Genomic DNA, 243,793 nt, shown 5'->3' with positions numbered 1-243,793 from the left:
AAATTCTGGCTCGTTTCATCTCTGGTATGGCAGAAGTGCTACAGTGCTTTTTTGAGCCGCATGCACTAGCACAATGCTTGTTCACATTAACCCATAGTTTATTTTAAATCAGAGTTTCAGGTGATGTGAAAACTGGACTGGCGAGTTACAAAGTAGCTTTGCTCACAGTGGATGCAGTTCAGTTTTGATCACAAATAGTGAATAACAAGTGTAATGGTGGAAGTGTCCATTTTAATGTGGTGGTTTATATTTGAAATACTGTAATTACAGAAATGCTGATTGCTTTTGATCAATATAATTATATCTTAATGGATATCACATGGAAGATAGTACAGGCTTGTTTTCTCCTGCTCTGGAGGGTTGGACTTGAACCAATGGCTTTGTGTTACAGGAAAGGAGATTCCGACTAAACATCAGGGAGAACTTTTTGACAGGAGGAGCTGTTCGGCAGTGGAATGAGCTCCCTCAGGAGATTGTGGACTCTCCTTCCTTGGAGGTTTCTAAGCAGAGGTTGGATGACCATCTGTCTTGGGTGCTTTAGTTGAGATTCCTGCATTGCAGGGGATTGGACTATCTGACCCTTGGTGTCCCTTCCAACCCTAAAATTCTATGAACAAACCCACTGAGGGAATTATGGTACTCATGCCCAGGATTTGCCCATTCTTAATTTCACACATCCATGCCGCCTCTGTTAATCGGTTAGATTACTAGAAGATTCTGGCAATTTTCCTAGCATACCTTGTGATTTCCCCCTTTCCATTTAATGCAGCCCAACTGCTAGATTTATTATCATTCATTATCACTTAATTGGAACAAAGCAGGCTGGGAGCACATTGAGCTGCTGGGACAAAGTTCAGCAACTTTGTCCAAACAGGCCAAACCCTACGCCAAAGGATAAATGGACATAAATCTGACATTAGGAATCACAAGACAGAAAAACCAGTAGGAGAACACTTCAATCTCCCAGGACATTTTATACAAGATCTCAAAGTAGCTGTTTTATTGCAGAAAAATTTCAGAAACAGACTGGAAAGCGAAGTTGCTGAATTGCAGCTCATTACCAAGCTTAAAACCATGGAGAGACCAGGTCTGAATAGGGACACTGGATTCTCATCTCATTATACATGATAAAGCTTTCTTTAGCACCTCAGCCCTTGCTTTTCCCTGCAAGACCAATTACAGTCGTTAACAGTCGTTACAGTCATCTACAGTTTCACCACTCCTGTCAGCCAATCACCCATTCCCACCACCCTTCTGAGTAATACCCCTCCCCACCCTCGGACTATACATAAGGGTCTGGTGACCTCTGTTTCAGTGTATCTGAAGAAGTGTGCATGCACACGAAAGCTCATACCTCTGACAAACTTAGTTGGTCTCTAAGGTGCTACTGGAAGGATTTTTTTTATTTTGTTTTGACTTCTTTGTGCAGCTTAGGAATCGGGCTGAGCATCAGCTGACACATGGAAACCAAGCCGACCGAGAGAAAGAGGCACCTCACAGCCAAATCCTCCCCCCCTTTTTTGCCAAAACAGTGGGGAGGAGAGTAGATAAACCTGCATGTTGACCAGTTTCAGATCAGACACTCATGTGGGGCATTTCATCTGACCTAAATGAAACAGAATACACCCCGCCTCCTTCCCCTCGTGGCAGGAGGCCACCCCGCCTTTTTCCAGCCTCAGGGGAGGGACCCTTTAATAATGGTCTGTGTGCACTGATGCTCAGGCAGCGAAGAGTTTGGGGAAGAAGCACTGCTGGACGAGAAATCCCACAGAGGAGCTGCGACTCAATGAAAGGCGGCAGCCCCTGAAGTGCAGCAGACAGAGAAAATGTCTCTCCTCGCCAAGGTCTTGAGAAGGGACTGCAGGCAGGTGCTCGAGCCTCGCCGGAGCTGCGTTGGCGGCGTGGCTTTTGCCACCAGGCTTCACCAGCTGCCCAAACTTTCAGGCAGCCCGTTCCTGGAGGGGCAGAAGGAGGCAGCTGCGAGAGCGGAGGACAAAGACGACGACGACGACGAGATGGGGGCAGCTTCGGACCGTGGAGGCCGGGGGCTCCTCCTCGACGCCTGCCAGCATCCGAGCCACCAGAGAGTGAGGAGCCTGAGGGAAATGCCCGGACCCAAGACCTTCTCCAATCTGGTCGAGTTATTCTGGAAGGATGGCTTCAGCCGCATTCACGAGATCCAGGTACCATTGAGCGGAAGGGAATCCGTGGCAGGAGGCGGTCGACGAAATTGGGCAACAAAAGAGCGAGTAAACCACGGTTGTGAGACTGGAAGATTTCACACGCATCTCTCTCCCCTCGCAGGGCTCCCTTGTCGTCTGATTGTGAAGCAAGGAGGGCAGTTTTCTTGTGTGTGTGTGACCCTTCAGAAAATGAAATCAGTTTTGTGTTATTTCCCCAAGACTTAGCCTTGCTTTGTTTTCCAGAGGAGTATATGAACCCTATTGTAAAATATCGGGTTGCAGATACAACCTAGAGAGATTGTAGGAGGGTGTGCGCGCGTGTCCTTTTTTATAGGCTATATACGGTATAAAAAACGGTCTGATAACTTTACCGACAAGTCAGAAAATAGGTGGCAGAAAATATAACTAGCTGGTATTTAAATAGTTTTGAAGTCTGAAGCGTGACTTCTGAGGTGGTTTTTTTTTTTTTTTTTTGTGGCAGATGCGCTCCGAGGGGACTGAAAAGAACGTGAAAGGAGGTGTTGCGGGGAAATGTCTGAGCTCGAGACTTTGGTCAAGGCTATTTGCTTGACGCGCGTGACGCAACCTCGTGCGTCCTATGTGTGTCCGTGAGGTCACCGCTCCCGTTCGCGGAGCTAACGAGGGAGTTCCGGGGTCGCAGGGCTGAAACCCGCACCTTTCTCCTCAGCTCTAGCGGCGAGAGACCATTTTGTCGCCTTCGTTTACACAGGTCTCCGGGAAAGGGGGGACGTTTAGTATGTATGCACATTATAGATAGATAGATAGATAGATAGATAGATAGATAGATAGATATGGTTCGGTTGACGGGAAAGAGAGAGAGAAAGAGAGGGGGGGGGAGAGAAGCAGCAGCATGAGCTGCCGGCGAGAAAGTTGTACAAGCGTCTCCTTAGCTGGAGGCGGGCGCTTTAAAACCCTCCCCGTTTCCCGGCGAACTTCCTTCCTTCCTTCTTTCCCTCTCCCTCGCTCCCCATTGAAAGAGAGCGCGAAACAGTGGCGATTGGAGGAGACGCAGGGAGGCCACGGCTCCTCCTCGTTCAGCTCCCCGGTGCCCTAATGCCCACGGCGCCGCGTGGGTGACGAGGCCTCTTCCTCCCGCGCCAAAAGGCGCCACTCCTCCGTTCGCCGCCCCATATGCTGGCAGGGAGATGAGCACCACGTGACGTGGGGTTGAGGAGGGTGGTGGGACTAGCAGTTGTCTGTTTTCCAGCTTGAACGGGTTTTTTTGGGGGGGGGGGGAAGGCAGGGTGATTTTGAAGAGAGGCAATACTAAGATCTCTCCCCGCCCCCCGCTTATGGTTAGCGCTTGGCTGCTAATTTGCCCACATCTGGTTATGTGCTCAGCTCCCTCCCCCCACCCCCGGTCGCATAACAGGAGGGTTGCTATGGAGCCAGGAGTATTAATAATAATAATTTAATGTTGTGATGCATTTCTTAACTCCTGTCTGCCCTCACATTTCCCTGTGAGCACTAAGATCCACTGAGAGCACCCTCTTAAATATATTAGCGGGATATATCCTATCTTATCTTTCATTAGCAAGGGAATATGAAAGGACCTCTCAGCAGTTACTCACAACTACCAAACTTCCCAGTATGCAATATTTGATGGTCAAGGTAGTAACAATAGTGTGTGTGTAAGTGTGTAAGTAAACCTTTTTGGTCATTTTAAAACCTCATGAGGCCAACCTCCGGAAGAAAATAAAGCAGTCCCACACCGGTCCCTGGGATGGAAGGCTCAGCGAAGCAGATGTAAAACGTTAGCGCTGTCAAGTGCCAGGAACAGCATGGATGGCAAATTCACCAAGTCCTTCGGGGCGGGGGTGCAAAATGTGTTTTTGTGTGGTGTCCCATTAGAGACCTGGATATAACAGGCCCATAGCTACCCAGAAAAGTTCAGCTGATTGACCACTGTGGATACTGTATAGTGGTAGTAGATAAGTAAGATTTTCACATCACCATCACTGCCACAAAAGAACGGAAGCTCTAGTCTGTGTTTGGTCATCCCTACCTCTTCATTGCCTTAAACTCTTCAGAATATTAGGGATCAAACCTGAAGAGACAGGGCGGAATTGGCAACAATGGGGACTCTTTTTAAGAAAAGAAACTGAAGGGTCACAGCTTGGGAGGGAAGGAATAACCTTCCTGTCCCCAGCGCACTACAATTCCACCTCGATAGCTGTAATTATTTCGATAAAAACAAGAAGCCTAGCTGCTATTACGCATTAAGCATAATGTGCAGCCTGACCACGAACTGTGGCATGTAGGATAGTGTGTCTAGGAACAATAGTGTCAACTGACCATACTGTCTCCTTGCTTTAGAAGTTGACTAGTACTTCAGTGGGACAAAGTAAAATAAAAAAAATCCTTCAGTAGCACCTTAAAGACCAACTAAGTTTTTATTTTGGTATGAGCTTTCGTGTTCATGCACACTTCTTCAGATACCTGAAGTGGGACAGCTTGCAATATTTATTTGAAGGAAATTCCCTGGAAAGCAGTCAAGAAACTGTAACCATTAGCCTTTATATAGGCAGATTATCCTAACTACTACTACAGTCTCCCAAGAAGGGTGTATTCACTATAAAGCTACGGTAATCACCAGGTTAGGATTTATCATTGTTGTTGTAACTACATTTCCCATGTATTGATCTCCAGTGTCCTGTCCAGTACAAATCCAGTGATTTGTAGTATAAGTAGGTTCTGATCCGTACCAATAATAGCCCACTCATGCCATTAGGTCATGAGCTGCACTAAAGAGTTCTCAGCATGAATATCAAGATTATTTCACATACACTTAATGAAGAACAGCATCAAACATCACTGAAAGAGGGTCCAGTTTCCATAAGCATACTATTGTTATTTGACAATTGTTCCAAATCATCAGCAAGGCCTCAGCACTTGGTATGATTGCTGTATATTACCTCCAAGTTCAGAGGAAACATGGCTCTGAAAACTAGTAGCTGCTGTGCCCTCAGCTCCTGCCTGTGGGCTTCACAAAGGCACCTGCATGTTAGATTCCTCATATCACCCATCCATTTATTGAAAATATTAACATAAAAGCAACCCTTTCACAATGTTGGTTGCACAATAGAAAGGGGATAGCTGATTAAATAATTAACTCAAGCGGTCTGTTTCAATTGTACATCCATGTAGGGAAATAAACTATTTACAATACATTGGAAGCTACAGGAAGTGGTAGCAAGCAAGTAGGCCTACACGACTCAGACTGTAGAACTGTGTAGCTTTCTTGTTCAAGGGTTTTATGCAAACCACCACACTTATGCAACTCTCTAAAAGAATTAATAAAACTCTGTTAAGAACATAAGTGAATAGAAAAGAAAATAATAATCTGAAACCTTTGAGCAATCACAGCAGCTACTTAAAATATGCCGTCTGACATGCAGAATGTTCCATGCATCACCATATGTGAAAGTGGGGGAGGGAGTTGAGTGGTTTTACAATGAAGGTTCTGTTTGTCAGTAACCTGACTCCAACATTAAGCCAGGCCACAACATCTATGCCTAGCTCTGCTTTGGTTAAAGAGAAACATCTTTCCTTTAGAAGAGCTATAGCTATGCAATGTGTTCTCTGCATTGTTAAGCAAGAAAGCAGATAATGATTTTCCCACCCTCCCAAAATCTGTATATTTGCATGTGAAGTGGTATGTGGCATTAGCAGGGGGGGAACATAAATTATAAACAGTGTTTTAATGATTGAACAAAGATTAAATGCTTGTATGACATTGGGGAGCGCAGTGAGCAGGCAATATTTCACAGCGCAGCATTTAAACGTCATTGGGATTATTAGGAGGTTTTTTTAATTAATTGCCAGATTTAGATTTTCTGTTTTGTTTCGTTTTGGTGAAGAAAGCCCTTCTCTGCAGCACTACTGAGGCCATAGCAGATTGGATCCCTAAATTCTCATGAGAGCAGAACTCTCACAGAATACTCCAGCTAGCACAAGCCGGGTAATGTGATTTTCACTTATTCTGTTCTTTTTCTGCAGCCCTCTGTGCTCTCTGAAAATATGGCTTGGAGGTCTGGGGACCTCCAGGAACAACATGGGAGGGGAAAAAAGGAACAGATGAAAATCACCTCCTTTCCTTTTGCCTGCAGCAGCCTTCCTTGGATGAGAGTTCTTTTCATTCATAGAAGGGCAGTTTAGGATCCAAGCCGTAGTTCTTGAATGCTGAGCATAATTTCCAAATGAATCCCAGAATACTCAAGCACAACTTTAGTTTTTCTTTCTTTAAATAGACTTCGTTGCTCAGTTTTGAAATAAAGTGGTTCAATCACAATTTATTTAATGAAGTATAATCTATCATCTTTATGTAATACAATCTGCTAGGGAAGGCACTTTTTTCATTCTTCATAGTTCAAATGTTTTTCACCAGCTCTTCTTTCATAATTGTCCTCCTGTTGTCTCCAGCTGGCAGAGATTCATTGCTATATGAATAAGCCTCCTTCCCTCTAAAATTATATAGAATTTTGCAATGTATTTAAAAGATTAAAGCTGCTGTAAAGTGGGGACATTTAAGGGCACATATTCCCCCCCCCGGCAATCAGTATATAGACCATAAATAGATTTTTCCAAGAAATGGGAAAACCAAAAGTATTGCAGAAGAAAGAACTAAACAAAAATGGAATATTTTGCTTACTAATATGGCTGTTCCTAGAAACAAAAAGCAACCCTCAACCCACTTGTCTGTGATAGTTACCAACCAACTGCTAATGTTTTCTTGGAAAGGAGATTGAAATGGTTGTGGTGGATGACCTGTAGCCATTCTTGGATGAAGCTATTTTCATCCCATTTCAGTCTGGGTTCAGATCTGGATTTGGGACTGAATTGGCTTTGTTTGCCCTGATGTACGACCTTCATTGAGAGAAGGGGAGTATGCTCTTGCTTCTTCTGCTTGATCTCTCAGCAGCTTTTGATACCACTGACCACAGTAGCCTTCTGGACTGGTTTTGTGGCATGTTGTTAGTAGATCCTATACTGCTGCAGTGTTAGTACCAGAGAGTAGCTTTGGAGGAGTGGTGTTTGCCCCTTTGGAATTTGTACTCAATGCTCTTTAATATCTATATGAAGGTGTCGGGATTAGGAGCAAAGTGTTACCAGTATGCTGAAGACGAATATTTCTATTCCTTTCTTAGATCTGAGTCAGGAGTACAGGCTCTGCACAGAGCGCAGTGCTAGGCGGGTTGAGGGCCAATAAACCTAAGTGGTGTATGCATGTGGGGAAGGAAGTATATTCTCACAGTGGGACTTCCCCCATCTCTTCCCACATGGCCCCAAACCTGTTCTGTGATTCTTCCCCAGCCTTCCAGAGCATAGCACGGAGGGAGGTGGGAGTTCCACTGCATGAGCAGACCTCATTCTGAGCACACAACAACTTAGTTGATTCCCTCTTTTAGTTTAAAACCTGGCAGTGTGGAAGCCCTGTGGGTGAGTGGTTTCTGTATCTGGGAGACAGGTCAGCTACCATACCTTGTTCTAGGTGGGGTTGCATTCTCTCTGAAGGAATATCTGTATAGTCTCCTGTGTCACCTGAGGAGCATGTGGCCTTGGTGGGTAGGAATGCCTTGTGTCAGCTTTAGTTGATTAGACAGCTATGGCTTTTCCTGGCCTAAGAAAAGAAGCTTGCCTGCTGTGGTCCTGGCACTGGCAACCTGAAGACTGGATTAATGAAATGCGTTTAATGTGGGGCTTCCTTTAAGCTTAGTCCAGAAACTGCAGCTGGAGCAGAATATTGCAGATAGGTTGTTGACTGGGACAGGCAGTCAGCACCATATAGCACCTGTCCTGGGGGTGCTGCTCTGGCTGCCAACATGCTACAGAGCTCACTTCAATGTTTTCTTTTTAGCCCTAAACAATTTGAGACCAGGTTACCTAAGGGACTGTTTCTCTTCATATATCTCTGCCTGGAAACAGCACTATTCAGTTCTGTATGCCCCAGAGGTGTGCTTAGCATACACTAGAAACTGGGCTTTTGCAGTTGCAGCTCCAGCCCTCTGGAATAAGCTACATTTTGAAACACCTAGCATTCTGATATTTAGACAGCCAGTAATGATATTTTTATTTAAGAAGACTTTCATTTACCCTGCCATTTTATGGAATAATAACTGTATAATTGTATTACTGGCTTTATAGACTTCCATTTACAGTGGTACCTTCGGTTCTAGAACGCCGAAAGCCTGGAAGTAAATGTTTCCGTTTTTGAACATTTTTTGGAACCCGAACGTGCAACACAGCTTCTGCTGAATGCAAGAAGCTCTTGCAACCAATGGAAAGCCGCTCTTCGGTTTTTGAATGTTTCAGAAGCTGAACCGGTTTCCGAAATGGATTCTGTTCGAGACCCGAGGTACCACTGTATAAAGTTCTTAATCTTTCATGTTTTATACTTCATCTTCCTTTATTGTACACTGCTTTGTTAACTTTTTATTATAAAGTAAAATAAATAAAATGTCACTTCAAATCATTAAAAATGTGGGCAAAGTTCCATTTCAGGTTTGTTGGAATTTCTTAACACACTGTTCGTATTCCAATCCTAACACACTGTAAAAATTATTCAGACACATCTAATGTTGATTATGTCAAACTCTTATAATGTTTATAATATAACTTACATAAAATGAATAAATATATATTGTTTGCATGCTCTAACAGTACATTCTCCTGAACTCTGATAAACATATTTGGCCACTGGGGGGGGGGGTAAAAAGAGAGCATTTTCATAAGCTTCACAACTGGGCAAAACAGAAAGCACACCTGATCTTATACTTCAAGTTCTTGAAATTATGTAGAATGCCTGTAGTGATCATATTGCTGAAGTTTTTAATTCCCTGGGTTACAATACAGATTTGTCCATGACAGAACTTGTAATGTTGCATTTTGAAGAGGGAACCATGCCCTGGGGCAATTCTTGGGCTCAGATTAAAATCAGATTAAAACCCATTTTGCTTTGACTCCTTGAACTCTGCAACAGCAGCTTTTCAGGTGCCAGGGAATCTGGGAAACCAGGCTATAATGTAGTTCATTATTTCTAACTGAATAGCCATATGATTATATTTTTTCTTGCTGGTAAGAATGAATAATGTATTCATCTGAAATTTACTTTTCATTCATAGCAGAAGCACGTTCGGGAATATGGAAAAATTTTCAAGTCTCATTTTGGTCCCAAACTAGTTGTATCCATTGCAGATCGAGGCATGGTTGCTCAGGTTCTTCGGGAAGAAGGATCCGCGCCACAACGAGCTGACATGGATTCCTGGCAGGAATACAGGGATCTACGGGGGAGAGCTACAGGACTTATATCTGCGTGAGTGGAATGGTATTTTTTGGCATTATGTTGCCAAACAATGTTTATATCTTTGGGTTCGCACAAAAGACACTGATGATACATTATAAACTGTTTTTGATTAATGCGTTTCTTGAAAGAATGTGCTTGTAACATGATGCATGTAACCTATGGGGATGAGTGTTGGCAAATGCCCTTAGGGAACATTCAGAGTAATTATTGATGCAATGTGCTTATTCCAAAGAAAGCCAATCCCTTTATGACCCACAGACATTCTTCTGCTTTTATCACATGATAACATTGCAGCAGCTAAGTGCTTTATGTAGTAAGAACTAGACGGTACATTAGTAAAGGTTAGCAACATCTCAATGGAGTGTCCAGTGATGGAATGTTCCATTTCCTCCATAGTTAAATGTGTGACAATGTTGGTCAAATTCAAAAAATTTATTGGAATGTTAGTCATTCTCAGAGTAAACCCATAACTTAAGTCCATCAACGTCAATGGATCTATTCGGTGTTTAACTACCGTAACACAGAATGTCACCCATTTTTAATATGCAGTCGAACAAACCCCACTGTTATATATATTTAAAGTCCACTGAAGTGAATTACATTTAATTTGAAATGGCATGGCACAATTGAGAAAGCGAACATTTAATAATTAGACTTAAAGTATGATATCCACTTGTATCATCTTGCTTGCAGCATTTTGCTTGCTTAACAGACTTCTGCTTGTGTAAATGGGGCTTACTGATCCTCTCCTTCCTATTGCAGCCACCCACATACCCCAAGGGCACAGTGGGGAGAAGGAGAAGTTTGAGCTCCATCAGGTCCACTAGCTTAACATCAGATCTCCCCTCAATATACTTAAGAATATAAGGAAGCTAGCAAGGACTAGATGCATTTCATGGAAGCGGGGGACAAACTCTGATCAAATTGGTATGAATAGTATGGGTCACATTCTTCTCAAAACTTCTAATTAATTTACATGTGAGTTGTTATGATGCCCCATTGCCTAGTTTGATATATATTAATAACAAAATTCAGCAGCACTGATCCAGATATATTCCATTATACACAAAGATCTCCTATGTTCAAACAACAGTGCTAGGCACCTTTTTGGAGGAGGGGGAAATGGGGAGGCAGCTGGACTTACCAGTAATTGTATCCTAACTGATCTGATCAGTCTACACAGTTTCACCTCACCTCTAGGGTGGCCTCTTATAAATCAGAAAAAAAACTCAACACAAGAGGACAAAAGAAGACACAGGTTTGCATATGCTAATGCACAAACACACATTTAGAAACAAGTAATACAACCTAAATGGAAATATAATCTCAATATAGCAGCGACAACTGAGACCAGGTGAACTGTTTGCCTATTCAGCCTGCTATTCAAGTTGATGGGCAACTTCAAGGGCACTGCTATCTCCTTTTATGGTTATTTATCTTGAAACTGGACTAGGACCAGTTTGTAAAATATGTAATATATAACCAGTAAGGCAATGTGCTATCTGCTTCTTGTTGAATCTAAATGATTGAATAACCAGCACACAAATATTATTCCTGCAACAACACTCTCAAGAGTAGACACATTTGGTTATGGCTTTCTAATGAGACATGTTCTCTTTTTTACTTATTGACATAAATAATTCTTTAGATTGTTTTAAACTGTTATTTCTTCCAGAGAAGGGGAACAGTGGCTAAAAATGAGGCGTGTACTAAGGCAAAAAATGGTAAAACCCAAAGATGTTGCCATTTTCTCAGGAGGAGTTAATGAAGTTATTGCAGATTTAATTAAGAGAATCCACATTCTCAGAAATCAAGAAGAAGATGGGGAAACAGTGACAAATGTTAACAACCTTTTTTTCAAGTATTCATTGGAAGGTGAGATTGATCATTCATTATTAGAAATTATTGGAAGATGTGGCTGTGTTGGTGTTTCATCAACCATTATTGTTTATTATTATTATTATTATTATTATTATCATCATCAACAACTACAACAACAACAACAACTACTACTACTACTACTACTACTACTGTAACTGCTCTTGCATTACTCAAGTTGGCAAAGGGAACACACTTATATTCAACACAAAGGTACAATGTCTGGATAAGCAGTATTCAGCTATTAAGAAGAACAGTATAATTGTCTCGCAATACATTCCACAGTACATCAGGAGTAGTTGACTTTTCTTGCCTGCAAAGTGCACATGTGTTGTTGGACGGCTGCTCACAGACTGCATGCCTGTGGGCATGGACACCAGTGGATGGAGCTGGTGTCATTAACAGGCATACACTGGTCCACATATATTGCTCATCTCTGCTGCAGATGGATAAAGTTGCACTGTACATTATTCCTCTTCAGTGTAACGTAGTGCATTATTCAGTGTTTGCACCATTACACCATATGCTATGTGTATGTTGCCTTACTCCACAAAAAAATGCTGTGTATAAATCGGGGACGGATTTAGGTTTCATGAGGCCCTAAGCTACTGAAGGTAATGGGGCCCTTTATATGTCCAGCTGTCCTTTGTCAACAACAAATTGTCACTGTTTTTGTGTTGAATATATGCTATGAGGTAATTTATGAACCTAATAGGCATCTAAAGCCATTTGCATATAACAAAATATGTATTTTATCAAAGTAATTATTGAACTGAAATACAGTTAAGAAGAAGTACAGTCGTACATCGGGTTACAGCTGCTTCAGGTTGCGTCTTTTCGGGTTGCGCTCCATGCCGAACCTGGAAGTACCAGAACAGGTTACTGCTGGGTTTCGGCGTGTGTGTGCATGCGCACAAATGCTAAATTGTGCTTTGCGCATGCGCACAAACGCTAAATTGTGCTTTGCACATGCGCAGAGGTACCGAATCACAACCCGTGTGTGTGCAGACGCAGAACACTACAGGCTGTGAGCGTGCCTCCCGCATGGATCATGTTCGCAACCCAAGCATCCACTGTATATTAATAGTGAAATACATTTTTTTCCTTTACATTTTTTTGGAGGCCCCAAGAGAGTGGGGCCCTAATCTATAGCTTGTTTAGCTTATCTGTAATTTAGCACTGGTGTAAATGTACAGACAATATTATAGCCATGCAACTTAATCCCATGTGTGTTGAGACAATGGGCCTCCCTCCCAAATATGTGCATAGGACTGGGCCTTTGGTTCTTGTTGTGGGTGTGGGTGGGTGTTTGTTAGCTTGCTTTAGTTCTGCACCTTGAATTACTTTGGAAAGGAAAAGAATAAATCCAAAGGTATTTTTATTCTATAGGAGTGGCAACTATTCTGTATGAGTGCCGCCTGGGGTGCTTGGAAAACCAGATCCCCCAGAAGACTGTGGAATACATTGAAGCTTTGGAGTTGATGTTCAGTAGTTTCAAGACTACCATGTATGCAGGAGCCATCCCCAAATGGCTTCGTCCAATTATTCCAAAACCTTGGAGAGAATTCTGTAGATCATGGGATGGACTCTTCAGATTTAGTAAGTTTTTTAAAAAAATCATTTTGGTTTCATATGTTTGCAGTTACTTGGAGGGCAATGTTTTCCTCTTCCTCAATAAATGTAGCAAGGCATTATTGCAGTTCAGGGATGTATTCCAGTAAGGCAGAAGCAGCCAGGGAAGGTGCAGAGCAGGGCCTGTGAGGGACGTGGCATGAGAAAAGGGTGTGTGCCCCAGGGAGAGGCCAGACAGAGAGACCTAGAGGGCTGCATTTGGACCTTGGAGGTGAAGTTCACCACACCTGCTTTAGACCATTCCACAGTGGTTGGCACTGTGGGTTAAACCACAGAGCCTAGGACTTGTCGATCAGAAGATCGGTGGTTTGAATCCCCGTGACGGAGTGAGCTCCTGTAGCTTGGTCCCTGCTCCTGCCAACCTAGCAGTTCGAAAGCATGTCAAAGTGCAAGTAGATAAATAGGTACATGCAAGTTATAAATAGGTAAGTGCAAGTAGATAAATAGATACGTTTACCTTCCCGCTCCGGCGGGAAGGTAAACGGCGTTTCCGTGCGCTGCTCTGGTTCGTCAGCGTACAGTTTCCAGGTCATGTGGTGAGCTTTGTCATGCTGTCCACATGACCTGGAAGCTGTACACCGGCTCCCTTGGCCAATAAAGCGAGATGAGCGCCACAACCCAAGAGTCGGTCACGACTGGACCTAATGGTCAGGGGTCCCTTCACCTTTACCATCTTCCAAACTATGGTTTGGAGACTTTAGAGGAACATCTCAACTGGGCCTGACTTCTCATTGCACCTTACCTAGAAAGCAAAAAGAAAAGAAGATCTCATATTTCAGCTGCGGCCAGGCCGCTTCCCCCACTTTGAGTGTAATTTGCTGTATAACAGAATTTATGTGGGGCTGTAGTTATGTGCTTTGCCCAGTAGATCACTTTGCTTAGCAGAGCTAGGGCAGTTTTCTAACAAGCAATGCATAGTGAGCTTAAAAAAACCCCCAGCACACAACTCTAAACCTGTTATGAAAGCCCTGTGTTGGTTGCTGTCACCAAATGACAAAAGAGAAATAACAGTTTGAGAAATGAAATCTCACTGATTAACAAATGCATTCCCCCTTTGTCTTTCTTCATTGCAAAGCTCAAATTCATGTCGACAATAAATTACATGATATAAAGTCCCTTTTGGACCAGGGGAAAGAGGTAGATGGTGGACTTCTCACAACTCTGCTTAATAGTAAAGAACTTACAGTGGAAGAAATCTATGCCAATATGACTGAGATGCTTTTGGCAGGAGTTGATACAGTAAGTTTACTGCTATGACTGTTGTTGTTATTGCATTATCACTATAATTGCTGTTATTGTTGTTCAGTGGACATTTCCTAAATTCCTTATGAGAGAGCGGGGGAGGGGGAGAAAGAGAATCAGGACTGTTTTAGTTTCTCCCTTGCCTGAGTTTCAATCCAGGGTGACAATGGGATCAGGATTCATATTAAGCCTTCCAATGTGTTGCCTAAGCCTAGAGGCTCACCTTGGCTCAAAGCAGGGCTGGCCCTGACTGGTCCATTTATCTCAAGACAGAATACCTTTAAACCTGCAAGCTACAACCTCCTTTTAGGCCTATTAAATTGGATTAATTCGGTTTGATTTGTAACAATTTGGAAAAACAATAAAAAAATATGGCAAAAAACAAACCTGCTTTTAGGCAACCAAGGAGAAATAAATATGGAATTGTTTTCCTTCCTATGGAATACAGTATAAACAACATTTCATGTTTCGATTGTTGCAGCAGCAAATGATGTAGTGGGGCTGCACCACCCATCTGACCTTCGCTTGTCTGAGTCACTGCAACATGTTGGAACGGAGAGAAGGAGGGGTGTGGTGGTGGCGAGGTCAATCCAGTGCTCCCTCCCACTGGATTTGCACTGTGCTGTCATAATTGCCACTGTGCCCCCCCTTCTCCATCCTGGTATGTTGTAGTGATGGGAGGTGCAGTCCCACCATGTCACCCGCTGTTGCATTGTTCTCTAATATTAGACTTACCTCAGACACATAAATAAATTCTATAAATCTGTAAAGCTATAGCTGTGGTCTGAGGAGCAGCAAACCAGTCTGCTTCTGCCTGCATATATGTAAAACAAATACCATTATCAGAGTTTCTCTAAGAAAGATGGCAAGGCAAAAGTGAGAGTGTTGTTATGTAATTTCATGGTATTTCATGCCAACTCAAGGCATTTGGGTGCCTGAAGCCTGAAGCAAAGGGTGAGAACTTCCACCCTCCCATTCCCATTCCATGTAGAAAAGCTCAGCAGACCATTGAATCTTATTTCAACATCCTCCACTGCATCTTAAGGGCAGTGGCTTTCGTGGGTGCAGGATAGGTTGCATAACACCCACACCCACACTCACAGCTCTCTCCATTCCCTGCCCTTCAATACTTGCCACCTGAGGCAGCTGCCTTACTCTGCCTCATGGTAGGGCCGGCCCTTGGTAAGGGTGAGCTGATGTTATTTTACCTTATGTTACAGATTTGAACTATAATACTCTCCCCAGCAAAATCTATGGAAGTATGATTAAGATAACATTTAACATAAATAATTTGCTTTAATTAAAACTAATTCCACACCCGAATTTAGTAGGTTCTGATTTTAAGCCTGAAGGGTGGAAACCTTGAGGACCTTAGAATAAAACAAAGTGTATCAATTATATATATATATGTTCTATACATGCATTTCTACTTTTAGTTTTGAAGCAAGCTCTTTTATAGAACCTGAATTGGCAATGTTTTGTGCTTTCAGAGCATTTGTCTTAATTTATATCTCCCTCTGTAGCTAGTAATAACCAGATTATCATGATTCTGTATTGCGGTATATGAAAGGAAGTGTCTAAGACCTGGTCCCCCAGTACTATGATTTTAAATATAAAAGCAGCAGGCACAGAAAGGGGTTATTAAAGACTTTGAATAGAATAAGGCAGCTGCTACTGGGCTTCAAAGCACTTCAGTTATTTCAGCACAGTGCCAGTTTTGAAGAGGATGTGAAGGAGCTGGGAACCTGAGAGGAGACACTGTTTAGCTCACAGCAATTTCTTATGTGGTTAGGCACAGCTCCCAGCCTCTACTGAGAGAAGCTGTCCAGAGCTTTTTAGAAAAATGATAATGCAGAACATAATGAAAATAATGAAATGAGGGACTGAAGGCAGCGTAGCACAAAACTGGAAAGAGTGGAGTAATTGCTGCTTGCCCCCTCCTTCTCATGGTTATCATGGGAAGTCAGTCACTTCTGAGTTAAAGTGCATAGGATTGTGCTCTTCGGGTAAGAGCTTTTATAAAAATTAGCTGTTGTTATGAAGGACAATAATAATCATAATCTGTGTTTTGTTCAGGTTATAATAAGCCATTGGTTGAAAATGAAAAATGCTACTGCTTAGCAAATATTACTGAATGTTTTCCCTCCCATTGATACTGTCTCTTCCCTGCCCTAGACTTCATTCACTTTATCTTGGGCGACGTACCTGTTAGCAAAGCACCCGGAAGTGCAGCACTCCGTCTATAAAGAGATAGTCAATAACTTGGGGAAAGATAAAATCCCTGATGCACATGACGTCCCCAACTTACCAATGATCAGAGCCGTTCTCAAAGAAACTTTGAGGTAAGTGCAGAAAAACTAAGTTGACCATTAAACGTGTTTGTTCCTTTCTTGTTGTTTTGCGTCTTTGTTTTAGCTAAATTGCAATTGTGTTTTTAACACCCCCCATTTATTATTTGTATTAGGATATGTCTCACTATTCTCTGTAGTTTTAAATAGTGATTTATGGTTGCATCTCAATGCACATTTATAAAAGCAAGCAATGTTGAATTCAATTGGACTTTTTGCTGACTAAGCAGGCTTTGAATTGGGCTGTAGGTTTGCTACATTACAGAGTTCCTTTGGAGTTATATATTTGGAGTACTGTGCCAGTAGGTTCAAAAACTTGCTCCACTTGCAGCTTCACAAAGTTACAAAGTTGCCATAGTTTAAACTAAGTGATTTTTACATAATGTGCTCTTGTTTCAAGAGTCTGTTTGCATACTCCTCTCCTGTTCCCTATGATATGCAACAAGACAAGATTGGGAACTTCTACTCTATCTTTTCAACAAACCACTGTCTCCCTTATGTCTGAATGCAGGAAACTGTGGTATGTTCTAAGTGTGATTACCGGTAGTTAAAACAAACCAGTTTTAAACTAGTTTTTAAACTAGTTTGCTAGCCAATCACGTTTAGAAAAAAACCATACCGTAGCTTCCCAAAATTCAGATGTAATGGAAATGGTGGCTTTCTGTTTCTTGTGCATGGAGAGAAAACATATGAGCCTGAGGCTTATGCAGGCTCATGAATGCAACAGGAAACCATGGGTTCCCACTTCACCTGAATAAAATCTAGTCAGCTGCCTCAATGAAGATTACAAGGAAGGTATGGTGGAGAAAGACACTTTTTTAGTTAGTAAAGATAGTTGGTTGTATACTGTCTTCGAAGATAGACTTGTATGGCTAATAGTTATTGATAGACTATTCTCAATGAAGTTGGATAATTCTTTTTGAAAGACAGCTTATGCTAGTAACCAACATAGGATCAAGTGGCAATAGTGGACAAGTAAGATACAAAACTAACAAACAAGCATTTCTTAATTTGATTATGTTTTGCATGAGATGGAACTCCTCTCATGTTTTTCTGATCAGTTTGTGGTTTGTGAACAGAATAAAATAATTTTGTAAAATTCTCGCATACCTTCTCTAACAGCACAATCAGATGCACATTTACTTAGAAGTAAGTTCTATGGTGTTCAGTAGAGATTACTCCCTAGTAGGTGTGTTTAGGATTATAGCTGCTGTAATAATAATAATAATAATAATAATAATAATAATAATAATACTCCATCTCCTTCAGTATTTTAGACTGCCATCCTATGCACTAACCCCACTGAATATAGTGGGGTTTACTTATGCATAAACATGTCTAATTTTATATGGCATATTGCTCTTTTCTATATTTTCTCCAGCTTGACATTACTCTTACTGAGATTGGGTGAGATGACTGCATCATGGATTTTTAAAATGGCATTATGATACTTCCATTGAAGTGCAGTCCCTTTTCTAATATTGAGTTTATCTTCTTCATTGCTGTAGGACCCTGAGTTTTCTATGATACACCCAAGATCCTGTATGGTTTTAGCCAATCTAGATTCTATATATGAAACTAGGAATGTTTATCATTTTACTTCCATTGAATTTCATCTGTTACCCAATCACTTAGTTTGTGATAATAGTAGTTGCTGCTGTTGTTGCTGCTGTAGTTGCTGTTAGCATTAGTAGTGGTGTAGTATTACTTTATTACATTTACTTGGTGCTTACTACAAATTGACGTACAATTATAAAAGCAAATATAATACAAAATTTCAAATACATAAAAAGAACACTAATTAACTAAAAGCAACTGTCCATCCCCCTCTTTACTACTTTTTATCAGCCATGAAGGCCATGGGTTAAGAGCACATGGGGTTGTCCACACCAATCCACACACCTTGTTCATGTTCTCAAGCCATACCAACTGAAGCTCATCTGAAACAACAGAACCAGATAATGTTCTAAACACCTCTTGAGATTCACCTGCTATAATAGTGAAATCAATATCTTGGTGGATGCAGGCAACCCTATTCTCAAAATGCTTTGCAAACAAATTATAATGGGCCACCATTGGTTCCACCAACTTCTTAGAGTCAGAGTATAAAATGTCCTGCAGTATCTGGAAAAGGTCTACTGGATATAATAGTCCTGACTTCACTGCCACTGAGTAGGCTTAATAATGAGCCCTTATTTGGGTTCTAGTTTGGCTGCATTCAGTTGGAGGTTTCCTCTGTCTGTGTTCAAGTCATGTCCCAGCTTATATCATTGTCCTAAGCTCTGGTATATACCAAGGAGTCAGGCTGTATAAAGTGGGAGAGGGCATTGGGGTGTGTGTGATTGTGTCAATAGCCTGGGTCACCTGTTTATTCCACAGATCAAGGAGGACATGACAGGAGCACCAATCATATCAGCCAGAAAATACCCCAGAGCTGTCGGGAAATTAGTTGCATCCATGAGTCTCCAATAAGTTATAATAGTTCCCCTGCTTTTGCAGAGGTGAAAAGCTGCTGAAAGCCAAAATCTCAGGAGGAAGTGATCTGAGCATGACAAGCAACTGATTTTTACAACCCCTCATTTTCAAATCATCCTCTTTCTGCCCAGTCAGGAAGACTAGATCCGGAATATGGCCTTGCTACAGGCATGGGTGCGATGACATGCCCAACATGAGTTTAGAGCTCTTCACAATCTTTTTAAGATTTTGCCATCCTAAATAAATTGGTACTTTCTATGAACTTGGCTGCCTCACTGTTCAATTTGTTAAGAGGCATCAGTCTTGAAGCAGACTCCCTGTTTACTTGGCTACATTGTAAAAAAATAAAATAAAAAATGTTTATTCTTACCTTGTACTTCCAACAATTTAGCTAGTATTGGGGCCCTGTTCTATTATCCAATTAATGCTATTTTTATATAAAAAAGGTGCCATTGTTGAAGGCCTTTGTCAAAACCTTGTTAAAAATCAAAATACACAGTGTTTACTCACTGAATTCCTCTTATCTTCCCATTTGTGGACACCTTCAAATAATTCTAAAGAAATATAACATTACAGGCATTGAATATCTAATTTACACTTGTTTGTAGGTTATATCCAGTGTTACCAGGAAACGGTAGAATAACCCAGAAAGATATGGTTGTTGGAGGATACTTGATACCTAAAGGGGTGAGTTGTACAATGGCTTTGTGAAAGGAGTGGGGAAGGATGAAATCACAGATTTACTCTGTAGATACGTGAAACTGCCTTTGCTAAGAAATAAGCTATTTTGTGAAAGTCTGGTTTAATTTTAGGCATGTTCAGAGATGTTATTCAGGATCCCAAGCTCCTTTTCTTTTGCTGTGAGACCCAGATTTCCTTTGTAAAAACAAACAAACACAAAACTTCTTAAAAACAGAAGAAAATTCATTTGCTTACTGGACATCTGGGCACAGCCATACACCTTTTTGAATTTTCAGAGCCATCTATACACATGAATTAGAACATGCAAATTTATGTTGTGAGCATGTGCAGTGAGTACTTAAAGCACCTAGGAACACCCCTGGCCATGTGAGGTCATTAGCTTAAAACATAGGTGCCCAAAACATTCTAAAATTATACTGTATGGTATTTTTGACCTATTTGAGTGTAGGAACTGGTATCTTGAAATTGTACTTTTTGTATAATTACATGTCATTCTGCTCTCCACTGATAAAAGTTGGGTAAAACAGTGATATAAAGAATGGGAACAGGAGCTAGCTGATAGAGGACTTTTACCTTGTGGGTAATATGTATCAGGGGACATGGTACATGAGATGAGCTGCTTCAGTATTCCCCTTTGCCATGCTGTTGAATGGAGAAATTACTGGACATAAGAAGACTGGTGAACCATTCATTCTGACCACCCTTGGCCCACTTTCTTCCACAGTGCTGGTTGCTTTCACCCCCACCCCACTTGAATGGTATGCCAAAAGCAGGGTAAAGGTAAATGACCTGTGACAGTTAGGTCGAGTCGTGGACGACTCTGGTGTTGCGGCGCTCATCTCGCTTTACTGGCTGAGGTGAGGGAGCCGGCGTCCGTCCGCAGACAGCTTCCAGGTCATGTGGCCAGCATGACTAAGCTGCTTCTAGCGAAGCCAGAGCAGCGCACAGAAACACTGTTTACCTTCCCGCCGGAGCAGTACCTATTTATCTACTTGCATTTTAACGTGCTTTCGAACTGCTAGGTTGGCAGGAGCTGGCCCTGGGAGCGAACAACGGGAGCTCACCTCTTTGCAGGGGTTTGATCAGCAAGTCCAAGAGGCTCAGTGGTTTAGACCACAGCGCCACCCACATCCCAAAAGCAGGGTAGTGGTTTTTAAAAATGGATTTTGCCTTGAAGCTGCATTTGAGTCATGCATCCAACAACCCTCCCAATAAAAGTAGTTGATAATGCTGATGCAACTAACTGAAGCATCAAACACCTGGTTTTCTTTTATGTGAGAGGATGTCAAATTTAGTGTGGTGTGCTCCTTGAAGGGAACCACTTATTTGAGATTGCTTGGAGACACACACATAGTTATTTTGAGACACGCTCATGAAGCACACTAGTTACTTAAGGTAGACCTAATGAGCCACACTTTTTTTTTTCTAGGAGGAAGAATCTAGAGAGCATGGCAGCTTTTTGTGAAGTTAAAGAAGTATAGTTTTTAATGCAAACTTTTTATAAATGGATCAGTTCTGTTTTGTCAGATTTAGGCTGAAATCCTATACATATCGGTCAGCCGGTTTTATTGAACTTGGTGGGACTCACTTCTGAGTACACGTATATAGGGTTGCACTCTTAGCATCTTAACTTGTCCAATTTTTTAAAAAACTTTTAAAGCAATTGTATTGATCCTTGTGAATAATCTGAATTTATATTAAATGGCATAAAATGTATACAGTATTTAGGAAACTATAAGTAGTTCATTAACAGGCATTTTGGGGAATTATATATAAATATATGTTCATTTGTTTCATTAGACCCAGCTGGCACTCTGTCATTATGCTACATCATATCAGGAAGAGAATTTCCCATTAGCAAATGAGTTCCAGCCTGAGCGCTGGCTAAGGAAAAGCAATATGGACAGAGTGGATAATTTTGGTTCCATCCCCTTTGGTTATGGTATACGTAGTTGTATAGGAAAAAGAGTTGCTGAGCTTGAAATTCACCTTGCACTAATACAGGTAAGCAGGCTACTAAAGCACATCTCCTTGCTATATAAAATGTTTAAAATATGTGTGGTTTTGTATTTCAGAAATGCAGATTAATTCTCTGAACCAGCAATAGCTTTCTTTTCAGTGCGACTGCTTACATGTTTAAAGTTTAGCATATGTATAATTTTTTGCAAGGATTGGGGTCTATAAATGCAATGCCAATAAGTAACTTAGTTTGCAATCCTGTACCCTTTTACATGGGAGCAAGCCCCATCAAACTTAATAGGATTTACTTCTGAGTAGACACATAGTGGTTCACACTGTTAGACCCAATCCTCAAAGTACTCCACAGGTGCAAGTCACATGGGCCATTTGGCTGTAAGTGCCAGTATTGTTGAACTCAAAGTAAAAAAAGGCTATATATTTATGGTCCTAAGAGTGATTTGTAATAGCAAATAAGCTAGCTTTCCCAATTCTTAATTTGAATCATATAATGAAATCATTCACTTATCCAGTATATAATTTCTGATATTGTCCTTCCCCTAAGGCAGGGGTAAGGAACATGATCTAACTAGCAAACCAGATCCTGGCTGCCTCAACCCCATGTCAGTCATTTTGACAGGTTGGCAGGACCTTCAGACATAAAGCAGAACAAAAAATATTTTGTGGGTGTGGCTCAAACTGCAGCCACAGAGGAAGACCCTTTGCATGAATAGCTTCAATTCAAAATAGTCATGCAAATATATTTGGCTTTATACCAAGCCCCACTTTGGGGCTTGCTGTAAGTGTCAATCAGTTGATCAGCACTTATAGGTTAGTTGATCAGCACTTATAGGTTATCAGGTTATTCTAATTTTTATTATATCCCACCTTTTTTGGATAGGCATCAGCTATGCCATGGATTTCCCCACCATGCACTCCATACCACAGCTGATCTCAGCAGCCTTCCTATAAGTGCCAATCAGCTGTTTGGGGCCTATAGCAAGCTGGCTTTGGGCAGATAGTGGCTGTGCTAGGGAGTTCCCCCATAGCACAATCTTACAGTCCAATCCTGCAGTTGCCTATTGAGAAATAAACCACACTCTGCTTAGTGGGACTTACTGCTAGTGTGCATACTAATGTAGCCTTGTATTGAAATAAATCCAAAGCATGTTTACTCAGAAGTAAGCCCTGCTCAGTTCCATGGCATTTACTCTCAGGTACACACAGGACTGCAGCCTTAGTTCAGTCTTTGGACCTTCCAAAAACAACTGTTCACTGAGTGTTTATGAAAAACTCTTCCACTCTGTCCTGGCACACAAGGCTCTGAAGACTACAGCAAAGGGCCTAATAATTGGGCCCTTTCAGTAGCAGCTTATTTTCATACCCAGTGAAAAGGGGTTCTAGGGGTGAAAGCTGTTCAGAAGGCACACCATCTGATCCAATTACTCTGAGAAAGTCTCACTGTAGTAGTGTGCCCCAGAACTGTCAGTGCTCCACTTCAAGTGGACACCACATGGGGTCTCTGTAGTGCCCTAGGGTATTCTACCTGGATCAATGCCTCACCCCTCTGGTAGTTTGAGAATTTGAGTCGCCAATCAAACTGATTAGCAGTAGTTTCAAAGGAGAGAGCATACTTACACAATTCATAAATAAATTGCAGAACTTACTGCTACAAGAGGTGGTGATGATGACCATTGGATGAGAGAGCATTTTACAAAATAGGTATTCACAGAGAACAGCTGTTAGCCATAACAGGTAAATGGAAGCACGTGTTAAAGGGCAATGGATGCCAGTAGCTAGGCAATGAACAGTTTGAGATGGCTGCTTCACAAAAACACCTCTCTTGCCACTGTTGGGAATCAATAAGGCTCTTTCTGGATTCTGTCACAATGTAGGCTGTTAGGACTATCAACATTCTTGTTGCCTTTCTCATATCCAGTTTTTATTAATTCTAGTGTTCTGTTTTTCTCTCCTTCAAGCTGCTTCAAAATTTTGAAATAAAAATTTCTCCAAAAACTAAAACAACTTATGCCAAAACCCATGGACTATTGACTCCTGCAAACTCCATCAATGTGAAATTTGCTGACAGGAACTGGTAGCAGGACCTTCCGGAAGCTCCTCAGCCTGACCTCTGACTGAAAGGTGCATGATGGGATTCCTGTAATCAAGCTTTATGTGCCTCCCTAGAGGTTTATCGTTCTCCTGCTAAACAATTATATATGTTCATGCAAAACATCCTGCAAGTACAAATTAGAACCATTCCTCTTTATGCTGGGAATCCAGTTTGAGAGATATGGTAAAGGCAGCAGTTGTACCAGTTCAGTGTCATAGTCTTTAAGCCATTACCTTTGAGAAGAACTGAGATGTCCTCTGCAAAATTCTAGTAAATGATAGCCAAAATAGTAATCACTTTGTCACCTCTTCCAGCTGGGTTCCTATGACTAGGCCTGTGATAAAAAGGCAGCAATCTGTGATAGTTGATTATGAGATAACTGGTAACAGATTTACATCCTCAGGATATCTGCAATTATAACATGCATAAGATATAAACTCATTCTTAAAGATAAGTGTGACTGACTGCAGGAAAAACACTGATTAGTAATGTTTGTTTGTTTGCTCTCTTCGGTATCTTTTTAGGAACTCCCACTTTGACTTTGGTTAACTTTTTGATAGTTTTTGTGTATTAACTATAATGTACGAAAAAACTAGGATAATATTTTGAAATATGGAGACATTTTAAAGAAAATTATTAAACTTATAGGCAAACTTATAGATTCCAATGTTTGATTTTTATTCCATAAAAGCTTTTTAGAATAATATACAAAAGGAATATAAAATTTATGTAAATTTAAGCCAACAAGTCACAGAAATGGCAAAAAAATTTTTTATATCTGTCATTTTTAATTTTTTTTACAGTTATTACAAATATAGCTTTCATTTTAAATAAAAGCTTTACTTTAGTATCTTGGCATTTTTTTGTAATTGCACATTGTATTATCCTGCTTTTACATAAAACTTTATTATTTGTGTGGGCTACTGCCCTCTCTAGGACAGATAGATAAATTACATGGTGTTTATGTACTTGAAAAATGTGCACTTTGTAGTTGCTCATATAAGCAAGTTGCATAGCTAGTGGCAACCAGACAAGTTTATGTTTGAAACAGGATGGGAGGACAGCAATCTGACCGTTATGCAGAAAGCATTATTAAAGCAATTACTGTGTAGTGAAACCATTTTATACCTGCAGCTAAATGGTTGCGAGTAAGATTGAATAAGGATATGTACAAAATGGATGAAAGTTATTCACTTTGAAACATTTACATTAGATATTTCATTAGTTACTACCTTGACATTTACTAATCTCAGCTTCACATTAATTTTCCAAATGTGAATCTGTCCAACTATCTTGTGAAGCCCTTTCTCCATCTCTGGAGAAGTTCAGCAGAGAATCAAAACTTGTGTGCTCTCAATATTTAGGCTTGCTTTTGGCAAACTCTGAGAACTTGGTTATGTGGGGATCAAATAACTGATTCTCAGCTTGAATTCTTTATGGTACAGTAATTTGGACTGTTGCATTAGCTGTTATCAAAAGTCATAATATGTTTTTATGGTAATCTTTTGTAAGTTAACTTTTCATATGATATAAAAATAAAGAGAAACATTTTAATAGTTTTCTATCATTAATAAATACTTTTAGTTACTTTGATCATTCTCCCTACTTGTCCCTTAGCCATAATAAAGTAATTATATATCAGCCCTGGATTTTGTCTGAAATTGTTGCACTTGTCAGCAGCTTTAAAAACAAAAGACATCATAGGGCTATTCTGCCTCATGCCAGCAATCCAAACACATTTATTACAGCATAAGCTTTGTTGCCTACAGTCTATACCAGGCATCCCCAAACTTCGGCCCTCCAGATGTTTTGGACTACATTTCCCATCTTCCTCGACCACTGGTTCTGTTAGCTAGGGATCATGGGAGTTGTAGGCCAAAACATCTGGAGGGCCGCAGTTTGGGGATGCCTGGTCTATACAGTCTACTTCATCAGATTCAGAAAAGCTCTTCATAATAAATCATTCCCTCATGCCTGGGCTCTGAGATCTTCTCTAGGTCCCGCCTCCCTCAGCGGCATGCTTGGTGGGGACTCGAGAGAGGGCCTTCCCGGTGGTGGCTGCTCCCACACTTTGGAACTCCTTTCCTAGAGAACTTAGACTGGCTCCCTCCTTGCTGTTCTTCCACCAGCATCTGAAGACCTTTCTATTCCAACAGGCCTTTGAGAACTATTATTGCCTGTGGTTTTTAATGGGTCTTCTAATATTATTTGAATTTTATTGATGTCTAATTACGACCCAGGTGGCGCTGTGGGTTAAACCACAGAGCCTAGGGCTTGCTGATCAGAAGGTTGGCGGTTCAAATCCCTGCGGCGGAGTGAGCTCCCATTGCTCAGTCCCAGCTCCAGCCAACCTAGCAGTTCGAAAGCATGTCAAACTGCAAGTAGATAAATAGGTACCAATCTGGCGGGAAGGTAAACGGCGTTTCCATGCGCTGCTCTGGTTCCTCCATAAGCAGCTTTGTCATGCTGGCCAGATGACCCAGAAGCTGTACGCCGGCTCCCTCGGCCAATAATGCGAGATGAGCGCCGCAACCCCAGAGTCGGTCACGACTGGACCTAATGGTCAGGGGTCCCTTTACCTTTACTAATGACATTTTAATAATAAATAGTTATGTATTTTTAGCTTGTTCTAGTTAAAGCCACCATGAGTCCTGGACTGGGGAAAAGGCAGGTTAATGGTGGTGGTAGTAGTAGTAGTAGTACCAGTAGCAGTCTTTAAGGTGTAAGAAGACTTTTTGTTTATGCTGCAACAAGCTGACACCCCCCCCCCCAGATTTGCTTTTACTTTCTGACTGACCTAAAGCCCACTTGTTCAGGTATTAGTCAAGGGACAAATGTGAGAGTCCTCAAAAGAAGGAAATACGTAGCCAGGTGGCATGGAAGATCCTGAAATCAACAGGGCAAAGATGCCCTGCACATAATTTCAAGTTTTTTTATATTAAAAAATGAATGCAGAGACACATTGCCTGGGGCTGCATACTTGCCTCTTGCTGTATCAGACGCTATTAAGGGTAGGTGCTATGAATTGAAATTTATGCCAATCAGCCCCTGGAGCACATCCTAACCATATTCTTTGGCTCTAGAATTCATTCATACTGCACATGCTAGTATGGCCCAATGCTACAATATCATAATTGCATCAATAGAATTTATTCTCTGTTTTTCAAACTACCACCCATCCGTTATGTGCTGTAGAAAAATTAGTGCAGTGACTTCAGTGCCCTTGATATTTTCCTTTCCCAACCCTCTTGCTTCAATCCAGGAAAAGTTAATTGGGTTTACATGCTGTTTCAATGGAACTTAAAGCATGACAAGTTATTTCTGGACCGAACCCATATTTTGTATTATCTGGTTTATCTCCAGGATTATCCTGTGAAAAGTTTGTTCTGGGTTGGTCAGGTTGACTCCGAGTCAGAATGTCCCCCCACCCCCATCCTTCGCTGACAGAGTGAGTTTATTTCCAACTCTCACATTCCCAAGTTAAGAAGAGCCTAGTTTGCAGCTTTGGGAGAAGGCCTGACCTATGTGCCGAGTCTAAGCACTGCTGGCATTCACTAGCAGACAGATATTATCCCCAGAAAAATGATACTGTGCAGTACTTATGTAATCTGTCCACTATCTATCAAAGTGAAGAGGATAAGATGCTATTATTGAACTTGCAGAGTACATTCAGAAAGCCAAGTTTGAGTTCCTTTTAAGTTCTGCTTGTTTCTACCCATATATTTTCTTGTTGTTGCTGTTTTCATTATTTTAATTTATTTAGCACTGTTCTGCCTTAAACAAATGCTTCTTTTTCACCAATAATCACAATATGTTGGTTTTACTAGACCATTTTTTTGTTCTGCCTTAAACAAATGCTTCTTTTTCACCAATAATCACAATATGTTGGTTTTACTAGACCATTTTTGGGTCTCATTATGCTTTGTTGCAGGCTAGTTCCTGTTCAGTTTTCCCCCTCCACATTTCCTTTAAAAAGTAGAGGATAGAGAGAGGAATATAAATCACCCTTCTTACTGCTTAGGAGCAGTATAATTCATAATGTTATCGGAGGTGTTATTGAAATGCATACTAGGTAGTTGAAGAGGAACAACTAACTGTGAAAAAGAAGTGAGGATAAATCCCTACACCTCTTGACCAACCAAGACGGTTTCACATTATCATGCTCCAAGCATCTCATTTAGCCCAAAGTTTTTCCTTTATTTGTGCTGTCTTCACCATACTGTGAACATGTATTGTGGGCCCACCTCTGCAAAATGGCAGACTTTCTCATGGCTCACAAGGTGGTGGTGGTGGTGGGATCAATTGAAAGCCACCTGCAAGTAAATATAAAATAAATAAAATAAAAAATTCCACATCTCTCCTGCATGTTTGAAATTCAGCAAGCTGACAGAGTGATTTCAAGCCATCCCTCTGCAAACAGGAGATTACCCAGCACAGGGCAGTTTTCAGAAGGGAGAGATTTGAAAGTGCAGGTGTGGTGTACTGTCTATACTTTCAAAGGCTGGTTCATTTCAATCCACATCTTCAAAGAAGAAAGGGCATATTGAGTAGGTTTCCTACCATCTTGATCCATACCTTCAAAGTTCACCAGGTGAAATTCAGCAAGGGGCCAGGACTGACCCATTGGCCATAGGTCCCCCACCCCCGGTTTAAAACATTTCTGTCAACCAAAAGCACCACAAATCAGCAAGAAAGAGAACCATCATCACCTGTAATGATTGATGTATAAAGTGAACGGATGAGCAAATTAAAGCTCACTTAGTCTTGCTGTGTTGTTATCTTTGCCAGGTATCTATAAATCCAGATAAAAAGTCAAATGTGGCTACTGGGAATCCCAGAAACTGGCATAGATTTTAATTTGAAACAGTACTGATTAAATCGCACCATTGCAGTTCATAAGTACGTATGGAAAACTGAATGGACTGAAATCTCGCAGCAACTTTAGGATCCTCCATTGTGGTGGCTGCATTAGGTCTGCCTGTTTGTGCCCTTGATTACTTTCCGGGCATGATACTTTTGTCATTTGCTATGCACAAAATGATGAAGCATGTGCCCAGGTGAATTTCCCAGCTTCTACTGTAGTTCATTTGTGGTTTCCTCCCTTTTCTCTTGCTTTCTTGTTGGGTAACAGTTGCACAGCCTGGTTGTGGCAGTTATTTTCAGGACTTGACACGAGTCCTATTCTTGTATAGTATGAATTTTTATTTGCCCAACTGGAAAAAGGTGTATTTAACAAAATTCTGCTCCTGGGCTATGAGTGCAGTTGAAAAATAAATGTGTATCAATGTGCAATGAAGCACTTATATTCTGTGAGCAATTCAATTGCCTGAATCAAATCAAAGACATTTTGCTGTATAGAACCAAAACACCACCAGATGGTGCTATTATTTTTTTCCAATAGTCTGTCTATATTGACTTTCATATCTATTCCAGCAGGGTGGTGGATGAGATGGGGGGGATGCTTACTTTGAAATAAAAGCTTGAAAACCTGGCTCAAATTGTTCAGAAAGTTTCATTTAGAAAGTCCTGAGAAACTAGATTTATTGACTGGTTGAAGAAATCTACCAAAATTTTCTCAAATAACTGCTTCCTGCTATGGGGGTGATGGAAGGGGAGGGAGGCATACAGTGACTTGATCTGTTATCAAGATTGTTCATTCCTTGCCAGTCATAAACAGGACATCTCAAGTACCAGTATTCCTTGAGATGAAAAATAACAATAAATACCTGTCTGATTCCCACCTATCAAAACACTTAGAAAACTCAAGGCTGGTGGAAGTTGGTCATAATGAAGTGACTCTTGGTTTTGTAGGAGCAGACAACACTCATTTTGATGTTAAAGAAGTAAGCTTTGACATCTGTACCAACCCAACACTGTTCAGATGTTTCAGGAGTGTGCTGACTTGGTTTTCCTCTCACACATACTGAACCGGTCCCACCCGTAAAATAATTTGAAGTGTGTAGGTTATTTATCTCAAAGGCAATAGTGAATGCTACAATGTACAGCTGCAACAGTGAACACATGTCAATGAATGAAAAAGAGGGCGGTGGGGGTGGGGGTGTTCACACACACCATCCACCAGGCTGTTCAGATCCACCAGGATGTTCAAATCATACACAAGGATACATTTTTCAAAGAAGCAGATATTTCCAGCTTGGAAATAGAGTAATTTGGGATGGAAGCCACATGGGATTACGTTTCACACATTCAGGATTCTTATTATGAACTGGTTCACTCTGGATGTGAAATTCATCCACACTGTGGATGCTATGAAAAATGTTTCTGTCACGTGAATTGCAGTGCAGACAACTGTGTCAATGTCAATGCAAATATCTTTGATGAAATGAATAGTGTGTGCTTTCCTCCTCCCCCCCTCCTCCTCCATCATTGAATTTATATATCTCCCTATACCCGGAGGTCTCTGGGCAGTTCACAGAACAAAATAAAAATATAAAAGCACAAAATATATAATCAAAATGAAAGCAACAACCCCAACAACCCAATAGCCCCCCCCAAAAAAAACACATTTTAAAATAGCATAGGAAGTAAATCAGGCCACCTAGGACTGGTTAAAAAGGAACATTTGGGGGGGGGCTGGTGCCTAAAGGTTTATAATGAAGGTGCCAGGCAAACTTCCCTGGGGAGAGCATTCCACAGACAGGGAGCCACTGCAGAGAAGTTAGTTATCTGATGTCACACTGGTATCTGGAGATTAAGTGCTTTGAAGCCAAGATTTAATATACTGTGTGGGGCTTTCCATGAGTCCTGTGTAGTGCTTTAAACTGCCCAGCCAAAACCTGCTTTCCCTTGCCAATGCAAAACTGGGAATGCACATTGAGACATTGGCAGCCACATCTCTACCTCCTCAAACCTGGCATGATATGATGTGCTCTGTAGAGAATTGCCATACTTAAGTTTGTGTTGCACCTGCAATACATGCTAGTGTAAATAAGAATCTGTAGACTGGTAAGCTTTTCAGGTCAGATCAATGTACAGTGGTGCCTCACTAGACGAATTTAATTCGTTCCACGGGTCTATTCTTATAACGAAAAATTTGTCTAGCGAATCCCATAGGAATGCATTGAAATTTTTTTTTAAAAAAATTGCCCATAGGAACGCATTAATTGAATTTCAATGCATTCCTATGGGAAACCGTGATTCGCTAGACGAATTTTTCGTAAAACGAATTTGTCTAGCGAGGCAACCTCCGCTAGAAAAATCCTTTCTTTAAGCGAAAATTTTGTCTTACGGGGCATTTGCACCACTGTATTTGTACAGCCTTGCAGAGCTGATACCTCTTGAGGTCAAGCAAAACAAAATACCTTTCCATGACCATTGTAGCCTATGCAAACAATATTCTTGCAGAGCACATTATATATTTTTTCAAAGTTTAGATAATAGAATTACAGTGGCAAATATAGGAAAGGATTTACCAATTCATCCTTGTCAGCACTAAAGGACTTTTTCCTTTTAGCATACAAGGAATGTTAAATTATCTGTAGCTGTGATCACTGCCTGGAAGAGGCTAATTAACTTTTGGCAGAATCTAGAGTCTGATGATGATGATCTTATGCAGCCTCATTCTTTGACTGCCTTTTGCTATCTTAATCTTATAAGTCTCTTGTTTGGTTAGACCCTGAAGTTAAGCTTCCTTATGGCAACAGTTTGTTTGTCAGAGAACTCTTCTCTAAGAACTTTGTTATCAGTTCTTCACTTGATTTTGAAAATGCCACAAGATTAGCTCACATTGTAGCATCCTTTTCTGATCAGGCTGCCAGCTGCTAACCTGGAGACAATGCTACCAGTAGTAGCTATATGTATACGGTATAAGAGTTGGCTAGGATGCAGAAAGGAAATAGTCCTGCCATTTCATTGATCTCTTTGCCCATTCATTCTTCCCGGATTGGTCAAAAGTGCCTTTGCACTTTAGGAAGCTCTAAGGGGCTAATACATAAGTTTGCTTTGTTAGGTAGCTAATGCTTTCCTAACAATGTGTAGTCATTTCTGGAAGCAGATACAGTAGTCTCCTCAATAATGTCAGGCTGTTAAAGCATGAAAACTCTAAGCTAGTAGGCCAAAGACAAACACCAGATATCACCTAGGTTTTGCCTTATCAATGTGTCACTTGATTGACCCCATACAATAATTATCTCAGGAATGCAGCTGGCTAGGCAGCCCTGGAAGATAAAAGACCATTTACGCATCCCAAATTCATCCCAGAAACTTCCTGGGAGCAGTTACCGGTATGCCATTGGTTGGGCTTATCTGCAACCCCCTCTTGCTGGAATTGGCTATGAATCAATGGTGTGAATTAGCAACCCTGCTGATTCCAGGTTCTGATTTCTGATCTCCTCCTGATTTCCTTCTGTGCCCCCTCTCACCCTGTCCCCTCGAAGGAGGGAGATGAAGCTTCTTGGCTCAGCAGCAGTCCAGATGGGAACGAGGGTGTGAGTTTTATTGTGAAGAAGAGGAGCTGCCAGACAACACAGAAGTGTCTCCAAGGGCTTCTGCTTTTGCTCTCTCTCACCTCATCCCAATTTCTTCTGTTCCTGCCTTCACTCTCCATAACATGCATGCCTATGCCCTGCACACACAAGGAATTGCTGCTGCTGACACCAACCCAGTTAAACACTGGTGTGGTCAAAGGGTGGGCTGCAGTACTGAGGCTCACCGCGGGTCCCCAGTCTAGAATTCTGGAAACAATATGCTTGTCCAGATGAACTTTCAAATTGCTGAAATTTTGATGATCCAAACATTTCATTATTGCTTTTATATCTACTCTGTGTACATTTTTTTAAGCCAACAGCAGCAACAACAGTTGATGGTATTCTATAACCTTTGGGCAGCTTGAGATATTTAGCCTCAAAGTTTGTGGAGCACTCAAGACCAGAAATAGTCATGCAGTTGGTGGCCTCGGTCTATTGTATATATATCTAATCAGGCGGCAATGAATGATTGAAAAATGAAGAAAAAATTACTGCCACACATAATCATTATAGTCACTAGTTGCCATCGCTTGCTGTATATTGCCATGGCATAAAAATTGAAGTAAATCTGAGATGAATTAATTTATCCCAATTTACCAATATTCTGAACGCTGAGAAGATGCAAAGACAGTGATAAAATGTTTGGTGCACCAGTATTTGAAACTGACCTGAAATATGGCAGTGTGCTAACGATTGCATGCCTCTCTTGCTGGAATGAATATTACACTGTTGTCTCTCCCTTAGTTACTCTGAATAGCACCAATCACCTGTTCAGCAGAGAGGTGAGGACAGCTACATTTGATTCATGCTATTCACTGTAACTACAGGTAAGGCTGTGAGCACATTATCCTTCACTCTGACTCCAGGGCAGTTTGAAGCAGAGTACTGTATACATGCCGGTAGCCACAATTTATATGCGTCCTGTAGTTTCTGGAGGAATGCAACTTCTATCTGATTTAAAACCATCAGCTGTGGTTAAGCTGAGATGTGTGCATTTGAGGCAGCAGTTGTGTATGCTCAGATGGCAACTTTACTGAATAGGAATTTGGTGTGGGGAAACAAATCAGGTATTGCACATTGGGTTAAGGCAACCCCAGCCTCTCTCTGGTCTGCAAAGCAATGTAAAAAAGTGCCGGGGGATGGGGGACACACAACACCACTGCATTTTAAGGTGTTCATATGTACATAGGTTGCCCCTCTACATCTGCAAAACCTAGCTGGGAAATTGTACATGCAACAGCCATTTCCACAAGCACTTCTCCATTTAGTGAGGAATATGCAGGCACAGATCACTTTCTGCGTACATATGGACTCTAGCTTGCTCAGGGCAAGTCGAGAAATTCTCAGCGACTGTCCTGTGAACAACCAGGTAATCGAGAAACATGGGATAGATGGATGCTGCTGCCCATTCTTAATCTAATCTTTTAAAATGTTGTCTCTGTTCCTGTTCCTGCCCTTCTAGAATTATTTGTCACTAGATGAATCACCATTCTTCTTTTGCTAGCCAGATTCTATTCCATTAGCATAAGAACATAAGAATAGCCCTGATGGATCAGGCCAGTGGCCCATCTAGTCCAGCATCCTGTTTGCACCGTGGCCAACCAAATGCCCATAGGTTTCCAGCAATGGGTATAGTCATCCTGACCAGTAGCTATTGATAGGCTTCTCCTTGAAATCCTCTGTTAAAGCTGTCCAAGTTGGTGGTCACCACTGCCTTTTGTGGGAGTGAATTTCACAGTTCTGTTATATGCTGTGCACACCCTTGAACTAGTCATTGGGCAACAATTCCCATAGATCTACCTTTTGTTCACTGAAACCTCTCTCCTCTGTTATTTAAATTTTGCTATTGGATATTTAAAATGAGGGGCGTGGGTCTGGCACACCACAACCCAGCGGATCAATATTATCTCCTGCAAATTTGAAACAAAAACAAGAATTGGGACAGTCAATCAATAAAAATAAATTGGTATGAGCTGGTTATCACTGCTGGCAAAGCATTTTTCTGCTATGTAGATTGCGAATAGTCTAGGAAGTTAGACTATGATGATTCTGCAGTGGGTTAAGAGCTTATCGCCTGATAGGTGTGGAATCTCAGCATTCCAGCCAGAGCCTGAAGAGGACACTCCCATCAGTTAAGGAGCGGGGACCAGATATAAAGTGTGAGGGAGGCTCTGTTTGAATGAGGCAGGCAGCCTGCAATCCTAACCCAATCTACATGGAAGTAAGCACCAATCAATTCAACAGGACTTACTTCTGAATAGGCATGGTGCTAGGGTTGCATTGTAAGCAACTGTGAGCTACTGTGAGCTAACCTACAGTTTAATTCAGGGAGGGAATGCTATTAATTTCCCCTTGAAAGGCTATCTTATATATATATATATATATATATATATATATATATATATATATATATATGGGGGGGGGTTCATTTCAGGACTGCCCCAGAACCAAAAAGGCTTGAAATAGAAACAAATGTACCCTGCTTTCTCGCCTCCAACAATTAAAATTTCTCACCACCCAAATTTATCAACCAAAGGGTCAGTTTTTAATGTATTTATCCAATGCATAGTGCATACACAAACAAAACCATTAAAATGGATATAACATGTAAAAAGTTGCACACTGTCACATGACTAATAAAAATTGGGAAATGGCTATATTTACGTAACAGTTTTGCTTATTTATTGAGCATTGGGGCTGATCCTATTAGGCTAATAGAAGTGGTAGCCTTGGGCAGATGATTTTGGGTGACAAATTATTTATTACTTTATTTATTAGGATTGTGTTTTTACTTCTAGGGAGAGAGAACAATGGGATTATCTGCCTCAGGTGCCAAAATAACGTGGTCAGTCTTGGGTATAATGCCTCTGACTTGGGCAGGGGTGGAGAGCATTTGTTGTCCCACCTAAGGCAGCAGAATGTTTTGAGCTGGCCCTGTTGGGCATATAAAACTAACAATCCAAACTGATTATAATATTCAAGCACCTCAATCTAGTCAGGGGTATATCTGGAGTTGGATGAGGAACCATACTCACAAACAGATGCTGGATACGGGAACAAATAGAAGAAGATTACTTCATCGTGGTATGGCTCCCATTTATCACATATCACAGCCCAACAAGACAACGATAAGACTCCGCCAACAGCATACGAATCAATATGGCTAACCTGATCCAAAACATCCACCCACCCCACTCACACATGAAAACAAAGATCACCACAGTCAATCACAAATGAACAACCACACCCTAGGCCAACCCCAACCTCTCTCACCACCAAAGGAACACAAACAAATAGCAAAGGGAACCTGCACAAGCAACGCTGACACAAAACCCCACACATACATTAAGTAAAATAGAAACATCGCCACCCACCCCACCCCACCCCAACTCACCATTTCCCCCCTCCACCTCTTTCCCCCTTTTCTTCCTAATGTAACACTAATGTCTCAACAAATGAAATGGATCTGTAGAAAATGTAACTTGAAAGAGGAGACATTGCACATACTTTTGTAAACCAAGACAACAAACAAAAACAAACAAACATGCTGGATATGTAATTCCCTTTTTGACAAAGCTGCCTGCGTTAATTGGTACAAATACTGATTGATTGATTTATTTTGACAGGGCAATGTGTCCATGACTGTGGCAGGTCTGTGTCTATAAAGTTGTAAAGGTAAAGGTAAAGGGACCCCTGACCATTAGATTAGGTCCAGTCGTGACTGAGTCTGGGGTTGCGGCGCTCATTTCGTGTTATTGGCCAAGGGAGCAGGCGTACAGCTTCTAGGTCATGTGGCCAGCATGGCAAAGTCACTTCTGGTGAACCAGAGCAGCACACGGAAACACTGTTTACCTTCCCGCTGTAGCAGTACCTATTTATCTACTTGCATTTTGATGTGCTTTCAAACTGCTAGGTTGGCAGGAGCTGGGACCAAACAACGGGAGCTCACCCCGTCGCGGGGATTCGAACTGCCAACCTTCTGATCGGCAAGCCCTAGGCTCTGTGGTTTAGACCACAGCACCACTCGCGTCCCACTAAAGTTGTATTGGAGCCCAAATTTCTGTTTGATCAAGCTATCAATTAAAGCACTAATAGTACAATGAGTGTGTTTTTTGTACATTAGGTGATTTCCCCCCCAGGAAAATGGTGTGTGTATAATCACAAAAGGAAGGTCAATTTCTAACACCAATTCAAGTTGTTAATATTAGTGTACAAAGTCCTAAATGGCTCAGGACCCAAGTTACTTGAAATTATTCTTCCCTTCTTTTTGGCAATCACTCATAGCCGAGTAAGATTGTCTTCCATAAATATGGTTTTAACAATGAGTCCGTGATTGTGGAGGCCAATTCTGGATCCACATGTCCTTCCACAGTGGGGACATTGGTTTTCAGGCAGGAGTTGATCACCAACCTGGATTTTAATCCAGTGGGGGATACTCAGTTTCTGGTGTCTTTAGTAAATGCAGACTATGGGGCTACCACAGAGCAGGCCCTTATTGGTGGTAGTGTTCATTATGTTGGTTTCATTCAGGCATCAGCTAAAGGTGCATTTATTCATGCAGGTCTTCAGAACACAGGGGGAAGAGCCTATTTTATCGCTGACTGTTTTTTTGGATTTTAATGTGTATTTGTGATTTTTGAACCATGATCATAATGACGTTTGTGTGTTGCATTTATCTGGTTGATCACTGTGAGAACAGGATACTGGGTCATTGGTCTGAATCCATCAGCTTGGAAGTTATGTTGCCTACATCTCGGATGTGTGAGAGATGCCTGTGGTTATTCAGGAATAAATGGAAGTTATTTTATACATTATCAGAGGTTCTATGTTCAGTGACCCTGGTGACAAACACAGGTGCCAATTCTTGTCAAATAAACCTTAAGTAGAAAAAGGTGCCCAATTGTCTCTGCCATCTCTGCTTAACCATGGTTGTCATTCCCACTATGTTAGGATTTTAATATCCTTAGAGCAAAGAGCCATTTGCCTTTTCCCTACCTTGCAGGCAAAGAATTATGTATAGTACTTTGATTGCATCACCATCATCCAACATTCATGTATTATTATGAAGATTATCTCCAGATTCCTTTTAAGAAGTCTGCCAAGTGGCGGGTGCATTTAATTTCAACCAGAGAAATGCACATTGCTCTAGGGGAAGAGGAGAATAATAAAAACGCAGGATATTTGATAAAGTTCAAAGAGGATGAGGGCCACTGCGATTTCATCGTAAAACTGCAGCACCCAGAGGAATCAAAGACTTGACATCCATCGTGCATTTCTATCCGTTTGGACACAACAAAAATTAAAAAGTTGCCGAAAAAGGTGGTCAGATGCACTGCTGAAACCCTGAGACTTAACCCTCATCCTTGCAGAAAGCAAATGGGGCAAGAATCATTGTGCATCTATTTATTTTTCAAATCACGATGCCCATAGGCTTCTCCTCCATGCTTAGCCTAAAGTTTATTGCTTCTTCGCTTGCTCTCGCTAGGCTCCCGTCCTCGTCCTGCTCCGGAGCAGGGCGCGCTGTCCCTTTAAGAGGCCGCCGCGCCTGGGCTGCACTGTCTCTTTAAAAGGCTGTATCCTGCGGGTCCCCGGCTCTTGAAGAGGGCTATGGCCATTGTTTCGCTCCTGCTCTTTCCCCTCTTCCTCTCGGTCTGATCAATTTAACCACCACCACCGCACAGCTTTAAGACATCTACATATATTTTTAAAAGGACAGCAAGATGGCTGAGATGGGCAAGGGAGTCACCGCAGGGAAAATCGCCAGCAACATGCAGAAGAAGCTCACCCGGGCCCAGGAGAAGGTATGGGGCGAGCGCGGGGCGGAAAAGGCAAGGGGCTGGGCCGGCGGGCCGGGCGTCGCGTCTGCGGTTCCCCGGGGCGCTGATCGGGCTTCATGGGTGGGGGGAGAGGGAAAAGGGTCGCCAGTACAAGGAGCAGGGTGGGTGGGTGCGCCTTGGCGAGAGTGGCGCAATGCAATTCAGTGGGGCGTCCTTCTCTCCCCTGCTCTCCTGGAAGTGCTGTCCCTGCGGAGGATCCCTGGTGCGCCTTGACAGCTCCGGAACGTCTCCTCCTGGCCCGTCACCCCCGCGCTACTTTTTTTGGGTGCCCACGTTGCGAGATCCTCGGGGTGGGCTTGGGAAGGAGAGGAGCGCGCGGAGCAGGGCAATGCAGTCTTCGCTCCTGGCTTGTAGGCTGCTTCGGAAGTGGAAGTCCGGCTGCCTTCAACACGAGGGCTTCAAATCACAGCCTCAGAAGCGCAACATGGGGCCTGGGATAGCAGACAACTCCTACGAGCCAAGGACCTTCTGCCCCTCCTAGAATATTTGAAGGGGCTGCCATTGCCATTCAAATGGTGTGCGTGTGCCGTGTCTTGTAATCGATTATATGGGGCGCTGCTTACCTCCCCCCCCCGAATATTTTATTCAAGTTGTCACCCCTGGCCTGGGTCTTGGGAAGAGGGTGGAGAGAGAGAGATCGTGAAAGGGTGTAGGATTGTGGCTCGGTTTATTTTGGAGACTCTTGCCCAGTTGATGAAGCCAAGGGGAAGGTTATCAGGGGCAAAGGCATTATGGCATATGGGATGGAAGCGAAACTCGACTTCTCAATGGGAATGGGATGATGTCCTTCTGTTCTCTCTCAACCCCGTAAGATCTCCTATATTGGCATGTTTTTAAGGTGTCCCCCAGCCTTCGCCTCTGCGCTGCCTCGATCCGCTTCCCTTCCAGCATTGCAAGCGGGACAGGACTGCTGGAGGGCGAAAGCGACGCGCGATGTGCGTGCGGACACACCGCAGCTATTTTTAGCGGCGAAGGTCAGCGAAGGAAAGCCCGAGAAAACCCACCGCCACTACCGGGGGTTTGGCCCGACGCCCGGACGAGATGGCGAGGCCTTGGGATGGGATTCTGGGCGGACGGGTCGACTGGCCCTCGATAGGGAAGGGGGCGCTTTGCCGTTGCCCCCTGGCGGGGGTCCACGGCGCCCACTTTACGCCTGCAATAATAAGATGCATTTGTGTTTGGGACGCGAAGCTTCCCCACCCCCAAAGATCGCACAGGGTTAAAACCCACCTCGAATAGGGAAAGGAAAGGGGGGGGGGTCCGGGGAGTTGGAAATCCGCTCTGCAACGTCAGAGGAGATGTGGGCGAGATTCCTCCCTTTACGCACGCGTGAGATGTCCGTCTCCCTCCCCACCCCGCCTCCCCCAGGTTAAGATGCTTCAATTGCAGCTCGTTCACCTGCAAAGGGCAAGGACTGCAGTGGGCCGTTTCCTCTTCTGCCTGTCTAACAGAACACGGAGTGCTCAGCCCGGATTCCCCAGCCCACCCTCTCTTTGTGCTTGGAGATCTCCCTGCTGTCCCCGTGGGCAGCTCTCGCAGTCCCTCTCCCTCTCCCTCTCTCTTGAGCGCATGCGGGGGAAGAGCAAGGCAGGCGGGCGCTGTGGCTGCCTTGGATCTGGCTGGCTCTTCTCCCCTAATCCACTCGTCTCTCTATTCTCCCTCCCACCCTTTGCTGTGGCCACTTTTCCCGATTGACAGGCGCGCATAGGTCAGGCTGCTGCGAGAGCGGGCTTGTGTCAAAAGCGGCGTTCTGGAATGGCTCGGCGGGAGATTAGGGCTGCCTGCCTGCAGTTCCAGCCGAGAGACATATACAGAGGGCTCTGCGTGGGTCAGGTGCCATCGGAGGCGGCTAGGATTGGGGGAGATGAAAGCCGCTGCCTCTGCTCCCCCCCCTTCGCTCTGGTCGTGTGGAAGAGACCGCAGGCGTGCTGCATAACTGCATGGAGAGGCGGAGGAAGTGCTGCTGCGCGCCACGCTTCTTCACCGGATTACTCGCTGGGTTTGGAGACACAAATTGGTTTACGCTTTCTTTCTTTCTCAGGGTCTGACTGGCCTGCTGCCAGACTGCCTTCCCCACAGCAACAGCAACCATTATTGTTATTGCTTTTATGTGGGGTTGCTGCTTCACACCTGTGGGCCTATTCCAACATAGTATCATAGAACTGTAGAGCTGGAAGGGACACCAAGGGTCATCTGTTCCAACCCCCAGCAATGCAGGAATCTTTTGCCCAGCGATCCTGACATTAAGAGTTTCAGGCTCTACCGACTGAGCTATCCCAGAAAGCCCATGGAAAGCATAATTCCAAAAGTGATCCCTTGTACCTGCAGGATGGCATTTTTTCACCATAGTAGCCTCATTCCACACACTTTAGGATTAAATCGCTGGAGGATGAAGTTGCTGGAGGATGAAGAATCTAGAACCATTTCTCTTACTATTGCGCTTTCTTCCTGACTACTGGGACAATGTTTCTTTCTCTTTGCCCCCAGCATTTTGTTGCTTGCCAACCTTCTAAGCTCGGTCTGCTTTGGAGCCTCCTGTGCCTTCCCCATCACATCAAGCACCAGTTACCTTTTCAGTACCCGACTGTGTAGGGATTCTCCATGTCCCCCTGGGGGTGGTCCTGTGTTGAAAGTGTCCTCTTTCTTAGAGGAACTCCAGGTTAGGGTGGTTAAGGGAGCCAGTCCTGGCAGGAAGGCAGGAGGGAAGCTCTCTAGGGGCAGGAGGGGGACAACAAGCAGAAGCCAATTGCTTGCTGAGTTCCCACTCAAGGTCCCATCTCTCTCTTCCAGTCACTAACTCTGCCCTGATACTACTGGGATCAGGACTTAGTTTTCTAGAAGAGGACCAGAGGGGAAGGAAGCACATATTCAAAACCTAGAGAGGGAGCCTCCATCAGCTGGCACTTGACTTTTGACCCCTGTGGTTGCAAGACCTCCAGCAATCTTGTCACCTTCCTTTGGAGGTGTCTTGCACACCTGCCCCTCTGCAAGGGGGCTTGGCCCAATGTGCGAGAATCCAGGCGTAGGAGGAGAGGTTCTATTTCAGCCTCTCCTAGCTGATGATGGTTGGGGTAAAGTTTCTAAATGAGGTAGGTCTATTTACAGCAGAGCCCTTTTGCCTGTGTGGCAAGTTGCTATGCAGCGCAAAGTGTCACCTTACGCTCCGAAAGGAAGACATGGCTGCTGCACTACTCCAGAACAGTTTGGAGCAAATAGTTCTTGATTCGCCATGGAGCAATTTTATCTGGATCAAGCAAGGGAAAAGCATTCTGTCTTATTTTGCTTTCCCCCTTTCTCCCGTTCAGATAGGCAATTCCCTTTCTTTCCTAGGGGACAATTATCACCACAGTTTTAAGTCCATAGCCTGCATACCCTGAAGAAGAGCTTTTCTAAAATCTTTATTCAAGCAGACAACTGGCTGTTTTTATTATTATTATTATTATTATTATTATTATTATTGTCCTGGCTTTTATAGTTGTAACACATCACATAGTGTCACACTTAAGTGGATTCTTTCTGTGAGTGGCTTATTTCAAGGGTAACATAATTTACAGTTTAACACACAAAGTGTAACTTTGTTGTTAGAAACACAACTCTGACTTCTGAAATGGATAATATGTAGCATTTTCTGTTACAGCATCATACCAAAGCCAGAAGTTTACCTTTCTTAACAAAATTACTAGTTTTAGACGCAAATTGGAAAGAGAAGATATCTTTTTTATTTACTTTTAAAAAATAATATTTGGATAGGGAGAAGGAACTTCATGCTGTGCTTTGCAGCAAGGCTGGATTCTCCATATCTCCCAAATGATACCCCATATTTTAAAAGTATGTAGCCTGTGGTCTCAATTAGCCTGCCACAAATAAAGAAATCATGCATGCATCCTGTTAGCCTTTCAAAACCAATATTGGTATGACTGAAGGGGATGGATTCAATAAAAGAAAACTTTACCAGGAAAATGACATGGTGATGGAAACTGAGGCATACCTACCTAAACTCCCTTGCACCCTTGGCAAAGAGCTGTATTGCACCCCATTAACAGTGCCCCCCTGTCCTTTGTGCCAGCTGACCGGGGAGGAGCCTCCACAGGGCTTCTGCAACAACAGCCCATGCCAGTCACCAGATTCGTCTGCCCAGAGGAGATGGAGTGCCTCGCCTGGCCACCTAGAGCAGCAGAGGAATGGCCCAGGGAGTGTGTGGATGGGCTGGTGGGCTTATACCCACTCTGAGGCAGAGTGGAGAGGCATGCTTTTTGTGCCGCCCCGGGCCTGCCCTTTTGGTGGGTACCATCTTTACCAACCCCTGGGTGGAAAAATGGGAGGAGTGGGCACTGCTTCATATTGTAGCTAGAACACAAAGAAGGAGCAACTCACTCTGCTTTGCAACTTGTTTTCTTCCTATTGACTAAACAGCTGCTTCACTGGAATCTGTGGCTGATATGATCAGGTGGCCATGTGACAAACCTTACAATAGTTTTCCTAAGGTTGACGTTCTCAGAGTGCAAATCCTTCCAGTGAAGTGCCAAGTATGGGAGTCCATAGTACTGTTTATGGTTGAACAGCAGGGAGGGAGGGAGGGTGGGTTTGTGCTTAATTCATCATTTTAAAAATCAGTCTTGCTCTCCCTACTTATTTAGTGGTGAGGATGCAAGGATATGCACATACTATTGAATGAACATAACCCTTACCAGGTAACTGCAGTACTGAGGTGGGGGTGGGGATCCCCGGAAGCTGTGAACTCTGGTCCTGAAAACAGGATTTTGGGATTCAGCCTTCATATTCTGTGGCAACAGTGCTTTTGGAGTGGATGCCCTGTATGGACTTTCCCAAACAAAGTCATGGGTTTATTTCTGGTTCTCTCTCTCTCTCTCTCTCTCTCATGGCTAGAGATATGAAACAAATAACTTTGTTGTGTGTTTTGGGAACAAGACAATAATGTCTCTGGGTGCAGTCTCAGGGTAACTGTGAGTAAAGATTTCTGACAGGTGGTAGGGTGGTGGGTGGTTTTTTTCACCCATTATTAAAGTGATCTGTGTAACATATGTTAGATGTCTCTGCTATATTTATCCTGTAGACAGGTGTCCACTATCAGTAATTCACAGATGGTTAGTCAAGAACCTTGTGGGAACTCAAGGCTGCCTGCAATGGATGCCTGCATTTTGCAGGCAATGTGACACAAGGGAAATGTGAATTATGGGAAACACAATTGTGAAAAAAGTATGCATGGCACAAAATGCAAATCTTCTGCTGTTGGTTTCAGTAGACATTGTGCTTCCTGGAAAGCTACTCTGGAGGGACCACCAGAATAGTGCTGGAAGTGGTGCTGTGGGAGGATAAATTTGTGAAAATCACTTCTCCCCTTCCTACAGTGGGCTCCTCTCTTGGATCTCAGCCCACTCCCTGAAAGGCAATGCTGGATCCCACCCCATGGGTTATCATTGATCTCCTTGACAAAAGCAGACTTGAAATCTGTGTCAATTTTGTTGCAGAGCAAGCTTGCAGATACTGTTACACACACTGAGCCAGATCATTAGGATCTTTCCTGGGTTTGAACCTGGAGTCTTTCCTAGCCCTACTGAGAAATATCAAGGCTTTACCCTGGAACCTTTTGCATGCAGGACATCCTCCAGTGGGCTATGGCCTTTCTCCCAGTGAGAAGATTCCTTATTCCTTAGTCAGAAGATCATTAATAGAAAATATGCTTCCTTGGGAAATGCACCACCATGATCAGTCTTCACTGTAAACATCTGTAGGGGGAATGTATCTGTTCTCCTGTAGGGGAGAATTGGGATCCACAATGTGGGCTGTCTCCACCCCTCTCACCACTGGCAGGAAGTTAAGATTTTGAGGAATACATCAGGGGGCAAGACAATCCCCAAACTCCAGTTCTATTTCCTGCCTTCATCATTGGTAGGAGGTTTCTCACCTGCTCTAGGCATGGCAAAAGAAAAAGGCGAAAACGCCATATTGGAAGGGATTTCCCCTTCTGTTTTCTTCCTTTGTCTTTGCTTCCTGGATCCTCTGTCAGCTCCCTTCTGCTTTCTGTACAAGTTTTTCGTGTTCTCTCTCTCTCTCTCTCTCTCTCTCTCTCTCTCTCTCTCTCTCTCTCTCTCTCTCTCTCCTCTCTCAGATCCATTTTTCTTTCTAGGCCCTTTCCTCCGCCTGGGCCTACAGCCCTTTGGAAGCTTTTGGACTTCTGTGCTTGGGAGGGAAGCCTAGGAAAAGGCTGAAACATGGCGGAATGGGCCCACTTTTCAGGAGGAGAGCCTTTTCTGGGAGTTAGAGCTTTCTGTTAACTCTTCAGAGGGATCTGTGGGGAACCAGTGTTCTGCCTGGACACTGAGATCCTGTGCCGAGGGCTTTTTGGCGGTTCCCTCACCGTGAGAAGTGAGGTTACAGGGAACCAGGCAGAGGGTCTTTTCTGTAGTGGCGCCCTCCCTGTGGAACGCCCTCCCATCAGATGTCAAAGAAATAAACAACTATAGGACTTTTAGTAGACATCTGAAGGCAGCCCTGTTTAGGGAAGCTTTTAATACTGGATGAATCATTCCATTTTAATATTCTGCTGGAAACTGCCCAGAGTGGCTGTGGAAACCCAGCCAGATGGGCGGGGTATTAATAAATTATTATTATTATTATTATTATTATTATTATTATTATTATTATTATTTTATTTATTTATTACCCAAGCCACCTGTGCAAGGGGGCCTGGAATTTCTTTGAATTTAGCAGCAGCCCAGGCAGAGGAGGTTTTGGGAGACCCACAGAGGCCTGATCCAGCACACCCAGAGCTTCTGGTAAGCTGGGGGAGGTGGACTGCCCATGCCTACCCCTCCCTCTGGGATGCCTCCAGTTACCCCTGAGCAGATTGCCTGGCTAGGGCAAGTTTGGGGCCTCCCCACTTGCCACAACTGATCTGTGCCTCAGTGCCACAGAGCTCTTTCCCCCCTGCCCACCGACTAAACATGTGGCATGTTTAGGAAACTTGCTCATTGCCAGTGTTTACTCTATCTGAAAATCCGCAGATCTTTAGGTCTTTAAAACTGTTTAGCACTTCCCAGTGAACTTCTAGATTCACTATGACTGCTCTGTGATTCATTCCACAAATGTTACAAATAATGAGACAGTGAGTTTAATGTGTGTTTGTTCAGGGCGACTGTTTGTATCCTGAAATAAACCCTTTGTAAATCCCTGGCTTGGCTTTCCTTGTTTTAACACTCTAGAATGCTAGGGCATTACAATGCGTCCTTCTTGTAATGCTCTAGAACGCTAGAGTATTACGTTCCAGATGTGATGCTCTAGAATGCTACTGCGTCAGTCTTGGAGCGCAAAATGTCATAATTTCCACCCAAAGGCCTGATAATAATGCCATGCAGGCCTGGCCCAAGTTATTTTGATACCTGGGATAGAACATCCCACAAATGCCTCTCCTCCTCCCTGACAGTAAAAATAGAGTAATAATAAATAAATGGCATTTTGCTGTCCTTTCAGGACACCCAAAATCAGCTGCCCGAGGAGGCGGCTTCACTCTGTCTAATGGTAGGGCTGGCTCTGGTGATGTGTCTTCACCAGCTGCTTTTCTGTTGCTGTTTCTCCCATGGCTTCTTACCAGCGCAAGTGACAGCTGCAGAGTCCCGACTTGTGAGAGCAGGATCTCGTGCGATGGCCTTTCTTCACAGACAACTGTGCAATTGTTGAAAGAGGACATGGTGTTAGGGGCAGGGCTCAAAGCATAGGCTTGCTGTGCACGTTGCCACTGAAATCAAAACAATGTGTTTGTGTGGCTCACGTAAAATTGTATAAAATATTCATTAAAAAGCAGACTTGGAAAAAGGGAGGCAAAATGAAAACGCCAAACTATGCATGAACTCGACAGATTTTAAAATCAGCTTGCAAGTCATGCCCAGATTGTGCCTGTTCAGAACTGTGCCTTGTGGAAGGAGTTGGGTGAGAGTGACTCGATCTGTACCTTTCTCCAAAAATCCAAAATAAAACTTGCTAAATCAATTTTGTGTAAACCCCACTCCAAATCCTGAGCCCATATCTTGGAGAGGAAGTAGTGAAAAACTCGGAGCAGAGGAAAAGTAGGGGGAAGGGGGGGGGGTTCCACACCCAACCCGTGCAGAAAAATAGGGGCTCAGAACATCCCCTCTCCCTGCCACTAATAAAAGTTCAGAAGCCACTGCAGGTGAGAGATGCATCTGTGTGGTACTCTCATGCCACTAGAGAGCATCCCTGTCTGTAGCAGAGAAAGTGCACACACATTTCTCCCTGGAGCATGGAAGGACTTGTGAAGGGAGGGAGACTGGACCTGGCCCAATTTCACTGAAGCAAGGCTCATGAGGGGCATCCTTTGTCCTGAGTTCCCCCTTCTATTATTCATTTCATTTATGTATGAAAATGCATGTGTACATGCAATGTTTTCATAATCATACAGATTACAAAATCCAGCTTTTCTGGATGCAGAGTTTCTAAAATAATATAGCATGCATATGGCCCTGCTTAGGTATAGATCTTGGTACCAGCATAGATCATTTACAAACAAAACTGCATGACCTGGTTGGCACTAGAAGTAATACTTTTGGATCCTTTGGCTCTTTTTATTTGATTTTTTTTTAACCAAACATTTTATGGGGTTTTCAATCATGCTGCTTAACTTATGAAGGAAAAGAAGGTCTCCTTCTTTGGAGGTCTTTAAGCAGAGGCTTGACAGGCATATGTCAAGAATGCTTTGATGGTGTTTCCTGCTTGGCAGGGGGTTGGACTGGATGGCCCTTGTGGTCTCTTCCAACTCTATGATTCTATGAAAATGCACAGCAAGAGATACGTAATATTGAATGACCTGGCTCAAAGTTAAGTATTTTGTACAAAAGATTCATTTACTTCAGTAGGCAAGATGAGCAGGCATGTTCAGTGTTTTGTCGTGGTTTCTTCCAGATCCAGAAGAGAAGATGAAATCCTAGGTTTAGGCATCATTATGTGTTTTCAAGCTCTGAGTATGTTTGTTCATGCTAGTGTGGGAGGGGGGCAATCACAACCAGCATTCTGGAAGCAACAGCGTCCCCTCTGCTTGCACAAAGTCAAGTTTAATGTTAAGTAAGTGAGGATCATGTCCACAAGTTCTAGTTGAGGGAATAAGTCCAAGCTCAACAAGCTTTTGAGATCCCTTAGCTATCTCCTCTTTTATTTGTTTATGATTTCATTTCTCTTGAGTTAACAACAAAAGATTTTTATTTTTTGCATTGTGTCCTTTGTACTTATAATGGATTACAAATTGGCAACTGTTTCACTTAGGCAATGAACCAGGGGTTGTTTACAATGATCTTGCCTTCCCCGCCCTCTAATGTTTGTGCTTCTGACCTCACTGTCCTCATATTTCCCCTCTATTGTGGGGTGTCTTTGCAAACAATCTTGTGTCAGATCCATGAAACGTTTCTTTACTTCATAGAGTTCATGGAGGCGCCTGGATTTTAGATCTCATTTTAGGATGAGGACTGGAAGCAGAAAAGTGGTACCTGCATCTGTCTGTGGGATTATGGGAAGATGGGCAGTGAATTAACTTTTACACCATCAGTGAGGTGCAAATTGCCAAATTAGGTTAAAAAATACTCCTAAAGAATGTGAACTCTGCCTTTGATTGAGACTTAGGGCTCCCCCAAATGATCTGTTTATTCAGTATCCATCCTGATTTGCTTGCTTAAAGCTTTCATAGTATTTAGACTATATCCTGTTTTTATTGAGCAGACTGATTTGTTTACGGGGTATGGTAGATATGTGAAGATGAGCCTTCATCCGGATTTGGGGAGGTTTACATAATATAATAATAATAATAATAATAATAATAATAATAATAATAATAATAATAATAATTTACATTATTACTTTATATTCATCACCCCCCACTTTTCAATTTATTTCCCTCATCACTTTCCAAATTGTTGTGCTAAGGTGACAGAATGCTTAATGTTTACAGTCATACCTTGGGTTGCGAACGCTGCGGGTTACGCGTTTTTGGGTTGTGCTCCGCGCTGCACCGGGAAGTACTGGAACGGGTTAATTCTGGGTTTTGGCGCATGCGCAGAAGCACCAAATTGCGTCACGCATGTGCGCAGACGCGGCACTGCGGGTTGCGAACGTGCCTCCCGCACGGATCACTTTCGCAACCCGAGGTATGACTGTAATGGCACAAACTCAAAGTTGTGCTGTGTGCTTGAATTTCTCCTGCAAAAGTGTTACAGAAGAACCTTTTGTGGCCAACCTACTGATAAGAGATTTTGGAAGTAATGCCTGGATCATGCTTGTTGCTGTTCTAGCTAATTGTATTTTATACTTCTATTGTCTTAATGATTCTATATGTGAACTACTGTGTGTGTGGGTGCCCCGAAAGCTGAAGATTGCTTATTAATGTCTGAGTCTGAATTACGTTTTAGTTTGTGTAGATTATGGGATATATGTTTGTCTTTTATTATATATGGTTTAAAATTTTCGTGTATCCTATTCTGCCATTGCTTTGCAATAAAGGATGGGTAACAAATATTTTAAATAAGTAGAAATCTTTGTGGACCATAATTTTCCCCAAGTTGAATATAAGTTTCAAAGGATGTGTTGGAGGAAGACAACCAACTTTGGATATTCTTTTTGTCGCTAAGCATAAGGCATTTTGAAAAGTTCAGAGATGTGTGAGGGCAGAGTAGAAGCCACTTATCTGCTACAAGATGCCCCACTGCATCACAAAATCAAGAATTGAATTGTCACCTTTGTATTGTGATTTGTCATCCACATGAAGTAGGTATGCTAAAATATCATTCGCTTATGTCAGTGGAGCAGAGGAAACTAAGGACTAGGGGCTGCTTATTGTGCATTTAACAACAGAAAACTTCTTAGTATGGCAAGAAATACTTAATCTTTGTTTTAATCTGCAGAAAAAGGAGCTTTGTTTAGGGAGCAGCCAATTGTTTTATGTGCCGGCTTTTATCTGTTTGGCTCTCACTGCATTACACACAAAAGCCAGAAGCAGAGAGTTTGTAGGAAAAAATGAATTGGCATGACCATAATGGGGGAACATTGGAAATATGTGAATTTTGTGTGTGCATATGCCAGTGACTTCTTGACATACAGTTGGGGAGAGAAAGGAAAAATTCCACTTTCAGGGCTAGATATATTTTGCCTGTGGATTGAGTAGTCTAGAGTAGTGGCTGAGGTAGCAGAGTTGTCTCTCTGGCCACCCCTTCCTACCCTCCATCGGTCTGCAGACAGAATTGTTCTGAAGACCAGAGAACACTAACATTGCTGTGAGGTGCTCTATCTGGGGCTGCTATGAGAAAGTGTTCAGAAACTTCAGTGGAAACAAGATGCTGCGGCCAAATTGCTGCCTGGATTGAACAGAAACCCCCTGTTATAACAGGCAACCAGTCTGTTTCTGGGCACAATTCAAAGTGCTGGTTATGACCAACAAAGCCATGTATATCTTGGGTCCAGGCTATCTGAAGGATCATTTCTTTCTATATGAGCCTGCCTCAGTTTTGATAACTTAGAGGGGAACTTTCTCTCAGACCTGCCACCCTCACAGGGTGAGGGCATTTGACAGGGCCTTCTTGGTGGCTGCTCCCAATTGTGGAACTTCCTTCCATGGCCTCCTTTCTGCTTTCCTTTTGCCAACAAGCAAAACCTTTTATGTTAGAACTGGCTGTTCTAGTAGGGTCTTTTAATGGTGGGTGTGGCATATTTTCTTCTCTTGCGTTTTTAAATGGTTTAAAGTTGTTTTGATTCAGTGTGGTTTTTAATATGGTAACATTTACTTTTTTAATTTTAATTTTTAAAAAGCTGTATGTGTTTTTAATGCTTGTTGTGAGCTGCCTTGGAGAATGGCGAGACAAAAGTAAAGTTAATTTAATAAATAATACAACATAATATTTGGCAATTAACCCTAAGGTAAGAAAGCGAGGATATAAAAATGCCACTCACATTTTTCTCACAATCCTGAGGTCTTTGCTCTCATGGTTCCATATTGTCCTTTCAGATCTAAGCTCAAGGACCACTGAAATAATTTTCTGTTGCTTTTGTGTACTTTAGATGGGGGTTATTGTCCATAGCTAGATAATACAAAATGTATCCCTTTTTTGTGTTTGTATGCCTCCTGATACATGACACCTTCTCATGCATTCATGGGGATTAATTCCATTGACCATCCTATTGATTTAAGTGTTAATGCCAGAACTTGTACTCTAATTGCATCTAACTTTATGAAGGACCAAGAGTCTTTTACCAGCGTTATTTCTTTGCTTTGGAAATATGCCATGCACATTGGTGGCAGGATATCCAGTTGAATAGGAGTCTTTTATTGAAGCTGTAGTAACCTACAGAAGGATGGGAGGAATTAAGCACTGCAATTGTTCCATCAGTGCAAACATTTCTGCTTGCTAGTCTGAACATTTTCACACACACACACACACACACACACACACACACACACTGTTCTGGAGGTTCCCCTAACACAGGGGTCAGCAACCTTTTTCAGCCATGGGCCGGTCCACCGTCCCTCAGACCATGTGGGGGGGCCAGACTATATTTTGGAAAAAAAGAATGAATTCCTAGGCCCCACAAATAACCCAGAGATGAATTTTAATTAAAAGCACACATTCTACTCATGTAAAAACATGCTGATTCCCAGACCATCTGCGGGCCGGATTGAGACGGCGATTGGGCTGCATCCGGCCCCCAGGCCTTAGGTTGCCTACCCCTGTCCTAACATCTCCAGCTAACTTGGAGGGGTGCAGAGAGGAGGGTAGAGAAGCCCCATTGCTCAAGCAGGACTTGCGTTATGTTGGTTGGGCTGGTTCCCGCTAGTGATACTATTCAGTTGAATTTGCTTTCTGGACCCAGAAGTTTGTTTTGAGTACCAGAAGTGAACAGAGCTCACAGTCTCTCCACTTAAAAACCCCACTCTGGATTACTTCAAGCTTTCTGCATACCATCATCATCATCACCACCATCACCCTCATAGTCAGTTTGTTACTGCTATTGTTAGATGATTGGGGCTCAAAAATCTTTGCGAATCTACCCAGAGCTCTGCAAATCACCCAGAGATCTACCAGGAGATTCTGATTCTGCCCACTCCTAATCTGAATCAGTTCAACATCTTCTAGAGTGCCCTTGTTGCACATAAGTAAATCTCAGCCTCAAAACTATGCAGCTTAGCTGTGCCTGTGGCAACAATAATCTGATTGTGGTGTCTTGTCTCTGTTATCATGGAGAGATTCAAAAGAGGATAAGTAGTACAGTGGACAGAATATGTTGGTTTTGGAAGACATGGGCTCAAATAATTCTTGGCAATGTTCTCACATAGTGGCTATGGGCAAATCACAATATCTATCTAAACTAGGAAGAACGATGACCAGGCTTGTAGGGATGGTGTGAAACTGCATGCCTCACAGCTGATAAGCATGTTGCATGTAAACAGACTATATTCTAGATATGTTTCTAGTTACGACAGTGGTGTTAGTTTTGTGGTTTCTTTTCTTTTTAAAAGGCTTGTCTAAAAAGTGCTGGAAAGGCACTTTCAACATTTCAAAGCAGCATACTATTTTGATGTAACAATTAGGTTATTTAAGGTTACTAATATTAGCTTTTGATTTGTGAGCAACGCGTTAAACACAGATGTTATCTGCAAACGTTTTGAGGCTCAAGGAAATAGCTGACTTATTAACCACGGTTAACACTTCTCGAGCATTTTTTCGTTGCCCAAAGAGTTACTGTAGAATAGCGGCAAAGTTTCTTACTCCACAGTTCCTTTGCTTTAAATAATGGTTTATTCTTTCTTAACACCACTGCCCAATGTATCCTAATGGTATTAATTGTTCAGAATACTGCAGCTCCAGAATGCAGCAAAATGTTTCCTCTGCCATGTCCTCCAGTTGTCCTAAGTGGGGCAGAGGACAAGCTGTGTTGCTTTTCTGATACAGTATGTTGTCGCCGGCATACTACTGTCCCATTTTTAAAGATGATGTTTTCAGTTTTGGTTATTAGAGCTGTTCAGTTTTAGCCCATTTACCTGGTTTTTTAAAGTTTAATCCCTGACAGGTGCTTACAAGTATGATTGAGCACTGGTGCGCAACACACGGCTGTCTGCCATTGCACACCTTGCAGCTGGTGAGATTCATTTTGAATTGCTAAGCTGAAGATACTGTAACAGCCCTGGTGCATTCAGGTTTAGAGCAGGACAGGCCATTGCACAGAGTAATAACAAATAAACCAAATGGAGCCTACAGCACTAAATAACGTTGGGATGGGGAGACTGCTCAGACAGAGACCCATGAAGAGAGCACATTACAAGAATGTCCCTGTTTCAAATAATAAGGCAATCATAGGGCTACTAGTGGGTGTGGAGATGTCTCTAGACCTTGGAATCCTAACTATAATGTGACAAGTACAGTACAAGAAACACAATTTGTAAATTATCCAGAAGCCTAATATTGTTTTGGCCTTTCCTCTGTTCTGCTTTGCTTTCCAAGCTAGACCCACTATTATTGGTGCAGAAGACCGTTGCCTTTCCTGCTGGATCAGAACAAGCAGTAAACAAAACAGTTCAGCATCCTGTTCTTACAGTGGCCAACTAGGTGCTGCTGGGAAATCAGCAATCAGAACCTGTGTGTAACACAGCACTCACCCTACTTGTGATTCTCAGCACCTGGTAGAGAATGTAGAATGTAGCCTTTGATAGCCTTATCTTCCATGAGTTTGTCCAATCCTCTTTGAAAGCCATCCAAGAAGATTCTATGGATTAACATACGCTGAAGTACCTCCCATTTGCCTGTCTTGAACCTTCCAACGTTCAGCTTCACTGAATGGTCCTAGGTTAGTATTATGAGAGGGAGAAAACTGTCCCTCTATCTACTTTCTCTGCATAATAAATAATTATATGTTGTTGTTGTTTAGTCGTTTAGTCGTGTCCGACTCTCCGTGACCCCATGGACCATAGCACGCCAGGCACTCCTGTCTTGCACTGCCTCCCGCAGTTTGGTCAAACTCATGTTGGTAGCTTCGAGAACACTGTCCAACCATCTCATCCTCTGTCATCCCCTTCTCCTTGTGCCCTCAATCTTTCTCAACACCAGGGTCTTCGAGAACACTGTCCAACCATCTCATCCTCTGTCATCCCCTTCTCCTTGTGCCCTCAATCTTTCTCAACACCAGGGTCTTCTCCAGGGAGTTTTTTCTTCTCATGAGGTGGCCAAAGTATTGGAGCCTCAGCTTCACGATCTGTCCTTCCAGTGAGCACTCAGGGCTGATTTCCTTAAGAATGGATAGGTTTGATCTTCTTGCAGTCCATGGGATATATACCTCTGTATATGTTCCCTGTTACTCACACTTTTCTAAAATAAAAGCCCCAAATGACGTAACCTTTCCTCTTAGCCCCTTGGTGATTTTTTTGGTTGCTCTTTGTTGTATCTTTTCTAGCTCTACAGTACCCATTTTGACATGAGGCGACCAGAACTGTTCCCGGTATTTGAAGTGTGCTCAGATCATAGATTTGTCCAATGGCATTGTGATATGGGAAGCTAATGATCCCACCCTAACACTGAATGAACCTTTTTAAAAAAACAGCTGTTGCATGCTGGGTCAACATCTTCATTGAGCTATCCACTACTCCCCAAAGTCTTCTCCCTGGTCTCTGTTTCTATCATCTTCTGCCTCATCTTTTAGTTTAATGTTGCACTTGTGTCCACAGAACCCTAACCCTGTGCAGATAAACCAGCAATTTAAGATGTCTGCTTTAGATTGGAATGGAAGGAGAAGAGATAGTCAAGAGATGTGGAGCTTGTGCAGGCTGCACTATTTTTTGCTCACAGTGCCTCTTGCTAGGGTTACAGCTAGCTATAGATAGGGTTTAACTAAGCCATATTAAATGCCTACCCAAATACCGGAGACTTATGATGCTGTGAAGTTACAGGGCATGGAATGTGACATTGATGCAAGCTGCATTAAGTGATGCTATTCTGGCCCTATTAGTTGTGCAGTTAATATTCCAGTTTCCTGAATATCTGCAGAGCTTGCCTACAGCAGCACGAAGGCCTTCTAGTCTGAGCAGGATGTAGATCAGAATCATTTAATCTTCTGTTTGCTGTAGGATCTTAATCAAAAATGGGGATTATCAGACCGGTCCTAGCTCTGAACCTTTTGCACTTCTAAGGCTCCATTCGACCAAGTGCAACTTAATTCTGAAGTCAATATATAACCATAGGATCAGGTTCTCAGGAGGATTATTTACTGGCCCTGTTGCTGTGCACTTAACAGCAGCCTGACACCGATAAAATGAGCAAGAGCAGCTTTTCCTGCGAAGGAAATACATGGTAAGAAAAGCCTCATTAGATAAATTTGCACATTCAAACTACTGTCAAATGCACACCAGTCAGGGCCTGATTAAAATCTTTAGAGGCCCTAGGCACATAAAAGATTTTGGAAACCCCCCCCCCTATATATATCTAAATCAAAATATAAGGAATAATAAGTGGTAAAATAAAAATTTATTTTTCAAAGTGAAACAAAACTTACAGTAAGATGGAAAATGTTTGTTTTTGTATTCTTCCACTTTATTTATATTTGGAAAAAAAATCTCCTACTTTTTGTAATTGCAAAGTCTCTGATCAGAGCCTCAAAACTAATCTTATGTAATTTCTGTGGTGCCCCTTTCCCCTTAATCAGGGGTCAGCAAACTTTTTCAGCAGGGGGCCGATCCACTGTTCCTCAGACCTTGTGGGGGGGGCGGACTATATTTTGGGGGGGAAATATGAATGAATTCCTATGCCCCACAAATAACCCAGAGATGCATTTTAAATAAAAGGACACATTCTACTCTTGTAAAAACATGCTGATTCCTGGACAGTCTGCGGGCCGGATTTGGAAGGCGATTGGGCCGCATCCGGCCCCCGGGCCTTAGTTTGGGGACCCCTGCCCTTGATCCACTAAGCACGTGCAAACCAGTCCTCTCACCAGCAAAAAAAGAGCAAGAAAAAAGGTTGGTTCACTCTTCCTAGGACAATGAGTGTGAGACAAGCTTTTTTTGCTTTCATAAAGAAGAAAGAAAGAAGATTGATGTGCCTAATATTTACTGCTTTTGGGTCTCATTGCAGTTTATAATGCTGAGCTTTGTTCTGGGACTGCACATCACATGGTCTCTTATTACTCTCTCACATCCACACTGCAATGTTATAGAGGTACTACTTGGAAAAAGCTCACTGTCACTTACTTTGAAAAAATGGAGTTTAGAATTCACTTTCCCCAGGCATTTTACCTGTCAGTCCTCTGGGAGATTCATAGCAGAGTAATAGGAAGGTGGGTAGCTGTAAGGAAGAGCTAGTTCAGTAAGTATAACCTTTCTCACCCATGCAGGACCAGCTGTGCTGGCCAAAATTCTTTCTTCGTTTGTATAACTGATAAAAGAACAGGAGCTTGGTTATCTTGCATAACCAAAGGCGTGCTGCCACCTGTTGCTGTTCTTCTCTGCCCCCCTCCTTTCTGAAAGCTTGCAAGGCCCTAGATCAGCTGTGCTGCTTGCTTCAGGAAGAAGGCTGGAAAGTACATGAGGGTAGTTGCCTAGCAACCATTCCAGCTTTCCTCCGGAGGCCTTCAGGCCTGGTAACTGTCAATAATCTTGCATGCTGCTTCCCTCCAGCTTTCTCCCTCTTTGCTGAAACAAGGTTGCATCTAGGCATATATGAATCACGCTGCAAGTTATGTCAGTCCTGGCTATTGAAGGATGGCCAGTTGTTTGAAAGGCAGAAAACTGTTTTTCAATTATTATATTTGTACTTTTACTTGGGGGATGGAGAGGTGCGAGTGGAATTTTCTGTCACCTGGTTTAGCCAGTCAGTTGAAGCCATTTATCGGGGGTGGCCGCTGTTGCATATTATTATTATTATTATTATTATTATTATTATTATTATTATTATTATTTTATTTATTTACCACCACCAACAGCATCACTATTCTCAGGGTCCTGAATTCTGCACTACATACCCAAATTATTGTACTGTGCAATTAATGGCACATGGAATACTACTAGCCCTTCTGACAAGATATCTAGAATAATAGTTAATTATGCCTCCATAGACCAGCTTTGAAGAGAAAACTATGTTGACTGATCACACATCTATTTTCCGCAAGTAATGTGTTACTTGCATAACATTTTCCATAATCAAGAGGGTAATATGTGGATTGGCTGCACCTTAGCTACATATTTGGGTTTGGGTAGTTAACCGGGGGTAATTGCCCACATTTGATATTATGCTAATACAGTTGTACCTCGGTTTAAGTACGCTTCGGTTTGAGTACTTTCAGTTTAAGTACTCCGCGGACCCGTCTGGAACAGATTAATCCACTTTCCATTACTTTCAATGGGAAAGTTCACTTCAGGTTAAGCACGCTTCAGTTTAAGTACTCCACGGACCATCTGGAATGGATTAATCCACTTTACATTACTTTCAATGGGAAAGTTCGCTTCAGGTTAAGTACGCTTCAGGTTAAGTACAGACTTCCGGAACCAATTGTGTACGTAAACCGAGGTACCACTGTAATTTTCTTTTCCTTATGAGAATCTGTATTCATGCTTAGATAACAGACTTAAGAATTTGTGCAGTGGAAAGACTTTTTCCATGTCTTTCTCATGCTTTATTTTCTGGCAATAAAGAAATACATCTACAGTTCAAAGGGTTAAGAAAAATATATATAAAAACAACAAAACAGCTCTACAAGCCACTATATAACATCTTTCTGTAAATAAGTAGATACCTTAAATCATTCCCATCAATCTGGGTACATTCATTTGCTTTTAGGCCCCCACTGCTTTTGATTCATGGTTGTTCTTATTGCTCTCTTTCCTGAGTTTGCATCGCTGTAGGCTGTTTAGCTGTTACGGATGCCTTGCTGTTTCAAACTACTGTAACACGATAAGCATGTTTATCTTTATCTTTTCTTGAGGTTGTCTTTTCAGTCAATTCCATTTAGCCTCTCTTTTTTAAAGCCCCCTTACTTTCAACTTACGCTTCCAACATAGAGTTCTAGTGCTTTCCTGTCCAAATGGGTCTTTTGCATGGTGTTGTCTTCCAATGGAATTGGGTATTTTACTGAAAAGCCAGCCTGTTGATGGGGATAGGCAAAGCACGACTTGGTCTAGGAAGATAGGATTAAAATTCTTACTCTTACTTATCCCTACTCGGTGATCTTGGGTCACACTCCTTCTGATCTGCCTACAGGGGTTCAAGAAAATCACATGTATCCTTAAGATGTTGTTTGAATGCTGAAATGGCTTAGTGGATTGTTGGCTGTATGAATGAATGTTGGCTGTATGAATGAAAGAACTCAATTGTCAACTGTGGCCAGATAAATACACCTGGTAAGATCCACCCCCCACCTCTGGACCTGGTTTAATTTAGCTATCTTGACTAATAACTGCTGACAGACATCTTCCATTGATATGTCCACCTTTTAAAACCAAAAGCCTCCAAATGTAGTGCACAAAACTACATCTTGTGGCAGTGAATTCTTGTGGAAAGGGAATCTCGTGCCACAGTTTAGGGGCCACAGCTGAGAATGCCCTTAGCGAAACTGTGACCTGGTTTGCACATCCATAGCCTCCAACATATCCAGGACATAAACCAGGACATAAGTCTTCTGGAGTCATGTGACCTGGAATCATGTGACCTGGGCGAGATCAAGCCCCCCCCCCCAAATGCACTTTTGGGGGATAAACCGCAGCATCGAAAATGGCCCCAAACAACCAGGATGTCCTGGTTTTCCCGGGACAGTTGAGGGGTATGCACATAATGCTAAGACAAACCCACCAACAGGTACAAAAAATCCTTATAAGCTAATGTTACCATTCCTCTCCTACTTTAAACTTTGGTTTGGTTCACACATCATGCCAATTATTTGGGAGGAGTAAAGCAGCCAGTTTCATAGCTGCCAAGTTATCCCTTTTTTAAAGGGAAATTCCCTTATGCTGAATAGGCTTCCTCGTGAGAAAAGGGAAAACTTGGCAGCTATGGCCAGTTTCCTCTCTGGGAGCCCATGCACGTGCATATTTACAATAGGTCATGTTTGGCTTACTGTGATGTGCGAACCAGGCTAATGCTTGAGGTGGGATTGAAATTATAATGCTGTTGTCGGTAGTGCTGAGCACTGCAACACTTCTGGTCCTCTTCCTCAGCTATAATTAGGATGCTTATCCTGCACTTTGCCCAAACGTTATCAGTTCTGCTTTCATTTTCTGTTTTTGGTAATACTGTATGTAGTTTTGTAACGTGTTAGGCATTTGCAGAAGTAAAACACCAAGAGGTGATGAGTTGGAGGAAATTAAAGTGATCCCTGCTAGATTTCAGCCAAATTATTTTCTCATTAGCCACGTGTAGGGGCTCTGATGCCTTGCTGAGCCCTTCTTCCACCATCTGTTCCCCAGAGCGTTGCCAGGGCTCCGGTGCCTCTCTGAGCCTTCCCCCTTCCATTCCCCAGACCCGCTGCTAGTGATGTCGCTGGGCAAAGTGCTGGTCAGGATGATGGGGGGAAGCTCCTTGTAGGGAGTCCCCCTGACAGTATGCTTTGTGAAGCCTAGAGATACCATTTCTGAAACTGTAGTAAGCTGTAGGTAGAAGACTTGTGCCATGGAAAACCACTGCATTCCAAGATGCACAGTGGCCAAGTTAAGGCAGTCGATACATCCAGTTGGTGTGGAGAGATTTCTTTCTCCTCCCGCTGTTTCAGCCAGTCAAACCCTTTGCATAGTCCAAACAAGAGCAAACCATAAATGAGGGCCTAGGACACTGTAGTCTAGGACACTGTAGATTGTGGCCCTTCATTTTCTTGCAAGAGAGGATGTTTGCCAGTGTAATATCTTTATCATCCTGATGTGGAGGTTCTTGATTAGAATTACTGATTTCTTTTATTGCCTCTAGCGTATGATGCTGCATTGTAGCCACTTCTATTCATTCAGCAAATAGGTGATCATATTCCCCTGAAACAAACTTGAAGTTTGAAGTGGCTATTTTTTTATTTTTATTTTAGCAATTAAAGAAAATTCAAGAATTGGAAAATATTTTTTTCTTTAAAGATCTGCATTGTAGAGAATGCTCACTGCTCTAAGGATGCTGAAGTTCTGAATGATGGAAGTGGCAAAAGGTTGAAATGAGTCTCAGGCGATGAAGGAATGCAAATGGAGGCAAGTATGAACAGCACAGCTGAGTGGTGGTGGTGGAGGGTGTTGAGTTAAACCCAAATTATGATGATGGCAAAGACATCTATTAAAAGTAGAAAGCTGGAGAAATCTTGGCTGCTGTTAAAATATTGAGAAAATGGAGAAGGGAGAATGGCAAAACGATTTTTGTTTTGCAAGACCAATGATGGAAGGGAATGCAGATTTGCAAAAGTGCAGTTCTGCTTCCCAACAGCCATCTATTTCATCATCCGATCGTTCTCTTTATCCTTCTTTATGAGAAATTGCTAATACCATGTGTTTGGTTCATGGACAGCATAGCCTAAGGTTCAGGACTATAGGCTCTGTTTGTCTCAAATCAGCACAAATCCATAGGTTGCTTACATTACACTGGATTGCAAATTTACACAGAAAGATGGTGTGGGAAGAGATGTTGGGTTGTCTTGGACCACATCATTTCTAACTGCAGAACTTCAGAGTATGATACCACACATGGTATTTGTAGGGGCAAATATAGGCAAATTGGTAGGGGCAAATATTGCATCAAAACAGCCTCTGCATTTTAGCTCTAAGCACCATTTCTTCCCCTGTTGCAAGATGGCACACCTGTACTTTTCAGCTGGAAGTGCATAGTGTTGCTATGTAATGCTAAGTAGAATTTTTGTCCCTGGCTCTTTCTCCTCATTACTCTTGCCCCTTTTTTGGCGTGTGATGCATTTCCTCTTAGGCAATGTGCAAGTGGGCACCCTATGAAGCACTGCAGTAAGAGAATACGTGGAGAGCTGCAACTTGATGGTGTCTCAAATGTCAGGCTGGTAGCTAATAAGAGGGATTTGGTTACTTTGAAGGGCGAACTGCATGCCGCATGCAACTCTGCTCCTCTCTCAAAGTTTAATTAGAGATTAGGGTCCTGTGTGGATCACAGGATTCTTACTTGTTTTTTTAATATATATATATGGTGACTGTGTGATGACACATTACAGATTGGCTGGCATGTAAGTTTACTATGGGGAAACGGCTGCTTTTCCCACAGCACTTAGTAGGAGGAATCTGTGTAGATCTTCTGACCGTGTTTTCTGACTATGGTTGCACTCCCTCTGAAGAAGCTTGGGGTACGCAGCTTGGGCTTCTTCTGGATCCTTTGCTGTCACTTGATGTTCATGTGGCCTCGGGGGCGTGAGGTGCCTTCAATCAGCTTTGGCCGGTGGCCAAGTTGCACCCCTGTTTGGACAGGGATAGCTTAACTATTGTTGTCTATGCTCTGGTAATCTATAGGTTATATTACTGCAATGTGAAATATGTGGCGCTGCCTCTGAAGATGGTTTGGAAACTTAAGCAGGCATGGCCAAACTTGGCCCGCCAGCTGTTTTGGTACTACAACTCCCATCATCCTTAGCTAAAAGGACCAGTGGTCAGGGATGATGGGAATTGTAGTCCCAAACCAGCTGGAGGGCCACATTTGGCCATGCCTGAACTTAAGCTAGTGCAAAATTCAGCAGCCAGGTTGCTCATGGGGCAAGATAGTTGGAGCAGATCCTGGCCTGACTGCACTGGCTGCCAATTAGTTTCCAGGCCCAATTCATTCAACCAACCAACCAACCAACCAACAACACATACAAATAACTGTATGATCATGTCTTGCATGAGGGTGCCTTGCTTACCAGACTCTGGAATACCCTTATGGGACCATCAAGAGTTCCTGCGAAATCTTATGAGAACATCTCGGAGCCTGGTAAACAAGGTGGAGAGTTTGAAAGTTTCTTTTTGCACCAGGGAAACCCAGAGCAAAAGAAGCATTTAAACTCTCTGGCTTGTGTGCAATTTGTGGGATTTCAACTGGCCACCTTTCAACTACACATGGTTGAAATTGTGCAGGTTAATTGTGTGCAAGATGCAATTTTACTGTACTGCTCTTCCTTTGAACAGCAGTTTGTGGGGTGTGCGGAATATTGCTGTTTCTAGTACCGTAATGCAAAATTTCAGAAATACTTGGAAAGGCATAGGAAGTTGCTTTATACAGAGTCAGACCTTTGCTCCATCCTAGCTCAGTATTATGGCCTACACTGACTGGCAATAGGGCACCAGATTTCAAACAGGGGTCTTTGGGAGCCTTACTCAGAGATGCCCGGAATTGAACCTGGGTCATGATTTATTCAAAGCATATTCAAAGCATGCCCTTCTCCATATAGCCCTTGGTAAACTGTTACGAATATTTCAGGCAGCTCTGTTCTTTCTTGTGAGAGAAAAGGCAGGAGATGGTTAATAAAATATTAGAAATGTGTCCATTTAATTCCCAGGTGCTTGGGGTCTTGGTCAGAATACAACAGCATTAACTGCAAGGGGCTTGGATGTTAAACGAAGTACAGAGGTACCTCAGGTTAAGAACTTAATTCATTCCGGATTTCCGTCCTTAACCTGAAACTGTTCTTTACCTGAGGTACCACTTTAGCTAATGGGGCCTCCTGCTGCCGCCGCACGATTTCTGTTCTCATCCTGAAGCAAGTTCTTAACCTGAGGTACTATTTCTGGGTTAAGAGAGTCTGTAACCTGAAGCGTCTGTAACCTGAGGTACCACTGTAGTGGTTGGGGGAGTCTAGGGTAAGCAAAATAATCTTTACAACATTGCTATGAGTGAGTATTTCCTCCCGTAGTAACTGCAGTGCAACAGAATGCGGTGAGTACGGGAAGAGATTCCAAATTTCGAGGTGCCAAAATCAACACACACACACACAATCCTAAGTGAGAAGATAGCCTAGCTTCAGCTGTGTGTAAAAAACCAATCTCTCTCTCTCTCTGAAAAAAGTAGCTTTTTTGCTCTGGGTAACAGCAGTTTCTTATAGAGATGTGCTTGATTCTGCTTTCCAGATGCAGGGTTTCATGCTCCCTTCAATCCCTCCCCCTCTTGTTGTTAACAGAAAGACATCTGCGGGCGTGTGTGATATATGACATATGTGGTGACGTGTGCATGTGTATTGCTCATCAGTTCTTTGTGTTACTAGTACGCAGGCAGGCAGTGGAAGGACATTTGCTGGTCACCCGCCATAATTCACTTTCATAAAACCCTACTGGGCCAAAAATTAGTATTTATGGGAACTGCCTTGGGAGGCTAATGTAATGCTGTTGGAACAGGCAGCTGTGTGCTTTGAGCATGTGCGGTTTGTGCCAGCATCGTAGGGGAGAAGTGGGAAGAGGAAGGAATAACTGCAGTTGCTTAATGTAGCACAAATCTGCATACTTACATGGCTGGCTTAGGCTATCTGGGGAGAGGATGGGCCTGACTTGGCAAATGCTTTTGGAGCTGATTTCAGTTAATTTTGAACAGGATGTTAAGCAGCACACAAGGGTTTGTTCAACACGCCATTGCAACTCTGTTTTGTTAATTCAAGCATCCATTTTCTGCTGCTTTGATTACTCCCTGGTGGCTTCAACCTTGAGCCATTCTCCATTGCTTCTTGAAGCATTTCCTTACTATTCTGTACATTACAGAAAATAAAGGGAGGTGTGAGCATGTAGCAACATTGATCACAGACTGAGATGGATATGCAAAGGGAAGACTCAAAAGAAGACTGAACCAGGAAAGCCAGAGGGTTTTGTTTATGTGCCAGTTCTCTGCATTGAAAAATGTTTAATAATTCAAACCTCCATGGCCACAGAAATAATAATAATAAATAATAAATAAATAATAATAATAATAATAACAACAACATTTATTATTTCTACCCCACACCACTACCCAGAAGGCCCTCTGCCTGGTTCACTGTAACTTTGCTTCTCGCAATGAGGGAACCACCAGAAGGCCCTCGGTCCTGGACCTCAGTGTCCGGGTTGAATGATGGGGGTGGAGATGCTCCTTCAGGTATACTGGATATAACTTGGCCTATATATTTTGCTCCCAAGTAGATGTACTTTTTTGCCCATATAAACAGTACCTACAGTGATTTTGCCCATACAAAACAGCCCATACAAAACAGATTTGCCCATACAAACAGTACCTGTGTGTTTTTGCTCCGACAGAATAGAATTCTTTTCTATCAAGGATGATATTATGGCTTGCCTCTTTCTTTTTTGTTCTCTCTTAAGCTCAGCATGTGCCTGTATGCTTCTGAGGTGCTTGTACGAGATACCTACTCTATGTCAATTGGCAGGCCCGGCTCTACGTAGACCCCCGGTGGCGCAGTGCACCAGGGCGGGGGGCTGGTAAGCTGGGCGCCAGCCTGGTAAGGAGGGCGCCGCGCAGCAAAACCGCGCAGAAACCAATTGCGCCCTGCGAAGGCGGGGCGGGCGGCAGAGCGATCTCCGCCCCTCAGCACCAGGGTGCGCGATCTGCTCAAGACGGCCCTGTCAACTGGTCTTGTTCTGACTCAATTGCCAACCCTAGTTTTGTGCACAAAAACCCTTAGTGTGTCTCATTTTCACTTTCTTTTCTAGAATAGCAAATGGTCTTGTGATAAATGTATCTGGGGTTTGGTAGGGGCCATAACTTAATTCCTGCTTTCTTTATGATTTGAATATTGTCCAGTTATGATCAGTGAGTCTGGCTTCTCTGAAGCACACTCTATGGGAGGGCCAGCAAACTTTTCAGCAGGGGACTGGTCCACTGTCCCTTAGACCTTGTGGGGGGCCGGACTATATTTTGAAAAAATAATAATGAACGAATTCCTATGCCCCACAAATAACCCAGAGATGCATTTTAAATAAAAGCACACATTCTTCTCATGTACAAACACCAGGCAGGCCCCACAAATAACCCAGAGGTGCATTTAAAATAAAAGGACACATTCTACTCATGTAAAAACAGGTTGATTCCTGGACCATCTGCGGGCCGGATTTAGAAGGCAATTGGGCCGGATCTGGCCCCCGGGACATAGTTTGCCTACCCATGCCCTATTGTATGTCTTGGCACCTGTGGGGTGAAGTTCAACCTCAGTGGTGCTGCTCTCTTTCTAGCTTCGTTGATGACTTTTCCTTCCTTATTTCAGTGGTGGTTTTTTTCTCCCGTGATGACTCTTCTTCCTTTTTTGAATGCCAACAATTATTCCTATATATGTTTGTAGAGCAATATCTGCATGTGTGCATCTTTGTTAACACCAAAATGTTTTAAAGTACATAAACAGAAGAGAAGGATCTGCAAACTTTGCCATATGCACATTCTTCAAACTTGCACCTTCAGTAGTACAAAGAAGCACAACTTATGTCCACTTTCTGGTTTTCAGTATGGCAGCGGGGAAGAAGTTGTCGCTCATAATCTGTATAGACTACAAGAACAAATTATAGCAGAGTGCTAAGGGCTTTCTGGAGTAAGTTAACATTTGCAGATGGTTCAAGATAGTTTTCTGTTTTCTGTTCTTGAGGTGCACCCATAAAATGTTCTACATATAAATATGTGCAGCTGTCCTTATTCACAAGTGGGTTTTAATGCTCTGAGAGAAAGACTGTTTTGCTTTCCTTGGACTTGCCACCTCTCTGCAAAGCTTGCCTGCACTTGTCTATTGTTGTGGGTTATGCTGTTCTTTCCACTTAAATCCTTGTGCTATGGGCAAGTAGCTTTTCCCCGGCATCTTGAGCATTAACATTGGCAGTGGGGTGGTGAAAAGCACCAAGATGATTGATGCTACAACTTGGCTTCAACATTTTAGAGTCTTTCTGTTTTGTTTTTGTGTTCTGTACATTGGCATTCTACAATGCAGCTAAGCCAAAGCGTCTAGAGTTTGGGTCTATGTTGCTATCATTAAAGTCAGTGATGACTAAATATACTTCTTGTATAGTTTTTGGGTAAGTGAACTGCTGCTTGGTTGGATACAAAGTTGCTATACTGTACATATTTCTTCCAAATAAGGTTGCCACGTAAGTAGTCCATTAATTGAGTGATCTTAGGCAAGCGGCTTTCTCCATGTGAAATATGGAGGTATAAATTCTCACCTATCTTGCAAGGTTGTAATTGTAAGAATTCCTGATAATTTATGTAGCGTATTGAGGACACTCAAAATATTATAAAAGGGCTAAATATGCTGCACATGCTCTCAATTTCATTGAGGGACTTCAGCTGAGTGGTCCCTGGTACAGCCTCTCGCATCAGGTAGCTGATTATTTATTTATTTGACAAAATTTATAATGATGGGAAACTGTAGTTTAAAGCAGGACACCCATCCACACCCACTCGCCCACACCCACAGGCAACATGTGCTTGCAGCTAATATACATTTTCATAAATCAAGTCATGCTGCTGCTCTGAAATGGTAAATGACCATGCAGTTTATATCCTCCAGTTACCTGCTTAACAGCAGCATCTTAGCCCTTTAAAGCTTGCACACGAAAGCTCATACCAATGACAAACTTAGTTGCTCTCTAAGGTGCTACTGGAATGAATTTTTTATATTTTGTTTTGACTACGGCGGACCAACACAGCTACCTACCTGTAACTCAAAGGCCCATGCTATTTTTGGCTTTCTTTGAGCTTCTTCTGCTGAGGAACTAACTTGCAGAATGATAAGCAAAGCAAACTGTTGAACTCCTCAAAAGGGCACTCATGATTTATCTTCCTCCTTTTAAATTCCCGCTGATTTGAAACAAATGCTGGAATAGAAATGACTAAGCTGCTGAATGTGCTGAGGACACAACATGAATAAGAGGCCTCTCAATTCCTTATCATGGGCTAGTTTTCAGGGAGATGCACTCTCTCTCACACACACATTTCTGCAGTTATCTTTTTCACAGATCCTGTGTGAGTTGTGTTGGCTTTTGGGCAAGGCAGCGGGTGTTGCAAATGTTAGAACAGTTTTGTGCCAAGATTGTGACTTTGGCAAACTGTTGACTGAGCCAAGAAGTTGGTGACTTGTGTTTTTGATAGGTTGGGGGCGTTCAGTTTTATTAATTCATTCCCTCTTTTGAACAAAACTCAAACTGAAATTCATCTAGATCACATGCAAAAGCCAATCTGTAATGGCTTCGCCACCATTTAAAAAGTGGTGAATGGGCCGTACTTGCAATGCATAGGCAAATTGAAGTCGAGAACATGAAGGGTATAGAATTTACACTGAAATGTTGAATCATTGTCAGTGTGCATATGTGGGACGGCTACTGTGTAGCATTCATAAATTTAGTCACTTGTTCATGCCTGGGGAACATGTGGCCCTCCAGAAATTGTTAGATTCCAACTCTCAGCACCTTCATCAGCATGGCCAATGATCAGAGGTGGAGGGAACTTTAGTCCAATAATGTCTGCAGGGACACAGATACACCATTTCTGCCATAGTTCTTGCAGCCGCAATTGTTTGTAAGCTCTTCGCACCTTCTCTATTGTTCTTCCCCATATAATGTATTTAGGAACTGTTGCTGTTTCTACATAATTGAAAAAGCCAGTTTTCTTTTTGGGTGGGGAGAGAATGTGAACATCTATGTGTAAAGGATGGTTGGCTGCTGCATGTTCATCATTTATTAGTTCCCCATTTCTTAACTTATTACTCAGGTCTGCGTGATTTGTATACAATTCATCACTTGTATTACAGCGCAGCCATTGAATTATGAACTGGTATATCTTTGCTCATGAGTTTTAAATGTATCATTTAATAATGATGAGAAATGGAATTCACTAGTATTGTCTACTTCTCAGCCCGCATTGGAAATTCCCTGCTGAATACGCCGCATACAAAGCAAACAGCAAAAATCACACACGCACAACAATCCTGCACTTGCATTCTTTGTGGTCACGTAACATCATCGTTGTCATGGCAATCGGCCATGATCCTCAGACCTTTCCTCCTCTTAGATCTCAGCTGTCAAATCCTCAGCCAATCACAAAATATGCCATCCCCCAAGCACATGACCTTATGGCTCATACTACTAAATTCTTTCCATTTTCTATTATTCCTATTCATGAAGTCATCACCCAGCAGAACTTTCTCTGAACTTTCCCAGGATCCCTTTAAGTTTCTAGCCCTTTGGCAAACATAGCTTAAATGTTTTCAATATTTTTTAATCCACAAGCACCAGGAACGTTTATTTATTTTTAAACTAACAACTGCAACCTGAGAAGCTCAGCGGGCATATTCTGTGCAAGAGTCCAAATTCAGTAGCCCCGTATAAGCACCCCTGCTTCCTGATTTTATTCCTGTTTACTCTGAAAGTCCCACAGACGTCAATAGATGCATTCTTTAGAAAGTGTGCTTAGGATTATAGTGCTAGTGTGTTGGGTTATGTCTTCTCAGTCCTCCACACAATTGCTTTCTGTTGTGAGTCAGCTCAGTCTTCCACTCTTAAATGTATTTAACCATCCCCAGATGTGTAATATGACTTGTCTTGTGTGTGCAGGGACGACATCTGGGAGTGAGTATGGTAATGTATGGTGACTGTCCTGTGCTTATGAATGATGATGGCAGGAACCAGGATGGCTGAGAATAGACACTTGGCTCTAAAGATGACAGCTGACAATGGTGTCCGATACAGCAACACCCTCTCGACTGGGCATTTGACTGACAGCAACACATCTCCACTGTCTTCCTAGCAGTAGCTTAGACCCCCATGACATTTACAACCACAGCTATTTTTTTACAGTTCAATTTTAGATGCTGGTAAAAAAAAAGAGAAGAAAATAATAGGTGTATAATAAAGAGAAATTCCTGGCAGGAAAGGCAAAGATCTTGCAATTGGAGAGCTGAAACAAATTTTAATATTCAGGATCTATTTTGGAATAGAACTCTGACATCAGCTTGGTCTTCCCATCTCCCTGCTGACATCCAAGTAATATTGGCTAAACTACATATGCCCATATACACTTAAAAGTGAGATTCTTCTGTTCCTATGATGTGGATGTTCTAGTGTGAATCATTTCTTTTAGAGTTGTGGTCTTCACATACCATATTTGTCGGTGTATAAGTAGGGTTTTGTTTTGTTTACCCCAAAACCATGTTAAAAATCATGGGTCGTCTTATACATGGGTAGTGCTCAGGGGTGATGGGCGATTGGTTTTAGCTGCAAGCAGGAGATGTAAAGCGGTGATTGGGTGGCTGATTGGTGGCTGCGTCAAGGGCTGCTGTTGATTGGCTGCTGCTGCGCCAATTGTGAGGGTGATTTGCTGCTGCTTGCGGTGACTCATTCTGGTGACTGATTTTCAGCACGAAAAGCTCAAAAAGTGTGGGCAACCCCCCCCCAAAAGCTTAACAAGTCCTGGCAACCCTCCCCAATTTTCTTAACTTTGAGTCCCCCAAAACAGGGGGGCGTGTTATACACTGCGTGTTATACACGGAAAAATATGGTACATTAGGCTAATGAGTGAACATCCTGTGACAGTAACTTTTTGGTCACATGGCTTAGGTTTTTAGTGGTGACGTAAAGATGGAAGGCTTCCTGTACCATTACTGGTCTCCAGGGAATCACTCAAGAGCATCTCTTAAACCAGGCATCCTCAAACTGTGGCCCTCCAGATGTTTTGGCCTACAACTCCCATGATCCCTAGCTAACAGGACCAGTGGTCGGGGAAGATGGGAATTGTAGTCCCAAACATCTGGAGGGCCGAAGTTTGGGGATGCCTGCCTTAAACCTCCATTCCATAGTGTCTGCCTGTGGACACACAAAGCCGTTGTTCGCTTTCTCTTACAGTAGACTGCATTTTGAATTCAATAAGATACTGCCAAGTAGCAAGACAAAGTGAAGGAGAACACCACAAAGCCAATGAGGAAGGGTGAAAGTCCTCAGTGCTGGACCGACACATTTTGCTAACCAGAACACAAGGAGTCACTGAGTGTGTGCTGTGACTGCAGCATGCCCCTCTCATCTTTTGCACAGACGGGATGCTGTTTGTTACCTCCCTAACTTGCCTCCTAGGGCATATGCCCCCCTTCCAGACCTAAAAGTGAGCAATTGTGGGGTGTTCTATTTAATGGAAGAAATGTGAGAGTTGTATGGGGGATGGCATTTAAATAGCAACATGTTCTTTGTCAGGCTTTGCCATGTGTGTCGACAAACCCTTTAGGAATGTCTGTTGCACATCCTCATCTGGAGGCATAAAGGATTTACACCTGGTGCTGGATGGGACCATATACCCGACTGCCTGCCAAACAGTGTCTAGTGTATCCACAGCATTTTACTTGGTTGTATGACTTTTGATCCGAGCCTTTGAAAGGACAGGGTGATGGAGCAGTGCCTGGAGAGGCCATTACATGTCACCTGTTCCAAATTGATAGTGGGGCTTATAGGAAATGGCTTATCTGCTAACTGATATTAAAGAAAACTCCCCCCCTCCTCCCCCCGAGTCCTTCATGGAATCTGTCTTCCAGCTGGCTTTCTGCACGTGGTAGAGGAGGAGCTTAAAATGACGTGGCAAACGATACAGTCTTATATTGGCATGGCCTTTCTTCATTCTTCAAGAGGCAAAGATTGTGTGCAGATGTGCCGTGTGTTATGTGTTAAGTGGTATAATCATAGAATTGTAGAGTTGGACAGAACCAATGTAGGAATATTTTGCCCAATGTGGGGCTCAAACTCATGACCCTGAGATTAAGAGTCTCATGCTCTACCGACTGAGCTATCCCAGGCGTGGTAGAAATGTATGGGGTTTGCTGTATATACCGTAAGACAGCAATATTTCTTCAAGGGCTTTTTGGATTAATCTAAAGCAGGAGTTAGCAGACTTCGGCTTTGCATGATCTACTTTGTAGAATATTGAGGCTTGGTGCAAAAGACATACATTGAAAGAGTTCGGATTCCAGGAGATTGTTCCAAATGCCCCATCTGAACTGAGTTCTCAGTCCTTCCACACATAAATCCTCTCCTGGATACTCCCACTGCCCAGCTCTCTTCATTTCAGTGGTATAGCGCATGTGGTTTTATAGCTGCCATTGTTAAAAAAGATTGGGCAAGGATTTCTAACTCCAAGTTCACCCAAAGATTTCCCAGTAGATACTGTGCTTCCCCAGCCTACATAGTTTTGTTACTGTGTTGATGTTAGAATTGAGAAATAAATAAGGAAGTAAAATTTAACAGCATGGTGTTCTGCAGTCAGTTCTAAGATCTGTGCTGTTTCCTCTGCTATAAATGAAATACAGTAAAGGTGGTGAATAGTATGCGCAATATATATCTTGTAGCCAACTTAGTTCCTTGCATTTTGCTTCATTTCCTAGTTGCTATGTCAAGAAGAAGAATGGCTTCCTTTCTTTCCTTACAAACTCACCTCTATTTCAATCTGAGACAACTCTTAAGATCAGGACACTTTCATGTGATAACTGCATCCTTCTCTGCACATAACCACAGGGCAGATGGCAATTAGTAAAGGTAAAGGGACCCCTGACCATTAGGTCCAGTTGTGGACAACTCTGGGGTTGCGGTGCTCACTGAGCGTACAGCTTCCGGGTCATGTGGCCAGCATGACTAAGCTGCTTCTGGTGAACCAGAGCAGCGCACGGAAACGCCGTTTACCTTCCCGCCGGAGTGGTACCTATTTATCTACTTGCACTTTGATGTGCTTTCAAACTGCTAGGTTGGCAGGAGCAGGGACCGAGCAACGGGAGCTCACCCCGTCGCGGGGATTTGAACGGCCGACTATCTGATCGGCAAGCCCTAGGCTCTGCGGTTTAACCCACAGCGCCACCCGCATTCGTGTACCTTGACGACAGAGATAGTCTAATGGACATTTGTAACCTCACAGTCTAAACCAAAACAGTTTTATATTGTGAACATTCAAAATGCTATGTTGAGCTCTTTCTGCCCCTTATGTAAGAAACTGAAGCACAGCTAAGGACATTTTGTCAGATGTTGTCCATCAAGATAATGCAGCTTCTCCAGCTTATAACATTACGTTAGACTTTTGGGGGGAAGAGCCTAAACTTATTTGAGGGCAATGTAATTCAGCATCTCTGTTTCTTTAGTCTTCCTGACATTTGTGAGCTGGAATTCTTCATCCAGCCTGCTTTTGATTATGCTGGTTGGTTCTGATATTAATTTATATGGTGCCAAACGGCACCATATAAGTTTGTAATGGTCTCACGTTGGTGAAAAGTTGAAGAATTGATTGTCCTTGCTTGGTGTTCTGGGGATTTCCTAGAACCACATCAGGAAGTGCTGTCATCCCTCTTAATCCAAAATAAGACCTGGATGTATTCGTGATACCTCTCTAAATCCGGAATAGAGGTCATAACATATTTTGGCATGTTACCAATGAGTTGCAAAAAGAAAAAAAAAGGCTTCCTTGTTCAAGGAGGCTGAATTCAGGTATGACAAAATATGTGTTGCCATGACGATGACCAGGCATGATCTTTGGACTAACACACTTCTTTCTTAGCTTCCTATGAATGGAGGAGAAACGGTTAGAAGCATTTACTTTGAATTAGTATCAAATCATAGTTTTTAATTGTTTCCAAATACAGCAAACTGTGGTTTGCCTGAACCATGGTTTGTCCCCAAACCAGGCTCAAACTGTAGCTTCGGATCTTGATTTGTGGGCAAACCATGCTTCAAGCAAATTGTAATTTGCCGCATTCAGACAAAGTGGTCAGCTATGGTTTGTTCTAACCATGCTTTGCCTATAAACTAGGATCACCAGCTACAGTTTAAGAAAAAAACTGGATATCAAAACTAGTCTCAAACTAGAACTGTAGTTTGTTGTTTTCTGACATAAAGACCACCTATGACTTGCGGCTAACTCAAAGCGAGGGCTTTAAAGCTCCCCTCCTATGCAGCAGAAGGCAAGAAAGGAGTGTGCAAGACTGAGGCTTATGCCTGCTTATCTTCATAATTGTTTTAATCCTGCCATTCACTCATGGTTGTTGTATTCCTCCTGAACATTCACACTGAGTTTTTTAGTAATAACTTTGTACTGTTCCTTTGTGGGTGAGGATAGACCACAGCTAATCTCTAATATTTCAAAGAAGTTTTTTTCATGTATCTCTCTCAAGTAAGTTAGACAGATCAGGACAACTTCTCCTCCACTATCACACATGCTTCTGAATCCATGCCTTTGAGGTTCACGTTTCTTTAGAAGATCCATATTATGAGAAGTGCATGAATCTCTGCAGCTTCTTCTGTTGTATGAATTAAAATGATCATTTCTCTGTTGTTTCTCTGGCATGCCCTTTTAAAACAACAACAGCAGCAACAGCAGCAAACCCGAATGAATATGTCCAATGAGGTGGCAGAGATAAAGAGAAACTATACAGTACTGGGGATTTCTCAACAGAGCTCCTATTGAGTTGCAGCGGCAAAAGCTTTCCATTGTGTCTTGCTCCAGTCCATCCGGCAATGACAGCTCTTGTCCACTTGCATGTAATATATTCAGCATCTGTCGCCACCCTTCGAACCCAGAACTGAGCAAACAAGGCTTCATGTCCAAGCTTGGTAATCGAGCCCTTTCCCAGTGTTGTCAAAAATAAAACCTGCTGATCTTTAAATCAGATCTCTGTTATCTGAGAGCACAAAATATTTATGGAGAGTAGAAGTGAGTGAATCTGTAACTGGGCCTGCAGGAAGAAGGCAGGAAATGGAGAGATGCTGGATTTGCAACATGCCTCTTTAGGGTTCTTAGCAAGAACTGTAAATGTTGAAAACACTGATTTGGAAGGCTGTGCACGTGTGTGTCCAGCCTTTCACAAAATCTATTTAACTTATTGCGGGAAGGAGCTCTTGTGATCATCAAAGGGATGTGCAGGGCAAAGTTGGTTCATCCTGCCGGGTCCCTGGCGATGCTCATAAGGATGCGGCAGGGCCAAGCATCTTCGTACTGGTGCATTCTTTTGAGAATCACTGGGGAAATGGGAGGGGAGTGGCCCCCTTCTTGAAAGTATTGGGGGGGGGCTGGGCCCCATGACCCTCCATAGTTGGTGCCCCTATATGTTACTATGTTATGTTGGTCTCTAAGGTGCTACTGGAAGGATATTTTTTTTTATTTTGTTTCAACTACGGCAGACCAAAACAGCTACCTACCTGTAACTATGTTATGTACTTTTGTGTTTAATGTGTAAGGATGAAGAATGCAGTGATACTTTGCTTTAATTGCTGGCAAACACAATGTGTGTCAATAAAAATCCACTCGTTTCATGAAAGAAATGAAGTTGTAGTTTACAGGCATGTGTTTGAGATGCTTGTTTGTGTAATGCTTGTTTAAGGTGGGAGTGAAAAATTGTAACAATGGGAATAAATAAATGACAATGACAACGACGACAACAACAACAACAGCATTTATACCCTGCCCATGCGACTGGGTTGCCCCAGACACTCTGGGTGGCTACCAACACATATAAAAACATATTTTTCAGGTGACACTAGGTAAGCTTGAATCCTTCACTCTGTCTCTTTATGAATTAGGCCCTGAAAACAATGTTGCTACACCTCCAGGTAGAGGGCGGTATATAAATTCAAATTCAAATTATTATTATTTATTATATTTTGCTGATGGAGGAACTGTGCTTCTTGGATACCCCCCCCCCCCAACCAGGAGTATACTTGGGCAGCTTGTAATCAAGATTATTCTCCTGAAGAGGACCTGCATGTTGAGCATGTGAGAAAGCTGAATAGGAAGCCCCAGAAACCACTCTGTAATCCTCTTCTGTCTATTCCCTCCAAAGTTAAAAACTATAATTAGATGCAACGTGAACAGCCCTAGTAACTGAGGCTTCCCTGAGAGACTGACATTGGTTCAGGGAAATGTCAATGCCTAATATAGAAAACCAATTTGACACAAGACCACAGGCTTAAAACAGCTTTTTTCTTTTTTGCTTACTGCCTTTACCATTCTTATGGCCGGTGTTGGGAAAATAAGGCATTTTCTCCAGTAATTAGGAACAAGCCTATTTTAGTGGCAAAAAGGAGAAACTTGCTAGGGTTCCTAATAAGACAGAAAACTGATAAGGATTCTGGAACTGAAATTCTCCTTCCCAAGAAACTTCACTTAAGTCTAAACTTTCATTAACATTCTAAATCTTGTATTCAATATTCATTAAGAACAGAAGAGACCTCTGGTTATTTCATGTGGGCATTACTGCATGTCTGCCAGTCTCAATCCCCCCACCTCCCAATGAAAGTGCTTGCAAAAATGTTAGAAAGTTTTCCGTATAAAGAAGTGAAGAACTTCTCACAGGTGCCAAAAGAGAGGAAAAGGGGTGGGTGCCCCCCACTGGCTTAGCTCCTCCACCCACTGCCAGTATGCTCCTTGTAAAGCATTGCCCAGTGAGAATGTGGTCCTCGATAGAAAACATTTTCCTACCTTTGTAAACCTGTGGCTATAGGTAATCACATTGTTCTGTCTTCTTGGCACTTAAATATTGAAACCTGGTTTTCTCTCCTTTCCCTGTTTTACAGCTTGTTGTTTTATCTCCTTCAAAAAGTTTTATATTTTTGCAGGGTTCTGGCTTCTGAATTTTGAACAGCACTTAAAACTGATGTTGGGAGATTCAGATTCTAGAACACTTGAATGTTGACTGCGAGTAGCTCCTGCTGCCACAGTGTAGAAACAAGGATGCATTTTAATTAGAACAAATTGTCTGAGTCATATCAATCTGTGAATGCCTGATCAGATTTCATTTTTACCTGACTAGGAAATCACTCGTGTACTGTTGATCAGTCCCAATTTGAAATTGAGTAATTTGTGGATTTATATTGAGTAGGTTTAGAAGAATAGTGACCACGTGGCTTAACTTCAGCTCTAGTACATGAGATGTTAGCTGTACTTGGGTGACAGAGAAAGCACAACATCCACTTTAATAAAAAGGCCCTTAAAGTTTCTCTTTGTGCAGCTGCATATTTGCTCGTTCAGCGTTAGCCATCCTTTCCTTTAATGTGATGTGTGAGCCCAGAGAGACATGATCATTATAAGGTTGGGCATCTAAATTGGTGGGGAAATTGCACCTTTTCAAAATAAATAGCTGGACTGTATCATTTACTAAGTGGCGGTAGGCTGCAATGCAAGAAGATGCCTTATCCCTTTGCTCCGGTGTGGCTTTGAATGGGATCCACCTGTCAAGTTCAGTCAGCGCAAGGGCTGAATGAGAGCTCCCACTTGCACAGCAGGTCTTTCCCCCTCCTCTTCATGCCCTGTGAAATTGGGTTGGGGGTGGGTCAGAAAACCCTCACCCCCCCAAATAGTGGGATGGGCGACGAGGGGGTTATTTCAACTGGCAAGCTGCAATGTTTTTGCACCACTGGGGCATTCGCCATTGCACAATGTTGAATCTCACCCTCTGTCTCCTGGTTTGGGGGCAGCAGCAGCCTTAGACATTGTTGTGGTCACCCTCAGTAGGAATCCCTATATTTTGTAGGTAAAGGGAGGGCAAGGTGGGCGGGCAAAACAAAGGGACTAATTACCTGTCTGACCTAATGTTCTTTCTGTGCCACTTTCCGAGCTAGCTCGATGACGTGGCATGACCTAAAGGCCATTTGAAGCTTTCCTCCTGCTGTCAGATAAATTTTGCTTTACCAGAAAACTACACAAGATGGACTGAGGCCTTTATGAAGGTGAAAGGTACACAGGGTTGGCTTCATATCTTATGACAGAGCCCTCTGCTTGTGCTGAAGCAGTGCAGAAAAAGACAACAGCTACTGTATTCCTATCTAAAACACACACACCTGCTGGTTCGAAAGCTGTGAGAGATACTGTTTGAAAAATGTAGTTCAGAAGAGATTTGTCATGCTCAGATTGATCTCCCCCACCTATATTTTTTCTCTTCGAAAAACTAGGGCAGGGATACAAATCACAAGGAGGATGTGTTCAGATGGCACTTTATTCCATCTTCCCAATGTTGCCTTACCTGATATTTTTCATGCTTTATGTCATCTTTCACACAACAGAAAAGCCACTTCCAGAAATCTAGTGGATGTTTATTGCTCATTTCCGTGTTAATTGCTTTCAGAAAGAATTTGCTTGCAGTCCTGCTAACCAGGAAAATTGTGGGAGTTTTGCGCTGTAATTTCCCCACTGTTTTCTTGGACCATGCATGTGACCAAGTTGGGTAGTATTCTTGCATACAGTTCTTTTCCATCATGCACATGGGGATGAGTTGGGGAACAGAAACACACATGCCCATAAAGGGTGGCAACATGTCCCATGATGTCCATTGTGTCACACCACAGGTGTGAATGAAATTTGGTGCTACATGGCTATGTACTAATGAAAAAGCCACAGTTCCACAGCACAACAGGCAACGCAATGTACAAGGAACATTAGAAACTCGAACAAACAGAAGTGCTAACATCATAACCAGGAAGATGCATGCAATAATCTCCATGTCTGAGTGCACCCTGAGTCTTGTGGCATCTTTCAAAAGGCCAATTGATCCTCCCCTCTCTGTGGGTTTAGTCTTTGTGACAAAGGAAGCTGTTCTGAAAGTCCCACCACTGGGTGGGTAGGTAGATAGTTGCTGCAAAAGCTTATGCCACAACAAATCCATTAGTCTTTAGTGTTACTGTCCACAAGATGCTCCTTGCAACATCCTAAGATAATCATCTCTCTGAGGTCCTGCCAGGAAAAAGGCGGGGTGTAAATAAATCAACAACAACAACAACAACAACAACATATTTTGAGCTTGGGGCCTTGATGTTAATGCAGTAATCTCAATTCCAGAAAATTATTGTTTGCTCAAAATACAGCTAACAAGCACTCCTTTGTAAGATAAGACAAGCAAAATATTTATACCATCAATACAGTTAAAAATGGCTGCCATCCCCGCATTGTATCTTTGTCTCAGAAGATACAATGGTTTATTATTTTGAGTCAGGAAAATAAAATCAAAATAAAACTTCAGTCTAGCTTCTTAGTTTTTTAAGGGCAAAATTATTCAAGGTGTGTGCCTCATATTAAGTATTTCCTCACTTGGAGAATTCTGTGCTGCATTTTCTTAAGGATATTTTTTTATCCCAGAAGTAGATGGAGTAGGCCAGAAGATCCTGTTCCTCCAGTCCACAAACCCTCTAACTCAATATTGATAGCCTGAACAGATGTTCAATCTGGATAAAATAAGTGTGTGTGTGTGTGTGTAACAGCATTATTATTATTATTATTATTATTATTATTATTATTATTATTATTAACTAAATTATATCCAAAGTTCACAGTATAAAATAAAAAAATACATAACGTAATAACAACCCCTCTAACACCAAAAACACATTTAAAAGGCCATGGGTCTGGGCAAATAATGTTTTCACCTGCTGCCTAAATATATGTATAATGAAGGCACCAGGTGAGCCTCTGGGGGAGGGGGAGTATTCCACAAGTGGGAAGCCACGGCAGAAAAGGGCCATTCTTGTGCTGCCACTCTCCAGACCTCTCATGGAGGAGGCACACAAAGATGAGCAACAGATGACGATTTCAGGGTCCAGGTCTGTTCATATGGGGAGAGGTGGTCCTTGAGGTATGGCAGCCCCGAGCCATTTAAGGCTTCATTGGTCAAAACCATTACTTTGAATTGGACTCGGAAACAAATTGGAGCAGTGCAGTTGGGCCAGGATTGGTGTAATGTGTTAAAACCATATTTCCCCAGTGAGCAACCTAGGCACTGAATTCTGCACTAGTTAAAGTTTCTGAACATTATGATCCCTGTGCATTCACCAAAAATGTGATTAAAGCTTATGTGGGCATAGATAGGATCCTAGATATATTTCAGTGGACCTAGGTAGGCTCTCTTCTGATGTTCTAGGTCAAGGGGTGGAGCAAGTCACCATATTATGGTTCCCTCTCCCATATGCATTTCCTTCGTCTCTATTGAAAGTCTGTGAAGATGCTGGTGTCTTGCATGTCTTGAGCCTGTTGATTAATTTTCTGTCTTGGGGTCTCTTAATTATTTGCATCGGTGGAATTTCTGTTCAGCTGCTTATGCTATGGATGTTGGTTTTAGACCGTGGGCATCCTGGGTAAAACAAAACAAAACAAAACAAAACAAAACAAAACAAAACAAAACAAAACAAAACAAAACAAAACAAAACAAAACACTGGTCTATGGAAGTCTCTGCCAAAACCAATATTGAAAATTCCAGGATGTTCCAAGATATTGGAGGTGAAAAGTCATATCCTGCTAATAGACTTCCATATCTGCAAAATGGGTATAACATTATTTTTCACACTGCATCAGTCATATGGGGGCAGTTGCAGGCTCTGTGTTGTATTGCTGATCTCTGGGTGTTAAAACTGCCAGCAGTTCTCTAGGTAAATGGAAGGTACCAGGAGGAATGTGGCGGAAGCAAGGAGCTGTTGGTTATTCAACAGTTTAAATGCGAGCGGATCATTGGTTCAGCCTCCCATGTGTTTTCCCCTCCCATTCCTCCTCTTCCTCCAACCATACAACTAATTCTTGCCACTGTGAGCCAATCCTGGGTGCTACATTGACTTCTGCTAGGTTCTTTTCATCAACTGTCTTTGCTTGGGCAAATCTGCTCCATTTATAGCTGCAAAGAGCCTGAAGTTTCAATCCTAACTAACTTTATCTGGCTTTGCAATGATCCGACAGATTAAGCGCCATGGCGTTACGCAGGGGGAGGGTGGGGGAGAGCGGAGCGCCAATAGCTGCCTGGGAACGGTCTAATCTGACACCACTTGCACTTACTTCTCCAGGGGATGGATGTCATCCTATGAGCTCACAGTTCATTAGTGGCCAAAACGGACACACATAACTGATGTTGCTTGCGTTCTTTGCCATCTGCTGCTTCAGCAAAAGGTTTTGTACCAAAGCATTTCTCTCGAGGATCTGTCTGGATCTGATTTGGACACACTTGGGTGGGAAGGCCAGTTGAACTCTCCCACTTCATCTTGGGTTTGGCCCCGTTCCAATTCCCAGGGGTCGGGTGCTGCCTCTTGTCAAGAGCCAACACCACCTCCCTGTTTGCCGTGGTGTGTTCAGCAATCATCCCTTCCCTCCCTCCGAACGGCAATTTCTCCTGATGCTGGAACCAAATATCTACTGCATCACCTGCTTCTCCAACAGGAGCCCCTTGCAGAGATTTTGAATTCTGTCTGAATTTTTAAAGGAGCAGATCCTGCATAGAAAAGCCCTTCCACATGCAAAATATGGCAATGGCCTGAAGTGGGATGGTTTGTAATATAAGGCAGGCCTCCCCAATCTGATGCCCTCTAGATGTTATACGATTCCAACCCCTGACCATTGGCCATGCTAGCTGTGGTTAGTGAGAAATAACTATAGGGAACCAGATTGGGGGAGGCTGATATAAGGCGTTGACCATCATCACAGAGGCACAGGGTTTGGAATAATAGTTTTACCTTCCAGTTGCTGGAAATCCCTGAGATTAAGAGCCATTTAACTGCCACCCCAATAATTCAAGGCTTTTGCACATCATGCATGCCTACAAACAGCACTTTATATATTCTGATCTACACACTCTTACAGTAGACTCTCCTTTTAAGAACCTGGTAACATATAAAGCCTGAATCCTGTCTCTTAGAAAGTCAACAGTTGCAAGAAGTGGTATAGCCTGTGTGGTTTTCAGAGAGCATTCAAAATTCACCAGGTGCATTTTGCACCTGGCTATCAGCCACTTTGTAACCAAGTGAAGATGCCTGGGTGCCAGGATGATGCCTGATGTCTCCATCATCTGGAGGTGCATGCCTGGGGATCCTTGGATCTTGACTGTTTTCCCACACTAGCAACACATCCTATAGAATTCTATCCATTATATTGCATCTGCACAATGAGAATGAATTCAAGGTACCAAAAAGTCGTATTGAAAAATAAGTATTTCAAGCCACCTAGCCCAAAAATGACAACTAGGCATTCCGTTTGGGTAACCTTAACTCTGGTATAAGAAGCCATTTGGTGCCTAGCTTATATATTGGAGTTTCTAGCACTGTTTTCGAATATGACTAAAATACATATTTAATTCAGATTCATCCCACCCTTCCTCCAAGAAGTTCAGGGCACCTTACATACCTTATTTACTCAAATCTAATGCCCACCATTTTGGGGGGGGGCAAAATTACATTGTGAAAATTAAGGTGCACATTAGATTTGATGGCACATTTACACTCGCCAGCAAACACTTTTTTTGGTTTCAAGGTTCTGAAAATTGAGGTGCACATTAGACTCAAGTAAATACGGTAGTTCTCTCAACCCTCTTTTTATCCTTGGTCTCATCCTCCACTTCCTGTTTCAACAGTCCTGTGAGGTAGGTTAGAGAGCAAGGTCATCTGTTTAGCTTCATGGCTGAGTTGGAATTTGAATTCAAATCACCATGGTCCTAGTTGGTTTTGGAATGAAGAGAAGTTACATTCAGTACTGTATTTGGTTAAAGCTGGCTGAACCCAGTCCTGAAGTTTTGTAAATAATTGTTTCTTGGGACAGAAGGATGGTAACTATTATGAATTTGCAGCAGGCAGAGAAATTTAACCCTTTCCTTTTTTCTGCACTTGCTCCTCAGAAGCTGCTATTTTGCAATAGGAGGAAGTTTCCCAGAAATGATTTTAGTTAAGACCATGGCAGGGGAGGAAAAGGTTAATTTCCTTCTTCCCCACTTGCTGTGATCCCAATTTGCATTTTTTTAAATAAAAAAAACCCTGTCCATGTTTTAAAATGGAAAGACCAATTTCATATTTCATCTCATTTGGGCCTCTAAGTTGAACCATTGCAAACTCAAAGCTGAACTATTACAAATACATAGCAATTAATTAATCAGGCTTCTTGTCGAAATATAGCTTCACATAAATTTTGAGCTCATGGCATGCAGAGTATTTGAGCTCATACACATGTGCCCTAGATAGACCTTCAGCAGACTGTTCCATGCCTGTTTTTATGGCCGCATTTTCTACATTAGTTGCTTGTTCTGTGTCACCTTTGAGCTTTTGTAACATTCTGCATTCTTATCTTGGTTAAATGACCCTTTCCCCAGTTTAGAATTGACCATTTTACCTGTGAGTCAGCCTATGCTTTTTGAAATGGCTCTTTGTATTAGCTATTCCCTTGTTCTAATTGAGGATGGTAGTAGCTGGGAGCCAAAGAAGTGTGCAGCTCCTTCTGTGTTCTCAAAGAAGACTCTGCATCAGGGTTTTCCAAACTACAGCCCACACACTGCTGCCTAGAAGGACTATGGCACAAAGCTTAAAAATATTTTAAAAAGCACATTCTGTTTCCTTTCAGCTTTACCATTTACTCTTACACTTTCTGTATTTAGTGTGAAACTATAAATATGACCCATAGCTGCCAAGTTTTCCCTTTTCTCGCGAGGAAGCCTATTCAGCATAAGGGAAAATCCCTGTAAAAAAGGGATAACTTGGCAGCTATGATATGACCACCTCAATATTTTGAAAGAGCTACCAGAATTTGCTCTTGGAGTTTGATTTTACTGTCTCTCATTGCAATAGCTATTGGAACATGGAGCTCTCTCGACCCCTTATACAGAGTTGTGCATTTCCTAGAAAGGATTGAAATTTTGTGATTTGGCTTTTCAAATGCATTCTGAAGTAAGAGGTGAAGACACACAAACTATCCCCATTCTTCCCTGCTCCCTCTTTGCAAAGTGATATGCCCTGTAAACTTTGTCAAGTATGCTGTATTGCTATGAGAAAATTGATTTGATTGAGGACTCTTTAAATATGTGCGGATATACCTTAATTTTCTCAGCCTGATCAGGGGATGTGTGGAGCAAATGAAAAATGACTTGGCAGATTGATCCTGCATAACTGCTGAGATCACCTGCCTGGCTGTTTGCAACCTTGGTGAAGGTTGCAAGCAATTGTGATGGATAGAAGTGATGTGTGTGTGTGTGTGAGAGAGAGAGAGAGAGAGAGAGAGAGAGAGAGAGCAGCATGAATTGTTACCATCCAATGGGTAGCAGGATATTTAAAAAGGAGTAGCAAACAATTGTGTACCTTCGATTTCTTATGCATGGTATGCATGCAAAATGTAGCTTTAAAAATGCTGTCTCAGGAATAGTCTTCAAAATGTGCAGTTTGCATTCTGTTTATTATTTATTAGACTGCTTTTTTAGGCCAATTTGCTTCTCAGAGTGGTTTACAAACATGTGCAAATACAAATCCATAAAATCTGACAGCAAAACCAGCTAAAACGGTTGGGAAAACAAATTTCAACAAGTTAGCATACCAACAAAATAACCCATTTAGCTTGGAGTAATGGCATCTGATAACTTAGATTAGCCCCCAAAGGGCACCATGAAAAAAAATGGGCTTGTAAGGCCTTGAGCAGGAGAACTTCCTCCCCCAACCCCAAAAGGCTTGGTGGATTTATAACAGGCGTGGTGGAAACACAAGTTGGTGGCCAAGTGCGTATCACATTCCCTGCTAACATAGCCTTCTGTGTTTCTGGACTGGTTGAGTTCGGGAGCTCCAATTTCTGCAGAGGATGTTGCTTAGCTAGCCGCCCACTCAGTGATTAAATACTGGTCTTCAGTGATGTTTTTGCACACTTGGATAGAATGATACTCTGAAACCTGAGTGCTTTGTGATGCATGTTGCAATGCTACAGAGAATCCGCTGTCTATATGTGTGTGCATGTATGACTAAATTCAAAATGACAGTGTGAAATGAACAGGAATCTTGGATCTCTTTCTAAATTCAGTGCCTGTATACTAGGGATTCTTAGAGTGTGAAGTAGGTATCTCTAAGCAGGGCCTAAATAGTTGATACGTGGCTTGTGTCTTGAGCTTCTGCCCTGCCAACAAACAAGGAGGTGGCCACCATCTTCTGTATTTGTTATCAGTGTTGGGTGAATGAGGAGGTTCTTTATATCAGTGTTTCTCAATGCCGCGAGACACTGGCTGGTGTGCGGCGACGTGTGGCGACGAGAAGGGCGATTTGCATTGTCACGTGCCTGGCGGCTGCCAATAATCAACACTGACCCGCCGGAAAGGAAGCCGGCCGGGTCACGATGCGGGGCGAGTGCAGCTCTCAACAGCCACCACCACGGGAGGGTGGTTTTAGACAAACTTAAAGAAGCTATCCAACGAGGCCTTACAAATAGCGGAGGAGAGGAGGCAAGCAAAATGCAAGGGAGATAGGGAAAGATACAGGAAACTGAATGCAGATTTCCAAAAAACAGCAAGGAGAGACAAGAGGGTCTTCTTAAATGAGCAATGCAAAGAAATAGAGGAAAACAATAGAATGGGGAAAACCAGAGATCTGTTCAAGAAAATTGGAGATATGAAAGGAGCATTTCGTACAAAGATTACCATAATCAAGGACAAAAGTGGTAAGGACCTAACAGAAGCAGAAGACATCAAGAAGAGGTGGCAAGAATACACAGAGGAATTATACCAGAAAGATATGGAGGTCTCGTACACCCCAGGTAGTGTGGTTGCTGACCTTGAGCCAGACATCTTGGAGAGTGAAGTCAAATGGGCCTTAGAAAGCACTGCTAATAACAAGGCCAGTGGAAGTGATGATATTCCAGCTGAACTATTTAAAATCTTAAAAGATGATGCTGTTAAGGTGCTACACCCAATATGCCAGCAAGTTTGGAAAACTCAGCAATGGCCAGAAGGGCAGTGCCAAAGAATGCTCCAACTACCGCACAATTGCGCTCATTTCACACGCTAGCAAGGTTATGCTTAAAATTCTACAAGGCAGGCTTAGGCAGTATGTGGATCGAGAACTCCCAGAAGTGCAAGCTGGATTTCGAAAGGGCAGAGGAACCAGAGACCAAATAGCAAACATGCGCTGGATTATGGAGAAAGCTAGAGAGTTCCAGAAAAACGTCTACTTCTGCTTCATTGACTATGCAAAAGCCTTTGACTGTGTCGACCACAGCAAACTATGGCAAGTTCTTAAAGAAATGGGAGTGCCTGATCACCTCATCTGTCTCCTGAGAAATCTCTATGTGGGACAAGAAGCTACAGTTAGAACTGGATATGGAACAACTGAGTGGTTCAAAATTGGGAAAGGAGTACGACAAGGTTGTATATTGTCTCCCTGCTTATTTAACTTATATGCAGAATTCATCATGCGAAAGGCTGGACTAGATGAATCCCAAGCAGGAATTAAGATTGCCGGAAGAAATATCAACAACCTCAGATATGCAGATGACACAACCTTGATGGCAGAAAGTGAGGAGGAATTAAAGAACCTTTTAATGAGGGTGAAAGAGGAGAGCGCAAAATATGGTCTGAAGCTCAACATCAAAAAAACCAAGATCATGGCCACTGGTCCCATCACCTCCTGGCAAATAGAAGGGGAAGAAATGGAGGCAGTGAGAGATTTTACTTTCTTGGGCTCCTTGATCACTGCAGATGGTGACAGCAGTCACGAAATTAAAAGACGCCTGCTTCTTGGGAGAAAAGCAATGACAAACCTAGACAGCATCTTAAAAAGCAGAGACATCACCTTGCCGACAAAGGTCCGTATAGTTAAAGCTATGGTTTTCCCAGTAGTGATGTATGGAAGTGAGAGCTGGACCATAAAGAAGGCTGATCGCCGAAGAATTGATGCTTTTGAATTCTGGTGCTGGAGGAGACTCTTGAGAGTCCCATGGACTGCTAGAAGATCAAACCTATCCATTCTTAAGGAAATCAGCCCTGAGTGCTCCCTGGAAGGACAGATCGTGAAGCTGAGGCTCCAATACTTTGGCAACCTCATGAGAAGAGAAGAATCCTTGGAAAAGACCTTGATGCTGGGAAAGATGGAGGGCACAAGGAGAAGGGGACGACAGAGGACAAGATGGTTGGACAGTGTTCTCGAAGCTACGAACATGAGTTTGACCAAACTGCGGGAGGCAGTGCAAGACAGGAGTGCCTGGCGTGCTATGGTCCATGGGGTCACGAAGAGTCGGACACGACTAAACGACTAAACAACAACAAAAAGAAGCTGGCTGGATGAGCTCAACCTGAAACTTGCTGAGCAAAGGATTGTGCTGGCAGAGAAATCAGCGGCTTGTGAAGCCTTATTACAGGAGATTGCAACCAACACAACAATTGGCAAGTGTTTCTTACAGTCATAATTATATAGTCAATATAGGGCGGCACAGAGTTCAATTTTTTAACTTTTTTAATGGTGGTGTGCCTCGTGATTTTTTTCATGGAACAAGTGTGTCTTGGCCCAAAAAAGGTTGAGAAACACTGCTTTATATACTTTCAGTAGCACCTTAAAGACCAACTAAGTTTTTATTTTGGTATGAGCTTTCGTGTGCATGCACACTTCTTCAGATACAGTGAAATGGAAGTTTCCAGGCACTTATGTAGAGAAGGGGTGGGGAGGGGTGGGGATGGGGAGGGGGGATCGCTCAGAAGGGTGGTGATCCCCCCTCCCCATCCCCACCCCTCCCCACCCCTTCTCTACATAAGTGCCTGGAAACTTCCATTTCACTGTATCTGAAGAAGTGTGCATGCACACGAAAGCTCATACCAAAATAAAAACTTAGTTGGTCTTTAAGGTGCTACTGAAGGAATTTTTTTTATTTTACTTCGATCCAGACCAACACGGCTACCTACCTGTAACCTGCTTTATATACTGATACCCCACTTTCCCCTCCAGGAATGCTTCAAACATGCAGCTGGCCCGCATTGTATCTTCTCAGACTTGATGTGCTCATCAATCATTGTAGCACTTAAGGAAACTTGGAGTGTGTAGTACACACACACACACACACACACACACACACACACACATTCTAAACAGCAGGAATACTAATGCACCCTAAGAAGAATGGCTGCACTCAGATGATACTCTGAAGTCTGAGCTGTAGTGCGGAGGACTGGCAATGACTCCCCCCTTCCTCTCTGTGTTACTGGAAGAGATTAGAAGCTTCTATGTTTGGTTAACCGGAGCCCATAATTTGTTGGTGCTCCCAGAACTGGCAAACTATAGTTTCCCCTGCAAACCAGGAAGTTTTGATGGATCAGCTGAACGTATCCATGTAGCTTTAAATGACTACTAGTCATGGTGGCTATAAACTACCTCCAGGATCACAAGCAGCCTGCCTCTGAATAGCCAGTTGCTGTAGAGCAGCAAGAGAGGACTGCTGTCAGTATGTCCTGCTTATGGGCTTTCCATAGGCATCTGGTTGGCAAGCTGTTGGAAACAGAATACCAGACTAGAGGGGTATTGTGTGTGATCTTGCTGGATTCTTCAAACTGTCTTCTCTCCATAGGTCAGTTCCAAATATTAGGTGTCATACGTTATGTGTCACTGGATAAGTGTCATTGGGTTTGCCAATTGATAAGTAGCCATTGCCCATACCAGTTCCCTGATAGGTGGAACTTCATGATTTCACGCATGAGCTGCATCAGCTGGTAACATTTTAGGTGGTCATGTAAAATATTTTCCATGCACATCCGAAACAGCCCTAAGTGTGAAGCAGCCCTAAGCGTGATTTGTAGCAGCTGAAGCTACGGTATCTACATACATTACTGTTCGTGTCCTTTGACGCTCCCCCCCTTCAGTCACTCAAGCAGAACAGCCTTGGGTTAGACGCGTGGACAACTTCACTTTCAGTGACCCACTTGAATCAAGAGTGTTAAATGGGAACGGCTGATAAATAAAGTGTCTCGATTAAGATTTACTCTGCCTGGAATGGCGGGTGAACTTGATTGTTAAAAAGGACTCTTGTTACTAAGAGAGGCCTGGCTGGTTGCCATGGTTATTGCAAGCCTTCCTGGTGGCAGAATGATAACAAGAGGACTCTCTCCCAAGCTAGTTCCAGTTCTGGCTGAAACTCTAATTATTTTATTTTAATCTGAAGATAACATTTATGTCTCCAGCATATGAATTTTCCTCTTTCGCAAAATAGTCTATTTGTGAGAGGAGATTAGCTGAAGTTTCTCTTGGGGGATTTGCACAGTGTCTGTTCTGCAGATTTTTCAGTCCCACTCTTCTCCAGCCAAGGGCTGGACAAATAAGTCATCTGAACCCCCTTCAATTTCTATGTTGCATTTCCAAAGAGTTGGTAAACTGGTCTGCAGTGTAAAATTAAGTAGATGAAGTGCAACTCTATAGTTTTGTATTTAGTACCACTTTATTAGCTGAAATTTTCTAACTATTAAACATTGACTTGGAGATGCAGGGCAGAAAACCACAGAGAAAACTACTGATGTTAGGAAGCTGCCTTATATCAAGACTGACCACTGGTCTATCTTGTCTGTACGGTGGCCATTTATGCATCGCCAAAAAAGGAGGACGCTTGTTTGCATATAATTTGCATATGCTTATATGCAAATTTAGAAAACGTTCCTATAATTTATATAGAAATGCAATGCAATTCATCACAATGAGAGGGACTGATCTGTGTGACAGCTCAGCTTGCTGTTCAGTGCTGTTGATGGCCAACTGCAAGGTTTCTACTGTCCAAGGTCCCATCTCCCTTCTAATGGTTCATTTTCCTTTAAAGCCCTTCCAACTGGAGGACTATTCACAGTAAAGTAAGACGTGCAGTCACTCTATTCATCCAGTGCTATCTTCTGCAATGTTCAAATTTTGTGACTTTAATACTCTTCTCTGTTCTCTTTTTCTGTGCATGTGCAGGTCCTTCAGAAACTTGGCAAAGCTGATGAAACAAAAGACGAGCAATTTGAACAATGTGTGCATAACTTCAACAAGCAACTGGTAAGCAACTTTAAATATACAAACAATAAATCTTGAACATTCCTTAACCCTTGATGAGTGTATCCTTGAAAGGGTTTCACATACTACGGGCAGACTCATAGTCTGAACTGAGACTGGGTGAGAATGATACCAGTAGGAGGAAGACATACTAATATATTAATAAACTTCAGATTTCACCATATTCTTACATTGTATTTTTAAGGCAGTACTACTAATCTTTTTAATGAAATGGGACCCCATCTTACAGCTGCCATATTTAACCATGAAGGGAAATATGTGGACTTTCATCCAGGCTGGCAAAGGAGAGATGGTGTGATCTGTTTCTTCTTCACCAACTAACTTGGCTCCCATGCTAACAATTGGCGGAAGAAAGGGGCCTTCCTCCATGAACAGCATGGAAATGCAACAGACTGGCTATTGGCCAAGATGCAACAGACTGTTCTGTCCCTCCTTCGCCATGAAGCTGTTAGCAATCTTCTTCAGTGTGGGGTTGCACAAGCACTTCTGAGCTGGCTTTGCACAATGGCGGAGAGCACAAATAGCAAAGAAACAACAGTAAACAGATCCTTGTGGCTTTGTCTGAGGTGGTTTGGCCACTGTGAGGAAAAGGCTGCTGGACTAGATGAACCTTTAGTGAAATCCATGTAAAATGTAAAGATGCCCTGAATATGATTAAAAAACCCCAAAGCTAAAGCTAAAACCACCCTCTTTCAGAACCTATAAGTTCATGTAGAAAGGCAGCTTGGAAATTTTGAGCAAAACATTTTGTGTGTGTGTGTGTGTGTCTGTGTGTGTGCGCGCGTGCGTGTGCGTGCTGAGGAAGGCTTCAGAAACAGCCTCCCTTGACTCAAAATAGCAGCTTCCCAAGGCTATCTTGCATTGTCTAACTCATTGAGGATATGATATGATGATGATTTAAATGTTGGGGTTTTATTCAGTGCATTTGCCTGGAATGTTTAATTTGCCTCACAATGTCCTGAAATGGCAGGCAACCGTGGGAGGGGGGTTGACCTTGTTGCTTGCAAGGCTTTTTCAAGTAGACGAAGACTTCAGTACTAAAGTGCCACATGCTGTGTGAATATGCAGCCACTGTGGTTATTATAAACCTTATAAACAAATGTTGACAAAGCAGCAGGGACGTTGCAGTGCAGACAAGTAATGTGAATCTGGCAGGTGCCTGCTGTTATATACCCCAGATTTGTTTTATGCAGTACTTGCAATAGCATTTATTCTTAAAAAAAAATTAAAATCCTGTTTTTCAGTATTTAGGTCTCAAAACAGCATACAGTGACAAAAGTATACAAAATTTTAAAATCAACATTAAACCACAAAAATATGAAGCCTCAGAAATTAAAAAAATAAGAAGTGTAAATGCATATAATCACAATCCTGGCACAAAGGCCTTCTGAAATAAGATGGTTTTAACAAAGTCCCAGAAACTCAACAGTGCTTGTCCACCATCACCTGAAAGCATGACTTCTTATTGGCATGAGTCATGCTTCTGTTCCATGGGGGACCATTAACAGTGCTCCCCCAGATGATCTCAACAGTCGACTTGGGAAATACATGGTGAGGAGGTCCTTAAGGTTTCCTGGGCCTTAGACTAAGTCAATGGTTTTCAACCAGTGTGCCATGTGGCACCCTGAGGTGGCTTGAATGATGGTCAGGGGTGCCAGGGGCAACACTGGCCTCTGCTCCTCTTTCCTTCCCTCCCTTCCTCTGATGGCCTCTTGCATCTCTGCCTCCCAAAGGCTTGCACAACTGTTTGTTGCAGCATTCCTGGCTACAAGCTCCTCAGGCTATTGGTGCCTCTGAGGCTGGCCAGGGGGTGCTTCCTAGGCCCCTGTGGGGCAGTGTGAGGAGGCACCTCTCTTTGGGGTGGGGTGGGGAAGCTCGAGTGACTAGCTGCCAGGAGGACTCCCAAGGAGAAGGCAGAAGAGAGGAGGCTGAGGGAACATTCCCCAAGGGAGGGTGTTTGAAAAGGGGTGACGGGCTGTCAGGTTACATAACTTGGCTCCTGAACCCCACAGGGATGCCACAGAAAGAATGTCAAGGTCAAGGGTCAAGGGAGTCATGGACCCAAAAAGGTTGAAAACCTCTAGACTAAGTTATTCAGGGCTTTGTACACTAGTACAGTCATACCCCGGTTTAAGTACGCTTCGGTTTGAGTACTTTCAGTTTAAGTACTCCACGGACCGGTCTGGAACGGATTAATCCACTTTCCATTACTTTCAATGGGAAAGTTCACTTCAGGTTAAGTACGCTTCAGGTTAAGTACAGACTTCCAGAACCAATTGTGTACTTAAACCGAGGTACCACTGTACTAGAATTTGGCCTGGTAGCAAATAGGAAGCCATTGCATGTATTTTAACACAAGTATAATATGTTGGCAGTACGGTAGCTTCTTCCCATCACCAGTTTAACTGCAGCTTCCAGACTAGACCCAAGGGCCCACTTCCATAAAGAGCATGTTTTAGTAATTCAGTCTTGAGGGTACCGGTAGTAATTTTCATGAACCCTATGGAGACATTTTGGCAGGGCTGGTCAGATGGGAAGGAAGAATAGGATGTGAGTCGGGAAACCAATTCTGGGGAGGGGCCCAGCTGGTTGCCAGGAGGAAGTTCAGTGACAGTGGATGTCCTGAGTACTGAGAGAAAAGTTTTTGAACCAGGCTCTGCCCCACCTCTTGCTAGCAAAGTGCTTCCCCCCAGGTCAGACAGTGAACTTGCACTATTGACTTTGTCTTACAAGGATGTGATGCTGGTCGTGGTGGCATGAGCAGACCCACAAGCATGCCTCCTTGCCCATTCACACGGCTCAGGATGGGATTTGTGTGAATGATTGTGCCCGCCTTGCTCTTCAGAAGGGTAGCTCAGGGGCCATGTATCCTAGAGCTTTGCAATAATCTGCTAAGTGTGCACCTTCTAAATTGATATATGTTTAGGTCATGTAGTAAATTCTGGAATAAACCCTTTTGTAAAAACCAAGCGGAGAGTCTGAGTATTACATCCGCAAGTGGGCGCCAGGACAGTCATGGAGGTGTTAGCTGGGAGAGGAACTGTATTTATTGCCTGGAGAGAGTTGCATGATGGGTAGGAAAATGCAAGAATTCTGAAACATGAGCACTTCCATTTTGATGTGCAGCAAATTAGTAAGAACACAACTAAATACATTGTTCTAAACTGATGGTGTGAACAAGGTTCTAAATGAATAGGGAAAAAATGTCAGCTTCCCTCTGGTACCAAATAGCAGCTTTTCTGTGATTATTTGTATGTTTTAAACATATTTTATATATGTATATAGTTTTAATTTTATTAATGTTTGCTTGTTTTTTAATTACTATTTATGTTTTTAGTGAAATAAAAAAATTCCTTCAGTAGCACCTTAAAGACCAACTAAGTTTATATTTTGGTATAAACTTAGTTGGTCTTTAAGGTGCTACTGAAGGAATTTTTTTATTTTGCTTCGACTCAGACCAACACGGCTACCTACCTGTAACTATGTTTTTAGTGATTCTTGTTTTTATTTGTAAGCTGCATTGAGTATTGTCAGGGGGAAAAAGCCGGGGTATAAAAAACAAACAAACAAACAGGGCTTTTGTTGATGCTGGAACTGCCCTACATTCCCAATTGTGATCAGACCACAAGTGGCTACCCAATCCTTCTTCTCCCGCTCCCTCTCTTCTACATGTAGAAAGGGGAACAATTCCCACTCCACAAATGGATCTCTGTGGATATTTTTTTTTCTTGATTGCCCAGTCTCTGTTTTTACTTCTGCTAGTATAAGTATAAAATAGCCCAGTATATGTTCATTGTCCATCAAGCCAGTTGCTTACACTTAGGCTGGTATAAGCAGCAGCCTATTTCCACAACCGCGGAATTATAGTTGGGGCAACTAGAGCACCAAAGAAAGCTAAAGAGCCTTCTGTATTCAAGCTGGTATCCCAGGAAGGATGGAAATGGCTTCTGGGCATCCACTGCAAAATGGACCGATTGTTTGCTGTGTTCCTGTGAAGACAGGCAGCTGTCTTTGATTTGCCCTGGGCTGAGAGTCTCTTTTTGTTACAGTCCATGCAGGCACATGGTCTGCTGTGAAAGTGGAAGAGATATAAACTTAGCTATCTCTCTCATTGCACAGCGCTGTCATCTTTTTCTTTTTCCTGAATGGGGAGGGAAGGGGGGGGGATCTTGTTCTAAATACCTTGTATGTCCATTCAGAGAATGACAAGCGTGCTTCTTTTTTACTCTGCGAATGGCACGAGATCTCCCTCCCTCTTTGCTTAGAGGCTGACTTTGCTACGTGACACACAAGCCGAACATGACTTGTTTTTTGGCAGCGGTGCTAACATTCCGGTGGTCCCAGGCCCCTCTGGAGTTTGACGAGCAGCACAGCTGGGGATGGTCAGGAGGAGGAGGAGGTTTCTTCCTCCTAGGATGATCTGCATTCAGTTCCTGTCCTTTGCGCTACTTCCATCAGAATAAGCTGCTGTCCAAAAACTTGCAGATAGCTGCATGCTTCCTCTCGCTATTAGAACCCCCCCCCCAAAGCAAAAGGAGTATAAATACATTTCATTAAGACCCAACTGAAATGTCACAGACTAGTGAGCAAGCTTCTGAGCCTCCCGGAACTTGTCTTCAGAGAAATGATTTTCAGTAAAATGGTAAAAATGGGGGCACGTGAGGAGAAAAGATGTTTCAGAGCACGTTTTTTTTTTTTTAAAAAAAGACCCACAGTCTGCAGTGTAAACAGAGCAGACAATATATAGATTTCATAAGACTAGATCAAGACAAGGTGCAGAGCAGATTTTGTGCCAAGGGCCACAGGGAAAAAGAAGCAAGAACTGTTTTTCAGGAAACATAATAGCCGGTAGCTATTTGCATCTACCTGTTGCTCTTTTATAAAATTCTTGATTAATGTTCACCTCTTGTATCCAAATTGATGCAATGAAAAACATGAATAGTTAAGCCAAAAGAGCAGAAAACAAGCTGCTCCAAGTACAATATATTCCCAAGCTGAAGTCGACAATCCATGGGCAATATTGGCTCCTCCTTATGCATTGTGGGGTGGTCTAGTTTTCTATGCAACTGTGGCACTGACCCACTTGGAATTGCTTGCTCATATGTGATTGGCTCTTGATAGCTTATATAGCATTATAGTGGCAAAAAGTATCTGCTGTGATGGCCAATTAATACTGTTGTGTACATTTGTAGAGTTCCTCACATCTATTAGGAACATAGATCAGGAATACTGGTTCACAGTGATATCCCTGTATTGAAGGGAGACGGGGAGACTGCAACTTGAAGCTGAGAGAGGGGCTTATAAATTCATTGCTCAAAGGCAAGCTTTGAACCAAGGACCTTCTGCTTCACAGTTCATTTTCTTCAGCTACGGCACCAAACTGGCTTTCAGTTCAAAGCTCGCCTTGGGCACATAAAGCTGCTACTACCTCAGCCCCATTAGCATTATGGTAAAAGCATGTACCTTAAGGAAAGCTTGCTCTTTGGCCTCCCCAGATGTTGACCTTCTGCATTCCTTCAGCTTTGCATGCAAAAGATCCCAGGTTTCATTCTGGGATCCAAGAAAGCTATTTTAAGATATATTCAATGTATGATACCAGCATCCAGCAATCTGATATGAATGCAGCTGAGAGAGATGTGGATTGCCATAACTCAAGTGCTAGAACATCTGCTTTGAATACAGAAGGCCCCAGGTTCAATTCACCAGCATCTCCAGGCAGGGCTGGAAGAGGGAATCCTTGAGAGCCACATCCAGTCAGTCTAGACCAGGGTTTCCCAAACTTGGGTCTCCAGCTGTTTCTGGACTACAGCCCCCGTCATCCCTAGCTAGCAGGACCATTGGCCAGGGATGATTGGAACTGTAGTCCAAAAACAGCTGGAGACCCAAGTTTGGGAAACCCTAGTGTAAACAATGCTGAGCTAGAGGGACCAATGGACTGACTACAAGAAAGAAGATTCCACCTAAACATTAGGAAGAACTTCCTGACAGTAAGAGCTGTTCGGCAGTGGAATTTGCTACCAAGGAGTGTGGTGGAGTCTCCTTCTTTGGAGGTCTTTAAGCAGAGGCTTGACAGAATGCTTTGATGGTGTTTCTTGCTTGGCAGGGGGTTGGACTGGATGGCCCTTGTGGTCTCTTCCAACTCTATGATTCTATGACTTTGAATAAAGTAGCTTCCTATGTAGCTCATACTCAGGGTGGGTGGTGACCATGGGCAAAAAATTTCATCTGTGACATATTGATTGTAGAATTCCCTCCAACAAACTGGCTTGGTGTCTGCTTTGCTATCTCTTAGGGACCAGACTTGTAACTATTATGTTCTTCATAAATACCGGTAGTTTTATTGCATAGCCTACTCTTTCCTTTCAAGAGAGAGAGTGTTTTGCATTTGTTTTCTTATGTTTGCATTGACTTTTTAAATTCTCACTGCAGACTTCTCGGGGGTGTATATTATTAAGAGTGGCACATAATGTTTATGTATTATACTGCTTGCAAATGGATGCTTATCAAGAACTGATCCTGGTTTCATGCATGGCAGCTGCTGACGTGACGAGCAGTTTTCTCATGCCTCTTTCTGTTACACCTGGAGCTGCTTGAAGGCTCTGCTTGTGCAGGGAGGCAGCCTTGATCTGCTGGCAGGGAACGGGTGGGCTGCATATGCAGACATTCCCTGCTTGTGGGAGTGGTTGGCAGGGAAAGCATCAATGCTAAAAATAATTCCCAGCATGTTCTTTTGAATTACAGAAAGAGTTGTGGTTGAGTACAGAGCATCAATGGGGGTCTTCTGTGGGAGGGAGGAATGCTAGAAATGATGTTGGGCATGGGCTTCTTCTGTTGGTTAGAGAAGTGAGAATATGGTTACAGCCTACTTTGGTCAAAGCAACAGCTCATCTGCTCTACATAGGTCAACCTTTCCCAACTTGGTATCTCCAGAGTTTTGGACGACAACTCCCATCTTTCCTAACCAGTGGCCATGCCGGATGGGGCTGATGTGAGCCATAGTCCAGAATGTTTGGAAGGTACCAGGTTGGGGAAGGCAGTCTTTCTCCACCCCCCCTTCTAACTTTCTAATTTTGTGGTACTCATTTAGTCACAGAGGCATTTGGGTGTGCAGGAATAATGAGCCTCTCTTGTGATTGAAGGGTGGAAGATTTCGAGAATGGAAAAGGGTTTCTTAAAGCAGCAAAGCTGCGAGCTGAAAATGTTTGTATCAACTGTGTAAATAGCAAATCTGTTCTCGGAAATCAACTGTGAGCTGCTGGGATTGATTAAACAACCTTATACATCCTGCTCCTTTCCTTTTTCTGTAAACACTGGGTTGGAGCACTAGCCAAGTTGTGATGTTTCATCTGTGTCAGTCTGTGATGGGTGAATAATGACACTGCCGTTATTCATTCCCTGTGAGGACTTTGAGGATGTGTTGGGATTTGCTATGAAATCTGAACAGCTAGCAATCTGAACAGGTGAACGATGTAACTGTGCAAGAGACAAGGCAGTTGTGCCATTAAATGGGGCAGGATATGGGGGCAGCCACCCAGGCAGGGCCCCATTCTGCAGAATGAGCAGGAGGAACTCTCAGTACATGACTTTCTCACTTATTTCAAAATAAATGAAATAACATACAGTGCCATCCAAACAACTGGTAAGTCTGGAGTCTAAATTTAGTCTAAGATTACTTAACTGCACTTCTTGAAATAGGAGTATAATAGTAGGAAACGCCTCCTCAAAGCTTAGTAGCATCTGAGGCAGATGTTCTGTGAGTTTCCTCTCTTTAAAGCCCCCTTTACTGAGATGAAAGAAAAATTGAAATGCAATATTATGTATAAGTCTACTGTCAGACCATGGCACCCCCCCCCACCTTTTCCCTGCATCCTCCTTTTGGAAGATATGCAGCTGCTTTTGTGGTAGCAGAAAATCCTGCTCAACCATTTGTTAAATATAGCTGTGAAAGGGCAACCAGCACACGGCGATCCTCTATCCTTTGTGTTCTTTGGAAATAGGTTACGAAGACAGAACCATTGGGAAAGGAGAGCTTCTGCCATATCTGAAAGGTGTTGGAAATGCTGGTGAAGTCTGAGAATCAAAGCTGGGAAAGGTTTGGGAAAACTCCTCCCAAGAAGGAGTTGCACTTCAGCATCAAACTAGGGGTGCCAAGTACTTGGTGGTGCTTGTAGTTAATGAAATTAAGGTTGTCATTCTTGTTTGCCTTTCTCTGAAGTAGAACTATTGAAATAAGGGAACACTCTCTGATTAATAAAAAATGACATCATAAAAAGGCCTTAACCTGGCACAGGCTTTGTTTGGGGATAGTGTTCCATAAATGGAGCACCACCACTAAGAAGGCCCTCTCTCTGTTTGCCACTCCCATGGTGAAAGCATAGTGGAAGGTTGATCCTAGAGATTAGGCAGGTTCACAGGGGAGAAGGCTGTCCTTCTAAGCATCCTGATCTTTGCAGCAGGGTTGGTGAATCAGTGGGCCTTGTTGTTGTTGTTGTTCCACAAATCCCACAACCCCTGACCATTGACCATGCTGCTTGGGGCTGATGGGAGTTGGAGTCCAATAACATCTGGAGGACCACAGGTTCCCCACCCTGTCTTTAGAGCTTGAAAGATCAACACCAGCGCTTTTGATTAATTGTGCCTGGAAACAAACTGTTGCCTTTTATTTTATTTTGCTGTTGTGCAGCCTTCTTACTGGTTCCGTTTCCTATCTTTTCAGACAGAGGGAAGCAAGCTGCAGAAGGATCTCCGGACATACCTGGCTTCAGTAAAAGGTAACACCTGGAAAAATTGCTGTGATGTCATTCTCCTCACAGAAGACGGTTCTAGAAATGCTCTCAGGGCTTGTGTGTGTTTCATTCTTGGTGTCAGGAGTGGCCAGCATGGTGGGGCGATGCCACAGAGCCGTCCTCCCACAACAGCAGAGTCGCTGCTACTTACCTGGACAGTTCTGGGATGGGCAAGGCGGAAGTGAGGTCAGGGCTGTATGGGTGCACCAGAGGGAGCACTGGATTAGGCTATGCCACTGTGCCCACATAGTCCCAACCACACCATGGCATTGACTCCTCCCTACCCTGCTCAGGTAAGCAGCAGTGCTCTGCCCCACCACACTGGCCACTCCAGTATACCAGCCAAGAGGCAGTGCCTGCATTAACTAGAGAAAACTACACATCTGGAACTAAGCAGTTATAGAAACTTTCAGTGGAGGGCAGCAAATATCTGTCAGGGGCAGCTGCTACTTCGTTCAAATGTAGCATGGAAAGTTCCCATCCCCTGGGTGCATGCCACAAAAACACAATGTTCAGACAAGACTCCAGTGGTGTTTATAAATGCTGGGATCACTTGCTATCAAGGGATTTGCCCTCTGTGGCATTTCATGTGATCAGTAACTGGTAAGTTCTATAAGATGCACTTATTCCTTTGATGCAGGATGAATGCAATCGAAATGGGAAGCTTAACTTCTCAGCTGCTTCCTCTCTCCCCTTTCTCTTTCTCAATTTTCTTTTATATCATTTAAAAAGCAAATCACATCGGTTGACCCAGTATGGATTAGTATGGGTAGGATCTCTCAATATGCTTTCTATGATTATAGAGAGGGGAGGAGGGAAAGAGAAATCCAGTCTATTAAAAAAATTGTCTAAGTAAATACTTAAATGTAAATGCAAACCGTATCTTCTCTCTTTCTCTCATTCACTCATTCACTCACTCACTCTCTCCTATCTATGTTCAGATCTAAAAATTGGCCACTTACAAAATATTGGTTTACACATTTTTAAAACAAAAATGTATACTTCTCCCTTGTATGCCTGCAATAGAGGAATATATATGTACAAAGGCTCTTGGTGTGTGTGTGTGTGTGTGTGTGTGTGTGTGTGTGTGTTGCCTTTTTGTTATATGCCCTACCTTGCTTGCCTTGTAAACAATTCTTTTAAAGAATTGCCATGAGTTTGGGATAAGCCCTTGGTCAATAAGGAAGATTCATTTTCCCTCTTCCTTTTTTGGGCTGGGTACTTGATGGGATGCTACTATGTCATTCAAAATCTGGAGTCTCTTTTTTTCTATCTTCAAGCAATGCACGAAGCCTCCAAGAAACTGACAGAGTGTTTGCAAGAAGTGTATGAACCAGAGTGGCCGGGAAGAGATGATACTAACAAAATATCAGAGGTGAGGTTCTGTTCCATTCACATCACTTATGTATTATGATCTGCATTCCCTCATTCATTCATAGGGACTATAGCTGTCGAACTGATTTTGGGGTTATAAACCTCTTTTGTTAACCACCAGCATTACACTTTCCATTTTTAAGTTTGGGATAGAAGAAGAAGAAGAAGAAGAAGAAGAAGAAGAAGAAGAAGAAGAAGAAGAAGAAGAAGGGGTTATAGCACATTGACTGATTTGGACAACACCAATGCATGTATCAATGCATGTATCCCAGCCAATGCAGCAAAATGCCATACCTATGGAGAGCTCAGACTAAGTGACAATCTCAGGGTTGTGGGTTTGAGCCCCACATTGGGCAAATTATTCCTGTATTGCAAGGGGTTGGACTGGGTGACCCTCATGGTCCCTTCCAACTCTACAATTCTATGATTCTATGAATAAATCTGCTGAAGCCTCTGGCATGCACACTGCCCCTTACCCCTCCTCCAGTGTGGTCCCAAGGAACTTGTTGGAGGCATCCTGTGTACAGGAGTGGTCAGTGAGGAGACACTCCTGCCATTGTGCCTACACAGCATCAACCTCTTCGCCGCTTCTCCCTCCCGATAAGCAGCAGGAACTCTGCTGCTGGGAGGCTAGGTGTGCAGTAGCAGCCCTCGCCACTGACTGCTCCTGATCTTGCTTGTCCATGATTTATCATTAAGTCTGAAAATGTTTTAGTCAACTACAGTGGAACCTTGGTTCTTGAACTTAATCCATTCCGGACTTCTGTTCGACTCCAAAAACCATTCAAAAACCAAGGCGCAGCTTCCGATTGGCTGCAGGAGCTTCCTGCACTCAAGCAGAAGCTGCGTTGGATGTTTGGCTTCGGAAAACTATTTGAAAACTAGAATATTAATTTCTGGGTTTTCAGCATCCAGGAGCCAATTTGTTCATCTAAGCCATTGGAGAACCAAGGTTCCACTGCATAGTGAAATTGACCACAACTTTCCCCTTTCAGCTATAACCAAAAACTGTTGTTAGGTTTAAGTAGGAAGTGGGTGCTTCCTCCTTGTGGCCCCACCAGAGGAATTAGGGGTAGAGTGGAGTGGGAGGAACACATGAGCCCATGGCTTAAGCAGGCTTGTTCATACAATGTCATGTCATTGGAACCAGGCCAATGCGTTCTACGCTACACTACACCAGCCATGTGATCTTAAATATTCTGCATTGTAACAACAAAAGCATAATGTTCCCCCTTAAGCCATAGTGACGCCGCTGTTGGTGTGCATTGCCTCCCTTCTCCACTGACTGCTTCTGGCCCCCACCTGCAGCATGGCAGACAGAAATTCTGCAGACACAGCTTTCCTTTGCTGCATGGGAGATGTAGTGATGATGAATTCTTTGCCCGTTGAATTTCAGGAGGTCTCTGTACCGTCTGAAGTTACAGGAGCTCTGTAAAAGCAAAGAAAAAGAAGTAGAGGTTAGGCATAGTTTCCAGTGGTTTTTTTTTTTTTACATGCACACCTCTTTAGAAAGTAGATACTGTATAAACATAGCAAACATATTTGAGACATGTATGAGACATGTATCTTACAGGTACTCCTATCAGTATATTGGGATCAATGGCAGCTCTTTGCTAAGTCTGGGTTTGCACTCCAGATTAATGTGTGAAATGACCCACAAAGAAACATAGTGTTGCCTTGTTTTGCACTGTTGCTGCTGATAGATTACATGTTTCCTTACATTCTTCTAGAACAGTGACCTGCTGTGGACAGACTTTCATCAGAAGCTGGTGGATCAGGCACTGCTAACTATGGACACCTACCTCGGCCAGTTCCCAGACATAAAAGTATGCAGCTTCCTTTACTTTCTGTTGTGTTCCTTTTATATATATATATAAAAATGGAGTTTGTGTGAACTGTGCATTAAGGAAGAGTTTTGTAAGGAACTCTGTGGGATCTTATCTTGTCTACTTTGGGCAATGGTGGAAATAATGACTAGCAGATTTTATCTATTTTTTTGAGTCATTCAGAGTGATGCACAGGTTTCACCCTCAAACCTTTGTGATAAAGTAGACTACTTCACAAGACCTGAAGATGAATCTTTACTAGCCAGGATGGCAACAACTGAAATTGAGTTCAATACAATTTGTTTCTCTCCCTTGAGCCCAAGAGAGGACTTGGACTTCTTGCTCTAAAAACACAGCCTTTTGTAGCAATGCATAATTAGTTCAGAGCTTACCTGTCTTCATAAACACATGAAAGCACATACAATATGATTTTAAAACACGCAACCAATAATTAACATGCTGCTAGCCTTGGTGTGACTAAAAACATAAAAATTGCACTAGTAATCTGGGAGCAGTGTTTCTGCTAGACCAGTGTTTCTCAACCTTTTTTGGGCCATGGCACACTTGTTCCATGAAAAAAATCACAAGGCACACCACCATTAAAAAAGTTAAAAAATTTAACTCTGTGCCGCCCTATATTGACTATATAATTATGACTGTAATTTATTCTGTATCTCTTCCTCTCCCCGCTTTTTAAATACCAGTAAATGAAGCCAAAAGAGAGACAACAGTGCTTAAATGCACAGATGTTTAAATGCACTTACTTGCAGGCATGCTAAGGTAGATTTCATTCGGAGGGAGGGGAGGAGAGGTGGAGAGAGGGAGAAGGGGAGGGAGCGCAGCCCAGAGCCGGCTCCACTCACACTCTATTGTTCCAGGCACCGAGGCGAGTGGGGGTGGGGAGAGAAAGAAAGAAGCTGCAGGGAAATAAAGCGGCAGTTGCTTACACGTGCGTAAACGGGTGCCGCTTTATTTCCCTGCACGGAGGAGGGAGGGGGGAGGAGGGAGGAAAGCTCCGTGAGGGAGAAAAGCCCTGTGCATCCCCTCTCCCTGGACTGAAAGAAAGCCGTAGCTGCTTACATGCGAGTAAGCGGCTGCTGCATTCTTTCCCTGCAGGGAGGAAAGCCCCGCGTGTCCCCTCTTCCTGCACGGAAAGCAAGCGGCAGCCGCTTACATGCGAGTAAGCTGCTCCTGTTTTCTTTCCCTGCAGGGAGGAATGCCCTGTGAAAGATTGGCGGCCGCCAGGCGTCGCGGCACACCAGCCAGCGTCGGGCGGCACAGTACTGTGCCGCGGAACAGCGGTTGAGAAACGCTGTGCTAGATGTTGGAAAGTAAAAGCCCTCCAGAACAATTCTAGTTTTTCATGAAACTAGTGCTGTGCTGAAACGTGTCCTCCAAATTCTGAAAATATTTCCTTCCCTGAGAAGCAGATTTCCTTTTTTTCCTGCTTCATTCTCAGGGCAGAATTCCCTTAGAATTTTCAGTGCGGGTGGGGTTTTGATCTTACCTTATAGTTGTGGGGTGTCTGAGGGTGTCTGTGCAGTTTCTTTCCAGTAAACATTTCTCTAGTACAGTGGTGCCTCGCTAGACGAATTTAATGCATTCCACGGGTCTTTTCTTATAACGGAAAATTCGTCTAGCGAATCCCGTAGGAATGCATTGAATTTTTTTTTGCCCATAGGAACGCATTAATTGAATTTCAATGCATTCCTATGGGAAACCGCGATTCGCTAGACGAATTTTTCGTAAAACGAATTCATCTAGCGAGGCAACCTCCGCTAGAAAAAACCTTTCGTTAAGCGGAAATTTCGTTAAGCAGGGCATTTGTTATGCGAGGCACCACTGTCTAGTACTCTGCAGCCTCCCCTAGCTGCCTGCCCTACTTGATCTGATAAAGCCCCCATGGGAGGAGTGTCCTTGTGATGTCTTCCTCTGGACACGGGCACCTGGGAAGGCTGCCGTGTGCAACCACTGGTGAGATGATTTGTAGAATGAAAGAAAGAACACTGACAATCACTGACTGGGCACCTCAAAAGGGAAGATAAGCACTACAGGAGCCTTGCACCCCCACCCACGAGCGTTTCACTAAAGTTTTCTCTGTCCTTTTTATAATTTTCAAATTCATTTTCTTTCCTCATTATTTGACAGAGGATGATTAAAAAAAAGACACACTGGAGAAATCATCGGCAGAGCACCAGAGATAGAATTAGGGAGGAGGGGGCTAGATGAATCTCATTTGCAATAAGATGTTTGCCAACATTATAGAATGTGCATTGCATCAGGAAGCACTGTTCAGTATGGTGATGAAGATTTCTTGCTCAATTTCCTGGCAGATGTTAACTTCTGTGTTACACTCCCCCTCCCCATGTAACATGCACAAATACTTTCTTTTATAGTTTCCTCTTTCAGATGCAGAACTTTTTTTTATGCATCCAACTCTGGCCTCGGACACTGGAATCCAGCAGTTTCCCCCCCCCCTCTTTTCATTTATCTGATGGCCTTAAGCATATATAAGATTAGCATGGGAAAAAGAACTGATTCAGGTTTTTTTTGTCTCATTTAATCTCTTAAGTACATTCAAATAATGATAATAATAATAATAATAATAATAATAATAATAATAATAATAATAATAATAGGATGTGTATAATGAAGTGGTACCTTTTCTTTACTTTGCCTAAAGCTCTTTAAAAAAATGAAAAGACCAAAAAGCCAACATGCTCTGCATCACCAGAACTGAAGCTGTACATGTAGAATATATTATGTAAACAAAGCCTATGTAAATCTTAATTTAATTTATGCAGTTCTGCAATATATATAGATGTGAATCAAAGAAAGTTCATTTGATAAATTGAAAATAAATAAAGAATGCATTTGTGGATGAATTATCCCCTTTTGTAAGTGTATGAGGATATATCTATTTTCAGCAGAAGGGTCCTGCTCCTTATTCTTTCTCTCCTTCCTTCAACACCCCCTCTTCCCTGAAGGAAACATAATAACAAGGAATCCATTATTGCTGGCTATGTACTTTTCAGGGGTGGATTGCATCTGGCAAAGTTATTTGAAAAAAGAAGTTGTTTTTTTTAAAAGGCATACATTTGCTAGGGATAATTCCAGTCTTCTCCTGAGAACTTTCCCAAATGCTGGATTCTATCCTGTGACTGCTCCTCTCCCAATTCCTGAATGGCTTTGAGAAGGTTGAAAAAAAGGAGATATATTTGCCATATGGCAGTACTTGTAACTACGTTCCCACATGGAAAAGGTCAGCTTGGCTTTCTCCCAGTGAAATCAGATACCCTATTTAACCCCCTTAGCTGAATCCCAAAAGGGAGACAAAAGCAAGCTGCCCTCCCTTTCTCCTTCAATTAACCAATTCTGCAAAAGATACAGTGTTTATGTGTTTTCTCCCCCATTTAGTATCAGGTAGCTACACGGATAACCTGTGGTGGAAGTTATACTTTTGTTGGTGCCATACTTAAGTTTCTGCTGGCCTGGTTGGCCACTTGCTGGAAACTCTTCAGCAGGAACAGCTTAGAGCTCAGGAGAGCCTCCTTTTCATAACTCTGTCAACAGTCAGTGGCTGTCAGACTATATATAGAAATGGAGGGCTTCTCCTTCCTCAGTTTAGAGTTCACACTCTAGTTAATTTGAACCCGGAAGACGCCTTCTGTCCTGGGATATGGGAAAGTGTGTGCATGAATGTATCACCCTTGGGTGGTTGCAGGGTATTTAAATGTCTATATTTTAATTAAGTTAATAGAGAAGCTACATTAATTCCTTGGCGTTCCAAAGTATCTTGAAGAATGATTAAGGAGATTTCATTGAGCCAGGGGTGGAGGAAGGGGGGGAGGGCCACCCTGGGTGTCACCACTGAGGGGGGTGACAAAATGGCGGGTGGCACTCACTGCGGGGCCTGCAGCGTGCCCGAGTCATGCGTCTCTCCTGGGAGTGACTTGGTGGCTTGGGCACACACAGGCTCTGCGCTGCCCCAAATGGTCCGCCCGCCGCCTCCCACTCAGCTGTAGGGCAGCTGAGTGGGAGGAGGTAGGCAGAATCCTCAGAGGCCCTGCGGAGCATCCTGCCCCGGCTGGTCCCACCCCGCAGGCGGCTGGTCCTGCCTCTGGGCGCAGGGCATGCGCGCCGCCCCAGGCACCCGACCAGCTGGCTCCACCGCTGCATTGAGCTCCTCTAAACAGTGGGAAAGACTTCTACTGTTGTTGTTGTTTACTTAGAAGTAATAAGTTCCACCGAATTCAGCATGGTGTTCCAAAGTTCAGTCCACATAGGATTGTAGCCTTTCAGCAGTCCAGCACAATACTGTACACACCTCCTGAGACTAAGCCCAATTGAACACAATGGAACTTAGTTTTGAGAAAATATCATATTGCACTGCTATGAAATGAGGGGCCTCCTCATTTCAATGCATTTCATCCCTCTCCCTCATCTTATTTATCACATTTTCTGAGGAGGGTGTACATGGCGTTATCCCATTTTTAATCCTCATAGCAACCCTCTGAGGTAGGTCAGATTGAGACTTTGCCCAAATTAATCTACAGTAATATGGGTCCTGAACCCAGGTCTCTATTGTCCATGTGCAATAGTTTCTCCACTCCATCCCACTCGCTTTTCTTACTATTCCTGTAGTTGAGAATGTTTCAGACAGTAGAGGTGAAATAACCAGCTGTTTTACATGCATCTTTTCCATAACCACTGAAATATTAGTAGGCCAATCTTTCTGGTGGCTTTAAAGGCCTTCTTAATTTAAAGTGGCTTCCTTGTTAGGAGCATCTGGAATCTGATCTGGTGTTTTTAATTCCACTGAGTTCTTGAAAGATGCCCAGTGGCTGCATTCAGTGCTGTATTGGGAATTTAATTAAACCAGAGATGGATGAAGCATGAATGAACTGCAGCTGGTCTGGCAACACCAGGAAAGGGGTGAGAGAGTGCACAATGGACAGACTGAGGCATAGATGCAACAAAAGCCACATGTTCTTAAAAGAGGACACTGCGTAATTCCTTGAAGTGTTTACATGGTTTGTTGTTAGACTTGGCAAACGTAACATTTCATGCCAGTTGTTCCTGAAATGTCACCTACTATTTGAAGAAGTGTAGCAGTTCTTTAAGAGCAGCCTCTGACTGTGGAATGTGATGTCCGATCTACCGGTACCCTCAGTGGGTTTTGCCACATTGATTTTATTTATTTCATTTGTGTATTGCTTCCCATGAAACACCTTGAATCGATGAACAATAGAAACAGATATAAAAACAAAGTTCAAGTCCAGTGCAGGTAGAGGCTGGGATAAGAATCTCCGCATCAAAAGGCTTGTAAAAAATGGGGAGTCTTCAATAGATGCTGAAAAGGCAGTAGAGACAGTGGCTGTCTGATACGATCATTTGATTTGATGTTTACAGTACCTGTTAAAGAATTACCTCTTCAACATGTCCTTTTGGAGGAAGTTAATCTGGATGAGATTAACTGTGAATTGACATCTGCTTGCTCTATTGTACTATGGACGTTATTTTAATATTGGTTTTAAATTGTTTATTCGTGTTTGGAAGCACCTTGTGATCATAAGTGGTGTACAGCCATACCTTGGATCCTGAACACCCTGGAATTCGGACGTTTTGGCTCCTGAATGCTGCAAACCTGGAAGTGATTGTTCGGGTTTGTGAACGTTCTTTTGGAACCTGAATGTCTGACGGGGCTTGTGTGGCTTCTGATTGGCTGCAGGAGCTTCTTGCAGCCAATCAGAAGCCGTTATTTGGTTTTTGAACGTTTTGGAAGTCAAACAGACTTCCGGAATGGATTCCATTCGACTTCCAAGGTACGACTGTAATACCGGTAGGAAACTAAATGAATGGACATGTTTTGCTGTGGGAAGATGGTTATAGGTTATATCAAGGGTCAGCAAGGTTTATCTTGCCTGGGCTGGATCATAGAATCATAAAGTTGGAAGAGACCACAAGGGCCATCCAGTCCAACCCCCTGCCAAGTAGGAAACACCATCAAAGCATTCCTGACAGATGGCTGTCGAGCCTCCTCTTAAAGACCTCCAAAGAAGGAGACTCCACCGCACTCCTTGGCAGCAAGTTCCACTGTTCAAACAGCTCTTACTGTCAGGAAGTTCTTCCTAATGTTTAGGTGGAATCTTCTTTCTTGTAGCTTGATCCCTCTGTGGGCCGGATCATGCGTGCGTGATTTTCGGCGCTGCAGAAGCGAGTCCCCGTGCCGTGCTGCGCCAGTGTAGTGCAGTGCGTGAGCGGGCTGCTTGGTTTGGGGGTGGCTCGTGGGCCAGACCTCCGCGGGCTGCTTATGGAGTATGGGCCTTAGGTTGCTGACCCCTGGGTTATATAATGTAACAAACTGTTAATGGGGGTGTAATGTTGTTTAATTGTGTTTTGATGTTTTTGTAATTGATATTTTAAATAGTTAATGTTTTCACCAGCCTTTTAGAAGGAAAGGGCAAGGTACAAATGCTTCAAATAAATAAAACCAATCTGTATGGGCTAGGTTAGACTGAGTAAGGATTTGTATCCCATGGTGGTCACTGCGCCTTGGAGTCAATGGGACCTTTCCTTCTGGTGCAAACAGCTATTTCCCCCTCTCTATGTGCCAATGTCCTCCCTCAGTGTCTGTGGGGTGACAGGCGGCTGGCTGCCTTTGGTGTGAATTTGTGTTTTGAAGATTGTTCCTTGACTTCCAGTCACTTTTCAGTGTGGTAAAAACTACTGACCCCTGCTAGTGCTCTTTCAATTGCTAACATGAATTTAGAATTTACTTGCTCAGTATTACTGAATGGTCAGATTTATTTAATTTCATCCTGAAAAATAAACAAAAACTTTTTTTTGACATTTGACCATATATGGGTGGATTTAAAAGAGTTTCTCCTTGACAGAATGACAAAGAACATTTTTTATGTTGGAAATTGCCATTGGAGATCATCCTCGGTTGTGTAATAAAATGGATACTGAAAAGCAATGTTAGCAAGATATTGGCTAATGCCTGCAATTGATCTCAGTATTTACAAACAATCTTGTTGAACAACTTACCTCTGTGTGAATGGTATATACACATGCAATGAATGATGGGGGCAGGGAGAGGGGAATAGGGGGTTCTTTATCTGTACTTACTACTGAAAATGCATGAATAAAGACTAAGAAAATTACACAACATTCATGCTAAATAGCGTAATTTTCTTGCTTATTGCCTGTTAAAGATGCTGCTATATTAATGGTAACTGGATTTATGTAGCTTGTAGCCAAAATCACTCCACTGATGCACAAAAGAGAAGTACTATCAGACTCTGTGTAACCCTGAAGTATTCACACACAAAATTTTTTTTTCCAGGGAAACTCTCCTGAAATTCCCTCTATAAAAACTCTTCAGTTCTGTAATAAATCCTGTGTAGGGAAAGGTTGAATGAATGTCTTATGATTTCTACTGACCATATTGCCCAGGGGTAGGCAACCTAAGGCCCGGGGGCCGGATACGGCCCAATCGCCTTCTCAATCTGGCCCGTGGACCGCCCGGGAATCAGCGTGTTTTTACATGAGTAGAATGTGTGCTTTTATTTAAAATGCATCACTGGGTTATTTGTGGGGCATAGGAATTCGTTCACCCTCCCCCCCAAAAAATATAGTCTGACCCCTGATCTTGCCACTTTAAAATGTTTCAGTGTAAACAATTGCAACAATCGCAGAGTGTTGGCATCCTGAGCAGAATGTATGTGAGCTGTGTAGACCGCTGTAATGATCATTAGTCCACTAATTAGCATGGCTCTGGTGTTCAAATGATATTTTTCTCCCTTTCTTTCCCCTCTCCACCTTCTTCCAGTCTCGCATTGCTAAGCGGGGAAGGAAACTTGTAGATTACGACAGTGCCAGGCACCATTATGAATCTCTACAGACTGCAAAGAAAAAAGATGAAGCTAAAATTGCTAAGGTAAAGTGCCCTTTACCAGATATGACATCCTAAATCATCTCTCTCTCTCTCTCTCTCTCTCTCTCTCTCTCTCTCTCTCTCTCTCTCTCTCTCTCTCTCTCTCTCCTGATTTAGGATATTGTTGGTGGTTTTGTTTTTCAAATATGAATATACTACTATTTATTTTCAATTAGAAGAAAGTATATTATTAATATGCTAATGTCTCTAGCTGTGTCCTTTTCCAGAGCATTTCATAATAAATAAACTAACTTTCTTTCGTCAGAGAACGTATCCTGTTACAAGTCAAAAAAAGCAAATGGTAGAACATGCACAATTCCTGAAAAATGTGATTGAAAAGCAGTGCAGAAGCTGATACTTTACTGCACAGATGGTATGTCAACAGGTGCCCGTGGCTGTACTGAGATGAAGGAATTAAGCAAAAGAAGAAAGGGAAGCCTTCGAAGGATGGAGGCTGTTCCTTGCAGCCTCAGTAGGGAGAATGACTCCAGGAGCTACCCTTCCTTGGTGGTCTCCTTTCCTTATCAATTGTCAAAGCATCTAGGGCTTCTGGATGAGCCCAAACTCTTCTGATTGGACAAATCATGTCCTGGGGCCAGTCTGAAGCGTCAACTAGAAGCATATTGTTCCCAGGCTCTAGATATGCTCTTGGGTGAGAGACTAGGGTGAATTGTCCTCCTTGGAATAAGGAGCTGCTCTGTTTTCCCATCAGAGGCCACTTCAAGTGTTATTGATGAAGCAAGTCGTGGGTGTTATGTGGGGTGATTTATGACATCAACACCTGCTTAGAAACTGGGTTTCGGTATCTTCTTGATTCACCTTCTCTTCATGAATGTTGTTCTTTTTGCTCTGAAAGGGATAGACGTATAATTATTGGTGGAAAATTCTTCTATTCTCATACCTTATGGCCTGTCAGCTTTATTTTAACATAACGATGCACAACGCAATCTTACGCATATTCACATGTAAGTGCCGCTGTATGCAGTGAAATGCAAACTTTTGCATAAGTGTACACAGTGTTGCAGCGACTGTAGAGAAGAGTATATTGATCGATGCCATTTTTCCTTCAGGGGAGAAAAGGTGAAACAGATCCGTAGTGTCAAGGGTTAGCACTGTTATACGCCTGCCAAGGTCACCCACCTCCATTAACAAGAGCTCAGGGACTTACACCTCTGTTCCACCATTTCTCTGCTCATGTCTCGTGAGCACATCTTGTGGTGCACATGAGTGATGTGAGCACGTCATGCGGCGTGCACTCATGGCAAGTGTATGTCACCGCGGGATATTGAGGGGCTCCAGTCCCCTCCCTGAAAACTTTGGTGGTGGCAAGGCCCCTTAGCCCTCCTCTCTGGCACCCATGGTGGCAGTGAGGATGTAGACCAGGCACCCCCAAACCTTGGCCCTCCAGATGTTTTGGACTACAATTCCCATCTTCCCCGACCACTGGTCCTGCTAGCTAGGGATCATGGGAGTTGTAGGCCAAAACATCTGGAGGGCCGCAGTTTGGGGATGCCTGATGTAGACTCACAGAGAGAGGAGGGGCATCTCTGTACCAACCTGATGTTTAAAGGCACAAGAATCACTCTAAAGAGCAGACTTCGCCAGCTGTGTTTTATAATGTGACGTTTAAAATAAAAATGCTGCAAATTCTGAATAATCCGCATGGCTGTAATAATGGTGTCTCCTAATCCTGTCTTTTCTTAAAAGTTGCTGGTGTCTCACAGAGGGGGGAATCCATCTTCCTCCAAGCCGGGTTTTGTTGCTCTCTAAATGACTAACAGTTTCTTCTCTGTTGCTCTCTGCAGCTGGAGTGCTTGCAAACTCTGCTGGCCTTGGTATTTTCTGACCCACACTATGGGACATTAATTACTGCTAGACTTGGCATGCCATGTAGGATTCACCCTTTGACTTATCTCTTAATGCTTTATTTCTCTCCTGTTTGCCAGGGTTTGTTGTCTCAGCCTGGCCTGATAACGCTCTTACCGTTTGAGATATATATATGTGTATATATATTTAAAAAACAACGTTCTCAAAATCTGTCCCATTTGTTTTCTTGTCTTTGTTTTGAAAAATGCTCTCACACAGCCTGTCTCGTTGCTTGAGAAAGCTGCGCCTCAGTGGTGCCAAGGGAAGCTGCAAGCACATCTCGTAGCTCAGACTAATCTGCTGCGGAACCAGGTGACGGCCGAGCCTACCTTGCTCTCTAACCCTGCATGCCCTCTCCCTGGCTGAACCCCTCTGCTGTGCTCTTCACCCTCAGGCAACATTCACTCTAAGCATCCTTGTAAGGATCTCCCTTTCTCCAATGAAGTGACTTAGGTTTCAGGATTCTTAGAGCAATTATTTTTGGTTTTTTTTAAATTAAAGACAGTGTAATTTTCCAAACTTGGTTTCTTTGTTGGCTATTCCTGCTGTTAAACAAATTTGCCACCAATAGGATAGTGCAATGCCTTGCACATCAGCCAGATTTATGGGACAACCAGTTAGAGAATAGGTTGAAAGGTGTTGGGTGAGCTCCACCCCTGTCTTAGCCTCAAGACCCAATGCCCTAAAGGACCGTTTCCTCCACACATGGATGCCAACTGGTGGTAGTTACGGTAATCAGGAAGGATGAGTTGGTTGTGGAGCTTCCAGTTGGTGGTATTTGGTATGGTGCTTCTTGTTTCTGAGACATTACATGGATGGATGGGAGATAAGGTTGATGTTTAGGTGACATGCAGATTTCTGCTGCTTATACTGTATAGTTTTCCCTTCTCCTGTCACTCAGGTGCTTTTCTTGTCATAAAAATCTTCAGAAAAAACTTCACAGCAATACCTCCTCTCCCCATTTGCTCTCCCATGCTCAAAAACAGCCCGGTCTCACTGAAACATCAACCTTCTTGTTGCTTTGTCCATGGTTCCCATTCCACAGCCATTCTTCTCCTTCCCCATAAACTGGCCATTAATTCATGAGAATCTCTCTGCTTGAGCATCCCAGGGATGATAGCATTGATGCTTCTGCTACTTCTCTTCTTGCCTCCCTTCCGGCTCATTAGGTCTAAACATGTGACAAGCTGGGGCAAAGAGAGTCCCTTTTTCTGAGTCTCCCTTGCTTAGATTGCCTGGGATATCCTTTGTCAGTTCCTGCTTCCATTGTATAGATTGTAGAGTTGCAAAGGCACCTCCAAGATTTTCTAGTTCACCCCCTGTCATTCTAGGAATTCTACTCCTCCATCATCTTGGATGGGTGGCTTGTTGTTGTTGTTGTTTAGTCGTTCAGTCGTGTCCGACCCTTCGTGACCCCATGGACCATAGCACGCCAGGCACTCCTGTCCTGGGTGGCTTAAAAACCTCTAATAAAGGAGAATTCACCACTTTCCAAGGGAATTTTATTGTCAAATAGGTTATTAATTTTCTACTTTGTCTTGTGGTTCGGCTCCTACCGTCAGGAGCAACACATTTAATTCATCTATATGACAAACTTTCAGATATTTGAAGATGGCTATCATACATCTAATTTTATAATTCAGCTTTCTCTGAAGTCCAGAGGTTTTGTAACTGGATCTGGAGCAAGCTCTAGGAGGAGTTGTACATATTTCCACTCCTTCTGCAGTGGATTAGAAACAGGACTGAACTCTGAAGCTTTTTCTAGCTTCTAGTTTTCCAAAATTATCAGAAGTGTGTGTGTGTGTGGGGGGGGAATAGGACAGTTGCCAGTTAAAATGAAATCCTGGCAATAATCCTTAAGATTCATGGACTAGTTTGGGAAGGAGTTCTGTAATAAACTAATGAAAGTCACTGGAAACCCACTTGTCTAAGGAGAGGGAAACTTCAGCCTCCTTATTGGAAACCCTTCTGGCACACGGCAGTCCTAGGAGTGGGGAGGGGGAAGATAGATGATGCAACTGGCAGATGAGGAACTGAGCAACAGAGGAAAGAAAACAAATACTCTCTTAAAGGACTGGAGGACAATAGCTCATTAGCTTGGCTGGAAGGAACCACATTTCTTGTATGTTCACAAGGAGCTGGTCACTGAGTTAATTGCTACTTACAAATTTGGAGTTCCTCCCTCCCTCTCTCTCTCTCTCTCTCTCTCTCTCTCTCTCTCTCTCTCTCTCTCTCTCACACACACACACACACACACTGCTCCCATAGGTTCCCTACCAAGAAGCTTGCAAATCAATGGAATTATGTGGCCCTCCAAGCCCCCACTTTGTCCATTTTTCCTCTGACTGGTCCCTTGCTGTGATTCTGTTGTGACAAAAGGTTGTTGTGCCCCCACAACTTGTCCTTAAAAATAGAAGGGGCACACCCACTCTTCGGCAATGCCTGTTTTGATATTCCGTCCGCATTCAGAGGGCTGACCATGGGTCAGTGCAGCCCCCTGTCTTTAAATGATTAGCTACCCCTACCACAAAAGTAGCATTGGGCTACTCGGAACTTTACAGGAGGCTGCTGAAATGTTTGGGAGCAGTTTCTAGAAATAGCTCTCCATGCATTTGTTGGTTTGGGGACTGGGGACTTTATATGTTTTACTAGGTGTGTGGAAAGCTGCAAGATATATCTTTAGGCTTGGCCTAGTCAGAACAGTCTGGCTTCAGTGAACTGTAAAGACCTCAAAATGGAGACTTCCAAATCTTTATTGAGTTACCAGCTTCTTGGTTTACTAGAGATTTTCCTCTGATGTAAAGTTTAAAAACACGATCAAAAGGATTCCCTTTGCTTCTTTCTGGGCTGGTGTGTGTGTGTGTGTGTGTGTGTGTGTGTGTGTGTGTGTAAAAACTGCCCACTTTGCTGCACCAGGTGATACTTCGCAGGCTATTGACAGGATTCAAGATCTGATTTAGTCCTACTTTGTACTTCCACAGATCTTTCCTGCTTTCTGCTATCATTTCTGTCTTTTAAATCAGAGTCTTAAAACAAATACTTCGGTGTAGACCGAGGCCCCTTTGCTCCTCAAGCAGTTAAACTTGGAATGTGGACCCTTTAAAGATAAATGTGGGAGATGAGCTTTATGAGAGCTATACCAGAAACAAAGTTACTTCTCAAGCTGCATGTTCTCTTCTGGAATGTGTTCAGATTTGAGGGTGGTGGCGATGGATAGAGACTGATGCTGACTGCTTAGGACAGCAAATTCCCGCCTTCCTACAAATTCACTTGAAATGCTGCTGACTAAGAAGCAACACAGAAACTTGCTTCATGAAATACAGTGGAACCTTGGTTTATGAACACCTCGGTTTACGAATTTCCGGTTTACGAACGCCGCGGACCCATCTGGAACTGATTAATTCACTTTCCATTACTTTCAATGGGAAAGTTCGCTTCAGTTTATGAATGCTTCAGTTTATGAACAGACTTCTGGAACCAATTACACCCATGCTTCGGGTTAAGTATGCTTCAGGTTGAGTACTCCGCGGACCCATCTGGAATGGATTAATCCACTTTCCATTACTTTCAATGGGAAAGTTCGCTTCAGTTTATGAACGCTTCAGTTTATGAACAAACTTCCGGAACCAATTGTGTTCATAAACCGAGGTACAGTGGAACCTCGGTTTACAAACACCTCAGTTTATGAATTTTCAGTTTACGAACGCCGCGGACCCATCTGGAACGGATTAATTCACTTTCCATTACTTTCAATGGGAAAGTTCACTTCAGTTTATGAACAGACTTCCGGAACCAATTACACCCATTCTTCGGGTTAAGTACGGTATGCTTCAGGTTGAGTACTCCGCAGACCCATCTGGAATGGATTAATCCACTTTCCATTACTTTCAATGGGAAAGTTCACTTCAGTTTATGAACGCTTCAGTTTATGAACAGACTTCCGGAACCAATTGTGTTCATAAACCGAGGTACCACTGTAGGCCCAGAAACAGCACATCTCAAAGTGGATATGGCAAGCAAACTCCTGAAGCTTTGCTGGACAGGATATGCTGCCATTTCATCTTGCCGAGTTGTGGGCTCTGTTAATAGGGGGGGAAATCTAATCAAATCACACCGGAGTCTAATATTTGACTGAATTCTGAAACCCAGTGTTAAAAACCTGCAAGCAGGTTATTGGGTTGGAAATGTGAAGGGACCTCGGATAGTTAGCAGCAGGCCTTAAAGGATGTTGTTTCTTGATCACAAAGCACTGTGCCTGTATTTTTAAAAAGGCAACACAACAATAAAAAGCAACTAGAAGAATTAATCTCCTAAAGATTAGTTGGACACGGGAGAACCAAGAAAAGCAGATGACTGACACAACTGCTTTTATGTGCTGTCGTATACATTATAATTTGGGCATTTAAGTGTTTTAGGCAGGGGTCTCTCTCAGCCTTACTTGGAAATGCCAGGGATTGAACCTGGAACCTTCTTGCATGCAGAGCAGGTGATCTCCCACTGAGCTCCCTGTGGACAGGTGTGCCTCAAATTCCATTATGTATCAGTTTGCTTTGAGCTTTCCAAGGTGGCAAATTATTGCAAATATAAATGTTTGGTTGGGCAATGTCATCTGTCTGCTTCTGTGATGCCCACGTGATCCCATCTCTTTGTGGGGGCTCAACTTGTGCCAGGGCCTTCTGTCAAGAGTTCGGGTGTAACCTTCGACGCCTCCCTCTCCATGGAGGTGCAGGTTGCAGCTACTGCAAAGGCGGCATTTTTCCAGCTCCTCCGTATCAAGCAGTTGGTTCCTTACCTTTTCCGCCCTCATCTGGCCACAGTGATCCATGCAACAGTCACCTCCAGGCTTGATTAACTCGCTCTACGCAGGGCTGCCATTGAAGTTATCCCAGAAACTCCAGCAGGTGCAGAATGCTGTGCTGAGGATCCTTACGGGGTCCTCACCATGGGACCACATTCATCCAGTGCTTTTCCAGCTGCACTGGCTCCCGGTGGAGTACAGGGTCAGGTTTAAGGTGCTGGTTTTGTCCTTTAAAGCCCTTTACGGCCTAGGACCCTCGTACCTATGGGACCACCTCTCCTGGTATGCCCCGTGGAGGACCCTAAGGTCCATAAATAGCAACACTCTATAGAGGTCCCAGGCCCTAAGGAAGTCAGATTAGCCTCAACCAGGGCCAGGGCCTTTTCAACACTGGCTCCGACCTGGTGGAACGCTCTGTCATGAGACCAGGCCCTGTGGGATCTGATTTCTTTCTGCAGGGCCTGTAAGACAGAGTTGTTTCCCCTCGCCTTTGGCTTGGAATCTGCCTGATCCCCTCCCCCTCTTTCCTTTTCCTTTTCCTTCTGTGATGAAACCCCTATTTGGGGACTTCCCTGGCTTTTTTCTGGCCCACGTAGGACCAGTCTGGATAGTTGGCCTTGGTGAAGATTTGACGTTTTCTCCCCCCAAACCGTTTTGATTCTGAGCTTCCACTGAAATGAAGCTGCATTTTAAGTTGTATTTTAATCCTGTTTTTAAGTTGTATTTTAATCAGTTGTTTTTATACCTGATGTCAGCCACCCTGAGCCCAGTCTTGGCCGGGGAGGGCAGGATATAAATAAAATTTATTATTATTAATTATTATTATTATTATTATCCTCATGGGAAAACCCTATAATCTTGGCTGGACCCCCAACTCTCTTCTTTCTTCTTTCCAGAGTGAATGTTGCCTAGGGTGCTTCTTTGTTAGTGCATTGGGATGTCATGATAAGTACACGCTTGTATAGATCGCTTTTTTGATTCTTTGAGCTGTCGAGCAAAATGGTTCTACCTGCCAAGAGTATAGAAGCAGTTTAGTACAGTACTAAGAGACAAAATGATTTAGCAGACTGCTAAAGTTAGCAGACTTTCACACCATTATCCTACTTCTGAATTTTGGCCTATGATCGATTTAGTCACCCCTAAACAGAATTTAATTTAGTTTTCTTGACATAAAGATAGTTTTGCTTCTGTCTGTCTGCCCAGAGCAAGAGGAAATTAATTAAAACATTGATTCAGGTTAGCTTTATAGTAAACACCTTGTGTAAGAAATGCCACCACTACTACTAATGTTACTAATATAATGTTTTAGCAACTAAAAGTTTATTTTTTTATATTAGCATCCTAGACCACTGCAATCTCCCTTGTATTTGTTGGCAAGGACAGGAAGTCCAGAATACAAGCCTCCTTTGACAATACAAATATCCAGAGGTTCAGTCCATGACAATGATGTTTTCTATAAGTGATCTATAGAGGCTTGTGGCATTGTGACATTTTTGCTCTTGTGGTGGAGTATGAGTAAGTTGCTTGCATTTTTTCCTGTTAACACAAGCTGCTGAATAGATAAGACTCGAGAGTCATTGTTCATCCCAGCTGTGCTAGGCTTTTTGCTGCACCAAATTACATTTATGAAGCAGATGCATTATAACTGTGCCAGTGATAGCTCTGATGATGCCAATTGCCTAATAATTTCAGATTCACACTCAGACAATTATTACAGTACCCACCACTTTCCTAGAGTCCCACTTTCCTAGAATCTGCAGCTACACATTGGCATTCTCATCACTACTGGGGAAGAGTGAAAGGCCATGCAGAAAATTAAAAAGTATTGTGATAAAAATAAAAAAATTCCTTCAGTAGCACCTTAAAGACCAACTAAGTTTTTATTTTGGTATGAGCTTTCGTGTGCATGCACACTTCTTCAGATAACAGATTATTATTATTATTATTAGATATCTGAAGAAGTGTGCATGCACACGAAAGCTCATACCAAAATAAAAACTTAGTTGGTCTTTAAGGTGCTACTGAAGGAATTTTTTTATTTTACTTCGATCCAGACCAACACGGCTACCTACCTGTAACCAGAACTGTGATAAAAATAGTAAAGGGAAACATTGAACGGACTGTGAGATTGGAGTTAATTTAGATTCAGGATCCTAACTGGAAAATGATTAGAGAAGGTGACCAAGACTCTACATTGGAAATAATCAAGAATCAGGGAAATTTCAGCAAATCAGGGAAGAATCAGGGAAACTTCTTGCAAAGATAAACTGAACTTGCAGGGGGTGGGGAGTGGAAGTGTCATAGGGCTCCTGGAAAACACTGGGAGATTTCTAATAATACCCTTCAGTCTGAATTAGCACCCTGCTAATATCTTTGATGTTACTTCATAACACAATTGTTCTCTGTGGGGAGCAGGTCTTCAGCTTAAAATATTTAGCCTGGGAGCTATTTTCATGTGTGTCAAATTCTACAATGTAAAGAAGCAGGATTTTGGAATTCTACCATAGAATTGCTTGTGAAAACTCACAAATTGCTACGATCACACTGCTTAGATTATATAGAGGGGTAACATCAGTCTAAGGCATAGAGTGGCTTTGGAAGTAACACAAAGCAACACGATACAGAAATTGAGGAACAGGAAATGCATGGGATAGGAACTCTCTGCTTCCTCAGCATCCACATCACATCTAAAGCCAGTCTCAGAAGTTACTGGCAGTTTCTTCCACTCTGATCATTAGGGGTTGCTTATGCCAGCTCTAGGCTGCAGATGAGACTCCTACACACACTCTTTACAGAGGTGGATTGTGGGGTGGATGGGAAGAGGCTCTTGGGCAATAGATCTAGTCTTGACCCACTTACAGAGCACGCAGCAACAAGCTCACGTAAGCCTTCCCCTGAATTGTACCCCGGAGGCTGTGCGTATCATTGCCCCATCCTTCTTCTCTAGGCTGAAGAAGAATTAGTAAAAGCCCAGAAAGTGTTTGAGGAGATGAACATCGATCTTCAGGAAGAACTGCCTTCACTATGGAATAGGTAAGCACATGCAGTAGTTTGCAAATTACGTTCATGGGGGAATGGGGTTGGAGGGGAGGGGTAAAGATACCTTGACTGATTCCGGCCATGATGTATTGGTCCACTCAGTTCCTTTTGCTAAGTGGAAACTCGTAAGGTTCAGTCCCGCTGAGCATTATGGCTCTGCGAGTGAATAATTGGAAGAAAAGCAGCTGCCCATGTCTTCAGTAACATATATTATGTTTCATTTTCCAGTCGTGTTGGTTTCTACGTCAACACATTCCAGAGTATCGCAGGTTTAGAAGAGAACTTCCATAAGGAAATGAGCAAGGTAACAATGGGTGACATTCTTCCTCTTCCCCCTTTGGGGACGATTGATGCTCATCTGGCTTCTCCCCCATGTCTTTCCTCATTCACTGTAAGAGAGGTCTAGCTATGTTAGCTGTTGCTGCTCAGGGAGAATGGTACCATCTCCCATTGTTATTAGGGCATTTTTCCCTCACTGGCATATCCCTTCATGATGTTACAGAACAGAAGTGACTTGCTGGGTGGGGCCACAAGATCAGCTCCATGGCTCACTGTTTCTTACCAGAAGGGGAGCTGTGGGGCAATGAGGAGGCTGGCATGGTGGAAGTGTCCCTCTGGAGCCAGGTCAGGTGCTCCTAGTGGTGTGTTTGCATCGTGCCAACCTCCCCACTGCCTTGTCTATCTCTCCTCTTTCCAGTAAACACCAACAACCCACTTGCCGGGAAGCCAGCATGGCAGCTCTGCCCCTGCCTGACCAGCTGCTTCAGTTCCAGAGCATGACCAGAAAGCTCACAGTTCAGCAGCTCTGCATGGGAGCACCATGTCTTATTTCATTGAGTTTCCCTGGGGAAGAATAGTGGGACATAAAATGCAATTAAATAAATCATCATTTCATTTGGCCCTGGTCCCTCATCATGTCCCCACTGCATCTGTCTTTAGTGCATCTGCCTAGTGAGTTCTTTCAGCCAGCTCGTATTTCTTCTGCTTTGGAAGAATGAAGCTATTTCCATTTTACTTGTGTGAGCCCACCTGTTAGTGAGAAGCCTTGATTTATACTATTATGGCATAGTTTGTTCTGTCAAGCTGATGAATTGGTAACAATCCATAAAGGGTTTTCGTTTAATGTCCAATGCATATAGTTACATAGGCCGTGCAGTTGCCTCAGAAAATTTAAATGCCTGCATGTGGAATGATGACTATACAGTCACACCTCGGTTTAAGTATGCTTCGGTTTGAGTACTTTCAGTTTAAGTACTCCGCGGACCCGTCTGGAACGGATTAATCCACTTTCCATTACTTTCAATGGGAAAGTTCGCTTCAGGTTAAGTATGCTTCAGGTTAAGTACGGACTTCCAGAACCAATTACACTCATACTTCGGGTTAAGTACGCTTCAGGTTGAGTACTCCGCGGACCCGTCTGGAATGGATTAATATTTCCATTACTTTCAATGGGAAAGTTCGCTTCAGGTTAAGTACGCTTCAGATTAAGTACAGACTTCCGGAACCAATTGTGTACTTAATCCGAGGTACCACTGTATATCTTCTCCTCCCCTGCACAAATCCCAAAATAGGGAACCAACAAGTTTAAGGTTCAAAGCAGCGAATGCAGAATAAGACATGGCCAGATGAACTAGTAAAATGTTGCTTAGCAGTGATGCATTCATCCAACACATTTGGACAGCCTGTTATTACTCAGTAACAAGGTTTTGTTTCCCAATTTTCCCTGTTTTGGTAAAAGATTATGTATGTGAAAGGTCTCTTTCCTTTGCAGTTATCTACATTTTATTAGAGCCGGGGGGAGGTCGGTTGAATTGCTGCCGTGGCAAGCACATGGTTGGCGTCACCCCCTCCCCCCCCAGCATGAACGCTAAGTTTGGCCTAGCATCTTGTTTAGTGACAAACTGTGGTTCCATAGCAACCATGGCTGCTGCAGTTCCAAGCAAGGCTCCTGGCTGCGGATGGGAAGAGAGAGCAGAAGGAAGGCATTAAGTCGCAATGAGGAACAAAGACCCTGTGTTGACACAAGGGCCCATAGTAGTGGAAGTATGTGATAGAAGGGGCAAAGGGGGAGAAAAGGCAGGAAACAGTAGAAACACGAGCTGAATTTGTTTCCTTAATGAGACAGAGGCTTCGCTTATGCGGCACCTGTTTCTGGAAGTCAAATGATGCTCACAGGATTTGGTGCTTTCAGTTTCTGTGACCATGAATCAGTGGGAATGAATGGAAGACCATTTCCCGTAGCCCAGTTCCTGGGTCAAAATGTTATGGGTGGGAAACCTTCAACCCGTGGGCCAAATTAGGTCTACTGGAAACTTCTGTAGCACAGTTGGTCCCAGAGAACTTCCTACAACACCAAACACCTGATTGGTGCTTATAGGAAACCCACTGACACCTGTACTTATAGCAAGCCCCAAAGTGGGACTCGCCAGAAGAGAAAGTATCCATTTGCACTGCCAGCTTGAACTGAAGCCAGCGATGCAAAAATCTCTCTCTCTCTCTCTCTCTCTCTGTTGGTTGAAGCTGTGTCTGCAAATGGGTCCTGTTTTGTTTTGGGTCACCTGACATCATTATGACACCAGCCGATTGACAGGTGGGAGGCACCGCCACCTGTCCAAATGGCCTGTAGGGTTTGTTTGTTGGGGGAGGGCAGGATTTGACCCACTGGCCAGATCCTGTTTCCAACCCATCCTCTAGGTTTTAATGCATATTTTTATATGCTCTTGTATAAAAAATATGAGCTTATTTTTTTCTTGATCTTCTATTTATTCATTTTAACATTTTTGTTTTCAGCTGAACCAAAACTTGAATGATGTCCTTGTGAATCTAGACAAAGCACAGGCAACAAGCACCTATCCTGTTAAAGCTCAGCCAAGGTTAGTCATTACTATATCTAGCATTGTGGGAAGGTGGGGGCAGGTCTGTGTTTGTGTTTGTCTTCTTCTCTTGACTACAGTCTTCAGTGCTACACTGGTTGTTAATCTTCTACCCCGCCAGACCAAGAATTGGCCCACCGAATGCTTTTCTTTCTGTGTGCTGTTACAGATACGGCAGCCACTGTGAGGGCACCATCTCCCATTACACACCAAACATCACATGGTTCTTAACGTTTGTTGACTATGGTGATTTGTGCACCTTTTTAAAAATAAAAAAACATAATAGTGTGTTTTGTTCAAAAGCAACATTTTGAAAAACAGTAGTGATTGAAGGGCAGGGAGGGGTGGGCAGCGTAGGAGTGGTGAGAAGCAACAAACATCTCTCCTGCTTTTTATGAATGGAGCTCTCAGTTATGGTTGTAACCTCCTTTTTCTCTGGCCCTGCTCCTGTGTTTTTAACAGCAGACTGACACACAGAAATTAACCACTGAAGCTTTTCCTGGTATGTCATACAGTGGTAGGAACAGGAAATTTCTTTGTGTTGGACCGCTGTTTTAAAGGCACCAAAGCAAGTCCACTTAACAGGGCGCCAACCTTTGGCACAATACCCTTGTTCTTGTGTCCTATTCATACTCAGCCTGTAGCTAAACCTAATTATGTGTACCTGAACTAATCACATATTCTTTCCCTGTTTCACCCCTGCCTTCCCCGCCTTTCCTCCCCTTCCTATGTTTTTCCTCCCTGTGTCAAATTTTAGATTGTAAGCTCCTTGGGGCAGACACCTGTTCATTTGTACTCTGTAAAATGCCTTGCACATTGATGGTGCTATATAAATAACAACAACAACAACAACAACAACAACAACAATAAAAATTAATAATAATAAACCTTATTCTCAGCTCTGGGGCTAAAGGCTGGCCCTTTGAGCTCCTTGACTCTGTTCCTTGCAGTCCATATTATTAAAAGCTGAGGGTCCCTGTGAAACACATGTTAACACACTTGTATGTTCAGTAAAAATGGATGGGGTTCAGGAAAAAATTATTGAGTTCTGCAGCCTTGAGGGATTAATATAGTTAAACAGATATGGTTTATTTCCAATCATCAAGATGAGAGCTGCATAGCTACACATACAAATCACAGGTTTTTTGTTCTCTTTCCATTCTGCCTGCAGCTGTGGCATCGAACCACACAGTGATTGCATTTAGACAATCATTTTCTCATCTTAATAAGGCCACAATATTTATGAGCCTTTTTGCATATCCATCCCCTTCACACCTTCCTTTTGAAGTCACTTTTCAGCAAGTTGTCTGAAATGGGAAACTGTGATTACCAGCTTTGGAACAAGGCAGGATATTAAACCAACTTTCAGCTTTGCTCCTTCTTCTCAGTCTTGTCACTGCTCTCATTGACATGGTATCTTGTTGACCCAGCCTTACATGTTGGGTATCCGTGGCATTGTTTTGAAGTGGTTCCAATTCTATGTGCACGTTCAGAGGGGGTAGCATTTGGGGTGGGCAGAAAGTATACTTCCCACCATTTGGAGTGCTGCAGGGCACAATTTTGTCTATTCAACATCTATATAAAAAGCAGGCATCCCCAAACTTCGGCCCTCCAGATGTTTTGGACTACAGTTCCCATCTTCCCCGACCACTGGTCTTGTTAGCTAGGGATCATGGGAGTTGTAGGCCAAAACATCTGGAGGGTTGCAGTTTGGGGATGCCTGATATAAAGCCAGTGGGAATGGAGATTTTGAGCATGGTGTCCTCATTTCTCCATAACATCTGCATCGGGTGTGACTCTGCAAGCCCTGGGGTAGTGTCTGGATGCAGCAGTAGGCTGTATGTGGGTCAGCAAACTGAGCTTGAATCCTGGCAAGATGGAGACCCCCCAGCTCCAAGAGACAGGTCAGTTGCCTGTTCTGGATGGGGTTGTGCTCTCTTTGAAGGAGCAGTCTAGGGATGCTCTTTGATCCATCTTTGTTGCTTGAGGCTCAGATGGCCTCAGTGGCTTGCAGAGTCCTTTACCAACTTTGACATGTGACAGCAGAGGCAGCTCATGGACTGAGATAGCTTAGCCACAGCGGCCCAGGAATGGATAAACTCATGACTGGATTGCTGTAGAAGTAGGAAAACCTTTGGGTTCCTGGAGGAAAAACAATCAAGGCCACCTAGCAGTTTCTGTTTTTGCCCTAACACTTTAAAGGACTTGTTCAGTGACTCGCTTCTCCTTTTCATTTGTAAAATAAATCCATTGTATCTTAGAGTTTTGTTTTGAACAAACCCAGCACAGCTTACGGCAGGGGTGTCAAACTCAAATTCATCGGGGGCCACATCAGCAGTTTGGTCACCCTCAAAGGGCCGATTGTATCTGTAGGACTATGTGTCCACTCTTTATTATCATAAATTATTGTCGCTGCATTCAATTATCACTTTTTTTGTAATAATGTAAGTAATAACTAGCTCTGAAAGCAGAAACATAGTCAGAATAATGGCAAGTAGATATTCAAATGTACAATTATTGTACAATTTATTGAAAAATGATTTTTGGTAACTGCACTGGGTGGTGGAGGCTCGCTAGGGTTTCATGCAGGACCTTTGCAGAGCTACTAGTACCTGGAGATGCTGGGGTCCTTCTGCATGCAGGACAGATGTTCTGCCAGTGAGCCACCACCCTTCACCAAAGGGACTGGCTGAGGTTGACTCACTGAAGCTGCTCTCCTGGCTCCAGGGTTTAAGGGCCAGAAGTATAAAGCAGCATCCTATGTTTCTGAGGAGAGGGAGAGGGAGAGGGAGAGGGAGAGGGAGGAAGGGAGGGAGGGAGGAAGGAAGGAAGGAAGGAAGGAAGGAAGGAAGGAAGAAAAGAGGGAGTGGGAGGGAGAGAGGAAGGAAGGAAGGAAAGAGGGGAGAGAAAGAAGAGTAGGAAATAAGGAAGAGAATAAAGAAGGAAAGAAAAAGAAAGAGGGAGAGAAGACGGAAAGGGAGAAAGAAGGAAGGAAGTAGAGGGAAAGAAAGAATAAGAATGAGGGAGAGGAAGAAAGTTGGGAAGGACGGAAGGAAGAAAGGAAGGAAGTAAGGAAGAAAGAAAGAAAAGAGGGAGCAGGAGGGAGAGAGGAAGGAAAGAGGTGAGAGAAAGAAGAGTAGGAAAGAAGGAATAAAGAAGGAAAGAAAAAGAAAGAGGGAGAGAAGACAGAGATAAAGAAGGAAGGAAGGAGAGGGAAAGAAAGAATAAGAACGAGAGAGAGGAAGAAAGAAAGGGAAGGGGGGGTCGCCGCCTTGATTCAGCGCCAGAAAAGAGCGCGAAGGGACCCAGGGGCAAAAAGCATTTCCCCGGCCCCAGCTGTTTGTCGGCGCTTTGTTGGCGCGGCGCTTCAGCAGCAAGGTCCCACTGCTGGGTCCCGCTGGCTGGGGCGCTCGGCGGGCCACATGACGAGGTCTGGCGGGCCGGATTTGGCCCCCGGGCCTTGTGTTTGACACCCGTGGCTTACGGGCACAAATAGGAATAAGGAGGAATTGGCTAGGGCTGTGTAAATACACACACTTCTCTTTCCTCACCCTCCGCTCTTAAGGAGAAGGTAGGCCTCACTCCTTGGATGAGATGGCCTCTGGCTCTCACCCAAATGCATGAGTGATGAAGCAATTTGGGAACTTGGACTCCCAGCTGCTTTGAGTCCCACATGCTGTGCTAGCAGTAATGAGATGAATGTGCCAAGACTGCATTAGGCAGAAGGAGAACTGTGGCTTGACTCCACCCTGCTTTGGCAAAATCAAATGGAGGTCAGTATCATATTTTAAACCCAACTGCTTTACGCTCACTCTGTCATAGGTGCACTGAATTAAATTAAACGTAGAAGCTAAGGAAAGTTTTCTAGCAGACCCCAGGGAGCTCGCGGCTCTCATACTCTCGGCAATGAGCTGAGCACTTTGTGTAACCTCCAAGATGTAGAGTGCTGGCGTATCGACCATGCATGAACACAGCTCTGTACAATGCTAAGTAAAACAGATGTTTGGTAAATGCGAAAAATCAAAGAGCAATGCATGAGACGAATGAGAGGGAGAGGCTGAACACGGATACAGTTTTATCAGTAAGCTTAGTTTATGCAGTGTACAAACAAGGACCACTCTAGATGTATAGTGCCATGAGGACAAATAGAGAAGATGCTAGGGCTAGCTTTTGGTCTCCAGATGTTGTTGAACTCCAACTCCCATCATGCCCGACTGCTGGCCATGCTGGGTGAGGCTGATGGAGGTTGGAGTAGTGGTGGACCTCGGGGTTTCATATTTCAGTGGCACCCTGTGCAATGCCTAAATGTGGTGCCTCCTCCCCCCACCTTGTTCCATTCTAAATCATAGCTGCAGCATCCACTGTGGCATCCCCAAGGCTCAGCACCCAGTGCAATCAAACTGGTCCTGCTGCCATAAATCTGCCTCTGGTTGGAGTCTCTTAAAATCTGGAGGGACACAGGTTAGCCAGCCCTGATTTAAATGTATAGGAACCCTGGAGAGAGCAATTTAGATGGACTCATTCCATTTTAAGGTTCATTTCTTCCTCATCATTAGGTTCATAGTGACATCAACTCCGATGTCATTTCAACACTACAGTTTTCTCTCTGGGGACACTTTGGAAGAAATGCTCTCATAATTGAAACAATATTTTTATCTTGTCCTGTTGCTCTTTGCATGAGGCCTGCCAGAATGATACCAGTTTATACCTGATAATAGGTTTGAAGCTTGGGAGAAACTGGTGAGATGGTAAAAAGAGCAGGTGGTCCCTTTACAATATTGTACCAATACTATGCACAATAATATGTGCAAGAATTTATTTTTAAAGTTAAAACATCCTGATTCTCAGAGCAGCCAGTAGACTAGGGGCAACCCCCCCTGGCAACATTACAAGAGGTTTATTTTTTGTGCCTCTAAAATTTATTTTTAAAATGTTGATAGAAGTTTTCTTTTACTGCTTCTGTGGCTCCCATTTACCCCCTAAATCTGCTTTAGGGGTTGGAGAACCCCCAGAACAGGTTTAGTGAGCACATGAATGTGTCATTTTGTGCACACATATCCCTGTTAGCATTCCTCTGAATTCCACCCATACATTTTACTTTACTTTACTTTATTATTATTATTTTTTAAAAAACAAACCCACTCCTGAGGGTTGTTGGCTGTGATTTTGTGACATCAAAAGGTTTTTGTGATCTCTCAAATATCATTTTTATTTTATTTTAAAATGCCACATTCAGTTATACACTTTGACATCTGGCCCTTGGAACGTTGACCATGGGCCAATGTGGCCCCCAGCCTGAAGAAGGTCAGCCATCCTTGCAGTAGACTGTGCAAAGGGCATGAAAGCCCACCCTAATAAACTTGTGACGGGATATGAAGGACTGGAAGTAAATACTTCTCAGGAGCTTCTGATTTCACCCCAAAACTGCCCCCCATGGTTGTTCAGCCCCCTGTTGGTTTTGTGGGGGTAGGTTCTCCATGGATTCATCTTACGGCACAACATCATTGGCGGCATTGCTGGAGGAAGGGGGGCGGGGGAGTGCATCGCCCCTGGCACCATGACTGTGGTGGGGTGCCATCGTGGTTGCCCCCCCCGGTCTGGGCACCACGCCCCTGTGGGCGGCATGCCACGCCCCCGGGATGTACGCCACCCCCCGGGGCGTGCACCTGCCATATCCCCGCTTGCTCTCCACCTGCCAGTGCTGGAGCATGAAGCTCTGCCACTGATTGGCGGAACGATCGCCTGGCACCTTAAGAGAATATTGATGCATTGTTAGGGCCATGGGTAAAGATATTTTGGAAAGGACTTGCACATTTGGCATTGTCTACTCTATGTGATGGTGGGGTCATGTGCCATAGGGTGATACCCTCAGGAGGTAACTCCCATGATGTTAGTGCAAGGTTTAAAGAAGACACGAGCTTATTCTTTTGTAGTCTCACACTATTGATATGTTGACTGATAGCCGGTGGTCCTTGGGTCACTCAGCTGGATTGCTTAGCTTCCTAGTTTTCAAACTCCACCATTGCCCTCCATATAACTTTGAGGTAACTTGGTAGTTCAATGATGGAAAGTAGCTTGCAAATGGAAAGCAACGAGCCCTTGATCTCTCCTCTTCCCATTTCCTGAATATTCACACAGCACTTAAAAGGATATTTTTCTACTGAAAATGTCCGGCGGACACCCCCTCTGCCAAGCTAATCAGATGCACACAGAGGGATGGCCCCATAGGTCCTCTTTGAATAAGTCTCTTCATGGTAACTACGTACGTTAGCTCATGCACGGAATCTTCACCTTTCTTTCACATTGGTTGAGCCGTGTTGTAATGGACATCACTTTCGTGTGCCGTCCTCAACAGAAAGAAAACTAAACTGTTCTCCAGGCTGAGGAAAAAGATGAGCAGGTACCAGCAAGCTCTGATTTGGATGTAAAAGCCAAAGGCCAGGCTGTATTCTAACAGCATATTGTTAGCTTGGTGACTGAAATGGAGTTTCTGCATGATCCAAATTGCTTTGTTTTGGAATTACGGATTGCATTGGTGTTTCTGAATAATCCTAATAGTGTTTTACAAATGCCTATAACCACTTCCACCCTCCTTTTGAAAGTTGGCAACAGAAGATATATGGACCTTTGTATTTCCCAAAGAATAAATGAGCATCTTGTGGTCTACTCACGTGCTGCAGACCTAACTACTGGAAGTTGCTTAAGACAGCAAATTGCAGCTGTGTCCCAAGGCCAGATTTGCTTTTAAGTGCAGGGAACTTCAGGAAAGCTTGTAGTGGACCAGGACAGACATAGGTTGGGTGGGAGGAGAGAGGGGAAAAATGGGAGCAGTCTTCTTCTCTCCCTCAAACCTTGTTGAAGATGAGTTTTTAGGTCTTCTGTTCTTCCTTCTTGAAAGTCTAACGAAAAATAATCTCATATCCTTTTTTTCTTTTCAGGACAGGAGCCAGTCAGTCTTTTAATCTGTTCCCTTATACTTCTTAAAAATAGTGCAGATGTTGGAGGATAACATTAGTTGGGTGGATGCTTAGGGGACATGGTGCTTGGTTGTATTGTGTTCATATACTAACTAGCTTGCCGAATTGCATGGTGGCTGGTATTACTGTGTAACTCTGAGTTTACAGAGAGAACTCTCAATTGCTTCCTTTTCGCTGTGTATGTCCTTGGATAAGATCTGAGAGCTAAAAGACCTTCAACCTCCTTGCTGAAACAAGAGTCCCTATGAGGATACATACAAGGCAGGAGAATGGTTGAGGTGTGAGTTGGTGACCCACCTTTTATTACTTGCTTCCTGCAATTCCCATATGAGGCTCTCATAAACAAACAGGTTAAAACCATCTTTCAAATATGTTTATCTAAAACTAAGTCCTACTGGATTCAGTGGGATTTACTACCTAGTATGAATGCTCAGGCATAGGCAGGCCCTGAGCATGTGTTTGCTGTTCTGTTGCTAGAGACAGTTTTCAAACATTCTCAACGATTTCTAAATACTGAGATGACACAATGTGGTGTGGAAATCCAGCACTTGTGATTGCTTTCCAAGAACAATGTATTTCAAAACAGCTTGTCTGCTCCGAACTTGAGCTTTATACTCCATGTTGTTTCAATATGGTCTGTTGCCCCCTATCTTGTTATGTGCCTGTAGCTATCACAGCTAACCAGTGGCTTTGGTGATTGAAATAATTATTGCGTAATATAGAGCATGGCGTGGGAGGATGAAAGACACTGGTGAGGTTAAAGGTTATATGCTTGATCTATTAGGAGCCCTGTTTAATGTCAATACCATTCTTGTTGCATTCTTAGGGGATAACAGCTTACTGTATTCAAAGGCCAATCTACATGTGGCATTAAACATACAGTTTGGTATTACATTATCAGGATCAAGACCCCAGAATGCAAGGAGAATGAACTCTTCTTCCCCTCCCATATCACAGACCTGATGAAATCTATTCCCCATGCAGCTGTTGTTTGACATAGGAAGAAAGTTCCCATGGACATCTTCCTGCAAGAGGCAGCAGCTTATGGAGCGAGTGATTTTTTTTCTTGGCAATTGTGGTGTGGGAGGCAAGAGTTAAATGGATAGACCCCATGTGTACTATGCCCACCCAAAAAAGCAGCTGCTGTTTACAGGTTTGTTTGCCTGGAAACTTCCATTTCACTGTATCTGAAGAAGTGTGCATGCACACGAAAGCTCATACCAAAATAAAAACTTAGTTGGTCTTTAAGGTGCTACTGAAGGAATTTTTTATTTATTTTATTATTATTTTACTTCGATCCAGACCAACACGGCTACCTACCTGTATTCTGCACCAAACTACATGATTATTGTCATGCATTCTTTTGCATTAAAAGTTTGTGCTATTAATGGGGCCCAGGCATCTGTTGCAAAATAATAATTAAAAAGGGTACTTTCCCTCATCCCTTAAGCCACCTCTAATAAAAAGCTCATTCAAATGCTGATATTCTCTCTCTCTCTCTCTCTCTCTCTCTCCAGTGACAGTACCCCAGCAAAACCAAACAAAACCCCCTCATCTCCACCTGATGGGACTCCCATCACCAGCCCTGAGACCAAGGCTATCAACCATGAGCCAGAGCCATCCACTTTGGAAACACCTGGGGGAGGCATCCCTAAGTCTCCATCTCAGGTAGTGAGGATTGCTGCTGCTGCTGTATTTTCCTTGAGGACATACATGACAATGTCATTCATGGTTGAGTTTCCTTGGCTGCTACTCTATGGAGAGTAATGGACTTTTCTCCATTTATGTCCACCAACAATTCTAGGCAACGTGTATCAACTAGTCTCTCCATTTCTCTCTAATGTTGTTCTTGCCTAATCCAGTTTCTTTATCTACAAATGACAGTACTTCCTCTTCAGTAGGGATTCTGTGTAGGCTGAGCTGGTCTTGCTGCGTAACAGGTATGGTACATAACTGTTTTTAAGCACAAGCAGAGGCTATAGATAAACTAAGAAAACCTGTACTGGCATGGGCAGCTTCTGGATCAACTGGTGGCACAGGATATCAGTTGAATCAGGAAGCAGAATATGGGAGTTAATTAGAATTTTTTTAAAAGGCAAATGGTTTTGCTAGTTAGGAAAGGTGGATTATGAACTCTTCCATCCTCAATGGACAAGAAACAGGTAAGTGAATTGGACCAGATATAAGATAATGATACTAAGAATGACATTTTGCATATTTCTTCTTCTTCTTCTTCAGCATGAGATGCACTATTGCCCAAAACCTGATCTTGACTTTTAAAGTGTAATGAGAGCATTTTGGGGTTGTCAGCTTTGCAGCCATAATGGCCAGTTGAAATCCACAACAATCATGCGAAGAGAACAACCTGTACATTGGCAGTTAGACAGTTGTAGGCCTTATGAGAAACAGACTACCTGAAAAGTCTTTGGTATGTCCTATGGTTGCCCATGCAACTGCTGAGGATCACATGAATTGCTGAACAGCAAAGATGGCAGTTCTCTCCTAGCAAAAAAGCTACAGCAGGAAAATGTCAAATGTCAAAATATTTATATTATGTTCCAAACATTAACTTTTTACTATTGCTGGAGTTATTTTGATTTTTATCAGAGTGTGAGTGGCTTTTATTTGGCCTTTTCTGTGTCCATTTTTTCCAGAGAACGGTAGGTTTGTTCTAGCAGTTAAAGCACCAAATACTATTTTGAGAACATTGTGCTTGTTAGAATGTTAACCCATGGGTGCTGAATTCTGGCTGTGGTATATCAAATGTAGGGCATGTTTCATAATATTTACTGTAACTGTAGATTTATGTAAGAGCTGCCTGTGAGAAGGAATTACAGTATAACTCTCTACACACTTTCACAGAATTCCGTGGGGCTTGGTCCCAGGTAAATGTGTCTTGGATGGTAACCTTAGTGTCCTAACAGAACCTAGCAGAACCATTGAAAGTGTTCTATGTACTGTATATAGCAGTATTTTTAAATACCCATGTCCTATCTTTTGAATAGGGCCCTAAACAATATGCCCAAATGAAGAAGTGGAAATTCTAATTGGAAATATTGTATGTTCTGAGAGTAACCTCTGTCTCATCTCAGTTATGTTAGGTCCAAGAAGGTGGTGGTTTGGAAAATAGTTAAAACTTGGATATATAGAAACTTGAGGTTTCCGTGTAGGTGTTCTGCTATGGAATGGAATTTACAGATGGCCTCTTGAGGTGCTCCCCGATGTACATCCCGCTCCAAACAGCTGATAGGTGGGATTTTAGTTTTTTTTTTAAGGGTTAAGTAAGTAAAAGGGACCCAGGTGGCGCTGTGGTTAAACCACTGAGCCTAGGGCTTGCTGATCAGAAGGTCGGCGGTTCAAATCCCTGTGACGGGGTGAGCTCCCGTTGCTTGGTCCCAGCTCCTGCCAACCTAGCAGTTCGAAAGCACATCAAAATGCAAGTAGATAAATAGGAACCGCTACAGCGGGAAGGTAAACGGCGTTTCCATGTGCTGCTCTGGTTTGCCAGAAGCGGCTTTGTCATGCTGGCCACATGACCTGGAAGCTATACGCCGGCTCCCTCAGCCAATAATGCGAGATGAGCACACAACCCCAGAGTCAGTCACGACTGGACCTAAAGGTCAGGGGTCCCTTTACCTTTACCTTTAAGTAAGTAAAGCCTCAACTTTTACATCAGGGAGATGAACTGCACTTGTAGCACCTTCTTTCTGTGAGTGATTTCCATATCCAGTTAGGTATATGAATGTGAACCTCTGCTGGTGTATGTGATCCCAAGCATTTTGGGGGCAAGGAATTGAAGCACTGCTGACCCACAATCTACTGTATATAAAATAAAATAAATTCCTTCCAGTAGCACCTTAGAGACCAACTAAGTTTGTTATTGGTATGAGCTTTTGTGTGCATGCACACAAAAGCTCATACCAATAACAAACTTAGTTGGTCTCTAAGGTGCTACTGGAAGGAAATTTTTTTTTACTATGGCAGACCAACACAGCTACCTACCTGTAACTACCACAATCTATATGTTTGGGATACCCGTTGTTTCTAATTCAGACAAGAAATTATAAGCCCTCCTACCTGCCCCCCTCACAGGATGTGTCTCTCCTTTCAGCTCCCTCTCCCTGGGCTTTTCATTAACCCAGTCCTAACTCCTGACTCACTATGAGACACCCAAAACCACTGCAACTTGCTGTCTTTCCCGAGCTGATGAGGGGTTGGGCCTCTCTGGAAAGGCAGCCCTTCTTCCTCATTGCTGCTAGTTGTTTCTTCCTTGGAGCAAACCACAGCCTCACCCTCTCGGTGCCACCTGTGTGGTTGAAAACGACTTACAACAACAAACAACGCATGCATAAAAGTAGCCAAGACATAGTAAAATCTAAAACTCATTCATTTTTTGAAAAGGAGGGACAAAAACATTCCATTCCACAGAGAATTAAAATATTGCCTTCAGGTGTCTTTAAAAAAGAAAAGAAAAAAGCCACTTCCCTCTATCCCCCCCAAGGAAATACAAAAGAAACATGGTTTCCTATAGTGTCTAGAGCTGCCTTTCTCAACCTTGGGTCCCCAGATGTTCTTGAACTACAATGTGCAACATCTCTGACCACTGGCCTTGCTGGCTAAGGATGATGGGAGTTGTAGTCCAACAATATCTAGGGACCCAAAGTTGAGAAAGACTGACCTAGGGAACTTGCCAAGATAGTGTATTAACAGAAAAGACACATGGTGAATGCCGCCATCATCTGGTGGTTCCTTTTCAGTGCATAGTTCAGCTAATCATTGCAGGTTGGCTGTTTCATTTATTATGCTCACACATCAGAGACAGATCCTAATGGGCATAAAACAGTATTTTTAAACCAGCACATTAATTTTCCCAGCATATTTTTTTTAAAGGAAATATAAGCATGCAGTAGTAAAGGCATTTCAGCAGGAAACCTATTATTCACTAAGAAGCATTCCTGACAAACCTTCTTCCATAGTTCAGGGGTTTATATCTGCAGATAAATGACTAAGTTGGGTGTGTTGAGGAAGAAGTAAAATCTGGGACTTTAATGTCAGTTTTGGAAAGAAGATTTCGTAATGTTGACACACTGGAGTTTAGCTAAGCACTAATCAGCTCAGCAACGAGTTGCTCTTAACCCCACCTCCTCATGCAAACAGCATCAAATATTTTAAAAATGCAGTCAGCTTCCTGCTGCATACCTGCATTTGCTTTGGTGCATTACTGTGCAATGAGAGATACAATATTTTTCTTCCAAAATCAGCATTCTTGTCTGTTGCTAGCCTGCCCATGCAATCTTGAGTTGTGCAGGTGGAAATAAGTTTATATAGAAAGATATAGGAAGAATCTGCCATTAAAACAGAAAGCAACATTAGATGTTTTTTAGAGGCACACAAAAGTGGACAGTGCACCCGATTAAATGAAAAATGTAACCTATTGCCTAACAAAATCAAATTTTAAAAGTTAGTGCAAGCCAAAGTACAGACCTCAGGGGGAAAGATATAAGCTATGGCCAGATGATGTGACAGAATGTAGGGGAAGGTGGGAAATCCACTTCCATAAAAGGAAACTTCTTGAACTCTAAAGGAACAAGTTGACAGCATGTCAGGTTTGAAGCTCCCCTTCGCAGAGCCAGAAAGGTATTTACTTTTTTTTAAAATACTTTTTATTAAATTTTCCAATTAAAACACAATTCAATTATTTCAATTACATCCAATTATACACATACATATCAAGCCAAATATTATGCCAAATCATAAAAATTTTTAGGCTTCCCATGCTTCAATGTCTGGGGCTTCTAGATAATTATTCGCACTTTACAAGGTATTTATTTACATATGTACAAAGCACAGTTCCCGCTCTGACATGTCTCCTTCCTCCGACTCCAGAGCATTCTCGGGCAGTTCCCCGACACAGCACTGTCTCAAACTTAGATAATCTCCCTGTCACTACAAAAGTGGATGAATAAGAATTGATCACTTGCATGCTGAAGGTGTGTTCTTGTTGGAAATCTAGAATGACTTCACTGGACACAGTGCAAAAAATATTTTCTTAGGTTCTCCAAATAAATGTAGCAGCATTTGAAGATGGCATGTGAGGAAATGCAAGTGTGGAAGACACATTGCTCAGCTGCAGCCAGAAGTCTGCCCTACTGAGAGGATATGGTTTCCATTTGATTTTTAGACCCCAGTAGCTGCTGATAAAGTGATTGTTAGGTAGTGGGGAGGAAGGCGTAACACTACTTTCCAGAGTTTTAAAAAGCATGAGTAGGGTGTGCGAGAGGGAAGATTGCAGTGCAGATATAACACCCATGTTGCCTTATAAAATCAGGCAGTGGTCTTTCCTAAGAGTGCTGGGCCCTGGGCATGCCAGTTCTTTTTATACTGAAAACCAAAATGTAGGTTGTGTCTGTTGTTGTTAACAATGGATGTTTCCATTATTAAAAATCCACTCCAGGTTTTCTCCCAAGTCCCCAACCCCCAATTTCAGAAGCCTAATTTAGATTTCCTTCCACCAGTTATATTTAGTGTTGCTATTGTTAAAGCAATTAGGAGTATTACATTAGTCTTGCCATTCTGCTGCCATTTGCCTGGAGATCTTCTGGTTGATCTGAATTTACCTTCTGCATGTGCTGGAATTTCTGCAGCTTTTGATTATCAGCCAGTTGACAAACATATGTATGAAATGGCAGCACCATCTTGTGCATTAAATGTAGGTCTGCAGTTAAAAGAGTTACATCCAGAGATAAGCCACTGTGTTACAAGAAGCACTAAAAAGTAAAGTGTGTGAATCACATGAGTCTGTTATTTTTTGGCACTTTTGTGACCTGTGAAACTAGCCAGATTGACTGTTGAAGACCCCAGTATGTAACTTAGCTTGCTCCTGCTAAATTGTCTTCAACACTTCGGAAAACTAGATCTTTTCTGCTAGGCAGGGCAGCATGACAAGAGTTTCACACAATATATTGACTGGGAAGCATTTTTTTAATGGTCAAGTAGCACAACACAATTGAAAACCAACCTACTGCTCTGATATTGCATCTAGAAATTCCAGCTAATTTAGGTTTCTTAGTATGTTTGGTTGAAAGCATGACACCTGAACACCTGAGAAAGGAGATGGAAGAGAAGAAAATCTTGATGTAACCAATCCAGATGGTATGACCCCCAAGTGTGGCCTATGATGTTAAAGAAAAATAAGAGCTGCAATGTAACTTGTCGTAGGAGAATATGGATTCCCAGACCAGCATAATTGTTATTTTTGTGACATTTGTGGTTATTTCACAGGAATGCTGTGACTCCAAAAAGAATTGGACCCTGATTTCTTTTGGTTTGTATCTCAGCAATATTTAGGATGCAGAAATGTCTTTGTGACGCTGAACCAAGGTCACTTATAAAGAATGGGTTTAATATATCCGGACGCCTGTTTTTAGGAATCAGTAAAGCTGGCTTGGGTATCTTCTTTCTCTGTAGGCAGACAGATATTGCTGCCACGAGTAATGCTGCTTTCTCTGCTGGCTCCTCAGCACTTTTTTTTTTGTAGTATGTAAACCCCCTCCTTGTCCTCCAGAAGGTTGCACAGACTCTAATTATGTATGCATGACCTATCTTATGCATATTAATTGTGTTACGCTTCTCCTCTGCAGAAGGGAGACCTGCCCACGACTGAAGTGTAACTAATGATGCAAAGCCTTCTTTTGGAAGTGTGTGATTGTTTCTCCCTCCTCCCATGTGTGGACAACCCCCTAGACCTCCTTCCCCTCTAGTTGTGTGTGTTTTGTATTTAGTTTTTGCTAACCTGGTTCCTGTCTCTGGTTTTTTGGGTGTTGCTGTCTGTGCCGTCGCCATGTGTTCGCTTGCATGCAGTTGCGGAAAGGCCCTCCCGTGCCGCCACCTCCAAAACTCACTCCGTCCAAGGAGATGAAGCAGGAGAACATCATCAACCTGTTTGATGACAATTTTGTCCCAGAGATCAGTGTGACAACCCCCTCACAGGTTAGCTTCTCCTTCTTCCCTGCCCTCCTTTGCCCCTTCCTCTATCCGCTTCACCTTAACTTTTTTTTTTTTTGGTCCTTTCCTTATTAGAGGTGTCAGGCCATGAAAACTGCTCAGTGCATGGTAAAGTGAATGTGTGGGAGGGGCCAATGTGATTTGAACTGGGCAAAAGGGCCAGTGAGTTTCCTCACCACATATTACTGGCTCAGAAACTGTATCTGAGGTAGATGGAGGCAGAATACTTGGAGAGATTCCATCATTTTCCAGTGTCTTTCATCAAAGCCCTGGAGATTAAACCTATTTCTCCCAGCTAAATAGGAGAGTGAGGCTGGAAGGCATTATTATTTCAGGACATTGTGTCCCCATTCATATATATATTAAATACCCTCATGTGAAGTGGTCCCAGTTCTGCAGCCAAGTGGAGGAAATGAGGTTTGCATCAAGGGCATCCATCCCCACCCTTTAGAACAAACTTTCCTCCTGAGGCCCACATTCCATTTCTGGGGAACTTTTTGGGGGGTCTGGGAAAAAGTGGGTGGAGCACAGAATCTAGGCCAGGCATCCCCAAACTTTGGCCCTCCAGTTGTTTTGGACTACAATTCCCATAATCCCCGACCACTGGTCCCCTTAGCTAGGGATCATGGGAGTTGTAGGCCAAAACATCTGGAGGGCCGCAGTTTGGGGATACCTGATCTAGGGTAAAGTTCAGAAGCTCTGCCCACATTATTTTTCTTAGAGTGAGGAGGAATTGTCTGGATGGGGCCCCCTTCATAATTGGGCGCTAGCATGGTCACCCTGGCTCATACCTTACTTCCCCTCACATGGCTGGGGGATTAAGAATTGTGAGATTCTTAAATATATGAATGTGGACTATGCCTCACAGTGGTAACTTGAAACACCTGTGCGATTTTAGCTGACTCCAAGAAAAAGGTGCTTTCTTTTCTTATTGATAAGAGTCTGAGAGACAAATGGGTTTTGTGTTAGGGACTTTGGATGCTTTCATGCACCAACCCTAGACAGGTCATGGCCCAGGGCCTACACTTAATATTTTTTTAAGTCACTAGCATCTGCCCACCTCTTCAGAGTCTCATGGCCTCTCAAGCTACTATTGTAAAGCTTGAGAAACTGATTGAAAACAAAGTATTCTATGGATGGATGGATGATATCCACCACCTTGCCCCTTCCCAGGGATGCTTTAATTCTAGCCCCTGTGAGGGAAGAAGGAAGAAACAACAGCCTGACCAGTTTTCTGGCTACATTCTCACAACTTGTACCATCACCATCACCATCACCACCATCATCATCAACAACATTGTGATGTATAATTCCCCCCCCCCATTATTCATAAAAAAATTGACACCTCTAGCAGTTCTGTTTCCTGATTCCGCTCTTCCTTCCCTACCTCAGCGCGGTGGCCTGCGGCTTTTACCTCTTCCTCCTGTTCGACGGCCGAAACATTGCGTGAGGGGCCTGGAGTTGGGAGAAAAGGCAAGTGTAGGCCACAAGTTACAAGGGTTGTGGGATTACCTCACAGTCGTGGGGATACAGGTCATAGTTCTACAACAGATTAGGATTCCTTATCAAGGGTGGGGAGCAAAGGAAGATATTAAGCTGCCATTTAGCTAGCTTTAAACCTGATTTTTTCTTTTAAATAAAAAGTAGGTCTTGGTCATTGCTAGAAACATTTATTGGAATGTTCTGAAACAAATTAACACAGAAATGAGCACCAAGCGTGGTTTTATGTCTGGCCATTTAGTAGCAACCATACATATATGGGCCAGTTCTAGTAGAACAGGGTGTGGAGCTCTTTGAAAATGATGGGAATTGGAGTCCAAAAACATCTGGAGGGCTTCTGGTTCCCCACTCTTGCAAGGGTGGAAACAAAAAGCAGCAGATCGCAATATCTCTTGGCAGATGACCAAAGAGAAGGTTCAGAAGTACAAAAGAACTACAAGGGGAAAAAGAGGACCCTGCAGGGAAAAAGAAGGCTTGTAGTACAAAATAAAATAGGTTGTTGGGAGTAGTGTGTGGGAACAGTGATTTGTTTACATTTGAGAGAGAGAAATAAATGAGCCTGCCTAGGATATCTTAGACTAAGGGACTTTTGGAAGAATGCCTGTGGAAAAACACCTGTTAAAAAATGTTACGTGAAAATGCAAAATCAATGATGAGCAGATGACAGAATTAGTCTCACCACGAGGTATTGCGAGATTATTGCTTCATGTGTCAGATTCTGGACAGCATTAGAGGCTATCCAAATTTTTCTTAATTTAGTATAGTTTTAAATAGGTGGGAGAATGAAATTTGAAGCAGAAAATTCCCAGATGCACTGCTAGCCCTGCAAAAAGGATCTCACCAGCTGTTGGTGGCACTTTTCTTTTTTTATGAAAATCCTGATATGTAGGCGGAGTGGTTTTAAAGAGGTTTCCCACATCATATTAGTCGTTGGTAACATGCAATAGGCCGAATTTATGGCTTTCAGTGAAATGTACCAACAAGCATTGCCTTTTCTTTTTGATTTTTCTTCCTAAAGACAAGCGCTCAGAGATAGCTCCATGGGGAGCTAGGAAGGAGAGCAGAGGCTTTGAATTAATGGAGAAGCAGAGACTAAAAGTGAGAAGAGTTGCACTTTGTAGAGTCTTTTGGTCAAGGGAACCAAGGGGCTGCATTCAGTGTAGGAATTCTGTCTGTACATCCCCCATTCATTTTGTTATCTGAGAAAGCCGTGGGCCACTGAGCAGCCTTCCTACCTTGTCCACACCTATCTTTTCCTTGTAGCATGCCTCAACAACTCTTACACCATGTTTTATATCATACGTTTCTGTGTAAAAACACTTGCCTAAACAGAGCATTCAGCTTGGGACTCAACCAGCATGGAGAACACCTGACATGTACAGGTTTCAAATGGATGGGTTTGATTCCTAGATCAGAAACCATAGGGAAAAACCTATGATCAATGTATTTCATGTACCATATGTGAATTTTTCTGTGTGTGTGTGTGTTGGGCTAATTATTTGGGAGGAGAGGGAGGGCAAGCTAACAAGAAAGAGGAAGCCTCGGCACTTGGTGCAGGTGACTCTGGGGTGACAGGTAAGCTTCTAGCATGGCTGTACCCTTTTGACCTCAATTGTTTTTTTAGTCAAGCACAGAAAATGAATACCTAGAAGGTCTTGCTTCAGTGGTGTAACCTACATAAGAAATACTTAGGTGATCTGCTGTGAGTATTGTGTAACCTTTTAAAATCTAAATCTATTGGAGTTGAGATTATAAGACAGAAAACCGCCTTCATTGAAAGCTTGTTCTGATACTGGTAGGAACTAGTGAATGACACAAAAAAAAAGTTAAAGTTGAAATATAAACTGCTGCTGCTTGGAAAGTGTGCGGAAAAGAATGTGCTAGAAGTTTCTCTTTTGAAAGTATGTGGATATATCAAACCGATAAAGGGTTTTGCTTGGAAACAGCAGCAATATAGTTTTGCCTCAGTTGGTGCATTTTCGTTAGTTTTCACCAGATATCCTAATAATTCAGAAATGTTCACTGCTGTGCCTTGGTTTGGTAAAGAAAGGTTACATTGCATTACTTTGCCTTAGGACCAGAAGAACTATCAAACAAGTTGCTGAAATATTTGGACAGAGCTCCTTTCAGAAACAGCAAGCTGGGGGAAAAGGGGTGCCTTGTAAATCATCTTTTTAGGAATATGGGCATTAGTCATATTCCTAAAGTTTGAATGCTGCCACTGATGTGCTAATTTGCAACCCCAATAGAATTGCTTCTAGTTAATAAATAACCTCCTGACTAAAAGGGACCTTTTGGCTAGAGATATAACTTGAAATGTATATAATAGAGAACTGGCACAATTCATTAATATTGAAAATAACGTCCAAATAATGGATAGCATTAGAATATGGGCAGGGGGAACAGATTGCAAAAGTTAGGATCTTAAACAAGGAATCTACTGTGTTTCTGACTATGATGATACAGATTTGCTGCTGTGAGGCTCATAGAGAGGCTTCCACTGAAAAGGCCGTGCACATCATACATAGTTTCCTTCTTTTAAGAAGTGCCTAAAGCAGTGGCATAGATGTGCTGAAAGTTGCATGTGCAAGTATCTTGGGTAGGATTTAGGGACGCTGTTTGGAAAGATCACAGGTGATGGTAACCTGAAGAAGACCCCTTATACGCTGTCTAGAGCTGCTACATGATAAATATAATGGATGGTAACATGAAAAACTGCTCAGGCTCTGTGGAATACTGATGCTTTGTTTTCATGGCTGCGTTTCTGCAAAAGTGTTGAGCGTACTGTGGCCACTGGGCATATGTGAGCATTCGTTGCTTGTACCATACAGTTGTATGCATCTTTTTTTTTGCACCTTCAGCTCCTGGGTAACACCTTCTGCATACCAGCCTGCTTCCTATACCTAACTAATACACAATACTGCTTTTCTTCCTTAATGCTGCAAGTTTGATGCCCCTGGGCCCTTCCAGGAGGGAGCCAGCCTGTTGGATTTTGATTTTGATCCCATTAAACCTGATAACAGCCCTGTAGGGAAGTCGCCTACGCCTGCTGCCCAGGTTGGTTTACTGCTGTCATTCCTCCATGAAATGTTAGACAATATAGACCTCATCAGTCATGATGGGGATGGGTGTGCATGTATGTATTCATAGCAACAGAAGTACACGTGGAGACTTACAAAATGGTATCTACAGAGTCTCCTGAAGATTCGCATTAATAACCGAAGCTTATGCTTTTTAGGTGTTTCATGTACACTAACTTGGTAATTCTTAGAATAATCTTGTAGAGCAGCGCAGTGTTGTTTATACTACACTGCTGATCAGGGAGCTGAGACTTGAAGAGACTGACTTGCCTAAGACCATCTAGGAGTCCCTGACTGAGCTGAGATTTGAACCACAGATTTCCTGCAACCAGTTATGAGTCAACTTTGGTAGGCATCTTGTTGCCTTGTTGCCATTATTATTATTTTGACTGGGAAAGTAATCTGTGGATTCTGTATACTTAATACATAATATCCAGTAGGCAAATGCATGCTGCAGCTGAGTTTCTCCCTCAGGTACCTAGCATATCAGAAGTCTGCTCTACAGTAACTTGCAGCAGAGCTGAAATTTCAGTGTGGCTCCTCCTCTTATGCTTTCTAAAAACAACAACTGAATACATTTTTGTTTTGACGAACTTTTCCAGCCGGATGTAAAAAGGTCTCTGCCTTGGGTGTTCCTTTCGTATTGTTCTTAAACCGATCTGCACCTGGATTTTTGTAGTGTTCTAAAAACTAATTTTTAGCTGTTTTATGGTATATTTGTAAATTTCCTTGAGATGCATGCAAAAGGCAACTAATTAATTAAATCAATCAATTGCTCTCCTACAGTGCGTTATCTCCTGAGCCTGTTTAGCTTCACAGGAATCCACCCTCATCTGGCAGATGCAGAAACTGTGACATAATGAGATGAAAATTGGCCATCTTGTGCAGTGTAAATCAGTAGCAGCTAGATTAGTTAAAGATCATGCGGGATGAAATGGGTAATTCAAAATATCACACAATAAGCTTGCATTAATATCAATGGGTGGTATATTATTAAATGTGGTATCCAGTGGTGGACCTGAGCGGGAGGCAGTTTATGGTATGTTCCTCTCCTCTTCGAATCTCTTCCAGAGCAGGGATTTTTGTGTGTTTCAGCATGTGTGTATGTTACTGATAGTGTAGGAGGCTCCTGTAGGGAGAGCGAGGATCGTTGAAAATTGCCTCCCTCTCTCTTCCACTGATGGATATCTTTGTTGGAGGAATCCTCTGGGTGGTACAAGGAGACTTTGTATGTTTGCACTTTCTGTGTTGGCTGAATTAATGATGTCTCAATGTGTTTTTATTCCTGTCGCTCTTTGCTATGCTTAGTCTTTGCCTTGGGATTTATGGGAGGTAAGATTTCTATTAATATAGCTTTCAGTGCAATAAATTCTACCATGTGCTGCTTGGCATGTGTGAGTATTTCCTTCTGTCACTATCAAGCAAAGATGATTATTCTTGTCTTGACCTTCTGTTCCCATCCTCTTCAGCGCTGTGAACTAAAGTGGTGTGGTACAGTTGCAACCTCTTCTGCCCTGTCACGCTGAGTAGAAGTCTCCAACCCCTGTGCTTTGATATTGCATATTATTAATGGCATTGGCTGAAGCACAAACCTTCTTGCTGCGATAATTGTAGACCTTACTGCTACTTTTTACCGTGTCAAAAACCAAACCCCTGCATGCCATTTCCTACCTCTCAATTGTGTAGTATGCATACTTCTCAACTACAATCAAACAATTCCTTATTCTATACAGATATTTAGTATAATGCTGTGCTTGCTGATTTGCTGCCATGGTTCGCTAATAACAGAGATTGGAAATCTCTCCAGTACTGCTGGAGAAATGAGCCTTTCCTCCTTTCTTATTATGCTGCCAGATATTACCCTGGGATAAATCAGTTTAAAAAGAGGCCTGCCAATGGCTTGTAGTTTCCAGACTTTCTTCATAACATTTTGGGCATGTTGAGATACATAGCTTTGCTTGATCTCCACCTGCTAGCAAGTAACCTTTGTTCATTGCTTTTGTGCCTTTCTTGTTGTCTTGATTAATTCTGTATCTTCGCAGGAGGATACTTCTTACGTTCTAAGTTAAAATTTAAGTTTACTCATTTGGCTTACTTATATCTGTCATCAGATGTCTTTTGAGGTGCGATTGGCCTTTAAAAATAATTGGCCCACACTGGTTTCCCCTTGTAAATTCCTCACAATGGCCTTGTCTCAATGACCCCCTTGTCTCACTATTACTTCTTCCTAAGCATTTTCTCTGCTGCTTTCCCTCCTCCCTTTCCTCCTCATGTAAAGTTTTAGTGAATAGATTGTGACCTCAGGATAGGTAGTCATTAGATTTAGATCAACCACTCCAGAAAAATGGTGCAGTATGGAAACAAGCATCATATTTCTTCAAACAAATTTGTATGAATCTCCCCACTTTCCATTACTTTCCTTGCTATTTTTCCTCATTGAAAATATATATTATCACACAGCAGGGTTTAATTGGACCAAAACCTATAGCAGTCCAGTGATTAAAGAATTGCTAGCTCAATCACCAGATTATCTGATTTAAATCTAAACATCATTGAGTACTGCATTACCAAAACTTCAGTGTCGGGAAGTGCAAGTTGACTCATTTCATTCTGTATAAAAGCAACACAGAGAAGCTAGATAGCCCCCCAAATAAAGAAGTATGACTTAGTTAAAATTACTCAACAGAAGTTCTGGTTACTGATTCAGTAGCTTGCAGCCCTAGTTGAAAAGCTTATTAAGCCCCACAGAAGGCATTGTTGTTCAAAATGTACTGTCAATAAAGCCAACCATTAAAAACAGGAAGTGAGAAAAAGAATTGTAAGCTACTTGTGTGGGGTACTGTGGTCTGGCACCTTTCTGTGCAGTTGAGAGCGGCCCAGTCAGATGAGAGATTGCAGTGGACTCGCCATGTAGCTGTGCTTCAGCAACTGTGGTTGTTGAATGGAAAGCCAGTATGCTGTGGTCTCTCTTGCACAGTCATAGTGTATGTGCAACCACTCCAGAAAAATGGTGCAATGTGGAAACAAGCACCATATTTCTTCAAACAAATATGATCTACATTATGCCAGCTTTAGTTGTGATATAGGATGTTAAGTACCTACCCCAGGCACCCCCAAACTTCGGCCCTCCAGATGTTTTGGACTACAATTCCCATCTTCCCCGACCACTGGTCCTGTTAGCTAGGGATCATGGGATTTGTAGGCCAAAACATCTGGAGGGCCGCAGTTTAGGGATGCCTGACCTACCCTAAAGTAGATAGAGATTATGAACCACCAATGTTTTGCCTTCTCTCTGAACTGCAACATTTAACCTAAGATGTCTCCTGCAGTTATTTGCTCTGCTTGCTTTTGTGATATCCTTGTGTCATGCTGATGGCGTGCTTCTATAGTTATTGCTGAAACCATTATTGGCTGAACAATTCATTAATTTCAGATTCAAAATATAGATGTTTTTAAGTGGAACCGTTCTCCATGAAAGGTCATTTAATCCATGCTGATATTATCACTGTATGTAGTTTGCTTCTTATCAGGAACTACCTTTAAGTCTATCTAGCAGTGTTTTGTTGCTAGTTAAGCATTTGCCTAAAAATAAACACATTTAGTGGTCATTCCTTCTTCAAACCCCTGCTCCAACCCTCTGCCAGCAGTGGTTATTCCTTTAATATATTCTTTTAAGAACATAATCACTTCCTTCTGTGTTATGGAATTAAATCTACTGAGATGTTCAATTCAGTGACAAAATTCAAACTGTGGCCCCATTCCCATCTTCTGCAGCAGAGAAGGTGTCACTGAGACAGCACAGTGCTGCCTTTTTGGATTTGGCAGGGCACAGAAGCAGTGAGGGAGAAAGCAAGAGGTACTCAATGATGTAGGAGGGTTTTTTGGAAATATCCAGGGATGCCTTGACAAGGCTAAACCAGGACAGCATCCTCTGGAGAACGGTGCTGGCTGATGCTGGCTGGAATTTGCTGCCAAGAAGTGTGGTGGAGTCTCCTCCTTTGGAGGTCTTTAAGCAGAGGCTTGACAGACATATGTCAAGAATGCTTTGATGGTGTTTCCTGCTTGGCAGGGGGTTGGACTGGATGGCCCTTGTGGTCTCTTCCAACTCTATGATTCTGTGATTCCAGGGCAGTTCTACTCGCACTGCCTGTAACCATGGAAGCTCCTTCTGCACCCTACCAACCCACTCCACCCCAAGGTGAACTACCCTGGTCAATAAATGGAGGCACTTTTGCTAGACCATTGGCTGCAGGGGTAATGTTGACACCACCTTCCCCCCAGGATCCACCCAAAATTATGGTGCTTTTGATTCTTACCTGTCTGTTCAACAGTTCTATTTACCCTGGGATTATTTCATTGTCTACTCTTGTCTTACTTCTCACTGCACTCTTCTCATTTTTGTATCTTCATGTAACCATGCCTACTGCTATCTCCTCCCATCTCTGTTTCTCTCTCCTACCTCCTTCAAATTCCGCCCATCAGCCGGAAAAGACTCCATCTAGCAGCGTTCAATCTATGGATCAGTTTCCGGCCGATAATCCTAGCAATAGTGCGTTCGAGGTGGACTGGCCTGACCAGCCCACTGAGACTAAGATCAGCCAAGTAAGTGAAAGTATTTGAAGTGGTCATACGTTTGAAGTTGTCTTGTTCTGGCTGGAGTGCTCTCATACAAGCCTTACTCAGTTGTTATTCTTTGGAATGCATTAGGCCAGGGCGAATTTATGGCCTCTTGCACCCAGCACTCTTCCAAAGGAATTAGAATTTACCTATTCCCTAGGCACGATGGTAAAGCACATCTCCTTAATCGTTTATCTGGACTGGGGGGGGGGATAGTGTGATCTAGTGACTAAAAGTAATAGCTTGGCACGGAAATTCTGGAATTATTTTATCATTGGATTTAGGAATTGGTGAGCAGCCGTGTACCCACAATAGAGATGCATTGCACCCCTTGAGTTTTTAAAGTTGAATGTTCAGAAAACATTGGAGGAGGGTTCTCTGAGTGTTCAACTTAGTATTTGAAGGGTTCAATGCCAGCCAACTTAGTATTTGAAGGGTTCGTTTGCCTTGCCCCCAAGGAAAATGAATTACTGTGGGGAAGTCAGAATGGGTATCAGGTGGTCGGAGAGTGATGTAGAGAAACACTCTTTTATTTTCTTTTGGAATGTTTACTGCTAAAATGCCTAATAAAAATGCTTCCGGTTTCTTTACAAATGTATGTTTTAGCATTTTACGAGTTCCTCGTAAATCATGTCCCAATTTTTTTAAAATTTGGGGACAAGTCCACCACTTGTGGAAAGCGGTTCCTACGTTTTCTTTACACCTCCAACACTTATTACTATTGGTTTTTTTTATTAATTTAACTAATTTGGATGGGGTCATGTACCATTTGTAGGTCATTTTCATAAAGTTTTCTTTAATCAGATAACACGCTTTAAATTTTAAATCTTTCCCCCCCACAAATCTTTCCATTTTTCCATTTCAATTGGGTAGCTGAAATCTTGAGCCCACTTCACCATCACTCAAATAATAATAATCTATATGTTTTTGATAATGTCTTCCTATTATTTAATATTAATTCTTTTTCTAGGTCTGAGATCTTTGTATCAAATCCATTTGTTTTTAAATCTAATTTAAATATTTAATTTAGGTGGTAACATTGTAGCCAGTTCATCCCTGTCTAAGTTCTTCATATCCTTTAAGTTTTAATTGGTTATTTTCTTCTTCTAATATTTCTTTATAGGTGAGCCAATTAATTTCCATGTTTTTTCTTTTTCACTGCTATTGCCCCTACTGGAGACAAGCATCAAGGGTTTTTTGGGTTCCAATATTTTTTTATTTCTTCCTCATACTGTAAAAAGCGATCTCCTTATTATATGGTTATGGAATCCTCTGTGCATTTTAACTTTGTCATATCCAAGATAACCATGCCAGCCAAACCTATTGTCCTGGCTTTCAATGTCTAATATATTGGTATTTTTTTTTTTTAGTATTATCCATTCTTTGAGTCATACTAAACATGCAGCCTCATAAAATAATTTAAGGTCTGGCAGCGCAAACCCTCCTCTGTCTTTTACTTCCGTTAACAGTTTAAACTTAATCCTTTGCTTTTTGCCCTGCCATATAAATCTAGCCAGGTCTAGGGGCAACTTCACCTTCTGTTGCATCCCTCTCTCTTTCATCTTGCTGCTTGTCTGTTTTAAGATAGCAGGAGCACAGAGTATGACCTGACACTGAGTGCGCTAGTCCAGAAGTCTTTCTAGCACTGTTTTGTTGCTAGTTAAGCATTTGCCATTGAGAGAGGGTATACTGTAGATCCAGCTCTATGTTTTGTACAACAGCAAAACAAGCTACCCTGGATGGGATTGTGTAACTCACCCACACCAAAAGACAATTCAATGAGACTTCGTTGAGCATTGTGCTGAGGGTATGTGTAGGGAATGAATATTCAATTGCACATCTGCATCAGTTGTGCACACAGAGGTTTACTCTACATGTTGATTTCCCATGCTATTTCCTCCTGAAGAGAGCCAGGGGTTGTGGATTGTGATAGATATTGTGACATGAAAGACCCATATATTGGTGGGATGGGAAAGCTATTTTAGAATATATGAATATTTTCAATATTCAAATATATTTAAAAGCAGAATCAAAGAGCCTGATATAAATGTAACAGATGCAGATATGGGCTGCCATAACTCAGAGAATCTGCTTTGCATGCAGAAGGTCTCAGATTCAATTCCCAGCATCTCCACCTAGACCAGTCAGGGTACACAATACTGAGCTGGATGGCTTCCTATATTCTGATATTTTCTCCAGCAAGGTGTTTGATCCAAAGACACAAAGAAGAGACAGGGGTTTTTTAATCTTTATAATATGACTTTTACAACAAAATAAGTTATACGGTTAGAGTCCAAATAAAAGGACATGAATATTTTATGACATATAAGAAATTACCCCAAACGTTATAAAATAAGATAAACCAAAATATCAGGTCAGCTTGTTAAGTCCATACTCCAATTCACCTCACAGTTTCAGGCTTTAATTTAGCTCACTATATAGATCATATTTTTATATCTATATTTATATCTATATATACAGTATCTACATATTTATCTGCCTGTCTGTATATATTTATACATATATATATTTATACATACATATACATATTTTCTGACTTGAAAGCCACAGCTTAAAAACAAACACATTAAGTGGCCATTCCTTCTTTAAAACCCTGCTCCCACCCTCTGCCAGCAATGGTAATTCCATATATAGGACGTAATCACTTCCTTCTGTGTTATGGAATTAAATCTACTGAGATGTTAAATTCAGTGACAAAATTCAAACTGTGGCCCCATTCCCATCTTCTGCAGCAAAGAAGGTGTCACTGAGACAGCACAGCACTGCCTTTTTGGATTTGGCAGAGCATAGAAGCAGTGAGGGAGAAAGCAAGAGGTACTTAATGGTGTAGGAGGGTTTTTTTGGAAATATCCAGGGATGCCTTGACAAGGCTAAACCAGGACAGCATCATCTGGAGAACGGTGCTGGCTGATGCTTGGCACTGGCAGTCTTGCAGGGCAGTTCTACTTGCACTGCCTGTAACCATGGAAGCTCCTTCTGCACCCTACCAACCCACTCCACCCCAAGGTGAACTACCCTGGTCAATAAATGGAGGCACTTTTGCCAGACCATTGGCTGCAGGGGTAATGTTGACACCACCTCCCCCCCCCGGATCCACCCAAAATTATGGCGCATTTGATTCTTACCTGTCTGTTCAACAGTTCTATTTACCCTGGGATTATTTCATTGTCTACTCTTGTCTTACTTCTCACTGCACTCTTCTCATTTTTGTATCTTCATGTAACCATGCCTACTGCTATCTCCTCCCATCTCTGTTTCTCTCTCCTACCTCCTTCAAATTCCGCCCATCAGCCGGAAAAGACTCCATCTAGCAGCGTTCAATCTATGGATCAGTTTCCGGCCGATAATCCTAGCAATAGTGCGTTCGAGGTGGACTGGCCTGACCAGCCCACTGAGACTAAGATCAGCCAAGTAAGTGAAAGTATTTGAAGTGGTCATACGTTTGAAGTTGTATTGTTCTGGCTGGAGTGCTCTCATACAAGCCTTACTCAGTTGTTATTCTTTGGAATGCATTAGGCCGGGGCAAATTTATGGCCTCTTGCACCCAGCACTCTTCCAAAGGAATTAGAATTTACCCATTTCCTAAGAATGATAGTAAAGCAGGATATAAATAATAAATTATTATAATATTATTAATGAGAAGGGGCAGGCAAGCAGAGGCTACAACCTCCCCTCCATCCAATCAAAGGCTTACCCAATGCCTACTCACCACTCTGATAATTTTATTCGCTTTCTGTTTTTAATTTAGGGAAGTTTTTTTAATATCTGATGTTTTATTGTGTTTTAATAGTCTGTTTGGGAGCCGCCCAGAGTGGCTGCGACAACCCAGTCAGATGGGCGGCATATAAATAATAGAATCATTATTAAGTTCAACAATTACTAATTTGTTCTAGAGAGATTTTCCTGCTATAAGTGTCAAATAAAGCAAGGCTTGCGATGTCCTGCTGCATGTGGGATGGGAGTGAGGGGAAGATCGTGAGAATTTTACCTAGGCATCATTTATCCTGCATTGCTGAGTTTCCTTGTTGTCAGAATGCATACTGGTTCCTTGTTTTAATGGAGTGCGGCCCAAAATTGTTTATACGAAGTGTGGAATATGTGTGTATTCTTTGGTATGATTCTTTTGAAGTCATTGGAATAAGCTGGTGTGCTTTTAGCGAGATTTCATTTTCTGCACACTGACAATAATGTTTATGCAAAATTAGAGCATTTATCACATAGCAAGTTTCATTCCTCCCCTACAAGGAAAAAAGACTGCATTTTCTGGGGCTTGGTAGTCTAGAAAAAAGAAAATTAATGGGGAACATTTTGCAAGGTGTGGAGAAGCAGGATAGAGAGTTCTCTCTCTCTCTCTCTCTCTCTCTCTCTCTCTCTCTCTCATATCATACTTGGGATAACTTGATGATGTTGATGGGCAGAAGCCTTGGGACAGGTGGAAAATTAACAATACAAATTATTATTATTATTAAATACTTATTCATATAAAACACCATTTATTTGATAAACCAATCAATTAAGACTAGTCCTTGATTGCTATATGTAACCTCCAGGTTTAGAGGTAGTGTATCTCTGAATATTAGCTACTGGGGAGCAACACTGGGAGGGGGCTAGGACCTGAATATAGGCTTCCCATATTGGCTAATGGGAAACAGGATGCCGACTAGATGGACCACTGGTCAGATCCAGGAGGGCTTTTCATATAGAAGCTAAACAGAAATAGTTGCAGTTTCAATGTAAAATAATAGTGATTACTAAAAAGGTTTTGGAATGCCCTTTTAATACTAGACTCTCTCAGTCTTGTGCATCAGAGGATGTCTATCCTGCATCATGTTGACTTTGTGTAGCATGTGGCTTTGTATGAGCACTTACAAAGTGTCCGTGTCTTCTTTGCTCCTATATATTCTAGTTCAATATACAGCCAGTTCCATTACCTTTGTGCCAGTTCCATTGTAGTGTTTCAACAAGAAGACTCTATAATGACTTCTCTGAAGAGGCCTATTAGGAATAGTGCCATCTTGGACAATGGCTAGTCAAGTTGTTTAGTGCAGAGATCCATACTGGAAACCTTTTGAGAGCAGTGCTTGAATGTGATTTTACTTATCCTAACTTGCCAATATGTAAGTTTCAATCAATGGTGGCAAGTGGTACCATAGATGTTCTTAAAGCCCTTGTAGACTAAAAGGAAATGTGATGAGTGTTCATTCATACACTGGGAGATAGAATGGGCAGCTTTGATGATGTGCATAATATTCCTTTCTGCATTACCTTACCCCCCCTTGTGCCACTGCCATTTCCCGCATACTCCACTATGTAGATAAATAATATACATTTGGGTCAGCATGAAAATGACAAGCCCAGAAGAAAGCCTTATCTATTTCACTAATGGCTAGTGGTTTTTATATTATTATTATTATTATTATTATTATTATTATTATTATTATTATGCTTAAAAGAATAATCATTATTGTGTATACCCCCATCGGTTTGCATATTTTATTCTTCTGAAGAAAAGAAATGTTGGTAACATCAACAAAGATTTCCCCGATCTTCTTAGTTTCCCCAGAGATGTGGGGAAGGGGGCAGCCATGGTGTGGCTGCCCGAAGTCATGGAAAAAAAGGAGGAAGGAAAAAATGTACTTCAGTTGCAAAGCTTCTGTTCATAGATTAAAGGGGGGGAAAGGCAGGAAGACAGAAATATGATTTGTATATCCACCATCCTTCAAGGCAATCATTTTTTGAAACTTCATGTAAATGCATTGAAAACTGCACTTCTATATTTAACAAATGAATGCAAATGGTAGGAGAGAAGCTAAAAAGCACTTTAAATAGCATTTTGGAACTGTTCACCTCAGTAGGTGAACCTTTCAGCAAATCGGGTCCTCTGTTCCATAGGCTCTGTTATCAATCTTTTTTCTGGTTTTAATCTCTGATAAATGTTTCTTAGGCTGCATTCACGTGGCAGTTTATTTTGTTTTCCTGACATCTTCCTAACATAATTTCTGCATTATATTGCAGCTTTCACACAAGGTTAAAGACACTTCCAGAAACAGAGCGGAATGTAGCGTGAGTTTAGTGCTCATTTCTGCGTTATTTGCAAATGGATTTTTCTTCTTCTAGAAATGAGTGCTAAACTTGTGTTATAGTCTGCTTTATTTCTGGAAACGGTTTTTTATGTCACCTGAAAGTTAAAATATATGGCAGAAATTAACAGGGAAACACGGGGAAAATATAATAAACTGCTGCGTGAATGCAGCCTTTCTGTAAGATTGAGATGCATGTAATCCCTATTGATTAGCTGCTGAGAGGTAGGAAATTGGATGGGTTCTCACTAGTCTCTTCTTCAGTGGCCAGGTGGTGGCAGTCTTTGATAGCACAGATTCTCACTATATGCTGCTAACTCTGCACAGCCTTATGTGGTATAATTGATCAGCAGGCTGTATGCCATCTTCATATCTGATCTGATGGTCTATTATTTTAACTGCTGCTGACTTAGAACACGGAACTTGGTGACCAGTTGACCCTGGTCCAAAAGACAGCTTCTGTTGTTCTTTGTTTTATAAGGGTCTGCTGTTATTAGGAAGCACACTGCCAGATTTCATCAGACTTTCCTTTCCTAGTCCTGCAAGCAGGAATTTTGTCAGCCTCGTTCAAATGTTTTACTCAAGGTGAAGTTTTTGAAGCTATGCAACTATGAAGAGATACAGCAGGTTTTCACAGCGATAAAAGAAACGCTAGAAGCTATGCAGTCATGCGGAAGATAGAACCTTCTGGGCACACTGTTGGCTTATGTGGCAAAAGGCAGGGTCAGCACTGGAAAACTTGAGAACAGGAGGTTGTTTTCAAATGTGAGGTTTTTAAATAGCTCTTGCCTCAAGCCGCTTTGTAATGCAAATGCAAAACCTTCAATAGCTGGAGCATTTTTATAACCCAGGTTAACGCAAATAGTGCAGGAAACACCTCAAAGGTGCGCCTCCTTTAAACTTCACTCATGAAAAGTATCTGAGATGGGTGGAGATTGACCCACGTAGCACAACCACAAAGACTTAATCAGCAGCTAATTTGATGAGCTCCAGGCTACATTCCAGCCCAGGGTCATTTGCTCTTCCTCAAAGTGATGCAGCTTAGATCTGTGCCAACACATGAACTTGGGATACCCAACAGTGCGGATGCTGCAGTCCAGCTAAGGACTCAAACTCCGCTCAGCACTGAGCTGCAGATGCTCAAAATTCCGGCAAGTCCTAAAGGTGTGGCAGGTCATGGTCTCCTGGGCATGCTGGGGTTCCAGGAGTTTAACTAGCTTTTGTGTTGCAGCCCACAGAAGCCGCTCCTGCTGGTGCTGAGGCAGCTGGCAAAGAAGCAGCAGCAGCTGGAGCTGAAGCAGCTAAAACCGAAACTGACTCAGGATCTGCCTCAGTAAGACCATAGGCAAGGGAGAGGGGTGGCGGCGGTGGGATCTCTTTCTCCCATGTTGCTGGCACACAATATATACGTAATCACTGTTTCACTCAACTCAGTCAGATGGGAACCCGTCAAAGCGACACTGTTGTAGCTTCTGTTCTTCACGTAGTACAGAATCCTTGATGGAGGGACCCAATTTGCTGGCTTGTGACTGTTGAACAAAGCCCTTTAATTATCTATAGGTGGTCTTCCAGAATAAAAACCTTCCCTTTGATGCAAACAGCTAAGCTTGTAGCTGCAGCACTTGCAAGTGGTCTGAGTCAGAAAGAATATCTCCACTGTTCTCCCCCAGTCCCAGTTAATCACCACCCTGGCTCTTTCATGTGGTCCAACAGCCTTTGTTGCTCTGACAGATCCCTCCAGGCAAATCACGAAGGCTAAAAGCACAGAACCCTTTCTCATTTTCCCTCCCTAAGTTTTAATTCCACTTTCTCACCATGTCTGGCTCTGCTAAGAAATTTGGCCAGAGGCATCAAATTTGTTGCTCTTACAAGGTCACTGAGTTGTTAGTTCTTGTGCATGAAAAGGATGCTGATGACGTAGAGGTCACAGGCCACCAAGAAGAAGACAGGTAGCAATTTCAGATCAAGGATTTTTTTTGGGGGGGGGGGGGAGATTTAGAAGAACTTCTGCCTCTTACTATGAACCTATATCTCCTCTCACCCTTGTGACAGACACCTGCTGTGTGTTCCATAATCTTTATACCACCCTGATTTTCCCTCGTAATATTTGCCACTGTCTTTGATTCCCTTTTAAAAATTCCCATCCTGTCATGAGTCATTCTCTTAATCTTAATGACTACTCTGGGCCATAAATTGTAACATCCACGTGGTGGTGGAAAAACACACAACACATTGGCATTAAATTTTTGAATAATGGATTTGTGTCTAGCTATTATTTTGGGGTGAACCAGTTTAGTGCAGTGGGGTCTCATTTTGCCAAGTGCCTTGTTTCAAGTGTTCCTTGTTGTGTCTTCTTTGCCTCCCTTCACTGCTATGCTTAGAGCTCTCTGCCTGCTGTAGTTGTGGAGACCTTCCCAGCCACAGTCAATGGAACAGTTGAAAGTGGAGCTGCTTCCGAAAGGGCTGACATGCCACCAGGTTTCCTCTTTAAGGTGAGTGTGAGGAAGAACATTTACCTCAGCCGGGCACACATTCCACACAGATGTGCATTAAAATGAATTTGTGTTTCCTTGTCAGTTAAGAGTAAGGGCAAGCCAAAGGGAAGAGACCGCATCAAGCATCATTTAGTACATCAGGAGACCTTGTGCATGCTGCTTGGGTGGCTTCCGACAAGTTAGGATCTGTTGTTTTCTCAATGTTAGTTAAAAACTTAGCCTTCTAAATAGTAGCAAAGACGACTGTCACAAAAGATACATGAGCTGGACCATTTCTGCCCCCTTATAATTCAAGCGCTGTCCCAGGCATCTCTTTTTCTGACTTATTTGTCGAAATAACCAAAAGAAAACAACCAGTTGTGTCTCCCCTCCTTCATACCCTTTGGAGAAAATCATCCTACCATAGAGCTTCTCTGGTTCAAATTTATTTTATTTTGATTTATTAAATGTCTATAATGTCATTCGTTTAAGGATCACAGTGGGGTTTACAATATAAAAACACAGAAATATATTCAAACATATTCAAACAAAACAATAACTTTGCAGGACAAGAGGAGGTGGGATAACGGATAGATAATCATGTTCTCACTTGTTGGTTTGGGTAAAAGTGGGCAGGAGCTGCATGCATCACCCCTTCTTCATGAAATGGAGCAAGCTCTCTCCCTTCACTGGAGTCATCATTTCTTTGCAGGCACAAGCCATGCATGACTATGCAGCCACTGACAGTGATGAGCTACAACTGAAGGCTGGAGATGTTGTCCTGGTGATTCCATTTGACAACCCAGAGGAGCAGGTAAGGAGAGTATGTAGGATATATCATCTTCTTTTTTGCTTCACACACCCAGTGTCATATAGTATGTAGAACACTGGATCTGAACCAGAAATACCTTGTCTGAAAATCCTGTTCTCCTGTGTGTGTGGCCATCAAACAGCCAGCAGATGAATGGAGATGATGTCTTGCAAAAGCAGAATCTCTGAAGTAACTGTCTGCTTGATTCTTTGAAATGATTAGTATAGAGCAGGCGTGGCCAACCTGCCGCCCACAAGCCAGATGAAGCCTACAAAGCTGTCTGAAGGGCCCTGCTAGCTCCTTACAAAGGCACTTCTTCCTTACTTTTCAAACATCTCCTTTCACTCTGATTGGCTCCAATCAGCACAAAGGGTGAGAAGACTTCTTCTCAGTGGCTAAATCATGTTGTGATTGGGTGGCTCCTGGGTGCTGGAGAGTGGAACCCTGCTGCAGAAATAGTAGTGGGTCTTCAATCCCCCGCAACTCTATGTGCCTCTTGTGTGTCACCATCGCTAGCAGATCAGAGTGCTCTAGAAACTGGAAGCATTCAATCCTGTTTCTTGAGTGCCTTATGCAAACAATGGGCATTTTCTTATGCAAGGCCTCAATATCCTTTAGATACTCTTGATGCGAGAGCCACTTTATACCTCATGAGTGGAAATGACCAATATATAATCATATTCAGTTTTTCATAATAACAGCTTCCTAGGAGATGCCATTGTGTTGAGAGAGAGAGAGTTTTAGTTTGTTCATAGACAAGCTCTCTTCCTAAAGTGATAATGGATCAGATATATCTCTTCTTAGCAAATAGCACCTTTAAAAATAAATGTCTTCTCTTCTCTATTGTAGTTAGCTCCTAAGTGACTCTAGAGCAGGCGTGGGGAACTAGATTCAGGCAGCAGGCTGGATCCCTAATTCCCCCATCCCCTGTGAGTCAACGTTGACAGGTGGGCAGGACCTTACATGTGCAGCTAAGTACCTCCATCTTCAGATAAGGCTTGAATTTTTCAAATGCAGATTTCAAGACAGGCAAAAAACCAAAATCAGTGCAGCTTAGGAAACATAATGGGTCATATCAAGCTCTGCTGTTCTGCTCACGCAACAGACCTTTGCTTGAACACTCCTTGTGCACCATTGAGTCTACTCCAGAGAATTGTGGGAACCTCCAGAGCAGATTTTGGGTGCTCCTAGAGGGAAAAGGAAGTCCTGTTGCATTAGCAGAACTCTGCTTGCACAGCATTGGATGCAGCCCAATGTATCCAGAAACAATAACAGAATCTTATAGCGCCTTAAAGACTAGCAAATGTATCGTGCTGTTACCTTTCATGACCCAGAGTTCACTTCTTCAGATGCATGGAGTGTTGTCCTCCCCATGAGGAGGAAAATTGAAAAGTTCAGTGAAAGCTCAAATGTATGCAAAAGAAGCACAGTGATTCTTCCGAACCACAATAATAGATGACAACAAATTTATCACCAATAAATAACTGATTGCCTGATTTGCTCAAGGTTGTGATCAGTGACCTAAGAGTCCTAGGCTGCCCTCCTGCTTGTTTTTCACTCTGTACAAACCTTTGTCTGCCTTTCCTTTTCTCTCCCTGGCAGGATGAAGGATGGCTGATGGGTGTGAAAGAATCCGATTGGCTTCAGCACAAAGAACTTGACCAATGCCGAGGAGTTTTCCCAGAGAATTTCACTGAGCGGGTGCAGTGAGGTCCTGAGGCTTTCTAGGTGGCTTCTCTGCATTGAGAAAGCAGAGGTGTTTCCTCTCCCCCCTCTTGCCCTGGGGAAAGTCTAAAAGTAATAGAGAGATTTTAAAGGAAGAGAAGCCTAAAGGTTGGATTCTTCACAGAAAACAAGCTTTTAGAAGTACATTGAAAAAGTGTTGTTATCAAATATATAGGTAATAAAGAAAGACAGGTTGAAAAACAACAACAACTTTCCCCCTTTTAATTTGAACAGTGTTGGTGTTCAGGAGGTTTGCCACCAAAGTGGCTGCATCATTTTGTGTGAGTTGGACTTAGGGTAACTCCAGCATCATAAGCCTCAAAATACTAACTGCCCCATTACTCTGAAATGACATACTCTTACGTTTACCTTGTGGGAAGGTGCAGTCAACCTGTCTTGTGTCTGAGGCTGCTTATATGGCGTCCCCTAGATTTCAGACCCTGCACATTATTCACACCTGCTGCCATAAATAAGCCCAATGCCTGTCATGCTGTTGAAAAGAAATATTTAGTGTACAGTGTTCACAAATTATGATTATATATGTGTGTTTGCGTGCGTGCGTGTGTTTGTTCCTGCTTGGGGGGGGGGGTGCAACAAGAACTGTGATTTTCTACATATAATGCAAACAAAATTACCTGCAGATGCACATCAGAATGAAAAAGGAGGAAGTGGCGCCTGATCCAAAGCTCCTTCAAATATGTGTTTTGATACAGTATATTGGCACTTCCTTTTCTTTGTCCTTTAAAAAAGATACTGTAAAAGTGTAAACATGACTTCATTTGATTATTATTATTAAAAAAACCAATCTGTTGCTGTTTTGTTAAACTGATTTTGGAATGGGCATCTAAAATCATTTTACTGCATTTGAAAGGCTAGGGTGGAGAGAGAGAGAGCGCGCAGTAAAATACTAAGATGGGGAAAAACATTTACAGTTTTTGTTACTTCCATATTTTGGAGAACTCTGCAGGCAACCGGATGTCCCCCCCCCCCCAATTCATTTGTTTTATCTCATCTGCAGTTTGTGAATAGCCTGAACAGCTTGAACTTAGACGTTTTGAGCAGCTGCAGCTGTGTGTAGTAACTTGCACTGATGTCTGCCCTATGCTTGACAAATCCAAGTTGCTGCTCCATTATTAGAAGTTAATACCAGTCCATACAGTTGTACCAGTGTGGCTGGCTCTGGAGAAGGGAGCCCTTCTGGGCAGCCACAAATATAAAGAAGGTCCAGTGCTACACCTGCCATGCCTGTGCTGTGCCCTAGCAATCTTGACCCTGGAGGCAAGTAACACCCCCTTGTGCTGTTGCAGCCTCCTACACTTCTTTCAGGATCATTGTTTGTGGAAAGCAAATTGCTGGCACAGCAGTTACTGCACTCCACCCATCCTAAACCTTTATTTCCTGGTGCAGTGCCTCATAGGATTAAGGTGGGGAAAAATATATATATTAATGCATGATTTTTTTAATTAAAAAAACCAACCAAACACAGTGGATTGAACTTTCCTATTTTTAAACCTTTGCAACATAACCTGCCAGTATGGTACTTTTCCAGCTTTTACGGTATTTTAAGAAACCCTGTTGTTCCTCAGAAGGCTGCCATGAGCTTTTCAGGGGGAAGGCCTATAACAAGAGGGACAACGTCAGCTTGCCCACAATTACAGTGTGGAGCTAGGTGTTGTCTAGGGTGAACTCTCAGTTCATGCCAGGCCAAGTGCACTGTTGAATTGGATGTGCACCCTAGAACGTGCCCTGGACTCCCCCCCCTTTTTTGCAAGGCCACAGGCTTACAGAGAATACATGCAGGGGTAGCCGAATCAAGGTAGAAAAAGTTTCTGCATGGTAGAAAGTTGGAAAACCACTCCTGCCATTTATACAGTTGACCTCATATTGCCTCCATTGCTCCTGTTTTGTTTTGTTCTGTTTTGTTTTGTTATGTGTATTGCTAAGTTGCCAAGCAGTTTTTATTGTTAACAGTGCTCTAAGTATTTGTGGCAACAAGTTGGTTTTCTCCCGACACAACTGAATCCTGCCGTGTTACTTGAATAGCTGACACAGTTATGGAGCTCTTCACATCCTTTTATGGCTGGGTTCATTTACTTTTATTTTTTCCTATTTTATTTCTTATTTGCCTTGAAGGGATTGCTTTAGAACAGGCTACCTCCTCCTGCACTGGAATACATTGGAATCTGTTGTATTGACTAATCTTATAAAGGATAAACTGCTTTTAGCAAAGCATGGTATGCTAAGTTACACTACTAAAAATAATAATAATTAAAAGTAAAAAAAATAATCAGACGAGCTTAGTTTATATAATCAGAGGGTGTGAGAGAGAATTCAGGTGCAAAGCTGGGGATTTTCTTTCACCCAGTGAAAAGTGAATGGTCCAATTTTGCATTGTGGATATAAATCATTATCCAGAATTGCTGCACAGCCAAGAGTGCACACAAAAAAACCCAAGGATATGGGGAAAGCGTGTGTGTGTGTGTGTGTGTGTGTGTGTGGATTGTAGATTAGTTACAACTGCATATGCAGTTACAACCACTTTATCTGTGTCTCATGGAATTATGAATCTTATTTTATTGGCTTAGTGGGTCTTAACCCTCCACCCCAACACATTCTAGATTTTGTGATGCTCCCTTCCTTCAGCCAAAGTTGCATTGTTTAAATTCCTCTGTATTCCAGAGCTGTTGTCTGTTAAAACTAGCCCACCACAAGGTTGTACGTTGCTGTGTTGTTGATGGTTGCAGTAGCATATCCCAATTCTTGCATCATTTACAGCCTCTCCTAAAAAAAACCCACCTCTATATTTTTATGCATTTGTAAAACAAGTTGTCCTCCTTTGAAGGGCAATATTGGAAGGCATATCTAAAGGAATATCAATTTTAAAAATACATTTATCCTGTAAGGAAGGTCTCATTGTAAAATCTATTTTTATGAAGAAACAAGGTGGGGAAACCCCAACCCTGTGGATTTTATTTTAATATAATTGCCACATTCATGGTGTGACATTTAGGCTGTGATCCTGTACTCACTTACCTGGAAGTAAGCCTCATTGAATTCAATGGAACCTACTTTTAAGTAAACGTGTAGGGTTATACTGCTAAACTGCTTCTGTAGCTGCTAGTGCATAGGTATTTGTGTAGACTTCTAATTGTCTCTTTTTGTTTGGTCTTTGTATTTTGATTTTTCAGGCAAGTGTTGCAAAAACGTTGTGGAAAAACAGCCATCCAGTACTGTATTATGTCTTTACTGATGCTTTATTCTGAAGCTGTACAAAATGGTATAGCTCTTAGCCTTTAATAGAACGGTTGATAAGCTTGTAGTTTTCAGGTCTTATTAAATTTTCTTCAGTTGCTGCAACAGGGAAAGGGGTCTGTCTCACTGATCACTATTTGCTCCTGAAGAAATCTGCTCAATAAAGGGGGAGTTATTCAGCTAAACAAAAAGCCAACCATATGGCCTGGATCTTCTATAAGATGTACTGTACACACAATGCTCAGCAATGTTACTAAATGGTCATGGACAGCACATACCCTGAAAGAAAAGGCAATGGATTTGCCCAGTGTAGACAGGCAACTAGTGAATGACTCATTCGTTTTAAAGATTGGGGAAAACTAGACAAATCCTGACTGTTCAAAAATATCTGCAGATTGTTGTTTAGTCGTTTAGTCGTGTCCGACTCTTCGTGACCCCATGGACCATAGCACGCCAGGCACTCCTGTCTGCAGATAGGGTATATCTAAAATTTATATTGGATTGCATCCAATAAAGTTGTCCCATTGGTGCAAGGGTTGCTCCTTGAGCAGTGGAACATCTCCGCCCTCTCTTTCAGCACAACTTCAGATCTGCTCCAGAGGGTTGAGGGGAAACCCCAGAACAAGGTTTTTTTTTTTTTTTTTGCAGAGGGGGAAGGAAGCCCCATTGCTCTTCTGACACTCTTTATACCAACTGGGCAACTTCATTGGAGATAACCCATAGGTTTCATATCAGTAAAATTGTTATAGCCTGCCCAAACCATCCAAAATACATAATTTCTTGAGGATGCTGCAAATTTTGTTTGAGAGATTCCTAGTGCCCTCCCTCCAGAACTATGGGCCCTACAATTCCCTAGAGAGAAGGAATTCCTATTAAACTGGTCTAAGGGACTCTGTAGTGTAGTGTAAATATGCCCTAGGAAGATGACAGTTCATGGGCTACTTCCAAACGTGATGCAACTCCAGAAAAGAAAATGTTTTATGTGCCTTATCATAATCCCTAGAAGAGGGGGTAGTCACTCTGGTGCCCTCCAGATGTTGCAGCCAGGGAAGATGCCAAGTGGAGTCCAAAACCATATTGAGGGCACCACATTGGGGGGAAAAACATACCATGCATTTGTTTTAAGAAGCATTCTTAAAGGTATCAGCAGCCTTGCAACAAAGCAGGTGGGGGGAGGAAGATGAAGTCTTGTTGTGCAGGTGCAAGTCATTGCAAGAACGGTACCAATCCATTGGATACAACCCAATGCTTTGAATCAATTACAAACATTCTCCGCCCCTCCTATCAACATTTTCCTCCCACCTTGGTTAAAAGTTGGATGTGCAGCTTGTTCTTGCTTATAAGGTTGCTTTACACATGATAGGTTTCCTGATATTCCTGATATCCCTTTGATGGAGGAAATTACATGGAGGAAACATGCATCTTTTTGGCTATATGTGTAAATTCTGGGAGGCCACCATTTGTATCAGATGAGCATGAAGTAATAGACACATATGCTTCAAAAATGATGGTATGAACAGGTGGTTTCTAACACAGAGAAATGATGCCAATATAAGAAGCTTTGTTTGTTAGGTTTGGTCATATGTTTCTGTTCAGCTTGGAAGTGTCCTCAGAAGGCATTGCCATTTATTAAACCTGTTGTTTTTTGTTTTAAAAAGTTTAGCTTTATTTTGGTCTGAGATGCTTAGTGGCAGGCATACACTCAGTAAATTATGCTCCTTCCTAAGCACAGTGTCTTAGAAATGAAATGCCGTGTGGAAATTGTATCTGGGCTTAGGCAAAGAAGCAGGAATTGTGTTCTCATGATTTTAAGCATCCCAGCATGAAATATATCCTTGCTTGCCCCACCTAACAAAAGGTGATACACACAGCACTGATGGGCAATATGAAACTGTTTCCTGTTCCATAGCAGGATAATGCATTTACTATAAATCAATAAGGGGTGGGCATGAGGAGAAGAGTTTAGCACTTACTATCTATGGTAGGGGGTGGTGAGAAGCTCCCTTATGGACACACTATTCATTCACATCCCAGAAGTGATTATTGGCAGGATTTAGCTTTTAGAATGCATGGACTGCTATGTGCACAACATGCCTATTCAGATGTGCTGAAATGAGAAAAGAAAAATGAGAGAGGCAATATACTTTCAGTTCGCAAGTCTCTGGACTTATTCTTAATTTGGAAGCAACTCACTGTGGCTCCTTTGTACTGAATGTTTGTGACCTGTTAAGTCTCTCTTGTGTAGTATTGATGAACTTTCATGCCCCGCTGAAGAAATAATGTTGCAAAGGAAATTTGATATCACATAGTGATGGATATCAAGCCTAGTGTTATAATGGAGGGTGTATGTATGAGGGATGAAGTGCTTAATTGATCAGCTAGAGTAATCAATTAAAATACTTTTAATTGACTAAAAATTGTGCCCTCAATCAATCATGCAACAGATTATATTAAATATTGCAGATGGCAAGCACCTGTTTCTTTTTATTATTTAAATAGGTTTTTTTTTATAAAAAACCCCTTGCCTTTCAGGGTGTCTACTCTCCTAAAGTGGATTACACACAATATCAAGACACTACAACATTAACATTTCACATATAGCCATACGTAACAGGACAAAAATAGCAGCAAGAGATGAAACAAACAGTTCTTAAGTAAAGGAACCATAGAAACACCCAAATGTAGACCTGCTTTCCTAAAGGCCAAGAGAGATGAGGCCTCATGTATTTCCATGAGAAGGATATTCCAAGGATACAGGACCACAACAGAAAAGGGTTTATCCTGTCCTGGGTACCCAGCAACCTAACAACTTTTGCCATGTATTGGTGAATACATGCCGATCTTAAAGCTCAGCCAAGGACACATGGATGCCTGGTCCCAAACTGTTTAGGGATTTAAAAGGTTAATAGCACAGCAGAACCTTGAATTCACCCCAGAAGTGAATAGCCAGCCAGTGGTACTTGGACCTTTAGGTGGAGTGCAATGGCACCCACTACCAGCTGTATACCACCATCCAGATTTGCAGATTTCACAGTCCACAGCATGTCCATTTTGTGTGGATGATGCCTGCAATGACACTCATTCCTGCACCCTCTCTTCTTGCTGCAGGAATGCCAATTCCACCCCTTGAATAAAATGTACACTGATTCAAAATTTCTTTAACCGAGTTGCTGCCATATCTTGTGTGGGTTTTTAGTATGTCCTGATGGATGAGAAAGTGAAGTTAGGGAAATAAGTGATGTCGTTGTGTATTTCTTTTGACCATTATTGTGATAATTGCCCAGGAAAGGGTTCTTCCAGGGGAAAGGGGAATTGACAGCATCCCTTGCTCAAATGTGTTCGTTGCAATTTCCACACTTGCAATTAAATTAATGTGCATTTTGGGTATGGTGCTATCATTTTGGTAAGCGTATTTAAAGCTTGGTGCAATCTGATACACACCTGCTCAGAAGTAAGCCACATTATTTTCAGTTAGATTTATTCTTCGGGAAAATATGTATAGGAATGCAGCATTAAGCACCTTCTGCAAAGCACTTATCTATGGTTGGGCCTTGTTGCATCCCGAAGAAGCCAAAAGTTCTTCAGGTTCTCAACAGTCACCTATCATCTCCCTGAAACAGGTCCCTCTTGGCATGGCATGATTCCATATCATTCAGACTTCAGAATCACAACAAGGGTCAGGTTGTAGATATACCATAGGAAAATGTGGTAACATGTGAGTCATTTAGCCAGTGGTATAACTGTAAAGATTCTGAAAGAGCATTTCAAGCACTATGTGTTCAGAAAAAAAACCATGGTGGCTTGTGACAACTGCCTATTAAAAGATAAATAGCTCCCCATAATGAAAATGTAATCATCTCTGCTGAGCATATGAACCACCTTTAGTCTTGGAACAAATTGGAAAATTACTCTTGTTGGGCTCCTTGGTCAGATATCACTGCAAACTTCCTAAGGACTTCAACATAGGATTTTTTTTTTTAGAACTACCCTTCACTGATCAATAGTTTGTGAGCTTATTGTGCTACTGGCAAAAGGTAACTAAAATGACTGCTGTAGGATTGGGGATTCCAGCCTTTATATGAGCCCAAGAGTTCAGTTGTGGTTTAAGAAGGCTGTTCATAGGTTAAGAAGAGTTGAGCACCAAATGTAGCCAATTTCCATGTTTAAATAAGGTCCTCCCCATCTGCTGCAGGTGAGCAGTTTAGGGAATAATGGCCCATCACTTCATTCCTCACTTGCCCTCAAGCTCTGCTGGGCAGAGTACAGCCTCAGTGTTTTAGGATTGCAAGAGCTCTTTAATGCTGAGCATCAGAGAGTGGATTCTCACAGTTCCCCTCGATGCTCTAGAAAACACCAGCTTTTCAATAATCTTTTGAAGCTACCAGGTTGGAAAAAGGGAAAATTTTCCTCTGTGAAGCTACATCCTTTAGGGTTAGGACATGAGTTATTTGCCTCTGCTCACCTGGAAGAAAAACATAATACTTGTGATAGGTTTCAGTTGGAAGCCGTGGCTGCATCTTTGCTAACTGGAGTCTAGCTTTTCTAATATTGATATAGTGAGGCTGTGAAGAAGAGCATTCCAACTGGGTACATGGCTTCTTCATGGCCTTTGTAGCATATGAATGGCCAGGCCATTCTGAACCATATACATATGGATAAAATAAGACATAAGACAAAAACTCCCATTGTCGGGTTGGAATGTGTGGAGGTACCAACAATCAGAGCGGCTTCCTAGGGAGAGAATGATATATTAAATGTGGCATTTAGAGAGTGGATTTTGGGTGGAAGTGAATGTGAATGGGGTAGTCGTGTACTAGCTAGAGCTGGTCAAACCAGAGACCAGGTGATAAGGTTTAGGTAATCTTTCTTGGCTTGAATATCTCCCTGCTTAATAAGTTTTCCTGAGCAGAAAACCAAGCTCTTCCTACTTCCCTTTGCTATGGTAACTATAAGGCATACAAACTCTGTCCTGAAAAAGTTGATAGCCTTTTAACATGTCATACTTCGATCCTCCATGTCATCCCTATTTATTTTTGCTGTGGGGACACCCAATAAAGCTGGGGATTCTGTATTGTTAGAAAATACAAATGCATGGGAAACTGCAATTTTATTTTGACCTCTTCTGCCTATGTAATTCTGCCGCTTGCGGACAGACAGAGTATTCATATTTGAGGCTTTCTGGATTGTATCCCTGCTTTCCAACACCCCTCTAACTCAATGAGTTTGACTCTCTGTACTTGCTTTCTTAAAATCATTTCTTCTGATATTTCAGCCACTTGGACCCTGTAACTCACAGAAAACCTGATATTTTGAGTGGCATTTCCTTTTGTTCTGCAAAAAGAAAAGAAAAAAAAGGATTCTGGTGTACTGAGAACTGTGACTCCTACTTTTAGTGACATGTACTTAATGAAATTATGGATTTATTTATCCCGTATGTTCAGAAATATAATTTTGTGTCATCCTGCCTCCCTGTCTATTGTTATTTTTGCATTGCCTCTTACACACATATCTTTATACCTGTGTACGAAGTACTGTTGTTGTCAACCTTTGCAATATCACAGATCTGTGGATTTCATAGAATCAAAGTGTCATAGAATTGTAGACTTGGAAGGGACCCTGATGATCATCTGGCACAACTCTCTGCAATGCAGGAATCTCAGCTAAAGCATCCATGGCAGATGGCCTTTCAAACTCTGCTTTAAAGCCTTCAAGGGAGGGGAGTCCACAACCTCTTGAGGGAGTCTGTTCCACTGTCAAACAGCTCTTACTGTCAGAAAGTTGGCTGCGCTAGCTATTAACATCTGGGGTAGACTATTGCCATGTAGGGGATGCCCTAAGTGGGGATGCCCTTTAGTTTGGAATAGGAAGGTCGAAAGGTCTGCACTGGTTTCCAATTCACTACCAAGCCCAGTTTAAGGCATTGGAACCTGCATATAAAACAGGCAAATGACATAGGCCTCAAATATCTGAAAGAGAGCTTTTTCCTACATCAACATGCCTGGGTATTAAGGTCAAGAGGGGAGGTCCTGTTGGTCATACCACCACCCTTTGTGATTCAAGGGGTGGCAAAGTGTGAACAGTCTTGTGTGGTGGCCACAAGGTTGTAGAACGATTGCCCCTCTGGTATGTCTTGAGCCATCATGGTATGCTTTTTGATAATTGGTCAAGACACAACTCTTTATTAAGGCCTTTGGTCGAGAAGACGTCTTCTCCCCTCTTGTATTGCTGTTCTGTGCTACTGTTATTTAGTCACTGGTGGTTTTATGGTTTTATTTTAAGGTAAATTGTATTAGGTTGGGGTATAATAAGAAATAACAGCGGAGTGGATTGGGGAGAACATAGTCATGGAAGCTGAGTGAGCTATGCAGTTCTGGAATCACACAGTAAGCCCTTGATGAAGTGGGCTAGTCTCCTCCTTCCCTTTAGTACTAGAAGATTATTCCAGTTCACAAAGCTAAGAAACAATGACATTTACTTTTATTGGAGACTGAAATTATCTGCTGATTTTGTTTTGACATTCACAAATGCACGTACATGTTCTGCTTGCTTGCTTGCTTCCAAAATCCTGATGCCTTACACTCGCAATATATATTTTTAAAGTTTCCCATTATTTCAATGCACACTTGTTAGAATGGTCCTGCAACCTGCTTACATGACTTCATGGTGGCTCAATCAGGAATGTTTTCTCAAGGCATGCTGCCAAGCACCACATCACCCATAACCTTTCAGGAAAGCTATGACTAAAAGCCAGAAATAGGTGTGTTTATACAACACAGACCTGTTACAAATTATAGCCTTGAATAAAGCAAGCACAAAACTAAAGCAAAACTCTAGTAGGAGTCATGCCAAGATGTGGATTGAGTGGATCAGCACTGGAGCTAACCAGTGTGGCAAAGCAATTGATGTGGAGGCTGACATTTGACCTTAAGTGCCACATTCAATCCATATTTCAGTGCACACCAGGTTGTGTGAATTGGCCTTGATTTCGGATTAACCAGCTTCCTGCAAATCTATAATAAGAATTACGTCAGTGATCTATTTGCCACCTCCTACAATGGGACTCTCATTGAGAGATTTGTGGTCTAGGATTATGAATTTTGGGATTTTCCAGCGAGAAGCTCCACATGCTGCTCTTCATTAAACTCTTAAACAATTCTATTTTTGGTCACCAGCTCCCTGCTCAGGGTGTAACTAATTTCATCTCTCTGCAATTTGGGGTGTGCTATAACCAAGTTTAAATTGTGTTTAAATGCAATAAAAGTCACAGAGTAACATCGAATGTTTGCCCAATCAATCATGATGCTGATACCTTCTCCGCACAGAGAGTCCTTGGCAGCAGCCAAAGCAAGACACTCAGTAGGACCATAAATTAATGATGCTGCAGATATGGGGCTGGCAGCTTTGACTTGCGCCTGAAGCCAAATAGATCACAGCTTCTACTGAGCCACCATGTCCCTTTCCTCTTCATTAGCAGCCCAAATGAACTCCCAAGTGTGATTGGCAATCAGTCTGTCCTCTGTTCTCTTCAATTTGCAAGGCTATAAATAAATCGGACTGGGGCAGCCGCTTAGTAGGAACCTATGATTCATTAACTTGCTGCTGGCACTTAAAAGATCAGGCTCTTTGCCTTGGACTGCTTCTGCTAATAAAGGACTACCCATCTCTGTGGCAAGACTATGAAGCTAGCTGGCTTGTAATTAGCAGGAATACACCAAACCAGTAAGCTGTGCTCACTAAAGCACAGCTAATATTCACATCTTCCCTCCATGATAGGGTTGCCAGACTCAATAGAGGACAGGACTTCTGTGCCTTTAATTGCCCTGCTCTCTTTTGAGTCTGGAAACCTTAAAGAGAAACCAGCAGACCCTTTGTTTAATTTCCAAGCAAAGGGTCTGCTGGTTTCTCTTTAAGGTTTCCAGACTCAAAAGAGAGCAGGGCAACTAAAGGCACAGAAGTCCTGTCCTCTATTGAGTCTGGCAACCCTACTCCATGAACTTTCTCCAAGAGGTAACTTTATGGTAAATCCATTTATCCCTGTCATGGATGGTCTTGAAGCCAACTTAGAAGAGTAACACAACTGCAATTTTTCATTTTTTGGTGAACCTGCGAGCAACCAAGGAAGAGATTCACAATGGCGTCACTAGGTTGATACAAGAGTATCCAAAGGATGTTGACTTTAGTCTAGTCCAGTGTTTCCCAAAGCAGGCAATATTGCCCCCTGGGGGTTGCTGGAATGATCCAGGGGGGCGATGGTAGTCTTTGGTGCAATGGGGGGGGCATTGAATAAAAATAAGGGGGCGGTGGAAGCATAAAGAAAGAAGAGAAGGAATTTTTGAAAAACTGCTCCTACATGTTTCACCTGTTGTGTAATGATGCTTACTGCTAGGTCTGGCATTGTTGTGGGACAGTGACAATGCCTTCCCTGGTTCAGCTTCACCCAGGCCAAAGAAATGGATCACAGCTTGCCTGCCTGTTTGGTCAATTCCTTCATCATATTTAATGGAACGTGGGTTCAGTGTGGTCTCAAATCTGTTAACTATTAAAAAGAAACTGACTGCAAATAGCTAATCACAGTGATTTAAGAATGCTTCTGAAAAAGCCAAACATTGATAAATTGATAGCAGCACACCAGGTTCATCCTTCTCATTAGGGCTATTTTTAATGTTATTCACAATGTTTATTTTAATATTATCCTCCATTATCTTAATTTTCTGTGTGTAATGTGAATATTACTATGGCTGATTTTAGTAAATATTTTATAATTTCAAGCTTCAATGAGTCTTATTTACAACAAGTTTCTTTACTGTGTTGTAGGATGTAGGTAGAAATACAGATAAATAAAAGAACACAAATTTGTCACTGCATATTTCTATTCGGTTAAAGAAGGTAGCTTTCTGGGGGGGGGCACAGAGTATTCCCCCCCCCTGAAAAGGGGGCGGTAGGCCAAATAAGTTTGGGAATCTCTGGTCTAGTCAATGAACTCTTACATTTTCATCTGTATGTCAAACAAGCTTACCCTGAAACAGAAAATTTCAGCCGCCAAGATATGTATCAAGTAACATTCCAGGACAAAATTTGGACAGCTTTTCCAAATGTGGAAACAATTTTCAGATTGCTACTGTTTTTAATGGTTACAAACTCTGTTGACAAAATATCATTTTCTAGACTGAAAAGGAAAAAGAATGATCTACAGTCAATAAGCATTCTCTGCATAGAAAATGACTTACTGCTTTTAATGATATAATTGATAAGTTTGCATCCAAAAGAGCTCAAAAGAAACCTTGGTATATAGTGTAATGGCATAACATCGTTATGATTCCCCTATGAATGTTGTATATGAATGTCTTCATTTATAAACAATATTTTTTATCAGTGCTAAAATTTCAGCTATGTTCTACCTTCCTTGAGTAGCTAAAGAAGAGAATGGGGTTTTGTTTCTCGTGATCAGAGCCTATTAAGTTTGGGCCTCCCTAGGTCCCCTAGTCCAGGGCTTCCAGTTGCTTTAATCTGGGCCTGAACAGCATGCTTCCTCTGGCTGAATGTTCAAGGGGGAAACCTTCAGTGCTGGAGGCAATGGCTTTTTCTGCCTTGGTAAGCTTGTTTGAGCTCCATCATGCTTAGATGGACTTGAGGAAGTCTCTGTCTGACCTGTCTACAAGGGTTGCTGTGAGTAGGAAACAAGTGGACTCCCATGCATGCTGCCTGTGGAGAATGTGAAATACGATGCGATAAAGTACAAGCCTTTTCAAGCCCACCACCGAGTCTCAGATAAATAGGCATTTTCTATTTGCTACTACCAGTGCAGTTGGGAGATTAGTTTTTACCAAGTCATAAATAACTCCAATCCGGTGACTTTTTTATTAACCGCTTTGCTCTGCACATTGAAGAAAAACGGAAGAGGGGTTGCTAATTAAATGTTTATTGTTAAGGACTTTGTATATTATATACTATAAGCCATTCTATCCATTAAACAAACCATTTAGCTCCCATAAAACTGCATTGCTGTCTGTTATTAGGTTAATCAGCATTCATATCCAGCCACACTGCATTTCCATTTAATTGCCCTTACTTAAACTTGCTTCACATTTTTATTTAATTAAGCCCAGCCAGCCACCAGAATGAAATTAATTGGGATTCAATCAGAGGATATGATTGTACCCCCTAAAGTCCATGGGCAAGGCATATGAGCTCCCCCCCCCCAAAAATAAGTAGTTACATTTCCCTTCCCATTCAAAAGCTTGATGTTAGCACTAAAGAGTTTCAAGACTCTAGTGGAAATATGGGATCCAATTCAGATAAAATTAAATACAGCTAAGGGTGTGGGTTTTTAAAAAAGTTTTTTAAAAAGAAGAAGTGCCGTTTGCTTTTACTATGTCTGTAATGCAAATGCAAATTTTATTATCTAGAGAGCAGTAGTTTTCAAAATGTGTTCTAGAGAATGGGATTGTCACAGACTTGAGACAATATATGTTAAGTCAGGATCATAAAAAACACCTGCCCAAATTAAAGAGAAAAAGAGTTGGTGCTGCCGGAAACTAGACCTTCATAACCCATGCATCACAAGGGTATCATTTCATGGCATATAAATGGGCAGAGATGTGCAGATGAGCCCAAGGTTGCAGCAACTAATTGTGCTCTGCCTTAAAAGTAATCCCGAAGCCACATCAGTTTGCATAAACGTAGACTTCTGATGCATGGCAGTGAGTTCAGCTGCCATTACAGTAGTCCAAGGATAGGGAACCTGTTGCTCTCCAGATACAGTAGACTACAACTCCCATCAGCCCTAGCCAGCATGGCCAACGTCAGGGACAATAGTTGCTGGGAGCTATAGTCCAGCAACAACTGGAGGGTCAAAGGTCCCCATCCCTGCATTTATTATTTATTTATTGAATTGATATACTGCCCTATACCCGGATATCTCAGGGTGGTTCATAAAAAGGGTCGCAATATATAAAATAAAAATAAAAACAATCCAATTAACCCCCCCAAGAGCCACATTTTAAAGGGTATAAGATGTTGATTAGGTCAGCCAAAGGCCTGGTTAAAAAGGAATGTGTTTGCCTGGTGCCTAAAAGTATGTAATGAAGGCACCAGGCAAACATCCCTGGGGAGAGCATTCCACAGACAGGGGGCCACTGCAGAGAAGGCCCATTCTCATGTTGCCACCCTCTGGACCTCTTGAGGAGGAGGCACACAAAGGAGGGCCTCAGAAGATGATCTCAGGGTCTGGGTAGGTTCATATGGAGAGAGGCGGTCCTTGAGGTATTGCGGTCCTGAGCCTGTACTAGTGGAATTTACATGCAGCCCAATGGAACACACTTGTTTCACCCTGCCTGCTCAGGTCTAATTTTGCAATAAATCTCTGCACCATTGCAACCGAACATTTATTTTAAATCCCAAGGCTGGTGAGCATAATCTATGGGGAGATATTTACTGGATTTTCTTCGCTAGCCATAGGTGTAAAACAGTAGCAGCAATTATACTAGTGATAACTGCAATTTGTTCTGTTTCACAATGCGATTGTTAGACAAATTATGCTATGGTTCATTTCTGTGCCTTTCAGCCAACATTGCGCCTTGGTGGCTCACAAGGCTAAAATACAATAAAGGAAATTATAGGGCATTTCAAGTATTCTTGTACATTATTTCATTAATCCATATTCTGTAAAGTCAAGGCCTGTTTTACAGATCAGGAGTTGAGAATAGGCTATCTAATGGGTTTGTGGCTCAGATGGGATTTGAACTATGGATGTCCTTATGAGATTCCTGTTTAGATTTTATCACCTTTTGAAGACCTGGATCAGAGCAAATGTTAGCACAACCTTCATGCTGCTCATTGTCCCCTAACCTTGAAGCTACTACACTAGCCCGCCCGTCCAACAGCCAGCTCCTTCTACTACTGCTGAGACCAAAACAACTAGCACATTGAGTCCTTTTATGAACTTTAAATGGGGAGGTTAGCCTCAGCCACGAGAATAAAACCAATTTATGAGGCAATTAGCGGTGCAAAAACATTTCACTCTCCCCCGAGAAGCCATCTGAAGAGCATCTTACTCCAGCTGAACAGCCTCATTCCATCCCGGCATTTATGGCACACTTCACTTGTCATAAATAATAGTACTGTAAATGTTAGCAGCTTCCCATTGCTTCAGGGAAATAGAAGAAAAATGCACCTGGGCTAGTGTGGTAACAGGGTAGATTTCTTGTCTATTTGGCTGCATTTGCAAGTTACGTCGATGCAAAGCTTGCTGAATCTTTACTAGGGGTGGGGTTGGGAAGAACTTTGTTCAGTTTGCAATTTAATGAGAAACTACCAAATTGGCACTTTCCAAACCAATACACAAACAAAAAAACACAGCTCTCCTTCGAAATTTGCACTCCTCCAACTTTTCCGATGCAGTCCCCTAACCCCAAAATGTGTATAAAAATGCTACTCTTAATGCCCCTATTAGTGAAATAATGTCCAAAATGCATTTTGGATGTGCAAAAAGGCATTTTGTTACAGGAAAATTGCTTGCAAAATTCCACGAAAAATGTGTATATTAGGGGAACTGTGCATGGAAATTTTGCATTGCAAAATTTGGATAAACGTGAATTTCAATAGGTAGCTGTATTTTGGTGTGTATTTTGTTTCAGAAAGTGCAAATCTGATAGACTCAGTTTTAAATGTGTGCTGGACCAAGTTTCTCCTCCATCCCTTGTCAGGAGACATTGATTCCTGCTCTAAGGGGGCTAGGGCCCTTGAAATAGTTGCATGGATAAACAATATTATCAATAACACAACCCTATCAGGATTTCTTATGCACGCGCTCTCTTCCCAACCCGTTTACGCTCTTCCTCCTGTTATTCTAGCTAAAGACCTGGTTAACATCCATGTTTGAGTCATTCCGCCTTTAAATTTTGATGACTCTATGAGTCTGACTGACTGAAGCTTTTTAAAAGCTTTTAATTCTAAGCTTTCAGGCTTTAACACAGCTGGTTAAATTTGTAATGACTCTCTGCTGCTTTCCTTCTCCCTTGAACTTTCCACCTCCTTGGCAAGTGCAGATCTCCTGCTAGGTGCCAATTAAATCCTATCAAGGAAGCATACATACATTCATTCATTAAGAGAGAATAGTTCTTTGTCTTAATGCTTCTGCAAATAAGTGGTACTAACCTCAAAGGGCTGATCATCTACCTGCAAGGGATGGGGAGAAAAGGCCACCTATGTCTTTATCTGAATAAAATTTGCAGTGGGGATCGGGGCCTGAAAAAATGTGCATTGTTTTTACCTGCAGTCAGCTGCTATAGATAGATAGGGAGGTGGAATGAGAGAGGGAGGGAGGGAGAAGGAGAAATTGAGATTTGTGTGAGTGATGGCATATGTCCTGTGCATGATAGCATACCACCCCTTATCACCATCAATTTTCTGGAGACATGGCTCTTTTGATCTAGGCATGGTTCAATGCATTGGGTCCACACCAGCCCAGTTAAAGAGATTTGGAAATGATGTACCTCCTCTGCATTAATTAACCTCTGCCACTCTGTGTACAACTCATGCCGGGGCAGGAATAATAATAATAATAATAATAATAATAATAATAATAATAATAAATTTTTATTTATACCCGCCCTCCCCAGTCAAAAACCGGGCTCAGGGCGGCTGACACCAACAGAACCACAATAAAACATAAAAACAATTAATTAAAATACAGATTAAAATACAGTATTAAAATTTAAAGTGCAGCCTCATTTCAAGTAGGCCATAAGTGGCTGACACCAACAGAACCACAATAAAACATAAAAACAATTAATTAAAATACAGATTAAAATACAGTATTAAAATTTAAAGTGCAGCCTCATTTCAAGTAGGCCATGAATCCAAGCCATGAGGGAGAAAAACACAGGGGTCAGGCTGAGTCTAACCCAAAGGCCAGGCGGAACAGCTCTGTCTTGCAGGCCCTGCGGAAAGATGACAAATCCCGCAGGGCCCTGGTCTCCTGGGAAAGAGCGTTCCACCAGGTTGGGGCCAGTACTGAAAAGGCCCTGGCTCTAGTAGGGGCCAATCTAGCCCTCTTATGACTCGGGATCTCCAGAATATTAGGAAATGAAATCATTGTAATAGTAGCACAGCTGGTTGCCTCCTACTTTGCATGGGATCTGGGATCTAGTGTCAACACCAACACAAGGGAGCTTGCTGTCTTCTTGCTCTGTCATTTCCTATCTGATTCTATGAAATGCTCTACAAGTGCAGTGGTTTGGCAGGCTTCCATACATCGAGCTTTAACTCCTCCTTCTGGTCACGGGTAAGGAGAAGTTGATATCCTCTCTTTCCCCTGTGACCGTTGACACCTGAGATGTATATTTTCAGGACCCACCCTATATTTGTGATGGTAAGTTGTTCTAAACTGTTTTTAATGTCGAATTTTAAATGCTTGCAAGCCAACCTGGGACCTTAGGGTGAAGGACAAGCTGTAGTTGTGGTTGTTAAGGCTTTGGTAACGGAAAAGCATGGATGCAAGCCTGACACATATAAATGATTAGGGGATATCTCTGGAGTGGAACTACCGGTATATGTTACATATGAAATGAATGCAAGTAACCCTCACCTCAAAGCAGTTTCAAGAGGGGTGTCTTTTTTAAAAAAGAGAAGTGGAAGTGAGGGGGTGCTTAACTTCTCTCTGCCAATTAAAAGGTATTTCTAAGCTGCTTGCTAGTTTAAAAAAACAACAACCAGCCATGTGAGAGACAGTTCTCTCTTTTGCTTCTTTGATAAGGAGAAAGGTAGCAGACCTTTGTGAGTGAGATTATGCACCCTCTCAAGTACCCTTTCTCATTTTAGAAATCTCACGGCTACTGCCATTTTATAAAAGCAAGCTTCTTGAACCCCACCCTCTGCAAAATATCCAGAAAGCTATTTGAGTGATGCTTAGCTTGACATTCACTGCCTATTTTGGGATGTGCTTTTGGTTTGGCATTTCCAGTATTCCCTGCATTTAAATGGGAGATAATACAATAGCGCAGTAATGTTAACTGCCAAGGGTGGGTAAATGTCACAGATAACATTGCTGAGGGACACACACACACACACACACACACAAGCCAATATGTGCTTTCCAAATAAAATATTAAAATCTCATGACTGGTGCAAAATGTAAGATCAGTTTTGAGAGCCACCTTGGAAATGTTAAAGGAGACACCTCACAAAATTCAGTCTATTTCTGGGTACAACTCTTTGAACATTCAAAGATGAGTGAGCACATGCATCTTAATATTTAATAATATGAGCTTATCTTAATTGAGAATATTATGGGAGGCCAAAAAGATATTTAAGGGAGAGCATTTTAGAGCTTTTATAAATAATGAGATTTATTTAGAAGGCTACAGAATGGGTGCATTCGCATGGGATTATTGCATTAGTTTTCCTGGTTATAATGTGAGCACTTCTGCCCTAGTTTTTAATGTTCTTTTTGTGCTGTACTGCCTGTTGCATCATGGAACGGTGGCTTTTAAAATCGATCAACCACAATGTCGTGTTAATTTCATTCACACCGGTAGGCGTGGTGTGAAACAACAGCAGATTTAATTGGACATGTTGCTACCCTTTCTGTGCGTGCATGTTTCCCTTCCCATGATTCATCCATGAAAATGGCAGACAAGGACTGCATGTCAGAATAACGCCCTGTATTTGGTCACATGGTATGATCATGGAAATGGTGGGAAATCATAGCACGAAACTCCCACGATTTTCTAAGTCAGTGAGGTTGCAAACTGATTGTTGTTGGGTGTGGTTTATTCGCACTTTTCCCAGCTATTCAATATTCTTTCTTGGGGGGTGGGGTGGGTCGTATCTGGACCCGCACACAGAACAGCAGCACATTACACGTGCTGAATTGAAATGTTAAAATGCCATGGGTAATAATTCCAGGTGAACATTAGAGAAGACTCCCCAAGCTGGGCAGAAAATGGTCACTTTTTCTGAAAAGAATACAATTTTACAGATGGGAACTTTCTATGATGGAGGGCAGGATGTTAAGGAAAATAAACTGGCACCAATCACTGAAACAATGAAATGCTCCCAAGTTACAATCAGGCGAAAACACACACAAATGGTTCTCAGAAGTTTGTATTTTGACTCCTGTTACCTAGTGTGTAATCAGGGCATTTTAGACTCAGGAGGTAATGGTCTAAACAGGATTGAGGTGGTGGGGACACTGGTGGTGCTGTGGTCTAACTCTAAAACCACAGAGCCTAAGGCTTGCCAATCAGAAGGTCGGTGGTTCAAATCCCCGTGACTGGGTGAGCTCCCATTGCTCAGTCCCTGCTCCTACAAACCAAGCAGTTTGAAAGCACGTCAATGTGCAAGTAGATAAATAGGTACCGCTCCGGCGGGAAGGTGAACAGTGTTTCCGTGCGCTGCTCTGGTTTGCCAGAAGCGGCTTTGTCATGCTGGCCACATGAACCGGAAATCTGTCTGTGGACAAACAGTGGCTCCCTTGGCCTATAGAGCGAGATGAGCACGCAACTTCAGAGTCGTCAGCAACTGAACCTAAGTGGTCAGGGGTACCTGTACCTTTATTACTTCACTTCTTTCAGAATGTGTGAAGCCAACCCTGCTGCATTGGGGCCCTCTCTTACTTGTTCAACTGACTTGCTCCATTGTCTTGCTCCAAAGTCTTGCTTGCTCCATTGGGATACCACATCTCCCACAGCCTTAAATGTCCTGGTATGCCGCCTGGAGCAATCCACATTCTTTGGTTAAAGGTATATTTTCAGTTCCCTTTCAGCCAGGTATCCCTTTATTTACTCTGGGACACACAGTTAGGCCCATCCTCTTCCTCCCTCCTACAATGGACAGGTTCTCGCCATAAAATTTTGGTCTCTCTGAGCAGTCGCAACCATCTTCAGCTATCGCATGAGAAACAAAACAACCTCTGCTTAGGCTTCGCTCCCTTGCCAAACAATAAGGAGATTGTCTGCATTCTTTTTTTTTACTAGTCAAACAGCCCTCATAGCTGCTATAAAACCCACATTGGTTCAAGCGAACCAGGAAAATGGCAAAATTGGCTATTTTTGTCCTGTTAAAATAATACAGCTGTCTTTGAGGTGAAGCATCTTAAGGTGGCACTGTTGCTTCACGGTTAGAATAGTTTGCTCTGGCTTGTTTTGTATTTATTACAAATGCTCAGCGCCAGAGATTTGCCCTGAGTCAGGAGGAAGCCAGGCTCACACCACAGCTTGAGAGTTTGCTTTGAGCATTGGGTTAACAATGTAATGGATCCATGGGACACTGTGGGTGAAGACAGATGGAGGATGAAAACAGAGCTCAAAGCAAGTTCTCAAGCTGCGGTGTGGGCCCTGGCTTCCTTCTGACTTCACAACTGAAATGACAGGCGTAGGGTGCATAGTTGTGCATTGCCAGAAGAAAGAGAGGGCACAATTTTGCATATATCAATGTATAGATATAGACACAAATTTAAATATATTTGCTATAATTTAAATAGAAATATAATACAGCTCTCCACAGTGGGGAACACATCAGATGACTTGTGTATCTCCTCAGTGCTGTAAGCTGTTGTCAGGCAACTTTAGGCCTCCTGCTCACACTCCTATGTGAAGAAGTGTGCATGCACACAAAAGCTCATACCTATGACAAACTTAGTTGGTCTCTAGGGTGCTACTGGAAGGAATTTTTTTATTTTTTGTTTCTCCTTTCTTAGGGTTCCTTATCTTTAAATTATGGTGCTGGAGGAGACTCTTGAGAGTCCCATGGACTGCAAGAAGATCAAACCTATCCATTCTTAAGGAAATCAGCCCTGAGTGCTCACTGGAAGGACAGATCGTGAAGCTGAGGCTCCAATACTTTGGCCACCTCATGAGAAGAGAAGACTCCCTGGAAAAGACCCTGATGTTGGGAAAGATGGAGGGCACTAGGAGAAGGGGACGACAGAGGATGAGATGGTTGGACAGTGTTCTTGAAGCTACGAACATGAGTTTGACCAAACTGTGGGAGGCAGTGGAAGACTGGAGTGCCTGGCGTGCTCTGGTCCATGGGGTCACGAAGATTCGGACACAACTAAACGACTAAACAACAACAACATCTTTAAATCAGACTTGGACTGGACAGCCCTCAAACAGAGGACACCTTCAGATATTGTACAAATTGATAGTGTAACTGCACTTTGAGTACCGTGTACAGTCCCGGTTGTTTCATTTTGAAAAGGATATCGTGGAGTTGGAAACGGTTTGGAAATGGGCAACCAAAATGATTAAGGGAACGGAGCGTCTCTTCTATGAGGAAAAGTTTGCAGAGTTTGAAACTTGTTTAGTTTAGAGCAAAGCCAAGTGAGTGGGACATGACAGATATTTGTACAATTCTTCGTGGTTCGGAGAAAGTGGATAGGGAGACTCTGCTCTCCCTTTCTCATTACATAGAACTTGGAGAGATCCAATGAAGCAGAATTTTGGAAGATTCCAAAAGAAAGCACTCTTCACACTGTGCAACAGGCAGTGATTGGTCAGCAGCTTAAATGGCTTTAAATGAGGATTATACAAATTCATTGGGGGGGGGGAATGGCTATGTTTTACCCCCATTGTTAGAAGCAGTATGGCTCTGAATACCAGTTGTTGGGGAGAGAGAGTGGTGTTGCAGTCAGGTCCTTCTAGTGGTTTCCCCTCAGGCATCTGGTTGGCCACTGTGAGACCAGGATGCTTGACTAAATAGGCCATTGGCCTGATCCGGGAGGCTCTTATTATGTCCTTAGAGGATTGTCCTTTGTAAAGTAGGTCACATGACCACCCTCATCCAGACTAGCAAATCAAGCACTTGACACAACTTCCCATGTACTGCTGCGGGTGACCTGTCCCCCTTCATTTTTTAAAAAATGTCCATATAACTTTTATGAGTTTATCCATACATCTTTTGCTGTATTATTATTATTTTAAAGTGCTAAACCTCTCCAGGGTGAGTGGGTAGTGATAATGTAGGAGCCATGGGCAGCCAGTTTCTGCTTGAAACCGCAGAATCACTCCCTCCTCCCCAGAACTCAGCCCTGTACAGGAGTCCTTGGGTATATCTGAAAGGAACAGAGTGAGAGTGCTGTGATTTATAACACGATCAGGATTCTTAACCATATGGGAAACCCACCTGTATACAGCAGGCCCCTCACTTCAAATCTTCCCACGCTGATATGGAGAGGGCGGAGCTTGGAAGAATGTCCCCCTCCCCCCTGATTGTAATCACAGGAGAATGATACCAGAAAAGGGTTATGGAAGAGGAACAAAGTGCATCTATTGCCCAGGCACTGTGAAGTGGAGGTTCAGATCTCCTTCTCCTTCTCCTTCTCCTTCTCCTTCTCCTTCTCCTTCTCCTTCTCCTTCTCCTTCTCCTTCTCCTTCTCCTTCTCCTTCTCCTTCTCCTTCTCCTCCTCCTCCTCCTCCTCCTCCTCCTCCTCCTCCTCCTCCTCCTCCAAGTGCTTCCATTGTGGTCTGACACAATTTAAAAAAGGATTAGACCTCTTTGTGGAGGATAGGTCTATCAATGACACTTAGCCACATTCTGACAGTGGTGGTGGCTCCCTTTTTGTAATTCTGGTGGAGCAGGGAAGTGTTCCCCCTCTTCCTCTCTCCTAGTCGCTCAAATCAGCAGGGCTAATGGCAGCAACAGGAGGCAGAATGCTAAACTACCTCCAGTGGCATAAGCAATCCTGAGGTACTTGCGAGGCATTTCCCTACTTAAAGTGCAGCATTTTGTCATTAAGGGGATGCGATTTCCTTCGTCCTCTGGTATTTTGCCTAACTGTTTACTCTGCCCTTTTCTTCCTAGATCAAATTGCCTCTTCACTTATAAACATCAGTTTCCCCCCAGGATATAGGGAGGAAAAGAACAGAAAGCTGTCCAGAATTTCCTTATTAATGGCAGAAAAGAGCAGGAAACCATAGAAGGCAGAGTTAAATTTGTCAGCGTGGAAGGAGGCAGGCTGCTGGCATGACAAGGGCAGGCTGTAATACAGTATGAAACTGTTAACCACAAAATGAAATAAATGCTCCTCAGGGAAAGATCTTACACTAATGCCTATTACCTTAATAGCCTTGTGGTTAAATTCAGGGGGTATGGGTTCCATTGTTATGTTGCATTGGTCTTGAACGGGTGGTCTTAATTGGAAGTCACTTGAAGAACAGATCATTATAAAGAGGCTGAGGGCTGTGAAACATGCCGCAATGATCGCTGCAGTGATTAGGCATGTAGCGCCTCCAGCCAGCAGATGGCGCTCCATTGCCTCTTACCGCTGAACTAGTGGTCTTCCATGGCCACATCCATTAATTTAAACCACTGTGCTTTCCCCAGAAAATCCCAGACGCTGAGAAATTTAGCTCTGTGAGGGGTAAACTATTCTTTTGAGGGAAGCTGTGTGCTTTAAATTGATAATGTGGATGAGACCTGTTATCATCCTGTTCTAAGCAGGATCTGGAACCTTAGTCATGTTCCTAGGATGTGTACTTCTGGAGTGGTCATTTAATAAAGCTTGCTTATTTAAGGAAGTATCGCAAGTGACTGGGCACAAGGATCACTGTGGTAAGCCACATTTCAATGATACATCTTGGATCACTGATGTAAGGGGGAGGGATTACAGAGAACCCCCCCCTTCATCAGAAGCAGCCCGTCTCCAAGCAGTCATGAGAGCGAGGGGTCTGAAGAGGTGAGTCAGGAAGCGGAGAAGGAGTGCCAGGGCTCTGGCAGCACTAGAGAGCCCCTGCTCCATAGGCAGTAAGAGGGAGAGGCGGAAAGAGTGGACAGGAGTAGGGCAGACAGAAGACCAGTACCTCCGACGCCGGAACTGCGAAAGAGAAGGAAAGGGAGGCGCTTCTCAGTTCCGAGGCTTTTATGCTGGTCAAAAACGCGGAAGAGTTTAGTGCAGGAATCTGACTCGAGCGGGTAGACATGAAATGAGCAATCCGTTACACTGTAAATAATGTGCACAATAAAAACGTCTGAAAGACAAGCATGTGGATGGTCATTACTCAAGAGTAGTCACAACAAACCCTGACAACTGAGTACCGAGCAAACTGTGACTTCTGAGTCTTTGTGAATTGAGTGTGGAGGACTCATCCGGACAATATTTCAAAAGACAAAATAATCACCTGCAGCTTCCTAGTGCAGTTTATGGTCCCCGCAGTCAGTTATCACAACATAAGGACATAAGAAGAGCCTGCTGGATTGGGCCAATGACCCATCTGGTCTAGCTTCCCGTTCTCGTAGTGGCTGAACAGTTGACTGTGGGAAACCAGTGAGCAGGATTTGAGCAAAAGAGCTCTTTCCCTGCTCCTGCGGTTTCCAGCAGCTGGTATTAAGAAGATTTGCTGCCTCCAACTGTGTAGGCAGAGCATAGCCATTGTGACTAGTAGTCGTCCATAGCCCTCTCCTCCACGATGATCACTTTGGGCCAAAATAGATGTGATGCTAGTAGACTTGGGGGACCTCAGGCCCGGGGCAAGGAGGACAGGAAGGCAGCCCTCCATGACTCTCTGTTCAACCCTTTGGTCTTTCTTTAGGCTACAACCCTTGCTGGCTCTGCTTTGGAGTGAGTCTTTAAACAGGGAGATTGCTTCTTGTTTGTTGGACAGCGAATGGAGAGATGGTGGGGAATACATTGAGTCTGTGTAGAAAGCTCTGAGTTTGGCCTGGCTGTACAAAGGTAAGAGTCATAGCCCTAGCTCTGCACACTTTTGCCTCTGGCCGTGCTCACCGTGCTCACGTGGCCCCTGAACACTCTCCCATTTGAGAATATGGCCCTTGGTCTAAAAGAAGATTCCCCACCACTTTGCTCAATGTGTAATTAGAAACCGCAAAAAGTTTTTAATAGGAGATGGGATGGGAGGTTTAACTCTTTCCCTCTCCATGTACTGTGGGCCCAGTGACCTTTTCATGGCTCCCATTAAATAAACATGAATGCCATGTCTAGTTAGTCCTTCAAAATCACTATTTAGGAAGCCTGGCCCTTCTGAAATGCAGGAAGAAATGGCAAGCTAGGAGAAAGGGAGCCTTTATAATGTATCTTTATTCGTGCACACTGAGAAAGCTCTTTGATGGAGCTTTCCCTGCCCATTCCCGTCCAATGGAGGCTTTAATTGAAGCAAAACCTTCTAGAGAGATCTGGGGCTCGCAATGCAAAAAAACCCAACAACACGAGGCTATGTTCATTAGCAAGCTATGACTGAATCCTGTGTGAAGAGCTGGTTTATAAATGGACTAATGGCAAAACTTCATGACCTGCTGGTAAGGGAAGATGCCTCCCTAGATGCACCAGCAATCTGTTGCAGACTGTGGAAGCGGGAATGAGTGTTCTCTTTTGTTCATTTGAAGGTCTGATCATATACATAGGGAGTGGGCAGATTCCATGCTTTGCTGGTTTGTTAATAGAATCTCAAGATCTACCAACAAGAGGCAGGTACAAAAGACATATATAGTCCATTCCTGGTTAGGGTCAAGGCTGCTACGGGGACTCAGCAGTCTCAGGCAACAGATGTGAGGTACACATGTTGAGTGGGAGCAGTAGTGGGCATTCCTCCTGAGCCCCCTGGCCATGCTACTCTGTCAAAGGACAGTGCTGTGTGTGCCATGCAGCATGCTAAGCTAGCTTGCTGCCTCCTGTTGTGGTGCAGGATGCTGTCTCTTCACTCGTGCAGAACTAAGATTCATCTGACACTCCTGTCTGCTGTTGGGATGGGCAAGAGGCAAAATGGTTTTTTGGACTGCCTCTAGCTGTTTTTCTTTGGTCACACCCACCCCATGCACTTAGAGCACATGACAGCCCCCAAAGAATTCTGGGTACTGAAGTTTGTTAAGGGTGTTGGGAACTATAGCTCTGCGAGGGGTACACTACAGTTTCCAGTATTTTTTTTGGGGGGGGAATATGTGCTTTAAATGTATGAAGACCAGCACAATTTAGGCGGAAGCGGAGTAAAGTGAGAGCAGAGTAAAAGATATGGACAGGCACCATTCTAGGAACAAAAGAGTGACATGTCAAAGAGTTGCTTCAGATTTCTGTGATTCTGTGAAAAGTGAAGGTTTTAGGGGGGTTCTTCCCATCAAAGCAAAAGCCCTGGGAAAAGAGAAATGTTAATGGAGTTAAGTGACAGAACTGGTCCAGATGGGACTGGGGGATTGTGGGCTTCAAATTTGCCTGAAAAGGCAGCGAATGAAAGCACTCCTGAGAGACAGGATAAAGGGGTATATTATAGCTGACTTTATTTTGTAGATTTTGGCTTTAAATTCTTGCTGAGAGGTTTGTTTCCTCCTTGAGGATTTCCTGTTAAATATAAAAGCTTAATGGAAGCTGTGAAATGGTTGCACTACGAATTAATCATTGAAGTTGATACTTTGAGATGAGCGAGGACTGGGACTTGAGTAGTTCCCAGAAGTTTTGGCCCTCTGAGACTCCATGGCAGCATTTATTTCCATTTTCCTTGATGTTAAAGTCCACTCTTCTGAACGCTGTTGGTAACTCTACCCAACAGAGGAAGTTTTCCTGTGCAATATGGTTCTCTTGGCCAGATTCTATTCATTTCACTGGGGCCAGCCCGGGCAGCGATGGGACGTTCCTGGCAATTTCCCCATGCCCTAATTCAGCCTTTGCCTAAACATCTGAAGGGCACCAGGTTGACAAAGGTTGCCCTAAATGGATTGGGACCTAATGGTTTGGTGTGTTTAACTTATGTCTGGTAAGCAACTTCTTTAAAAGTACGTTGGCTAATTCCATGTGCTGTATAATATTTCAAAAGGTTTCATCTCCACCATAGCACACAAATGTGGTTGCACAGAAATATTTGAAACAACAGGTGGGGGGGCCTTAATAAAGCGCACTTAAATGTTAGTGGCCCCCCAAATCCCATATCGTCCTGACCCAGCCAAAGGACCTCTGTCTTCAAAGGATTTAACTTCAACCGGCTCCCATGTAGCCATCCAGCCACGGCTTCCAAACTCCTGATCAGTGTGTCTGGGTCCGAGTCAAGGTGGCCGTCCATCAACAGATAGAGTTGGGTGTCATCGGCATACTGATGGCAACCCAAGCCAAAGCTCTGGACAAGCTGGGCTCATCCACAAAGCATCCATGCTCACCAGGGGCTTGATCAACTGGAAGATGATCATGCACGTGGTAGGCCATGCACGTGGCTGCTGGACTGTGCTCACTTCAGCTTGGTGGGTCTGATCACAGGATGTGCAGGCTTGGTTTAAAGAGACCTCATGACACTTTCCCCCAAGCTGCTGTAGCAACACTGAGGTCGCATAATCTGCAAGCATTCAAATTTGTGCTGCTGCTTTTCACTTTGTACGCCTATCCCAATCCACATTCCCATAATTAAAAAGGCGGCTATTGCTTCTACAGTGAGAGAGTCTCCTTTCTGCTGCTCGTGGCTTTGAAGTAACTAGGGAAGTGTCAGTGTGTTCGATGCCTCTTACATTATTTGACCAGACACCTTTTTCTTGGCAGGGTGTATGGCTAGGGAATAAAGGCTACCTCACCTATAGGTAACAAGGCTCTAACCTGTGCTACAGTTTCCAAACTAGTAAACTGAAATAAGATATTGAATTGCTAGTAATTGCCCACTTCTGTAATTGTTTTTGTTAAAAAACATGTATTTGCACAGGTACACAACTATCTGATTGCATGCCCAGAACAGGATAAGGTAATGGAAAGCAGGGGAGTAGTTTCTGAAGACAGATGGAAACCTTCCATCAACGGCCACTCACTGTTGTGGATAGGAAAGAGTGGTATAGCTACGAAAAGTGGAAGACTCAAACTCCATGTGTGTGGATCATTGTATGCCAATCATGCACACACAAAAAATGGAACTAAATTTTCTGGGTTTTCTTAAAAAAAAAATCAAACTGCATTTTATGAAAACAGAGTTTGTGGGAACATTCTCAAATCTGAATCAGAATACTGTTAAAAAAAACAAGTCCTGTGCATGCCAACAGCCTTTCCTTCCTAAGCCTTGTTATATAAACTAATCTAAGCTAATTCTGCAATTTCCCATTGTTCTATTAAATGTACTCTATGGATTATTTTTGCTCAGCTGGCAGGGCCTCCATCACTCTGCATGGAAGATTGCCCCAAACATTGACCATTCTCAGTGTGGAAATGTTTTAAACGCTTGTTAAATACAGACATGCGGCTACTTAATCGATCCACCGCTTTGCCTTAAAAGAGCAACTTTAGATGTTCCAAGCAGATGTGAAAAGTTAAGCACGGTCAACAAATAAATGAAAAAAAGATTGCTACTTCCAACTCTTTCCCTTATGAATCAGATGTTAATACTTGGGCTGAACGCTCCCTTTTGGACAGCTAAAAAGTAGAAGTTGATCACAGTGTGGGATGCATTCTGAGGAAATTCAGTGAGATTCTCCCCTTTGGTTTTAAATTGCCTCATTTGTGGGTGGAAGTGGCTTGTTGTTTTCTTTAAAACATTGACATTTAAAAGCACTTATATCAAGTAGGGAGGAGGAAGGAACAACAACAACAACAACAACAACAACAACAACAACAACGCTCCACCCAACTCTTTCACCATCTCACTTCCTTTCTGATCTGTTTCAAGTGCAACAGGAACACACAGACAACTGTGTTCAGAAGAAAATCTCATTTCAACCTTAAATGGTGCTTCAGAATTTCCAATTCACACTGTTGCCATTTTTACAGAAATTGATGGCTGCCTTTGTTATCGAAGCTGACAGGCCTCTAGTAAGGCTGCATAATTGTCTTGAGCTGCCCGTGCCTTTCATTATTCCTAAATGGCAGATTCTCGTGATATCTCTCTTTTATAGGCATCCCTCATTTTTATTTCTTATTTGACATGACATGGCTTCTCCATTCTTCTTCTGCTGGGGTGCTAAGATAAAACAACAACTCCTTGGAAGCTAAAGGAGCAACACCACCAATCTACTCTAGATGCAGCTGGCTGTCCTTTCTCCTCTCTGTGCCTTTCGAATCCAAATATTTACATTCAGGTTCGCAGAGATGAAGCAATGGATGCAAGGCTAGAAAAATAAAGTCTTTGCCACCAATATCAATGTTTTAGAAGCCAAGATCAATTTTCATGGTACCAGATCTGTTTACTGCTTAACTAAACTTACAGATTCTTAGCAGCAAATCTAAGATTTTTTTCATCTGTGGTGGGACTGTTACTTTCTGAATCTTGGAGATGACTCTCCACTTAGAGCCTTCTTGGGTTGCCATATTTTGAAGAGCAAAAACCAGGGCACATTTTCTGACTTCTTCTTTTAACTATAGATCGCTATGATGACTCTCATTTTACATACCCATGAAAAAGAGGATGCTTTCCTGGAAAAAGAGGACATTTGGCAACCCTAGCATTGCCAATTGTGCCGCACCATTCTAATGCTGTGCTGACTCATGCTCAATTGTGCATCATGTTGTTCAAAGTACAGTATAGTCGTACCTCGGCTCCCGAATGCCTTGGGAGCAGGGGCGTAGCAAGGGGTGGCGATGGGAGCGGGGTGCCCCAGGTTCCACTCTGGGGAGAGTGACACCCGGTGCCCCCCCACGAGCGAGCAGCCAGCCGCCGCCCGGTAAAAGCCTCCCTTGGCGGCTGGCTGTTCGCTCACTTGCTTGGCGTATGCTTTGCTTCTTCCTGCTGGGGCGGAGGTGAGGGGCGGGCCAGGGAGTTCCGTCCCTTGCCCAGGAACAAGCAAAACCTCACTCCGTGGCTTGCTCGCGGCTTGCCGGCACCGCCGCTCTAGCGCTCTATGACCGGAATCCTCTGCTCACGGCTCCGCGAGCAGAGGATCCTGGGTGGCAGCATCCTCGTACGGTGCTGGGGTTTGCCGCCGCCGCTGCTGTGTAGCGCGCATGTGCGGAGCCGCTGCGTACGCCGCATGTGTCATGTGTGGCAACGCCCCGCCCCTGGGTGCACGCCCCCGGTGCTGCCCCGGGAGCCGGAACACCTTCGTCTGCCCCTGCTTGGGAGTCTAACATTCCAGCTCTTGAAAGATCGAAAACCGGAAGGGAATGTTCCTGTTTTCAAACTTTTTTTGAAAGCCGAACGTCCGGCAAGGCTTCTGTTATTGTTTTCGGTGCACCTGCGCAATCGGAAACCAATCTGAAGCTGCACCTTGGTTTCCAAAGTCGAACGGACTTCCAGAATGGATTCCATTTGACTTCTGAGGTACGACAGTATTTGCAACTCCTTGTGTCGCATTTCAAGTCCAGTTTTTTTTAATGAATCCTCTATAATAAAGTCCAAGTGTCTCTGCGTCCAGTCCCTGTGTCCCTGGGTTTCCGCTACTGTGCATGTGCCCCACGGACACAGATACTGGACGCACACATGCACGCGCTCCCCCCCTCAACCCTCTTCCTCCCGTTTCCCTGCGGCCGCCAACCACCGCTCCCGGCCGGACAGCGCTTCATTGTGCTTGCGCTAAAGCGCGAGGAGGAGGAGGCTGCTTTCTACGCTCCCCCCCCCGGCGACCAGCAACAAGAGGACAAGGAGGAGCCCAGTCTGGCTCCCACCACCGCTGTGGCGGCCCCGGAGCCCGATGCCGCCATTTTGGTCTGCCTCCTCCTGACAACCCTCCCTGGCCCGTGAGAGGAGCGGCGGGGCCACAGCCTTCCCTCCCTCTCTGCGCTCGGCCACGGGGCACGACGGGAGAGTGAGTTTGTGTACTTGTGTTCCTGGCGTGCCCCACGGCTGAGCGCAGAGAGGGAGGGAAGTCCGCGACCCCGTCGCTCCTCTCACATATGTTCTAGCGCCCGTTTATTTAATGGGCGCAATGACACTAGTAGGTTTATAAACACCAGTCCTAAAACAGATCATTGAGGAAATCCACTTCTTACATAAGGATCTGATTCCTGCTCTGGTCCTGGTCACCAACCCATATAAAAGACCTGCCTTTTTATCCCACAAATGACACATTTTTCCCAGGACCCTTTGGTCACTGACTTCAAAAGATATTCAATAGTCCAACTTTCAGAATGGAATAACTCATACCCACAGCCCTTACATCTTTCACAGTGAAGACAGATGCAAAGAGTTCATTTAGTTTCTTTGCAACCTACTTTTCTTCTTTTAACTCCCTTTCATCCAATGATCCATCCATCTCACTATATGGTTTCCTGCTTCTGATCTATTTTAATAATTCTTTATTGTTGATCCTTGCTTTTAGTTATATGCGCCTCAATTTTCCCTTTCCTGTATCCTGTATTATCTGCTTGCATTTCTTTTGTCAAAACCCCTCTTTGTGTCCTTTGGAGTCCTTGGGCATAACTTCCATCACTTGAAGAAAATTCAACTAACTTTCTTTTTTTGGGGGGGGGGAGGGGAGAGATACTGGATAACCGTATTGCAGAATTCACTTCTGCGCTTGCAGCAGTTTCTAGAAGGCAGGTTTGAAGGGACAAAAATGCCAGGAAATCAAAATAATTGAAAAGGGCTGTCTAATCCCTGGCTGTAAATCAATGAATGCTCCCAACACGCAGCGTTCCACCATCAGAGACCTTGTGCGTTGCATAAGGATACCCACAAAAATATATCCTCATTATCATCCACAGCTCCATAATGTTTTCATGCGCTTCTCATGCGTAATACTGTACATTTGTAATTCTTACAACAACCCATTATTTTCCTACAATGTATATTATTTTACTAATCGGAAGATGGCAGTTTTATGAAGTATATACTAAAATTAATTTTAAAAGAAATAAATAGAGTGTGGCAGTAAAAAAAACAGTCACAAGAACATTAGCATGTGCAACATCTAGCCTCTAGATATGTGCCCACTTGACTGCTTCGGTTGAGAGGCAGTGTGGTGTAGTGGTTAAGAGCGGTAGACTCCTAATCTGGTGAACTGGGTTCGCGTCTCCGCTCCTCCACATGCAGCTGCTGGGTGACCTTGGGCTAGTCACACTCTTCTGAAGTCTCTCAACCTCGCTCCCCTCACAGAGTGTTTGTTGTGGGGGAGGAAGGGAAAGGAGAATGTTAGCTGCTTTGAGACTCCTTCGGGTAGTGATAAAGCGGGATATCAAATCCAAACTCTTCCTCCTCCTCCTCCTCCTCCTCCTCCTCCTCTTCCGCCACATAGTTCTCATTCTGCATTGGTAAATCGGATTGTTTCGTGTGGCAACACCTGCACTTTGGCACACGCTGTGTATTGAGATCAAGTAGGCCTTCACTGTACAGTGGTATCTTGGTTCTCAAATGCCTTGGTACTCAAACAACTTGGAATCCAAACACTGCAAACCTAGAAGTAAGTGTTCCGATTTGTGGACATTTTTTGGAAGCCGAAGGTGCTCTGTTTTGAGTGTTACACTGAGGTCTGTCTGTTTTTGATTTTGTGTTTTTGTTTCTGCGGCTTTTTTTGTTTTGTTTGTATGACTGTGTGGAACCCAGTTCAGCTACCGATTGATTGATTGATTGTGTGGCTGCAGTACATTGTTTATTGCTTTCATTTTATGGATCAATGGTCTGGTTGTTAAATTGCTGTTTTAGGGGTTGTTTTTAAAATTCTGGAATGGATCAATCCATTTTGCATTACTTTCTATGGGAAAGCGCACCTTGGTTTTGGAACGCTTTGGTTTTGGAATGGACTTCTGGAATGGATTAAGTCTGAGAACCAAGGTGCCACTGTACCCTTTTTGGCACCTACTAAAAACATTCTTGTTTAGACAAGCCTACACAGATGCTTAAAATTTTCGGGTGATTTTAATCAGTTTTAGCATTTTAACTTTTGCATGTTTAAAAGTAAGGTTGCAAATTTTTCTTGATGTTTCTTGTTTTATCTTTTTTGTAAACTACTTTGAGGTCTTTCTCTCTTTCTTTCTTTCAATCAAGCGACATATAAATTTTAAGCAAGAGCTGGGTGGTCATCTGCCGTGGATGCTTTAGCTGAAATTCCTGCATTGCAGGGGGTTGGACTAAATGACTCTTGAAGTCCCTTCCAGCTCTAAGATTCTATGATTTTTTAAAATAAATAAATAAATAAATAAATAAATAAATAAATAAATACAGTAGAACCAAAGGCAACAGATCTGAGCTGTGAGAAGCTGTAGGGTTGGGATGCTGTGTGGAACAGGTAGGTGCCATGTTTCTCCAAAAATAAGCCATACCCCGAAAATAAGTCACACCCAGAAAATAAGCCACACCCAGAAAATAAGCCACACCCCGAAAATAAGCCATAGTGATAGGCAGCTTAACCTTGTAGGTTAAACAGTACCATACTTAATAAAAATAAATGAATAAGACATCCCCTGAAAATAAGCCACCGTGTCTGGGTTTTTTTGAGGAAAATAAATATAAGACGGTGTCTTATTTTTGGAGAAACACGGTAGGTATCTCTGTCAATTTTGCCTCCCCTTTTTTTCTCAGGAGTGTTTTAAATATTTCAGCTTGAGCTATAATCTGCGTTGATACCCCTTTGATACCCCTTTGATACCTCAGTCATTCATTTTGTTGTTGTTGTTTAGTCGTTTAGTCGTGTCCGACTCTTCGTGACCCCATGGACCATAGCACGCCAGGCACTCCTGTCTTCCACTGCCTCCCGCAGTTTGGTCAAACTCATGTTCGTAGCTTCGAGAACACTGTCCAACCATCTTGTCCTCTGACGTCCCCTTCTCCTAGTGCCCTCAATCTTTCCCAACATCAGGGTCTTTTCCAAGGATTCTTCTCTTCTCATGAGGTGGCCAAAGTATTGGAGCCTCAGCTTCACGATCTGTCCTTCCAGTGAGCACTCAGGGCTGATTTCCTTCAGAATGGATAGGTTTGATCTTCTTGCAGTCCATGGGACTCTCAAGAGTCTCCTCCAGCACCATAATTCAAAAGCATCAATTCTTCGGCGATCAGCCTTCTTTATGGTCCAGCTCTCACTTCCATACATCACTACTGGGAAAACCATAGCTTTAACTATACGGACCTTTGTCGGCAAGGTGATGTCTCTGCTTTTTAAGATGCTGTCTAGGTTTGTCATTGCTTTTCTCCCAAGAAGCAGGCGTCTTTTAATTTCGTGACTGCTGTCACCATCTGCAGTGATCAAGGAGCCCAAGAAGGTAAAATCTCTCACTGCCTCCATTTCTTCCCCTTCTATTTGCCAGGAGGTGATGGGACCAGTGGCCATGATCTTGGTTTTTTTGATGTTGAGCTTCAGACCATATTTTGCGCTCTCCTCTTTCACCCTCATTAAAAGGTTCTTTAATTCCTCCTCACTTTCTGCCATCAAGGTTGTGTCATCTGCATATCTGAGGTTGTTGATATTTCTTCCGGCAATCTTAATTCCGGCTTGGGATTCATCTAGTCCAGCCTTTCGCATGATGAATTCTGCATACAAGTTAAATAAGCAGGGAGACAATATACAACCTTGTCGTACTCCTTTCCCAATTTTGAACCACTCAGTTGTTCCATATCCAGTTCTAACTGTAGCTTCTTGTCCCACATAGAGATTTCTCAGGAGACAGATGAGGTGATCAGGCACTCCCATTTCTTTAAGAACTTGCCATAGTTTGCTGTGGTCGACACAGTCAAAGGCTTTTGCATAGTCAATGAAGCAGAAGTAGACGTTTTTCTGGAACTCTCTAGCTTTCTCCATAATCCAGCGCATGTTTGCTATTTGGTCTCTGGTTCCTCTGCCCTTTCGAAATCCAGCTTGCACTTCTGGGAGTTCTCGGTCCACATACTGCCTAAGCCTGCCTTAGTCATTCATTTGGAGCAGTTCAAAGAGACACCTTTTGATATGAGGCACAGTAAAAACCGCCAGAGCAAACTTCTTATCCCACTTCTGGCTGAGGTTGTAAGTGTGAGTAAGGTTCTACCAATTATTAGACAATGTTAGACAAGCAAAAAGATTCTTTGGAGAATGCTAGATAACATAATTTAGTGAACTGATCCTTGCCTGTAAGCTTACACATCTCAGTTTCTTTTATAACCACCAGCCTCAAAGTGGGGCTTAAGCAGCTGATCACTGCATAGATAAGACATTTGCATTTTGCACTCCTGTCCTCGCAATTATGTGTTTTTTAAAAAATGTCCCCCCCCCCATTTTTCCAAGGCTCCTGTAATTACTTTTAGTTCAGCTTGATTTGCTATCTTCTTACAGGTAATGAAAGTCAGATGGGAAACTTTAGCCTGAAGTCAATCGCCTTGTTAATTCAGAAACCTTGAACACAAACTTCGCTTGTGCATTTCATTCATCCCTGCTAAAGAAACGATGCTGAGAGAGCAGGATGAAAAGCGCCGGGAAGAAACGAAACAGGATCATTTAGGCAATAGCAACACCACCTGAAGGGACATAAAGGCAATAAAAAAGAAGGATGGTTTTGAATCATACACCCAAATACTGGAGTGAGCAATTCAAATGAGAAGTCCCAGCAGAGCCTGCCATCCATGCCTACCTTTTGAAAAGTGGCTGGGTCTGGGATCTGTTGTTTAAATTTCTCTCATTGGTCCTGATGCAGTGTTGCTCCATGTATTGTAGGTAATTAAAATAGCAGCTCCAAAACCCAGCTACATACCCTCCAAATGTCTCTATTTTCCAGGGACGGTCCTGGATTTACAGAAGCTATCCCAGTTTCTGATTTGATCCCATAATGTCCCGCTTTTCCTTAGGATGTCGCTATTTTCATTGGAGAAATGTTGGAGGGTATAGAGTTTTGTGACTCCCAAGCCAAGGAGACAAATAACTATGCAACCTTTAGAAGACATCTGAAGGCAGACCTGTATACAGAAGTTTTTTAGTGTTTCATGTTTCATTGTGTTTATATTCCACAGTATTCTGCTCTGGTCAGACCTCATCTGGAGTACTGTGTCCCGTTCTGGGCACCACAGTTCAAGAAGGATACTGACAAGCTGGAACGTGTTCAGAAGAGGGCAACCAAAATGGTCAAAGGCCTGGAAACGATGCCTTATGAGGAACGGCTTAGGGAGCTGGGTATGTTTAGCCTGGAGAAGAGAAGGTTAAGGGGTCATATGATTGCCATGTTCAAATATATAAAAGGATGTCATATAGAGGAAGGAGAAAGGTTGTTTTCTGCTGCTCCAGAGAAGCGGACACAGAGCAATGGATTCAAACTACAAGAAAGAAGATTCCACCTAAACATTAGGAAGAACTTCCTGACAGTAAGAGCTGTTCGGCAGTGGAATTTGCTACCAAGGAGTGTGGTGGAGTCTCCTTCTTTGGAGGTCTTTAAGCAGAGGCTTGACAGGCATATGTCAAGAATGCTTTGATGGTGTTTCCTGCTTGGCAGGGGGTTGGACTGGATGGCCCTTGTGGTCTCTTCCAACTCTATGATTCTATGATATGTAGGAAGCCACCCAGAGTGGCTGAGGCAACCCAGTGAGATGGGCAGGGTATGTTGTTGTTGTTGTTGTTGTTGTTGTTGGTGTTGATGATGATGATGATGAAAAGGACACCCCTATTTTCCTCAGAGAAGTGTTGGAGAGTATGCAGCTATGCTGTTGCTGCTTGGTAACCAGTGTGGTGTAGTGGTTAAGAGCAGTCGACTCATAATCTGGTGAACCGGCTTCGCTTCCCTGCTCCTCCACATGCAGCTGCTGGGTGACCTTGGGCTTGTCACACTTCTTTGAAGTCTCTCAGCCTCACTCACCTCACAGCGTGTTTGTTGTGGGAGAGGAAGGGAAAGGAGAATGTTAGCCGCTTTGAGACTCCTTCGGGTAGTGATAAAGTGGAATATCAAATCCAAACTCTCCCTCTTCTTCACAGGTAGCTCATCAGAGGGCACAGTGCCAAAGCCTGCTTGGACTCTGGTCAGCAAGCTAAGTAGAAAATATTCAGATACAAACAGCACAACAATAAAGATAGAATCTACTGTTAAAGTGCTACAAAAGGAAATATCTTGATAGTTTTGCTTTTAACATGGACGTTCAGGAATACTGCCTGAATGGGGAATTCACGTTAAAATATTCATTACTGTGGTTTAGCACATGTTAAATATTTGCAAAATTAAATATTCATACCTTGGCTTCCCTGATTGTGTTTTTATCCTGGGTATAGTTGTGGTCGACCTTGCTCATTAAGGGTTCCCCAAAGTTTCAGAGGGGGAGCTGCTTAAAACATACCCATTGCTGCTTCCTTCCTTTACTTGCAGGTGCTTGGTTTATTTTCAGCGGCAGTCCCATTAATTGGAAGAAATGTTAATGGCTTCATGTTGCTTGGCTGGGAAGAATATGAGAACAAATCCCACTCGTGCGCCCATAACAGAATGGATCAAAGATTCTGAAATATTTCATTTTGGGGAGCAAAAGTTAATGGGATGCAATGTAGTAGACAACCAGCACAGCAGGCTCTCCCGTTCCCTGACCCAAAAAAGAATCTTCTTTCAGGAAATGTAAACAAAGAAGAGCAAGAGATCTTGGAACATTTCTGAGCAGTAAGTGACATCAAAAGAGAGTCTGTGTGCTTCAAGGAGACACACAGAGCTGGAGACTGAATTTAGCAGCACTATTAATTGGGCTGAGTACCCTGAGAAATGAACGGTAAGTGCACCTCAGTTACCGCAGTCCTAGGTTTCATTTACAGTGCAGATCACAGTACTCTTGTGGCACTGCTGTGCACAGAAGGTACACATGAGATTGTCTGAGGAGCAGCTGCATACCTTCCCCCATTCTCACACAAAAAGGGGGTGGGGGGGATGGAGCCACACAGGCAAGCTCAGAGCAAAGCAGCTGCACAGAATTGCTGTAATGTAGGAACTAGCTTAGATTTGGCAGGAACTTCTGCTATATGGTACACATGAGAGGGCAGAGCCACTCTGTGAAGTGCTGTGGTGGTGACTAGTCATGGCTGGCAATCTGCCACCTTTGGTTTCACTCATTTTCCCATGTCTTAACTTCAGCCCTCTTCATTTCCACATCAGTTTGCTTTAAAAATAAATAAAAAAGTCCTTGTGAAAATTCATCAGCATTTTAGTGTGACTTTCTCCTAACATGCTAGTTTCTAGCAATTTTGTCTTATACATTTCTGAAAAGCATTTTCAACACATTTCTGTATGCCATTTTCACAAACATTTGCTGAGATGATGTGCAGTTCTCCCAGAATGGCTGCAAACAGCTGTAGAACCAGCCTCCATGTCATGTTAGCAGACATCTTTGTAACACAAAGTTTGTTGCTGAGGTGTGCAAACATACGGTACTGGAAATGTGGACTTGAGAGAGCACGTATTTGTTTGAGACTCTGGTGTGCCGTGTGATGCCCAAAATCTTCCTGACACAGTGCATGTGGAAGGCTCTTGGTGGTTGTAAGTTGCTCATGGCTCACTTCCATACAGCACCGTGATCAACACGCAAGCCTGGTTGACCTTCATCTTGTTATTGGATGCTAGCATCACATTCTACCATACCCTTTCAGAGAGGTGAGCCATTGCCATTGCTGCCTTACCAATCCACTTGTCCAGCTCAGCATCAATGTAGAGGTTGTTGGTTATGATGGGTCCAAGGTAGACAAAATTGTCTACCACCTCAAGCATGTTGTCACCAATGCTGATGTGTGGAGTTCTGGCAGCGTCCTGACCCACAATGTTGGCCGTTGTCAAGCTTATGGTAAGGCCAAACTTCCTGCAGGCCTGGGCAAAACAGTTGATGTGTCCTTGAGAGCAGGCACGTCCAACAAGTAGATCATGATCTACCGGTAGATCACTGGATGTCTGTGATAGATCACTGATGGCTCCCCCCAAAGAAGCTTAACAACTATTTGGCTCCCCTAAAAAACCCCCAGCAACTTTCACCCGAACCCCTAAAAAACAGGGCTTTCCTTCCTAAGAAAAGCTCAACAACTGGTAGATTACTGCCAGTTTTTAATTCTGTGAGTAGATCACAGTCTCTTGCGAGTTGGCCACCCCTGATGTAGAGCTTCCTTGGAGTGCCAATACTGCATCATCTGCAAACAACATATCTCAGATGGGGACCTACCACACTTTGGTCTTGCCATGGAGATGTGCCAGGTTGAGCAGATACCCATGAAAATACACACTGTCTTCCAATGAGCTGAAAGCATATGAGAGCAACAGGGAGAAAAATATGCCAAAGGGAATTGGGGCAAGAACACAGCCCTATTACACATCACTCTTTATTGGGAAGGTGTCTGAGGATGAGCCATCATACTGGACAGTGCCACACATATTCTCATGGAAGCACACAATCATCTTTTGAAGCTTAGGTGGCACACTATCTTGTTTTGCAGTGTTAAGAGTACTTTTCAGCTGATGAGGTCAAAGGCCTTTGTCAGGGATGTTCAAGGGGCATCTCCACTCTCAGCATTTCTCCTGTAGCTGGCACAGTGAGAAAATCATGTCAACTGTTGACCCCTGAGCTCTAAAACCATACTGTGGCTCAGGATAGACTCTGTCAGTGAGTGGCAGTAATCTGTTGAGAACTACACAGGCGAAGCCTTTCCCCACAGCACTCAGCAGGGAGATTCCACAGTTGTTGTTACAGTCGTGATGGCCACCTTTGTTCCTGTAGTGGGTCACAAGGCTGGAGTCACACATGTCTTGTGGCACAGATCCTTGTTCCAACACTGCAAGAGGCAGCTGTGGAGGTGTGTCATGAGGGAGGAATTGAATCTGGCTTTCAGCACTGCAGTCAGATGTGTACATATATATTTATGATATTCAGTGGAATTGTGTCTGGCTATGGAATATTGCCTGTAGAAGATATCTGCCGAGGACACACTATATATGTTGTTCCATACTCAGGAAATATGGATGATTGGTCTAAAAATTATCTAGAATTTTTTATATACACTCCAAATAATATATTTACATGAATTATTTGGTCAATGTACATTGTGAATGGATATGAAATCCTTGGCCATTGTTGTTACCTATGATATTTATTTTATGAAGCAACTGATTGAAAGTTATATGTTGTGTTGAAATTTAGAGACTACGGTACCTTGACATTTTGCATTCACAGGATATTGGTCTGGGAATATATGCTCTTATTTGTTTGGGTGTTTGACTGGTTTGTGTGTTAAAAGTAAAAAACCGATCTAGGCGTACTCTCAGTCAATGGGTACAGTAGTAAAAGTCACAGCTTAATAAAATACCTGTCTTTCTTCAAGGCTTTGGTGCTTATTACATACACACACACACACACACACACAGAGAGAGAGAGAGAGAGAGAGAGAGAGAGAGAGAGAGAGAGAGAATGAGAGAGAGAGAGAATGAGAGAGAGAGAGAATGAGAGAGAGAGAGAGATGCATTTCACCCCAATCTCTGAGCAGTGTGAGATTTCAGGAGTTTCAAGCGCCTAAGTCAGGGTTAACATTTTCTTTTGGAATGAGACTGTGCTGTCTTTATGATATATGGTTTATTTACACATGCATACAACCTGAGCCTGCAGTGGAGGGGTTCATAGCATTACCACCCCAACACGGTCTTGCTTCTCCCATAGCCACAGCCTTGGAATCCAGCAGAAATCAGGCAAGGCTCTCTCTTTGCCTTTCCAGCCTGCCACTTTGCCTCCAGTTTCTAGTGTGTGTGTGCATTAGTCTGAGAAGTGCAGATCAGATCAGCTTGCATCAGATGACCTGCAAAACCAACATTTCTCAGATATCTGTAGGACGGAGCAACTTTGTCCCCAAATCTGTCATTGACATACAAAGTCAGTGTTCTCATGCATGAGTTAAAAACCTTCCACAATCTGAAAGATTACTTAAAAATCCTGGTTGCTGGTTAAATTTTCTACCCCCTCCCTCCCCTCCAGCTCTGCTTGTTCTTTCTATTTGTGCAAGAAGCATCTGAGCTCACAAACCTAATGAATACCAAGTCTCCACTCGGTTGCTCTTTTGGTCCTTTCCCCTCTATGGGGCAATGTTCCAGCTATGTTCTTCATCACTTTTCTCTTGACCTTGCTAAGCTGCTGCTTGCCCAAGGCCCAGTGTGGATGATGAACCTCAAAGGAAAGCCATGTGATGAAAGAGGCAGAAGGGGGGGGGAAAGTATTCTGAATCTCAGCGGAAGCATATTTCAATCATCCTGGAAGGTCATGGGCAGTATCTCCAACCTTCTCTTTCAAAAGGTTCATGTTAAATGCACCGTGTAATGTGGTAAGGAAGTTAGAGGTACGCTGGGGAAGGAAAGAAACCTTATTCCAATAGCCTGAACAGGAGATTGCAAAGCAGAAAAACAATTTTAACCACCCCCGAAATAAATTCAGACAAGACTCAAATTTTAGGTTTGGTTTTTTGGCAGAATTTAGGCCACAACTTTATTACCACTCCCTTGATTGTAAAGGGAGTGGTTGCATAGGCTCTGGTTCAACTAGCTACCTGCAGCCCTGCAGGCAGCACTGACCCTGGGCATCAACCATAAGTCAGCCTTGGGTGAACACCTGGGACAGTGGAAAGCAGGAGCCCTGCCTGTCCTCCACCCAGGTGAGCCCTCACAGGGAAGACCAACCATGAGTCCGTGGATTCCTGTATCGGAATACCCAGTGCATAGGGATGGCGAGACCCTTCTGCCACCCCTATCAACTTGAACCAGAGCCTATCCATAACCTTACAAGTTGTGATGATTTGCTACATGGCAGGAAAACCCAAGTGGCACCAGGCAATCAGCCAAGTGGGGGAAATTCCTGCCGTGCCCCTGTCCCAACAATAGGCGACACACGACGGCATAGCAAGGTAAAGCGCAAGCCCTAAATATAGAGAGAGGTGGGCGGGTGTTCCGATGCACAGAGCCCCAAAGAGGAAGCTCAGGGACACGTGCATGGGCTTAAATAGAGGTCCCTCGATGTAATTTTGCTGGTGTCCCATTGGCCTGATTCCTCCCAGCATCAAGGGACCTCCAATGGGGTGTTGTGGCTATCCAAACGTGCCCACCCACAACACTGGGTCTGGTTGCCAGGTCGCACCGCAACACATGCCCTCTGTTAGGGAGGACCCGATCTATCATGTAGGCTTTGTGTTCATGTGAAAGCCTGATTTGGGAACCACTATGCTTTGAATTAATATATCATGTATTGTATTCATTAAAGGTAAAGGGACCCCTGGCCATTAGGTCCAGTCGTGACCGACTCTGGGGTGGCGGCGCTCATCTCGCGTTATTGGGCGAAGGAGCCGGCGTACAGCTTCCAGGTCATGTGGCCAGCATGACAAAGCCGCTTCTGGTGAACCAGAGCAGCACACGGAAACGCCGTTTACCTTCCCGCTGTAGCGGTACCTATTTATCTACTTGCACTTTGACGTGCTTTTGAACTGCTAGGTTGTCAGGAACTGGGACTGAGCAACGGGGATTCGAACTGCTGACCTTCTGATTGGCAAGCCCTAGGCTCTGTGGTTTAACCCACAGTGCCACCCATGTTATGAAATCAGAAATATAAAGGCAACATGCTGAAACCTTCACATCAAAGCCCTTTCAAAGTCAAATCTGACTTGTAAAATAACAAACTTAGTTGACTCTATAATAACCATAACATTGTATTGTGCTTAAATACTATTATATTATTCTGTTCATATGTGCGCCCACCTTTTGTGCACATTTGTTTCTGCTAAGATTTCCATTAGATTTAATGCCATTTTTCTTATCCCCCAGACATTCTCATCACGGATTGCCAGAGAGTGTTGATAATACTACTCCTTCAGCTTTGATGGCAGCCATTAGCCCCTTTTCATTTTTTTAAAAATGTTAATTTATCTTTGTCATATTTTGACTTTAGAAGGCTCGTAAGAAGTTTGGTTGAAGCAGGCCTCCTTTCACAATCTCTTTTGCTCCGCGAGTATACATTTTGCAAAAGGTTAGCTGCCCCTCACTAATGCCTTGCACTTAGACATGGAGCAAAACAAAGACTATAATTGCTAAAGTTTGCAAAGAAGCGCAGAGCACTGCCTGTTTTTGCAGCTTGTTCCAAAATCAAACAATGATTGATGAGACGCAACACGATGGCTTCATATGCGAAAAGGGCATGCTAAATGCCATCATAAAGCTGAACTTCGGTATTAGAAAGGACTCACTGAAATGAGAAAACTGTATATTTATGTTCTGTCAGCTGAAAAGCATTAGATGGCACCTAACGCCACGAACTGTTTTGACATACTGTATTCTGATCTGCCGGAATTCATGATGGGCACAAATTCTGGGTAATAACCCAACCTTATTAGAATACAAAAGCAGCCGAACAGAGATTAAAGGAGGGAAGGAAAAAGGCTATATAATGTCAACAACTTGATTCAGCTCTGGAGTAAGTGTCTAATGATGGCAATTTGAGAAACAAATTAAGAAGATACGAATCTAAACTGTCAATGAATAACAAAAGCTAGTGTGAAAAGGGATGTCTGGCAGTACTGGGGTAGATTTCCAGAAGGATGAGGTTGTACAAACGCAGAGAGTTTTCCTCCGCTGCTTGCCCTCCACGTGAATAGGAGTTCACCTTTTTAATAATAAGAATTATATGTCATGGGGCAGGGCATCAGGATTTTAGAGATGCTTAGGTAGGGCATGGCCAAAAATGGTTGGGAACCACTGGGTTAGAGTGTTGGACTAGGGCATTGGAGACCCTATTTGGACATTACTCCAGTTTGGATATTACGCCAATTATAACAACAGTACACAAAGGCACTAAAATGGCTAAACAGAGGAGAAGGTTAAAATACTAGTTTCACACTACCCCTCCCCTTAAAACGCCTGTGGGCAAAGCTTTTCCTTTCATGTTCATAGCTGTGAAATCATAACAACCTATCTTGTTCTTAGATTTTAATATTATTATATTTGACAACTTCATAAAGGATATAAGGCTATTATTGGCTACTAGCCATGCTGGCTACCGGTATGTTTTCCCTCGCCTGCCAGAGGCATTGTGCCTCTGAATGCCAGTTTCTGGGAATCCCAAGTGGGGCGATGGATGCTGCTTTTAAGTCATGCTCTATGGCTTGATCCAAAGAGGCCTCTTCTTCCATTCTTACCTCCCAAGGCAGCTACGTAGGAAAAGGTAATAAAGACTTACAAAGCATTTTGCTAAATTTTTAAAGTGCAAAATAAATTATTGCTAGTAGTAACCACTTTACTTGTATATGAGAGCACTCTGTCTCAACCAGTATTAGAGAGCCTGACAGGAACCAATGCGATCGTAATTATTTGAAATGGACTTCTATTGTCTTCCTTTGCAGCGACATAGTTCAGAATTCTGTTGTATTACTTTCATCTCCTCTGTTATTTGTTCGAATTAGAATGCAGCTTGCTCAACATTTTTTGGGGTTTAATACCACCGATTTCAGGGTGTTATTACGATTTATATTGCAGCGCATAGAAATTCAAATTGGGGGTGTCTGATAACCTCACAATTTCCTCTCATAGTGTGGCACAAATGTGACACTTTCCAATAACATTCTTTATTTGTACATCGATAATGATGCTGCCTTAAATTTATCTTTACAATCCGTGTCAACAGCTCAACGCATTAAAAGAAGAAGAAAGTATACATTTTATTTATGCTTTCATAATGCTTTCATGTTCTCTGTGGGCTGGTTTGGATGTAACCATAGTTTAGTGCTATGAGAATAAGCCTAGTGCAGCCACAAAGAAGAATTTGGAGCTTTTGCTTTTTTAAACTGAATATCATCTGAATTCATAAAAACAGTGGCTAATTAATTATGGTTATGTTGAAATAGGTCAACTTTAAAACATAGCTGATGAAGCAGACTTGTTTTTATCAAGTAAAATTAGCCTCATTTTAGGGTTTGGGTGATATGCTAAACTGTGGTTAACCCAAAACACAAGCAGAAGCTTCCAATCTCTTTGTGCCAGCCACACTGAAGGAGAGGAAAGAAGGACTGTGTGAGCCTGGGGGGGGGAGGCTTGGCTCATTTTCATGTTGATAACATGGTACAGCAAACACAGCCATTGCCTTGAATCCATAGTTAACAAATGATTTAAAACATTTATACTAAAGCAGGGGTGGGAAGCCGTATCCGTCCCACCCCAGCAGGCCACTTTGACAGCTCATGTGACAATCACCGGACAGCATGACATTAGGTGACCCCTTTTCCTTTGCAGCACAGCTAATTTCAGCAGGGTCAGCTAATTGGCGCGCTCTCTTCAAGCTACATTTTTGGCAGAGATATGCTTACAATTTGAAGTTTCTGATCAGAAACTATGGAGCTGATGAAATCCCTCTTTCAACAGGGATTAGCTCCACTCACCAATTCAAGCAGTGCTTTGTTTTCCCCCAGTTTATTCTGGCGTGGCGGCCATTTTGGAACTAGGCGGAGCATGCTCAGAAGCGACTTTTGATGCTGCTTTGCCCAGTTCCAAAATGGCTGCAGCGTGACTTCTGGTGCGGCGGCCATTTTGGAACAGGGCAGAGCAGCATCAAAAGTAGCTTCTGAGCATGGTCTGCCCAGTTCCAAAATGGCGGCAGCGCTACTTTCGGTCTGCTACTTCTGGTCCAGTCCCTTATTTCTCAGGCCGGAACTTGGCAGCTATGCAGTGCCTGCCAATGTGGCCCTCTGGCCAAAAAAGGGCCAGCAATTATTGCATTTGATCCAAGTGCAAAAACAAACCTGTTTCACACATGGGCATTTTGCCCTGTGGCACTGGTGCAAGGCAGTACATTTTTCAAACTAGGAATCAAGCTGTTGCTCATTCTTTTTGAAAGAGTCCTATTTGTTTCCTATTGGGTGACAGATGTAATAACTTCTATCAGAAAGAGCACATTGCAGGAAATAAGGATTTAAAGGTCACCCCATGCTTGATTTTTAAAAGTATTGCTTTAACAGCACCTCTTTGATCAGACCCCGTTGTTCACATAGGATTTTGTTAGCTCTTTGCTGTGTATGATTTCCATCTTTCCCACCAGTTAGAACAACTGTGTTTCTATCAAGAACCTGGAAAAATAATTTTAAAAAATGATATATATATATATATATATATAGCCATAGGAGTTTCCTTGCCCTGACTCTGGGTGATCAAAAATAAATGGTGATTGGGTTAAATGAGAAGTGAATGGCTTGCTTCTTTAGGCAGAAGACCAAAGATCCGATTCAATATGAAATAGTTGAAGAAGCAAAATGATACAGACAGAAGATAAAGCATATACTTAAGTAATCATAGCTGAACGTGTTACTGCCAGTATCCTCTCTCTTTAATCAGGAGGAAATGGACCACATAAAGTTTTGTTGACGGTATAAGAACACTGATCTTCCTTCCTTCCTTCCTTTTTTTTATAATATATTTTTATTAATTTTCCAATTAAAAACATTTATATCACATCCATTATTTCAAATTATACAAATACATATCAATCAAACCGAATGTTATGCCAAATCATCTAAAATTTTTGGGGTTCCCATGCTTCAAGAAATTGGGGATTCCTCGCAACTGCCCACTGCCGTCTTTTTTCTAAAGTCCAAATCATCACTCAAAGTCTATAATAGTCCCGATCTTTCCCTTACAGTCACATAGATGTTTTCCTCTTTCATCCGATTTTCCCCCAGCTGCTGAGATAAATATCAAACGAGATTTCACATATGTTCTTTCTCCTGTGTGAGTTAATCAGTCCTTCCTTCCTTCCTTCCTAACTCTCATAGTTATATAGGAGACCTTGCAGTAGTGAAGCCATGACAGCTATTTTTGATGCCAAGTTCACAGCATAATAAAACAGAGGACTAGAGCTCAAACACACCCACAACCTATAAAATATTACACAACACATACATGCCTTTCAGAATCTGTGATGAGACAATGAAGGAACCACAAAACCTTGAGTTGAGAATGAGTTCCTGAAATGTTAAAGGAATTCAGTCTCTGATTTATGTGTTCCAGTTCACCAGAGTCTGGAGCATTTGCATTCCAGGTCTTCCATAGAGCTTGGAGCTATTTTGTAGGGGACATGGGGATGGAGGATTTCTAACAATCTATATGGTTAGTTGGTCTACATCCTGGGCTGAATGCATATACATTTAATAAATAAACAATAATAAATTTAGTAATTTGTGATTAAAAATGTCGAGGACACGTTGTTCTTGGGAGGATCTTCTGCATGAAATACCTTGGGAAGTAAAAAAAACCTAAGTGCTATTTGGTTGGTTTGACTAATCCACAAAACACAAATGAAGTCCACCACCTCCCCCTTGGGAACCCTTATGCCAAGTTGAGTGACAATATCTCAATATGCATTCAAATTGGCACAGTTGGAATCCATCACACCAAATTGGGCGATAATATCTCCACAGCTGTCCAAATTCACAGAGTTTGGACACATCATGCCCAAAATTGGGCAGTCACGCCAAAGTCACATTTTGGACCACCATCTTGATTCAGAATTGCACCCCAAGTCCAAACATTGATGAAGACCACCACCTCACCCTTGGGAACTCTCATGCTGAGTTTGCCGACAATATCTCATGTGACGGGTGAATTCATAGAGAAAAGACAGGCAGACAAATGGGCAAATAGACAAACCAGTTGCCAAAATATATAGTAGATTTTGGCATGTAAGTAGTATATAAATTTAACAGCAACAATAAAAATAAAAATAACACTGTTTTCAATGTGGCCAGCTAGATACCTATGAGAAGCCTGTAAGAAGGAACTGAGCGCATCAGCCCTCTTCCTGCCTGTGATTCCCAGCAACTGGCATTCAGAGGCTATACTGCCTCCGACAAGAACCAGCCTGGGCTGAAGTCTGTTTAGACAGCTAAGGAAGTGGACAAATTCAGAGAGAAGTCAATATCCAAAACAAGGCTACGTGCCACTTACTCATTTTCTGATGTTTCCAATCTTAAGTTTAGTTTACCACATTTCACATCAGTCTGCATTCCCCGCTCCCCGAAAAAAGTGCTCTTGGAAATTTTAGTGTGCATTTCTCCTAACATACACAGGTTTGTACACATTGTTGTTTAATAGGCACAATACAGTGGTGCCTCGGGTTAAGTACTTAATTGGTTCCGGAAGTCCGTACTTAACCTGAAGCGAACTTTCCCATTGAAAGTAATGGAAAGTGGATTAATCCGTTCCAGATGGGTCCGCGGAGTACTTAAACTGAAAGTACTCAACCTGAAGCGTGCTTAACCCGAGGTATGACTGTATTGCCTAATAGGCACAATTTTGAATTTTCCATTAATGTGTTCACTCTTATGCCCATCCCCGCCCCCCAGTTTACATTTGTGTGTGTGTGTGTGTGTGTGTGTGTGTGTGTGTGTGTGTGTGTGTAGATTCTTTTCCTGGAGAAATGCATCATGAAATTTGGAAATGTGTGAATTGGAAAGGATAACTGCTTCAGTTCACATATTGTTCTGGGAAGTAAGAATTAGGTAGATTCATATTAAAATAAAAACAGAGGTGAATTTCCCCAGTCCCTATCACTGTGAAACTGAGGAGCAGACACAAACTGGCATTTCTGAGGGGACCCAATCCATCTTTGTTCTCTGCAACCCAGATGAAAAGACTGACCACCTGCATAACCCAGAGGGTTATACATGATCTTCATAGGAGAGTGCTTTTTATTAGCTGATTGCGTCTAAAGGTGTTATGTGGATGTGCTTAAGTAAACCAATTAATTAATGAACTCTTGACCTCGTGTTGTGCAGCTTTGTCTCTGTTCAATTACCGTAGAATCTAAGCAAACTAGTGATTACTATAATTGACCTCAAGAGGTCAATTCTGTGTTACAGAAAGAAGAATGTTTCCGGATGCCCATTAAAAGAAATAAATTGGGGTGTAATCTAGCCAAATACAAATGCTTGTCCTACTGATTTCAATGGGATAATTAAGCAGTGCATGCTCCAGTTTTACCTACTAGAAAAAACTAGTGGAGGGTACATTTTGCATTATTTTTCAATTCTTTTCTTTTCTTTTGAAGGAGCCTTGGTTTTTCTGCTTCAGGTTTCACCGACTGCCCCTTCCCTCGAGGCTGAACTGGAAAGCCTTCTTATTTGGCAATCATTCATAGCAACGGTGAGTCCATAAGTGACTGTGGAGACCAATTCTGGAGCCACACATCCTTCCACCGTGGGGACATAGGTTTCTGGGTGGGAGTTGATCACAGTGAGGGTTGCCAAGCGTGCCTTCCTCTTAGCACGTTTCTCCCTTTTGTCCTGCCACCATAAATGGTAAAAGACCCCCTCTGCAGCAAGCACACAATGGATTCTAGTATGGTGTTCCATGGGCAAGGCTAAGTAGCTAGCCTTCCTGTCTCCAGGGTTTAGGTGCAACCCTAAACATTTTTACTCAGAAGGAAGCTTAATTCTATGCAAGGGGCATGGGCAGAGATGGGGGGGGGTAGGGGGAACCTGACCCCCTAAATCAATAAAAATCAATACAAGTCTGTTAAGGAGAGAGTCACTTTCATGAGTCCTTCCTCCAAGCTGTCAATCAATCACATACAAACACCAAACGGGTTACCAGGCTTTACTGGCTTCTTCTCTGGCACTAGCTACAGAACATCAAACAGCAAATCTAAAACATAGCATGTTTTCTCTCTTTCCCCTGGCAGGTTAACTCATAGATTTATAGGGGCTGGGGGATGCTGGCAACTAGGCAACCCCATCACATGCTCCCACTTTGGGAGACTAATTGTTACCACCTTCCTGAGGGGTCCCACCCAGCAGTACTTGCTCACAGGATCACTACTTCATGACAAAGTCAATACAAACCTGAAGTTCTGCCCCTCCTAACAAAAGCCTGCCCCGCAACAAAAATCCTGGCTATGCCCATGGCAAAGGGCCTTTAATCCCAGGGAAGTGTGTTGCCGTGGCAACAGCCTGACAATGGCAGTGGCTATGCTTTTGAATTATGGTGCTGGAGGAGACTCTTGAGAGTCCCATGGACTGCAAGAAGATCAAACCTATCCATTCTGAAGGAAATCAGCCCTGAGTGCTCACTGGAAGGACAGATCCTGAAGCTGAGGCTCCAATACTTTGGCCACCTCATGAGAAGAGAAGACACCCTGGAAAAGACCCTGATGTTGGGAAAGATGGAGGGCACAAGGAGAAAGGGACGAAAGATGACGAGATGGTTGGACAGTGTTTTCGAAGCCACCAACATGAGTCTGACCAAACCGCGGGAGGCAGTGGAAGACAGGAGTGCCTGGCGTGCTCTGGCCCATGGGGAGCTCTGGCCCATGGAGTTACAAAGAGTTGGACACGACCATAGCTGCCGAGTTCGGGCCTGAGAAATAAGGGACTGGACTGGAAGTAGCAGGCCGGAAGTAGCGCTGCCGCCATTTTGGAACTGGGCGGAGCATGCTCAGAAGCTACTTTTGATGCTGCTCTGCCCTGTTCCAAAATGGCCGCCACACCAGAAGTCACGCTGCAGCCATTTTGGAACTGGGCATAGCAGCATCAAAAGTAGCTTCTGAGCATGCTCCGCCCAGTTCCAAAATGGCCACCGCGCCAGAATAAACCGGGAAAAAACAAAAAAATCAGTTTTTTCGGCTGGGGACAGCTGGAAAAATGGGGGTATCCCGGGGAATACGGGAGACTTGGCAGCTATGGACACGACTAAATGACTAAACAGCAACAAATGCCTAGGCCCCAGGAGCCTGACACTAGTCATTGGATACCATATGCTGGTGCTAGGCTCTGCACCTTAAATTGGCCTCAGAAATTTTCTGGACATACTGTATAGTGCCTCAGTTGGGAGCATCTCTCAGTTCACCTCAGCTTCCCTTTCCCTTCCTTTATTGATGCCTTTGTCAGCATACATTATGCATACCATAAACTTGTTGGCGAATAAAGAAATAATTCCGACCAACAGTTCCGGAGCTCATCAAAACACCCCGTCTTATTTGCTTCAGCAGCCTTTGCTTCAGCGTGTCGTAAATGAATAAAAAGCCTTCTTAAACACTGTTCTTCATAGGTGACTGATTATCCAATGCTCCAAAGGCAAAAAGAGTAATTAAACTTTAAACTCTATAAATGGTGCATTCCATGGGGATAGAATGTGCATGTTTCTTAAAAGAAAGAAAGAAAAATACTAACGTAACATGGAAGGGGGGGAAACCCTTAGTAATTTGCATTTAGTGTATGTCTAGTTAGTTTCAATTTCGGACTTTTGCCTGAAGTGTGTGCTTGGGAAACACAGTCCCTGCAGTCCCTAGGTTATTGCAGTGGATTTACAGTTGTGGAGAGTTAATTGAATATTGATGACAGGGTAGCTCATTACTGGCAGGCAATGTAAAATGCTTCACTGGACCAATAAATATTAGCCTTCAACAAAAGGTTATTCATTCCACTGTTTATTGCCACAGAGTGCAAATTCCTGTGGTGTAGGAAGAGGGGTCAGAATGTACTCCCTTTGGCCTCGCTCACTTGGTGAAAATGCTAGCTTTGCAGGAGAGCTGAATTATGCTTAAATCAGGGGTGGAAAACCTTTAGCCCTAGAGTTGTTGCTGGACTACAACTCCCATAATATGACCATCAGGGAAGTTGTTAATGGTTGGTGTTTTATTGTGTTCTTTAAAAAACACAAAATCTTTATTTCGATCCTTTAAAACATTACAAAATATAACAAAAACAAAGGATTTACAGAATGTAAAAAAACAACAACACAGAAAAAGATATGAGAATACCAAAAACAAAACATGAAAATAAATGCTCAAAATAACATTTCATCCAAACTTATACTCAACACAATACATATCAAATGATGTATGAAAAGTTTAAATCAAGATGAAATCAAAATATAAAAATTTCAAAAAGAAAAAAAGGAAAAGAAAGGAAAAGAAAAATTTAAAATACTTCTGATTGTTCACATATTGCTTCCTCTAACTTTCACCCCTCTTAACTTGCTTTCTTAAATTTCTTTAATTAAACCACCTACCACAGGTGTACCATCTTCTTTTATCTAAAAAGTATCTCTCTTTATACGTCACTTAACTTAAGCAAATCACCAGATCAGTTTTAAGACCTTCTTTCTTCAGGTAGTTCTTATTTTTTTGGTGGGGGGGGGGAGCTGCCCAGAATGGCAGGGGCAACCCAGTCAGATGGGTGGCATATTATTATTATTATTATTATTATTATTATTATTATTATTATTATTAATCTGGGGGTGATGTGAGTTGGAGTCCAACAACACCTGGAGGGCTACAGATTTCTCACCCCTGTCTTTAAATCAAGGCAGATATATGAGTGTGTCTCTACATGAGGTGTGTACAAGTTGCTATTTTTGACCTACCAAGCAGCCAACTGGCCAGGTAACTGCCTACCTGGTTATTGCAAGCACTTCTGCTTTCTCAGTCAAACTAGGCAGGCAGCAAAACTAAGGCTTATCCAATACACCCTTTCTTGGGAATAAGCTCCAGTGGACTCATTGAGATAACATCTGAGCAGACATGCATAGGATTGCACTGTAAGAGGTATCTTGAGCCTCTGCTGGGCCACACTATATAGCTGATGGGCTACGTCTGGCATGGGGGAGTGGTCAGAGATGGTGCAGGCCTTTTCTAAGCCAACAAGGAAAGAGTCCACTCAACTTCAGTTCAGATTGTATCCAGGACATTTTCAAGCAATTGTTTTCAAGCAAAAGTGTCATGGTTTCTTAATGTGACCCTCTTTTTGAGTAGCTTGAGCTAAGGTCTGCCCATCCAGTAGTGGATTAATGAGTCTATACTCTTTGGGTCTGCTTCCCTTTCTTCGGGATTTTTGGGCTTTCCCCCAGGAAAAGAACTTGGCACAACTTTATGCAACAGTAGCCTGCATAAATAAATCAAGGGGGTCTTTCTGAGGTTGTGGGGTGGGCTGGGCTGTGGCTGTCCCTGTCAAACAGGTGAAGGAACCTCCTGGACAAGGTGATGGTATGTGACAGCGCTGTGTTTTAGGGTCTACCTACCAGAGTGTGTAAGGGGTGGAGAGGCAGTTGTATTTCCTTGCTCTATGCTGCTGTGCCCACGGGGGTTTGTACCATTTCTGGGCTTGCAATAAAGGTCTTCCTCTCCTCCACTGAGGGAGTGGTGGTGTACATCCTTTGTGCTGGGGAGAACATGAGGTGGGGCATGATTGCATGATGGTGAGCTTGGAGGACAGGTGAGGCCATGCTCATTTGTTTGTGGTGTTGCTCAGGAACATCTGAGATGTGCTTGTGCGTTGGTGATTGGCCAGGCATGTGTTGGGTTGGGTGCGTATGTCTACTGGGTAGTGTGCCCAGATTGGCAACAATGGAGTTGTAATGGATGCCACAGACATGTCTCTGGCTTTCACTGAGCTTATGAGTTTCCCCCCTCCCAGCCGCAGCTGAGCAGTTTGGATACAGCATTCTTGTTTCGCCAGATTGCCGATAGCCACACCAATGGATGGGTTTCGTTATTTTGGATTGCTGCGTAAGTGGCTCTTCAAATGAGCAGTAGTCAAATGAGCAGTAGTCATATGGTATAGTGCCATAGATGTGTGTGTTCTAGAAAGTGTGACTGTCACTTTGAGAGCAGTAAATTTCTATACAGGAAGGCTAGAAGAGAAAGACAATGGTGTTGCACACTAAGGGAAGATGACTACGTGGTTGGTTAAAGGAAGTTATATTCAAGTAGCTAATGGTGTCTGAGCATTTGCATAGCAGGGAATTAAATTGTGAATTCTGAAAAATACAATGTCTTAATCATATGCAAAACCCTCAACCAAGACAGATAATTCCTACATGTAGAGAAAAAAAATATGTCACATCTTCTCCTTTTTAAATCTTGGCTCTGTGTGTGTGTGTCCGTCCGTCCAAAGAAGAGGTTCCAGAGTGCTCACATTTTCAGCTGTGATCCATCAATGCCATACCAAGAGAAAGGGCAGAAACCCTGTAGTGAGACTGACAATCACAAAAGCTTCTTACCCTTCTTCCATTATTTCTTCTACATGCTATAGATAAGTAGCTTGTCCAGACTCATGCCATGCCAGCCAAAGTCAATTTCCCAAACACAGCCCTGCTTCTCACTCATAATATTGTGATTTAAAAATGGTAAGGTCATAATACATTTGGAGCAGCATCTGCCTTCCAGTTTTCTGACCTGAGCACCATTCCACCAGATCCCATGGCCATTTCTCCTACCTGCCTCTTGGAGTTTTCTGTCTTGTATCAACGGAGTCATTTGGTCATTGCTTAAAAGTACAGGAGAGAACACCAAGAGAGATATATATATGTAACATCTTATAGGCCTCATTGTTGGTATGCCTCTGAACTTGGTATTATTATTTCTAGTATTATTATCTCTAGTATGTGTAATAATAATAATAATAATAATAATAATAATAATAATGATGATGATGCGACAAAGCATCAAACATTAAAAACCTCCCTAAACAGGGCTGCCTTCTGATGTCTTCTAAAAGTCAGATAGTATTTTATTTCCTTGACATCTGATGGGAGAGCGTTCCACAGGGCGGGCTCCCCTACAAAGAAGGCCCTCTGCCTGGTTCCTTGTAACTCCGCTTCTTGCGGTGAGGGAATCGCCAGAAGGCCCTCGGCGTTGAACGATGGGGGTGGAGATGCTCCTTCAGGTATACTGAGCCGAGGCTGTTTAGGGCTTTAAGGGTCAGCACCAACACTTTGAATTGTGCTTGGAAATGTGTATGAAGCTGAGGGCCAGTTTGCCTGCCAGATCACTCTACCCCCTATATGACCACACAACTGCTTTGATCTGAGGAACTGGCAACATTACAGGTGCCATACAATATTCATTCCACATTTGTGAGAAATCAATATTTTATTGTGGCAGCACTCAGGCTTGGGAACTCCCTGCCTATTGACAACAGGCATATGCTTTCACTGTACTCTATTTGGTGCCTGCTAAAAACATATTTGTTTAGTTAAGCCTATCCAGGTATGTAGATTGTTGCCATATGTTTTGATCTGTTTTTCAGCTTATTGTTGATTTTAATTATTTTCGAATACTTCTGACTGTTACTCTTTTTTACTGATAGTTTTATTGTTTTATTCTTTTTGTAAATTGCTTTGAGGTTGTACCATAATGAACACACAGACACACGTGCTGTTTTATTCCTCCATATTGTGGGAAAGCTACTAACCTGAACTTCCTGGGTGGTCTTCCAGCATCTGTAGGAAATAAAAGCGTATGAATTCCTCCTCCCTCTATTGTCTTATATTTGATCCAGCCCATTAGATCTCATCATAGGTGGCACATTCATTAGCATTTGGGGGGAAAATACGTTGTTATGCGGTGTTTGGCTTAAATAGCTGAACAGCAACCTTTGTTAACTGACAGTTGATAAATTGCCCAAGGAAATAACAGCGGCCAAGAATATATTTTAAAAAATGACACAGGGGCGAGGCACTGTAATGACTGGATGTCAAAGCCCAGCTCTTTGCAATCATGTCTGTTTATTAATCCACAAAGAGGTGGAAATCACTGCAAATCAAATGCAAACAAAGGCATGATGAATTAATCAATAAAGCCATGGACAAACCACACCAGCACTCCCCTGCCTTAATTTAAAAAGCAAAACAAGATTGCCTCTATTTGCTCGTCTCTTTCAACACATCTTGCTGCATATTGCTGGTTAAGCAACAAATGAAAGCTCAGTCGAGTCATTTAAATCCCTGTGAGACACATGCTGTTTCCCATAAAGGGTTTGAACAATAATCCTAAATTACAGTGTTGAGTTTATAGATTATGTAGACTGCTGCATTTTATTTTATTTTATTTTTTACTTTTCTAAGACAATGTAGACAGCATTTTGATATGGAGAATGCTAAATCACACGTAAGACAGACATGTTGTGGCCTCATCCACACTTATGCTTGTCAGAAAGGTTTCCTACTTGCCCTACTCTTTGTAGACATGAATCCTACTGATTTTGCCTTTGCCCCAGAAAACCCACTCTTTAGTGCTACATTGTAACAAAACCGTAATCTGCAGAAAACTCAATTGTCCTTTGTTCCGATTCAGCACTAAAGATCAGGTTTCTCCAGGGGAAAGTGGTGAGGCAAATTGAAGTGTGGAAAAGCCCTCTGTTACACTGTTATTTTTACTGTACCTGAGCAAAAAAACTCTCCTGGTAGACTTATGGATATTTCAACTGAACAGTATTCCCCACCACATCTAAGGATAGCAAACTAGCTTAGAGGATACAAGGCGCACCAGATAGCATGCAGAACTCTGACCTCCTTTACCTCGCTGCTGTTGCTCCACAGCATCTGCCACCTGAGATGCTCCCTCTGCCTAATGGTAGGGCATTTTGCACCTAAACAGCAGACTGAGCAGGCACAGAGGCCACCTGGTCACAGTCGTCTCCACTATGATGTGATGCATTGCATTTCTATTTTAATAACATTTTTTTAATGAATTTGCATCTCTCCATATAAATTAGCATATGAAAATTTAATTCAAATCTGTATCCTCTTTTGTGTGTGTGTGTGTGTGATGTGTCAGTGGCTACATTCCATTCCACAACATTCCATCACTGGAGACTAAAATGCTCACGCAGGTACCATTTAAATGGATAATTTGCAACAGTTTCTTAGATTGGTGTTGGATTTTCCACACCTGTACAGTGAAATTGGAAAAATCTCCAATATATATATAGAGAGATTTAGCTGTTAACACCTTTGTTTTCTTATAAATGCCAGCTCCTGCCCATAAGACAGTCTTGATAGTAGGAGTGGTGATCAGGGTCCAATCGGATGTATCCAACATTGCACAAACAGAGTTTCACTTGTAGAACTGGACTTCCTTCCCTGTGCACTCCCAAAATCTGCTCTGGAGGTTTCCCCAACCCTATGGAACAAATTTGGAGAGTGTGTGGAGCGCTGCAGAGGAGAGGAGAGGGAGGTTCCACTGGGTAAGCAAACACCTGTTGTGTGAGCAGAGCATCAGTGTTGGATGCAACCCAATGTTGTCTTTTTTTAGTCAGAGCCTGTTCACAGGAACAGAAAAATGCATGATCATCAAATCATTTGAACTGGGACCAGCTCATTTGTAGGCATTGCTTCCATGCGCTCAGTGCTTGTAAAATTTCCCACCTCAGGTGTAAAACAAAACAAAACTTGGCTGGCTTTGGGTACTGTAACACCTAAAAGGGGCGGGGAGTTTTGTTCAACTCCCATTGATTCTTCATTGCTAAAGTGCAGTTTTTTTTACAAGCAATGATTCTTCCTTGCTAAGTGCAGTTTTTACAAGGTGTCCATTTTGCAAAAGGATCTTCCTCAACTGCTTGCAAAAGGAAATATGGCAACCATTTGAAGCCCATGAGGTCACCAGGAAGCTGCCTAGTGACTAGTAACACCAGTCTAGCAACAACTCTGAAGTGTAGATGAGTTCCCACCAGGCAAGACACAGTGATAACATCAAGAACCTTTATTGAACTAACAGAACTGGACAACAGGGGCAAAGCAACTGCTCATATGCATTTCTCAAGGCCTGGGCCACTCCCACTCTCAACGTGATTGGCTGTCTAAACTCCCAAGCTGCGAATCATAACTCAGAGTTTAAGGGTCAGTGGCAGATACCCAAACCCTGAAATGTTCTGTGGTGGATATCATGTATCGAATCAGAACACAGGGGCTCAGAGTCCTTAGTCCAGACTCAAGCTCAGGCAAACACAGATCACTGAATACAGTGGTACCTCGGTTTAAGAACAGTCCTGCTTACGAACGATTCAGTTTATGAATTCCGCAGAACCGGAAGTCGTGTCCTGGTTAGCGAACTTTACATCGGTCTAAGAACAGAATCCGAATGGTGGAAGGGCACCGGCGGCGGGAGGCCTCATTAGGGAAAATTATGCTTTGGTTTAAGAATGGTTTTGGTTTAAGAATGGACTTCCTGAGTGGATTAAGTTCGTACACCGAGGTACCACTGTACATAACAAACTCTTAGCTCAGTGTTGTTTACACTGACTGGCAGCAGCTTTCTAGGTTTTCAGGCAGGAGCTTCCCCCAGTTTTACCTGCAGACACCAAGGATTGAACCTGGAACCTTCTTCATGCAAGGCAGATGCTGTACTAATGGTCCTTCCCCAAACACTGGAGTGATGCAGAAGGCCATCTTGGTGTGTCTTTGGTCATTAAAACCACAGATGCTAAGAGTGTTTGCACAGATTCAATTTCAACAGAATTTGTATAGAGGGGGATGAGAGCTCCACCCTCAGGATTGAAAGCTTCCATTTTTAAATTTTATGGCTTTTCCTTTTTCTGAACTTGAAGAAAGGGTTCATGAGACGAAAATCACCATGCAAGCCCCAGGGGAGGGATTGATATCTCTAGTTTTAACATCCTGTGATTACCCCTGCTGCTTAAGTTATTGTTTATAACAACTGTTTCAAATACATTGGGGCTTCAATTAAGGAGGTACTTACTTCAAAGTGACTTCAAAAGTATTTGCATTGGTAATGAACGATGCCTGGGATCCAAATGAAGGAAGCCTGCTTTCTCTTTCTGTCTGGAGGGTGGGGAAAATTCTGAAACCCCCAAATGCCTGCAATTACTGTCAGCAACATTATTTGGTGAAGTTGCTTAAATGAATCCCATTATTTGTTTCTGCATATGTGGAAAAATCATTATGCTCATTTTAAGGAACCACTAATTCTGCAATCCTGAAAGAAAACTTGAAAATGAAAATGTGTTGGGTTGTAGCCAACTAAAGCCCCATCTGCCCTATGGGGGGGGGTATTCAATGCTAGTCTTACTCAGAGTAGCCCTAATTAGCTTGGTGGGAGTTATGAAGATCCCTGGAAGAGCACGCAAGGGGTGGAGAGAGGGGTGGAATGACCAGAAGAGCAAGATGTTGAATTCCTCCCATTCATTTTAATGGGTTTACTCTGAGTGGGACTTGACTGAATACAACCCTATACAGTGTCATGCCATTTTAAACAGTTATGGCTCCCCCCATAGAATCATGGGAAGTGTAGTTCATTAAGGGTGCCGAGAGTTGTCAGGCAATCTCATTCCCCTCACAGAACTACAATTCTCGGAGTTCCTTAGGAAGAGGGATTGACTGCTTAGCCACTTTGGGAGTTGTAGCTCTCGGGGGGGGGGGGGATAGGGATTTCCTAACAATCCTTTTGACCAAACTGTGGGAGGCAGTGGAAGACAGGAGTGCCTTGGCGTGCTCTGGTCCAGTCGGGCACAACTAAATGACTAAACAACAACCCTTAGCAAGTAGAATTAAAACAGTATGGGCAGGGGATGAAATTTTGAGTTCACTGTTGGAATTCATGAGAACTTGAGTGGGATTTTCCCTGCACTTTATCTGTTAAAAAGTGCCTTGCACTAGTGTTCTTAAAGATTTCAGAAACCCAATCCTCCCCCCTTTTTTGGTAATGACCCTTCCTGGCTCATTTTTAACCACTGCCTCTGCCTCTGTAGCTTTCTAACAGAGGTTTATTCTGCAGCTGTGTTGATGACCTGGGAGAGAAGGGGGCAAACCACACCAAAGTCTGCTATCTTCCCAATAAGCAACAACAACCATTAACTTCTACCAGGATCAATTGGAATAATGACAACACGCCCCCCCCCCCCTGTGTAAATCATCCAGGCTTCATTAATTTTCATGCCCGTCAGAGAAAATTAACTGCCCTAATCGCATTGCACATTTGCCAGTGCAAAATGAAGAAAGCATTGACTGCTATGTCCTGAGGCTATTCCATTCTACTGGACAGCTTAGACATTACGGGACTGAGTATGCAATTAAGATTTCTTTTTATTAACCAGTTTTTACATTACGTTCAACAGCCCCTTTGCACAATTAAATGTCCCGTTTAACAAGCATGATAAAATTCTCATTAGCCTCTATTATAGGCTTTTGTAGAATCTTCCTGCTTTGCTAGAACACCAATGTAATCTAATTAACTCCACCACTTAAAATGTTTCTTCCCACCTCTTGTTCACTCCCCTCTCCACTGCCACCAATTTCCTTGATGTTCATTAGGCCTCTTGTGGAAAACAAATCCACGGAACACACAATGAATGCCATTTATCCTATAAAATACTGGGGAAAGGAGGCCTTGCAGAGGTCAAGTGCGGTAGCTAATTTCTGCAGAAGCATGATAAGATGGAATCATAGAATGACATGTGTTATCACAAGTACACACACCACCAGACAGAGGAACTAGGCTGTTGGCTCCCCACCCCCCGAAAAGCACCCCAAACAGCAGAATGTCAACTACATACTTGGAAAGATTTGCTGATAAACAGAGGGTCAAATGTGCTGCTTTGAAGATGAACTTTCTGGGCAGGATGGACTGAGGGCCAAACTTAATGTGTTATTAATTAAATGTGCAACAATAATTCATGTGATTAATGTGCTTTTTTTGTTACATAAATAACAATGGGGATGCTGAACAGGCTTAAGAACATATGGGGGTGGACAGATGGTGAATTTAATGATTTCTTCCCTTGCCATGACCAAAATAAAAAAATAAAAAATGCCTCCCTGATGTGACTAGTTATATTTCAGTAGAAGCCTTTGTTGGTACCAATGATTGAAATTCATTGGGTGGATGGACTGTCCATTAAATAAATACAGTGATTCCACAAAGGCAAATACAGCACACTAATGGGAGGAGTGGTGGATGTTGTGCTGATTTGGTCATCAGTTTGATGTGGGTATAATAGAAGCTTCTCCATCTGTGTACACACTCCCATCTACTCTACATCCAGTGCCTTTGCTCCACTGGTTTGGGAAGCAGTGAGCAAGCATTGCTAACCACAGACCATATCATGAATCTATCCTGTAGTTTATTATGAGATTCTGTTTTCTGAGGTGCTTCCTCCCAATCCAGCTTTGATCCAAATTGAGAACAAGAATGATCTAGCTTTGTGAAAGGTGGTGCTGTATGCACAGCCTCCATTGGTATTGGGGAGATGGGATTACTTTTGCCCACCCCACCTTAAGACAGAAAGAAGAGTCCTGTTAGATTAGACCAGACATCCCCAAACTTCGGGCTTCCAGATCTTTTAGACTACAATTCCCATCATCCCTGACCACTGGTCCTGTTAGCTAGGGATCATGGGAGTTGTAGGCCAAAACATCTGGAAGCCTGAAGTTTGGGGATGCCTGGATTAGCCCAAGGATCTCACCCCCCCTTCTTCCTCCACTATCTCATAGCTAGGCAATTCCTCCTCGAACGGTAAAGCATCTCTCTCTCCATCTCCTCCTGAAACTGCTGGAGATAAGTGAGGAGAAACCCCCCCCCTTCAGAGAAAAGCCAATCAGACTGAGTGCACACTTACCAGTCTGTTTGTTCCAACCATTCCCTAATGGCGGCCAATGGAAGAGACACCAAAGTGTGTTTCTTCCATGTTAGTCAATACCTATCTAAGATGTTTCTTTGCCTGAAATCCAAATAATGCCCCCCTAGTACTACAAAAAGCCACCAGTTCTTGCCATCACCTGTACCCTTTGCCCCCCCATGTTGCTTCCTGAAGCAGGTTACATCAGGTATGCCCATGAGCCTGATACCAAAGTTAACAATGTCTAAAAAGGTTGCATAACTGGCTATATGCAAATGTGAGTGTGTTTTTTAAATTGAGATTGCTTTCATAGAACTATTCAGTGGAGGAGATCCATGCTAACAGCATAGAAGAGAGAAGAAAAGACCATGAAGGAATGCTTCATGGTGACAAGAAGACAGTATATGAGAAAATGAAACCTTATGCAGGTGTGTGATTAGGAAAATGCTGTCCTAGTGGTAAGGAAGGCATGTGGCGCTTCCCTTGACAGGAGGATGGAAAAAGCACTGTTACCTGAGTAGCCCAGCCAGTGCCCTGGCATTGGGGATTAAAGGCTTCAGGGAGATGATCTAGCTGTTGAACCCCTTTGCAAACCTTCCAGTGTTCCATTGTAAGCTACTCCTTAACCATTATGGAAGAATCAGAAGGGGAAAGACTCTGAAATCCAAATGAGCCAGGTGGAGGACAGATTTTCTAAATAACCCCCCTCCATTCTACATAGAATAGAAAGAAAAGAAAATGGGGGGGGGGGCTACAGAGGAAGCTCTCAATTGCGATCTAGATTCCCCTCTCACCTTTTCCCGGGCCTGACTCCGTTGGATGCAAAGAAATCTGTGGTGCTACAATTTAAAATGGCTTCCCTATCTCTGGGTCAAGAAGGCATGCTCAGGGACCTTTCACAGTCCATCTTTTTGTTTGTTTGTTAACCTCTTCCCTCCCCACCTCACAAATATTGCCATTTTTAGCACAATCCTTCAGATGTCACAATCTCACCGTCCCAGGTCTCCATGATGTACAACATACTTTATGAATGTCCTCTCATCCACAAAGTACAGTAATCCATTGTCTTTTATAGAAAGATAAGAAAAGAAAAACCCAAAGAAAAGAAAAACCCAAAATCCATAGTAAGGCAATACTTTTATTAGAGCCAGTCAAAATGTCACAAAATTGTGAACTCATTCCTTTGTGACATTTCGGTTACTCTTTAACATTAAGGAGGGGCAAATCTGTCAGTTTAAAGTTCTCTTTGTTTTCCTACATTTCCTTATCACTTTCCAACTTTAAAAGAAACATACTTATGAAATTTCATCAGCAGTAGTGTGTGTTTCTTTTAGTATACACAGTTTTGGAGGTAATTTTCCCTAATCAAATGCATTTTTTTAAAAAAATTAATATATGCATTTCAAAAAAATTAATATATGCATTTTTGTGCCCTGTTCCCTAATATACACTTTTTGCTGTTGTTGGAGAAGTGTATCACAAAATTAGGGGGGGGGGAGTGTTGTCTTTGGAGGACAGCTGTATTTTGTCTTCATTGTTTTGGAGAATGCAAATTAGGTAGGTTTGAAGTAAAATTCAAACCAAACTAGGTTTCTCCCCCATCCCTAGCCCTAATAGAGTTAGGATAAAATTAGTACCTTGCATCCTTCTCAAAATGCAATCGGCAACTAGAGCTGATGCTCACATCCCATATCAATCAGCCCAGGCTCTAAGATAATTACCAGTGGCCTCTCTGTTGACGATCATATCCAAGAGAGAAGGGAGGGCCTTCTCAGTAAAGGTGCAAGCTTTATGAAATGTTGCTGTCCTTGGTGCTAACACACTGTCATTTCAGCACCAGGCAAAAACATTTATTGATTATTCATTTGGTACATTTATGCCCCACATTTATGACATATGAGGCTTCCATCTGCCTCCCCCACCCAAGCATGGGCTACATCACACCTGCTTAGCTTTAGCAAGGTGGTAGCATCAGGATCTAAATATCCAGGTTGAAATGGAAATTATTTAGCAATTTGTAGCCCATTTTATAGTTTATCTGCTACTTTTATCCTTGTTTTGTGTTTTATTGTATTGGTTTTATATGGAACACTGCTCCACAATCTAATATTCAAGCCAAATAAATGCCGAAACATCAGTGGAATGTCTTCTTGCATTTTTGATTAGAGACACATTGTTATTTATTTCATAAATAACATAAAAAAAAACCTCAAATGGGTTTATAAAAGCAATAAAGCAATAAAATTATTAGTAAAAGCAGTTAAAACAGTAGGGGGAAAAAGCTATAAACTGAAAACACACCAATATTCTAGATATCTGGATTTGCTTTCTAAACAAAAATGTTTTTAGCAGGCACAGAAAAGAGCACAGTGAAGGGGTCTTCCAGATATCAATAGGCAGGAAGTTCCAAAGTGTGACAGTGCCACACTAAATATCAGTTTTAAACATCTGGACGTGTAAAAGGGTAAAAGAGTATTGGGAAATGACCCATAACAATTTAAAAAAAATGTTTTTAAGTACTTTCCCCAAAGCCCCAGAGTCCTTTCTGTTGGGGATAATTCAGACTGAAATTCCCAGGTGTCAAAAAAAGTTATTTATGTATGTTACTACTGCGGCCCGTGTTTTGTTAGCCCCCCAATGGAAAATGAGCGAGGTCCCAACCAAAGAAGAATGTCAACTTAAGTTTCATAGAATATGCACAACTTGCAGACTTAACATATAGAATAAGAGAGCAAGAAGAACATACGTTTAAAGAAGATTGGAAAACATTTATTGAATATTTGGGAAATAATTGTGTACAGCTGAAAACTCTGGCAGCATTAAGATAAATTCAACAGTGTAAATAAGTTTTGATGGATGCAATAACGGAATACGGATTGGTATAGTTTTTTAAAAATATGCAGGGATTTATGATACGTAAAATGAACCATGTAAAGAGAAGAAGGGAAGTCTTTGATATCTTAAGGATGTAAAATGAGTATTTTAAATTGTAAAACAGAAAATTTAATATCAATGTTAAATATCAGTATTAAACATTGGCTTCCATCGATCCCTTCCTTGTCACACCCGTCACTAATTAGATCATCATCTGTATGTCCTTCCACAGGTCAGGAAGATTATTTCAACTTCTGTGGAGGCAACTGTTTGATGAAGGCTGTTGGCAGAAATGTATTTCAATGCTGGCTTTCACAAAAGTGCATGAAATGAGGTGATTTATTTCCCCTTTGTTAGGCACGAAGTACTCAGAACGCAAAAAGCCCAACATTTTCTCCCAACTAACTCTAACCCCTCTGAAATATATCTCCATCAGTGCTATTTTTCTAGAAAAAGAGGTGTTGGAACTCACCATGGAACTCACCCTTGTTCTCTTATGATGACAATGGTGCCCACCTGAGAGGTGCCAGGACTCAGTTCCGGTGAGTTCCCACTGAAAAAAAGCCCTGATCTCCATTGGCATGAAGATTAAAGGTGGTATTCAATGTTAGCTCTACGAAGAGTGGACCTGCTGAAGTTAAGGCACATGTCTAACTTCGGGTCATCCAAGCAGGTGAGGGCTGTGTGATAACAATGTTACACTTCTATGTACATAGGAAGATGCACACAATTCCTGGTTCTCTTCTTTCACTCCCCATCTTTGGTCTGCTAGGTCAATTTGGATGGAGCCTTTGCTTCCTTCACACCTGTTTCCTGCTATACTATCTCTGTTGCAGAGGGTCCCAACCATAGGGAAGCTGGGAAAGTACTGCAGACAGGTAGAATAAGTGAATAGCTGTTAGACTGCCTGACTGGAATCCTGAGAAAGTGAATATTGGTTGCCTGTTCTATCTCTTTGATACAGAATAATAAGATTACAAGTTAATCCATCCCCAAATACAATTCTATTGTTTGCCCTGGCAGTTCCCCGCTCCCTGTTTGGTTGCAATGGTAATTAAAGCTGTCTCCATTCCCAAGCTTCTTTTGCTTAGTCAGTCAACGCTGTTGCATACTGCAAAGCAACCTGACACATCAGTGACACACAACTGCTTATGTTATGCACACATGCCGTGCCATTCGGTATCACTGAACACTGTGCCAGGCTTCAGGTTGACAACCCCAAAGTTGCAAGTGAGTTTGTGTGTGCGTCTTTTAAAATGAGTGCTCTACAAAACAGAGAGTTTTAATTTTGCCAGAGAGTGCTGGGAGAAAATCCAAATCTTTGTTCCAATATCAGATGGCACCGAACAGTGCACTGCCAGAGCGTAATTAAAAAAAGAAGAGATTGATGGCAATTAGGTGTGAGGAAGAAGCCCCCTCCTGGGTTTGTAAGGGGCAGATCAGCTGCAGAGAAAGAGGATTAGTTTGTTCTCTCTCTCTCTCTCTCTCTCTCTCTCTCTCTCTCTCTCTCTCTCTCCAAAATTTCCTTCAAGTAAGAGGGAACAGATTTTTTAAACCTCCATTGCAAATGGCGATAGCTGATATCCCTGGAATGATGGCTGCATCATTAATAAGTGGTGGCATCGCTTTATCATGACCACAGTTTACTCAGCGTATAGTGGGTTATCCATCACTTGAAGACAGACATTGTAGCATTATGAAAGATCTGCAGCTATTTGTTGAGAGATCAGTGATGCAGGAAACAATCGACATTTTGAATTTCATGAATTAAGCAACCCAGAGATGATAATGGACTTTCTGTGTTGAAGCCAATAGAGAGAAATCTTGAACGGCAAATGACAAGTGGGACTCACAGTGCCATCCTAAGCACGTCTACTCAGAAGTAAGTTTTATTGACTTTGGTGTGGCTTACACCTATGAAAGTTGGCTTAGGATTGGAGCCTCAGAGTTGTGGTAAGATAAAGGGAAAAGGTTGTGGTACTACAGTGTGTGCTATATGACGGGGCAGGATTTTTAGAATTTTGTGGCAACACATATAGGGCAAATACTGCACCTCTTTTAAGAAGCTGAACCCAGCCAGTTTCCCACACCTCATTGCTGTCAGGGTCTGACTCCTTCTCCTTTACGTTCCTGCTGTTTGGTCACTATAGCTGGCTATGGCCTACTCACCTCTTCTAATAAGCAACCCCACACCAACTGGTGCTGGGTTCTGCTTATTAGAGGGTGGCTTAGGAAGGCCCATCTAAGGCCCATCTCCATCCCCACCCCAAGAAGGGGAAGCTGAAGCACTGGGAGTGGGGACAGGACATTAACCTGCAGGCTTCTTTTTTTGGTGGCAGCAGCGGAGATCATGGGGAGAGTCTTTTGCCTCTTCATCATTGTTGGGATTTCAACTCCATATTTACTGAGAACCTGGGGGCAAAGAGATGGGATAATCAACGGGTGGAAGAGAAGAATGCTTGATCCAATTGCTACCTGCTATCCCGCCCTCCCCCTGGCAAGCTCCATTGCCAGACACTGCCTCTTCCTCAAACTAGTCTTTTGATTTGGGATCCAAGCTGGTAAGAGAGATCAGGAGTAGGCATTTGCCGGAGGAGGATTTGTGACTGGTTCACACTGGGTGCTGAGCTGAGAGGGTGCCACAGAGGGCTCTGCAACAACACTGAACAACGGTAGGCAAGAGGCGGGGAGGACACTGCATGTTGGCATCACACAGTGTGCCACTTTTAAAGCCCAAAGTCCTGCACTGCAATTCCAGTGGGCATTGCTGGGGGAATGACTAAGCCCATAAAATATGTGCTTTAAATGTCCCCTGCCTTGTCACTAAGGCTTTTCAGGAAGTTTTATCAGTTTGGAAAATGCCTTTTGTGTTGCTCGTAACATCTGCTTCAATCCCTGTCCATGAAACTCAATGTGGGGCATTGACTCAACTTATCTCAGCTTGTGATGGGAATAAAATATGTATGCCCATGAAATATCCATGTGATAAATAACAATGAAGGATCCTCATATATTCCAAAGAAATGCCCCCCCCCCGCTCCCGCAAATATAGTTGCTTATTATGACTTTGTAGACTTCCAGTCCTCCTCAAGCATGGGGAGGAACCATAGCTTAGTGGCAAAGCGCATGGCATCTCCAGTTAAAAGGATGATCAGGTAGCAGGTGATGGAAAGGATTTTACCCTGGTACTCTGGAGATCCATTGCCACGCAGAGAACGCCATGCTCCATGGACAAATAATCTAACTTGGCACAAGGCTGCTTCATACGTGTTGTTGATGCTTGATCATAGTTTCCAACTGTGTGTGCTCACCCACTGTGACTTATGTGGCACCACACAACTCGACAATAGCTCAAGCTTCTTTGCAAATAATCTACAGTCAATTGCCCTGAAGGCTCCAGCATGGCAGCAAGTGTTCTTGACTTAGCACTAGGGGATGTCAGCTTGGACAAGAGCCAGCAAGAGATCTGCAGTGTTGCTCGCCCCCTGCTCTGCAACATTTTGGCAGATGGAAGTAGATGGGGAAGAGGCTTTCAGAAATGAAACCACAGCTGCACATCCTGATGGCGACTGCCCTCGGGGATTTCTCATTTATTCTGTGCTGGCTGAGTTTGCAAAAACAAAACACAAACCCTGCATCTGTGCTGTGGCAAAAGGGAGCAAAATAACTGGATTTGCAGCCTGAAGAAGACCCATACATCCCAGCAGCTCTGTGCAAAGCCAGCACCTGCTGTGAGACATTGATGTATTGAGACTCTGAGCCGGATGTCATGAGGGCTCATGTGAAACACATCTAAATCTTTCCCCACCTCTCAGGACCATCTGGAAAACCTCTTGATGCATTATCAGGTCTCATTCACAACTTACTGTGTTATGCATGGCTGCCAAATGTTTGGAAACAGTGGTAGGAAGGGAGATGCATATTTGGACACCTCTTAAATTGTTGTTGTTGTTTAGTCGTTTAGTCGTGTCCAACTCTTCGTGATCCCATGGACCATAGCACGCCAGGCACTCCTGTCTTCCACTGCCTCCTGCAGTTTAGTCAAACTCATGTTCGTAGCTTCGAGAACAATGTCCAACCATCTCGTCCTCTGTCGTCCCCTTCTCCTAGATCTTTCCCAACATCAGGGTCTTTTCCAGGAAGTCTTCTCTTCTCATGAGGTGGCCAAAGTATTGGAGCTTCAGCTTCACGATCTGTCCTTCCAGTGAGCACTCAGGGCTGATTTCCTTCAGAATGGATAAGTTGATCTTCTTGCAGTCCATGGGACTCTCAAGAGTCTCCTCCAGCACCATAATTCAAAAGCATCAATTCTTCGGTGATCAGCCTTCTTTATGGTCCAGCTCTCACTTACATATATCGCTATTGGGAAGATGGTTCCTGAAATCAAGGAGCAGGTTTTCTATATGACTGGATGCAATTTTGAATCTAACATCTTGATTCAGTCTACTGACTTAACCTTTCAAAGCTGCAATGATTTTAACCACCAGTGTAAGAACTATACTTTTGTTTTGTTTCTTAGTGTTCCTGAGAAATGCCAGGTCCAAGACTGCTTCATACTTTTGTGTGCATATATAATATCTGGTGGTATCCAGTGATGTTGTCCCATTCATGGAAAGGTTTCTGCTTGTGCAATAGGAATTCCCTTGCCCCTCCTCTCCTTGTGCACCCCCTTGAAAAAAGGGTTTATACCCACCAAACAGGGAAACGGATAGGGGTAGGGGGGAACCTCCATTGTGCAAGCAGAAGCCTTTGCACAAACAGAACGACTTTGTTGCACACAACTCCATGTCTTTAAATGTTATTTCTCTTTTGCAAACATTTTAGGATAAGTTACAGGTAGGTCTGACGTGTAGGCCGTGTTGGTCTGACATAGTCGATACAAAAAAATAAAAAAAATTCCTTCCAGTAGCACCTTAGAGACCAACTAAGTTTGTCATTGGTATGAGCTTTCGTGTAAGTAATACCCCTCCCCACCCTCTGACTATACATAAGGGTCTGGTGACTTCTGTTTCAGTGTATCTGAAGAAGTGTGCATGCACACGAAAGCTCATACCTCTGACAAACTTAGTTGGTCTCTAAGGTGCTACTAGAAGGAATTTTTTTATTTTTTGTGTGTCATTTTAGGATAAGTTACAGTCACATTAGAAAGATCCCTCCACTTGTGAGGATTAGAACAGAATGAAATATTGCGTTATGGTGGTGAGGTGCTTTGAACAATTTAAGTACACTATTTCTATCTTATGAGTAATAGTTACTTACTTACTGGATTTAGATGCCACTTTTCTTTCATGAAGCTCAAGGGTACAAGGATGGGGGTTCACAGATGATCTCCGCTCCTGGTACCAACCAGACCCTGACCTGCTTAAGTTCAGGAAGGGGCAGTGCTGGACACACCATGACATTTTGCTATGTGAAGTGGAGCCCAAATAGCAACACCCTCTTTGATAGGACCCAGGCTGAAGTGTTGCTGCACAGACAACGATTCCTATCTCCACCCATTCCACCCTACCCTGTTGCATGGCAAAACTGGTACTGGCAATGTGACTTCATCATGTGCCAGTTAGCTGAAGAGGAACACCAGAAGCATGTGCAAAAAATACAGCACAAAGAGTTGATGGGCAGGTGAGATTGGTTTATGCAAATACATTTTAAATCTGCAGGTTCAGAGATGGTGGAAGAGACATCTCACATTGGTCTGAAACTGTAAGTGACCGTACCGAGCGTCACCGGTGAAAGTTTTCTTACACTAGTCTGAAAACTCAGTCATTATTGCATTTCCTGCCTCCACTTCAGGCAGCTGAAAACCAAATAATCCTTGCAGGCTGAGAGAAACAGCAGATTTATGGAAAACCCCTTAGTCTTTCTAGCCCTGAAGAAGATGGGAATGTTTCTGATTGGGAGATGCACAGTGTGACAGGAGCAAAGGCAAACATGTAGCCTCACACACTTTCTACACAGCTGCTTCTCAGCAGCATTATTATCCAACCCCTTGAGGACTCTCCAGTGTGAAAGGATGGGGGAAACTGTCAATCAACAAAAGAGATTCTCCTGGGGGAGCAAATAAGGGGCAATTTTATTGCCTCTGCTGTTTTAATTGAATGCCAGGGCCAGAGTCCTCACTGTGCATTGTTTAGGGATTGCTGATGGGTTGAGTGGAAAGACTTGGAGCAAAGTGCAGAGTTCAAAAAACTGAAACTGAAAAAAACCTGAATCTTCCCAGAAAAGTCTATTATTTAAGAAGGTGTGCTGGGGGAGGGCCAATTCACACTTGCAGCTTGGGTAGTCGCTTATGCCCTGCCAAAAAAGGGGGGAAACCCACCAAAGAAAGACCCTGGCAGGCCTTATCTGCCCCCCAGGCCTTAATTTGCTGACCCATGGATTATCAGTTTGCTATCCCTTCTCCAGATCACAGTCCACCTATTCCTCTCTCTGGATTAGAGGTTGTTCTACAAATTTCTGATTCAGCCAAGCTTTCAGATTCTAGATGGCAGAATTACAGCTTCTTTGTACTCTCGATTCTCTGTCATCTAGTTCAGCAGACAGGTGGACGATGTGGGTTTTTTTTTTTTAAAAAAGTAAGGATGAAATAGGGGGGGGGAGAAGCCATCTTTTCATTTTGGAAGCTGGTGAGTTTCATCTATTATGTTCCTTGACTCCCCAATCACTCTGGTCTGTCTGTGTTAGTTTACAGACTAAAGAAAGACATTCTGTGTTGAGCTCAATTGTTTGCTACCAGTGCCCATTTTTCTCTCATGCTGATGCTCCAACTAGCTGCTTCAGTTTAATTATAGCATAATTGGACAGCAGAGAAAGGAGTTCATTGTTGATGCTTCTTTAAGGGATAAAGAATTAAAGATATCCCCCCTTCTTCCTATATCCCAATGAATGGTACTTGTTGCTGCAGGGGCTTTAATTGGCCTGTTAAAATCAACAATACTAGAGCTTGTTTGAGCTGTCCCCAGCAATCCTTTATTCTTCATTGTCCATAATTAAACCATTCTTTCCTTTCTCTTGTTTCTTTCCCCAATCACTGTGCTGCTTTTCCTATGACCAAAGAATAGGAGGGAAATGGAATAGCACCAGTGCTATTTTTCTAGAAAATGTGATGCCGGAACTCACCTTGAACACCTCCCTCATTCTCTTAGAATGGCAATGGCCAGACTAAGATCTGTTCAGCTTTAGACTCAGTAAGTTTCCTTCAAAGAAACATGCATGTCCTTAATCAAAATGATATATTATTTAAAAAAAATAATTTTTTTTTTGATGGCTTTTACCCTGACACTAAAAGAGACATCAACAATTCAGTCAGGTGGTAAATCTATATCCGGTATTACTGTGGTGCTAATAACAGAGAGGGCTAAATCCACGGTGAATTGATTTCTTGGAACTGAATAGACTATTGGCCTTAGCCGAGAAGCAGCTCCAGTCAATGAAGGAATGGCCCTTTCAATTTAGTTCTACTGCTGTCGATGTAAATAAAATTGCTCATGAAGCCAATTGCACTTCCTTACTGTGTGCACTTGGAGCCATCCAATTCTTTGCAAATGGTTGTTTTATGTTAGTAGAAGGATTAGGGGAGGGTGCCAGCCAATTGCAGGTCACAGTTTACTTTGAAGGTCAGTTGGGGATTATAATGGGGCAATTAAGATTAACTGGGGCATAGCCAAAAGTGATAAAAAGGAAGGAAGGAAGGACAGGAAAACCTGCCCATGAAAGGACCCAGAAGTCCCTAAACCCAATTACTTAATCCAAATGAAGAAATAAAGTGATAAGAAATGAAATGAAATGAAATGCAGCCAAAGGCAGTCTCTGCCATATTTGTCTTTGTGGTGCCACTGTTGACTTGAAAAGAAAGTTCACCAAACATTAGATAGCTGCAGTTGCTTTGGTTTAATTACACCGCTGTTCACTGACGTTGGTCAATGAATGGGTACCATACAAAGAGGAAAGGTATTTGAATAGCTTCCTCCCTGCTTAAATGAAAGGGGAGTGGGATTGACCCTGCAAAGAAGGAGGAGCTCAGGAGGAGATGAAGAGCTTCAGACACTGAACATGCTGCACACTTAATGATGGAGACCATTTGTTGTTGTTTAGTTGTTTAGTCGTGTCCGACTCTTCGTGACCCCATGGACCATAGCACGCCAGGCACTCCTGTCTTGCACTGCCTCCCGTAGTTTGGTCAAACTCATGTTCGTAGCTTCGAGAACACTGTCCAACCATCTTGTCCTCTGTCGTCCCCTTCTCCTAGTGCCCTCAATCTTTCCCAACATCAGGGTCTTTTCCAAGGATTCTTCTCTTCTCATGAGGTGGCCAAAGTATTGGAGCCTCAGCTTCACGATCTGTCCTTCCAGGGAGCACTCAGGGCTGAATTCCTTAAGAATTGATAGGTTTGATCTTCTAGCAGTCCATGGGACTCTCAAGAGTCTCCTCCAGCACCATAATTCAAAAGCATCAATTCTTCGGCGATCAGCCTTCTTTATGGTCCAGCTCTCACTTCCATACATCACTACTGGGAAAACCATAGCTTTAACTATACGGACCTTTGTCGGCAAGGTGATGTCTCTGCTTTTTAAGATGCTGTCTAGGTTTGTCATTGCTTTTCTCCCAAGAAGCAGGCGTCTTTTAATTTCGTGACTGCTGTCACCATCTGCAGTGATCAAGGAGCCCAAGAAAGTAAAATCTCTCACTGCCTCCATTTCTTCCCCTTCTATTTGCCAGGAGGTGATGGGACCAGTGGCCATGATCTTGGTTTTTTTGATGTTCAGCTTCAGACCATATTTTGCGCTCTCCTCTTTCACCCTCATTAAAAGGTTCTTTAATTCCTCCTCACTTTCTGCCATCAAGGTTGGGTCATCTGCATATCTGAGGTTGTTGATATTTCTTCCGGCAATCTTAATTCCTGCTTGGGATTCATCTAGTCCAGCCTTTCGCATGATGAATTCTGCATATAAGTTAAATAAGCAGGGAGACAATATACAACCTTGTCGTACTCCTTTCCCAATTTTGAACCAATCAGTTGTTCCATATCCAGTTCTAACTGTAGCTTCTTGTCCCACATAGAGATTTCTCAGGAGACAGATGAGGTGATCAGGCACTCCCATTTCTTTAAGAACTTGCCATAGTTTGCTGTGGTCGACACAGTCAAAGGCTTTTGCATAGTCAATGAAGCAGAAGTAGACATTTTTCTGGAACTCTCTAGCTTTCTCCATAATCCAGCGCATGTTTGCTATTTGGTCTCTGGTTCCTCTGCCCTTTCGAAATCCAGCTTGCACTTCTGGGAGTTCTCGGTCCACATACTGCCTAAGCCTGCCTTGTAGAATTTTGAGCATAACCTTGCTAGCGTGTGAAATGAGCGCAATTGTGCGGTAGTTGGAGCATTCTTTGGCACTGCCCTTCTTTGGAATTGGGATGTAGACTGATCTTCTCCAATCCTCTGGCCATTGCTGAGTTTTCCAAACTTGCTGGCATATTGGGTGTAGCACCTTAACAGCATCATCTTTTAAAATTTTAAATAGTTCAGCTGGAATATCATCACTTCCACTGGCTTTGTTATTAGCAGTGCTTTCTAAGGCCCATTTGACTTCACTCTCCAAGATGTCTGGCTCAAGGTCAGCAACCACACTACCTGGGGTGTACGAGACCTCCATATCTTTCTGGTATAATTCCTCTGTGTATTCTTGCCACCTCTTCTTGATGTCTTCTGCTTCTGTTAGGTCCTTACCACTTTTGTCCTTGATTATGGTAATCTTTGTACGAAATGTTCCTTTCATATCTCCAATTTTCTTGAACAGATCTCTGGTTTTCCCCATTCTATTGTTTTCCTCTATTTCTTTGCATTGCTCATTTAAGAAGACCCTCTTATCTCTCCTTGCTGTTTTTTGGAAATCTGCATTCAGTTTCCTGTATCTTTCCCTATCTCCCTTGCATTTTGCTTGCCTCCTCTCCTCCGCTATTCGTAAGGCCTCGTTGGACAGCCATTTTGCCTTCTTGCATTTCCTTTTCCTTGGGATGGTTTTCGTTGCTGCCTCCTGTATAATGTTACGAGCCTCCATCCATAGTTCTTCAGGCACTCTGTCCACCAAATCTAAATCCTAATGGATTTAGACCATTAGGAGTGTCCAATTCAGTGTGGATACTGGGGCACAGGCACCAGCCCTGTGCCTAATGGCTCCATAGAAGAATGTCAGCACACTCTGCCTCTCTTTCCATTCAAGCGCTGTGACAGAATGTACCGAATTAGCTGGAACGGTTCCTTCAGTGCAGTTAATTGAAAAAAGCCACAGCAGGACCCACCCAGTATGAATCTGGAAACCAACGAGATCAGCTTAAATAAACTTGCTGCTTTCTGTTAAATGTACTAAAGCATCTCTCGCAATCCTCCCTAACGGTGACAGGAAAGGTGCATGGAGGAATGAAGAGCAGCACATATGAGGGACCGTGTGGCCAGCAGTGGCACATCTTCATGTGTCATAGCCACTCTGTACATTTAAAGCGCATGGCTGCCCCTAAAGAATCGTGAAAACTGTAGTTCGCCCTCCACAGAGCTACATTTCCCAGCCCTCTTAAGTTCCCAGGTGCTTTAAATGTGTGATGCGGATGTGACCAGTGTCTCTCAGCTGTCCATCTTCTCATCTGTCTCAGTGTTTTGATGTTCACTTGTAAGGAAACTAACTGCTTTGGCTGCTTTTACCCCCCCCCCCACTCCCAATCTTGTTTGGAGAAGCTGGCAGACTGAATCTCCTTTCCCCTCACAGTCGGAGGCAGCGGCATATGAATCACCCTCTCTATACTTCTGAAACAGTTCCCACGCTGCCAGGTTCGTTGTGAGGTAATGAAGAACGGTGGAAGGAGTGATCTGCAGAGGCTTTCAAAAGCAAACTATGAAAACACACACACGCTACCCAGCGCAAACAGTACAGGATACAGTGGGGTTGTGAGTAAATGTCATTTTAAAATTGTTTCGTCCTCAATGAAGCTTTCCTTTTCTTATTAGAAAATCAAGTCCTTTGTTAGTTAACATCAAACACTTGATACCATCTTCTCCATCCTCTCCTCAGTTTGGCATTATAAAGCTTCCCTATGAATCTGGGGAAACAATGTTCTATTTTTCTCCTTCTTAATTATTAGTACTCACGGTGCATGGCTCTGACTTCTTGCAAAGTATTAGAGGAAGTGAGCATTAATTAAAATGGCCCCCTACTGGTAATTTTAAAAAGTATCATCATAGAACCATAGAATTATAGAGTTGGAAGGGGCCACGAGGGTCATCCAGTCCAACCCCCTGCAATGTGGGGTTTTTTTTGCCCAGTGTGGAATTCGAACTCATGACCCTGAGATTAAGAGTCTCATGCTCTACCGACTGAGTTATCCCAGATCCTCAGTCTGGAAAATATTGTCCATGATTTCATCCAACTCCACTTTGTAAAGCAGGGGTGGGGAACCTCAGGCCCAGGGGCCAAATGCAGCCCTCTAGCCCAGGCCTAGGCAAACTCTGGCCCTCCAGATGTTTGGGACTACAAATCCCATCATCCCTAGCTAACAGGACCAGGGGTCAGGGATGATGGGAATTGTAGTCCCAAACATCTGGAGGGCCGGAATTTGCCTAGGCCTGCTCTAGCCTTCTCTATCAGGCCCTTGAAACCCACCCCAGGCCACACATCCTTCCAAGACACATGTCCTCTATCTGGACCACACCTTTTATTGACCATGCTTTGCAGCCTCCTTGGATGTTTTTGCCTCGCTGGAAAGTGTCCTCGATTTCTGCCTGAATTGAGGATAAAAGGAAGTGTGCAAGTATGCGCAGAAACTAGTCTCCTGTGCAAAAGTAGACTTCACACTCATTGGCCGCATGGGCCTCTAGCCCTACCTACTGCTGACATGCGGCCCCTGTCAGGCTGCCCAGAAGAGAATGTGGCCCTTGGGCAGAAAATGTTCCCCCGTCCCTTCTGTAAAGCCTCTGCTGACTTTTTGGAGTGTCAGTAGGGTTAGGAATGTAACTATTGACCACAACAAATAGCAGAGCAGCAGTACAGAGGAGGAAGAAAGGAGAGAAATATGAAACAGGAGGGACAGTGGGAAGTGAAGGAGCCAGCAACAGTGACAGGAAAGTGTGTGAGAGAAAAGAGGTTGTGTAAGGGCACTAAAGTAATTAATCTGAGCAACATGCCATTGTGGGTTCCTACTTGTAATCAATAAGTGAGTGGACTGCGAACAGTTTTCTGGCAGTGCATGACAGGGCTCTGCGAACAAACACCTTGTAATAATACACAAAGAAATATTCTGAGGGGCAGCAAGTGTGGAAAGTCAAGAAACCTGAAGGGTCCCCACGACACTTTGCTCAGAAACTGAAAGCCTGAGACAGGCAGAATGGCTGTTTCTAAGTCAAAGAGAAAGCAATAAAGGCTGGGATGAATTCTCTCTCAGAGAGGCATTAGGTATCAGGGTTTCATTGACTATGTATGTAATGGGTGGAATGGGTGGAGATAGGAATCGTTGCATGTATGCAAATGAGGTGCCGCGGAGCATTGTGGGGCAGCACTTTCTGTGCTGTGCTCGCTGTGACTTGAAAAAGTGTGGGCTGAAGTTAGCCCAGGTCCAGGTCCAGATTTTTTTCAACGGAGGCAGCTTCGCTGCTGCCATTTCGCTTCAGCCAAGCAGGCTGAGGCGGAGCACAGCAGGTAGCGCCCCTGCCTGTCCTCTCCAGCTGCCCTGCTAGCTGCCCCCCCTGCCCCATGTTGGGTACGCCCATGCTGTCCAGAGAATTTTATCAGCTGAATGCTGCTCCCAAAACTTCATTGAAACTTTCAGTGATGAGTGAAACTATTAAACAAATTCCTGGTGCTACTTCTAAGCCAGCACTGTAGTCTTGATATCGTGTTCTTTTTCTTTTCTTTTTGCCCCTGTTGCTTTATCACAATCATTATAATTGTTCCACTCGCTGGACATGCCGAAAGCCCCATTTTCTACAGTCCTTTCTGCGTAATGGAACCCTTGGTTGTGTTAATAAGAGCAATCTATCTCCTTTGGGCTCTGGTGGTTACATACAGGGTTTATAATGGATTATCGCACGTTACAGCAATGCTGTTTCTCAAGGGCATTGGAATGGTCATAAGGCAGGATAAAACTATCTGAGAGGGTGAGAAAGGAGACCTGTCGGTGCATCCATCCATTTTACAAGAACGGAGAAGGAATGCGTGATTTAATGCTCAAACTACTTAATAGGACTTTCTTTTTTTAAAAAAAACAAAAAACAAAACCCAAACCTATATGTATAAAAAATGCTGTGTCCCATTTAGTAGCGGTTGTTTCTCTAGCTGGTTATGGTAAATAGATCTGTGCTGAATTCCCTCCCCGCTCATTTTTGAGGCTGAAGTCTGCTTCTGAGATTGTGTGAAAAGCAATATGAACAACTTGCCTTCCACTTTTTCACGCTATTTCTCACAGACTGCCTTCCTTCCCCAGGTCTGCTTCTTCTCCTCCTTCAGCCCCTTGCATTCAAATATACACCAATTTTTGCGTTCCTACAATGGGATTTATTTCTGTGTTTGGTACACTACTGATTTTCCCAGCAAGGCATGTTGAGCATTGGACAATTAAGAGTTTTGGGTTAGACTGGGAGGAAATTATATATTTTTTAATGTCTCTCCCCCCCAGGCTTTACATGCAATGCAGGAGCCAGTTGCATCTCTCAGCAGTCCTCTGGAAAATGCTGTAAACCGCTGAACCAAGAAATGCTGGAATTTGACCTTCTTTTACTCATGTTATAAACAAATTTCCACTTCTCAGAGCCACCTGCTGAGCTTCACACAGCAGGAAGCCATCCTGAGTCAGTTTGCACATATCTGGCAGGTGAAAGCCAGCCAGTGGGTGTCTGGCTAGGTTCTTTAGTGCCCAGGCATCATTTGATCAGACAAAGCCTGATGACTTGGATGCCCTGACACTCTCAATCTGGCTTCTCGGGACCTTTCCTCTTACAATTTTTCTACCTCTCTGTAGGTGGTTGCAGAGATGGGAAGGGAAGGGAAGGGAAGGAGGTGGACAGAAACCCTAGATTGTGTGAATTTGCCAGTCTCCTAAACGGAAGAAGATGTCAAAAATGATTTGTGGCTGTGTGTATGGATGGACATGAATTTCAGCCAGAGATCTACATATGCTGGACCATAAGAACAGTTTTGGATCCAAGACTGCAGACAATCTTTCATCGTTAAGAAGAACTACTGCATCAGTTCAAAGGCTCATCCAGTTCAGCATTCTGCTCTCACAGTGGCCAATCAGATGCCACTGGAAAACCTACAAGCAGAGAAAATGAGCACAACAGCACTCTCCCCTCTCATAGTTCCTAGCAGCTAGTGTTCAGAGGCATGCTGTTTCTGGCAGGACAGGTAGTATCTAGCCATCATGCCATGTAGGCATAGACTTTGGAAGACCACTTTGGAAGTCATCCAATCATTGGTACAACATATGGAAGTGAGCTCCATAGTTTTAACTAGGGGTGGTGTGAAGAAGAACTTACTGTTACCTGGCCTGAGTACCACAAAATTCAGCTTCACTGGCTTCAAATACTTTGAGAAAGGGAGAAAAAAAAGAGTGTCACCATCCACATTCTCCACACTAAGCACAATCTTACACACTCCTGCATGTCTCCCCTTGCTTTGTTTGTAAGCTAAAAAAAAAAGCCTCAGACGTAACCTGTGGAACGCCCTCCCATCAGATGACAAAGAGAAAAACAGCTACCAGATTTTCAGAAGACATCTGAAGGCAGCCCTGTTTAGGGAGGCTTTTAATGTTTAATTGTTTTATTTCATTTTTTCTGTTGTAAGCCGCCCAGAGTGGCTGGGGAAACCCAGCCAGATGTGCGGGGTATAAATAATAAATTATTATTATTATTATTATTATTATTATTATTATTATTATTATTATATAACCTTTCTTCATAGGGGAGTTGAGCCAGGCACGTGATCATTTCGTTTGCCCTATTCCAGCTCTACATGATCTTTTTTAAGGTGAGGCAATCAGAACCATATTCCAAGTGCAGCCATGACAGAGTTTTCTATAATGGCTTTATGGCATTGGCAGGTTTATTTTTCAATCCATTTCCTAATGATCCCTAATGTGGAATTTGCCTTTTTCACAGCTGCTGTACCTTGAAGCGTTCTCTTTTCTCCTTCGCAAAGGGCATAATCCTATGCATGCGTTCTTGGCAGGAAGCACCACTGAATGAGAGGCTTATTTCTAAGCAGACTTTCAGCTCAAGTTGACGCCTGTTTAAGTTCACAGGCGCTTGTTCGGGAGTGTGTGAATCAGCCCTAAGAAGGTGCAATACAATACAGCTGTGTGTGTGTGTGTGATATCTTGCCTTTGTAAGTATTGTATTGTTTTATGTATGATGCTGGCATAATCTTCTGCTTACAATGCGACTTGAATATTGTGATCCCGCTCAGACTGTATAATGTCTGATATGCTTCTCATCGTCTGTTTTAATCCTTAACGAATCTGCTGTTTTGAGTGTATAGAAGCAGATTCGTTACTCTCACGAATTCAGCAGAGACCAACCAATCAGTTCATTACTCTCAAGGATGAGGGCCTTCAAGACTTACACTTTGGTTCTGGGGTGGAGCTGTGAATGTAAGAAGAGGTCTGCTGGATCAGCTCAGTGGTCCATTTAGTCCAGCATCCTGTTCTCACAGTGGCCAACAAGATGCCTTGTGGGAAACAACACAAGCAGGACATGAAAGCAAGAACACTCTTCCCACTGGTGCTTCTCAGCAACTGGCATTTAGAGGCATATGAGAGTAAACCGCATGACAAGTGTCATGTCCTGTTTGGCTTTCAGTTGCACATAGTGTCTGGGTGGCTGCTATCACATGGCTGTCAAGGATTCTGGGATGAAATCTATATCAACTTTGGCAGTCATGTCAGCAACACTTGTTTCAAGCCAGCTATGGATAATAATAATAATAATAATAATAATAATAATAATAATAATTCTATATTTTTAATAAATTTTTCTATTTTACATTTTAGAATATCCCCTTCTTTAGAAGACTTCCCTTCTTCTCTTTCCCTGGTTCATTTTACGAAACACAAATTTCTGCATATTTTATATAAACACTAAACCATTCAGTATTCCATTATTACATCCATCAAAACTTATTTACGTATTTACATCCATCCATCAATCCACCAAAACTTATCTTAATGCTGCCCAGGTTTTCAAATAAACACAAATTTCCATATATTCAGTAAACATTTTCCAGTCTTCTTTAAACGTACAGCATATTCTTCTTGTTCTCTTATTCAGTATGTTTGGTCCACAAGCTGCGCATATTCCATCAGTTTAAGTTGCCATTCTTATTTAGTTGGGACTTCGCTCGATTTCCATTTTTGGGCTAACAAGAAGAGAGCCACAGTAGTGGCATACATAAATAACATTCTGAATAATTCTTTAAGGTAGGCGGATTACATACCCTCCAACATTCCTCAGATGAAAATAGGGAAATTTCTAACTCCCCCCAACTCCTTGATACCTCATTTTTGTCCCCACCCTCCTGCAGAACATTTCCAATCAGAAGAAGGGCAAGTGCCACCATCACTTCATCAACACAGCACACACTCCAGCATCCCTAGAAGACCCCTGAATCCTGATTTTTTAAATTTTATTCTTTGATAGATTTACAGAAAGGAAAACACATACCAATAAATAAATTTCAGAATGAGGAAAGCATAGGTGAAAGCTTTTTAAAATCAAGACTCCTTGTGCTCCACTCCCCCTTTTCCCCCACCCAGGGCTGCCCTGCCCTCTGCTTGCCCCTTAGAACTGGCACGTCACCATACCTGCCAAGTTGTTGTCTGAGAAATAAGGGACCGGGCCGGAAGTAGCAGATCGGAAGTAGCGCTGCCGCCATTTTTGAACTAGGCGGAGCATGCTCAGAAGTGACTTTTGATGCTGCTTTGCCCAGTTCCAAAATGGCCGCCGCACCAGAAGTTGCACTGCAGCCATTTTGGAACTGGGCAGAGCAGCATCAAAAGTCACTTCTGAGCATGCTCTGCCCAGTTTCAAAATGGCCGCCGCGCCAGAATAAACCGGGGAAAAACAAAAAAAATCTGCTTTTTCAGCTAGGAACAGCTGGAAAAACGGGGATTTCCCAGGGAATACGGGCAGCTATGCACGTCACATGGGACTAGACCTCCTCCTCCTTGCCTGCTCTCCAGCAGCTGCTTAGAGCTGCCCAAGGGAGGAGGCCAGCAGCACCAGCCAGGGAGAGGCCATGGAGAGGCAACAGGATGCTCCCTTGCTGCCATTCAGGATAAGCGCCAGCTCATCCTCCTCCCTGGGCTTGGTGGTGGAAGCACCAGTGGGGGAAATAGGGACATTCTGGGATCAAATCTGAAGCCAGGGTGGCTTTCATAATTATGGGGCAGTCCCTGGAAAATCGGGACACTTGGAGCGTATAGGATTAATAGGCACATGTTTATGAGGTTATACCATAGGAGGCATCTTAGATAACCCTAAGCACACAGTTCGCTTCAATAACATTTAAATGCATAGTGGGTGGTACTGGGGCTAGAGGAGGCCACTAATTTAAATACACTTTTCTTATCAAAGCATAACTAAATGCCCTAAAACAGGCCAGTGCCACAAGATCTTGTTCCTCTGATTTACTTTAAACCACATCATCTGTCTTGAGTAGAATTGGAAACTCTTTTTTTAATGAAAAAGATCACATTTTGGATTGAACGAACAAGCAATGTAGCACCATCTCCTTTGTGATGTGACATATTGCCTTTCTTTGATCCATTAATAATCAGAAATGAGTCATTACATACAGAAAACTCAAATAAACCAACAAAGACTTCTTATAAAGTCATAAAACCTTCATAATCTATAGCAAAGGTGCCCCCCTCTCTCCTCAAGAGGTGAATTTATTTGAGGAAAATAGATTGGGGTCTCTATGGCAGAGATGGCTAGAGCCAACTCTAAAACTAAACTCTACAGAAAAATTATTCTTGTAATGTTCTGTTGTGAATGCTGTGATTGCTGAGTAACAGAATACTTTACTTTCTCCGCTAGATCTTATATAGCTCTATTATCACTAGTGCCAGCTATTGATATTAACTGTAACAACACCTACATTACAATTCTCAAATTAACTGTGAAACAGGTTTCTATAGAGAAGGAGACAATTCAAGGGAGTGCAAAAGTGGGTAGTCTTAGGATATGCCCATAGAGGGCTTTTTCCACTTGAGAAGTAGGCCAGTAGGAGAAACAACCACAGCAAGAAGGTTTATTTTCTCAAAACATAGAACCCATCACTCCCTCCAATAGTGAGCTCAAAAACTACAGGTAAGCCACTGAGAAACTAGAGGGCAGGATTAGCATTTGGAGGAATGTTTTGCAAAAGTACATTTTAAAACAATGAAGGAGGCAACATCATGCAGAGAACTGAGCATGGCAAGCAGCCACAGAATGATGAGTTTAGGTGTGAAAATGACAAAAGCAACGAAGTAACAAGATAAAAACCATTACCTAAAATAGTAACTGCTTTATTCATAATAACTGCCAAAGCCAGGACTCTCTCTAGGCAACCTGCAATCTAGTTTTCAAACATGCCTAGAAAAATAACTTACCGTGGAACGTTGGTTTACAACAGGCATCCCCAAACTGCGGCCCTCCAGATGTTTTGGCCTTCAACTCCCATGATCCCTAGCTAACAGGACCAGTGGTCAGGGATGATGGGAATTGTAGTCCAAAACATCTGGCGGGCCAAAGTTTGGGGATGCCTAGTTTACAACCATAATCAGTTCCAGAGGTCCGGTTGTAAACAAAAACAGGTTGTAACCCAAGGTGTGCTTTCGCCAATGGGGCCTCCCCCCCCCAAATGGGCTGTAATCCAAAAAAGGGACACACACTTCTGGGTTAGATGTGGTTGTAATACAAAACAGTTGTAATACAAAACAGTTGCAAACCAAGGTACCACTGTATTTACAATTGGGTTATTCACAATTGAAGTAATACACTTGGCCATCTAAAATGCCCCACCCCTGTAAGGCCAATAAGTCCAGGGAGAGCTAATACCTTCTGTCAGCACAAAGATTTCCACTTGCACAACAGGACTCCTTCTCCTTCCCATGTGCACTTTGCATGCTCTTTTCAAATGTGCTCCAGAGGGTTGGGGTAACCCCTAGAATAGATTGAGGGGAAATCCTTGCACTGTCAGAACTACCTGCTTAGTGTCATGTTGAATACAACCCAGGGTCTAAAATCTCCTTGCTTCACCACTGAAGACTAATGTGAACAGGTGCGTTTTCATGTAATTCGTACTTAACCAGATGTTGCAAGAGGCAAAGTGCTCCCACTGCTCTTATGTTTCTTTTCCTTGAAACATGTCGATATGGGATGCATATGATGTGACGTTCTACTGAGCATTGAATTGCCCCACTTGATATCATTGGCTGTTCGCCATTGGGGTTGGATGATGGTCAGTCCAGTATGTTACATCAAGCCTCGTGCTCAAACTTGGAAGGAAGGGCAAGCAAAGCAATACGTAGCTAAGCCCTTTGGCATTGTTTCAGTTGTGGATGACGAATCAGAAGGATCTGCTTCCATCTAATAAATAATAAAACAAGCAATAAGCCAGCATATCACAGTAAAGGAGCATCACCAGATGTTCTCCTTTGTAACACCGAGCCTTGTTCCTTTTATTAAAAAAAATTCTTTAGCTTGTATGCTTTGGGAAGACCTTCAAGGCTGCACAAAACTCTTTCTTTAAGTACCAGCATCCTCTATTCACAATGTTCCACTGATTAAAATGCCTCCAATGGGAGACATCAGCAAGTAGTAAATATCCAGGCTTCTCCTGTGTCATTCTGCATTGACTTCTATATTCAATCAGTTCTGCAGTACCAGCCTGCCACTCAGTCATTTAACAGCCAGCCCAAAGACCAAGGATTTTATATGAGCAGCATGGTAGCAAAGGCACTGCTCAGGGCCAAACAGCACATCTGTGGGAGATCCGTGACTGTGACTGGATGTCCTGTAGTTGTAGTTCAAAGGAGTTACTTCAAAGCAGTGACAAGGGGCTCCGAACCTGGTCAGAGTGGAAGAGTTTAGGGGGAGAGTGTTTTAACTCCCTCCCCAAAGCTGTTGTTTAGCTGCTGCCCTGCTCAAATTTGGGACTAGCCACAGGGCCAGCCCAAGACATTTTGACACCTGAGGTGAATCACAGACACTCCAAGTGTCCCTATTTTCCAGGGACAGTCCCGGATTTACAGAAGCCATCCCGATTTCTGATCTGATTCTGGAACGTCTTGCTTTTCCTTAGAACATTCCTATTTTCAATGGAGAAATGCTGGGTGTCCCTATTTTCATCAGAAGGTACGGAGTTATGCAACCCCTGAGGAGATAAGTAACTATGCAACCTTTAGAAGACATCTGAAGGCAGCCCTGTATAGGGAAATTTTTAAATGTTCAGTGTTTTATTATGCTTTTATATATGTTGGTGCTGTGGGTTAAACCACAGAGCCTAGGGCTTGCCAATCAGAAGGTTGGTGGTTTGAATCCCCGCGACAGGGTGAGCTCCCGTTGCTCGGTCCCAGCTCCTGCCAACGTAGCAGTTCGAAAGTGCAAGTAGATAAATAGGTACTGCTCCAGTGGGAAAGTAAACGGCATTTCTACATTGGGATCTGCTGCCCAATTATGCATCTCGGGGCCCTCTGCAGCAGCATTTGACAGAGGCAACATTGCTGGGGGAGAGAATACTGTAACCACAATGTCATTATTTTAAAATCAGTCCAGTTTTCTTTTCCCACTCCCTCCAAGGGTGAATTACATTTGCTCAGAAAAAGGGGTAAAGATCATTGTGTGACTTGGGCCAGGAGAAAGGGAGGAAAATGTCGTGAGGTATAGTGTTCCCCTTCTTGAAATTAAAGTTGTTGGGTTTTTTTTTTTTTACAATGTAACAAGCTGGAAGAAAAACATTGTAAATCAGAAATGTCCTGCATTAATTCACAAATGGACTTTGCCAATACCTACCTATCATACAAGGCACCAGTTGATGTATGTCCTAAATTTCTTCTGAGCAGCTGTCAGCAGCACTCAGTGTCAAAGTGTTTCCTGGAGTGTTCTTAACAATGTGACTAACACTCTTCATTGCAGGCATGCTGGCCTCTTTGCAGGGAGACGGTGATCTCTTTCCTCCCACCTTACTCACATGCTATCTCTTCATCTTTGATTGGTTCCAAAAACAGGAAGTGAAGGGAAGCCCTAAATGACTTCATCCATCTGTTAATAAAGGATGTAGAATCACCAGCTGGTTGTTGAGGCACAGTGGCAAATTGTATGTCACGTGGAGTATAGTGGGGTCAGAAAAGATGGCCACAACAACAACAACAACAACAAAAATGGCTGATATAATTTGATATTGATATCAACCATAATTGATATTGTCTTGGTTAGGGCAACAGTCCTGAATAGGTATATCTGGATTAATTTATCTCTGTTTAATCCTTATTTGCACTTACAAGTAACTACTTAAACTGTAAAAATAGGGTATTTTTCTTTCTAAAACAGTTTTCTAGGGAAAAAAGGCTGCATAAGATGCTTTGGAACAATTGGGTCTGAGACCTTGCAGAACATTTGTAACAAGGGTCAAAGGGTGCAAGCTGAGAACAGTGATTTGTAGATGTAAAAACATAATATGTGCTAATAGTGAACTCAAGACCTGAGTTGTGATGGCTACATAGGCCAAACAGGACTACTCAGGGGCAGAGGAAGTGGGGTGCGGTGGGTGCAGACCGCCCTGGGTGTCACCACTGAGGGGGGGGGTAACAAAATGCTGGGCGGCACTCACTGCGGGGCCTGCAGCACGCCCAAGCGTGCTGGGAGGGAGAGACATGGTGGGCTTTGGCGCACGCAGGCTCCGCGCCGCCCAAACAGTCCACATGCTGCCTCCCCCCCCCCAGCTGTAAGGCAGCTGAGTAGGAGGAGGCAGCCAGACATCACAGGCCCTGAGGCTCGCCCCGCCCCGCCCCAGGTGCCCAAGTTGCTTCCTCCGCCGCTGGGCATAGCTACCAACTTTCGGATTTGAAAAGAAGGGATCAGCAGCCTCACCTGTCCCGGGGACAGTCTACGGTATATCTAACAATCTAGGATAGCAGCGGGAAACGGCACTGGAATAAGGGAATTTCCAGCAAAAAAGGCAAAGTTGACAGCTGTGGCTTGGAATAAGGGAGTTTCCCGCAAAAAAAGGGAGAGTTGACAGCTATGGCCGCTGGGACTATTGAGAAAGAAGAAGGTGTTAGCATGTTTGGGGAATGTCAAAGTTGGACAAACATAATTTGGGAGCAACCCCTGCTTTCCTCAACAGCCCAATGAGGACTGAGCGTGCTTACTGGACACAGAATGCTGAAGGTGATATGGAAAATGAGGTGGGGGGGGCAGAGGGAAACAGAATATACCGTAGTATGCTGAAAGAGAGCAAGAATGGCTGACTGGCAGAGAGACACACTGAATAGTAGCACTTGATGTTAATACATTAAATATACAAGCTAGACAAAGTAGATGTTGTGCCCTATTACACAGTTTTTCTATGATCAGTAATATCAAGGGCAGACACTTCACTGAATAATCAATAAATGACTTAACCAAAGGAAGCATGAATGTTATCAGGTTTTAGATACATGCACATAAAAGCACATGGTTAAATATGAGAGGCAGTTCACTTTCTGTACATCAATTTCTTGTTCTCACTGTGTAGAATAAAGTAAAAACAAAAGGCTATTTTACGTTCCTAGAAAGAGAGGGAAATCACATTAGCTCAAAGCTTTCAGCCCCACAGGTCTTCTATTACAGGTTCTCCATGGCTGCATGAAAGGATATTGGTGAAAGGACAGCTATCTTGCAAGACAGATTAAATGGCCAGGAACACGAGGAGCCATTAATACAGAGATATACAATACACATGAGTTCAGCTATAAACAGCACTATTTCGGTTGCTCCTTAAAACCATTTGAATAACAAAAGGAAGATTTTGGTGCATTTGTAAAGAAACTGATTGGTAGTTGAGTGAAGGTAATGACTAAGAGTAGTAGAACAATAGAAATAAGATATTCTATTTGAAAGTTGCATTTCTATTTCACATTGAGACTATTATTCCTATAGATCTGCTGGACTCAGGACAGTACTTTATTGGCTTGTCCAAAGAAAAAGCATTGTTTGGTGAATATAGTGGAATACATTTTGCAAAGCCCATAGGAAAATACGTTTTTATATATACCGTACCTAGAATGCAACCAAGAAAGAAGCGCTAAATTTGCCAATATAAAGACTGCTCTGTGCTTTATACCAGCACAGGTATAACAGCAAAAATTTAGTCAATGGTTTGGCTGGATTGGTTGCAAAGCCTAACTATCTACCGTTGTTGCAATACAGTAGCTGGGGGGAGGGGGGTTTGCATTAAATTAACCCCCTACATTTTCTAGCAAATCAAGACAGCATCACGTCATTGCCACTTTGGAGCAGCAAAGAGAAAAACCAGCACAGCAAGACAATCAGACTTGGCAAGCAGCAAGCTGTTTTAGAGAAATATACTTTTGTTTCACAAAAAAGGGAAACCATAGCCACCAATTCACAAGGACAACGTGCAGATGTTTGGCCGCCTGAAATTGTTCAATGGAAATGTGGCCCCAAAGATGAAATCTAGGAGACACAACTAGTTGAATCAACAACAATGTGATAGCTATTTTGAGGATAGAGAAAAAAATAGAAATTCATTAGGCCCAGGATGGCACACACAACAATATTTCTGCTAGAACACGGGTTAGCAATTTTATTTATCCCCCAGACCTAGTGACAGGCTGGACTGCGCGTGTGGGAGCGCACGTGCATGCAGCAGAGGGGGCTTCTCTCTCTCTCCCCCTCT

General features: G+C 42.9%; 2 protein-coding genes across 35 annotated transcripts; both read left to right on the top strand.

The window, feature by feature from the left end:
* The first annotated feature begins 1,676 nt into the window (after positions 1-1,676).
* Positions 1,677-25,409, top strand: CYP27C1 (cytochrome P450 family 27 subfamily C member 1). 2 transcript variants are annotated; one of them, XM_035128326.3, is made up of 10 exons: positions 2,820-2,913; positions 6,065-6,165; positions 9,326-9,516; positions 11,183-11,382; positions 12,775-12,984; positions 14,093-14,256; positions 16,435-16,601; positions 19,691-19,769; positions 21,585-21,788; positions 23,720-25,409. In XM_035128326.3, the coding sequence occupies exons 2-10, from the start codon at positions 6,121-6,123 to the stop codon at positions 23,837-23,839; spliced, it is 1,380 nt and encodes a 459-aa protein (XP_034984217.1). In that variant the 5' UTR covers positions 2,820-2,913; positions 6,065-6,120; the 3' UTR covers positions 23,840-25,409. The 2 variants fall into 2 exon arrangements, with proteins under 2 accessions (XP_034984207.1, XP_034984217.1); XM_035128316.3 differs by lacking the exons at positions 2,820-2,913; positions 6,065-6,165 and adding an exon at positions 1,677-2,183.
* A 12,523-nt stretch (positions 25,410-37,932) lies between these two features.
* BIN1 (bridging integrator 1) lies at positions 37,933-159,019 on the top strand. 33 transcript variants are annotated; one of them, XM_088662432.1, is made up of 20 exons: positions 37,933-38,140; positions 87,766-87,846; positions 96,581-96,635; positions 97,931-98,025; positions 99,755-99,850; positions 107,685-107,792; positions 109,875-109,967; positions 117,401-117,486; positions 117,721-117,796; positions 120,283-120,365; positions 126,721-126,765; positions 128,860-129,010; positions 135,203-135,331; positions 139,793-139,903; positions 144,409-144,528; positions 147,856-147,975; positions 151,876-151,977; positions 153,026-153,136; positions 153,831-153,932; positions 155,532-159,019. In XM_088662432.1, the coding sequence occupies exons 1-20, from the start codon at positions 38,060-38,062 to the stop codon at positions 155,637-155,639; spliced, it is 1,953 nt and encodes a 650-aa protein (XP_088518558.1). In that variant the 5' UTR covers positions 37,933-38,059; the 3' UTR covers positions 155,640-159,019. The 33 variants fall into 33 exon arrangements, with proteins under 33 accessions (XP_088518558.1, XP_088518553.1, XP_088518568.1 ...); XM_088662427.1 differs by having other exon boundaries at positions 153,831-153,941; positions 155,532-155,858; XM_088662442.1 differs by lacking the exon at positions 109,875-109,967 and having other exon boundaries at positions 153,831-153,941; positions 155,532-155,858.
* The last annotated feature ends 84,774 nt before the right edge of the window (positions 159,020-243,793 follow it).

This window comes from Zootoca vivipara, chromosome 1 (genome assembly GCF_965207765.1).
Source record: "Zootoca vivipara chromosome 1, rZooViv2.hap1.1, whole genome shotgun sequence".
In the NCBI taxonomy this organism is placed as follows: domain Eukaryota; kingdom Metazoa; phylum Chordata; class Lepidosauria; order Squamata; family Lacertidae; genus Zootoca; species Zootoca vivipara.
This window is presented reverse-complemented; position numbering and strand designations above follow the sequence as displayed.

Bases quoted from the DNA above. Each gene is read 5' to 3' on its own strand.
- CYP27C1 (XM_035128316.3), top strand. From the start codon at position 1,827: ATGTCTCTCCTCGCCAAGGTCTTGAGAAGGGACTGCAGGCAGGTGCTC. The intron at 9,517-11,182 runs GTGAGTGGAATG...TATTTCTTCCAG, and splicing joins GCTACAGGACTTATATCTGC to AGAAGGGGAACAGTGGCTAA. The intron at 19,770-21,584 runs GTGAGTTGTACA...TTGTTTCATTAG, and splicing joins GATACTTGATACCTAAAGGG to ACCCAGCTGGCACTCTGTCA.
- BIN1 (XM_088662427.1), top strand. From the start codon at position 38,060: ATGGCTGAGATGGGCAAGGGAGTCACCGCAGGGAAAATCGCCAGCAAC. The intron at 98,026-99,754 runs GTGAGGTTCTGT...ACATTCTTCTAG, and splicing joins ATACTAACAAAATATCAGAG to AACAGTGACCTGCTGTGGAC. The intron at 135,332-139,792 runs GTTAGCTTCTCC...TAATGCTGCAAG, and splicing joins GTGTGACAACCCCCTCACAG to TTTGATGCCCCTGGGCCCTT.